We start from the raw sequence: 288,358 nt of genomic DNA, 5'->3' as shown, positions 1-288,358 counted from the left end.
TTCCACTTGAATATGCATTTTGTTTTCACCAATAGTTGATAGAAGGAATCATGCATCTTTCATAGATTAAAGTTAACCTAATATGCTGTTCACCATCTTGTGTTTTAAGCATCAACTCTACAGTCGTTTTAAATGCCGAGTGCCTCGCAAATTCATTCAATCACATTTAGCCAGCTACAGATTTTCCTCAAGGGGGAGCTGTTCACTTACTGTCAAACCAGTTTTGCATATGCCCACCCATACCACCTCTAGGCATGTAAAGCAGGTGACAACTGCCATGGCTTGAGGCTGAAGCCAATGCAGAGGTACCTTAAAGTGCAACGGCCATTAAATACTGGCTCCAAAAAATCCCTGGCTCCAATGGACTCCCATTCAAAAATCACCTTCTCTCTAGAAATACTAACTCAGCCATTTTTTTTCAACAAGTTATTATGGTCTCAATTGCTAAATTTGGACCCTCTAATAAGTATGTTGGTGATCATTTTGGAAATTATTCCTCCATTAATAAGATTTGAAGACGAATAGTAGCTTTGATGTCTGCTGTGTGGGCATTGAATTGACAGTTATGATTGACAGTTGGCTCACCTACTGCTCTCCCCAGTTCAGGGACTCGCACTGAGTTTAACTTGGTTTTACTTGATTATGATTCCTGCCGTCTTAGCACAATTTAGGTAAAGTAGCTTACGTTAGCCTAGGTGTGCATAACTCTATTTTCCCAGTAAGCTAGCAGTTCACTTTCGGCATGAGAATGTATCTTTCACACTTTGGAAATAGAGGGGTATTTTTCCAAAGTGTGAAAGGCGACACTGCATTCCTTATTTGGAAGGTCCTGGGTCCAAACAGAAAAGATGATGCTGACCACAAGCTGGAACCTGGGCTTCAAACTAGCTCCAGTGCAAAATGATGTCACACCTTGCTACGTTCGTCTTTATTTACAGTCTGTGATGGAAAGTAACAGCAACAGTCAGTTAAACCTGCGTATGTAGAAATGTGAGGATTTCTGAGTGTTTAATTCTGCTTTATGTTGATATTTCTTCGTCTTTTTCTTCTCTCCTTCTGCAACTCATGCAGCCTCATCGCTTCGTATCCGTCAGTATCCCACTGCTTGCCTGGCCTCCAAACTTTCAGTGTCATGCGTAATGAGTGCACAGGCAGATAGGCAGGTAGGTAGGTTGACAGGCAGATAGCCTGTCCAATCATTTCATTTGGCCTGATATACTGGATTTTTTTTCTTTTTATTGTCAGAGCAATTCATTTATTTGATTGCTGTTGGGATGTAGAGAGAATTTCAACAAATATAACAAAAAATGCTTCTAAAATACATTACCTAGCCTAGCTTTGATCGACCTGCAGGCAACCTGCTGTTTTTTGTGTTGAGGTTTTAGATTTAACACTTGTACCTCTTTGCTAAAATAAAATTCCCAATGAAAATGGATCATCACTGTTACAGTAAACTCCAATTTATATCAAATACAGATGTCAAGTATGTTTATATCAACTCGGACCTTAGACAGTAATAGTCATTCTGCATTTTTTATATTCTTTTTCATCCCACATCCCTTTTTTCTCTTGTAGATAAACATAATCTCTATAGAACCCTCTTCCCTTTCCAAAGTAACCAGGAGACAGGTCACTCAGAGTAGTATGAACTATGTACTTGTGTCACATTTTTGGTTTGTGTATTTCTCTTATTTTGGTGTAAAATTAACTTTTATTTTTGGTGTAAGAATTCTGTTTATTCATTTTAAATGTATTGGTGTTGTATCCTATCCAGGCCAGTAGAGGGCAGTAGCAGAGCATTTGTAACTTAGGGATCACCTTTGCACAGGGACTGCTAGCTTTTCGTCATTCTGCCAAGTCCGGTCTGATAACAAAAAAACACTTCTCTCGCATCATTTCTCCTGTTTGATGTTACAGCCCGCTGAACGTTAGAAAAATAAATAGTAATGATGTTAGGTAAAAGTCTCAGTAGTAAAACATCACTTTTATGTGCTTGTAAAAGCTGTAAATGCATGAGTAAACTGTAGTGTAGCCCACACTAATGACAGTAGAAGGCTAGCATGACGCTTACGCTAATATCGCGACAGATGGTACAGTTTTTCTGTAGTGAATTCCCGCTTCTGTCCCTGCTTTTGGCACTGTAAGAAGCTCCTGTTTTTTATATGCTATTGTAATGTGTTATATATGTTATTGCAATGTGTTGAAATATGGTTGTTTGTTAGGGTTCTCTCAGGCAACAGTAAGTATATGTCTCTCTTTGTAATTATTTCATGCTAAAAATGGTAGCGATAAATTAAAGAAGTGTTGATATATGTGTAGATTACTGATGATGATAAAATGCTATGCACAATAGGTTATCATCCCTGAAAGAAGTATGACTGAAGTTAAAAGTCAGTTTTCATTGCATACATGTTTTAAGGTGTTCATGTGAACTTATTTGGTATGAAGATACATGAATTGAACAGAGTATATTTCTCTTAGTGGTAGAAGAGTGGTTTGATCTGTGAAAATGGAGATATAAGACATGGATATGGAATATGTTGCTAATAAATTCTTCTGAGAGCATCCTCTCTGACAACAATAACAAATGCTTCTCTCTCATCATTTCTCCTGTTGAACAAGACATTTGTCTGGTTGCTTTCCCTGCCATCCAGGACCTGCAACATTCTCTTAACAGTATTCAACAGAACACATGCTGTATGCCCCAATTATGTTTCGTAAGACCTCAAAAACCTGCTGTACACTCACAAAAATAGCCTCCTTTAATAAGAACTGCAGTGGTAATAGCTGTAATTGCCTACAGGTATAACAAGAATCTAAATTACAGCACCCATGTTGTTGTGCATGGCAGGTCTAAACTGCTGCTGCCGTTACTTTCGTTGTCAAGTTACACGTTGTAGCAGTTTGACAGTCTATTAAAACCTAACCACATACAAAGGATACAAGAGTTTCCTTGTGTATGAACCTTCACCAGACACCTTTTACCAAAATGCCCCACACCAAATATTCATACAAAACTCAAATACACACAGGAACACACAAGATTTAGGATTCCAGATCAGAACAGTCGAGTCTATGCTCAATTCTCTTCTCTCCAAATAACGTCAACCAAAATAATGAAACAATAATGAAAAAAAAATCAGTTATCTCTTTAAAATAGTTGGGTGTAAGCAAATCAAATAAACAATTTTTAGAGTTTTTCCATTGGCACTTTTGGCTGCAACATGCTGCACTAATTTGCGTTTCCATTACCAGTTTTACCACGCCAAGTTATGCCTGTGATGGACCATCTCCAGAGTTGGGCCAAAGTGTGCCTGACCCGCCTCCAAGTGGGTTGCGGTGACATCTCTCCAACCCGTGACAACTCCCCTTTTCCCCGCTTCTCCCCCTCAAACAGCTGTGTTGTGCAGTGAGACTCAACTCATGTCTGTGCCGGAGACCAGAGAGAAAGATGTTCTTAAGTCTCTGTGTGTTCAGCTCTCAGTACTTTTGTAGAAACTGAATCTCTGTGGTTTGAAATTGGGTTTTTCTCCTGTGTTTCTGTTTGTACTTTCAGATAACTGCTTTATTTTACCGTTTCCTCGCGTTCAGCCGTGTCGGAGCCGTTTTAAGTTACTGCAGATGAAAACTTTTCTTGCTCCTGCTGCTTCACGTTTCACACAGTTTTCCACTGACAAACTAATGGGGGACTTTTATTGTGAAGAACTTACGAAATTAAATGTGTTTATCCACCTTTTACAGCCCTGACTTTGACCACTAGTCACAGCCGTGATGTATACAACCCGCTGCTTTTTGACTCAAGACATGCGCATCATCAGTGTTACAAACCTGGCTCCGGCTTGTAACAAAGGAGAGAATCCACACTGAATAACGGTGCAAAAATTATATTTATTTAACTAAACATAACTCATACGGGAATGTTTGTATCAGTGGTGTAAGGTGGATGCCAAATTGCTGGCATCTACTTGTAACTGGAACGGATCACCCAGACGGGGAGCTGCCAGGACAGGTACAGATGAAATCAGACTTTACATTTTCAAAGGCACATTGACAGTGAAGGGACCAGTCAAACTTGACCTTTGAACTCAACAGGTTAGGAAGAGGTGCAACTACTGTGGAGAAGTTTTTGCAAAACTCTCGATAGTACCCTACCATACCTAGAAAACGCCTAAGTTCTTTCTTAGTGGTAGGAGGTGGAAACTGATCAATAGCAAGAACTTTTGCTCTAACTGGCCAAACCTGACCCTGACCAACCACCTTCCCCAAATAGGTGACAGTGCCCTGGGCAAACTCGCATTTAGCTAGATTTACAGTGAGGTTGGCCCATGCCAAATGGTCAAACAGAGCTCTGATGCAATCTACATGCTCTTCCCAAGACTCACTATAGATGACAACATCATCCAAATAGACTGCACATCCCTCTAACCCTGCCACTACCTTATTCATTAATCGTTGAAAGGTAGCTGGTGCATTTCGCAACCCAAATGGCATTACCTTGTAGGAATACAGGCCTGAGGGTGTTATGAATGCTGCAATGTCTCGAGCCTGTTTGGACAGGGGCACCTGCCAGTAACCCTTCAAAAGGTCAAACTTGCTTACAAATTCCGCTGTGCCCACCTGATCAACACAATCCTCCATACGGGGAAGTGGATGGGAGTCTGGCTTGGTGACATTATTTACTTGGCGAAAATCTGTACACGGTCTAACAGTTTGGTCTGGCTAGCTCACTAGCACACATGGGGATGCCCAACTAGGGTTCTGCAATGTTGTGTTCCAGCATATATTTCACCTCTGACTCCAACTGCCTCTGGTGAATTGGTTCAGCATCCCCCACATCAATGTCATGTTCTATAAGATGGGTTTGAGAAGGAGTGTCTGAAAACAAAGAAGGAAATGACAAAATCAAGTTAGACAATTCTTCCTTCCTAGCATCAGGCAAATGACACAACAACCTGTCCAGGTCACTCAATGACTGAATTTTTGAGTCGCCCTTGCATAATACAGTCATCTGTGGAATTTACTGGTTCTTCATCACCTTCCTCCACCAAACATGGAGAGGACACTGCGCCCCTGACTAGGGATTTCAATTTCAAAATGTTCTGCCACTTAACAACTGATCCTTAGTACAGGCATCCAAGAGCCCCTCACTTGGATTCCACACAAATTCCTCCACAGTAGACATGATCACACCAATACCAGTAGCTCAAACCACACTGACCGGTAACACCAATACTCAAAGCACCACACCCAAAAAATTGCCTGAGACACTGCCTACAAAAGTCTAGACCCCAAACTTAGCATGACAGCCAGCCTGAACCTAAATCCACACTAAGCTGAAACCACCTACACCCTTTAACTATGTGTGGAACTCTCCCCAATACTACTGCTTGCTTTAGGCCACAGCTACCAATATACACAAACAAATAACCACAATCACTCTACTCACCATAGTAGATCCCTAAAGATTTCCATGAATCTCTAGCTGTATACCAAGCACTAGCAACCATCAAATACTATACCAGAGATCTTTTGATTCTGAAAGAGCCCCCATTTGTTACAAACCTGGCTCCGGCTTGTAACAAAGGAGAGAGTCCACACTGAATAATGGTGCAAAAATGATATTTATTTAACTAAACATAACTCATACAGGAATGTTTGTATCAGTGGTGTAAGGTGGGTGTATGGATACATGAAATGTTGAGTGCAAAAGTAAAGAAACAAGTTCAGAACAACTTAATCTAATGTGCAAACCATGTGGATGTGGGTACTGCTGTTCCGCAGAAAAAAAGAGAGAAACACCTGGGCCAGCAGCCTTTTATATCCTTTGGGCCACTCCCTCCTCAGGTACACCCGATCAACTGAAAGACCTCTTACCCTCCCACTCCTGGAAGAAAAACATCAAAAGTAACTGGAGAGAACTAGAGGCAAATAAAGAAAGAGGCAAAGAGAGAGAAAGAAAGCAATAGAGAGGGAGAGAACAAGTGAGGGCTGTCACATCAGTTAAAGACAAACCTTAAAGAAGGTAGCCCTATTGTAATGGAGATGCAAATCCCTGCAGTGTTGGGCTGACACACCAAGTCAAAGTGGATCAAGCCAACTCAAGCCAAGCCAGCAGATGTGTATAGAAAAGGCCTATTGGGCCCTGTTTACACCTGGTATTAACATCCGTCTCGGGTGATCCGATCACAAGTGGACAGTTCTAAATACAGGTGTAAACACACCCAAGACGAATTGAGGACAGATTGAGAGCCGTTCACTCGGACCACATTTGGAGGTGGTCTGGGCCGTGTGTGGCCACATTCTTTTAGTAGTGTAAATGCAATGCATCCTGGGCCACATTGAAGGACTGATGACGTCAACTGACGTCCTCTATTTTCCGGCTAGGCACAGGACCCTCCGTCCAAAGCTGTTCAACTTTTTTAATAACAGGATAAACAATATTTAAACAATATTTAAAAATATAATATTATTTTGGTTTTCACGTGAATTAAAAATGTAATCCACCTCCCATTTTTTCCTGTTTTTCCCATTCCCCTAACTGGTTTTCCTCTTCAAATTGACAATTAGAATAGAAATTAAACCATTAATTTTTCGCTTGTCTGTCTAAAAAATATTTCAGAAGATAAAAGTTGCTGGATAATTTCCTTTGTCCTGTCAAGGTGATAACTACAGTTTTTAGTTTTGCTGCACTGCTCAACATAATGAGCTCAGGATTTATCAGGAGGACGGCTGCTTTACTCCAAACAGTATGAACCGGACTGTGCGTGTAACAGCTGACCTATTGGATGTGTAGAAGAACACAGAACATTAATTAACATTAGATCCTGACCGGCCCTGTCAGCGTGTCGGAGATTTAAATTATCAATGAAGTTATGCTGCTGTGTCTGGTGCGTAAATGCGCAAATTGTGTCTGGTCTAGTCTTCCTGCTAGTTAATAACAAACGAGTTCGGTCTTTGAAAATGGAGATGATGTCCGTGGAGAAGTGAAATCCGATCACAAGTGGTCACTCAGGACGCATGTGGAGACACATGTTAATGCCAGGTGTAAACAGACGTACTTGTAGCTGTCCACTGGTGATCGGATCACCTGAGACGCACGTTAATACCAGGTGTAAACAGGGCTTTTGAATAGCTGTGGTCTCTAGATGGCAAGAACAGCAATAATGGTTGATGCTTTTTTGATGGGACTTCGGGAGGATTGACAGCTATTCCAGGGATAGGCTGAGAGGCGCCAATGGACCAGCCTCATGGGATGGAGTCCACGCATTATCATTTGTGGTGAGTATAGTGGGTTCAGCCTTATCAGCATGGATGAATGAATGTCACTTTTAAAGTGCTACATCATCACAAGGTGCAGGTTAGACTGGAAGTGTAGGTTTCAGACCCATTGGACTGGCTTAGTATAATTTCAGGTGCTTTGCATCAGTGACTCTGTGTGTCCTCATTAAAGGCCCTTCACAAAAAGCCCTTTCACTTAATCTGGTTGATTAAAAATGATGTTCCCAAAATCTAGAAAAAATGACAAAAGGTACTACCAAAGGTAACAGAATTCTGCAGATGCCCACACAGTCCTGAGAAGAGGACTAATCAAAATAATTGAAAACACCTGTGTGGGTGACCATAGGTGTGTAGAGGCTAATATATTGGGTGGTTGTGTGACACTCAAACAATTTATCCACCATTTTACAGTCGCAACGGTAGCAAAGGAGTAAGCCAAAAGTGTTTTTGTAATTACTCTCACTGCCAGAGGGGGGAGACACCTGCACTCCAAGTTTAAGATTTTATTATGGGGTTTGCGGGCATGTGAGTATCACACTGTTTGTGAGTTGTCATTTCATACTGAACTGGCAGCAAACTTTCATTTTTATGTCCCCCCCACCCTTTGAACTTGTCACATCAGCTGGCATTTAATCAATACAACTTGACAGCTCTCTTTTCCCATGCTCAAATCGTGTGAAGTCTCTCAACCATCAAAAAAGTGGACACCGCACTAAGTCAACCTGACCACAGGTCAATTCATAAGCTTAACAATCCCTAGTACATCCTGCTCAGAACTGCTGATCCCTACACTAACATTACTTTCTCCACATATGTGATCTCACGCAAGCTGTCACTAGCAGTGGTTGTGTTCACATTTACTTCTTTTCAGAACGACTGCAAGGATTTTATCCCATTGCAGACAAGGAGATTATCCCTCCAGGTTTATAAAACAAACACACTGCAGATGAAGAGGAGGAATGCCTCTTGATGAGCGAGAGGCCCATGCTATTTCCTTGTGATTCACCAAAGATTAGTGTGATTACAGTGTGACAGCTGTGTAATTACATGGGAAGACCCAACAAGAGAGTAGGTGACATGTTTGAACAGCTGCAAGCAGTGACATTGTCCCTCTGTCACTTTACTGAGTATCATTCCTGGAGTGTACACATGATTCTGCTTTAATTTGTTTCTGACCAACATTTGATTGAAAGTTCATGTGTTACAAAAGTGGGGTATGTGGGTAGATGTGGTGGTGGGGCTTATAGGAGATGTAAGGTCTTTAAGTTGGTACACCCCATCACAGATGTTAGTAGGGCTGGGCGATATGGCCAAAAATGTTATCACGATAAAAAAATTTCATATCAGTCGATATCGATAATTATCACAATAAATCTCAAATCATGATTCCTTTCCAGTTTAAAGGCTGACTTGAGAGAAAGTTGAAGAAACCAGACAGTTAATTGTGGTTTTAAACTGTTCTTTATGGTCAGAACATGACAAACACTGGCCAAACAGCAGAAGATTTCACAAATCTGAGATAGATCATTCAAAACAATTATAATGATAAACTCTTTTTTGAACATCAAAATATACATGAGTAAAATTAATTCCTTTTTCAGTCAATGAAAATAAATATGGAAAATGAATGAAAACAACCACAATACATATCTTACAGAAATCACTTCTGCCCAGATGAAGTTGTGGCCTGTTTTGCTGTGGTAAACGTATTGTTTCATTTCCGGTTACCAGCATTTCTGTGTTAACTGGTGGCATTTTTTCTGCTCTCAACCCAGTTAATTTTGTTATATTCTACTGTGGCTAATTACTTGCTGTACATTTAAACGTACACTAGCTCTGCTCAAGCACTCTTAGCTCTCATAGCTCTCTCCATCTTTCAGCGACTTTCTTGCTAATCCTGTCGACAGGAGGAGCCGAGGATCGAACCACCAACCCTCTGTTCAGCTCCCTCCTGCTCTCTGTGATCACTGATAACTGTTTTTAACACAGCCAAACTCACTATTCAGCTGTTCTCATTTTCATACACCCACCTCTATAGCCTCTTTGATAGCTCAGTTGGCAGAGTGGAGGAATTTAGAGGAATAACAACAGACATCCTTAGGTTGCTGGTTCAAATCCAGCTTGAGGGAGGTATTGTTTTAGAGCAACTATGGCTCAGAAGTTAGACCACGTAACCAAGCAACTGCAGGGTTGGTGGTTCAATCCCTGGTCTCTCCTGCCGATATTCCAAAGTGTCCCTCACCAAAGAGGCTGAAAACCAAATTGCTCTTGATTTTTAGGCAAGTGCCTGCCATGGTAGCTCACTGCCATGAGTGTGTGAATGAGAGGCAAGTTTTAAGGGGTTTTGGGAAAAAGTGCTACTGTATATAAATGCTTGCAGACAGAAAATTTAAAGCTTAAAATAAGGATTTAATCCCAGGTCATACATGTTACCTGTTAAGCCGGATAATTGTAATTCCTGCACAGTCAAATTCAATATTTAGTTGTTCTCATTTCCATACGTCAACTTCTGCAGCCCCTTCGATAGCTCAGTTGGTAGAGCGGAGGACTGTAGAGGAATAACAATAGACATCCTTAGGTCGCTGGTTCAAATCCGGCTCGAAGGAGGCGTTGTTTTAGAGCAACTATGGCTCAGAAGGTGGACCACATCACCAAGTAACTGCAGGCTTGGCGGTTCAATCCCTGGTTCCTCCTGTCGGCATTCCAAAGTGTCCCTCACCAAAGAGACTGAGCCGTTAACTGCTCCCGATCGTTAGGCCAATGCCTTCCACACTACCATTAGTGTGTGAATGAGAGGCAAATTTGAAGGGTTTTTGGGAAAAAGTGCTACTGTATATAAATGCCTTTCTCTCTCCCTCTCACTCTCCTGCTCTCTCTTACTTGGTGTGTCTTATGTTTAGCTATTCCTCTGCCTCCTTTAGTAGCTCCTGTGATGGCTCCTCTCTCTCCCTCTCAGTTTAATTATATTGAACATTAATCGAACATTTGTTATATTTCTATCGAGGAAAATTATGTTGAGATAATTATTATCGTCTTATCACCCAGCCCTAGGTGTTAGTAGCGGTTAATATCAGTGGCTCACAAATGACCTGAATCTATAACTATGACATTCACATGGGTTACATGTCTGTTTACATATGGCACATTCCTTTTTATTGGTTTGCTGTTGTGCAGATATAGATTTTAAATAAGGCCGCACAAAAATCAAGCAAAAAAGTGATGAAATGTGAAACGATACAAGGTGAAAGCAGACTGCTCACTTCAGCTCTGCCAATAAAGCAACGCAGGTCCTCCCTCAGTCTACCTCCCTCCTTAAGTTATGAATATGATTATTTCTGTTTTTGGTTATTTTTGCGATTATTTTCACATGAAACGAGGTGTCTAAATAAGAATGAATTGAAATGGAAAGCAATCTTGACTGCAATATGATACATTAATGATTCACTGAATTTTTGAATTGCTTCGGCTAAATTTCCCCAGTTTCTTCCTATCGCTCGCCCTCTGCATGTCAAGCAGAAGACGCTGACGGCAGCCCACCTCTCTCGGCGTAGCGCTCTGATTTTTATTTAACACAGTCACGCTTACGAAGGCATCCCTTTAGATTTACAGGCGCTGATGCAGAAAGTAACAAACAATGGCAGTAAACAAGGAAATAAAATATCTGAATTGCTCGGTGAAAGTGAGATGTGTAAACCTGATACTCATCCATGAACTCATTTTCAGGATCATGGTGTGCTCTTTTTAGCAATACCTTTTTCTCATTTCTTCCTTATATCAGGCACAGGATCTCAAAGCACAATTACCCTCGTAATCAGTCTCTGGAACAAATTTTCTTTGTTTCTTTTGTTATGGTTTAAAGATGATCATAACCCCACGGTGAAAATAATTTGTCAAGAGTTAATTAGTTGAAGAAATAATTAGTTCCTCAAGTATGTTTAAGGTGGTGAGAATTTAAATGCTACCTGACAGAAACGGAGACCTTGGCTGCATTTATCCAAAAACATCTGCTGCTTCTTAAATTTAAGGAGTACTTACAAAAGCATCTTAACTAGTGACAAAGATGATGTTGTAATGCCTGCAACAACTAGCAGAATGTACAGCAGTATAGCAGACTAAAACAGAACCCATAACCACCTAAAAAGTTAAGAGCTGTACATTCTGCTAGTTTTCTGCTTTGCGTTGTTGAAGTGGCATTTTTCCAAAGCTGTGAGGTCTCTCCGCCTGCGGCTGTTTGGCATTTTGGTGACTCACCATTTCTCGAAGTAGAGGAGAGGCTCAGCAGAGAGTTCATCGTTGGCAGTTCTCTACAATTTTGGTGTCAATATTCACCACATTTTTGCGGCGTGTGCTGCCAGCCTGCCTTGTCAAGGTCAACATATCAGCACGTGTGCTGTTCCTGTCCTCCTGTGCTATTTTCATCACTTTAACTGATGGAAATGTGCTCACACAGAACCCTTAAAAATTACACAAACCCTTGTCATCTATATTTGAGCTTGTCGGTTTAATTTTCACTATACATTCATCATCCGGAAGACACATCTAAATGCACAGTAAAAATACAATTTTATAGCAATCATGGCAATAATACCAGGAAGGCAGAGTAAAGAGTCATGTCTGTTCTTATCAGCATCTCTCATCCACTTCCTATCAGCTCATCAACTCCCTGTACAGCTGTCTGAAGGTGACAGGTATGTTTTCTATCCACAGTTTCTAATTTGAGTGACACACATTGTCAAGGCGTAGTTATGCATGCCAGAGCCGCTGTGGTTAACTTGATTAAATCATGCACAGCAGCACCTGGCTGCTGCAGAACAAAGACACCAACATCTGTGCTTTTATGCACATTAAACCAGTCACTTATGTCTCTGTATTCTACACAGCCTGCTGATGTACGTGTCAGAGACTGCGGAGACACCCTCAGGACACACGGTTAACTCAGCTCCATGAAAAGTCAAAACAATTAAAACTTCTGTTGTGTTTACATCAGCTCTCTTAATGCAACCATACATCCCCACCGATCACCTCTCTGTAGCTTTACAGTGTTTCCAGGACAACAGTTGCAAGTGTTTGTCTGCCTGTTTGGAGTTAGATCTATATGGTTTTGATGAACAACTGTGTGTAAAATGTTGTGAAAATTTATTAAGTTATTACACACTAAAGGTTATGGTTAGTCAAAAAGTAACATAAATGGTAGCTGGCTACATTAGCTATTTTGAGTGGCAACAGTCCCATAAATGGTGACGTGATTAGTTACGCTACAAGCGCACCTGCTGCAGTTTACAGGACTGTCGTGACTCCAGGTGGCTAGCTGTCTCTGGCTATCCTGTAGTGACTTTAACGGTCACATCTACGAGAGGGACAGACTGAAAATTAATCTGCGCACCGGTCTGTGCTCTCGGTTTGTGTTTGTTGATGTTGTATCATCTTTGGTTACAAGAGCTGAAGCACTGTGAGTCGACTGAACAGCCTGTGGATTCTGCTTAGTCTCTCTCTACCTGCTGGGTAGCTAACACGAGCTAGCAGTCAGCTGATATCAGGCTGATATCTTGTCTAGAAACACAAAAAGCAGCAGATCAATAAGTGAGCAAACTTCTCTGCTCTGTCTGTGCTGAAACAGATCTAAGAACAACACGATGTGATGTTGGTGTGGCCTCAAACATAAATTTGGAATAAATTTGTGGAAAGTCAATAGCATTATTAAGATTTAAATTGTTCTTGCAAGGTTGTTGTATGCAACACCGTAAAGCTTTAAAAAGACAGTTGTTTTGTCAGTAACGACATTTTTGTTGCTGGTAGATGGACACAACCAAACTTGATTGAATGTAGCCTTAATAAATGTGCAAGTAAAACAAAGACTACCTGTATTTATATTTTCATTAGCCTGATTATACTGCAATGCCATTAAGATCTGCAAATGGGTTTTTTTTAATGTAAAATAGGGAACATAATACAATACTTGGTAGCTTTCTTGACTTTTAATATATCCAGAAATGTGAATTCAAATTAAAAAAAGATGTCATCTGCCCTTGGTGGAATATTGTGCTGACATATGTATATTTGGGATTCTGCATATTTGCATGTGCGACCAAGAATGTCCTGGATCATCCAAGGAGAGACTGATCTGGACTCCTCACTGCTGTAAAAGCATGTGTGGCTGTTTTTCCCACTGTTTGTCCAAAGTTAACATTTTTCTCACTTGGTTCAAACCATCTGTTTTTATTTATCACATGAAATGCAACTGACTTCTCAGCTTGTATCTGGCACGTTAGAGACTGTGATCATTTTGTGCCCGCAATCCGTCTGGCCAAGTAGTGACAAGCACCATGTCTAAATATCCGCTGTCTGTTTTTGTGTTTATTTGTGTATATGATAAATGTTAACACGTAATTTTTTATTGGCCTCCTTCGTGGAGAAGCGTGTCTGGATATGAAAGTCTTGTCAACACAACAGCAGAAAAAGATCCCTCTTTTCTGTTGCATACTTTCTGTGCCACATCAATGCTAAGCTGTCTTCTGTGGGCCCACTCGCACGCCACACAACCCCCGCCATCACTACACTTTGGCAATCATTCCTTCTTTTGAGCAGGAGATGGGCAATTGCCATGATGAACCTGTTGTCATCCGGAGCAGACAACAGTGTTTGCTAGTTGTGGGGCTTTCAAAGATAAACATCCTGTTGTCTTTGCAGTGTCTTGGGTCATAGAAAGCAATCAAATTATCATTTCACAAATCCAAAAGGTGTCGATGTGAAACAGATGCAATCATACTCGGCTTACTCTGCTTCTGTTTTTCTTGGGCAGACTTTGTGAAGAGAAAAACCTTTTCACTCACAGTTTTCCAGACTGATAAGTTACTGGAGGTTAGCCATGTCAACTGAGACCTTGATGAAACATGTGGCTGCTGTTGGTTCACCGGGCAACATCCCTTTAGAGAGTTTCTCTAAAACAGTATCCAGACAGAGAAATGTTAAAAAATCTTGCTTTAAAGAAAGACATTTTCCAGGTAGGTAGAAAAATAAAGTCTCCCAAAGAGCGTTGTAAATGCTTAGGAGGTATCGTGTATGGGAGGCTGATGTATGATGCAAGACTAGTTCAATTCAGTGTTTCTGCTGAGGCAATGGATAGAACCAGAGCTGTGAGAAGTAGATGATAAGTCATCACTAGCCTGTAGAGTGAGGCACAAAACTTGATAACACAGGTACGCCCTTCTAACAAGAAGCCATAGTTCCTGAGATGAGTTTCAAAATCACACACACAAAAAAATGTGTTTGTATGTGGATTGTCCTCAGAGGATCTCAGTCCATTCGACCTCATTGAAAATGTGTTTTGATGTTTTTTGAAAAACGGTGTAATTCCTTTTGTTCTGATTCAATGCATTGCAGGCGCAGCATGAAATATAAAATGTGTGTGTGTTTGTTTGAAGTCGACAGCATGACACCGTATGTGTGCTTTAGATCTTTTTTGTGCCTGCTTGTATCTAAGCACTTGAATTCTAGCTTTAGTGTGCCTGGCATTGTAAAATAGAAAGTCTTACTCTCTAACATAAAGGTGCCCGTAAAAGCCTCCTACATGCGTGTTTATGTGTATGAGCAGTAGGTTTAATTGTGTGGGAGTCTAGCAGTGTGTGTGTGTGTGTTTGTATTGATACAGTATTTCTTGAGTGTGTCAGCCTGCTCCTGTGTGTGGTGCTGCAGAGAGCAGAGTGGGACCACTGGGCTGAAGCTGTGCTGCTACAGTAGTAATGAGCTGCCTGGTGCCTCAGCATTTCTGATGAAGTCTTCCCTGTGATCACTTCTCTATCTAATCCCTGTCGGCCAGGTTCCTAGCAGCCTGCCTCCCATTAGTACAGCTGCTATCTGATGCATGCGGAGGAACTCTCACATTAACTCTCTCCTGACCGGATTAATAAAATCTTCTGTCCCACAGTGGGGCTTTGCATGCATTTCCATGCTAACAAACCTCTTGTAAAACATGATGCACATTTCGCACCACCTAATGAGGCCTAGATACAATACAGAGTGCAAAAAGGAGGTACAAGGATAGATGATCTTTTCCAATGATGCAGCGGCTTCTACAGGTTCTGATTTCATGGGTTTGTAAGGTCAGATCTTACAGCGATGTGGATTAACTTGTGCTCTTCCTGCTATGTTATGTCTCTCGGGGGCCTTCGCAAGGCCCAATCCGTATGCCACTATATCAACAGATCCTTGTGTCCTCCTTGCCAGCTGAATTATTCATGTACCAAAGCCAATGCTCATATCTGTGGATGCAGCAGCTTCCCTGTGTTATGAGCCTGCAGTAATGTGACTTTATAGGGACCAAAGCTCCCTTTACCCAACCAGCCAATCCCACATTCTTTACTCTCCAGCCTCATACTCTGCGGTGTGTCCCCCTTTACCTCTCTGTTCCATTTTTCAAACCCTTCTTCTAGCCCTTCTCTCTCTCTCTCTGTCTCTGTCTTCTGTATACTTCTCCCACTCTCTGACTTTATAAGGACAGACCCTTTATACCTTCTGCAAGCAGTCACCATCACCCTGAGAAGATGCTGACCTGCTATCTACAGTAATGCACGTCCAGCCTAACTGGATTCATTGGGCGTTTGTCATTACAGTCATTGAACCGGGCAGATCAATGTAATGCCCTGTGAGATTTGCGAGGATCCCAGAGACACATGATAATCATTAGAACTACAACTAATGAGAACTTCTGATTATCAAAATAGTACTTTTTGAGACAATAAATGTAGCAGAACTGACGTTTTAAATTTTGAATGGTTGAAATGACAAAATCCACGTTCTTTTTCTCATACTGTAGTCTATTCATGAATGAAATAAAGAGCATTTCTCTTCTGTAGCTCATTATTTTACCTTGAATGCCAGAGCATCCTTGAAATGTGTACTTACAACTTCATCCTCACACAACAACATTGCAACTTTGACAACAAAAGTAAGGCAATAAATTCTTCACTGCGTATGCGAATGGCGTCAGTTTCAGGTCTCCGTGACACGCTTTTAAAAAACGACACCATTTGCATGACAGGTGACACATTTGTTACTGATTGGTCCAGACAGGCGTGTCATCATTCATAGGGAACAGCATGTCAACTGTTGCTATGTTGGGTTTTTTTTTCCTTTCAATTTCACAGGCACACGCATTTTCTTCAGGCCATTACCTTACCCTAAATGACATTTCAACAACTGACATTTTCTGTGCTCAACTTTACATCAACAAAGGCACACAGGCGCTTCCACTGACCTCAGAAGCACCTGGAATATACAGTAAGGCTAAATGACACGCCTGAAAACAGAGCAAAGAGGAGAAATTAGGTCATGCAAGACATTCATTGGACCATATTAGAGATAAAAATCACGTTCTCCTTTTAAGAAATCAATAGGTCTCTGTAATAAAAAAAGGGAAATAAAAATACAAAATGAGCTTTTATATCCCATTTTTATTAAGCTAATAAAACAGTTTAAAGGAGAGGAGAGAAAACCTGAAATGAAGTGTTCTAATGAAGATGTCTCTGTGTCTCGGCGCCCTTGGCTTTTTTGTATTGTACGTGTCTATTTGCAGCTTGGTTTTCATGTGACGGTGTCATTGCTTTTGATTTCCGTGTATTAGCTCTGTGGGCTTTCACAAGTCATAGAAATGTCTGCACTCCATTTCCCAAATTGTCACACATAGAATGAGAGGTCCTTCAGAAATAATTAGTTTGTTACATGCTGTCAGGACCAGTAATGCAAATCAAGGTCCAACATCTTGTTATGTGATAATTTATCGATCCAGCCAGAGAAGATAACGTGTAATTTACTAATGGAGGCTGACTGAATGGTACACCTCAGAGGAGAGAGAGAGAGACAGAGAGAGCAGGAAACGCGGGAGAGACTGGAGCTCCACACAGCCAGCTGGACGAGTCTGTTTTTTGTTTTTTTTTTCACTACGTTATCTGAACAGCTTGCTAATAGAAATTCTCTCTTCTCTCAATATTGGAAAGATATTCATCACACTGCTTTCAGTAAGATGATGCAGTAATGCATTCTGGACAGACCAATATCCCTGGAAGCTTAGAAAGAATAATATGTTTTTTTGGTATTTTATTCTATTTTTCTTTTAACATGAGGTCTTGGAGTTCCTGCTGCCTGCGCTAACACCTTGTCTTTTGGGTCAAAATTCAAATAAGGTCGATGCTAATGTTCTGCACTGATGCTACCGATGTCGAGGAGTCGCTGTTGTTTACTAATTGTAGAAATGCATGCCAAGTATCGGAGCCAAGCTTTAATCTCAGGCCCAGAGGTAGTTTCACCTCAACATTATGTATCTGCCAAAGTGTCAGACATTCTGGTAGACTGATTCATTTTTTCCGTCTGCTGATTTGAAACTGCAAGACTGTACTTTTTCGAAGGATATATCTTGAGAAGCATTTTATTGCTTTTGAGACCAGCTAATATCTGTACTCTCGTCGCTTGTGTCTCTTTCCTTTGAGAGCTTATAAAACAGATCTTTCTTAGTGAACACCCTGGTGTTCTGTGTTTGTTATAATAGTAGAGGTTGGCTGCTACTTTTATATTACTAGTACACTTGGTTATTATTCTGATGTTCAGTTACAGTTCAAGTTCAGTTAATAGTTCAGTCAGGAGGGAGCAGTTAAGTGTTTTTGATGAAATTGTGTGATTATGGGGCTTATGGAGCAACATAACCTACCAGCCCAACCATCACTTCAGAGTCTTAATGCTGGAGCTGGGGGCAGCATGCTACAGGTGCAGCTAATTGGTTTAATAAAGAGCACGCTGATTAATAATTGACTCCCATGTGGGAAAGGCAGGAGAGCGGTAGTTTTAGCTTACTTAGTAAGGATGGTGTAAACCTTGAGGGAGTTGCCTATTAACTTTTAATCAGATAGGATAATAGAGAGAAGTGAGAAGAAACATAAATTGAAAGGAGGTGTAGCTTTAGCTTATTAGAGGAAACAGTGATTGAAGGGTTAGTCAAGAGGAAAGCAGAAAATCTTCTCACAGATTGAACAGTCACTGTATTCAGTTTTATTATCAAGATGAAGGTTATTTCAATGAATAGAGAAAATATATTTTTTTTTACTATAGATGCTAAATGCTAGACACGTAAGATGTGTCAGTAAGAGTGCTGTAAGATGTACTGAGATCCATTAAGTAAAAACAGAAATACCACAGTATTAAATTACATAATTACAAGTGGAAGACCTCCTTTACAATTTTCACTTAAGTAGTAATTAAGGACAAAAATATTAGCAGCAAAATATAGTCAAATATAAAATGAAAGTACTCATTATGTAGAATGCCCCTTTCAGATATATTCAGTGATATCATTATATACTAAATGTATTATATTATTGGCTTTTCATCACCAATGCATAAACATGAATTCAGCATTTTTTTACGATTAGTGCATAATAACAGACAGACAACATACAACAATATGTCTGTTGCATTTTGATCTGCAAAATAACAAGTAAATACAGTTGTAAAATTAATGCAGTGGAGCAAAGGAATGAATACCTCTAAATTGTACTTAAGTACAGTACTTACACTTTGTTACTTTAAACCACTTGTTAGTATAGATAATTATTAAAAAAAAACACCATTAAAGATGTTGGTCTGGCCCGTCTGTCTTGAAACCAAAGTGATGAAATTATCAGTTGGATTTTTCATAGCTTTAGTAATTCTCCATCAGGGCAGGACTTTCCTTTCATCCTAGATTGAATTGATAACAATTACAAGCCATCTTCCTTTTCACATACAGAAAGAAAATAGTGCAAAGCATGCAACTGATACCGGAGACCGCTGTTTTTTACAAGTCAACGTTGCTTGTTTCCTAACCCACACCAAATCCAAACCATGATCTTTTCTTAACATTTAAAGCTGCTATAATCAGTATTTTTATATCAACAATGTATCAAATACATGATCAAATACGACTACAACCTACAGAGAATTATCACCAGACACTGCAGTTTCCCTCAGCTCTATGAAGTATTTTAGCATCTTTCAGCTCTTTGTTTTGGTTTTACGGCATCTTTACTGTTATGATTTGATCTCGCTGCTTTCATCAGCATTGAAAAAAACTGTATACTACCTGTGCAGCACTAAACAACAGATGGACAAAGTTAGCAAGTAGCTGGTGAACATAGTGAAGCATTTAGGGGCTAAAGTGACCAATATTTCATATAGGAGGTGGTGGAAACCAAACCAGATATTCAAATAAATGCTAATGTTGGTCCTTATCAATGCCTGTGTAAAGACGCAACAGTTTGGTGACACATTTTATATTATCTTTATAAGATGATAATATGTAATGTTGTGTTTACAGCTTGTTGTACTACCCATGTGGCCATAAAAAATTATTAATACATGTTTAACCGAGTAGCTTTTGTAAATAAATAAACTATATTTTTTATTATTGGTAGGCAATGTAATACATGTAGTTTGGAGGACTTTTTTGAGATGCAATCCACCATGTGAATTGATTCCAGAGAGCAAATACATACATAAAACATTCCAACTATTGCATGCACTTTCAAGCTGTGCTGATCTATTAATATTTTCCAACTGAAGTGACGTTCCTTTCTTTGACGTCACCTGGAGCTCTGGAGGCAGCTTCATCTGCACTTTTCTCCACTTCTTCTTCTGTTCCACTCTGTTGCGGAGACGGGTATTTAGGAGTTTTCCAGCGGTGTCCCTGCTCTATCCTGACACTCTGACCCTCCTTACTACAGTGTGGCACAGCTCCCCTTGCTGCCTTGTCTGCAAATGCCAGAGCCGTTTTGTGCCTTAGGGAGTATGTGGGGATCAAATGACCACAATTCAGTGTTGTGAACCACAGTAGAGGGAGAATGTCACCAGAGGTTTCCCCAGAGCACACTCTGAACCAGGATGAAGAGGCTTGCTGATCACTGACTGATAGAGGTCTCAAGGATAACATGGGCTTTTTTCATTGATAATGCCTGTCCCACTGACAGATAAGATGGACTTCCCCATATATTCCCCTTATATTCAAGTGTCTGAAGAGAGATTTTTCAGTGTGAAATTGTAGCAGGAGCGTGAGATACAGGACCTTGAATTACCTTGCTCAAGTTCTTTGAAGTTATGTCTGGCTTGTTTGGGAATAAGTTGAAAAGTGCATTAGTTTTTTTCTTTTTTTTCTTTTATTAGGGGCATATTAAGCCTAGTGTCAGTAGATGGGAAACAAAGGAGAAAGAGAGAGAGCCAGGGGGTGACATGCAACTAAGGTCCACTGCCAGAATTGAACTGCGGACGCTGCAGTTATGTGGCAGGCGAAGGCTATGGGAGGGTGTGCTGAAAAGTGCATTTGTTTAGAGCTAGCCTCACATTAAGTTTGAACCCAAAATATATGTGTAAACAGCTATTATAGAGCCACACAACACTAATAATGTGGGCAAAAGATAATACCTGATGAGTTATCTTTTAGTGTGTGGTGTGTAGGAATGAAGGATGTTACTAAAAGAAGTTATTTGCATTTCATTAGCCATGAATACACGTGAGCCAAAAAAGAACAAACAAGAGCTACATGAATTTTAGAAACCAGCCCCTGATGGGTCTCGGTGGCTGTATGAAGCTCTGCAAATTTTATGTCTGCATAATAACACTTACAGCAGCATGCTCACAGAGATGAATATAACCTCTCACGCAAATTATTTGGGTTGCCATGGGAATAAAAGCTTCTTGCACACTTCAGTAAGAATGGCCATGCTAAATGCTTACACAAGATACTGTTGTTGTTACATAAGAAACATAAACACTTTGCTAGTGTTGATGCGCCATCATCCTCCTGAGTGCATCAGTGTGTGGGCGGTGTGTAAACCAACCCTGCACATGGGCTGATCAAATCGGCAATGTCAGCACAGATGGGACTTCCTGGACGGGCAGAGCTGCCTTCCTGATTGGTTGTCACTCAGTGTCACTCACTCAGAGCACAACTATCTGTCATACAGAACACACACACATACACAAAAGTTGTCCTAGGTCAATAATGGGGACATTACATTGACTTACATTCATTTCCTGGAGACTTACCTTAACCCTAACTTTAACCACTGACCCAAAAATCAGCTTTTTCCCAATTGGGGACATGGCTTTTGTCCTCAATTGATCAAGCTATCCCCAATTAATTGTTTAGTCTGAAATTTGTCCCCGAAAGTAGCCTATGACAGACCCACACACACAGACACACACACACACACACACACACACACACACAAAGAAATGAATTGAGCTTTGGAGAAGCCAAATTATTTGCAAGTAAATTGCAAAACTTTAATTCAGAGAGAATTACCCCCGAGAATGGATTGGGAGCGGTTGCCTGAGCCCACAACTGTTCCGCAGCAGCAGTTTACTTGTTGAAATGTGAGGGGCTCATTAGGCCTGCGGTTCCCTGATGAGACAGTTTAATTACATGCCATTGGGACTTGTGCAAGTGGTAGAGCTGTCATTACAACTTTTATTAGCACTGTGAACCAGCAAAATGTAACATAAGTTCTTTATAATGTCATTGTTTTCCACAGACTTGTGATAGTCTGTGCAACACTGTGGGTCATTGAACATACATATATGTGTAAACTATGCCTCTAATCTTATGTCAAGCTAAGGCTTTGATTTTGTGAAATCAAGATATTACCGTGCTGTGTGTTTGTAGCTTATAGTTTAGTGATATAGGTCAGAGAGTAGAGTGTCAGTTCAGCTGAGGATTTGCTTGCTTGTGTATATTCTGCTTTGTGTGCACGTTCATGGCCTCTTAATGGAGTCGATGGCTATTGACAGAAACACCTGACAAATGTTTGGAAGCTGATCTCAGGCACAACAGGCACACTGACAGACACAAGCGGCCACCCGGAGTGCACTGTGTTCTCTCATCGTTTGAAACAGATTCACCTCTTACCTCGTCCTCTCACATCCTTTGGTGCAGACCTTGTTCATTTGAACCCTGAGCTGCACCTGTGGGCCAAGAATCCTGCTGGTTCTCTTCACAATTCAGTTCCAGTGGAAAATGGTTCCCATTTCACTCCTCTGTGAAGCCTTTTGTTTCCCTGTGGCCTGGTGGTCTCTTTAGCATGCAGATGTGATTAGCTAATGTCACTGTGCAGGAGGGCTGATGCAGACCGTTCTTCTCTGCTGGAGTCGCTTAGACATTGCAATCCCAGGAAAATCAAATTATAGAGCCATTAATTTGTCTAGGTAATCCAGCCTGTCAGCTGCTCTGGAGAAGTAATCTCCCAGGACTGCGTTCATCAAGTGTGTGATGCCAGCAGAAGTGAAGCATTATCTAATTAACAGGAGAGGACCAAGTGGGTAGGATTTACATCTGGCCTGAATCACCTGCCTTCACGCTAAAACTGTGGTGACATGTAGACAATGTTGGGTATATATGATTCTGAAATATAATCCTCACTGACTGCTTGTTAAAAAACATTAGATCCTGATTCCCAGCTCCTGGAATTTAAAAGTAATCAAATTCTGCTCACTGTTACTGACTTTTTACTTTACATGACTGATTGATTGCAACACTTGCAAACACCCAGAAATGTCTTCTATAAACACAATTTGTCAATATTGCGGCACTGGCAAGGGAAACACAGAAAGAAGTTTTTAAGTGTGACAGTGTCTGCAAGGAGTCGATGTATAGTCAAGACTTGTACCTATTAAGGATACAAACTTCCATGTCAGCAAACCCTCACAAGGTGACTGCCCAGCATTTGCATACTTAGCTTATTTGTGCTGTTGAAAGGACACAGAGAGAAGTTAGATGTATTTGGCTGTTCTGCTCATTTATAGAAGGGGAGCTTTTGAGAGGCTGAGGGGATTAATTTATTGTCTGAGTGTAACTTTCAACACTTCATACCAGAAATACTCAGTAGGAAGCTATATAAAATTAATAAGTCTTGTACTAGGTGAAAGGAAGTTTGTGTTCTTGTTGCTTAGAATAAGGGTAATTATATGAAAATAAACTGCTACAACAATAATAGCAATAGTAATCAGACACTTTTTAGGCTGGGCTGTCTTTAAAGATATCATTGCAATTGTAATAAAATAGTGTAATAAAGTGGTGCATACGCATGATTCTGTTTTGTACATCTCAGTCTATAGTGGAACTAGGTGCACCAGCCCCATTTCTACTCCCAAAATTAGCCATAAATGGACGAAGACTTTACCGGACGTTTTCATATCAATTCGCTGCTACCACTCTATACACCCGTCAGTGACACAAAAGGGAAAAAAGGAGTGCAGTTTCACAGATTGTGTGGCACCAGCGAGTTTCTGCAACAGCCAGAACAGTCATTACACTTCACTATTACACATGGCTGTGCAGCTCTTTATAACATCCATATTATTAATCTCATGGACCTGTAAACCATTGTTGGCAGTGATATATCAGAAATGTAATGTAGCAAAATAAAATGTTGACTCCTATGTAACTTAAAGTAATGATAAAGTGAATTACCCAAAAATGATTAATCAGTATTACATTTATAAACATGCTTTTGATTGACATTTTACAACTTGGTGTGTAAATCAATCACACAATCAGTCCAGTTGGTTGTCAACCAAAACTAACAATGAATGTTCTACTAAAAGATTCTGTCTCTCACCTTATATTTCATCTCTACCTCATCACATGACCCTCAGATCGCTTTAGAAAAACATGTACATGCCTGGTCTAAAGAATGTGTGAGGTGTACACATTCTCACAGCACATTCTGTGTTTATAGATACCAGTTTATGTGTAGGAAATGGCGTATGCATGGTTTTTGTGCGTATGCATCTGTGTGTATGCATCTGGCCCCAGGTCAGCTAAAATGATTTAAAAGAGAAATCAAATACGATTGGTAAAATTATCAGCATTGACCTACTTGACTTCCATAGTTGTGCACACACACAGTTGACCTGTGCAATTAATGATTATTACCAACATTTAAGCATGTAATCACTTTTGTTTTGACTGCCAAATAAAGTGGTGTAGATAAACCTTTGGCTCACTTTCAAGCTGTTGGACTTGGACTTGGCTCTAGCGTTGTTGCTGGGTTCCCAGTGATTACTTTATAGGGATGCACTGATCCAACTTTTTCTTTCCCAATACTGATTCCCATACATAATCTCTGCTGATACTGATTCTTGGCCCAATAGCAGTGCTCTCTTTTCTCCAAATTTAAAATCTGTATACTAAACTAAGTGGAACTTATTGGGATCGTTTTTCTTTGAGTTGATTGATGTGCCTCAAAAACCTGACTCACTGATTTGATGAATGACATCCTGATGGCTGATGGCAGACACACTGAAATTTGGTATTGATGAAGAAGCTATATTTAATGCATATTGGTCACATTAGGTTGATACTTAATCTTCTTAATAAGGTGAGTATTGGTCCTGATACCAATCTGCCAGATCAGATCAGTGCATCCATATTACTTTGCTACAATGTTATCATAACTCATGATGATAGCCAGAACAATAAAAGAAGACAAAAAAATTGTAACAAACTAGAATTTTTCTTTAAACTAAATTTTAAAAACCCAAATTACAACTGAAAAGTGAAACTTGGCACCTCTGCTGGGTGAATATTTGCAAACTGAGGTGTTTGAACCAGCATACTTGAGTTAATGTTTTTGCTTCTGCTCTCTACAACACTCTGCTGCCCTCTTATGTAGTTGATCATTGTACATCTCTCTATCTTTCAACCTCCTATACCTAGCCTAAGGGTTAGTGTCATTAAAGGATGATCAGAACCTTGATTTAACTCCCTACATATTAAGCTTGATTTGCATTTATTACACATGCAAACACATCTTGATTATATCTAACTTCCCAGTGATGCTACAGTTCTGTTCTTCTGCCTTTTAACCGTACAAAGCCATTAATTATTAACATTTTTCAGTCTGGTGAGAGTAGAGGCAAGGAAGTCCGCACGGCTGGCATGACATGCAACAAAAACTCAGCATGCGCTCACTTACACTCAAGATACTGCAGGTTACTCTGATGGGAAGATACCTCCCATTATGTTTTGTCAGATCTCTTTACCCCAACAGAACTTTTTTGATCTTCTTGCACAATTGAACCAAACAGATTCCAGTGTCTGATCCCAATCTTCCACATAATTCAAGGCAGCACTGCTCTCATTTTGGTCTTGCAAGAAAGGATATGTACAGATGACAAAAAAAAAAAGGATGATCTTGTTTGGCACTTGGGTATAGATGCAAACGCACAGAGCTCATGCTGCGGTCAAAAGGAAACGGCCAGTGAAAAGTGATCCTGCATAATGTAGAAGAGACAAGATTGGGATAATTAAAGAGTACATCAGCCTGTCTAGTGTATCTACGCCTCTCTCATTAGCAGACATGAATAGAGTTGAATATTGCTCAGAAAATATGATTTTGAAATATTAATTTTCTACTTGATTAGATTTGAAACTGATGAGAAACTTAAAGCATAATTAGGCATTGATAATGTCAGGCCTTTACAGTAGGATTGCAGTGAGAAAGAGGGAACAGAGCGAGGGGTAGAGGAGCATGTCTTTCCTATGATCATTTTCATTTTGCCGGGGTTTGAAAGCAAAATAATGATGTTAGCAAATCACTCAGTACTGAAAGACGTTTGTTCTCGCTCTGTTCTCGTTTGTTGTCTTGGTTTTTCTTGTCGTGTCAAAGCTTTTTGCCAAACATCCTCCCACTTTAAAAAAGCTCTTCCTCCTCGCTTCCTTCTTCACCATTCACGTTCAGCGCTCAGGGGTATTACCCTGTAATCACATTAGCAGATCATTTGTGACAGCTCTTTCACAACATGCAATGTGTTTAACTCTAAAAAGATCTTTTCTGTTTCAGCGATGTGCCAGGAGGAGTCTCGAAGCAGACATTTTGCCAAAATAAAGACTCGGAGGATACAAATGGAGTGCACTTTTGTAATTGTGAATGTAATCATCAGCAGTGTTTGTTTGCAGGCAGACGAAAGTGTCTGCACACGTGAGAGCGAATAAATGATAACGAGACATCATTATCACCAATCCACTTCCTTTTGTGTGAAGCGTGGCCTCAATCCTGTGAGAGAGTATTCCACCATTTTTAATACACAAAGGAGTGCTGGTGTAGCAGGGTGTTGAATAAAAACAGCTCCTTCCTGTGACTAAGTTTACGGCTGCTATTTGTGTCACAACAAACAACCCCTGGGTGTGGATGATTGACAAGTTGTGAGTGATAATTTGTCACATTCTGTCATTATTCCTTAATGCCGACTCACTGTTTATTTGGAAGCACGCTGCAACACTGTCAACCGGAACTGTAATGACACCTGACAGCGACACATGAGAGAAGACAGCATCCTTTTTATACGAGTGAAAAGGTTTGAACTTTCAACTCAAGTGTTTTGCACACTGGAGGAAAGAAATGTGTTTATCCCCTCGGGTCGATGTTGCTTCGATTTATATTATCAACTTATTTCTGCCTTTTTGCAGTTTGTTCATTTCTTCATTAGCAGCGGGGGAGATATTGTTTTTGAAAGGCTGCTGCCACATGTGTCTAACAGCGCACTTCAGCTAAAGATGATGCGCGGTGATGCTTTGAAATGCATAAACAACAGGCACGCAAAAGCGCCGTGCATCGACCACAAGCGCCATCCAGGCGGTCAGCTCAGCACCGAGCTGTTTAGCAACTTGCGTCATTGATCGCTTAAAGTGAGTACCCGCCACAATCGGCATCCTATCACACAATGGGGAAGCGGGGGAGTGCAAGAGGTGCAATTAGCTGTTCCCAGGAGCACTGAGGGAGTGACAGACAATCAACATGGAGAGAGAGAGATGGAGAGAAAGGAGGGAGGAAATGCAAAAGAGGGGAGGAGGAGATAAAGGAGGAGTATAGAAAAAAAAGAGGGAGGAAGGGAGGGAAGGGGAAAAGATGGTCATTACCCAAATGGGTCGTTATGCCCCATCTATCCATCCCATGCTGCCATACCCCTTCGCCCACGCCACAGGAGTTTTAATTGGCCCAGTGCACAGTGTTTGCTCAAGCACTCGGCAAGTTTGAAGAAGGGCTCTGTAGGGGAATGCGGTAAGCTCAGTCATGCTGGAAATATATAAGATGGAAAGGAGTGGGTAGACGGTCTGTGTGTGTGTGCATATGCATTTATGTGTATATTCTAACACACCTAAAACTCATATCAACGTTTAGAACTTTATATCCAGCCACGTGGATAATGAGCAGCTAGAGTTTTGGTGATTTCCTGCGAGGGACACATAAAGAGGAATCAGCAATCTTCAGGACTCATTATATTGCTGCTGTCACTGCATTAAAAGTACTGGTCACTAAACCTGAACTCCCCGCCAAGATGAAGCCTTGCTTATTGTACAGTAGAGCTCTGACTGTATGACTGTACACTGTTTCTAAGAGCTGATGCCATGAGAAATAAGTTTTCAACTGACTGTGACGGTTCAAATGCAATCTGTCATGTGAAAGGCGTCTGTACTGATAACTTCACTGTGTGCTGCGCTCACAATAAATCCCTGCTCAAATCCATATGCCATGCACCTCACGGAGCAATGTTAATTTAGATCCCTTCGCAAGAGCGTAGTTGACTTAAAAGTTGAACAGACTTTCTCGCCCCCGGCAGAGGGTAGAACTGAAGCTCCCTGTTAAGAGATAGCGTGATGGGAAGACAGAACGAAGTCTTGTCTTTTTCAATCTGATGAATACCCTCCATGGGATTATCTCACCTGGTATAAAAAGGATAGTCCTTGGCTGCAGGGCAAGTCATTGCTTGCGGGTGTGACGCTATTCCAATTGTCTGTGCAGTTTCCAATGAATTGTGCTGTCAGAGATTCTCTTGCAGCACAGCAAAGTGGAGATCTTTTTACAACTTTTATAACTTCAGCAAGGTCAGACTGTCTACAGCCACCTCTAAAACCAGACCATATTCTGCACACTGTAGAGTTACAAACTGAAATATTCAGGAAGGACTGTTGAAAGATACCTAGTAGTACTATACAGATCTACTGTAGTTGCCGGGCTCTGGATGTTCACAGGTGTCACTGCAGCTTGACCCTTGTTTAATCCAGTCAAATAAATGAAAGCATAGGAAGTCTACTCCATTTCATTTAAATCTTTTGCAATACTTTTTCAGTGGGGAGATAGTTTCTACTAAATTAATTTTGATCTTAAGTAATTGTTAAGTAAGTAATTAGTTATTTTGAAAATGGTTAGTTTTTCTGTCTATTAAATATATTAAAACCAGAGATATTTTTAGATCAGAAGAGGAGTAAGGAACTTTTCAGAACACAACTAGGTTTTGTTTATGTTTTTCAACATGACTGAGGATTTTCATCAAGTTTAACCTAATGATTAAAGGCAAAACCATAATATTCTTACATATCAACTAACATTGAATTGATCAATGTTAAGTATTATTCAAATATTTTAAAGTAATCCAAGTTGGCTGTTGAAAACAGATTGATTTACATAGCGGAAATTGGTAAAAATGACTCATTTATATTTAATTTAGATAATCTCTCTGCACGTGCAACAAAAATAACAAAACAAATGCGCTTGCACCATATTCCGATAGTAATCTTCATGATTTAATTACTGACTGAGATAGTTACACTTAAACATTTTCCTCTCTTATTAAAAAAATAGATTTGCGTCATGATGGTTTACATATAAAAAAAATGTGTATTTGAAGATGCTGATTCAAGTTTGTACAACACATTGAACTACAACTATGAAAGAAAATTTTATTTGATCAAAACCAAGATTTGGGCTTTAAAGATACAACAGATATAAAACGAGTTTAGATATGAAGTAGAGCCATGCTGGTAGATAAGTCACAGCATCCTGACTTGCTGGCAAATAAGCTTTTTGATCAACTTTTGAGTATAGATTCAGCTCTGCAAGTATTCAGTCTCTGGTGCATTACAGACACACATACATACACACACAAGCTGTTGCAACACCAGTTCAAATATGTCCTCCACACTGGGATGAAGAGATTCAATATACTGTAACATTTCCTGACATCTAAGTGAAAAGTTTACATAAATCTTAAAAATTAAAAACTAACAAACTACCTCTGTGTAAGCATTTTTAAATGTAATTTTCAGTGTCCATGCATAGCTGATGTTCTGTTTTAAAACATCGGCAAATTATACAAAACAAAATTTGTGTTTAAAATGTTTTCAGTTAAGTTTTTATACATTAAGTAAAAACCAAGTTTTTACTTCAGTTACAGAAAAAGGTGAAGCTGCTCAGACGAATATTTCAGAACAAATTATATGTTCATCAATAGTATTTTAATTAAAATTCGCTCTCTCTTCACACTCTATCCCATGTGAAAATTAACATTTTCTGATAGCCCTGCTTGATTCAGGTATGTCAAACAAAAACATCACACAGACATGCACACCCACATGCACAAGTCCATAATTGATGTGCTCAACTTATCCAGTTGGAGCAGAGGAATGAGATGGTGAATTAATCATGGGGGGATGTCTGTGAGCTCTTAGGAGAGAGAGAGAGAGAAAGAGGGCATGGACCTGCACTGATGAGTGATGATGAAGGTTACGACAGGCAGGACGGCAGCCATGGATGCGCTAAGGGCAGGCTGAGCACAACATCATGTAAAACCACATGACACCATTCAGTCCACGTGTTGTAATAGCTGACCTCATAAATACAGCGATGAATCACAGCAGGAAAACTACTCTACATGAATACATGATTCATCACTCAAACGAATTTGCTGCTGTCACTCACAACAGAATTATTGTCTGTCATCCATTTGATATTGCAGAGTAAACAAAATATTGCTCTTTCCATCATGCTTCCATCATGCTCTTTCCACCATCCATCATATAGTCAGACAGAGAAAATTTAGCTGAACTGATTCTGTTTCTTGAGTCAAAACTATTTTTCCCCCAATGATGATGGTTATAGATGAAATGGACAACATGTTTCTGAAAATACTAAAATCTTTGTAACGCAGTGCCTAATGGAGAGTAATTCAACATTGGAACATTGTGACCACTCTGTATTTGTTCCATTTGAAAATAAATAGAATCATCCAAGAGTCTTTGCAAGGACATTCAATATCCACACCTGCCTCTCAACTATTGCTGCTATTTCAGCAATGATTACACCAAACTGAAAGGCTTTGGCAGTTATCCATTTCTGTGCTGCTTCATCAAGAAACTGCATTCAGAGTGTAACAGAAATCTACAATAACATGTTTTTTCACTTTCAGAACTTCCCAAGTCAAACAGACATTTGGAAGTTTTGATCTGAGTAGAGAGATGCCTTTTACGTATTTGGTTATTTGTTTGGTTGCTACCATAAAGGACTAAGTTAAATATTAAAAGATTTTGTTAAATTGATGGACAGATATAGAAACCCATCATTATATGACTGGTATTGGTGATTTTCTCAGTTCTTGCCACATTCTTGACACACAAAGTAGAAATTAATATGTATAAAAGTCTAATAATATTGAAGTTGAAATTTCATTTGTAACCATGGAAAAGTCGAAAAAAAGTCTCTGCAGACATGAATATGCGACAGGTGCGTCGGAGGAAGGTGCAACTTGAAAACAATGAGAAGAACTTGCTTGGTCCGTCCGACCTTCATCAGGTATATCTTCTGAAGGTCAGACCGAAAAGTTCTGATTTGTGACCATGGAAAAAGTAGTTGACAAAAAAAAATCCTAACTCAAGGTCCATTTACTAGATTTCTTTTAGGACTTTTAACTTCATGTCATAGTCTTCATCAGCAGATGGAGTTTGCTCAGTTGTTACTTGTGAAACAAAAACCTTGGACAAGAGACTCAGGATCAGATTTGTGAGTCATTTTAGTAAATGCATACAAGGTGTTCCTCTCTCCTCTTTTCAAATGCATTACAGGGAGGGTCACACAAATAACAGTAGAGAGAATAACAACAGGAGACATGTTAACATAGGTTGATTGTGTATTCCATTGATTTTACAAAGGTCATGCAACTTGACATCACTTTTGTATGAGAGATTCTCCACCTCTGAAAAGCAGATGAAAACATAGTGCAGGTCGGATTTACACAAGCCACAAGAAAAGGTTGTGATGGGAAAAGAAACAGCATCAACTCTGACCTGCTGCTCCAGCCCCCTTCATCTGTCCACCGGTAGTAGTGGCTTGTGTATATTTTGTGCCTTTTTTGCATCTTATCCTATCTTTTTATCATTTTGTTAAAGTTCATTTGACTCTTATTGGTACATTATATAATTGACCAAAATATTTTAATATCATTTATGAGTAAATGTTTTGGAATAAAGATCATTCCTTCAGGACTTCATAGATACCACCACTGATGCGACCTGCTTAGAAAATACCTGCTAGATTGGTGCCACAGCTTAATTTGCTCTACACCACTTTCTTTGCAGATCTGACCATGAATGAACAACGAAACAGACAACGTTGGCTGACTATGAACACCAAACAAAAACTGGTCAAAGCCTCCTCAAACAGAGACAGGTTACAATCTCCTCCCTTTCACAACCACTCTTTATCATGATGTGAAACACTATATTTTGGTCATGTGATGACGACTGAACCATTTCCATGATAACTGTGGCCTACATCCACTGATGAAGGCCACAAGATGTGACTGACAGCTGAAGGAATTACTACAGAGTTAGAGAACCACAATATTATTATATTATACACTGTATTCTCTGATTGGTGCAGCCTCCTTCTCAATGAAATGGAAGTTGTACTTTTCTAAAATATTGATCAGTTTGACAGGGAACACATTATAGATTAATACAGTTGATAGATGACTGCGTACATATAATAATACAGTGGATTCAGGGGAAAATCTCTTCTTGCACAATTCCTTGTGTTTCCTCATTGGCAAACGTCTAATTATAGGAGCAAAATGCTGAGCATTGGACCATGGAAACCAGCCTTATGAAGCAGGAATCCTGACACAGCTTAAACTGTTTGTACTTTAGCCCAGGTTCCTGATTCTGAAGTTTCCACAGTACAGCTAACCATTAATCCTGCTTGGAATTACGGGCCTCATATAAATGTCACATGAGGAATGGTTTTGAAGGGACAAGTTTCAATCATTTTTGATTTTGATTGACTTGCACTTGAACCCAGTGGATTAGAGAAAAGGGCAAAACTTTATTAACTGACAAAATTTGAATGAATTGGCACGATGGCAGAAGCAGGGGAAATAACCCACAGACTAAAAAAAATACCCCAGAATTATTCTTTAAATTGGAAGCTATTCATCTTAAGGCCCCTGGTTCAAGCCCGTGTGATTGCGAGCATCTTAAGTCAGTCATTCTGAGTGTGAAAACTCATCTATCTGCCACTGTACACTACATTGCCTTTGAATGCTCTGAAATGTCCGTGTGGTGATACATTTTCATTGTGTGAGTGCAACTTAAATGGCCTATCCAAGTTTTTCAGTTGCATCAAAAATACCATCAATTCCTCTAATGTACCTTACAAGGGCAAAACGACATTGTACTAAGAACAACTATGAAGTTAAATTACGTGAGTAGAATATCACTTCCTGGACACTTTCAGCTTCAAGCTGATGTAACCTAGTGTGATGAGGTGACCCTGGCTGAAAGAATGGACTTTCTAAGCTACTGATGTCAACAATAAAGAAAAAAAATCAAAGCTGAACAGACATAACTATTACTAAGAGACTCAAATACCATCTAATAACTGGTTCAGATGTACTGCAGAGGAACCATGTGCTAGGTCGAACACTCGTGTTTCATGGTCCAACTATTTCTCTGTCCCTTCCTCTCCTCTCTCTGTGCTCTCAATCCCTCTGTACACCTCCTCTATCCCTCTCTCCTCCCCGCTATCTCTGCCTGTCTCTCCCTAAATCTGTTCTGCTCCAGCGGACTCTCTTCTTTAATCCTATCTGATGAGGACCCCAGTTGTCACCCCCCCTCCACCCACACCCCACCCGCCCCACCACTGCATGGAGAAATGTATGCTAATGTGGCCCGACTGCAAAAATGGAAATCAGGCTTCTTTGCACTCTCACGGCAGCCGGAGACAATGTGACACGTGAAAGACGTAGCACTGTTCCATAACAAAACCCCAAACAGGAAGATAAGAACTTGTCAAATTTGATCAGCGATGAATTATGCATCACCGGCCACTGAGTTTAAGCATTGTGCTTTTTTGATGAATCCTCTTTATCTCTTCATCTGTCTTAGCAATCACACACTACTGTCTTTATGTACATTTATTTATGCGTGTGTGCATACTTCTGTGGAAACAATTCTGCGTAGGTGTGTGTACAGTAAGATAAGATATAGCCTTCAAAAGTGATGAAGACAGGGAGACAACAACTTATTTTTGCATTTTTGATCCTCAAGAAAAAAAGCTGCATATTGTAATTTTTAGATTCCGTGTGAACAAAGACAACTTGTAAACAACTCTTCCAGGGAAACCTTAGATGTATGCAGATAGAAACCTCTTATCACTGATACCTCTCCATCTGGGCAAGTGGTTGAGGAAAGAGCTGCTAAAAGGATTATGTCTCGCTGGTTCACCTTTACTAAGCAGACAGAGGGGCAAGATCGATATGTGACTACTGTAATGTGATCAGGGAGGGCTATCACCCCTCGTCTTCTGCCTTCACTGAAACCCCATTAACCATGTGACTATACGGCGCTCCAGCACAAGACTGCAATTTCTCTCCTCTCCAAGGCCTACAGTAAGCTAACTCTGAGAGCACAATCTGTCCCTGAAATGGGATATGTCTGATATCATCCCATGTCTCTCAATTTGAAAATTTGAATCCATCGTGGGGCCGATAGGAGAATCAGCTGCATTGCTAACAGATTAAAGTTCTTGTCAGTAACAATTCAGCGTGCCATCCTGGGGCACTTTCATTTACCTACAGCCCAGGACTGCAGGTAGCATGAGCTGAGCATATCTCATTAAAATAGAGGAGAAAGTCTCTGCCTCGTCTATTGTGCTCAGTAATTCCATGGTGATGTATTCCTCCCCCATCTTGCTAATGTAGCAGCATTTCAGATGCCGAAGCCCCTATGCCTCTCCATTTTCTCCTTCTCTGGGAAAGAGAGTCTGATTTCCCCGAAGTTAATGAAATTGTCACAGCACCTTATGAAATCACCACCATGTAAGCAATAACATCTGGCAAATAGATGGCGCATGTAATGTCTGCTGAGCCTCACTACACACAACCCTGTTAATGAGCGGAGAGACAGACTGACACATAGACGGCTAGACGGGGATGTAGAAGGACAGGAGCAGATTGACAAACAGAAGACATGACGGAGAGAACGGCCACACAGGAGGATGACTGCGTCAAAGTGTGAGCAAAATTCTGCCATCAAATAAATAATCATACATTCTGTCTTGTGTGTATCTGTTTGTGCGTGTGTTTGTGATGAATCAATTTAAGTAATGTTTAAAGAAAAAATGCCAATGATTCTCTGCTTGCAGCTTCTTAAATGTGACAATTTGCTGTTTTTGTTTTTTTTAAAACAAGTCATTAGAAGACACCACCTGAGGCTCTGGGAGACTGTGATTTTTCTTTTACAACTTTTTGACACTTTACAGACTAAATGATTAATTTGTGAATCAAGAAAATAATCTGCAGATGAAGCTATTATGAAAATAATCATTAGTTGCTGCTCTAGCATATATACTGTGACAGCAGTGCCAATATGTGTGAATGTGTTGTGGTATTTGTATACTGATGAGGAAAATCTGTCAGTATATTTTGCCAATCTGTTGTCAAAGTCAGGTACTGGATATAGGTTTAAGGTCAGCATCATTATCAGGTTTGAATTAGCATAAGTGCATGGTCACACCAGAAAGTCGCATTGTAAATTCATTCATGCATTCCCGCCAAATAACTGGTGCTAGAGGCTTTGTGACACTTGTTGGCTGTGCAGTAGCTGCTGGTGGTTGTGGTTGGGGTTTTTTTTGGGAGAAAATGGATATGGATTCAGTTGGTGTTGTTTGTCATTCAGCAAAGCAGGATTAAATAAAATTGGATAGTGTGACACAGCAGTTTCATAGCTTCCTCTGGTCTGCTCTCCTGTTCTCCAAAAGTCGGCACTTTAAAGATGGTTTGTGACTGGTCAACAGTGCAAATTCACCAGAACTGAAATAGCAAAACTACATGAAAGCACCAAACAAATTTACCTTAACCAGTGTGTTCACTAATGACAGCTATTCAATTCAAATTAATTGATTTTGGTCCAGAATTTTACTGTTTATGATGAAGTTTAAACTGAATGCTCTGAGATAGAGAATGTAATGTAGTCAGTAAGTAGTATTAAGTGATACAAATCTGCTGTATGTGTGTGTGCATGTGTTCCCTGTTACTGCATCATGTTGAGCAGATCGGATAGCGTCCGGCTCCTAGGCAGCGCTGGCAGGCCTCTGACAGTTAGCCTGGCTGCCCTCCCAACCTGCCCTTCCAACGGGACGCCAGCTGGCCCGCTGCTGCCACCGACGCCGCTCCACCAAAGCCACCATCGTCACCAGGGAGGCTGGCTGAGTGAAGACAGGGCGTAGGGGGGGGAGAAGATTGGAGCTGCCAACTTGCACCATCCTCATCCGCTCACTGAGATGTTAAATCTGTTGTCGGCCTCTCTGCCTCCTAGTCACTGGCTCGCCGATTTGTATGCAGACGGTGAGTGTAATTCATTGCAGATGGCCTCCTTTACCCATTCTCTAATCCAGGGACGCACTCACATCCCCTAGCATCTCCAGCACCATACTGTTTTGAGAATCATTTATGATAACAACAAAACAATCAGTGAAACCTTTTATGAGGAAAACACATTCAGGTGTCGTTGCGGTCAGCTTCCTATAGTGAGAGTAATGCTTCCTCTGCTCTTTAATGAGGCCTGGCCTGAGCAGCCTTTAATCAGCCAGAGAGGAGGAGGGGGGGAAACTGATGTGATTATCTATTTATTAAGCAGCCCTCCTTGTGTTTTCCCCATGTTCTTTGGCACCTGCATGTCCCATTAGAAGTGTCCGGTCAGCAGTGCTGAGGGCAGCACACTGAACCCGCGTCACACCATAATTAGGCCCCCCTCCACATATCACAGTTCTGCTTGGCTGTGCTCTCCAGAGACGTACTCATCATGTCGACACACATACCCCAGACACCCAACGCCTAACCTCAACAACACACACACACACACTCACAAACGAGCTCTTATATACAAAGAATTTTGCACTTTAAAGCCAAGATTTGCTGCTGGTGTTCATTCATTTTCATGGCCTCTGCTCAACTATTTCCGTCTTGCTTTAGGTTGAGTAAAAGTACACATTGTCCTATTAGCAACTTTCATATTAAAAGAGATCAAAGTAATCAGTTTTTGAATAGTCACAATTGATTATAGTTCATGCCATCAAACGGCCAACCCCTGTACTCTAACAACTTTTGCATTTATATCCACTTTCTGCAGCCACTGGTGTCTCTTCTCATTTTACATCTATTAGCAACATACAGTATAAGTCTACGGTGTTGGATGCCTGCCCAGCAATTAAATGACAGCCGGAAAATGTGCTGAATGATGATAGGAAATAAGTACATACTTATAGAGAAAAGACAGTGTTAGAGTTGATTGATCCACCCACTGTTTTCAGTTAATGTACTTACAAGATCCATGTTGCGAGGTTAAATTTGCATACATGCTAACGACACATATCCAAATGGAGTGATGTGAAAGACAACGCTGGCTTTATCTCAGATGCAATTTGCGTCAGCATCTCAGAAAAGATTCAATCTAATTTCATAATGAGCTCTGCGGGAAGATTTATGGTTTGAGAGCTCCTAGAATCTGGTGAGTGAGAATTTGCCTACCACTCACACACACATGCAGTACGTCGATGAGCCTAAATTATCATGAAAATTGCTTCTCAGTTGCTTGGACACAGTAACGAGCGCCACAGTAGACACTGAATATGGGGAATACATGCCGAAGAAAAACTGTGGCTGAATTAAATATTACTTCCTTTCCTTTTTCGTTCCGGTTAAGATTTGAATTTTCAGATGAGGATGAAGAGATGATGCGTGTATGAGGTTTCGACAACCTTGGTAAACCGGTTTTCTGTCACTGTAGCGCTTACAACATCATGAATATTTGAAATGTTGGCAGAGGATGTTGAAGTCAGCTCATATCACTCCCCCAAAGTACACTTAACTGAAGCTTGAGTAAAGTAAATCTTGAGTGACAAACAAACATTCACACAGTAGAGGAGAAAACCATGAAAGTAAGAATATCAACGTAATTGTTACCATTATTTGTCATTAAAACATAAATATATACTAATATATTATTATTGCTCATTTATTGGAAGTTACCCTAACTTACATTGATGTGAAACTGGCTTTGACTAACATCATCACTGAGCTGCTGAGCATTGCAATATTCATGACAGCTTGTGCAATGAACAAAGGTTTTCTCCAACCACTGACTTTAAAGTCAAAGTCCTGAGACAGCAAAGCTTTTCATGTAACAAACACAAAAAGAAAGAAAAACGAAAAAAGCTGGTCAAATACATATCCATCACCTGCCATAAAGTAAGCAGTAGCTCACTTCTAAAATTTCCTGACACATTGCAAAGAGGTCATTCCCCCAGGCTCTGTCTTCTTAGATATATTTTGGCTGCTGCTGTCACCCTGTTCCGGCAGCAACGTTTGACTGATGTGAAGTCCAGACAAGCTAAGTATGTTATTGTATATCAGGTCCTATTCATCCTAAAATCAATCTCTCTTTGTTCAGGTAGATATCTGGCAGCTAAAAACATTTTCTTTTCTTTACACTGTAATATGTATTATTATTGTGTATTACTATCAATGTTGAAGATTAAAGCTGCTCCTATTGATATATTTTATATTAACGACAGATGAAACGACTATGTATGATATAAAAGGCGGCTTGTAGTAAAGAGCCCACAGAGAATTATCACCCAACCCTGCGGTTCCCGTCAGCGTTTTAGCGTCTTTTAGCTAGCTGTTATGGTTTTACAGCCTACAACTTTACTGTGTGGTTCACTCTCACGCTGTCATCAACATAAGCTGTTTTCAGCGGAAAAAAAGAGCGTCTGTACACTACCTTCCCGGCACCAAACGGCAGACAGACAAAGTTAGTGACTAGCTGGTGGACATAGTGAAGCATTCAGCAGCTAAACAGTTGCTAGAGAGCAAAACAGCTAAAACGAAAGTGAATATTGAACTTGTCAGGTTGACAGAAACACGACTCTCAATGAATGCTAATGTTGCTTCTTGTCTGCTGGATGTATAAATAGGCAACTGTTTGCTAACAAGTTTGCCAAATCAGCTTTATAATATGTCAGTCTTGTGTGTACAGCTTGTTGCGCGGCCCCAAAGTCAACTATCTGCAGATGTAAGAATTCACTAATGATTATTTCTGACTTGTCTCACTGAGCCAAATATATCAGAAGAAAAAGATGGACCATTTGGAAGTACAGCTTTGTGACTCATGTTTGTTTCTTTACACTCAAATGAACATGAAATGATAAATGGCATAATCACGGGTCCCAGGTTTGAACCTGACCTAGCCAGCTGTCTGCCTGTCTGGAGTAGACATGTTCTTCATGTTTCTCTGTGGGGTTTTTCTGGCTGCTCAATTTTCCTCCCATAGGCCAGACACATTCAGGTGAGGTGAAGTGGAAACTCTAAATTGCCTGTAGGTGTGAATGTGGTTGTCTGTCTATATGTGTTAGCCCCGTGATAGACTGCTGACCTCTCCAGGGTGGACCTTGCCTTTTGTCAAATGCATTCTGGGATAGACTGCTGCTCCCTCATGACCTTGAGCAGGTACAGAAGATGGAGGGAATGATGGAAGGATAAACCTTTATCTATAAAAGGATTGTAGGGAATATAAGATGGTACTCTCATATTTTGAATAGTACACACAGAACAAAAGCAAAATATTACATGTTGATTTATGTGTGTAAGATAAGATTTTTATTGCAGTTATTTAATCTGTGTACTGAGTTATTTTATGGTTTCATAAACCTCCGAATCAAACCTCCGTTTGCTCAGATTTCAAAATCTTTTGGTGGTGGTACTTTGGGAGCCAATGCATGCCAGGCATAAACAGCTTTGTGAACTCAGAATGCATGTTTTTGTTTTAAGCCAATAGCAAAGTAGACAATTTAAAGGACAACCGGGTGAACAGATGGCAGAGCCATTAGTACCCTACATCTAAACCACAGTGAAAAAACAGAAAAGCCAATGGTAACACAGCGGCTGTTTCAAGCTTTGTTTGACCACTCTATTACTTTTTAAAGTGAACACATCAGAAGGCAATGTTGGGTGAAAATAAGGGACACAACATGATGTGATGCCGCCGGAGAAACATTGTTTATCGGCCATGGATGATAGAAACGTAAACATGACTGGGTCCAAGGTAAAAACTCTTTTTCAGTGTCCTGTGAATGGGATATGTTTATGTTGCATGTCAAGAAAATGAATAATCCAACACTTTTTCCAATGTAAAATATATACATTATACATTTTTTATCAATCTGTATCACAAATATCAGTGGCATGTTGGTTGCCTTTCCTTCTCCATGTGCCTACAAAGAAAAAGTGATTAGAATTCACGTTCCATGGAAGTGAATATCCAGCCGTGTAAATCAAATCTGTTGGCTTATGAAGGAGAGGCAACAACAATTTTGAGAGCAATATGCAATATTCATTGTTCATAAATAATTAATTTGTTTGCTAGCAACTCAGCCTAAAGTGATTGTGGCCCTTTTTCATTTGGGTATATATCTATGGCAAACTCTGTCCTGGTGAATGGAGTGGCATTTGTATTTCATTCACACACACCACTTTACCCATACTTCATTGCTTTCTGCCGCTGCCCCTGGCCCTGCTATGTTTCAGAGGGAGCTCCGATTCACAATGAAGCTTTTACGTAGTATCAGGCACAGGATCTACTGCAGATAAAGAAAATAATTACACTGTAATGGTATCTTTCTTACGAAACACCCAATTATCTACATCTGTTTGTACACTCACTCAGGTACAAACAGTGATTACTAATGGCCTTCAGAGTAATAGAGGATGGACTAGTGTGTAATTTAGTGCTGATCCGAGGCACACTAAGACACAAACCAATACCACAAGTTTACATTTGAATAAGGATTTCCTCTCTGTCACTCTTTACCTGCAATTTTTAGGTGGAGTTAGTAATGTAATTTACTGTCTGTCGAGTGCGATGTGTGGTGTAATGAATGTACCCAGAATGAGATCTGTTCTGAAGATTTATTTTCCTGCCCCGGTGCAGCCAAGGACACAAAGGCTAACATGGGCTTCACTTTACCATCTTTACAGAGAGATAATTACATTCTCAGACACTGAGCCAAGAAGCACTGCATACTAAAGTGGGAATCACATTTTCTATGCAGTTGAAGGAGTTTAAATTGGGAACCCCATTGTACTTGTTCAGATCATGGCATTTGTGACAAACCCAGCACTGGAAAAACATGACAGTGTATCTGTGCCACCAGGAGAAAAGAAATGTAATCACTCTCTCATTATAACTATTTTCCCCTTACAAGTGATTTTTCTCAATACAAAAAGCCACTTTAAAGTCATACTGATTGTTTCCCTCACTATTTGCAGCTTTTTGTTTGCCAACACTGAAACACTCACCTCTGTACTCGTAGGGACAGAATTCACTCGACTAGTGAATTTCAGAATAACAACTCTTTTTGACAAAATACTAAACAGCCATCACAATGTATTGTAATGTGGCTTACTTAATTTTTCTCATTTTAACCACATAAGTTTCTAGTTTTTACCACTTTGTTAGGTTAAACTTTATTGTGTTATCCTTAACATTTTGTACCAATTTTGACCATTTTGTTTCCAAATTAAACAACCAAACATGTAGTTAGACCATGTGCACTCCAGAACTGACACAAATCACTGTTAAAAAATGTTTTATGATGTGACAATGCTGTGGTTAAGGTCTGGTTAGGTTTAGGCACGAAAACCACTTTGTTAGGTTTAGGGAAAGACCATGATTTGGGTTTAAATGATCACTTTGTTAGGGTTTGAGAAATGTGGTGTGTGTTAAAGTTACTATTTCCTTAAAAGTTAGATGACCCTTGTCATCGTGGCAACATTAATAACGCAGGGTTAAGGTTAGGGGCAAGCCTAGTCACATTTTTCAAAATCTGTCCCGACTGGTTGGAAATGTGACACTCATTGTTGGAAATGGGAAACAAATGCAGTCTCTTGTGGCAAAGACCAAAGAGTTATACTGTCCACCCAACCCACCGCCTCCACATGAGGAAATTTGTCGATTTATATAGATGTAATCTCAACTTCACCACTGATCTGGGGCACAATTACTATGGCTGCTAGATGGCATCTGTCACTCAAAAGTAACCATATGTCTTTTTGACTGAACAAAACTAAACTAAACTAAACTGAAAAATCAAGATTCAAGAACTTTACTGTCATTATGCAAGTATAATGAAATTAAAATTGTGTCAACCTCAAATGGTGCATTTGTATTTAACTTCATACATATTTCCTCCACACATTTTAATAAAGCATAAATAAGACAGAGATAAAAAAAATATCAACAGTAGATAGTGCAGAATCTCAGCAATATAAGTACAAAATATAAGCAATATTAAGTATAACATTCAATTAACAATAACATACAACAAAGGAATAAAGATTTTTAATATGCTACCTTGCGTTCTGGGACATTATAAAGGATTGTTGGTCTATCGGTCAGTCAGTTTGTCCACATACAGTGTAAAACATTTACAGCTACATTTTCCTGCTGCTTTGAAAAATTTGAATAATTAGTTCAAGGTTGACACATGAGCTGTGAAAATGTAAAACTCACTGAGTTAAGTTACATCAACTGGAGATAAGTCCAATAAAGTTGAACCCATAATTCTTCAATCTCACTGACAAAAGTTACAGTCAGATTGAAGAGTCAGTTTTTCATTTTTAGAAGAACTCTTTGGAAGAGCTTCTCTGTACCAGTCTGTCCAAAGACAACCCAAAAGACCCCTCTCTGTGACTCAGAAGTGTACAGGGGTAGGGACTGAATTTGATACTAATCTTCATTGTGGTTTACATTGTTTCTGTTATTATGAAAAGAAACAACCATGACAAGTTTGTTTACTTCAAACTATAAAAAAGAAGGGTCTCTTGAGAGTTTTAACTCTCAAACAATGCATGCTAGGAAGTCTGCTAATATGCTGATCATGCTTCTTTATAAATGTAATTAACAAGTAAAGTGAACTTGCTCTTTCTCAATAAATTAATTCAACTCCTCATTTCATATCAGAAGACCTCAAGTTAGGTAAACTAATGTTCTGAAAATAACAATTTGGTTTGTGACCATAACCTGCAAAACTTTCAACACTCCTACTAGCCTCAGCTGTAATTTGTGTTTATTTATTTGATCTGTTGCCTCATAACTTTCTAATATGAAACAAATCTCAGTTGCATGTATGCATGATCAGGTATTGGCCCATTTTAATTGGTAGAGTAGGTTCACACAGATTAATGAGTATGCCATGTTAAGTCTGTGCTGTCTCACCAAAACGGCCATGACAGAATCAATCTGATGAGTTGGGACGAATCACTCAGGAGCCAGCTGATCAATAGGCCAATAGGAAGTTCTACTCGTGTAAAAATGGATAGCTGCAGTATAGCTAAATTGAGGAAGACATAAATGGTTAATGCTTAATCACAGTATAGACAGATGAATGAATTGATCTGTGGAGATTTTAATCAGATTGTAGGGTTGAAGGACATCATAAAAATTCTGCTGTTCTCTTGTGAGCAAAGTAAATGAAAATAGTAAATCGTTGTGATTTACAAACGTGTTTAGGCCACAGTTGTGAGCTCTACTTTTCCAGCTGTCTGAGGCATCGGTGACAAGTTTCACAAAGCTGCAAATCTGCAGGTAACTTCACACAACTTCAGTGATTTCTTTGACAATTCAACCTCTGTGGAGACCAGCCCTGATATCTCACAGGGGACCATCACAAAGGACTGCGGTTTCTGCATTCTGACGGCATCTTGATACCAGCTGCCATGAACCGCTGCACCACATTGTGAAATCTACCTCTTTTCACCCCAGTTATGTGTGTAAATACTGCCGACAGGCTTCCTGCTGCCGTGAATACTGAGTGTGTCAGAGTGCCGCTACCCAGGGAAAACGGGGGTGTCTGAGGGAACATTTGTAGAATAGAAACACACGTCATGCCTGTCAGAACTGCCTTTTGTTTTTATAGTCAGGCTAAGGCCTGCCTCTCAGCATGAGATCCTACACCAGTCCGTGTTAAAAGACTGCGCTAAAAGAGGATGATGCTTTCCGCAACAGAAAGCTAAAAACACAGTCTGAATGTAGTCAGCTCTTTTCATGTGGAATGGCATGCCAGAACATTACCAACAAATGTGATCTAGATCCCATTAACTTAAAAGAATTTGTTTGTTGCCTTCTTAGAGGATCAACAGAGCTAGTATGCATTAACTCATCAGTGCTGAGATTTTCATTTGAATAGAGATTGCATTTCGCATCTTTTTTAGACTACAGCTTGGAAGAGAGTCATGAGTGTGCTTGTTGGATGCATTTTCACCCGCTGTCTCTTCCCCTCCAGCTGGACTCGGATAAGCCAGTCTTGCACTGGAAATGAATCATGACACGGAGAAGCTAAATCATCTGCCCACTTTTAAAATTTCGTCCCTTCTAAAAATCTTTCTGCCAGCTTTTAGGTGACCTATTTTCTAAGTGAAACATTCGTCAACAGTGGCACACTGGAGGGGAAACTGGTGGTGTCCTGTGAGTGTGTATACTCTAGTTAATATGCATGCGGGTTTGGCAGGAAGTCAGGCATGTGCAGTTTTTGAGTGACGGCCAAAAATGTATATACAATACCCCCATGGGTGCTTGTGCCCTGGATGTTGCAGATTGTAACAGCATGCTTAATGACTCTGCAGGTTGTTCAGAGGAAAAGATAATTACAGTTTGCTGGAGCCATTTAAGTACTTTGAATCCAAACGCTCATGCATGCTATGTAATTTTTACCTCACAATTCCCTCAGGGTGCGCCGAACAACATCTCTTGTTAGATAGTTTAAAGCAATCATTCACTTCAAATGCCACATTTGAACAGTGATGCAGTGCAATTGAAATGAAGCAACAACAGCAAACCTGGACAAAATGAAAAAAAAGTGAGCATCTCTTGACAGTTGACAGTAGTCAGTGGGTCAGTTTCCACAGGTGGCCGCTGGCTGTTATATGACTATTTAGGCAGCGAGATGGGAAAAATACACGTTGTTCCATTTGCTCATGTGTGATGCCAACCATAGCAGAATATTGTCAAAGTACCAAAGCCATAACCCTCTCATGTTCTTTCTTACACACTCACATATACACAAACGCAGATACGCTCTCCTCTCCGGCCAACCCTGGCCTTCTATTTTACTGTGACGTCATTTTTGTGTTTGAAGATGAATGCAAAGCCCAGAGAGGCTTCCCCAAATGCCAAATTGTCTTGTTTCATATTGTATCCAACACCTCAGTATGACTGAATAAATTTAGTGAAATGTCATAAGGCTCCAACTACAATGGTAGCGATGACATATTTATATTTATAAACCCTCTGATGTGTCCCCATGATGCTACATGGAGACACAATGGGCTCAGTAATTGCATTCCCTCCAATGTCAGTGCGCTGTAGTAGCATTGGATATGAACGGTTGCATTATATTCCACCAGGGAAGGAGAAGACAGAGAGAGGGAAAAGCTGAGAGCAGACTTATCCACAATAGACAGATGGGAAGTTAAAGTCTAAGCTTCCCCAGTGGTCTCCCGCTCTGGTCCATATTGGATGGGTGATGCAAAGGTACAGTAATAAACAAAATGATTAGCAGCAAGCAGATGGGGGATAAGCAACGATGCACACACATCACCATATGACAAAACACACAAGTTTTTAGACTTATCAGGACTTTTAGCTGACTTCTATTACTGCCCAAACTGCTGCCTTTCCAACCCCAGTGAAAACAGTCCTGACAACCTACTATTTACCTAAGTACTGATTATTTTTTTTACCTGTCAGTGTATCTTTTGAAGTTGGTTAATGTCCAATCATATAAGGAACTTTCACAAAAAGCGACAATTGACAAGAAATCATACTACTCGCTCTAACCAGCAAGTTGTTTCAAAAAAATTCACGCAGAAGTGGACACTCAATATTAAATGACTCTCTGAATGGAGATTTTTATTTATTCATCTGGCCATGAAAGGACCACTTTTCTTACACTTGCAATAGACAGACACACACATCCTCTCACAGACAGACAGAGAAGAGGGAGAGATGAGCCAGAGCCAAGAGATGGTTAGACATCTTGAATTAAAGTGATGATAAAATTATAGAGCTCTATATTCCACACACCTTGAGATAAAACAAAGCCGGTTATTGGCAGAAAATAAAATCTGAGGCGTTTTAAAAATCACAGTTGCCGTTTTCACTGCTCCACCACTCCGGCGTACAAGGCCATCGCGCTAATGATAGTATAAAATGTACAGACAAGATTAATCATTTAGATTCTAAGATTAAATTTAGAATAGCCTGTATCAAATATTAACTCCACTCAATTCATTTTACTCCTCCGTTCCTCTGTGTAGTCCTCATCTAAGGATCAGATATTGACAGCTCAGCTGAATAACACTGGAAATTAAATGATGCAATGAAATAATCATGATGTCATCTGTATTTCGATTTTAAACTGTGAGCAGTCAAAGTGTGTGCAGTCAAAGTTATGACCAACTCACAAACTGGGAATGACCCCCAATGACTGCATAGTTATTGATTCATTTCATGCAGTAACATTAGAGGGCGCCAAACCACACACTGATGCCCCCAGTAGTCACTTCCCCAGCTGCCCATAAAGAGGAGGCCCTCTGAGGACAAATACTGTTCTTCACATGGTGTTTCTTTACTGTCACAAGTGAAACAAGGATTACATTTATTCACTTAAATTAACTGATTTAATGACATAGGAGATAAATTACAGGGAAACAAAATTGGATTTGTTGTGTATTTGGTGTTTTGCACTGTATGTTTGATCAAACTGTTGGGCAGTTGACATTCATCCCTATTTCTACATGAAAAATATTAAACATTAAGACACAATGGGCTCACCATCTCTTTGATGTGAAGATGTGTTCAGCTATTGATATTACCAAAAACTTCACCTGGAAAAACAATAAAGTGGACACATTTAAAATGTGAATGTAATAGTCTTCAGGACCATTTAGTCAGGACTGTAACCTGTGGTCAGAACAGTCCTTCGTAAGTGGAATATTTCTAGCTGCATGATACAGCAAAATTGAATGTAATGAAATGAAATCTTTTCCATTTTTTACTGGAACCCCCAGGAACTGCCCGCAGGACCCCCGAGGGCCTACTTGGACCCCATTTAGGAACCACTTAGCTGTGCCTCTTCAAAACTTTAAAAGTTCTGTGTAGCTAAAAAGTTGCCATAAATAGGTTGTGTAGGCCTTGGGCGGCAGCAGCGTTTGCAGTACTTATAGACTAACATGGACATCTCTCTGTTTCCAGCCACAGACATCTGATTCATTAGATGAATGCTACATGACAGACATCATATCATCTTCACTGTCTGATAAAGGACGCATGGTGAAGCCTGCAGCAGACAGGACTGGGTGCTTGGTGTTGGTTGCAAGGGTCCTCCAGTGGTTCCACCCCCCCCCTCTTTCCCTCCCTCTCTCTCTCTCCCTCTCTCTCTCTCAGCATCCAGGCAGCTGCGCCTCTCATGCCTTTCCTGGCGCTAAGCGAAGCCTCCCATACAGATGAGCGCTGGAAGCCACGCACCTCTTGACGTAGCCACAGACCGGTTGCGGTACCACTCGGTCTCCGTAGCACGTATTGCACAACGTGACTGATGCTCAAACTGTTCCACGGGTGGGCAGATCCGGCTCCCATCGTCGCCGCGTGAATTCATTAGAAAGTAGTCTCAATAACACGGAGACAACACCAAGGCATCGCCGAGGAGCTGTAGAGAAACCATCCGCTCGCTCCTCACCGGACTGGACCCTCCCTCCCTCTTGTTGCCATTGCCACCGAGGAGAGATCGAGCGCGCGGCGTCGCGGGTGCAGTCGTGATGTGACTGTGTGAGCGCACGAGCCTCCACCGTATAGTGTTGAGCAACAGCAGCTTGACGACTTTATCGCCCCGAAGGTGAAAACAGTATGAATTTGACTGTGTGAGTGTGTTTTTTTTCTTCTTCTTCTTGTGAAGCAGAGGTGATGGCTTCGTTTGACAGCATGCAGTCAACGCAGCAGCATCAGCAGCAGCATCCGCGGGGCGAGCCGTGACCACAGCTGGAATTGAGGAGCTATGTTCGTGTGTACCGAGCCTCCTTCTGCCTGTAGTCGAAAGCACCTGTGTGCCACCTCGGTTCGGCGCCTCGGGGGTCTTCGCTAAAGTCTAGGGACACACGGTATCACAGGAGCGCACCTACCTGGAGTCGGAGGTTGCTGTTTGTTATAAGGCCGGGCTTTCTGCAGCCCACTCCCCGCATCCTCCGCGCGGCGTCCCTGTGCTCCCGCATTTTTCCCCACTACATGGCAGTGGACATCAAAACCATCACCACCTGAGTCTGTTTAATACTGACACTGAATTAATCGACGCGCGGATAGGGAGCACTGCTGTGTCTATGCACCTCTGTTACGCCGCCCCGGAAAGGACTTCTTGCCATTGAAAAGCTGGATATGCAGAGATTAACGTGAAAAGGATGGATCTAATTATCTGTGTTTTGGGACTGCTGGCGCTCATAGTGGAGGGCATCCGTTGCCAAGGAGTGTACGGTGAGTGTGTGTGTATGTGTGTGTGTGTGTGCAATTTGCTCCTGCTGAAACGAAATGTGATCATGACCTTGTGAAACAGTGGTCGCTCATAAATCGGCCACTTATTCCACTTAAAGAATCGCAAGGTCTAGCAATAATGATAATAATAAAAAAAAAAAGCATGCAACGTCGACTCCTGTAAGGGTGACAAACCAGGTCTGAATGTCATGATTGAGTGAGAGGCTCCAAATGTTCTCAGCAGCCCTGAGGGTTATACAGCAAAACGCGTGTGTAGCCAATCATGCACATCCCCTTTTCTCATCCAATCCATCAGTCACTCTGGTCGGTGAGCAAGCTAAATTTAGTATTATGCATTCATAGATTATTACACCAGAGCCTGGTAGATTTGTCTTGAAGCCTTGAAACCTCTCAGACTGGTTACCTCCATCATTTGTTAATTATGATTCAGAGATCCACTAAAGGTCGACGTGGCACTTGTCTTACATTAAGCCAAATGTGTTTTTTGAATGTCATTATAAGGGCTGTAATCTGTTGAGCAGTGGCACTTAGAATGCACCGTCATGAATGATTTCCATGTGTGCTGGATCTATCTGCCTGCCTCTCTCTGATGTCTGTCTGTCTGAATCTCTGTCTCTCCCTCTCATGCACATACTTAACAATGAGCTCACATCTCTGTCTCTTACCCTGTCTGCTTGTGCAACCAGTGGCACAGATGATGTCTCATATGAGTCGTCATCCTCGCAGCAGCGGCAACGGCAGCAACAGCAGCAGCAGCTCTGTGAGGAAGTAATGATTCATGTGCGCTAACATTGGGGACATGGAGGAAACCTTGAAGTGCGCAGCCCTGCCTGACCTGTCGGCAGCGACGGTGACTCTGACCGAAGCGAAGGCCGTGCAAGGAGAATGTGAGGTCAAGTAGAGGTGTGGGATGCTGTTTGAAAGGCCGTTGCCAAGCACTAAAAAAGATCACTGTGTGTGTGTGTGTGTGTGCAGAGATGCAATGAATGGTTATTGTGAGCATGACAGGAACAGTCGTGGTGCTGCACCTGACCAATGAAGTGCCAGGATTTTATCTATTCTTTTGCTCTAAGAGGGAAGAGGTGTGTAAGTTCATAAATCACAGCACATGTCAGGGCAGCTGACTGCTCATATGTGTGTGTGTGTGTGTGTGTGTGCACAGTTCGCATTACCATTTTCCTGCTCTAACACCTGTTGCACAGATATTTCACAGTAAACCCATCTATATCTAAAGACATGTAGTATGGATTTTTACCTCAACTTCAAACCTCTAAGCACTCATTAGGCAGTGTAAGATTTGTACATACTGTAGGTGTTGTTGTTTAGAGTTTTCTACAGTTGCGCCTTAAGCCTGCGGGCATTGCCTCTCATCAAACATTGATGTCCTGAGAAATCTTCGCCTTTACTTGATTCGATATCCCTGTGTGCTAAACTAGTCTCTCTCCAAGATACGTATATTCAGTGGAGGCGGGCATGATGCTAACCATCCAAACCGATTACATGAATGTCAGATCAAAGCTGCGGATTCTTGGTGTGAGCAAGCTGTCCATACCACAGCGTGTGCGTGCAGATGAAGACGCAAGCTCATTAGAAGGAATCATATCCCATAATGCTCGATGTGTTGCCATAGAAGTATGCGTGGACGAAGAGACAGGGAGATAGAACAGATGGAAATGTTTGAGCATTTGACTGTCTGTGTTTGTGCTTGTGTACTGTGCAGTCTGTAAACCCCCTGAGCATAGTCACCCCCCCTTTTTTTCCTCTGTGTTTCACCTATTTTACAGTAAGAATAGGAAGGATTTACATCTGTCCTGCTTCCTTGCTGCTGCTGCTGCTGCTGCTGCTGCTGCTGAATATTCCAGTGTTGTAACAGGGGAAAGGGCTTATGAGATACAGTGCTTGGAAGAAACTAAAGCAGCCTGTGGTGAAGTCCTGTGTATGTCTCATGCAGCACATATCCAGGGAGGTGGTCTGAATTAAGATTTATTGGCAAAGTTCAGAAGTCCACATTTATTATTGACAGTGGCAAAACATTAGCATGCATGTTGTGTTTCCCCTCATTGTATTCGCTGAAGGTTTTGACACATGAAGGTGGGAGGGGGGTCAGTGAAACTGAGTATTGTGCACCACAGGTGAAAGGCGGCGGTGTGTGTGACTGAATAAAATGAGGGCTGAGGGAGGCTAACACGACAGTGCCAGTAACTTTGAAGTGGTAGCGTTTCACAATGGGTTTTTATAAAGGGCAAGCCTTGAATGCTTTGCACTGGCCATATCTTTGAAACCAGGGATCCATAACGTGCTGGGTTTTTTTCTTCCACAGTGAGATGCATTTTAATAATAACCCATTATTTCCTTTCACCACTGCAAGCTGCTTTCTTCCACTAGATTCCATCATCATCTTCTTTCAAGGCATCACAGATTTCCAAATTGACCCAAAATCAGATGAATGGGACCGTTTGTGAAAACGAGTCTTTCCAGTGATAATTTTTACCCCTGAGCATCGGTATATAAGTCATCGCCACAGACTAAATGGTGGAATCATGTTGTAGTAATGAAGAAATCACATACTAGTGTGTTAAGTGGTGCTGCCAGAGTCATTAAAGAGGATTGATGAAGGCTAGTCATCCCTCCATGACTCCAGGCCACAGAGGGAAAGAGAGACGCCACTAAAGTACAACATCTGCTCTAGTCTTTCTCTCTCTCCCCCTGCCTGTTCCTCTTTTTTTTCCTTTCTGTCTTCGGAGTGTGTCTCTCTCTTTCTCATCCCTTTCACCACACACACACACACACACACAAAGTCCCACCCAGCTTTAGGAGATTGCTCTATTATCTCAGCTTCTGCTCATCTCTGTGGCCACTAACCGCCCCTTCATCATAGCAACATAGGAGCTACCTCTCCTCCCTATCTACCTCTCATCCTTACCTACAAACCTGCTGCTAAATAGTCTCAAATGGCATTAATGTGTAATGTTGCCGCCAGCTAAACTGCACTAAATAATAATATCAAACGGCTACAATGAAACATGACTCTTATGATAGCATGGAAATGTTTTTCTGGTTGTTACTTTATCTGGAGATGTACCGCCTTCAGTATGTTCTCTTTGCATCAAAGTCAGTCAGCAACAACCTCCATGGGATGTGCAGATGTTCCTGATCTCGTTTTGTGCTATGCCACTGAAGAGAAACGGAAAAAGTTCCTACTGCTTTTCTCCCATCCCACTTCTCTCTCTCTCTCTCTGTCTCTCTTTCTTTCTGTCTCTCGCTCCCTCTCGTTTGCATTGAAGTCCAAGCAATTGCTGGGGTTTCTTTTCATGAGCTCCGGTTCAGACGCTTTGGCTTCTAAGCTATGCAAATGCATTCTGCCAGTGAAACTAAAGCCGTCTTTGTTGGTTCTTAGAGGCCTCCTCCACAGAGTCCTTCATCATTCCCTTGGATCGGACCCTCACATTTCCCACCGTAATGAGACCATGGATAACTCTATCGCTTCTCCTCCCTCCCACTCTCAGTCCCTATCTCTCTGCCTGTCTCGCTCTGCTTGTCTCTCCCTCAATTCCCCGGGGAACAGTGGATGGATGTCTACAGTATATGTGCTTCAATCAGAGGCAAATGAGGATATACAGTTGGGTATGGCGTAGGAGAAGTAATTTGTTTCAGTGGAACAGTGCGCGGTGCACATCGGGGATTACGACGTACCCCTGGGTGGGGCTTCAGATAGCACCAACTTAATCATACAAAATGTCAGTTCTCTTTGGACCTGGTCCTCTGAGACTGGCACTGAGTATACACTGTGGAGACAACTTATACTCCTGCTGTGTTCAGCATTCATCGGATAATCTTTGACAATATCACTTGAACACCTCAATACAATGTGATTATGGTGGAACAGCTTTTTTCAGTGTGGTGGATTTTGGAAACCAGATTTCATATTCTCTCCAAGTTCAAATTAAAGGGGTACTCCACCTGTTGAGTAGCTGGGAGACCTGTGAGACACAGATCTTTAAAAATGGTGACAATAGAAGCAATGGAGGCCGTGATATCCTGACTTTTAGTCTTTAGTACGGGTCAAACTGCAAAAACACTGGATCCTACATTTCCAACAATGCAACCAATAGCATAATTTCATTTGACCACCACTGCCTGGTTAACGCCCATGTCTTTCAAACTCCATTATCCCACTTTGAAGCACAGGCTTTCTGTTGGAAATTTGTAGTTTACAAATCAAAGCTGAGATAACCCTGATGACATCATCACAGTTAGTGACTTTTATGTGTAAAATCAGTGAAGTACCCCTTTAATTTGATCTCGCAGTGTAGCTGTGTGAAGCCAAATTGGTCGTGTTGCCCATGTTTATGTGAGGTGTTGCGTGTTGACACTCTCAACTGGAAGGATGCAACTCCTAATTTCACCCTCTTTCTGTCCCCTTTAGCTGTTTTGAAAGATGCAGCTGAATATGGGCAAAATGGAGCTATAGGCTTTCGGGTTGTAGCGGAGATTTTAAACGTGATGTCAACTACCGCAGTGTCCACACAGAAAGTTCCTTTTTTCTTATGCATAATTCAAAGCGCGATAAATGAAGGAATGTTTTTTTCTGTACGAATGTTCATCAAGCATTATGTTTTCTTAATGATTTGCATTCAAAACGTATGATGTAGCTTTGACTACTTTGCACACGTCAGCATCATGGACAGCTATAATACTTTCCTCCTTCCACTTTGAGGATTTGGGTGAGTTCAGGAACACAATTTACCTCTGGATCATTCAAGGCCAAATCCCCACCATGGACCAAAGAAGCTTATTGTAACCTGGCTGGCTGCTTCAACTGTTAAGCCCACATCCCCAAACCCTGAGCTACTTGTCCTGCTCTGTACAGTGCCGGGGACAGAAAGCTGCTGCTAATGATCTTGTAGTCATTCATTCATTAAGTCCTGTTCGGGTGCATGACTAGACTGGCCTAGCGCCCTGGTTTATTTCGAATCAAAAGTAATTCTGTACTTTTAATGAAGTCGAGTGTGGCCTCTAACCTCGCAGAGAAAGCCAGCACTGAACCAGATCTGATATTTTTTCCTTTTGTCTTCTGGCATTCTAATGAAGTGCTCGTTTATCACTTGGATCATTAAAAACAAGATTTAAATCTAAAATGTCAACCTTGGTCTTGTTTGTACAGCAGCAAGGCTTTTATCTGTAGTGATTTCATTTCTTGTAATAGTGTTAATTTCCTCATGTTGACAGACACATGGTTCAACTCCAATGAATTAAATTTGCAATATCTTGCTTTAAGGTGCTTGGTGCAATTGTACCATGACTCATGACGGATGTAGGTTGCATTGAGTTGTGTTTCCTTCCTATACCCTTTTGGTCATTTTCATTAGAAAGATGAAGAATGCTAAAAACAACTTAAAGCGTGAAAATATTTCACACTTTTACACTGTTTGAGGTAGATGGATACAAGTGATTAATATTTAATTACTACTTGTGTCTGCAACACTGAGCGTAACTAAAGACAGGACCTGGGAAGTAAGACATTTTTTATTCTGTTGCTTTGTCTCTGAGGATGAAGTCTGTGTTTACAACGCTAATAGCACTACAGCAGGACCAGGAACAGAAATATCATGTTGTTGTTTCCGCATAATTGGCTGTGATTTGTTTTTTCCTGAATGTGGTGGCATGTTGGACGGTTGAAGTTTGGTCATCATACTGTTTAAATTAAAAGATGAATTGTCAGCGATGGGGCATCCTGTTGGCCTGGTGGTTTAGGATTCTGCTCAGGTAATTGCAAAGTTCCTGGTTCAAGTCCAGCAGGAGACCTTTGTAGCACTTCATCTCCCTATATCTCTTGTGTCCTCATTTCACAACTGCTCTATACCGTATATATGTACTGTACACTCTAGTCTAATAAAGGCAAAAAAAGAAAACATGTAAAATGAATGTGAGTGAGATCAGCTGCTCGAGAAAGGCTGGAATACACAGCAACAACAAACAAATAATGGCATATACTGTATCCAAAAGGTGCTGATTTATGTCTACTGAGAGTTTCTTCTGACTTAAGACCTGCATAGGAATGCAACAATTATAGATTTTGATGGTACGATTATAGTCCAAGGAATAATCATGGTTTCATGATTATTATGCATTAATTTATTTCATTATATTATGGATGGATAAAATCACATGAGCATGTTTTGTTTTGAAGAGGGAGCGTAAGACACACACTTCATCAAGGATGCTGTAACAGTGGGTTGAACTGCAGCAGTACAAGAGATAATCTCAGGCTAAAAGTGAATAATAAGAATGAAAATAAATAATCCATGCAAGATGAACTTTGATTGGACATTGCAGTAATAACTCCAGTTGATTTCTAATATTTAAGATATTGTATTTTTAATTATTGTTCATAAAAGATTAAGATGAACGTTATTGATGCCCCGAGGGAAAATATTACTAATTTAGGTAATAAACTGAAGTGATTTTATCGTCAACTGTCATCCATGCCTTTTTTAAAATTCATTTTTAATAATCTCTTTTAATAATTAATCTGATTTTACATGAGGCCTGAGAAAAATCCTGTCTATTATTGGTTTTTTTCTGCATTTCTAGAAAAAATGTAAGAAAGAAATTGAGAGCATATCTTATGTTATTAATCACTGAAATGCAATTAATTAGATCCCATGGTATAGTGCTAGAAGTCTACAAGATCCTAATGGATGGTGATCTCAAAGATGCTGCATTAAGTTTGAGGTGTTGGATCCTTTAGCAGCAGCTTGTCTTCGGCAAGTTTTATAAATTGTGTAACTGGCCATTCTTTATGTATCTACACTAACGACTTAAGGCAGGTTTTTTTTGGTAGATGCAATGCTTCAGTGTTGGGTCCCTCAACCATTGTCAACATGTGTCATCAACGTCTCCTTTAACCAGTGTAGCCCCCCTCAAACACAAATAAAGGGAGTCATTCTTGTGACAGCATGTGTAACTTTACGTACCTGCACTTGGTGGGTTTATTCAGTGTTGCAGTGTGTTGTTATGTGTTATCATGGTTAAATGTGGTGTGGTGGAAGAACATGTGGATGTAAAAATACTCTGTTACAAGTAAAAGTCCTCTATTTAAAATATTGTGTAGTGTAAAAGTATGCACGTATTATCAGAAAAATGTGCTTAAAGCACCAAAAGTTAAAGTACTCATTATGCAGCGTGGACGCTGAGAGTCATAATTTTATATAATATTGATTTGTCACTATTGATGCATTAAGGTATAAGCAGCATTTTAATATTGTGGTTAGTCAAGGTAGAGCAAATTCAAACTACTAATTATTGTTCTGCTGTTTGGTGAGAATGCATTTGTATGTTTTAAAGCACCACAGCACCACCCACACAGGTGTTTCGATTATGTAGGGATATCACTACTTTTAGGATTTAAATTTTGCTCTTGTAGGAAATGGGTCACCACCCTTCACAGGAAGGGAAAATTAGACCAAACTAAACAGTCTAATATCAGAAAGTTGTGACCTCTCAAGGATCTCCGTCTCTGCTTTAAAGGAATACACAAATACAACGACTTGGCAATAAATCAGGATATTTATTGACCTACCAAGGGATAGGGGTGAATAAGGAACAAATGAGCATATATACATATATACAAATATGGATGAATGAATCAATAAATGAATGAATGAAATTGAGGGTTATCAAAAACGAGTCAAAGTGTAATGAGGGGCAAGCCGTTCTAACTAAAGCCAATAAAAAAATCATTTAGAATCTGGCTCTTTGCATCGACTCTCAGACAGAACGCATGGAAGATGATTAGTTTCCTACTGTTTCCATAGTGATGGAGGGCTGATTATGAGGCAAACTTCCCGAAGAGTGCCGAGCATGGTGAGGCAGACTTGGTGATCTTCAGGTTGCTAATAATTTTATTCCCATCCTATCTAGGGAGAATATTAGAAGACTACGTGCTTGCAATTGGATACTCACTCATTTCTGTCCTCAGTGTTGATATATCATGAAAACAATGGGAAAACACTTTTTTAAAAATTGCATAATATTGATTAACCAAATAAATACAGAATAAAATCAATAAACCTTCATTTTCTAATCTATAGCTACAACTATGTTGCAGCAGAACACATCTAAGGTCTATATGATCCTAGCAATCCAACCATAGCTAGCCTTTTTTAGTTCTGTTCAATGTTTTTCCTGACATCCTTCATGCCCTGAGGCCAGAGGTCACCGCGTGTGTGTATGCTCCTGCATACGCACAGATAGACTGCCGGACACAAAACACCACAGCATTTCCGAAAGAATTCAACTTCTTCCTATGCTCCTGGGTTCATCCACTATACTTACGTGAATGTGCCCTAATTAGACCTCTTCTTCCCAGAGCAGACAAACTGAGCTTGTTATTGGTGCATAATGTGGTGAAATTACATAATTCTCAGCATAGCTCCACCCCATTTACATCTGAGAAGAGTAAAAATTACAATATTTTCCTCTAAAATTTGGGTAAGTAGAGGCCTAAAGTAGTATATAATGGAAATGCTTTTTATACTACATACTGTATTGAGTACAAGTGCCTTAAAACTGTAATTACATACAGTACTTGAGTAAATGTACTTAGTTTAATGTACATTCCACCACTGGTTAAATTCATGCATCCTTTATGTGGTTGACAAAAACAAAAACGACAATTATTCCAGGAGAGAGACCTGGCTGGCATTTCTATAAAAAAGTGTCAGACTCTCACAGAATGAAACACTTTATTATAGCGCCACCACATGTCTGATCAGTGCAGATTTTGCGGTATGAACATGTGGGAGATAAAAAAAAAAAAAACTATTGCCCTTTGTGGTTGCTCTGACACATACAGTCTCTGAGGTTTGGCTGACAAATTAGAATTATAATAAAAAGCATGGAATATAAACGCCAAAAATTCATGCTTCCATGGTGTTGTCATGCCTCTTACACGCATTAGAGTTTGGCCAGCTTGTAAATACTGTATACTGTATGTGGATGGATAAACAAGAACAAATGCAGAGTGTGTGTTGTCATGCAGTCATACATGCATGCTGATAAGAGCAGACCAAAATCCCTTTAGCCAGGTTTATAATTTTTGCACAAAGAGAAGATATAAGTGCAGTTATGCTTTTGAATAGGCCGATCAAATGCAGCTTAAGCCTTATGCCCATTTACCTGGTTTACAGCTAAAGTTGTGACGTGTTACTTAATGTATGGCTTAACTGTGAGTTAAAATTCATATTGTAAATGAATGTCTCCATTAAGTGTTAAATCATTCCATGAACTTGCTCATTTATTAATATTGAGCTAGTGTTATATAATCCATTAATACATGCATTAGATTGTGATGAGTCATACATTAGTTTTGCATTTAAAAACATCAATTGTATATCCTCATAAAGTGTTACAGATTTTCTTAATGAACAGCAGGATTAGCTGCTAAGATAGATCCTTTTTAGTGTCGGTGGTGTGTTTCCGTATCTCGAGTTATCATTTCCATGATTGGCATCACTTCAAATCACAGAGAATTATACATGCTAGCCAGCTTCAAAGTGACGCAAATGATGAAAGGGACTCATTGAATATGAATGTCTCCTCCTGTCTACCCTTACGCATTTCAGTCAATTGAATTGTCTTTGTTAAGCCAAACTGGCAGGACCCGCATTTACAGACATAAAGTACAAATCACTCTACAATCCCAATAGGTAGCTGACAAGAGCAACAGGGCGTCTTTTAGCAGCACAGTGGAGGAAATAAAGCAAAAAGCAAGCCAGGAGACGATTGGTACGTTGTGGCACCCACAAGAGGCTAATGCCAACCTTCAACTATGTCACTTCAGCCCACACAGGCATCCTAAGTGCTGCTCCTGTGAAGTGATGTCTGTTGTCATGGTGACAGTATGTGAGCCTGGCATTGCACGTCCTCTGACTTCCCTGTTGCCTCCCTCGCCTGCTCCTTTCCCTTCCTCCCTCCCTGCCTGCCTCCCTCCCTCTCTCGCTGCCTACCCACTCGCTCATTCTCTCCTTCCCCTCACATGCCAGGAAATCAATCGCTGAAACAAATGTGAAGTGATTGCAGAAACGAAAGCTCTTCGCAGCGGCCGTACAATTGTGCACGAGAGCAGATGAGATTGTCGTGAAGGGGTGTGTGCGTAGAGGGTGAGGTGGAGGGGAGGGGGGCTGAATGTGTCTCTTCAAAAATCACCACCATTTCATCGCTGTGAGGCAACTGCAGGAAGGGGCCTACTTATGTTTGTAGCGAATAATGCTTAAGCTTCTCTGACAAGCAGGAACAGTAGCGAAGTAAATGTGTTGACAATGATGCCTTCAGTACTCTGGAGCTTCAAAACCAAAGCCAAACAGCCAGACAGCAGGGGACCTGCACACGGAGACACCCCTGCATAAGACGACATCATATCAATACCTCCCCACCCAACAAAACCACAAAAATACTGGGAAAAAAAACCACATATCCATGCCGTGTTTTTCTCCTCTGGTCTTAAATCTAGTCATTCCCCGTCTGGCAAAAGGAGACGGAGATTGTGGAGCTGTGCTGTGGCTCTGCAGAGGCACTGTGAAATTTCAACACAGATGAACATGCAGTGTATGTGAGTGTGGGAGCATGTGTACCCGTTTTCTTTGTGTGCTTTTTCATCTATCTAGGGCAACACTTTGCTGAGATATTAATTTAGCAATGTGATTTATCATCGCATTCACACATCAGCCCTTCTGAGTAAGAATCATCATGGATACTGAACGTGCCACAGAGTGCCTGCGAACATGTGATGCAGTCATTACGTGTCCTTTTACACTTACTAAACCTCCTACCCTCTTTAAAGGGATATCCAACTGTCTGCTGAGCCTTTTTGTGTATTATTTGGCTCTCTGTGTATCCCTTAATAGTCTCTGAAACCTTATTCTTCTAGCAGAAATTCACAATTTAATAGCTAATCTCTTTAGCGTCATGCTTCTTCATCTCTTCGCCAGACATAGTATATCCCAGCGGCTGTTACACCCATGGGGATAACCTCAAGCCGTGTACTGTCAGTTAATGCCTTCCTATGGCAAAGCAAGCAGAGTTATCTGGAGTAGGCAAAGCACTTCTTCACTGAGCGAAATCTTGCCCAGTTCTGGTTGTCTCCTTTCTTGTCTTGATTCAGGCTGCTGCAGCGAAGGCTTTGCAATTCGTAGCCATTTTACGTGGAGGTATATTTGCACTCTGTAGGTGTAAGAATTACTTTGTGGGGGTAAAACGTAGCCACGCATCAGCTGCTGAGACAAATTCGCCCAGGATCAACAATTTAACTCTTGCTGTGTTGCCCGAGTCTCCTCACAGTCTGGTGGATCCTCTTAGAAATTCAAGCTTGGGCCGTCACTTATTAGCAGTCCAATCTGGCTCATGACCCAGCTTATATGTGTCTGCACAGCATGAGGTGTGCTTCTTTTTGGAGAGCTTCTCCCTCATCACAAACGGCAAAGGAATCAGCCCACGCTTTTTGCCTTCAGTGAAATTCTCACTTGATGTGCTTCATTCTTTGCTGGCCTCGACAAAGGCTGGCATCAACTATTCACAGCACGGACTTCTTTTCCTTTGAACCAGTCTCTTTTATTTATTTTGATCCAGACGTTTTTATTTGATTGGCAAATCAAATCACTACAATTAAGTATTAATAGTAATACGAGCTTAACCAAATTACCACCAGTCAAATTACTGATTAATTCAACATTGCTGTTGCATGGTGAAAATATATTATATGCCGCATGTGGTCTTGTTGGAAATCTGATGCTTCTGCTTATTACATTTTTAGCTTCTTGTCATAGTGTATGTGGTACACTGAGCAAAAATGTGTTAAGACCATTTGTGCCAGAGCAAGAAAGGTTTGATTATTATATTTAAAACAATGTAATTCAATTAAAAGAGTGAGTCACATGTACAACACTTTTTGTAATGTTCCTAATAGAAAAGGTCCAGGACATGAAGAACAACAAAACAGAGAGACACATGGCAGTCCCCATCACTCTTCTTTCATGCCAGCTAGATGTGTTTCATCCGAGGATGGCTGAAGCCTAAGGGAGGCCTTCTCAAATGCCACATTCACAGCTTGAGCTGACCTCCAGACCTTTACCATTTTTCCCGCTTTTCCCCATTTCTCTCCATTTTATTTCCTTGTTCCCTTACATTGCCTTTTCTCTGGCATGCAATATTATTACTCCTTCGACTCCGGGTTTGTACCAAACACCTGAAAGTGTGGCATCATCTCTGAACAGTTAGGACATCTTAATAAGAAGGAATGGGTCAGTTAGACCTCTCTAGTGACCCTTCATCTGCGTGATTACCTTGAGAAGGTTGCTAAAATATAGGATGGAGCAGAGTTTATATCCGTCTGCTCTTGGGTTGCAATCAAAGGTCTCTGTGCGTAGCAGAAAAGCTTTTGTGAACAGCAACTCTTTCCTAAGCTAACAGCCGGACTCGCCATGGATTTTATCCTCTAAGCTCAATTGGGGGTAAGGTTGATTGTGTGAAATTGCAGGTCAATAGCCTATCTATAGTTGATTGTTTGGGGACTGCTGTGCAAGTCCTTGGGATCCCTGGAAGAACACTTGTGTTTATTCACTGAATACATATGTTGCTTTTTTTTTTTAGGGATGTAGTCTGGATCAAGAGCAAAATATGATGTAGGAAAGAAGAAAATTATGTTGAGCTTCCCAAATGATTTTGAAGAAGTGATTTCAGTTCAGTTTTGGCTGGATCCCTTGACCATATTTCTTAAGATCCTCAGATGGCAACAGCCTCGACCGAAATTCACATAAATACTCTCCTCAAGGCTTGAAATTGTTAAGTGTATTTACCAAATTGGTACAGTCATTTCCCCCCAAGTGGACCAGGTGATTAAACACTACACAGATCAGAGATTTATCAGCTTCAATAAAAGAGAAGTGGTGCTCCAGGCCATTTCATCATGTTATTAAAAGAAATGACGAATCTTGTATAATTACAAATGTCTGGTGAAGTATGATTTCCCATTGGCTTTCAAGGCCCCTGTTTTAAGGAAAGAGGAAATATTAAAGTTATCAACCTGCATACGTAGGAGTGGAAAAAGTGTCTGAATGCATTAATTCTGAGATGTTGTGTTTTAAATGAGTTTGGTTTGTTGGGTCTACGTGTTTGGTGTGCTGATATGGGACCATGTTGTTATTAAAGTTTTGATAGTGGGGATATTAAACAGCTAGAAATCCAAGCTTTTGCCACAGAACAGAAGACTTCAAAACAGCTTTGAAATGCACCAATAAACCTCAACATATTAGTGGATCCGCAGGTCCTCTTGGCTCATCAGAAGAACCCATGCAAATCCAGTAATAGCTTCTCTGAATGCATTAATAATGCTCTCCAAAGAGGTGGAACCTGGGTGGTGTTTCCATATTGCTATCCATATTTATATCATAAGCCACATATCAACACATGCTGATAATATTCATGAATTCCGCAGCAACCGATCCAGCAGAAGCAGAATAGTGAAATTTGGCTGCGCCCCCTCTGCGGTGAGAGCCTCCTGCAGTGGGTGTCTTACATGTCGGTGTGTGCGTGGGCGCGCGCGTGTGCACATGTGTGAATGTGTGTCTGTTTGTGTGTGTATTCCCTGTGGATTTCTGTGATGCTACCGAGGTAATTGGATGTGTGACGCCCACCAAAAATCCCCTTTAGCCCTGGGCAAGCGCTCTTTCAATCCCAGCATGCCTCTGTGGAAAGCACAACCCAAAGGAAGGCTTATTCTTTCAACTGGCAAACATCAAATGGTTCCCTGTTCTCTCCATCACAGCCTCCGTCTCTCTACTCCGCTGTAGCATCAGAGGAAAGCCCATTAACATGTAATGACATGACCGTACACATGCGAGGCGCTCATAGAGGAACATACAGCGGCGGATGCAGATCCTGCTCACCGCAGTTTTTCCAGTTAATGACTGTTGATTTTTCAGTCACAATTATTTTGGGAGGACATGGGAACTGACTGTTGTCATGAAGCTCTGAGGCAGGTGTTCAAAAATATCAAGAGTGTTTAATAATCTCTGATGGGTGGAGATGTACCTAAACCCTGGCACAGTGTTGAGTTTTACACAGTCAGAATTTAATTAATGACGGTTTGGCTGTATGGGAAGAAAGAGCAGCGACGGAAGGCTTTGCAAAGTTTCATCAAGCAAAAAAATGGTTGCAAGCTGACACAACAACATTAGCATGTAAATAACCAGGAGAATGAGCTATTAACTGATTTGTATAGTGTCACATTATCATACAAAATGTTCATTAAGAAATCAGCTGCTGCGTTTGTGGTGATAGATGGATAGTGGTGACGTGACACATGTAGTTCTTATTGTTGGAATATTTTAAAGCTGCAACTATAATTCTTTTCATTATTGATCAGTCTGACAGTTATTTTATTGATTTTCTTTTCTCTATATTCAGTACCAGTCAAAAGTTTTGACACACCTTCCCATTCACTTGAATGAGAAAGTGTGTCCAAACTTTTGACTGGTACTGTAAATTCATAGAAAATAGTGGAAGATGCCTGTGCCCAGAGCCGAGGATATGTGTTCAAATTGCTTGTTTGGTTCAACAAACAGTTGAAATGCTCAAAATGCTCAGTGTTAGGGCTTTAACAAGCAGTTACTTTAATTATTTCTTTAACCTGTTGCTTATATTTTTCAGTAAGGGTCAGGGTGAGGGTTAGGGTTAGGGTTAGGAGTAGGGTTAGGGTTGATTAGTCTGTTGTATGAAATGCCAGAAGAGAGTAAAAAATGCTGATCACAGTTTTCAGATTGCACATTTTGTCTGAGCAACTGTCCAAAAATTCAAAGATATTCAATTTACAGTGATTAAAATAGATAGAAACATCAGATCCTCACATTTGGGAAGCCAGAACCACCAACTGTTTGTTTGATAAATGACTAAAACAGTTGGCCAACAATTATTAAAATTGTTGGCAAATAATTCTTAGTCGATCGAATAATAAGAGTAATCAACTAATCAGTTTATAATGATGTAAAATGGAGAATGTCAGCACACACGGGAAGCTGCAACCAGTGAATGTTTGATATTTCTGCACAGTAAGATACCTCAATGATTAATACATTTTGATAATTCTCATTGTTGATTCATTGACTACAAGTACAGCGCAGTATATTCAATTATTCCCTTACAAAGCAGCGTAGTCTCCACAATAATATTTTTTATATTGCTGACTGTTTTTAACTCACACACTCTATCGTATCTCTTCTCCTTTGCAGCAGTCGGTGTCGTTAGTCCCCTGAGCAATACAGAAGTAATGTTTGACGTCTCTTTTGCTCACCAGGGCCAGTTTTTTAACTAGAAGCCTTATTAATAATGCATGACAAAGAGGGGTCAGAATAAGGTTTCTTACTCAAGAGGATGCCTTGTTTAGGAAATTTGATCTTAACTGAGGGTGAGTATTAGTCCTCACAGTGATACACCTCGCCGCATGCAAGCCTGAATACACACACACACACACACACACACACACACACACACACACACACATATAAACACAAGGACATGATGGACCATATCTTGTTGAAACTATCATGATCTCTCCAGCTGCCAGTGTCTGACATGTGTATGTGTCAGTGTTGTATTTGTGCATGCGTCTGTGTGCATGTAAATGTGTGTCTGCAGGCATTTGTATGCGTTAGGCGCTGCAGGCTCTCTCATTCCAGTGATCTGACCTCCTGCTGAATCACACACTGCAATGGGTGCAGGCAGAAAGAGAGGGAGGGAGGAGGAAGAGAATCTTCCTTTCCTCTCCTTTCCCTCCTATTTATCTTCTTTGATTCCTCCCTGGATATTTCCGTGACCTTGTTTTTGAAGTTGCATAATACGCTGCTGGAGGTTTGGGTGGAGGGCAAGGGTTCTGGAGGCAGCGGGGGTGGAGGCAGGACACTGATCTAAACTGTGATGACAGCTCAGGCTTTCTCCCTCTCACCTCCTCCACGTACTTGTGGGGAGGTGAGAGCGTGGCGACAGAAACAAACCTTAAAGACAGCGGGGGATTTTGTCATTGCCACAAAACACATTTTACAGAGAGGGATGTGAGTGAATAAAAGAGCACTCTCTGAACCGCGCAGTTCATTCACACATAGAAAAGATCACACTTGCATGGGTTTGCTTCTCTGTTCCTGTATGTTGTACTCCCCTGATCCCTGCCCCCCCCACCCCTCTCGCGCTCACACACACACACACACACACACACACACACACACACACAAACACACACACACACTTATGCATGGAAAACAAAGGGGGAGAAGGCCTCTGACTCATTTATTTTGCCATTAAGTGGCTTGTCTTACATGTTACGCGGCTATTTGCATCGGAAGTGGGAGTCAGCCATGATGGTAACTTCATTAAAACGCCAAAAGGGGAACAGCTGTGGGAATTGTTCACTGCCCTATCTGATGACATAATGTGCTAAAACTCATTAACTTATGGCATAAAATTGCATGGTCACACATAGTTCTCTCTTTTGAGGAAACTGAAAGAAACATTGCAATTCGCAGTGGGTGGTATACTGTAGATAAAATCTTCTATCACTTTATACATAATTTTATAAAGCAAACTATAGATTCTGTAAATTGTGATAGTAACATTTCTGGAAAATCAATGAATAATATGTGTTTTGTCTAAACCAGTGAATTTTATACCTAACAAATCACACACTGAAGCAAAAATAATCCAAAAATTCAATATTGCAATATGGAAAAATGGACCTGTTCACTGATTGCAACATTGCCCACAATGGCCTAGAACACACCTAGAAATATTAAAGGGATAGCTACGGCAGTATATACAGTAAATATGCAGTAAATAAATATACAATATAAATATATATATGTATAAATATCCCACTATATATGGTGTCATATCGTTGACACAGACATTATCATATCTCCCATCCGTAAGTACAGTTTCTTTGCGGGGAAAGTTTCTCTGTGCTCACCTGAAATCTGAGTTCAAGTCGTGTACCTACCAACATGATTTGTGACATCACAACTAGTTTGGAGCCAATTGTGGTCCAGTGTGCGACTTGTACAAGCATGATGTGGAAACTTGAAGCCTCCAGTGCACATACACTGAGAATGGACATTTCTGTGAAGTAAGAGACATCTTGCATCAAGCAGTTAAACTTTTGAAATGAAAAATATATTTGCATATTCATATATATTCTGGAGTTTTCAATGAGGAAGAAGGAGGAGATGTCATTTTAAGAATAGAATGGTAAACTTTTTTTGTGGAAAAAACACATCAGACACTAATTATTATTCAAAGTGGAGTATTTTGATATGTCTGGAGGGGATCTTTAAGAGTTCTCGCTTCTTATTTGACATGAGATGATGATGGTGGTGATGTTTGTGCTTCATTATATGAAAACATTTCTGCATTCTCATTTGCAAGTACTTTATGGTTAATCAGAACTATTTTTAGGTTATTTACTGCCTTTGAAGGAAAGTCATAAAAATACAGTATGTTTTTAATTGGAACACTTCAGAGACACTTATTTCAAGGAATTGACCATTTATAGCAAATATTTATATAGTTAGATTTGGTAGGAAAGGCTCTGCTCTTTGAGGAAGCTCTCAAAGAATCTCAGCAGCGGTGAAGTTTCTGCTGGGAGATAACTAATAACAAGCTAATACATGAAAATTGAATTTTAAATCAACAATACCATAAACTTAGCACATTAGGAGGAGATAGAGAGGTAATTGTGAGTACATGTCATGTGAGTACACGTCAAGGGATCAACAGGTAACCGATGTAGAGATACTAAAATTTATGCACTTGAGTTTTATCTTGTAAGGAAGCAGCTGAACATAAGATAGGTGTTAGTCAATATGATTATTTTGACTTAGACAATTTACATATTCACTCATGCACATAGCTGGAAACTAAAGAGGCTCTTGTGCATCTTCGGCCCTCATGTTGTGAATGCTGATCCCTTATACCCAAGGTCTCTAATAGGCGGACTGGGGTCCGGGTTCGGACCCAGACGCTGTCCTAACTGGCACAGCTTTCATCTCATGTGATGCTACTCAGCCAATCATATCTGTACATTCCTATAAGCACTGCAACTTGAGTGAGATGCACACACACAGGGGAGAGAAGAGACAGCGGTCGGAGAAATAAGTGAGTCAGAGAAAAGTAATTTCACATGGCGTGCTCTTAGAAGAGAAAAGTAGACAGCGAAAACAGAGCTTTTAATCAAGAATGGACAGCTTCTAACACGTTCATTCTTCCCACAGGCAGTTCAAAACCAGTTTGTCTCATATGTTCCGAGACCATGGCGATTGTGAAGCGCCACTATGAGACAAAGCATAAATCTTTTGAACAAAGGTACCCACTCAAATCCAGACCAAAGGCACAGAAAATAAACGATCTAAGAGCCCAATAAGATCGATCCACCCGAATCCTAACACATTTCAGATTTAAAATCCTGACAGGACAAGCTAGAGCTCACTTCTCTCACTGAACAAGAGAAAGTGGGGGAGTGGGACATAAGAGGGGAAGAAATACAAAAGGAGGTGTTAAAGCTGTTCAGTAGCAATGATGTGTTGAGATTTTTTTTTATTATAAAATTGGTTGAGACTGTTAAGATGTGGACTTAAAATAGAAGAAAAATGGAAACTCAAGCTACACTTTTTATTTCATTTTTCTAAAATTAAGCACTTTAATTCAAGATGCACATTTTTCAAAAGCTCACTGTTATGTATTTTATTACTTCGATATATATGGCACTAATTCATAATGCAAGTTAGACATTATGATGTTCCAGATCTTAACTTGAGGACATTTTCTCTAACTAGACCTCTTTAAATATTAATTGAATAGCCCTGCCTTATACTGTACACACTGACTGCATCTCTGATTGTGTCAAAAAATGGACTCACAGCGGTCTCCACGGCTGCCTAGAAGAATAAAAAAAAAATGTCAAAAAAGATTCATCACCGAACTCCTGTAACAGTCTGCTTTGCTTGATCCTTTGCTGCACTGCAGTGACACCTCTGGCTGATGAAGGGCAAGAGAAGCCGGCTCCACCACACACTCCATTAGGCCGTTCTCTCTGACGGAGGGTTAAGATAAATCAGATTTACTACTTTTTTCAGGCCTCATTGAATATATGTAGATTACCGCCTCTGTCCGTAATAATAGCACAGTTTTGTGGGAGGCTCTGTGTAAGTCTTTGTCTAATATTTGCAAAGCTGTCTTCGTATTTTTTCAGCTTGTTTTTGGGCCTTGTAATCCAGGCTACGACAATGCAATGCAGATCCCCTTTGTCAGAAATCCTTAACATATAATACTCTCTGTTTTGTTCATCTGCATTTGTTTTTAAGTGCTGCTCTTCTCAGATATGCAGTACCCCCCCAGATATAGTGGCAGCCTCAGTAAAAGCTAAACTCCAAATGCTGTAAAAGATAAAGAAGAAATTAATGGGCTATATTCTCAACTTGAAAAAGTGAGCAGCTGTTAGTAATCACTGGCATTCAGAAGTACACAAAAGGCAATGGTTACACGTGTTGCACCGCAAAGCTTTTTAAACTTATTTAAGTCAAACCAGCAGCCGTCAAGATCGAGAGATCATGCTCATGTGTTAATATGCTAAGTGTTCTTTGCAGCATTTGAACGGATTTAGCCCAGATTTGCATTCATTTGCAATTCCGTGCCATGTTGCATTTGGTATTTGACGTTGAGTTTGCTTTTTTCTGGATGAGTACTCTCTAGATGGACTATTAATGGTTCTTTTCATAGGTTTATGGGTCCTCTTTAATGCGCTTACATCATCAGCTGACATGACCGTATTGTTAACAGCAAAATGTCATCATGCGTTCTAATACATGTGCGCTGTGAATGTTTTATTAGTATACAGGGAGTATGTCAGTGAATCTATTTACATAATGGAAGGCAGGTTTTACAGCAGGTTTTATTGGAATCAACTCTCCTTGGAGTGGGGTTAAAATGTTCTCTGCCTCCACGGCATCATATATGACAATAAAACAAGCGGACATTTAAGGTTATTACGTATCAACTTTCATTTTACACGCAATTTTTGGATTAGCAAAAAAGTTACGCTTTTTTTCCTGAGCTTGGTGGCTTTTGGTATGCTGTGCAGTCAGTGAGTATGAGCTCTAGCTTTAAACGATGCTCGCCACGGTGTCCCATAAACAAGTCTAGGATCCAACAATGCTCTCATTTGTTGGCTTCACCGCGGGGTGCCAGCTCTTTAAAGAGAATGGAATCTTTCAGAGAGATGAAGGGCACATGGAGCTCACTTAAGAGCACCCTGCCTTATTTTGCTTGTTTGCAGCGTTTACAGTGCAAGAATGGGGACACGAGCAAAAAAGAACACCGCAGGATTGGTCATTTTTAATGAGGGGGTTTTTAGTGGCGGCATATGATTCTCAGCAGTGGATAAATAACCCAGAAAGGTAAAAAGTCAATTTTTTTGACAACTACCCCCTGGTAACTCTATATGACCACTCAATTTCCATACGTAAAGAGAAGAAAAGATATTCCCCATCAGCTCTGTGTTTATCTTCCTCTGCGGTGTTCTGAATCTGGGGCTTATTTCCTCCTCCTGGTTGGCTTTATTTCCTCTATCATTTCCTGTTTCTCCTTTTTATTATCCTAAAGCCAAGGTGCACAATGTAAGGGATGGCTCCTTTGACTGGGATTCTCAGGGAAAGTATTAGCAAGCGTGGAGAGGAGAGGAGGCTCAGCGGGGAGACGATTAAATTATCTCCTTTGAAGGTGTGCTGGTGCTTTCATGAGACAGAGGCCATTATTAATATGCAGTGACACATGCATACATCCAAAATGATCCTGGACGCTTCGTCATGGATCATAAAATTCCCCAAGGTGCCTTTCGCTCATTGCATACTGAGAGCCGCCACCGCATCTCTTATGAATCATAGCGGCTCCACCAGGATATATGGCAGGAGGGCAGGAGAGACAGAAAAGGGGGAAAATGGCTCTTGTGTTTTATTAGATTGCCCAGACAAAATTATATTAGTTTTGAGCAGTTTGACTCCATGGCAGGCCGCTGTGGCGCTCCGTCCACGGGTGACAGGAAGGCCAATGAACAGATTGTAGGGTTTGCATGGCTTGCAAGAAGGTTAAATGGGTCACGTAAGCTGCTGTCAGTCTGGGACTTGGTGATCTCATCTTTTGATTTGCTGCTGACATTTCAAGTTGAACTTTTGTCTCAAGCCCTGTGCACTAAAATGGACCGTATACAGTATATTGCTTCAGACTGGTATTTGACAGTATAGCATGCTGTTCTCTAGATATTCTAATTAGCTAAATGTAGCTGGGTTCAATCAGTTATATGGGATGATTTCCTTGTCACAGTGTGACAGCGAGATAATATTCATCTGTGAGCACCAACAAGCAGAATCTCATCTCTCAGTCTCCAACTACTCCATAGAAGCACCTGGATCTCCCTTACAATGCAATGTTCCCTTTATTCTTCTGATGTTTAACTCCATTGAATAAGGTACGCCCACAGCATGCTCATTATACAACTGGATGGAGGCGTCAACAACGTCTGCCAGAGGTTACACATATCCATGGAACAAATGGGCATTGACTGTGTAATTGGAATTTCTACCCTTTTATTCCCTTACTTTGCCTTACCCTGGTAGATAGCCCAAATGAGCTGTCATCCATGATTGATTTTCACATTTCAGGGATGCCTACTTTGACTAAGCACTGACTATTAGAGAAGCTCTGTCATGCCTGTGGCATGGAGTGGGCCGTTAAGTTCAGAGCCGGGAACAGTTTGGCTTGGGCGCGCTAAAGCTTTACGTGTAATGGACATGCAGATAGGCATATATTTAGTTCTGTGAATGGTGATGGACTGTGATGCATGTTGCAATAAAGGCCTTTATGAGCTGCAAACTGAGCTGATTGTAAAATACTCCGTTAATGTTAAGATGAAAGCGTTGCATGGTTCACAGTTGCACGGCTAGTTTTGAGATGTCTTTACATGGTTGCACTTTATGTCTTTGTAAGTCACAGCTTGTTACTGTATGTGATGACGCACTTCACTTTGAGAAAGTGTGTAATTTACTGGCAACAAAGTTAGAAAGCATCACATTGTGAAGTAAAGTTGTAATTTCGTAAATGCCATTTGAAAGTCTAATTAATCTGGTTTAGCTTCACCTCAGTTTCACTGAATGCTTCGCAATTATTTTAGCTGCATCCAGGAGCTACTATCAGTCATTTGCTTGGCTCAGTTGCATGTTCAGTCTAAAAATTTAAAAAAAAATGTATTATGCTTATGGCATTGTGGGGCACATGCTTTTTTTGGGAAAACAGAAGTTCACTTTGCAGGGTAGAAAGGCCTTCTGGGGTAACTGATGGCTGAGCCCAGCATCACTAATGCAAAATGATTGTTGTCTGTCATGAGAGGCTGGGCAGTGGGTAAAATATCTGGGACGAGTGATGGTCCAGTCTTAGTCAAATTTCCATGGCTGCTTTTTATCTCAGTCCTCCACTGCATGCCAGAGATCCTGCGTGCTAATCCCAAATGAGTCAATTTAACGCCAAGATGGTTGGAGCTAATCAAGAATTATGTGTTTATTTATTGATAAATTGGTTCATTCTCGGGGCATTTTCTCTCATCTCTCTGTAGACCAATTCAAAAGAAGGCTTGACCAAGTGTGGCAGATAATAAAGCCATCTTATTCACATGAATCAAATATGGTGAAATTTAAGTACTTCACTGGACATCTGATAGTTCAGTTCATGCAAATCTAGTTGAGTGAAAGCCATCCTCTAATTATTATGCATTATCACTTCCTCATATGCTCCATCCGTCCAAACCAGTAAACTATTCTGAGGACAAATCAGTAAAATTGGAGGATTAATAAATCTGTCTTGCCATCTGATGTCACCAGTGGTTACCTACAGTATATACTTTGACTAAAACTACATAACACTCTTCTCCTTTGACCCTTTAGGCATTATGAGTGGACATTGATTTACTTCCTCTGTGTTTTCTGGATGGATGATCAGGGCAAATGCACTTATCTCACTTACACTGTGAAATGGAGTGTATCCAAAAATGTGATTCTGTATGGCAGATTCACACATGCCCACACATTAATGCATGCGCACTTGCACAGGTATGCATGTGCAGACACAGATTTAGAGCAACAGGGTGACATGGCACAATCAGACACAGTTTACTGCGTGTGAAATGAACAAAACGGTCACATGCTCCTCCCCTGCAGTGGGTGTATGGTGTTTTAGTTTGCTCGGGGCTAACATGTTCTTCTATGTGCTGCAAACAGAGGAGATTTTGTTCCTTTTATGTAAGATCACACTTTTCTCTCTAGATAAACAGAGCATGTGATGGGTATGTATTAGATGAGTTGTTTTGGATGCATGAGAAGCATGTACAATGATAGGATAGACTACTGGTTCCCAACATGAGGAACTCGCTAAATCTGAGGAGTTGTAGGATAATTAAAAGGATGTGAAAGCAGAGAAAACATTTGGTTTATTTTATCAAATTTTCTTGTGATCTTTCCTTTTTCTTTTTGTGCACTTCTCGGCACAAAAAGTGTTAAAATAAAACAATATGTGAAGGAGAAATCATTCTTTGGTTGAACTAATCACAACCTGTAGATGAGGGGTTGCACATACAGTAGACATAGATTAGGGCCACAAGCCAAAATAGTTGGAAACCATTGGGAGAAAATGTCGTTGACGATAATCATCAAATTCATACACTGTCTGCTGTTAGTAATAATGATAGAAAGTTCTGGAAATGATGACTGGTAGATAATGGCTGATAATGACGCCAAATCTCCACAAAAAAATATGTTAGAAAACAGAAGTACAAAAGTACAAAACCCGATAAAGCTTTTAATGTGGACATATCAGGCTTTTTGTGATTTTCTGTTATTTTCTGTTATTTTCATACTGTTATGATGTTTTACCATGTTTGTGTTAAACATGGTAAAAGTTCCATATCTTGAGGTGAACATATGTAAAAATGCTGCCTGAAAGTCAGAAGTCCACGTTTTATCCTGCTCTGGACGCTCTGTTTGCAACATTATCTCTACGTCCTCCTTGTGATGTTGCAGATTGTTCGCGCATACCCACTTAAGGTCGTCTGTTCCGTAGACTTTGTTGTTAAGGTTGTTTTTTATGGCTTGTTTACATTGCATATTGTGGATCACATTTGTGCTAGAAAATGTATGTATGTATTTGAGAAGTTTCCATTTCTAGCAAAGAATGAGAAAAAGAAGTGAAATCTGACAACTACTATTTGTTTACGCAGTGTCTGCAATCGCTGGAAGTCAGCTGAGAGGCAGCTTAGAGCCAATCAGAACAGAGTGGGCTCATCAGGAGGGCGGCCTTAAAGAGACAGGAGCTAAAACAACCTGTTTCAGACAGAGGCTGACCTTAGGGGCAGCCTAAAGGGTCAGTATAAGATAAATAAGGAGGGTTTTTTAACTTTAAATCATGCAAATATATTCTAGTGGAGCCCCAGGATATAAATATAGACCTGGAACCTTCCCCTGTAATAAAGGTCTAGCCTTTGATTCATGTGTTTCAGGATGAACTGCCCTAATGCAGAGCCAGGCACACATATACACTTTATGTACTGTAGTGAACACCATGTGCCATGTCAAATACACGTATCTATACTGTATATATGCATGCAGTAAAACCCACAGACAAGTGTCCTATGTGTTTGTGTGTGTGTGTGGATATGTAGAGCCTGCAGTACAGTACATGACCTTTAACCCGAAGAGATGTCAAATATTCATATCTTTGGTGCTTCAGGCTACTTGCTTCCTGAAGCCCTGTAGGTGCCTGTCATGCCCTCCGGGGCAAGGTCTTGTATTATGAATGCAAGAGTGGAGGTCACGGGCGACGAATCAGAATGCAGTTTTGCCAGCGGGGACCCTGAGGGTCTGCTTTAATGATGACTCAGTGATAGTTGGAGGCCACAAGACAAAATCGAATCCTGTTTTTAAAGACAAGTGGAGTTCTCCGAGATGGTGCAGAGATTAGTGGGTGAAAGAATTTAAAAAATTGTCTTGCACAATCTGGATGACAAAGGATTTTACCACAGACAATACTAATCTCTTTTGTATCTGTATTGTGATTTAAAATGAGATCATCTCATTTATGCCACAGATCTAATGCCAAATCTGTTATTATGTTGGTAGCTCAGGAGAAAGGCACATCATTTTTGCCACCTTTACTTAGAAAAAAACAAAACAAAACAGAAAATAACAGATTTATAATCGTAAATCAAAGCCTGTAATTTGGCACTCAGGTAATACAGCATTCTCTTGTTCCTTTTTCAATGATTTAGATGGTCCATAAGTTCTTTGCCAAAGATAAAATGCAATTGCTTAAAGGTATGAATCATTCCATGGGCGTGATCTTATGCCCGTGTGAGGCTTGCTGTCATTTGTAATACAAAAAGTAGTAGACTTGCCATGTACATTGAAGGGACTATTTTACACTCATCTAATTTTTCACCGGTAATACCCCTGTACTTCTTTTTGCCTCTACTCCTGATATTTAGATTTATGTGACAAATAAAGAACACAAAAAGCAATTTAAATCAGAGCAGAGAAAACGTACTGTAGGAGAGGCTTTCAGCATGGTAATGCCAAAAGGAAACTGTGGTCAGGCGGGTCAGCATCCTATAAAGGTTAATACAGAATTCTAAATTGCTTAATGTAAATGTAAATTGTAGATGTTGGATATCAAATCAGATTTTTCTTCAATTATGCTTGCCTTGTACACTCACTCATCATTAACATGGTTTTCACCTGCTGCAATCCATCGTCGACACAAATCCCCGGTGAACACCTTACACTTTCTGTCACAGCTGCCAGAAATAAAATAGCTGGATGAGTGATTGCTCGGCTCAGTCTCTTTCTCTTCCTTTTGTTCCTGGACTGATGTTGCTAAAGCTCTGCTTGGTGTTTGGCGGCTGCTCAGTTGGGGAACTGAGGGTCTTGGCCTGCGAGGAGACATTATAGGTTGGTCCGTACTGACAGGTATCTATAGATACCATTGACTTTAAATTAAAGCGGTGTGTGAGGTGATTAATCATAAGAGTGTACTCAGGACAGAGCTACAGTGTGATGCATGGGCCTCCCTAACCGGGCTTCACGACAGTGCACTGCGATCAGAGCTAAATTACCCCAGCGACCTGCACTCCTTCTCCTCTTCCCTGCTGTCCTCCCTTTCTGCACACTGCCAAACCCTCCCATTTTACACTCCATGGAGCAACACTGTTTTTTATTACCTTACTACACCCCTCACAAAACCACTTCCAAAATGTTGCAGTTTTTCCTCTGCAGTGTGTTAGACCTAGAAGTGCAGTATATGTCAGGGTGGAAGTTTATTACTCCGTTCAAGTCAGGTACAACGCCCCCCCCCCTCCCGCCACACCAGCACGTCGGTGTATACTGAACATTTTCCTCCATGTTTAGATAGAAAGGGACGTCAGTGTTGGTGACACAGGGCTCATTCAAGCCTTGGATACTGTTGCTATGCTTGTGCATGTAGCTTTTACCCCAGTTAAGTGGAGGTTACGAATCGCCCTCTATGAGGGCCACTGATGAGTGTGATTGAAGTACCACACTGATGGTTTTTGCACATTTATCAAACCAAATCACACATACTTAACATTACCCCTGTCAGCTTTTAACCTATGACACGCTGTACCATAACATAGCAGAAGTTAGTAAGTTTTAGTTGTTTTTTTGTTGGCAAAGTCTGTACATTATTGTCATGTGGTAAATGTGAGCAGGGACTGCTTTGATAAATATCCTTGTTTGTGTGTTCAAGGGCATCTGAGATTTGAATTCAAGAAACTTCCAATTTCAAATTATCCTTCTCACAACAACCTGTAACAACTTCTGTACTTAAGTACAATTTTGAGATATTTGTACTTGAGTACTTTCATTTTCTGCTACTTTATGCTATTACTGATACTACATTTCAGAGGGAAAATATTGTACTTTCTACTTTTTACTTCATTTGATTGCAGGTCACTTTGCAGGTTACATACAAATCACATAATCAACAAATGAAAAACAATGCATTATTATGGATTAAAATATCGAGCAGTGCACAAAGCACCTTGACCAGCTAATACATTAAAATGCCTCTTACACATTAATGCATCAACAGTAGTATTCCAATAACATACTATAGTTTATATACTGTATAATATAACTATCTGAGAGAGGCCATTCTTTTTGTTTTTCATACTTTACTATTTTGATGATTATACTTTTGTACTGTTACTTAAGTAGGCTTGTGAATGCTGGACTTCTACCTGTAGCAGAGTATTGTATTGTGTATTGTGATATTACTACAGTATTTTTACTGAAGCAAAGGATCTAAGTACCTCTTCCACCGTTGTTTTATCCAAACGGGCCATGAGAGTGCAAGAAAGTCTTGAGTAACTGGTTGAATATAACCTTTAAGAGGAAGAAAAAAAATAATTACAGTTAAAATAGACGAGCTATGTGGAAAGGGTTCAAAAGTCGCATTTATTTTTGATGGTCAGTAGCTAAGATCAAGGTCTTAACAGTTTATCAGCATGACACAGACAACACAGGGGTTCTACATTTCTCTCTCTCTCTCTCTCTCTCTCTCTCTCTCTCTCTTTCTCTGTCTCTCTCTCTCTCTTCATTTTCCTCCCTCCTCTCCCTCAAATTTTTTTATACAAGACAGGGTTACACTGCTCAATTTCATGGTCTAATGAGCCTCTCATCGCATGAGGTATCATACTGGCACACAACATGTCAAGTTAGTTATGGGGAGGTAGAAAAAAAACAACTTTATTTCAATTAGTTTCTTGCACTAACTGGTGTGGAAGACTGCCTGCTCCAAACAGCTACCTGAGAAAAAGGAGCGTCGAAGCTACACTCAGAAAACGATGCTTTTTTGTGCTGCAAACTGGAATAGAAACTGAACCCCAACATCAACTGATAATATCATAACATGACTTTCAGATGTCAGAGCTGGAAACCTGTTTTGACATTAGAGTGAGGATGAGGGAGAAGAAGTCTGACTCCTTTTCTTGACAGTTCACAACTACAGCTGTGAAATATAGTATTTCTATCTACTCGCAGGAGAATGAAAAGAAAACGACAAAAGGAGCATCCACCTGGCTTCAGCAGACATCCTCACTTTGAAGAGCAGCGAGGAGGCTCCTGTTGCGGTGTCGTTCTCACATGTACGCACGCATGCAAACTCTCACTGCAAGCAAAAACACACACTAGGAGAAATGATGAAATGATTCATAATCAGAACTGGTGAACTGAAGAAAAGGCTAATGAGCCTATGCACTGCTGTAATGCACCAGCACCATCTTGACCATTTTTCAGCACACTCGGCTGTACAGTAGCAGCGCTCTTGAAAAATGATCCGTTGTATCCCCGGAACATGTGACTGGTTCCTAATATGCTTGCCTGCTTCCATTTACTGCATCTTGAGAACAACATTAGTGCAGCTCCCTAAATCCTGACGTCAAGGGTATGCTGGAAGAACTATGGGCTCCTTTGTTCCCTGCTCCTCCAGTATCTTTGTGTCAGATGCGATGAACCGAGAGCATAGGGGCATAACCACAACACTACACACTTCTGTCGTTTCCTTTGCTGGAGTAGAGAGGTTTCTCATTTTGGATTTACTTGTGGTTTGCTAACAACTCGTGCGCATTACTGGCAACCACTGAGAAACTTCCCATTTGGAATTTTAAGTGCAGCTCAAATGGATTTTTTTTTTTTTTCCTTTTCAGAAGTAGAAAGTTTCTCCAATCGCTATGAAAGCACAATGAGGACGGAGGAAGAGGCCATACATGAGAGGCCTACTTTGGTTTTCTCCTGAATGGTAACTCATATTGTGAAGTGGAGGGAGAATGAAGTTCAGGTCTGCCTTGAATGGGTAAAGCCGTGTGTGCAATACAAACTAAAACAGGCAGGCACTGTTCACATGAAAGGAAAAAAAATCTTATTTCTCATGTCTATAAAAATGTTATTGCTTCTATTGAGTACAGTACCCCGAAGCACAGGCTAGACACCCACAAAGAAATGGACAAAATGTCCCTATAAAGGCCTTGCTCTGTGCTGCAGATTGTGTGACCTTTCTGCTGATTTAGCATGTCCTTGTGGACAGTGTGCTTTGCTCCAAGACAGAGACATACATCGCCTGAGTGGGACGTTCATGTGCTCTCCAACCCATTCATTCAACGAGAAGAAATTACATTTTCCAATTGTCTGCAGCAAGATGATGGAAGTACATTGGGGGCAAAAGGATGTGTGGAGAAACACAATCAGCACAGAGTAGAGGCCACAAACATGGCATCAGAGTGAATGTCATAGAAGTAACATTTTTAAAGCACAATAAGAGACTTTTGACCTTTGTGCTTTGTTTTTCCGGGTTCAGCTGCCTTTTCGAGGAGCTTGATCCCGGCTGTTTGTTTGTCTTATGCGTTAAGTTTCACATTTTCCTGGAAGCACAACACAGCTGAATTAATTACGCCTTTAATTGGGCGATATACGAGTATACTAAGTTAAAAATATCTTAAATGTGCACATCTCTGCAGGGACAATATGTCCTCCTAGGAACATTATGTTGTAAACAAAGAAAAAAGAATCATTTAGATTAAAAAAAGAACATAATTCCCCCTTATTGGCTATATCTGGGAGCGCAAGAATTCCAAAAGCGTATTTGTTGTTGTTCAGCATTTAAAACAAGTAAACGTCCCACCTTTGGGGATCACTCGCTAATGCTTTTGGGAATTGCTTCATCATTTTGTCATCCCATCATTGTCTGTTTGCCCCTTTTATTCATTTTTTAAAAAAATCTGTACTCATGATACAACTGTGCTCTGATTAAACCACAGCTTGATTACAAATGACGATCCAATTTATCGGCTTAAAAGTGATTTTAGAGCCATCACAAAAAACTTAATTAAGCACATTCACACAAAATAACGGAGGATGTATAATCAAGCGAAAATCAGAAACAGCTGTCAGACGATCACAATCCACCTGGGTTTATTGGCAAGTTCACCAAGGACAAAGAGAGTGAAGGGCCACCTAATGCCACGTTAATTTGCTGAAACAGTAATACAAGGCGTCCTGCCTATGAAAGCAACAGAGGTGCAATTAATATAACATGGAATAAATGACCTAGGAAGACTTCATGGAGAGCGGAAGCTGTCATCCACTCTACTGCTCGTAAGTCAGACTCATACAACCTGTGTAATTGCCACATATAATTGCCACATTTCAAGGTTGTAATTATATTTCTATAGCAGTAATTATACAGTCCCACCTTTAGTATGCACGTTCAAATGCACTGATACACTGTGCACATACATGTTCATGTGCACACATGCACATATACATACTGTAAACACTAACTTGCTTTATGCATTCAACACTTTGAGAACATGCAATCTGAACAAACACACACACATACACATGACAAACACGGGGTAAAATCGTGCACACTCTTAAGCAAAATTTTGGTGTTAACTCTGTATGTTTTGTTGCTGTAATTTTTCTGGAAAATACTATAAATCTCTTTTCTGCATCACTGTTCTCTCTGTTGCTTCTGGTGTTTTAGCTCATGTATCGATGCTCTGATGCATTAATGAATAGTGATTTTAAGATAATTAACTAAAGGAGAACTTTCCTTTGGTTACTTCTTTTTGTGTGTAATAGAAGAGAAGTTGGAGTTTGATGTATGTCTTACTTATATGAGGCTGTTACATCTGTCATAAAAGGCAAAGTGTGCACTACAGCTGATGTAATTAATGCTTTATGGGCTACATGTGGACCAAAAGAATGATTTAACAGCAGACTGCAACCAGCTTCAGTGATGGGTGTGGTTGAGTGTGGTCAGAAGTGTGTTTTCTTGCATAATACAGTGATGTCACAGTGTACTGACAGCACACAGTTGAGTACACCTGTACATCACTGTAGCAAGGTGAGAAGGTAAAAAGGTTAAGATTTTCAGGAAGTGTTAAACTGTTCACTGATTGGCTTAAATGTGGGACGATGTAGAGTCGTTTGCGGCACGCGCCGTCCTTGATACTCAACTGATGTCACTGCAATCACAGCACTTCTGTCTCGGGAAAATTATAGTGTGATGAGACACCTGTCAGCGATGACACAAAATGATGATGATTATTAACTGTCTGAAATCTCAATTTTCTGCTCACTATAGAGTAAACTGTTGAGTATCTATTGTATAGGGAGTAGTGAACGAGGGAGGGAATTCAGACATGACCCTAGTGCGTGTATGTAATCATGTAGACTTTGGTTGTATCTGATCATTACACTGTGTGAACGGCTGAACTGTGCTCTACAGTTCATTCCTGTGAAGAATATTGCCTTTAGTTGAAAGATAATATCTTTTTCTGAAAAGTGGTGTAAATAGTGGAAATTCTGACTTTTTCTTAACAGCAAAATATAGTTCCATGCTAAGAGGACACATACTATGGGCATAGTTTGCATTCTGCTCATTATTTAATATTACTAGTTAAGTATAGTAGTTAAAAAGATGACTGTAAAGAAAGCTTGGTCCCCCTCTTTCAGTATTCCTGCCCTGTATCTTATTTGTGAGGCAGCTATCTTGTTCTATTAAGTAAGAATGGGTTACCAACCACACAAAGTGGGTAACTCGCCCTCAGGGGCCTTGGCAGCCCCAAGTTTGCTGTGTGGCAATTACTTTGTTGTAATTTGATTTAGAGCTGCAATGATTAGTCAATTAATTGATTAGTTGAGCAACAGAATATTAATTGGCGACTATTATGACAGTGATATTAGTCTTTTTTTAAGCAAAAATGCAGATAATTTGCTGGTTTCAGCTTCTCAAATGTGATGATTTAATGGTTTTTTTTGGTCATAAATGATAGTAAACCGATATTTTTGGGTTTTGAACTGTTGGTCAGAAAAAAAAACAAGACATCTGAAGATCACTTTTGATTCTATGAAATTATTACAGTCTTTCTTTTTTTAACTATTTTCTGACATTTTATAGACCATACAATTAAACACTTAATCGGGGAAATCTACAGATTAATCAATGTTAAAAATGATCGTTAGTTGCAGCCCTAATTTGATTAATTGCAAATCTGTTTGGTAACATGCACCACTGAAGCAAAACTAAAAACTGAAATGTTGAGAGCCCTCAGTTGGCTCCCAAAAAGGAGTTAAATCATTCAATCAAATTATCACAAGCCAACTGAAATACAGCACACATGGGGGCAGGGTAGTATTTGAATGTAGGCAATACTGGTTGGTTTCTGGGCAAAATCAGTTAGCAGATGTGCTAATTTGCTATTTTGTGCCCTGGGGGCCTGTAGCAGATTAATCTGGACCTGCTTTAATTTGTACCAGAGTTCAATCTTGGAGAGCAGTGGTGAAGAAGTTCACATCATGAAGGTAATGGTATATATATATATATATCCTAATATCACATTACTATAGTGTTAGCAGCTACGCTAAAAGCCAACCAACTGTTCAAATATTCTTGTACACTGTTTTGTCAGTTCTGTTGATTGTAAAGACTGTTTGCTTGACCTTCACTGTCAGACTGCTTTTTAATCAAGAGATCAATCAGCTATTACTGATTAATTTTAGTGTGTGTGTGTGTGTGTGTGTAGCGCAGTGAGAGCTGCCTCTGTTGCATGACATCACATCATCCCTGCTGCACTCAAATGTGTTGCAGTGGAAGTGATTTCCTTTGCATCAGTTGTAACGTGTCTTCATCTCGCTACGATGCATGCAGCTTACCTCAGAGGTGAAATGATCTACAGGATGAGAGATCACTAACTCCCTCTGAATAAACCTGCCAATCTCAGAGGATGCAGGATACTGGGCTTCAGAGTCTTGCTCTCTCTTTGTGTCCAGTCAACTCACTCACTTCAGTCGCAGCTTTGATTCTTCTCTTTCACTGTTTCCTTCCCCTGATTACTGTCCCGGTCGCTCTTTCTTACTCCAGTCTCATTGTCGCCTCCTCTATTTGTCTCATCTTATCTCCCCCATCCTTTTCCTGCTTTAACCGTTTCCCCTATCCTTCTCATTCTCCGCGCCTTCCCTCCCTTGCTCTTTATCTTAACCCCTCCATCTCCCTCTCTGCCCTGTTCTCATCAGACACATACAGCGAGCGATGCGCAAACAACATCCCTCACATCTCCAATGAGTACCTAGTTATCATCTTGTCCCCACAGCGGCTTTCTGTCTGGCTCCGTCTCAGCTTGGATTCCGTCACTAATGGGACCGCATCATTTTTGACAGCTGCAATTCCTCAGCGCTGACAAACAGAGATGTGGTGCTAGCTCTGCGAATACAGCTCAGAGGGATTGTAGACTAATGCCTCAGTCTGATTTACACATTTACAAAGGCCCTTTTAAAAACATAATTTCTCTTTGACACAGACGGGCTCGAATTGTATATAGAAATGCCGCACGGCCTGTAAAGACAGCACAACTTTATAGAGCTCACTTGCCCACATTTTACGCACATCCCCTTCATATCGCCTCATCTCAGTTTCTTCTGAAATGTCCTTTTTTTTTTTTTTTTTTTTTTTTTTTTTACTGAAAGTAATGTCAGCCACAATCTCAGTGTCAGTGAGCACAATGCATGAAATATTTATGAGATTTGAGAATGCAGTGACAACAGACAGTAACTTGTCAGCGTGCTATTCTAGGTTCAGACGTCTTAGAAGTTCGTATATGGTTCCTCGGGCTCCACAGATCTGCAGAAGAGAAGCTAAGTGAAACTTCATGAAAGCTTCAACAATAGCACATGTTAGTGTTTGCCTGCCTTCGATCTCTCAGCCAGCTAATCGTTTCCACTGGGTCCTGCAGGGCAACAACAAAGAGTCCAGAATTTGTATGCCAATCTGTTATTTCTTTTGATTGCGTCCTTAACTAAATGTACTTGTTTTTGCAAGCGCTGCTTTCATCTCTCTCAAAAGGGGCACTTAACAGCTGACTTGCTTGTGACCCTGGACAGGCTTTGAAAGCAGACGCACACCACAGATTGCAATATCAAATGATCCGTGCAAACAACTGTCTCTGTTGTTTTTTTTTAAATTCTTGTTTGTTATTAGGCAATTTAATTATGTTGAGGAAGAAGCCACCGTATGTCATTTATTCAAAGGACGGGTTCTCATCTTTTCAAGTTAAAACAATCCTCAGATGCTCACATGTTTATTTAAAGAGTTACTGGATGCTTTCATCATTCCTTCTGTCCATAAAGGCCATGAAGAGATCCCCTTCTAATGAAATTTTAATGTAAGCGATGAGGGACAAAATCCAGTCCTCGTTCTGTGTGAAAATGCATTTTAATATTAGGCTTCAGCGGTCTGAGTTAGCCAAATCAAGTGATTATTTTCCAAAGTTACAATCTTTTCAGTACAATATTCCCTCTTTATGTTTCCCCCAGACTGTGATTTGTTGCTGAGCCGCTGCAGAGGCATGATAACAAAAGGAGGGCGACTGTAAGACTGTAACTGTAACTTTGGGAAATACCCACTTAATTTGACTGTCTGAGACCTCATATTAGCTTCAGCTGAACTTGGAGCTAGGATGGGATTTCTTCAAGGCCAGTATGGAGAGCAGAAATGTTTACAGACACCACGGTGGAGTAGACACTGAAAAAGTGTGCACTCCCTCTTAAATGGGAAATATAATGCTTTTTGTGATTTTCTGTTCTGTTATAATGTCAGATGTCTATGTTAAACATGGTCAAAGTTCCAAAACTTGAGGTGAATGCATGTAAAATGCTTCCTGTAAGACAAAAGCCCAAGCGTCAGCCTGCTCTGAACAGTCTGTTTGCAAAGTTACCTCTACTTAGTTCTCGTGATGACACCAGATTGTTCGTGCATGCCCACAAATGGTAGTCCATTCCGTAGTCTTTGCTGCTAAAGTTGTTCACGTTGGCCATTTACGTATTTTGGATCGGATTCAGGCATGTATGAATGTATTTGAGAAGATTCCATTTGAAGTAAAGAATGAGAAAAAATTGTGAAATGCACTACTACGGTTTGTTTACGTAGCCTCCAGAACAGGCGGAAGTCAGTGAAGGAGCAGCTTCCAGATGCTGGCCAATCAACACAGAGTGGGCTCATTGGGAGGGGGGCTTTAAAAAGACAGGACCTTAAACAGCCTGTTTCAGATAGAGGCTGAACTGAGGGGGTATAAAGGGCCAGTACAAGATAAATAAGGATAAATAAATTGTGCAGAGATTTACCAGTAGAGCCCCAGACTATAAATATAGCCCTGGAAATGTGCGTGATACATCCCCTTTAAAAAATACTCATACCAACTTGTAGTTAGTGTAAAGTGTAAAATATTTTGTTGTTTTTTTTGACTTTTTAAAAAGGGATTTCTTTTCTGAAAGGTCAAAGCACTACATAGCACCTGCTCACAGAAAATTCTGCATCAAGGTTGAACTGGCTAAAATGGTAGCACCAGTCAGAGAGAACATTTTAATTTCCTATTGGTTGGCATTAGGGAAGCTCATGCAGTGAACTGAGGAGAGCTGTGTGTTGAAGCTTATCGTGTTTGAAGAGAGGCAGGTACACTGATCTGTGTTAATAACGTGGTGGTAAGAGCCGCTCAGCCAGCCAGCGGTTATGGCCTGCCAGCGTATTACCAGTGACATCACAGATCAGACTCCATTTGGCTCCGCTCGGTCTGCTCTCATTAGAGACGACATCCTACAGGAGACCCTGCTGGTCATACACACACTGCCCTTTAAAGTATGGTCAAAGAGCAACTGTAAGAGCCTTACAGACAATACTTTAAAGCTGGCGGTAATAATGAACGTCAGGTAATGTATATCAAGCTTCCATTTCATATTTTTATAATCTTCAATGACATCAAAACCAAGGGAAGCACACTTGTGAACAAAGGAAAGATAAAATATTCCATGCTATGTGTTTTCAGTTTATGTCAGCTGCACAGTTCAGAGAGATGACTCTCATTAGACTCATTGTTTTCATTAGTTTCATTGAACGTTCAGTGATTTTTAGACTCAGTATGTTCCGGTGGTGGCATGTTTCAACTTCAGTCATAGGATCTAGAGGCTCATTGGTGATCTTATTTTAATCAGGATTTGCAGAAATACTTTAATTTATAGCCAGCCGAAAGTCTCTCAGAGCTTCTTGGAGCATGAACAGAGCCAAAGCGTTAAATATTTCAATAAACAAGTAGATTTTAAATATTTCATGAGCGGAACGATTGATATGAACTGAAACTACTCTATGAAACATTAAACGCCCTCTGTCCATCTGAACTATACAGATATACTGGCTTTCTATGAGCATGTCTTGTGCCACGGCCTCTTTAGCTGCATTTAAGCCAGAACACTGGAGAAATACATGCAACGCTGTCATGATTGTATGTGCATTCATACATCATAGGAGGAGGGAAATTAACTGAATAGGAATCTGTTCTCTCTCCTAGGCGTTCTCCTTTCTTATCTCACCCTGAAACTCCCCCACTACTCCTTTCTCACCCAACACTGCTCTCTCTCACTGGGGTGAATACAGAAGAATAACATTGCGTAGGATTTCAAAGGGTGAAAAAAAAAAAAAAAATCACATTCAAGAGTGTGGGTGCCAAGTGAAAAATAAACCTAATTTCTCTGCAGGGTTAGGGAGTAGTAGGAGAGGGGTTTATCTCATGTCCTACCACATCTATGCCCTTCCGCAGAGACGCAGCTCTGCAAAATTTGGCTCGCTGAATATACTGCAGCACTGATCCACTCTGATAAAACACTGTACTCTTCACCAGTGTACAAATCCCAAACTTAATTACTATGAGCTGAAATAAAAATGAACTCTATTATGAAGATATTGCCACATATTTGTCTTTTTTTGTATCTAATTAAATTCATGTGTGTCGTTTGCCAAGATTTCCCAACTTTATTTTCTTTATGTAATAAAATTTTACTACAATTTTACTACAATCATCCAAAATTAAGAAATGAAGATATATTGGATCTTCAGTGATGCCACAACTGCTTCCTTTGGCTTTTGTTTCAGCAGAAACACAAAGTATATTTTGGGTATTAAATAAATTAACTGAGTTACAGTGAGCACTGTACTATTTTAGCTAAAAATTGGCTCAAGAAATATAATCAAGAACAACCGTATAATGCCCGGCATTTATTCACCGGTAGATATTCATTCTGTAAAGTATAACTCAAGACAAAGTGAATCATAGCCTGAAAGAATACTCCGGTGATTCGGTATTGCACTTCCATAAAGTTGACTTGTGGGAGACATTAAAACAAGAGTGGGCGAAATTAAAGCAGCAGAGACATCCTGACTTTCAGTCCCATAATGCAACTCAGTAGTGTCTTTTGTTAGACACTCCCTGCCTCGTAAACTTCCATGTCTATCAAATTTAATGCCCCAGTTTGTAACACAGGCTCTCTGTTATAATTTATGTTCTCCAAACTAGAAAATTTTCTTTGACATTTAAAATCGGTGGACACCTTTAAACTTACCTCTGATTATGTTAGCAGAACACAAAATTGGTACATAAACTTCACAGTAAATGACAAAGGACAAAAGATTCATGGAATATCAATATTTTATTATCATACACTCATGTGTAAAGTATTACATCGCAATCAAAATATACTGCAGTAATCATCTATCCAATGTAATTCCAGCATTTGTAGAGCCTGTTGATCCTGAGAATGTCGATGTCAGAGAGGCCCTCCCTCTGGCCGATGGGAACAGAGGAGTCAGGGATGGGAATTATAGTTTCTGATCCGAATTTCCCAAAAGCAGTTCTACAGATGGTAATGAGAGAAAGAATCATGTCAGGAATAGTAGGAATTTGATCTTAGAATAAATCAAATTCAGGATAAACTTGTTTGTCTAACGTTTTTGTTCTACTTTACCTTCCGTAGTGCATCACAGAGGAGTAATCATATGGAGTGTTGAGATGATCAGAGTCCTTCTTTTTGAAGTTGAAGACAAAATCTGCTGACAAAAAAAAAAAGAAATGAATAGCTAACAGACTGATGGAATAAATCAGAATCCGCCAATCATAAATGATGCTGTGAGGTTCTTACATTCGTTGACGTTTTCCCAGTTGATTCTGATATATCTGTCGCGGTCGGGCCGAGTGTGTTCATGGTAGAAACCCAGCGCGTGCAGTATCTCGTGCTGTATGATGCCACGGCGTATGCAGCCAAACCTCTGCAGTGACAACACCTGCTTCACTCCAGTACGACCCAGTAAAGAGGAACACCTTTGTGTGGAGAGAGAGAAGCAGAGACAGATATAATTAACATGCAATATGCAACTTGAAATGTCATAAATTGATATTTTCATTTTAATAAACTAATATAATGTGTATTATCAGAGACCCTCTGTGTACATGCTTAAATAATTGGCTTTCTGTTGTTAGGCACGTATTTTTTACTGTTAGCAGAGTTGTGGTTGTCAACTGCAGATTCATCATGCTAACAACTAGCTAAAAACATCAAGAAATTAAAGAATTGTGAAGCTTAAGTTGCAGTTTACTGTTCTTTTGCTCCATTTTTGCTCCTAAAACTCTTGTTATAAGCTGTATGGATGAAGGTTTACTAAGCTGGTTGCTGTTTCAAGAGTGTTGGCGTAGCATTTCATCCAACTGAGGGGAAGAGGGCAGGATTTAAAGACAAAACACTTCCTGCCTTAGTTAAAAACAACAAGATGCATGTTGCAGCTTTAACTTGCTTGAAGCACTAGATAAGTATTTTAAATTTATCAAGGCAATCCAGGAAAAATCATGAAAACTGTCATTCACAGGAGAGAATGACACCCTAACTTTTAAGATCCACATGGCCTAAAGATAGCTAACCTGACACGCCAGATGGTTTGTTGTTAAAGGAGCATATAGGTCCTATGCACATTTACAGGTCTACATTTTGAACCTGGGCCTGTACTGGAATATCTTTGCATGATTTACAGTTCAAATAACTTCTTATTAATCTTATACTGGCTCTTTATGCAGCCTCTGTCTGAAACAACATTTTAACTCCTGTCTCTTTAAGACACCCCTTCCCTATGAACCCAATCTGTTCTGATTGACCAGCTTCCAGAAGTATACTGTATAGTATACTTGTGTACTTTTCCCCTTCACATGCAGGGCACTTTACTTATTGACTCACCCATATCTCGGTTCAATGCTTAAGTACGCCCTCTGAGTCGCACGTGGAATGAAGCGAATGCAGGTCTTTGATTCAAAGCCTTTCATGGCACGTAAAATCTCATTTTTCTCAGTGTTATCTACAGTTGTGGATAAAAGTACTTCATTAGTAATGTCATTTATTGAGCATGTTAACATGTAGAATCCAGCATTCCATTAAAGTGTCACCTTAAAAATTAAAACCCACCATATTTTTTGCTCAGAAGGAAAGGGATCTCCACATTACGGTTCGCAGACTTTGGCCACAGACAGCTATTTGCTTTTTTAAGGCACTTCACAGCATTCCTTGTTCTTGGAACCAGCACATCCCCTTCCAGCAGGAAATCAGAAGATCCTAATAGAATAAAACATTTTCATTTGAGTGACTAAAAAATGCTATTAAGTTAGGCAAGGAATCACATATATATATATTAGAAATGTGTTCTAACATGGCCTCTCTCAATAAGAATTGAGAGAAACATATGTTCCCTCGCCGTCCTTGTAATATCATCAGTGAATACTCACCATTGTTCATCCTCAGAATAGTTGTGGTAATGTCCTCTGTGGCAGACGTATCTACAGAAATCTCTGTTGAATAGGAGAAAAGCATACACCATTCAAGCCTGTTTTCACAATGACACACAGCGTGTTACCTTATAAATTTTGTCTGTTAGACAAGGTTGCAAATAGATGCCTGAGCTTTGGTCACTTACCGGTATCAGCCTCATGATCCTGTAAAGAAAATGGGGGAAAAAACCCATTAATTCCTCTTAAAGTACTTTAACTCAGTCTAAGTCAATGTCTTGAAGGCAATATAGAAGCCAATGGTATGGGAAATGGGTCATTACAGTACATACAGTGTGTACAAACTGATCCCCACTATATTTATTGAGAAAGTTCTTACATTGCCAGGGTGAGCATTACAGAGGCCGATAAGCAGCAGCAAAAGAAGAGGAATCGTTGCTCTGAAGTCCATTATTGTGGCTTTTGGAGACTTTTCTTGTCTCATGGATGCTGAAGCCCACTCAGGGCCGAGTTTATATGCAGGCTGTCAAGGTGTGTCTGTGTGTAGAGATTAGTGGTGGAGGTTCGATGGGCTCTGTCTTAGACACACAGCTGATGGGAGTGCCCTGCCCACCCTGGCTCCACTGTTGCCACACAGGGATAATCTCATTCTGGAGGGATTACAGTGACCACAGGCTGCTGTCAGCTTGCTTAGCATCAGATTTCAGATGGCCTTTTTAAGCAGTAGGGGGTCTGCGCATGAGATCTGGATCTGTCCCAAAGTTTTATTCCAAAAATAACAAATACACCATTTGAAAGAAACAATGCTATGTTCTCATTAAATATTTGCAGGCACTGAGATGAAGTAGTAGCTTTTAAAGCCTTCTTAAATAAAGTAGCAACATAAAAGATCACTGTATGGAACAATGAATAGGGAATGTTTATTTCCCCAAACTGATACTGTGCATACGGTAATATTTAAGAATAAAACTAGGAACAGTGATACTATTGGGAATAGAAGTAACAGTGACAGAAATATGTACTTTATTTGTCCAAAAAATGCACTATAAATCATATAACAATCCTCAATAATATAAAATGTGAAAAAGAATGTACTTCCACACTAGCAGCTCTGTGAGGCTGTATTTTGAGCTTAATGCTAACATCAACATGCTAACATGTTTACAATGACAATGCTGGTATTTAGCAGGTATAATGTTCACCACCAAGTTTTTTTTACATGAATATCCTCTACAGTAGTTTTCATACTGTGAACATAACTTATATTAATTGCAAGATGTTTCAAATAGTGAGAAATAAACTTTATTTTAAGGTAAAAAAAAATGTAAAAACTTGTTTGTCAAGGGATCTGCTGCAGCACTATGAACATCTCTTTGGTTTGGTGCTGCTATCTTTGACTCCCCACACTGCTGAGTTTTTCTTTTGGCTAGAAAATTTGATTTTAGTAAGCATAAGAACATCTTATTTCTTCATTGGCGTCAGAGCACTTTTACTTTTTGTATTTCCGAGTAGGACCACTTAAGAGCTCGATCTCTAACAACTCCAGCACCACTGATACCATCAGTGTGTCCCATAACAGAAACTTAATTTCCTATTAAACCAAATGGCCAGTGTGGCCTTTATGACCCTTTTTAGTTTACACTGGGTGTAAACTATTGTTGTGTGGCTCCATTTTAAATGTGTTGTTTCAAATAATAATAATGGCTCAATTAGTGTGTGGCTGTAAAGTTCTGTATTCATTACTGAAGCGCTGCTGCTGCAGCAGTGATGATCTCAGCGGTAAAGATCGGGTCTTGGCTGCCAGACTGTGATGAATAAAAAAAAAAAAAAAAAAAAAACAGTCTCCTAAAAGCTCTAGATCCCGAAATGGGTTGTTTAGAGAGATGGGTATTCAGATTTATTGGACCCCTCGCTAATAAATCATCAGCTTCTAGCCCAATGTTTACAGGAGAAGAGGGATGCTGTCTGGGTTCACAGCACCATAAACTGTTTTAGGATCTGATTTCACATGTCAAGGCCGGCAGCTTCAAACTGAGATTCCATCATAGCAACCTTTATATGATGTGATCCTCCGCTGTACATCACAATAATGTCACATTTATCATCAGGGAGCAAACATTGCATCCTGTGTGTGTGTGTGTGTTTGTCGTAGAAAGAGATAGACTGCAGGTGTGTATGTGTTAACTCCCTTTATTGCAAGCCCAATAAGACCCTATGGATTTGTAAAATTTTGCCATGTTTGCATCATGCATTTTGCACATGCATGGGTTTATGTATTTTGTGTGTGTGTGTGTGTGTGTGTGTGTGTGTGTGTGTGTGTGTGTGTGAGCCTATGTGTTGCCTGTAGGTCTGTGCCTGCCCAATTCGGGTGATCCGCGTGGGTGCGCAGGTAATCCAATTTGTGTTTTAGAGTCACAGCACAGCACGAGTAATGCTCAATGATGTATGACCCATCCATTCGGTTGAGCTTTATTCCTAATGCCTCTCCAACTGCAGGAGAAGTAGATCTTTTTCAATTGGATGTCAGTCTAGTTCTACACACGAAAAAAAAAGATTTTTTATTTCTCTCCAAACATCTGCATTTTGTTAAGCAGAAAGGTGGCTTCAGAAAACCGTCAGGGTTGTCATAGTAAAAATAAAGTGCAGGAGGACTTTCAGAGTTCTACAATTAGGTCTATTCCTCCATTTTTTTTCCTTTTATCTTCCTACCATACTTCTCTTTATTACAACTATCATCTCACTCATCTCTACCATGTTTCAAAATCAGCAGGATTACACACAGATTTTCCTAATTCTGACCCTCCGATTTAAAGAGTTAAGCCAGCATAGCTGTGCAGCCATAAATCTACTGCTGTACATATGTCATTCATGATGGGAACAGCAGGAAGAGGACTTATGGTATGATGATAATACTGTTTGAAATTCATTATTAATTCATAATTACTGACCATATAAGTATGATTTTTTTAGGCTATAAAAGTATAAGGATTATGTTGTAAATGCAAAAGAATAACACAAAAACTTAATTGTGGCATAGAAGAAAATAAATGATGATATATGCAGTACAGTACAGTATTTACAGTACTGATACACTTTCTCATTCAAGGGAACGGGAAGGTGTGCCCAAACTTTTGACTGGTACTGTACGGTATTAGATTAGAATTAAAGCAACTGCTTGACAGATAATTAATTTGCATCATTATAAACTAAATTTCTTTTGGTTTTGGGTTTTTGATCGGACCAAAAAAAAACATTTGTCGACATAATATTGAGAGATTAGAGTTGGACATTTTAAACAAAATGATGAGTTGGGGGAAAAAATGGCAGATCAATTGATAATGAAAGTTGCTGGATTATATAAGATGTTAATAATTTTAATTTCATCATGATTTTTATGGTATTTTGTGGTGGATTCGGATGGTGGGTGAAGGTGGAGCAGAAGGGAAGTTTTGGCACATTGTTCCCAAAAACTAAACAACAATGATGGCTTACCCTATTAGCCCTCCACTGTGCTACAGTACATCTCCGTCTTTCTCTCTGACAACTCGTGGGCAGCCAAGGACAACAGTCAATGAGCAATATCAATTTACATAATGGACTATTAAACAATGTGCTTAACATTTAGAATCACTGCACTGGTGTTCAGTGGGAGTGTGTGCCAGGAAGTCCGCTGCCATGATAAGCACCCTGTAAAAATGAAACACATTAGCTTGCTCTGCTGCCTCTTACTCACTCTAGCTTCTTCTCCTCCTACAGTTGGTTGTCTGACCTGACACAGATGCCCTACTTACTCGCCTTTTGTTCTACATATGACTGCATGTCAAAATAACAATTAACTGTTTTGTACACCGCATTCACGTCAAGCCTCCCCTGTGATCCAACTCATTACGTGTTTTTACAAGCGGGTCTTCAAATAAGACAGCTATATCTTCTGTTATTTTTGTATTTTTTTTTGATGGCTCACAGAAATAGATTTATTTATTGTTCTCAAACAAAATCAAGCTTTGTAGACTTTCTAAAAGTAGCTCTCTGTCTGTCTCCGTCTGTCTGTGTTCTCCATACTGGAGTCAATCTGAGACAGCAAACATCATGTTCGTCCTAATTGACAATCAGACAAACAGGAACAAATATATTGAATATGAACACCATCTTAATTGGTGTGAATTACCAATTACAACTTGCATGACTACTATTACTTGTAAGAGCCATGTGCATACAGTAAATTAAATCAGGTGTATTATTGTAGTAATGCAATCGATTAAACCAGAGTCCATTCAGGGAATGATTGTGTTTGATGGATGAGGTGTCACCTGCTTTATGAGGTGGATTTGAAAATGATACTATAAAAGGTCTTTGTGCTGACAGAAGTAGCAGTGAGGGTAAAAGGAGAGGTTGTAAATGGGAGAGCAGAAATCTGTCTGGACAAAAGGGTCCAAAATTCCACACGTCATACTTCAATGCATTATCTTTAATGGTGACCACTGGCCAGGTATACTGCAACAGTTACAATATAGTATATGCTTTGCTCAAGGGGACATCAAAAACTGAAGGAGGGAGAAGTGTGACTCATTCACTTCGCCCACCCACGTTTCCCCAGCCCGTCTAGAACTGATGATGTTAAAAAAAAAAAAAAAGTAGTTGCAAGAACCATCTCTCTACCTCCAGGCTACAGCTACTGATATTCTTTAATCATTTCAGTGTAGATAATACGATTACGATAAACTCTGAAACAGTCTCAAAATGATCCAGAATTTTAAAAATATATTCCTCTTAACCCTTGTTTAAAGAGACACTTGTCTTTCTTCCATAGATGTGGCAGCTTTGGGTTTTGGTCATTTTTACTGCATGTCTGATGTCCTGTAGACATCGGCACTGTTGATTATAATATATAATACATATATACTCAGTATGTAATATACTAAAAAAATCTACTTTCTTTTTTATAACCCTAAAGTTGATGTGTTTAAGTGTGGAAATTTGCTTGATTTCCTGTCAAATCATGTAGAAATTATATATATATACTGTATGAATTGTCTTTTAGTATCCATTACATTTTAATTCTGCAGTAATAGTGCACATCTGTAATCAGCTGCATTCATTTTAGAGTAAACTGCCACGGTAAACTTCCTGAGGTTAATCATTTGTGATTGTAAATAACCCACTGATATGATAATATAAGTGTTAAGTGCAAACCTGTAAGCTTGCAATGAGTTATTTGTGTGAACATATGTAGTATTTAACTGTTTGTTTGGCACATGTGGCTTCTGTTTACACCTCGGTCACACCCAGGCTAATGGGTGGTGCAGTATAAACGCACTTTGAGGTGGTCATTGTCAGCGCACAGCTTATTGTATCAAATTACAAGGTGCAAGGGTCTTCTGTGTCTAGCCAGGTACATAAAAATAGAGTTTTAAAATTACCATCTGGTTTAATTTGTGACATTTTTATTTAACTACTTTAGGAATGGCATGTGTCACTGAGCAAAGTACTGGAAGTGGGGATACATGGGCACAGTGTGAAAGGCATTTTTTGAATAAAAGAGCAGCAGGTCTGTTCTAATATCATCACTGTGTTACACTTTATATACACCGTACACTTTAATGGAGTGATTCTTCCTGTCATTAGTTGTAATTGCTATGATTTTATTATTGTAAATTATTGTTTTTATGTTGGTGTGAATTTGTGAAATACTAAATATGTAACAAAACACCATGTAAACTCATCACATTCCTGAAACCCATTTACAGTGTTTGAAATGTCCAATCAAATGTTCTTTTTTCAAACTCAAAATACACAGATGTCTGAAATGGAAGAATAATCTTTTTGTTTTTGTTTTTTTTAAATATCATAATATATAACGCATATTGTCTTCTTCCTTCTCTTTAATGTTCTCCTCCACCTCTTTAACCTCCTTAAATGATACAGTTGGTGCTTATGAACTAACTTACTTAAGTTTTTCACCTAAAAGTAGAAAATCCCCCAATGAGGCTTTAGGCGGTGCTATTTTCTATCTTCATCATGTCGCTGAGCTGTATTTAAAATCACATGGAACAAGCACCCTTCAGTTAACAAGAGTCAGTGCAAAAAATCTAATTCATTAAATCTCAAAAACTCTCAAATCCAAATTAATTTGCACAAGACTGTAACAGTTTATGTTTTGTGATATTACAGTACATGCCTAGTCAATTGGTTTTTGGTGAAGTGCTGCAGTGGAGCTAACTAGAACTAAAGAGGCATTTCCCAGGTCTGTGCTACTGATATAGGAAGACCTGTAGCCCTCGTTTCCAAGAGCATAGCTCAGTGAGAGATCTCTAAAACCCATTTCCTGCTTGGCTTAGAATAATGAGGTGTTAGAGCCTGCTGGCAGGGCTTAGCTGCACACCTCCCCAATGGAAAAGTTATGGAAGGTATACAGTCACTAACACACACACACATGCATGCACACACGCACACACACACACTCAAAGACATGGACATATGCCCCCTGGTGTTATGGATAGCTGCATATTGCAAAGCCAGCCAGCAGGCAGCACTGTCAGCCAGCCTGCTCTGTGGGCATTGATAGGACAATCAGTTCACTCTGGAGTCACCACAGCCAATCATCAGACAGCTTCTTGGCGGGCAGCACCCAATCTTCAGAGGGTTGCCAGATACTCTATCCTCAGTGAGCTGCTGCTGGCTCACCACTAGCCAACCATAAAGAAAGCCGCTGCCTTGCGTCAGCCAATCGTGTGAGTGTTGGCCAGAGTTAGGCCTATCGACAGAGAACTGCTGCCTGGTTACAGCCAATCTGGGCTTTATCCTTCCCTACAGATGTCCGATTAGTGTTGTTTAGGGAAATCAAACTGCCACAACAGGCCCACTATGCCAATGTGGCACCATGAATGGAGAGACTGGTAGAATGGGATAGGAAAAAGCCACAAAGACTTACTTAACTGTAACACTGTGATACTCTGGCTGTTACACTGTGATACTCTGTGTGTGACTGTATTATTTATTTATTTTTTTGACTGTTTAGCATTGTTGGAAAGCAAAGTATAGTTTCACACCTCAGCTGATGACCTTTCTTAATAACAGCATGAGCTAGTAGGCGCTGCTTAAATGTCGAGGTCTTTCTTTAATGAGGTTCTAAATTTACCAGCATGTTCTCATACAGGCCCATAAGTTTATTCCTCATAAAAGCGTTCTGGCTTACACGAGCCAAGGACATGTTCAATGAACTCTGGTCATGTAGAGTTTAATGGGTCTATAACACATGCCTGTGCTTTAAGTTGACAAAGGCATTAGATCAGATGATAGTACAGGTTTTAGTACTTCTCAAGCTATTATTTCCATTGTAAAATGTTTCAGGTAATGTGTGTTTGTGTTTGATAGGGAACGTTTCATGTTCCACCAAACAATGTTTGTGTCAGATCAATTTAATACCTGTTCAGCAGTGCAGCATTCATCACTTGCAGTAGCAGAAAGTGCTAACAGCACCTGAAATTCCTGCCCATTCCCAGTGAGAAGAAGCAATTTTCAGATGAATAGACTTTACATTTCCACCACTTTCCTGTTTTCACAGCTTATTTTAAGGCAAACTTGATGGATATGTTCACTCTAAGCCTGTGTAGCTAAACACTATTTCACAAAACTGAATGATTTCATATGTAATATAGTAAAACAATGCTCTGATATGAAGTGCTGTTGCAAAGTTGAGAATATCTTACATCAAATGATACTTTTCACAATCTGACTTCATCATATTATGATGGGAAAACATAAATATCCATGTATAGACATTTTTCACTGTGGACATTTTGACATGTAATGGCAGCAGAGCTTAGGTTTAATTAATAACAATAACAACCGCTTTTTATAGAGGCAAGCCAGTTCCAGGACCCTGGTGTTGTGCATGCTGATTTACTGGCATGACTTACTGAGACAGTTGGGATAGAAACCTAATTAATGTTATTAGTTACATCTGTGCTTTTCTTGCTATAATAAGTCAAAATGTCAGAAATGAAAAAGGTCCTTCAGTCTATCTTAATGTCGGAAATTCCAAACAGTGTAACATTTTTTGTATTTTTTGTTTAGAAATGTTGTTTTTTTCTAACCAAATATTTTTATATAAAACATTTTTTTGTAGTGTTTGAGGAAGTGTGTTTCTGTTTCTATCAATTAATGCGCATATTATTTTATTGATTAATAATCCAGTAATTGTTTAGTCTTTAAATTGTCAGAAAGTAGTGAAAATGTGGTTCATCTGTGGTTCTGAAACATCTGTGATACGGTTCTGGCCTTGTCACCTTTGTTGCGTGTCATACCCCTGTCTCTCTACCACTGTTTACTGGCTCTCTGCATATCTTAAAAACTTAAAATTAAAAAAAAAAAGAAAATAGTGAGAGTGACCATCATAATTTCAGAGTCCAAGGTGACGTCTCCAAATTACTGAACAGCCCAATAATTAGGAAAGCAACCAAACGGTCACATTTGAAAGCAGGAAGCAGTCATAATTTCTCAAAATACTTATTAATTATCAAAATGGTTACTGATTAATTTTCTGTTTATTGACTAACCAATTAATTGACTGTTTCAAGGCACTACCTTGAAACATACTGTATATTGCAATAAAATCACACGTAAACTCACTAAGGTTACATGCTCAAAATGCTTGTGTTAAATTTGAGTGAACCCAGTGACAATGAAACCAAGATGCTGAATGCATGGTTTCACTGGTTTGAATGCATTTATATATATATAAATGCATGTGCTCCACATTTCTAGGCAGAGTAAACCCCCAGTGTTACATCAGGTACCTTCTGCCTGTTTGGTTTGGTTGGTTTAATGGTTACATTGTGTGTAGGCAGCTGTGTTTTTTTTCCGTGGGCTCTCTTTGCACGCCTGAAGTAACAACTGCTGTATGTTTCAGCACCACGGACAGAGACAGCACCACCACAGCACTGCTCCGAGCCAAAAACACCACACACTGCATCTCACAGCATTTTCCCTGAGATTTTTTTCATTAAACTAACACGTTTAGTTTGGAGTAAAAATCAAGTATCCACTAATCGGCTTTAAGTAATAAATCAGATGGAAACAGGCTCGTTTGTGTCACTTCCTCTAGACATAAAGCTTGCATGAATATAATGGATGCAGCTGTATGCAGTCAAGCTCCATAACCCCCTGCTGTGGAGTGCTGTAATGTTGGAGCAAAGATGAATCTGTCCTCTAAATCTCCCCACCTTCACCCTCCACAGTCATCTCTCTTTTCTCTCTTTCCATCTCAGCAGGACTTTGGCAGGTTCACACTGGCCTAATTTTAGAGTAACAAGGTGTGTGTGTGCACATGGGCATGTGGTTGTATGATTGTGTGTGCTTGTCTGTATTAACTCATCTATAAATAGCACCTCTGAGAGCCACAGCTGTGCACGGTTTGTTTTGTGCTCTTATGGTTTTCCATGTCTGCTGAACGGACAGACAAACGGACCCCTCTCCAGTGTTAACGAGCTGTAACTCAAGCACCCGATTTAAACAAAGAGCTTCAGTTTGTCCCCTTGTGCCACAGAAAAACCACCTGACATGTTCCTCTTGATTTCAGTAATGACTATCTTCTTTTTTTCTGCTGAGCTGGACAAATATGTTGCCCTGTGTTGCGTTGTCTATGATGATGCAGTCTCTGCACCGTATGAATATCTGTGTTTTTCAGCCCACACTATACACTGCGTGATAGATGATCAGTGCTGATAGTGCGAAGCCGGATCTATGCAGAGCCTCATTTACAATAACAGTGTAGGCCGAGGAGTGCATGTGAGTGCATTACAGTGTGTAATCAATACACTCTGACAAGCCCTGATGTAATAATATGCATGTGCTGCTGGCAAACCATTTCAGGGCCTTACACACATGGATGATCCTGTGGATGAGTTGCTTCTCAATTATACAGTAGTAAGAGCAGGGTGTGTGCAAGCTGTTCCAAACTGCAACGCACAGAGGAAAAGATAGGAAATAAAGGAATTCATTATGTGACGCCTTTGGCAGTGGACCGTGTATTTCCATGCTCAAAGTTAAAGTCCATTGAATTCATGCTGGTATAACCACTGCTGTTTTTGTTCTGCATCACCTGAGAGGACACAATCCATACTGTTTTTAACTAGCTAGATAAATTGGACAGGCCAGTATGATATTATTTGTTTATGTTATGTGTTTATGTAAAAAATTACTATAGGCCAATTTATCTTTATCTGATTTTTTCCCCCTCAAATATCAGTATGAGCCTCAAAAATCCAGTCTAACCATAACATGGCCAATGTTCAAATGTAATATAGGTGTGCTATATGATTGAATTTCCCCCTTTCAGACTGATGAACTGTGACATGATAATGTGAGGACACCAATTATAATTGTATAACTGCAAGAGTGGCTATAGAATTATATAGCCTGTTGCACATGATAGTGATAAATTAACAAAATAACAATATTATTCTTACAAAAAAAACAAAACAAGAGTTCATAAGCAATAAAAAAGACCCTCACTCATTTAAATATGCTCAGGGATTTTGCCATTATAGCACACTTGGCCTGGTATGACCAGAAGCTAATGGTGGCAAATGTTACCTAATATTAGCAAACTTTATAAACGTTATTGCTCTGTAACTGTATTACTGAGTCAGTTTGCTGACTTAATGACTCTTCTGTGTTCGGGTTACTGTTATTTTTTATCTGTTAGCATGTCACAAATAAATATTTACATATGCTTGCTTTAACATTTACCATAATAAAAAGAGAAAATACAGAGATACAAGATATGAAAGTGTGTGCACTGTCTGTAATGGTAACTCTCATGTATGCATAAAGAGGTGACCCAGAACAGAAGCCTTGTTCTAATGGGTCAAACACAAGTTATTCCTCATCAAATGTATTGTAGGGATTGTTTGTGAAAGTATTGATTAACAATAAGTGTTTGCTGTAGAGCTTCAAGGATTTGTCAATTAATCAACTAGTCGGTTGACAGAAAATCAACGGAAACTATTCTGATCACTTTTTAAGCAAAGATGCCAAAAATTTGCAGGTTTAAGTTTCTCAAATGTCATGAAAAACTTAGAGCTGCAACAATTAGTTGATTAATCAATTGGTTGTCAACTATTAAATTAATCGCTAACTATTTTGATAATCGATTCATCGTTTTGAGTAAAAAAAATTTAAAGAAAAAAAAGTAAAAATCCTCTGATTCCAGCTTCTCAAAATTTTCTGGTTTCTTCATTATTCTGTGACAGTAAACTGAATATCTGACATTTTAGGTTGCCCTTCGGGTTTTGGGAAACAGTGATCAACATTTTTGCCATTTTCTGACATTTTATGGACCAAACTACTACTCAATTATTTGAGAAAATAATCATCAGAGTAATCAGTGATGAGAATAATCGTTAATTGCAGTCCTAGAGAAACTTACTTCAGTCATGTATGACAAAGAAGGTAAACTGATTAACTTTGGGACATAATCTTTGAAGCTGGGAAATTATATTAACTATATTTGCTCTATTTTCATCTTATAGACAAAAAGAATAATTGATTAGTTGAGTAAATAATCAACAAATGTATCAACAATGAAAATAATTGTTTGTCGCAGCCCCAATGTGGTGTACAATACATTTTCAAAACTCCTAATGTTTTTGGACCGTTTGTTATTTCAGAATATCTAATATGACTGCTTAATAACGCTGAACTTATTTCTGTGTTATCACTAAGCTTTTTCATGTTGGCATCGAGCAGTTTTATCATACAGCTGAAATTGGCTTTTTCCCCTGCAGTCTGTTTGTAACCAACTGGATGTTTATTTCCAGTGATCCTGGCACAGAATCGATAATGAGTTTGGTGTGATAACAGAAACAATTATTTTTTTAACTGATATTTTATGCATATTGCATATGGCTTGCTCCTTCTGTTTCTCTCTCTTCTCTTTCTCTCTACCTGGCTCCCTCATTCTGAGAAGCTGATTATGGAGCCAGAAAACTAGCAGGATATAGTTAGCGGTCCTCAGGGGTTGGTCTGAGGACATTAAGCCCACAGCGACAACGAGCCCCAGCTGTTGGAGTTTTTTTTTTTCACGTTCATTTGTTTGTCAAATTTAGAGTCTCTACCACTGCCAAGAACCTCCTCTGCCACTCAGGCACTCCAGAACCGTGGTGACAAGGCTGCTTTTAGCCAAATCCAATTTAATCTCCATTGGCGGTAGTGGATAAAGCTGTCTCCATCTCCCCCAACAGAGGCCAAGGAAGGCCAGCCACTCCACTGGGAGCTGCTCATTCAACACACAAGGATATAATGCACACTCGAACGCAACTTAACACACACACACACACACACACATATGCACAGACAAAAGATGAAGAGGGAGCTCTAAACTAACAGTCTAACATGCACAAATGTATGTGCAGAGGTACTCTTTTTCTCCTCCCCTCTCCTTTCCTCTCTCTCCCAGTTGTGTGTTTCTGCAGTCGGGGAAATGATGTCACTGTTATGGAAATTAGATAATGAAATGAAAAAAGAGAGGCACATCTGAGACTCCTGCTTCAAGCCTCCAGCTCCTCCGCTCCTTTTTATATATTTATTTTTTTTTCTTTTTAACTTATAGCTACCAGGGAGCTGTGTGTATATGTGTGTGTGTGTGAGTGTGAGTGCAGGCAGATGGTTTGGTGGGTGGGGAAGTGCAGGGGTAGTGACACTACAGCCAGAGATACACATTTATGCAAATTTCTTAACCTACAGGTTCATTTGCTCAACATTGTAATGACGCTGTTTAATCACAAGTGCTTGTAAAGCAGGTAAACAAGTGATTTCAGAATAACTCTGCATTAGTTTGACTGTAAAGATCCACTCAATATTTCGCATTGATTTTTTTTTCCCTCCGCTGTTTTGCACTTCTCACATCAGCGTGAGTGGCAGATGTGCTTCTTATGCCAACGCCAATTCCCCTAACAGCAGGGAAAACAAGATGAGAAAAAGTGTCTAATTAACATCCAAATGTGCCACCAGCAGAATAGGTTTTCTCAGCTCATTGCTCCCAAATGACCTCTGCTCTGCCACTCTACATACATGACCACTCATTCATTTAACATCTTGTAATTTTGCTTTGGAGGGATGTAACCTTGTAATGAGAGAGGGATTGGAAGAAGGTGCTCTAGCAAAGTTGAATATAGATTAATTGGCCTTGAATGTGGACATGTAACTTTTTAATAGAGTTTTAATGAGTGTTGGAGGATGACTTTGATACAAATAGAGGTTTTAGGGGACTACTGGGGGGTTAATTTTACCATCCATCCCCCACATTTTTTTTGAAATCTGCATCTGCAAAAGGTGCTATTTTGATAAAAGGACTGGCAGCAACTAAAGCAGTAGTTCCCAATGTAGGTGCCTTGAGGGTTGGCCAAGGGTGACACAAGCTTTTTCATGTCATTCTACATTTATTCTGCACCTCTTCACCATGTAAAATTGAGGTGACATTCACATTAATCATGCTGTATGTTACATTTTTAAACATATTAAAGCACTAGAAGAAGCAAAAAAAAAATAAATCACTGTGTTCAAAATGTTTAATATCCTGTAACACCTCAACTAACTCACAGTTACCGGTTGTCAAAGTAGCGCAACATGCTTTACGGCTTTTGAGTTTTTCAGGTGCTCAGCAGTCAGGAAAAAAAAATTTAAGAAGGGTCTAAAAAACACTTTGGAACCACTGAACTAAAGCACTAACTTGAGTACTTCCCTTTTATAGTACTTTATAATTCTACACCACTACATTTTAGACAGAAATATTACTACTATTACTACTACTATACTTTTTACTTTTACATACAAAACATATCAAGTATGATGCATTGTTATATGTTGTATCAAATAGTTCAAATTATCTCTACGTGAACCAACTACAACATGAAATACTTACACTGCTTACACATTAATGCATCAATAATAATAATATTATTAATATATTATTATTATTAATATAATAATCCAATAATATACTGTATGCCTTAACGTGATGCTCTGAATGGGGTCGATCTTTATAATAATCACTTTTGCTGAAATGAAATAATGAATGTAGGACTTTTACTAATAAAGGAGCATTTTGTACATTGTAGTATTTCCGCTTTTACTTGACTGGTTTGAAACCATACAGCGTCAACATTCAGAATTGGTGGAAAAACTTTTTTGTCGATTTTAGAAATTCTCAAGGCCAGAATGTTTAGCAAATCTATAAATGTTGATTGTTCTGCCAGTGTGTTGGGAAATTAAACTAATTTAAATAATTATAAGTTGCCAGGGTCAAGCCTTAGCAAAACACTATAGCCGCAATTTTGCACATCACTTGCTTTCTACACTGCAAGAAAATACTTTACATGAAATTAAAGGAAACCAGTGTATTTTTTTTTTATTTACCTTAGCGTTACTTTCTTATTTACACACAAACAGGTATGTTGCACAGCCTGAAAAATGACATTTCCATAACACTATAACATTTCTGGTGTATAATAGGCTAGAGAATCCTTGTCCACATAATAATCTGGATGTAGTTAAGATCCAAATCCAAGAACATTAATGTGCTCTGCTGCATATTCTATGAATCGTTACTGTCAGTGGAGTGAGTATATAGCGGCTTTCATGAAAACTAAACAAACAGGAAATTATGTAGTAATGACAGTGATTTAAGTTCGTGCTTTGGGCGAGGTGATTTGAAAGGATATGTGCAACTGCAAGAGCATTATTGTGCTCATTATGTATGCTTAACAGAGGGTTATTTGCTTCCGACGCTGTAAGCTTAGTGTTGTCTGTGTATGCGTAAAGAACCGTTGAGTGTTTATATGTGTGTGTGTGTGTGTGGCCGTCGCAGTAACAGCTATAGCAGTTGAACACCATTAATTACGGGTGTTTTCCTACTTTCCTCCAGGACCGATAGCATGCTGCAGAGATACTGGCTCATTGGAGTAAATGGCATTAGTACTTTGTTTCGCTTGTACCCTGGGGTCTTGTTTCTAAGCCTTTTTTGTTTTAAGTGGCAGCCTCGCGTGAAGCTCCGTTACACTGAGCCTATTTCTCAAGTCCTTATCCCCCCCTATGGAATTCTCCACCAGTGTATTTGTCTCCAAATGAACAGAGGCTAAGAAGAAATGGTAAGAGTAAGAGCTATCCAACAATGCTTATGAGTAGCCAACATCTCGCAGTTAGCATTGATATCAGTGTTCAGCAATCTGTGTAGCATTTCGCCAGGCACGATGGAGCTAACAAGCTGAGGGGGGCAGGAATGAGACAAACAGCATGGTTGGTAACAGGGAGGGACAATCGGTTAGCGCGTGGCTAAGGATACACTCTGGCTGAGACTCCCAACACAGCATTGGGGAGGAGTGTCGCCATGCTCTTTAGCATTACAGCCTGGATCGAGGTAGAACTGAGTCTGTTGCTGGGGGGTTGTGTCTCGATGGTTACCCTAGATTTGTGAAACTATTGTGGGAAAAATAATATTGTTTTATGGTGTTACAATACTGTGGTTAAGGTCTTGTTAGGTTTAGGCACAAAAAAACATTTGGTTAGGGTTAGGGAAAGATCATGGTTTGGGTTAAAATGATCACAAATTTCACAAATCTAAGATTACCGTCTAAACACAACCCTGCTGGGGCCGAGCCTGCCGAGAGAGGCCCACACAGGAAGCTGCTCCTGCAACATGAAACGCACACCACAGTCTGTAACTCCTGGTGATTTCTGCTTGATTTTTATTTTTATTTTTTCCCCAATTTGTACTCCCCCTTCTAATCATATCCCGTATCCGCTCTCTAAATCATCTCATCCCCAAAACTCTTCACTAATCATGTAAGTTGGAGAGGAATAAATGCTTAACAGATGCTAGTATTATCAGGGGTTGGTTACATGCAACTGTGCTTTCACAGCTCAGTGGAACTGATTGTTTTGGGCGATTTACCAAAGATGTCTCGTTCCTCCTCTCCTGTTTACCCCTTGCACTCTCTGAATGTCCCAGTGTATGTTGGGCTTTGGACAGACTGAGCTGTCCATCCTTGCAAGAGTCAACTAAGTGGAGAAGAAAAACCCCTGTTTCTGGCATTTTTATATGCATAATTGCATTATATTAGGAAATTATATGCTAAAGTGAATGTGCTTTAAGTTCTGTTCCACAATTAGATATCCACCAATTTAAGTATGGACACCCACTTTCCAAATTGCGTCCAAGTTGTGAAAAATTTTGCTCTAATATTGAACTTTTGTGAGGTATCAAAATCACCCAGAGGCATGTGCATGTAACAGTGTAATTACATTTCTGCCTATTTTTAAAGAATTTAATTTTTCTCTTTTTGATAGTGGATATTTATGTAAAGGATTTTGTAATTATACCAGGTTTTAAATTCATTCTGATATCTTCCCGTATACAAGGATTGGAGGAAGACCAGGAGAGAGAATGAGAAATTTTACGCACCGTCAGTTGTTTATTGGTCATATGCTTCACTCTGCACTTGAATTGCTTGCTGCAAACTAATTTGATTAAGACCCAAACTGACTGTCACTTTGAATCAAACTGGAGTGATATTGATTGATTGGTTAATGCGCCTGCCATAACTACTGTATCTATTTTCCTCATCTTTGTGTGAAAATGTGGTCAGGATCATGTTGCAGTCTTTCCAGGGCCAAGGTGAATCAGAAGAGGTCTGTTGCTACTGTTGTGGGTCACCAGGTCAAATATTCAATTAAAAAAAACAAAACAAAAGAAGCAAAAAAAAGATGTGTGGCCCCTTGACATCTCTCATGATAAAAATACCCCTGAGGATGGGCAACCTGAATCTGTCTCAGTTTAGCTCAGTTAAAAGCCCAGTCTGTAACTTTGGATCACTTAAATCGCACAAATTTGAGGTATATTGATATAAGAGATTATATATAAGAGAGTATATATGGAAAATAAACATTTGTGTTTTACATTGGATTATATTGAACATTTCTCTTGTGTTTATAAGCATTACAGATGCATTTAGCTGCATGAGAAAGCATTAATAACTTGCAAATAGATATGGATGTGTTGTCAGTGTATTAAAAGACTTGTCAGTTCATTTGACAGTAATAGCCAGTGTGCTTCGAGTCCTCTTGAGTTTGAGTTTTGTTGGTGGGATGACATCTTTGTTTGATTAAATAACACACTGTGTCTTTAAGAGCCAATCAAAGTCATAGGGTATGCTCAGGTTGCATTGTAATGGTATGTACTGGCACTACTTTGTATTGCAAACAAGTGACTTACCGAACCTAATTTTTCAGTTCTTTTTATTCCCAAATTTATGCATGCAAAGGTAAATACTTACAGTAAAACATTCTTGTTTACATTTTCTCTATTTCTCATCTTTCTCGGTGCAAATAAAAAAATTAAATAAACAAAAAAAACATTGAAGATTGTGGGTCATCTTGTTCCTTAACTAATGCTGCTAATTGTAAAAAAAATATTAATGTCTGGCCTAAATATGATTGGTTCAACATTTAAAAAAGAGAAATAAAACCTTACACTGTTTTTAAAACCATGATTGACAAGACACTTGGCAGCACAAACCATATCAGTACCACATGTTTGTGAAAGTGCTACTATAATATTATAAGTTACTTGTAATAAAAATTACAAAACAATAAAAGGCAGTTAAAGTGAGTAATTTTCCTCGACATTGCATTTGATATTCTGGCAACGACTGAAAAGTCGAACCAAAGTGAACGAATGCTATAAGATAAATATCTGTCATTTGTTTTTTTGGTTTTTTCATTTTCTCCTCTACAACTGCCTCTGGTTAGCAGTGTGTTCGGTGGCTTGCAGCACAAATGTTGCCACAAAGCTTTGGAGTAGGCTCGATTTAAGTGAGACAACCTCTTAATCAATACACCATCTGTTTTGCTAAACTGCTCATTCCTTCAGAAATGACCAGAATGATAACACACATGGTGCTTTTTTTTTTTTTTCTCCACAGCACCTCCGAGTGTCCGCATTATACACTCAGGGCATGCCTGTAATGTTGAGGAGGAGAGGCACACGGAGCGAGTCTACACCATCAGAGAGGGAGAGACGCTGGAGCTCACCTGTCTGGTGACAGGGCATCCTCGGCCACAGGTAAGGAAGTGACAGCGTTGATAAAAATAGATACACAAGGGAATCATGAGACAAGATGCTAATTTCGTTGCCCATCTTCCCTCCTGTCTGTTTCTCTTTTCGTCTCTCTCCTTCAGCGAGCTTTCCTTTTAATACCGTATTAACATCATTGAGTGGCACACCACGTACCTCTGCACTAAACCAGCTTAAAAGTTTAATCCTTTAATTATTGATGGTTTAGGTTGCATTGTGCACCTGCATGTTGATAATGAAAGCGTCCAAGTATAATGAGAATGCAGAAACAAAACAGCCTAAACATCTGCCAAAACAAAATGTACTGAGTGAGAAAGAGGCCACAGTAAAAAGACTCTGGGTCATGTGAATGCACATGGGTCCTCGGCATCTGAAAAATAGTTTTTCTCAAACTCTTTTAATATTTACTGTTGTGATCTGGACTAATTAAAAAACCTTCCACCTTTTTCTGAGGAAAGTAAGCTCCTAATTTGCTCTTGTCTGCTTACTTCTTATTGCTTTACTCATCCAGTGGTAGAAAACAGGGCATGAAAAAAAAGATGTTTTGCTTTTTTTATCTTAGAAATGTGTATAAAAATGTGTTAATAAAAGACAGACAATAGCCGAAACAAGATCCCGTCTACTTGCTTTTACAAAACATCAACTAACTTGATCCACGCAGGTATAAATGTCAGCTCCGCCACAAATGACTTAAACATCACATTTTGTTCTTGTATTAATCTGGACAGGATTTGCACACACTAACCTTTCGAACATTAATCGAATGTTGTTTCCAATTTGCTTGATAACACAAATTACTCAGAATTCAGGAGTATCTGCAGACAGGCCTGAGCTCATTTACATTAATTAATATAATTCCCCTTTTGATCGATAGACAGGGCCATTGCTTTGTACGCTTCCCCTCTGGATGCCAAGGCGAAGAGCATATTGATTTTTATATTTCAATTGAAAAGGTGAGGCCTCTTAAATTAGCGAGGGGTTCAGGCATACCATTCATCGCCTGCCGTCGTCAGGGAGGACAACTTCGCCCTCAACATCTCTGTCTTTCCTCTTAATTAGAATTTCTGAAAAACAGAGCAGAGCGAAGGGAGGGGGAGAGAAGAGTGGGAGATCAAAAGCCCTGCATGGCTGTGGCAGGAGAGGCAGGATCTCCTTTGAAACAGAGTCATTATGAGACTCACGCAGATCCCCTGGCACAGCGGGTCTCGGCTGTGTCTCTCTGGACTTTGGGATGTGTCAGCTTTGTCCCCTCTGGTAGCGGCATGGGACCGGGGGCAGCACAGACTCATTCTGAGTGGTTTCGGAAGTTGAGGAGGTTATCTGGGGTGGCAGTAGACCTAAGGCTGGTTTTGTAATGTTAGTGGAAAAACACAAGGGTACGCGACCTCATCGGAAACAGACTTGCGAGTTAATACAGCAATAACACTTCCATCTTTTCATTAGAATTAAATATTAATCCTCAGAACATGTTCCGAGTCTTCCTCCGCCCCCAAGTTCCAAATTTGAATTTAGCTGAGTTTCTTCATCTTTTAAGAGCGTATGCAGGGACCCTTTTCAGAGGTTGCAGTCAATGTGTCCTGTCTTGATAAATGGGAAAGTTGGTTCTCCTGTCTGTGGAATCATTCCTCAAATGTGTTTTCTTGAACAACTTCCATACCAAGAGTAACTTAAACCACACTTACCATCTGGACCATAATATCACAGGGGGCCAAGTCACACTACTTGATCACTGTAAATGGCTTCAATTAGTTCTGCATTAGCAAATCACAAAATTGCTTTTTTCATCGTTACTGTCCAGATTTCAAGTCTCTTTCCCTGACTTTGAGAGACCATAGCTCCTGTGATGATAGACTGAGGCTGAGGGGTGGTGTTGTGCCAAGTATAACATCAGGACCACAAAGGACCAACCACAGAGTAAATGGGGCCACGGTTGGCAATTTCGCCACCATTTAATTCTCCGCATGTCTATCAATATGCACACTCCTTAAATTACATACACGCCCCCTCAGGCCTTCCCACTGATGGACTCTCTGGATTCTGTCCAACCAGGCGGCAGCAGATTCCTCACGGCGCCAACCCCCCCCCCTGTCAGCCACGTGCACATCCGCCCACCCACCTCGGGAGGAAAAACAGAGGCTTTCTAATAATAAAATCATACTTGCATCCAACCTCACAAACACAAAGACACACACACACACTTGTGACAGCGGCAACACTTGTCTGCCTTTCCATTTAATTGTCAAATAAATATATGTTCCTGTCAGTCACCCGCACACCGTATAATGCGTGCTTTTTCACTGCTGCCTCGTGGGTTTGGCATTTGAAGGTGTTACTATGGGCTGTGCAGGAAGACTGAGACTGTTGGCATCTGGCAAGCTCCGAGGGCAATGAAGTCAAAATCTCGTAGATGTATAGTGCAGAGGTCATTGGAAGGATTTGTAGGACTTGGCTCTCTGAGGAGACGGTGTCAATGGATAAGACACACGAAATGTTTGAAAAAATAAAGAATCTGAGCCGCGGGCAGTGCTTTTCCCTCACTCTCTGCTTTCCATCTCTTTATAAATCACTAGCATGTCCATGGAGTCGCTTTTTCACTACCTTCTAACAGAGAATTTAGCAACAACAATTTTGATTATCGATCGACATTTTCATACTTAATTGCGTCTGCAGTCATGCTAGCAGCTCTGTGAGGCTTTAAGCTAAATGCTAACATCAGCATGCTAACACGCTCGCAATGACAACCCTAGTGTGTTGATTTTCAGTAGGTGTAATGTTTACTGTCTTATTTTAGCATGTTAGCATGCTAATATTTGCTAATTAGCACTCAACACAAAGTACAGCTGAGCCTGATGGGATTAAAGGATTAATTAAGTGGAAAACAAACTGATAGATTAAGTGACAGTGATTGAAATAATGATTTGTTGCAGCCCTGCCCCTATCAAATATAAAGACTCATAAACCTATTCCCTTTTTTCTCACTCTCTCTTTGGCTCTGCATCCATGCATTGGCTCTCTGATGAAAAGCATATGATTCACAAAATCTTTTTAAAAGATCTTAGTTGATGAAAGTGCTTCTCCCTGTTCTCCATGTTTTTTTTATAAAAGACCAACATGTCCATTCTCTCTCCATATCTGGTGCCAATTAGCAATTAACAATTAGCTGAATAATCACTTCGTCCATGTATGTGAAGTTAGTTGAATACAATTTTGATAATTGACTCATTTATTAAGCAAAAATTCCAACCATGAACTGGATCCAGCTTCAAAAATGTGATTTGCTGTTTTTTCTCTGTTTTATATTATTGTAAATGTGAATTTTACACTGATAGTTGAACAATTAAATTAATTGGAAGATGTCAGTTTGAGGTCTGAGAACTTGTGAGGAGCATTATTCACTGTTTCTTGACATTTTGGAATTTGTTTTTAAGATAAAAGTTAATTAATAGATTAATAGATACAGAACAAGATTATGAGTTTCAGCCCTACCGCTATCACATATAATATCTGTATTATTTTCTCTTTGTTTCTTGCCTTCATTTTATATCAGAACACCAAATACTGTATATACAGCTTTATCTGTTCATACTTTCATGGTTACTGTTCTGAAGCCATCTGCCCTCCGTCTCCCTGCCCTGGCCTCCTTCCATTATGTCCACACTACACTGTTTGAGTACCAGGCTCCAATAGCCAGTAACACCACATTGCAAACATCTTTTTTTTTTGTTTCAATTATTGGCCAGCCAGATTCAACTCATAGTGTCACAGGTCACCAAGTACAAATAAGCTGACCTCAGGCCCTGGGACATTTCACTTTATACAGACCAATAGGAGTATGCGATCTGTTTTGGATGTTCCCATGACATTTAGCCCTACAGTGCTGGTGTCTTTAGCAGATGGTGCTTTTTTGAACATGATTTAACCTTCTATCTTTTCACTGTTTGCCTTACAAACTATCACAAAGGGTACAGTTTTCCCTTGAACTACACCCTATCCAAGACTTCAAGTCATTTACCCCTAGTTGTCTTCAAAATTAGATTAACAGCAGCATTCAAACTACATTTTATTTGACTCTTATTACTATTTATAAGTAGAAACGTGGGGTATTTTGTAATTTCAATATCAAAGACTTAAACCACACTCATTGGCTCCAATAGCCAGCAACACCACATTGCAAACATCTTTTTTTTGATTCAATTATTGGCCAGCCAGATCCAAACTCATAGTGTCACAGGTCACCAAGTACAAATAAGCTGACCTCAGGCCCTGAGACATTTCACTTTATACAGACCGATAGGAGTATGCGATCTGTTTTGGATGTTTCCATGACATTTAGCCCTACAGTGCTGGTGTCTTTAGCAGATGGTGCTTTTTTGAACATGATTTAACCTTTTATCTTATCACTGTTTGCCTTACAAACTATCACAAAGGGTACAGTTTTCCCTTGACCTATACCCTATCCAAGACTTCAAGTCCTTTACCCCTAGTTGTCTTCAGAATTAGATTAACAGCAGCATTCAAACTGCATTTCATTTGACTCTATTACTGTTTATAAGTAGAAACGTGGGGAATTTTGTAATTTTAATATCAAAGACCTTTCTGCGGCGTGTTTCAATGGTCATCCAGTTTCTATGAGGGCCGGTAATTTCTAATATAGACCTGTAGAGTCTGTGCACTCACAATTTTTGAGTTGGACCCCCTGTTGCTTCTTCTGATCGCTTGATTGTCATGCTCAGCCACACTTGGCTGCACCACTGAGCGGCACAGACCACCATCAGTGCCTAAAAGAAAAGATGGCAAGCAATTAGAAACCAGTCTGTAGTTAGGAGAGGGAAACGTCACAGCAGGCATTATGGGAGATTCACCGAGGACGCGTGCTCCAGCATATGATCCCTGCATAACAACAGACACTGGGCGCATTTTAATTAGCTCTTGCCGTGACATCGCAGCATGTGTGGTCTCAAACACTGCTGGGATTTTCAGTCTGATACTAATATAGACGAGCTTTTGCTTTCCTTGTAAGCAAATGTTGATCTTTCTATTGGGATGTCTGATTTAAGAGGGAATGGCATTATCACTGTGTTGACTACGCTTTTCTCTCGCGGAAGTAAATGCTGTCATGCTTTTGATTCTTTTTTTAAGAGAATATGTGAAATGTGAATGTCCAACTCTGTTTTTTATACTATGGAAGGTGAAACATGAAAACTAGACCACATTTTCATTTCATGGTAATAATACAAGCACGCATTCACAAGGCAGAGAGAGGAATAATTTATTTCTGCCATAATGGTACATCTTGGGCAATTTGACTTATTCCCTGGCGTGTACATCCAGGCACTGTATGAGTTACAGCAGAAAAAGGAAAAGGAGCAGCAAAAATAACCAAAAAAACGTAGCCAGGCTGTCAGTGGGCTAGGAAGAGCAATTATCATATTGCTCAAATCCGCCAGCTCCTCTCAGATCAAGAGTATTTGCATTGCACTAAGGAGAGTGAAGAGGGTCAAACTGTTCTCACCAGGCATACTTCAGGACTCCCCCTGTGGCTAGAGGTGCTTCGATGTAGCTAGTCAGAGGAGCGGAGGAATGAAAAATAGCTTGAGGGTACAGTTAGAGAGTTGAAAGCTCACCAATAATGTGTTCTGCTGCCCCGCGAAACAAACAGGAGCACTTTCCTTTTGAAAAATATGAAGAGTTATTTGAATACCCAATTCTTAGTATCACTCTAACAATGCACTTATTGATACTGCACTTTCCTAAAACTTAAAGCTCTTTACACAAAAGGCAAAGGAAATGACTGGGGGTATAAGCTGGGAGAATATTGAATTCTGCTGAGGTCGCCATAAGCCAGCTTCCTTTGTATTTGCATGAGGGGATCCAGAGCACTGTAGGAGAGTGACACAGAATTCAAAAACTTTGCCCTGTCTAATATATGCTCATAACTTATTTAACTTTAGGGCCTGTTTTGCTGAACTCGCGGTGTCCCTAACTGTTATAATAAGGCCCCAGATTTTCTAACAGTAAGGCTTTAGCATCGATCAGTTGCTGACTTATGGAGTTCTTTCTCTGAATGTCTCTTGATGCATTTGAAACAGGCCAAATGAAGCCTTTTCTGCGCAGTGTGTTCATTTAGAGGCATTTATTTTTAATGGTAATATATCCACTTAAAGGTTGTATAAAGGGAGGGGACAGAAGCACAGTCTGGCTACAGACTTCAGAGAAAGAGGTCGATGAAAGGGAGAAATACAACACACACACTGTCTTTGAGTTTCAGGGTAGCTAATTTATTTCTGCCACTCTGAACAGCAGCACCCCAAGCAAGACAGAGAATCTGCAAGTCCTCTGATAAACTTCAACTTTCTCTGCATGTGAATTCCTCTCCTTGTCATCCTCTCGCCCCAAGCTCCACAAAAAGCCTCTGGAATAGGCCACCATTATCTGGTTTTGGGCCACCCACCCTTTCATTTCCTTTTTCTCCCGTCTCTTTGGGAAATGACCAAACTTCAAGCTGTTGTAACCTCGAGCTGGAGTCGCCATGGTTAAAACCCCACGGCGACAGCAGCACAGCAGCAATCTCTAAAGATAGCACCCAATCCCCATCCCTCCATGCAGTGATATCCCTGTTCCATCGGATGCTATCTCTGTAAAATGGGATGTTATCAGTATCCAAAGATGATGCTATCACCATACAGTGTAGAGATATTGGATTCTAATTCACAGCCTCCCCCTGCCTAGGCAGAGATATATGAGGCTCTGCAGGCAAAGCCAGTCCATCTGTGGCTTACTTAGGATGAGGGATTGAATGGCGCTTTATGCTCCGTGGTTCTGGCTGTGTGGCCCCCAGGCCAGAGTTGTCACAGTACCTGTTCATGCCGTATGCTTTAATGAGGACAGGAGAGGGAGATGATGGAGAGTCAATTACAACCTCATGTTGAAGAGTAACACTATTTCACCTTTCATTACACCTCAATGCCACGGGCTAACTGGGTCTCATCAGTTAGTGAAAGGTACTCATGCTGAGAAGGCCACACTGAGGTCAGTCTTGTGTGGAACAGAAGGAAGTTAGAGGAAGATTTTTAGCTGTCAAGTTATCCTTCACAACAGAACAGTTTTATTTTAAAACAGGACTGGACCTTGCCTTTACATTCACATTTACATAAATTTACATTTTCAAAAGCACCAGACAGTATAGTATATGCATAATCAGCCGTTTTCATTGATGCTGTTTGCTGTTAACTCAACACTTTCTTCACAATTACCTCTTGTCTTAATAAAATAATTCGCTCTGAGTTTCTTTTATCTGACACTGATGCTGATTCCATTCACTAGTTATTTCCAGTCACCTCCAGATGGTGTTTTAAGAGGCCTTTTTCAAAGAGCATAATCCCTCGCTTTTGCAGTGGTGGAACAACTTTTGAGATCTTTAACTAAAGTAAAAATAGCAATACCACAATGTGAAGGTCCCACATTAAAAACTTTACTTCAAAAAAGATAAAATAATTATTTTACTTTACTTACTACTACAAGTGCAGATCTGTTAAAAGTAAAATAAATCATTAGTGAGCAAAATGGCTGCTATTGTAGTGTTATATATTGGATTATAATTACGAATGTATGAATATAATATGTAAGCAACATCTAAAGGGTTGAGGCGAGAATAATTTGAACTACTTTGTATGTTGTGTGTTGGGCATTTTAATCTATAAAAATGCATCATATTTCATGTTCATTTGATGATTTGTATGTAAAATATTAATCTGAAAAGTAATTAGTAAGATTTCAGATAAATGAAGTGTGGTTAAAAAAAAAGTACAATATTTTTCTATGAAATGTAGTTGACTATAAGAGTTAATGTACTTTCACCACTGCCCTTTTCTGGTAGGTTTTTCAATGTCAAAAATGTTGAGTTTCATTGACTGTATCTTAACAGCGATCGAAAAAAAATGAAATATTAAAGCAATTGGAAATAATTAGTGAATGAAAACAGAATTTCCGTTCAAAACTCAGAGCAGCAGATTGAGTATGACATGACTATGTTGTTGTTGTGTTGATACATTAGTTTAGTGAAAATATACTACACTATCCTGTATTCACCACATGAGCTATTAGATAAAGATAACTCCACCCCTATGATTGTATTTTACCTGGCCTTCATGTGTTTGTGCCGACCACACCCACTGCAATTATCTGAGTTTTTTGAGAATTTATGGTATCATCTTGATATCTATGTCCTACCCAAAGCTGTGTTTGTCTCCTTGGTCTGTTGCATACTAGAACAGAAGATTTAAACTGGACTTGAAAGTAATTTGTGATTTTTACCCTTTGTCTCCCCAGATCCGATGGACCAAGACAGCTGGAAGCGTGTCAGATCGCTTCCAGGACTCCAGCGTGTTCAACGAGACGTTGCACATCGCAAAGATTCAGAGGACCCAGGGAGGTCGCTACTACTGCAAGGCTGAGAACGGCCTCGGCTCCCCTGCCATCAAGTCCATCAGAGTGGACGTCTACTGTAAGTGTCACGCTAGACTGAAAATTGGACATGATGATACTTGTAATTCGTAAATATCATGATGACAAGCATTGCTGTCAGGATGATTCATATTTATCCTGTCACTTACCAAATTTACTCAATATTTACTGAGCATAAAAGAGTTGTTGCATGACAGCAATAAGGTCATAGCCGAGCTGTTCTTTGTGTTGGTCCTCTCTGTGTGGAGTTTAAATTATTGGCCTCTCCTATTATTTGTTTCTTCTTGGTTCACAAAGACATTCAAGTGAGAAAATGGTAAATTGCCCAAAGGTGTGATTATCAGAGTCTGTATCTGTGTCACCCTGCTAAGGACTGGCAATTGTGTCACTTTGTCTTCTGACTAATTCTCTGCTAGGACAGATCGCAGCCAGCAATGACCCTGAGAAGTTTTCTGTTCACAGATCTAATTATGCAACAAAGTCACTCTCTTAGCAGCTTAGTATGACAGTGCATCAATTCTAAGTCCTCAAAAAAACATGTTATATCCTACAGTATTATTTCTTAATTTACTAAAATGTTTCTTCTTCTTGAAAAAAGAACATTTGGGAGAAACTGTAAATGGAGACAGTGCTGCACAGATGATTAGTGCTGATAACAACATGAAACCTTACAGCCCGATATAGCAACGTTCCATATTTCTGCTTTAAATGAAAATGTAGTTTTTTGGAGGCAGTGCATCCAAAGAGAACCCTGTGCTCTCCTGAGAATGTTAATTAAGCTAAAACACTTTTATTATCCTGACATAGGCATCGACTGTAAGTGCAACCTCTCTATTTTTAAAGTATCTGTGCGACGAGCCGAGAAGGTTCATTAGCATTCATCAAAGAAAATGGTGATTTAGTATTATTGTTTTTATTGATTTGACATTGATTGTCCTATTTCACCTCTTGAGTGGTCGATGAGTGGCGAGACAGATGAGTCACCGCCCCTTCATCACAACTAGACCCTCAGACAACCTCCGGCCCACCTCCTTCTGGCTGTTTGTGCAGACGCAGCTAAAGTAGGAGTCTACAGTATATCCAATGAGATATACAGTATGTAGGTGTATTATAATCAGCTGTATTAAGGGTAGATTTTGCTTATCTTTCGGCTCACTGTTTCAGCTTCAAGAAATTCTCCTGAGATGCAATCACATCTCTGGTGCCTTTGAAAGATCTCTAAGCTACCTCCTTAATTTTTCACCACGGCTTCAGTTTGTGCTCCCTCAGTGGCTCTCACTCAATCCCTCTTTTAAGCCAAGCTGCAAAGTAAAAGATTGCTGTATCTTTGAAAATTGATGACCTGTCTGGCCTTAATTTGTTGCCAAACATCCAATTTTCAGTCGCAGAGGAAAGACAGAGGTAGTGGAGCAGAACATTTTTGCACTAAATAAGAAGCACTTAGGCCCTTTCCAATCCATGACACCCTCACAGTAAAACCTGTATTCATTTGATGCATTTATGAGTGGTGCCACCCTGGCCCCTGTCTGCTCGATGTATAAGTAATATTACTCTTCTCCTCTCTCATCTCCTCTCCTCGTCTTGAGGTCTAAAACCTCTGCAATTTGTCAATCTCCCTTGTCAGTTTGTCACACCATCTCTGTATGTGTGAGGCAGGGCAGCCCCATTCCCTTATCTATCTCTTTCTCCCCATATTTCCTTCTCCGGGCCTCTGTCTTATTCTTGCCCCGTGGTGTGTGAGCCACATCCTTGTAACTGTTTATTTGGACTGACACGGGCAGAGGTTGCGGAATTGAAACTTGTTTAGAAAGCTTGTGGAAGGCCTTACTTGAGCAGGAGAGCAGGGCTGAATGCTTCTCAGCAGCTGACAGTAGGAACCTCGTCGCCTCTGTGCACCATTTCTCCTTGGCTGCACTAAAAGGCTGGAAGAGCAGACATGGAAATGAAGCCAGATAATACACAGGAGACAGACCTGAGGATAATCAGAGAGCGTGGTTCCTCGGTGAGCTTCATCATCTGGCCTTTTGAGGTCACGGTTTTTCACACTGTTAAAGACAAGGTAATGATTGTGTGTTTGGTGAATGATGAAGTTCCATTTTATGCTCTCAGACGAGGACGATTCCATTTAATAACTTTGCAATTTGTGTATCCGAGGCATCATAAATAAGAAAGGTTAAGACTATTGATCTCTGGGGTGAAATTCAAGTATGAATGAAGTATGAATAAAAAATACATTATACACAATAATATAATAGATATAGTATATGTATTATTATGTAAGTATGTAGTGTTATATATATGTGCAGTATATTTATTATATGTGTATAATAAATATACTGCACATATATACAGTAATAATACACTATGAAATATACAGTACCAGTCAAAAGTTTGGACACACTTTTAAGTACTGTATATATATAATAGGAATGGAAAAGAATACTTTGATATAGCACATAATATACACACATACACACAACATACACTAAAAACAATATAATAATAACAATATACTAGTTTTAGCTTATTTATTTGCACAAATAACAAGACACAAAAAAAGTAAAAATAATCCATTAAAGGAGTGAAGAAAAGAATTGTGCTGGGCCTGATCTCACCAAAAAGGGAAAAGCAAATCCCAAACCCAATAACATAAAAAATTGAACTGTATCAAAGAAAGAAAAAAATATATACATTGGCACAAACATTCAGAAATAAATAGAAAGACAAGAATAGATAAATCATATTAGTATAACTAATAATGGTATCAACAATAAAATAAAGAATTGCTAATAACAAGCATAGCATAATAATATGATCGATAGATAAGCATAAAAAATTCAAGTAGGTTGGCTCACCAGCTGTTCATATATATAGTACCAGCCAAGTTTGGCCACACCTACTCATTCAAGGGTTTTTCTTTATTCTCACTTTTTTACATTGTAGAACAATACTGAAGTCATCAAAGCTACACATGGAATCGTGTAAACAAAACAAAAAAAGTGTATGTAAAAAACTAAATATGTTCGATACTTCAGAGTAACCACCTTTTGCTTTGATGACAGCTTTGCAACGCTACTGGCACTATCTTAACCAGCTTCATGAGGTAGTCACCTGGAATGGTTTTCCAGTGGTCTTGAAGGAGTTCCCTCATATGCTGAGCACTTGTTGGCTGCTTTTTCTTCACTTTACAGTCCAATTCATACTGAACCATCCCAACTGTGTTCGGGTCGAGTGATTGTGGAGGCCGGGTCATTTGATGCAGCACTCCATGCCCCTTCTTGGTCAAATAGACCTTACAGAGCCCGGAGGTGTGTTTTGGATCACTGGAAAACCAATGATGATCCCACTAAGCGCAAATCAGATGGGATGGCATGTCTTCTCAGTAAATCTCCAACAGTGCCACCAGCAAAGCATCACACCTCCTCCTCCATGCTTCATGGTGGGAACCACACATACAGATACCATCCGTTCACCTTCTCCACATCTCATAAAGACACGGTGGTTGGAACCAAAAATCTCAAATCTGGAGTTGTCAGACCAAAGAACATATTTCCAAGTAATTCTTTTCTTCTTATTGGTCTCCCTCAGTTGTGGTTTCTTTGCAGCAATTCGACTATGAAGGCCTGATTCACACAGTCTCCTCTAAACAGTTGCTATTGAGATGTGTCTGCTGTGTCTGCTACTTGAACTCTGGGAAGCATTGATGTGGGCTCCAATCTGAGGTGCCGTTAATTGGTGATTTCTGAGGCTGGTAACTCTAATGAACTTATCCCCTGCAGCAGAGGTAACTCTCTCCCTTCCTGGGGCGGTCCTCATGAGAGCCAGTTTAATCATAGTGTTTGATGGTTTTTGAGACTGCGTTTGAAAGAAACGTTTAAAGATGTTGAAATGTTCCAGATAGATTGACCTTCATGTCAAAGTAATGATGGACTGCTGTTTCTCTTTACTTAGTTAGACCGGTTATTGCCATAATATGGATTACTACAATAGCGGAATAGGCACAACACGACTGATGGTCTCAAAGAAGGCAAGAAATTCCACCAATTAACTATTGAGAAGTCACTCCTGTTAATTGAAAACTATTAGGTGACTACCTCATGAAAAAAAAACCTTGAATGAGTAGGTGTGTCCAAACTTTTGACTGGTATTGGTGTGGGTGTACCACTGTCCGCACCATTAACATACATGAGGTGGGCAAATATTAGGAACACCTTTCAAAATAATGCACTCCAGTACACCAGTACCACCCACTACAACCTCAATAATAAACATAAAGTAGAATTATAACCTTTCTGACAGTGTCGACAAAAACTGACAATGTATTAACTTCATAAAAGTATAATTTATGGCAGAGCTGTTGTATTGGATTACATTAGATTACACAGGTGTTCCTAATGAAATGGCTGGTGAGTGTACATATGCATGTATGTGTGTCCTTCACATTTCTCAGGAACACTTAATCCAATCTACTTCACACTTGGCAGGTGCATTGCTGGGGACCCAAGGAAGTGCAGTGTCAAATTTGGACACATGACATAATCAATATTAATAAACTTTGAATAACAAGCGATCAGCGAGCCGCTCCGCTCTGCAGCAGTCGGGTGGGGCTTCTGGGCTCTGCGACTGCATGTCACGATCATGAGTGCAAGTGGAGATCAGAGCTGTACAACCCTGCCACGAGAGAGACAAGGGGAGGACATCTGTCTTCGTTTGATAACGTTGAAAGTTAGTCGTTTTAAAAAAGACAAGAGGAAAGAGAGAGAGAGAGGGCGAGCGAGCTGATAGTGCGAGTGAGTGACAAAGAGACAGGCTGGAGAGACAGAGAGGAGAGATAGCGGTGGAAAGCTTTCTCTGAGAGCAAGAAAGCCTGTGAATGACAGAAATTTGTTATTTTCTGATTGTTTCACGGCGGTTATGTTCTAAAGCATAACAAACAACCATCAAGCACTCAACAGATGATTTACTGTTGAGACAGACACCCTTAGTTCCTGTTTAATTTTCCTCCTCTGCATCTCTCCTTTTCATTAATTTATTACATCCAATTAATGCAGCAGTAAATACAAAGAACAACAGGACAAATCTGTGTCGTTTTTTCCTCATGTGTGAATGCTGTGTTTCAAGCACCGCAGCTGAGGAGCACACGCGCACGAGAGAGAAAGAGAGAGAGGGACTAATAGACTACTACTTCTTCCTACAATATAAACGATTCAATGAAATAAGGGACATTTACTTTAACAAGTTCAACTCTGTAATTTCAGATATCAAAGAGCTAAATGGCCTCTCAAAATAAAAAATAGGCCTAGTCCTAGGAGAAGGAGACGAGGCATATTTTGCTGCCCAATATGTATCAACATGCCACAACCTGAGGGACAGTGAATGACATGCACACGCACAAACACACACACACAAATACATGCATAGGACATATTGTATATATACATAATTAATATAAATATTAACATTGTTCTGGAAACTTTCATGCCAATAAAGCCCATTGAATTGAAAAGACAGAGAGAGAGGCGGATCGAGGAGAGAGAGCAGTGGAAAGCTTTCTCTGAAACAGAAAGCCCTTGAATGAGATGAATGACTGACCAATCAGTGGTCTGCAGTGTTTTCACATCATCTTTTAATATCAGCTCAGCGTGAGAAAAGTTTTTTCACATGACGTGCTCTGAAAAATGAAAAGTAGAAAGCGAAAACACAGCTTTTAATCAAGAATGGACAGACTCTTAGGCTACTTCCCACAGGCAGATCAAAACCAGTATGTCTCATATAAGCACAAATCTTTTGAGCAAATATATCCACTCAAATGATACAAACTGAAGCCACAGAAAACAAACAATCTAAGAGCCCAATATGATTGATCCACTTTATAATAGGATGCACATTCATTCAAAAGCTCTCTGTTATGTACTTTATTTTTAAATGCAGCCCTCATTATACTTGAAATGAGGAAAGATTCACCATTACAGTACTTAACATCTGTGTATAATTAGTTTCTTTCATGTTGTTGGTACTCATTGACACCTTACATCAACAGTATTAACTTTTATATGTGTTTTAGCAGCAATACTGGAGGCCAAGCAGTCTGCCCAATCTATCAACAAACTATCTCTTGTTTCCCCTGTGCAAATGCACCGACAGAGGGGAGATAGTGAAAGCAGGTAAAAAAGAAAAGATGAACCTTCAAACTTAAAAAATAAAAAAAATCAAGATCAGTATTGTGCAGATTTTTTTTTTTTACACAGTAGCATTTCAAATTGTTAGCCTGTTGATGTCCTTGCATTTGGCCTTGCAACACAGTATGTGTGTACTTCATTAGCTAGCATTGTGTTGTGTTGCACATCCAGCAGAAGCATATCATTCCTCCTGAGCAATGTTATAACTGTCCCCTGTGGGTGAATTTAGTTGATGGGCCTCTGCAGTACATGCTATTTTTAGTGGTTTGCAGCTATGATTTTTAATTAGTATTGAAATTGGTGTTCTGGAGCTGAACCTCCTAACAACAACACCTTGAATTATGTCTGCTGTCTCTTTCAGATGTAGCTTTCTTGTCTCTGTTCATACCACTCTGTTTACATCCAAGAAACAACACTGGCAATTTGAATGGACCGCAAAGGGGAGATATTAACTCTACTGTACATAACATGTTTTGTGTTAAAAGGCATAAAACCTGAATGATCTTTCTATAGTCTCTTCCTTGTTTTTTTTTCTTTTGAGACTATTTATTTGCTTCTGCTTCCTGGAATCAAGGTTCTTGTTTTCAATTTTCAGGATAAACACTAGAGATCTTATTCATATATTCGTCTTTATTATATCAAAGTGTGCTTTGCCAAACCCTTCTTCATAAAGGCAGCCACAGCCTGCATGACTCGCTTTCAATGAAATTAAATGAAAGAAAGAAGAAAGACTAGAGATACAGAGATAGTTTTCTGTTCTCAGAGTTGACTGTGTGCAGCAGATGAAAACAGGAAGAGATAATTAATGGTAATAACTGACCCGTCCAGCCCAGAGGAGCTGATATTAGCTATATAGCCAGCTCAAAGCTAACACATTTACAAAGCTCAGAAGTCCATCTAAGCACATTTTATACCTGCTGACACCTCAGTTGTATTTTCCGCAGTTAGGTCTGTGGGGAAGGTCCTCTGCAAAGTTAATAAAGAACCTTGCCCAACTCCTACACTGATCGATTTTAAGTTTAAGATGCTCTCTTCTTTTTCCTACAGGGTACTCTTTTCGGTGTTTTCATTTAATTTCAGCTGCATTAATTTTGCTGCAGCATCTAATGTTTCACTGAGTGACTGATCGAGGAGGGCTTAAGAGTTCTGCAGGGGCAGCTTATTGCGGGCTCAGATAGTTCTCAGACCATCGCCAGCACAATATATCTAAGGGAGATCTGGCGAGGAGGCGAGCAGAGGAAAATGTCGGCTGACGTGAACCACCAACATCAAACTGTTAGCAAGGAGTTTACAGGCATGGGATATTCTCATTTACAATACATTGTTAATTGATGTATACAATGTTTCAAACCTATTATTTATGCCAATAATTAGCATTTTTCAAAACACATACTATTGATGTGATTCTGATCATTAAAGCTGAAATGATTAGTTGACTAGTTAGGTTATTAATCAACAACAATTCTGATAAGATTAATTAAAACAAGCCTTTGCTGCTTCCGTCTTCGCAAATGTGAGGATTTGCAGCTTTTCTATGCTTCATATAATTACAGATGGAATATCACACTGAATATCATAATGCACTGTTGGTTGTACAAAACAAGCAACATCTAACATTTTGAAGACTAAAAGTTCAATTCATTCAAATAATTTTGTTGACAAAAGAAATGAAAGGTTAATTGATAATAAAAAAATAATCGTTAGTTGCAACTGTAATATTAATCTTATGTCTTAATGCCACATAGCTCCACTTCTTGGTGATAATCAATGCAATCTTCAAATCAATTATTGGCGTCCAAACACACAGTTTGTCAAGTGGACTGAGAGCGATTTCAGCTGATGGAGGAATGGAAGGCAAATTACAGTGCCTTAAACCTATTCAGTCCAGGTCAGCATTTACTGTACAGGGTTTGATAAAGGACTACTTTAAAACTCACTTTAAAGCGGTCTGAACAAGCCCAGCAACACTGAATAAATTGAGAACACAGAGATGCAGTGCGGAGAAGAAGAAAATATAGAGCCAAGTTTCCAAGAGAAAAGAAAATGCACTTTGTACTATTGGTCCGTACTGTATGCTAATGTCAGGCAGATGATATTAATGTTGTCCGCCTAGTCAGCTGGTGCCAATTTGTCAGTGGCTGTGAAATGGTAAGAATCAGGTGGGGCATATATTGTGAGAAACAACCCACTGGATGGTAGATATCATTTAAGTGACGATTTCACACACATCTTCACTCCTTCCTGATAGTTCTCACTGCGTTCCTTTAAAAGAAGGATTAGAATGAGACAATAGCCTGCTTTCTGTGTGTTATCTGTGGAGGGACTTACACAAGTCTCACTCCACACTGCTAGTGCAGAAGCCAGAGAATTTTAATGAGGACAGTGTGTGTTTGTGTGTGTTTGCCGGCACATGGAGCAGAGCTTGAGCTTGAATCATGTTTTTTTGGCAACAGCGGCGTTCATCTAGATTTTGAGACGTGTGAATGTGTGTCCATTTCTTTGTGTGCTCATGTGTGCAAGACGAAACAAAAATAGAGGCTGCCCATTGGGTTCAAGCACATGCTTATGCATGAACACACTCTCCACCAGTGAGGTCCTGACTCACACACACATGTCAAAGGCTTAACTTGTCTTGGCATACGCCTCTTCAGCTGTGCAACGCTGTGCAGCAGCGTGCGGTGTGAGGTCGACTTGGGGAAGTGTGTCTGCTTCATGTTTGCCTTTCATCGATGGAGTTCATGAAGGAGCTCAGAGACCAAACAGCAGCTGATGGTGTTTGTTTAGCGATCGTGCTGGCTTTGCTTTATCCAGTCGGTCAGTATAACTTGCGCTTCCTATCTCATCAGGTGTTCAATTCGTGCTGCCCTGCTGCAAGGTGCCTGAGTAAATGTGTGTGCGGAGCAAGAGAAGGCAGGGGGGTTTTGGAGAAAACATTGACTCGCAGAAACAAGGAACATGGCAATAAAAATAGAGTTTTGACAGAGGCATTAACTCCTGTACCTCTTCATTACTGGTATTTGCGCTTTGTGCTTGTATGCCCTGGAGAGTCTCCTTTAAAGTGACTAGGTAATATATTTGGGTATATGCAGAGGGCAGTGTGTGGGTTGGTGATCTCTGGGGAGCCTATTGATTAGTGGGTTCAGTTGGATATAGCAGGTGCTGAAGGCAGGTTCAATAGGTTGAGTTATGACTCACATTGAAGGAAAGATTTAATTGTTAGCTGGTGGACCGTCTTCTAGTCATATAAGGCTTTTATTTCAACTGTTTGCATCAATATTGTAACAACACAGATGATCCATCCATCGTCTATACCTGCTTATCCTGTTCAATTTCAGGGGACGTTAAAGCTTATATACTGCGTAAGAGCTGAGTACACCCCCGATAACACATTCACAACTACTGGCACTAATTGACCATTCGTTAAGCCCTGCCCCCCACCCCCCCACTCCTTAGATACTGTTGCTACGCCTGTCAACCTTTCTGTTCCCACATTTTAACACTCAAAATTCAAGGTCATTTTTTAAACAATGGGTCCTTGATTTCCAACAGAGGAAGACAAAGGCAGCTTGTCATCAGCTGGTTTAAATGTCAACTGCCACTAACAGATTTTATCATCTGTAGCTTCCTAGCTAATCAAACTAACATTAACGTTAGCTACATGAAATGGTGTCTTCAGCTGACTTTATTGACTAGCAGCATGGCCAAGGCAAAAAAAAAAAAAGATAATCCATGTAGATGACATGGAAATAAGAAAACAACAATGTCCTTGTAATGCAGTTTAGAGCTAGTTATTTCTTATGAATATAAGGAAACGTATGGTCATCCTGTTTGGCTCCTTAGCTTACATACTTATTTTCAAACAGTATTTTCACTTTTAACATTACAAGAGTCTTTTGAGAGTCAAGGCGTTCAGGGTGAAGACACACTGGCAGTGTCTGGCAAATGTAATGCTATAATAATGCTGGGGTTGCTGGGTTGTGACAGAGCTCCTAATGTTAGCCTAAACTCTGATAGCATCCAAGACTGGCTTCCACACAGCTGGGAAATACTACAGTGGACATGTTAGTCATGAATGGGCCTTTTTTTATGTCAACTAATGTCGTTAGTTAATGAAATGCTTCTCGGTCTGGGACATGGTAAGTTGACAGCTCATGTTAGAGCAGATAAATTCAGTGTTTAATCCATTCTTTTCACTTTTGATCTTATCTGTTTGGTTTTGGAAAGTCACCACCTTCCAGTCTCCAAAGCTTGACAGGCCTGACGTACCTAGTTACAGTGTACAATTAGACAATTGCTGTACGTAGGAGGGATTTAGCGAGCACATAACCCACATGTCTTTTTACTGTGAGACAAAAACATCCTCATATTTCTTTTTCTATTCATTTGGAGGTCATTTTATGCTCTTTAAAAGTTAATACAAATAGAAAACCTTAAATGACTTGTAGAACAGAACCATGAGAGCCAGGAATGACTGAACAACACCATCTTAGTAACTCAGTATGATCTGATCCTATGATACGAGTTGACATATCATACAATCTTCTGAAAAGATCCCATAATACATGTAAACATAGATATATGTGCATCAGCTCTTAAGTGTTTTTGAATGTAAATGACCTGGTGTGATGAATGGTGTGATACAGCCATGGTGAGTTATCTGAGCCTTGTTTGAATCAGGACAGAATGAATCAGCGCATTATGTGTACATTATGTAAATGTTTGCTGGTGTGGTTAATGGAGGTAAAGCCAGTTTACGACTGCCCATTACTCTTTCAAGGACTTGCTCTGGGGTGGGGCCCTTCATCAGACTAGTGGAATCAACTTCATCTTTTGCCTTTTTTTTTTTTTTTTTTCTCCCAATCAGAAGCTTAAACATACTACAGTGTGTTTGTGTTGTGTACGCTAATGTGATTATCTTGCATTTCATTCTTATCTCCCCTTTTTTGTTTTTCAATATTTTCTCTCTGGGCGAGGAAAGGCCACAGATGATGTGCTGACAACCGGTTATTTTCTATCTGTTAGTCGGTATTTCTGGATATGGACAACGAATTCATAATCACAAGATCTATATATACAGTATAACTCACAAAGAAAAATGATGATATTGATCTTGCATTCTACTAATGTATAAAACATTGATTTATTGAGCAGAAAAGCATTAATGACCAGCTACGAATGATGTGATGTTTGAAGAAATCTCATCTCAGGATTTAAGTCATGAAACGCTCCAAGGGAAAAATCAGCTGAAGAATATTGTTTAAAAACCATCATGCAGAGCTTCAGTTGGAGTGGTGTTACCAAAGAAAACCAAGAAGTCAAATAATAAAACAGTATTCAAAGATTATTAACATTTCAAGGTGGTACATTCAAGAGGGTGATATGAAAGGATGGGAAAGATAAAGAGAATCTGCAATGATTGTATGTCACATCGTACATAACACTTAGAGCCATGCATTAAAGTACTTAAAATGATGTATTCTCTGTTGAAAAAGGACATTGCAGTGGAACATAACAGAGTAATTCCAAAGTGCAAACCAATAAGATATGAGTTAAACCGGCAGTAACTGTTTTTTAGCCGTTAAATGGCTGTAAATGCAACATTGAAATATTGTCACTTTTTAAGTTGATATGGTGAACTTATTAGCACTATTTACACATCCAGCAGATATGGAGCAACATTAGCATTTATTGAAGTTGTGTTTGTGTCCACCTGGTGAATGTAAGTCAAATATTAACTCTCCTTTTAGCTCCGTTTTTGGTCAGGAAATATCTGGCTCATTAGCTGCTAAATGACCCACTACTGTATGTTCAACAGCTAGTTGCTAACTATGTCTGTCTGCTGTTTGGTGCTGGGAAAGTAGTGTACAAAAACAATTATCTGCTGCCAGGGCACAAAATTAGCACCAGCCACCAGCCAAATGCTGGTAAAATATGCAAGTGAGTGGCTGGTAGATTTGCTTCACTCACCAGCCAAAAAAACAACAGTTATCTATTGAGTGGCTTGTAAAAATTTGAACATTCACTAGCTATTTGGCCGGTGGACAGAAAAGTTAATTTTGCACTATGCCTGCTGCGGATGAAAACAATGATGGTGAGAGCAGGGAGAGTGAATCAAAACATGTGCGGGCCGTAAAACCAGAACAATGGGCTGAAAAAAAGCTTAAAAAAGCTCTGTAGAGCTGAGGAGAACTGCAGAGTCGGGCGATAATTCCCTGTGGGTTCGTCACTATGATCAAATCCCATCCACATTACTCACTGTTATTATAAACATACTGATTATAGCCACTTTAAAGAAAGAATTGTTATTCATAATTATGTAATGGCTTTATTGGTTAGATGTGATGTTCACACCTGCTACAGTATTGCAAGATGAGATCACTGTTTGATATTCACTGTTTTCTACAACCTTTACATGCCAATTTTATCGTGTCTTTAACGACACTATCCTCATGCGCTCGTACACCAGCCAACAGCGGTTAAACAAGCATCAGCTAACTGGAAGCCAGCTTGCTGTGAAGAAAAGGGTAGCTCAATAATGAATGAATCTTCTTGTTATTTTCTTTGACACAAGAACACAACAGGTGGAATTTTTTTGGAGTCAGTGCCATTTCACTCTCTGCAGTCATGTATTACCCCCCAACACACACACACACACACACACACACACACCTCCTACACTCGACACCTTCCTCTCAAGCCTTTAAAATGCACAACCACACTTGTTACTTGATTAATGTTACATGAGTATACTGTTCACACTCCTATTATGGATATCAAAACTGAGTGGCAGTGGCATTAGCAGAAGCATGCATGGTCACATTTTTTATTTAAAGGAAATGCCTTCAGATCTTCATTCAGGATGTAACTCCCGGCCTTGGTTGCTCTTTGTCCAATCTGAACAAAGGAGAAGGTCATTAGGATGAAGCCCGAAAAGAAGTCCATCACGTCACTGGTGCTTTGCTTCTAGTTTTAATGGTGGGTTTCTTGTTGCTGTTGTTTAGATCCCTGGTTTGTGGCCTGCTTGTTTTCTAGGGAGATGAATGAGAGAGGAGATAGGCTGAGGCAGACGCCACTGTCTAAGGGAGAGGATGAAGAGGAGATTCATTACTCCTAACCCCACCCCACCCACCCACCCATCCAACACACACATGCACAAACACACACACACACACACACAGCAGAACTGAGCCTCATTATTTCCTCATCTCCATCACTGGGAGGAAGTGAGGGGTTGCAGGCTCTGCTGTGAGGCCGCTGACGTCTGCCCCTCCATTTATCACACACATTGTCCACACGCGTGCACATACACACACACACACGCAACACACACATACATTGGTCTCCTAAACACACCCACAGACACCTAGTGTTCCTCCAAAGACAGCATAATTGGAAAAGCACTGTCACTGAGGAAGATGGAGGTGCAGCAGTCCTAAGAGGGCTGCAGCTCTTAAAGCAACAGTTTAAACGCAAGATGACTTCATCTGGCTAGAGGGAAACATCATCCTCTCGTTGAGCTTAAACATCAACTATTTACATATTTTTTTACTCCAAGGGAAAAAGAGCAATCAAAAGTCTATATTTAAGCTCTGGATGTTTGTTTATAGAACACACAAGATGCATTTTTGGACTCATACTGAGTATTATCTAAGTCATTTTTTGCTTCTCATTAGCACTCAATAACTCGAGGGGACAGACCCACTTTACTATACATTAGATTATCTTCTTGCATTACTAACAAGACTATAGCCTATATCCATTCACTACCAACAATGTGGCATGCTGTATCGCCCATTGACTCCATTCTGCATTGCTGCTTTAATTGGCAGTAATTACACTTAACCAACCCTGATGATTGTGGCCTCAAAAGGGAGTTTGTTACCATTGCCTCAATGCTCAATGCATGTCTTATGCTGACTGGAGAGAGATAGAGAGTGTGTATAAGTGTGCGAGGAAGTCGAGTTAAGGAGATTTTATAGGGAAAGAGAGAGGAGGGCCGCTTTCTTCCCCCTCCCCCAGTAGAACTTTAAGTTCAAGTTAACAGAGGAATGTGGCAACGCTTAATGAATAATTCAGCACTTGTTACACAGAACCACAGAGGCATGCCAAACAGCAGCTATGGCAGAGGTGGTGTGTTGCCCTTTACAAACCTTAACCCAATTTGTCCAAAGTCCCCCCACCCCTCACTGTGTTCCTGGCAGAGAGTAGTCTTTATAAACCCCCGATCTGAAAGGTCTGTCCCTTTTATAGTGTATTAAAACAGTTGTTTCGACCCCTGGCAACTAACCCACTGATTAAATTTCAATTCCAAACTTCAAATATTAAAGTCTGGATGGGGAGCAGTGTAATGAATTGTACCCGAGACAAACACACATACGCACACACAAAGCCACCTAACCTAATAAACCTAGCATATTTCATTAGAAAAGAAATTGTACCACAAGGATTCAGATACTCATTATTGTTCCGCTGATTCAACCAGAATAAAAACACCAATTCATTTGTTAATGTTTGCTATTTTTAATATAGAAATGCTAAATGCCAGTGACCTTCATTACAGAAGTAGCTAATTAGGTGTGTTTTCAAACGCTTGTGAAAACATAGACGATGTTTGCACATTGTTATCTCCCTTTCATTGCTTTTGCTTTCAGCACTACGTTTTTCATTAGACATAAAAAAAACCCCACCAAAGACGATGGCTGTTATAGATAAATATTAACAGCAGTTATATGATTAGATCCGTTCTCCTTTCCTATATACAAACATGTATACATGTTTTAACGCAAATACAAGGATATACTTATTTTCAAGTACTTGAAAATAGTAAATTAGTTTAAACAAGGTCAGAAATTTTATCTGAGGTGTATTTTTTATGATAAGTATTTTAAAATGGAAGAAAGGGCTCACCCGCAGTTAAACAGTAACTGAAAAATATGTCATCTTTCATGTTTCAAACTAATACCATAATCTGGTTATTCACAGTAATCTAGTCAGTGTTTGTCACATATTACCTTATTTGACTCCTGAAGACATCAAAGGTAACAAACAAATACATTTACATACTTAATAGTAGCACATTTGAGGAACAGAGTTTGAACTGCATGTGAAAAAATGATTTGAAATAGTGCATTTTAGCTAAACTTTGAGACAAGTAATTTACATACAGCCCTGTATATCATGTGGAATCATTATCTATGAGTGTATGAGCTATATGATATAATGTGTTTGGTACCCTCTCTGTCATGAGCGTGAGTGTGTTTCTGCATGAGCAGTTGCACGGTCAGTATTAGTACAAAGCATGATATCTTTAATGCTTCTGAGTAATACCTTAATCTGGTTATTCACAGTAATCTGGTTATGGGGGTGATTTCAGAGGTCTTGTTGTTCCTACAACTTGATGATCTGTGCGGGCGTCACTGTACTCTGCATCTTTGCCGTAGTGTATCTAATCGATCATATAATAATAAACTCAATAATCCTAAAATATCCATTAATGCTGGATCAGTATACATGTATGCATCACCTCTCTAATTCTTCAGTGAGATGCACTTTTCTTACTGTATGACGCATCCAATCACTGTTTGTTTGTTTCTCAACACAGTGATGTGTGTCACACTGCCACATTCAGCTATCACACACTGACTGACTGAGCTCCTCCCTGGATTTCTCTCCTCTCCCTCCTTTTATCCCGAGAGCGGCGCGGCACATGAAGCTGCTCCGACCCGTATCTCACGTCGCGGAGAATGATATTCAGTTTACTGAGATATCTCTGTTACACAGGCGCCATCATCAGAGTGGACTCATTGCAGAAATAGATGCATCATGCCCTCGCCCACCCTCCGAACACATCCATCCACCACCACAATCACACTTTAGTATGAAGCAACAGCTGACACCAAATAGATACAGCTAGCAGGAGCTAGTTATTGTGGAGTGTAACCATGAGATAGAGGTCACTGTTGCCAAGGGGTTGAGAGATGGAGAGAAAGGAAATGTTCTGACAGTAAATTACATGCTGGATTCACATATTCCATCAAAGGCCTCAGTATGAGATGGGTGTTATATATCACCAATATGGCTTATTAACCTTTTGACCCAAATAAATGAAATGCATTAAAGCACACCAGTCAGAAAACGGAAATTACACACCATCTATATCATGTTTTATTGCTGCTGACATGTTTGATATAGTGTGTTTACACACAGTGTACTGATGTTGCATATTGTCTTGAATTTTAATTCTTTTTTCAGTACATTAAACCCACACATTATGCATTAATGTAGAAATCTCTTTCATATCTATCTATATTAATTTAATGCTTTTATAAAAAAAAAAACAGCTACTAATGATATATATATATATATATATATAAAAATATATATTTACATGAACGGATGCCTTTGATAGTCATTTAATCCGGTTGGAGACGCATTTTCAGCATCGAGTTTTAATGTCTAAAATCAGATCACAGCCAAACATCATCAGAGCCATGCCTTTGAACAGAGCAAAGCCAGAATATAAGTTCACCTTTTACTGATTCCTATTTATGTGGAAGCAGCTCTACTTTTTTTTTAGGATTTGCTTATAGACTCCGGCTTTTAAAAAAAAGACTCTTGAAGGTGAGGTCCTTCACAGGGCATGCTGCCAGGTAATAACTTCTCTAATCGCTTACGCCTCGTGCCCATATTCCCACCAAAAAGGAAAAAAAAAATCCACTACAAAGAGAGCAAGTCACCCTTATTTGGAGAGAGTGTAGGAGACAGCTGCTATACAGTGTTATCACCTCATTAACCCTGCATCTGGATAGCAGCAATTTAAAGCTGTTTACATGCTCTCAACCTCCTTTTGCTCCTTTTGTGTCTGTCTCTTTCTGACCGCGGCCCCCTCCGCTCCCCCGGCTGTCTCTAGGCGTAAAATAAAAGCAAATTGCTTATCTTTGACATAACAGGGCTGTTTTTACTCATGAAAGACATTGCACAAATGTCATTCAGGTCAGTGGCTCTTGCTGGTAATCAAGCTGGGACAGTGATTAGGGGGAAATTAATCACGAGCCTCTGTCGCTCATGGCTGACAGCCTGGGAGCCTGATAGGTGCTCTCTTCCCAGGTGACTTCAACAGATCAGGCAGAGAGAGTGAAAGACATCAAAGCCAAGAAAAAATAGAAAAACTTGCATTAGATTAACACCCGAGAGACAGCCAAAAGACGGTCTGTACCAGGATGTTTGTGTCTGCGTGCGTGTGTGTGTGTGTGTGTGTGTGTGTGTGTGTGGGTGGCTGGGTGTGGATACAGTAGGTGGAGTGAGGTAATGTGTGTTAGCTTTTGTGCAGGTGTCTGCCTTTTCTGGAGGGGGGGGGGGCGGTGGGCGACATGAAAGGAAGGAGCTAAGGTTTGATGTGATAATGAAGCACCTTCTTTAGTCTTCATCTTGCTTCTCTTTTATCCAAACGACTCACTTGTGCCTATTTGTCCAACAAAAATGTTTTGGTAAGCCCATAAAGTAGGAATGAGCTTTCTGCTACTCAAACGGGAATATCAACATCTTCAGGTTTTGTTCTAGTTTTGGTGATGTTACGCCTTTTAGAGAAAGAGGTTCATCTTGTCATGCGAGACCTCTGACTCACACGCACATTTGTGTGCTATGCTGCCCCGCCTGCGTGTCTTAATATCAGAGAAACCCAGAGCTTTCAGAGTCGTCATGGTTGGTGAGAGTGAGCAAGAGTGATGCTAAGGTTAGCTCGCTGTAGCGTTTAGCTGTACATGGGCAGATTTACCGGCCTGTGAACCCATAAACCTGCAATTACAAACCCTAACAACTCTGGCGCAGGCGGCCTGTACACCGCAGTTTTCCTCTGGGCTTGGGGATTTAAGCTTCACAATCAGTCAAGCGTGACTTCAGAAGCTAATTGCACAAGAGTGACGCACACACACACACAACATCCTTACGGGAGAAAGACTGATGGTGGAGGTGGAATTTTGTTTGAAATTCATCAAATTTTAATCCAGTGCGTACATTTCCATATTTCCATATTTATCTCTTTGCGCTCCTAGCATCCACTTCCTCTCTGCATATCATTTTGGCCCTATTAATAGCTCAAACCGCTCCTTACCTAACACATAAACACTCTCACACTCTTGTCACCACAAAGGAAAAAAAAAAGAAAGAAGACAACCTCCTATCAGGTCCAGCACTCAAAGACACGTGTATCCCAAGGTAGATAGGGCTGTCAATGAATCACTCTCTTTCTGCCACAGTTGGTAAATTGACTGTTTGACGGAGGAAACAGATGAGGGAGAAGCTCGGCGGAGTCAGATTAGATGTAGGATTCATACTCTCCTCCTCCTCTCTATAATGAATCAGTGTATTTACTTAGAGCATTCTGCTCCTCTAAAATGGCCCCACAGTCGCTCTGTCTTCTCTTGAGCGTTGTCACCCCCTCCCCTGTTATCCCCCCACCCCCACCTCCCCACCCCCGCCAAAGGTAATTGCTCTTACCTGAGACACTGTAATGGATCCTGGATGAAGTATTGACCGCTGCTAGATTTTGATTAAGGGGCTGTAGGGCAGAACATGTCTTTAATGAAACTGAGGAATCAGCATTCTTGGGCCGGTGCGTCGAGGCTGGATGCTGTGCTCTGTGGCCCATAGGCACCTTGATTAGGACCTCATCCCCAGCAAATCCAGGGGTGGGCCACGCCACTGAATTAAAAGCAATGAATTCATCCATTAATAATACCTAAGGTGTATGTAGTTTTTTCTCTGGAGGCTTATGATCGTTTAAGATTTGGATATTTCATTTACTGTAAACTCCTTGCTATCTCACACTCCCTCACTCACATATTCACACACACAGCGGCTTTCTCAATCACTCAATCATCCACCTTGTTGCTCAATCACTGATACACTAACTCACTCATTAATATACTCAATCACTTTCCCCCCTCATATGCAAAAGGTCAGCCTTTATCAGTTAGAATTTTAGCATGAGGGATAACTTGCATTAGCTTCTCTCATCCTCTCCCTTAAATTGCCTTTTTGCTCGTGGTAAAAACTGATTGCATCTCGGACGGAGATGAAAGGGAAACAGCTAGCTCCCCACGTTCTTTGAGCGTGCAAATGGACATAATCTAAAAGGCGAGTATTAGCATGCTAAAAGACACCACAGCTATGATGAACACCATTTGCCAAAGCTTAATGCGATAGCCGGGTAAGATGATTAACTTTGAATCCATTTAATCAACCACAAGCGCTTTTTCAAATAACCAACTGTCTAGCGTTGGATAAAACTTCCCTCAGATCTGTTGGGAAATGGGTAGAGTAACAGATGTGTCAAATCAGAGAGTGTCCAAATCAGAGCAGAGGCCAGCCAAACGTTATTCTTTGAAGTGACGGACATCAAACATCATTTTGTGCACAGTATTTGTCATCCTCGCTGAACCTCATATTTGAACCTCACAATGGAGTGCGACTCGGAACACACATCAGCTCGCTCATTGACTGGGAAGTCAGTGTGCCCTTGGGCTGCATCCTATTGACTTAAGCAGTTCAAGTAGTGGGCTTCTCACCTCCTTTCAGACATCGACCCCTGTGTGCATGCCGATAACTGCCTCCGCTAATGCAAAGAGAATTCTGACCCTTTCGGTCAGAGCTTTAACCACAATCAAGTGGTGCAGATTGTGGGAGATTATTTGTGTTCACTGAGAAATATAAAGATTTAATACCTGATTTGTTTATCATCACTTCCACAGCCAGGCAAGTACATATTTATACTCGTGGGGGAAATGTGGTCTGCGTGATTGATTGATCTGAGAAATTATCGACTCATTCGTCAATTGAACAACTCTTGGAAAAGTGTTTATTGATAGCGTCCCACCCCCTCCTCTCTGTGTGTGCTCCTCTTGCAGACCTTGATGACCCGGTGGTGACGGTGCACCAGAGTATAGGAGAAGCTAAGGAGCAGTTCTACTATGAGAGGACTGTGTTTCTGCGCTGTGTGGCCAATTCCAACCCGCCCGTGCGTTACAGCTGGCATCGTGGGAGAGAGGTCCTGACACAGGGTTCAGACAAGGGTGTGGAGATCTACGAGCCCTTTTTCACACAGGTAAGACAGAGGCAACATGATATGGACAAAATATCAAATCAGGGAATATGGGACTGTAAATTCAAAGAAAATACTGTTTAATAGTAAATGCCGTACAGGTTAATTTACAATTTGATGCCTTTTTTTTCATGTTAGCTCGTATGAAGACATGCATTTCTTACCCTGCCCCTGCAAGCTACAGAGAAAGAACAAATAGGTTGATACAAGAGGATGTGAAACAGCCATAATATACTTTCAAAGGCATAGCACAAGATGTGCTCATCAGGAGCTAAATTTGCTGAGGCTCTTTCAGACAGTGCTCTCTCATATTAAGAGATGCTCTCATGGCTACCCGTGGGTGTTGCTTTGCAACCGCTGTGGCCATCTTTGTATCACCAAAAGAAAGAAAAAAAGAATTCCAGAGAACAAATTTGTTAAAACAAGGATTAAATAGCAGAGCAGTTTTTACAAAATAGGTTTGGAATTCATTAAGTTCATCAAATTCTCATGATACAACGCTCTCTCTCCAAGAGAAGGTGCTTGTATTACATGTTGTGTTTGTCATATGAAGGCTGATAGACAAAAGATGGAGTGAGCAAAGCCTCAAACGTGTGGAACAAAAGACTGTATTTACAGCACTCTGTTCAATGATTTCATCATCATGATGGCTGTGATAACTGCAGTAAAAATGAAGAGCCCTATAAATAAAGTAATGGTAAATGGTATGGGCTGAATCAATATAGTAAACCAATTCTGACAGCAAAGGTCTGACTCCTCTACTGCCTAATTATAGTAATCATCAAAATCAATTTGAGCTACTTTACTACACGTATGTAAATGGTGACCTTTATCAACATCTTCTGGCAATAAGTAAGAAGTGCAAAAACATTCCCCCACAACACACACTCCTCCCCTCCTCTTCCTGCATTTTCACAACACAGATGAGGAAGCCGTAGCAGCTAATTAATGAACCAACACAACATCTTGTAATAAAGGTGACAAATTACAGTGTGAAATACTGTAATAATAACTTTAATGCTTTTATGTCACGAGCAACAGATTTTGTAGCTTTTGTAGCTAGATGTCATGATGCCGGTTACTTTATAGCGCTGTCATCCATTGCTGAAAATGCAAGATTGTGGATTTATAATCTTTTTTTGTTTTGTTTTGTTTTCAAAAACCTACCCCTAATCTTACTACCCCCTTGTTTGGCTACAGGACAGTAAAAGTTGTACTCATTACCCAGCCAACTATGAATAGCAGTATCAGTTTCACTAACCCACTTTCACAAAGTTACATGCATATTGATAAAAAAAAAAAAAATTGCAGACACAGAAAGATTTGAGTTCTCTTCTCAGTTCCCTCAACTGAGCAAGTGGATTTTCTTTCTTTACAATTTGAAAATTGAGAAGCTTTGTTTCTGAAAAGGATCTTGTGCAGTCAACAAAGAACTGATTGAGATTGTTCTGTCACTAGTAAGGGAATTGTAGTCTTTGAATTGATTGAATTGAATGTGATTTGTGTGTTGAATCGGGTGGCAGAGAGAAAGGAAATCTACGAGAAAAGGGAAAAAAAGGACATGCGAGAGTGGAAAAGAGGCTTAAGGAACAGAGAGAGAAAAAAGGAAGTGAAATTGATGTTTGGCCAAATGGAGAAAGATGGCTGGGAACTAATGGAGTGGGTGAAGGAGGCTGAGGAAGCTGCGCAACTGGGCCTCATCAGACACTCCTTGTTTCTCCATCCTGTTCTTCATACATCTTTGCTCCTTCCCCTCGCTCCTTCATCTTGCCCTCTATTAAAGCTTTAATTGGGTCTGAAAATTTGAGCACAACCTAAACCCAGAGATTAGCTTTGTGTGAGTATAACCCCAAATAAATCCTAACCAAACTCATAGTAATTCACTAATATAAATGGCTTATAGCATTATTTTTCAACAGTATATCTGAACTTGCCTGGAGTATCTACAGGCAACCGAGTTACAAATTCATAAGTGACCCAAATCTAGTCCACTGGGTCAAGTAGTGCCCATTTAAGTCCAGTCAGGCCTCCGCTTTTGCCAAGTTAATTGGTGAATTAAGTTTGTCTCTATACCTTACTGCCTCTATTACTCTTCATTCCAGCTTCACTCCAGTGTCCCTAGCAGCTTTTATCAGCTTACCAAAGGTTTTTTTTTTTAATTCCCACAGACACTGTAGGAATGCAGAGGTGGCATTTCAAACTCTGTATGGAAAACTAATTAAGTGAGGCCCAGAAACCCTGTCCTTTCTGCTGTCTGTTACTTTCTCCACCACCTCTCACTTCATAATTCTCCTCAAAAAGTGTCAGGGAATAACAGTTATTGAAGGTATATAATGGAGCCATTTCTCTTCTCTCATCTCTCATCTCACCTTGTTACAGTTGTCGATACCTTTGGATGTTTACGATGGGGTTTCATGTTTTCTTGCGGTGTGATGTTCACTTAGAGCAAGTTGTCTGTCTCAAAGAGGTAACCATTTAAAGCCCAGCTAGCAACACGATGCCCATCATCCAGCTGTGTCAATTATGACATTTTTCTATAGCTTATTTTCTTGGCTTCCATGTAGTTAACACATTTCCCTGCTTCTAGCTGTGAAAAATGCCCTTACTTTTATCCATCTCTTATGTTATGTTTCCAATTGGTTGTGATTCTGCATCCCCAGAATAAAGTAACATGAAAATGAAGCTGGAGATAAAAATTTTTCACCTTGCAGTGACAGTATACTCCTCCTCCTCCTCCTCCTCCTCCTTGCAACAGTCCTAAGACCCGGTCTTGAAGCTCTTATGTACTTCAGCGTTCAATTTCCCCATCAATATGGCCATCAATCCCCCCGTCCAATTGTATTTAATGTGTTTGTCCTTTACATTCCTTTCTCTGCCCCTTGCATTTTCCAAATAGATTTTCCTTCCAATCTGCCACCCCCCCCTCCGCTCGCTGTGAGTAAAGCTTGCACTCCGAAAACCACAGACCTCATCTGCTGATATCTGCTCTGAAGCAGAGGAGGTGACAAAGAAAGAAAGGAAGTATAGTGTGGGGTCCATGGCTAATCTAATACAATTAAGTTATCCATGAGCCACATTGGATATGAAAGGGATTGAAAGAAATGAGTGACTGCCATGTTGTGTGGACTGCCGCAGCATGCAGTTGACTCATGTTTTAATCCCACCCCCACCCTCACCCCTGCACATCGGAGTCAGCCAGATCAAAGGTTCACATCTTCATCATAGCCTTCTGGGTGGGGTTAGCGGTTGACAGGCCCGGCTGGAATCAAACACACATTCTCAACGAGATAGCCGTTTCTGTGGAGAGATCCCCCACTGAGCCCATCCATATTTCTCTTGCTGAATGGTGAAAATAGCGCAGGGCCATTGAGTGGAGGGTAATCCACAAACTCGTATTGAGCAAGTTGACACATTAATTTTCTCGAAAAATACCCCCACATTTTTTTACAGTAATTTTCTCGAACTCTGCTACCTTTTTTCACTTTTGGCTTCATTAAAACCATATACATATTCATCTCTGTGACCTTTCTTTGGAGCTGCTTGGCCTTTGTCATCTCTCTCTCAGTACCTAGTTTTTTGCATTTCTTTTACTTGATTATGTTGATATTTTTTCACACATTTGCATACCAGTGTTGGTTTGGTCTGAGCTGCAGGGGGAAACGAAGATTTTGAAGCTGAAGAACCTACGTCCTCAGGACTATGCCAACTACAGCTGCATTGCCTCAGTAAGAAACGTGTGTGGGATCACTGATCGCAGTGTTATCTTCAAACTCACCAATAAAACAGGTACTCTAAGACTACTGACTTTTCTGAATGATAAATTTATAGACGAAATTGCTGTTTTTGATTATGTTCTAATCAGATTGCAATTTGAAAATGGCAAATTCAATAAAGGCGCTCTAATAAATGTTGGGCAGGCATGGGGAAAAAAATGAAGTTGTGCTCAGTTTTTCAACGGTCTTATATGGCTCTTCCTCCACAGCCTCGCCCTCCATCAAGCTGCTGGTGGAGGATCCAATTGTGGTGAATCCTGGCCAGACGGTATCCTTGGTGTGCATCACCACAGGTGGGGAGCCGCCCCCCATCCTCACCTGGGTCAGCAGTAACGACAGCCTGCCACAGAGGAGCGTGGTGAAGGGGGGCACGCTTACACTACCGGCCATCTCTTCAGATGAGGCAGGGGTCTACAGCTGCGTGGCCAGCAACAATGTGGGAAACCCTGCCAAGAAGTCCACCACCATCGTGGTGCGAGGTGAGAAGGCATGACTGCATGACCAAATATACTGAGCCCCAAAGTGTTTAATATTAAATTAATAAAGGAGGAATGATGAAATAAATACATAAATAAATAATATGAATAAATAGAGTAAAATATATGAAAGGACAATGAAGTTGTGAGATAATTTATTAAATTAACAAAACTCCACTCAATGTGAAATGTCCATAATTCTGTTTTTTTAAATAATTTATGGTTTTCATATACAACCAACAGCCTTATCCTGACTTCAGTCCCTGCCTGCACTACCCTTCAGGGCTCTATAGGTTGGCGTACCATATGATACACAGTCTGACATGAGAATTTAAGATAAAAAAAACCCAAATGTGTCTGTTTTTATATCATAATGTCACTTTACATGACAGCGGAGTAGTCATCAGTGCCCGCCCCTCACCTTTCAGCCAATCACATGCCCTTAGCTTCTATTAGCAAGCACAGCAGCTGTAAGATTAGTTATTAGCTAGCTCCTGGTTAGTTAGCCAGCTCCTGTTAACTACAAAAACCAAAACCAAATCTGTCTGTAGAGCTTTAGCATCAAAACACTGCTGAGGTAGTTCTGATTTAACCAGCTAGCTGCTGCTACCCCTGGCTCTTCACTTTGATGCTGAGTAATAATCCAAGCGTAGGCCTACAAGCCAACTGAACTAGTTAGCTGGCTAGTTAAGTAGCATGTGCAGGTGTCTTAAGCTGATTAAAAGCAGAAGTTAGTTACTGTGTCTGAATACTGTGTTTATTTACAGCAGCAGCCTTGAGTCAGTTGATTCAGAATTCCTCCTCTCGCTAACAGGAGCTAGCTGGCTAAATTTGGTAGCAGTTGTTGAGCCCTCTGAAACTGCCAGAGTGCATGCTCAAAACACCACTTTCAAAAAGTAACATTATAAAATACAAACAGACTCCTGAAAAGAGGAATTTGAAATAAACATTTCAATAATAAAATCAAAATGTTCAGTTGTCATGTAAAGACTTGAGTTTGAATAATTAAATAATTTATTAAATAATGATTATATACAGTATAATTGTAGAATAGAATATATCTTTATTGTGTACCAGGGTGGAAAATTGTCTTTGGCTCACCAAAACATGAAGACACACTACACATGATTCTTACAAGAAAGAAATAGCGAAGCAGTCAGTGTAACAAACAGAAACAAGGTCACATTATACATTAACAGTCATGTCATGTCTCTGGCTTAATTCTCATCAGTCACTTTGCAGAGTTACGAAGTAAAATTTCATAATGTCTTATTTATTTATTTAATATTGAACACTTTAGGACTCCATACAGGCAGAGTGTGTAGTGGCCATGGACAGGAATAGTTTATGGTGGAATAGAAATGAAAAGAAATGATTGAATGGTTGAATTATGGGTTCAATGAAAGGTGAAGTTGGGGACACAGAAAGCTTTTCCAGGGACAACACTAAAGGGGAGAAAAACTCTTTAATGCAAAATTATAAATGTGCACATGTGCCATGGAATAATAAATAGATCCACTATATATAATATGGATTAACTGTACCCCAGGCTTCAAATTTTGTGTGAATTCCCTCTTTGCTGCCTGAGGATGGTGGTAAAGCCTTTTTTAAGAGTGCACATGCTGTATGACTGTGCCCATGTTTTATTAATTTTTTAAGAGATGAATCATTGAAACCGGATTGCAGTGCATGGTGTTGAAAGTTTGTTTATAGAGTTTAGATTTGATTTATTTGCATTCCAGTCTGAAGGATGTTAACGTCTGAATGTCCTTCAGACTTGAATATGCACTTACAGTTGGACCTTACAAACACACAAAGTAGCAGATTTCATAGTTATTACTGGCTGGCCACTTAAATACAGTGAAGGGCAATGCTAGAGGCAAAAGAGTGTGAAACCAATAATTAATAATACACTGATTCAAAGAGTGGTTGACACCAAATAAACAAGAACAGCAGGGCGAAGGCCATTGTCGACTGTTTGGCCATTATCAAGAAAATATTATCAAAGTAACACTTTTTTGATGCTTGTATTGATATTTTACTGTCAAACCGGATACCTGGAAGGTGAAGGATACCTGTGTGGTACTGAGGGCTTTTAGTTATGAACCTGGCATGTGATAAGTACAATAAAATGCTGAAAAACTCCAAAAAAGGCTAATACTGAAGACAGGCAATTTTACCATCTGTAAAGAAAAGCTGTTTTGCTATAAGACCTGCACAGATGCGACATGATGCATGGGGAAATTGACTTTCATACTCCTAAATCGACTGCTATTACTAAGCTCGAGGATTAAGGGTGGTGTGTGTGACTAGGCTTTCATCTGTGACATAACAGAGGATCCCGATGCCCTGAGTGCAGAAACGCAGGAACTTCTAACAGGTGAAAAAAAAGATGCATTAATTAGTGGAAGCCTTACAACCAAACAGCATTCATGGCATGATCTAAATGCGACAAGCTTATTCTGTTTACATTCCAACTTTCCAGAGAACATCATACACACACAAATGGAAGACTTTTAAATGAGAGTTTATTGAGCGGATTGGCTCAGTTTGAGGCTCTGAAATGTTAGTTTCTCACAGAGTTTGCTCCTTTCATTTCAGAGATTATGCCACAGCTCCATCATCAGGTCGCCTTGGTGCTTAACCTGGTTGGAAGCCTTTATTTATTCAGCCATATACTCTCTGGGAAGAAAATCAAATCATCAAAAATCATTTCTGATGGCCCCCCTGACAGATAAACCCCTTCTCCGTATTGTGACAGTGCCCATATAGTCGAGGACTTCAGAATTGATAGGCTTACATCAGAGAGAAGGTGTCAGGTGTCCCGTGGGAGCAAATAAGTCAGATCACATTCACCACTGGCAATCACTGCAATAAATATCACACTCTCGTTGATGTGTCATATGTCTTGAGCTCAGAATGGTACTCATATGGGATGTTGGTAAAAAAAAGATTCTCTGTCCTTCTTAAATATATATGCTGTATCAACATATACACATTGCTGTGTGACATATAAGGCTGCAGGGTACAGAACCATTGATTTGTTAGGCAGTGCAGGGCTTTATGGAAAAACAAGAATTCAATCTGTGCAGGCTGCAACCATTCAGCTCCATCGGGCCAGATACAAAAGCCTAATACATCTTACTGGCTACTTGACCATGCACCTGTTACATAAACGTTAGTTCTTAGACGTTTTCATACAGTCATTGGTGAAGTTCTGCATATTGGGTTTATCATATCTTTCATGAAACTTTCAATTACAAGGCAATGACAAACAGCCTTTGTGTAGAGATGGATATTGATAGCGTGGTGTATTTTCCTGAAGGCCTCAAGCAATCAAGTCATCACCGATATCAGTATGACTCAATGTGGTAAAATGATTTAAATGTTCCAACAAAAGGCAATAAAACAAGTCATCCCACATCTCTGTCTAAATTTGGTATGAAAAAAAATCAGCCAGTCAGTAAATACAAAGGTGATTTAAGAACATAATTCATCAATAGGAGACAGAGCACCTTGAGGATCAATAAAAATAGAAAATACTTTAGAATCCTTCTCATGAGACTGATGAACAACGACTGCTGTCAGTGAAGTTGTTGAATCAATAGTTATAGACAACAGAGTGAAGAGACATAAATGACATCTAATCAACAAAAAAACTCCTCCGTCTGACAAACTGTCACACCATCTCACTAAGTGCAAATTTTGGATCAGCATACTTAAAGGGAAACTTCACTGCTGCGGATATGGTGATTTCTTAAAACTAGGTCACCTATGTAGTAGAAATGTGCAATTATTTTTGAAATTGGTGCCCTATGACAGGAGAAAACTGAGAAAAAGGCTGTAGATTCCCCATATCAATCTTAAGGGGGAATCCTACAACAACCATAATGCATTGCACTCGGTCCCATCCAATTCACTACTTGATGTGTTTACGGAAGGCAGGTGGGTTTCCCAGCAGAGCGGCTGGTTCGCAGAGACAAAGTTAGAGAGCAGCATTATATCACTTTACTGAGGCTTATTTTCATTTACAAAATGTTTTTCCTCATCAAGTCTGGCTATATCGTACCGGTGTGCAAGGATCATAAAACAAATGGTGCACTGGAGTTAGTTATGGGGATCATTGCAAACTTACCGAGAGCTGTAGGCTACACAAGCCAGAATGCTGCCAGAGCTGCTGATGGACATTCAAAAAACCTCCAAGTCTGCCGTCTTCATTTCAGCTTGGTTTGGGAAACAATTGTGGACAAAGTGGTGAAAAACTGCAACCAAATGACAGACGACAAGGAACCGGGACCTTAGTGCTCAAGCTGAACGCAGCTGCAAAACTTACAGGTAACACACAGTCGCTGTTGTGCAGGAGTTTTCAGTTCTGTCTCCATTCTTTCTGACGATTCTCACCAGACACCAATTGATGCTGCGGCACCTCTCTGGCTGTGGTGTCTCTCTTTTGGCTGCCACTGAACCATAGCTCGGGTGGTCGCTTCCTCCTCCACACTCTGTTGTGTTTGATTCAAGAGCGCGATATTCAGCCTTGTATCATGAAGCTAGTTTTCTACCAAATATGCTGATATTTTAAAGTATTAATAGTATGATATTTTTGTAGTCTAAGACAGATCTCCAAAGTCGGCCAGATGACATGTTTTGTGTCACCCGGCTGTATTGTCAGCAAATGAGGACAGCTTGTGTGAACTTGACTGACAGATGAAAGAACACACTTCATTGGAAGACGTGGAGGTGGAGATTGAACTCAACGAGGAATACACAGACACCAGCTCACCAAATGCTCAGGGCACAGGAGACTGTTAGTAGACAACTCCCTGCCTGTTCATCTAAGTGATGCTAGTGCAAATTCTGCCAGATCTCAGCACATCAATCCATCAGTTAAGTTGCCGAAGCTGATGATTGAGAAATTCAATGGAGATGTAAGTTTGTAGCAGGAATTTTGGAGCTAGTATGAGACTGCAATTCATAGCAATTATGCCTTTTGCAAGAGAGAGAAATTTACCTTATTGAAAACTTACCTGACAGGGCCAGCAAAAACAGTAGCAGGACTCATCCTAACAGACAGCAATTATGATGCTGCAGTTAATACTCCAAAACAGATTTGGAGGGAAGGATCTCATTGTAAATGTGCACATGCCAAAGCTACTGAATCTCACTCCTGTGAAGAAATCATCCGATGTTTTTGCACTGAGGCAGATATATGATGAATGTGAAATTCAGATTAGGAGCCTAGAGTCACTGGGAGTAGTATTAGTTACATACAGAAGCACGCTATGCCCAATACTGCGACAGATGACGCCAGAGGACATGGCTCTTGATTATAGCCGTCTAAGAAGAGAAGATGATGAATGGAAGGTGCTGATGTTCTTAGGTTCCTGCAGAAGGAGGTTCAGAGTAGAGAGAGAGCTTAGCAAATGATGAGATCATACAATCAGAGAGAGAGCCAGTCTGCTCACAAGCCATGTAGCAAATCATACTCCTCCAGTGACATGAAACTAAAGAAACTGAGCATGGCATCTGCAGCTGCACTGCACATGTCTAGCCAGAAGACACAAAATTGTCTGTTCTGTGATAGTACTGAACACAGATCTGAGAAATGTCCAGACCACAAGGTTGTGGCATGTAAGGAGAAGCTAAAGAGGCTAGGCAGGTGCTTTGTAAGTTTAGGACCTAAACATATTGCAAGGTTCTGCAGGGTAAAGTTCATGTCATGTGTAACATGTGGAGGCAGGCGTCACATAGCCATTTGAGAGGAAAATGAGGCACACCCACTTACGGTCTCTGACACTTTCATTTCCTCAGTAATTCCCCAAGCAGAGAAGATGAAGTCTAACAGCGAGAACATTGTGCTGCTACAAACTGCCAAAATATGGGTAGTAGACCCTGCAGGTAGGAAGACAGTCCGTTGCTTGCTAGATGGAGGCAGTCAGAGAAGCTTTGTGCATGAGAATGTGGTGAAGGCACTGAAGCTACCAGTCATTAGTCAAGGGACATTCAACCTCCATACATTTGGCTCCAACAGCAGTGCAGCACAACATAGTGAAGCTCAGCCTGGAGAATGATACTACTCTCAGACTTCCCTGGAGATGACAACCCTGAACTTCCTGTGCTAATTGACACTACTACTGGCAGATAGTATCAGGCCACGTAGAGAGACTGACAAAGATTCTGGTAGCAGTAGGGAGCACCTTTGGATGGGCAGTGCAGGGCCCAGTAGCAGTGCCCAGCATGACCAAGACCATGCAGATTCAGCTCAGTGAGGATGCACAGATTGACAAGCAGCTGCATGCATTCTGGGATGTTGTGATGACCCCTGAGTCTTCTTCATTTTGCAGTGCTGTGTGGTTCACCTGTCTCTCCATTCACCCTGCAGGTGGATCATTAGGGTATGATTATTTGATCATAGACTGTGTGGGCCCTCTCCCACACTAAGGCTGGCAGCTTGCATTTGTTGTCTGTGATGTGTCAGAGCACAAGGTGTCCTGCTGCTTATCCATTACATACAATAACTACAAAGTCTGTAGTGAAGGCGCTAATTCAGCTCATTTCTATTTTTGGCATCCCGTCAGTAGTGCAGAGTGATCAAGGTTCTAACTTTACTTCTCACATGGTGCGGTGTCACCAGACACTCAAATCTCTGCTGCGTGCATACTGTACAGAGATGGACCGAGACTGGGAAGATGGTTTGTCATGGCTTATGCTGTCCGTTAGAGAGGTAATACAGGAGAGCACAGGGTTCAGTCCAAATGACCTTGTGTTTGGGCACAGTGTGCCCACTTGTGGCTTTAAAGGCACATTGGAAAGAGGCTGACCTGCTTGTGAATCTTTTGGATTATGTGAATGGGTTTAGGCAGCGCCTTCATGCAGCGGGTGAGTTAGCATGAGAGAAATTGGCAAGTGCACAGTCAAAAATGAAAAAACTTCATGACTGCAGAGCGGAACGTTGTGAGTTTAGCCCTGGAGATCAGGTTTGGCTCTTCTCCCTATTGTGAGTTCTCTTTTTCTGGCAAAATTTGTGAGTCCATACTCTATTGTGAATAAATTGTCTAGGCAGAATTACGTCATTGCAACTCCTGACCTCAGGAAAGCTACTCAGCTGTGTAATGTAATGCACGCTACCGTGCATGGAGGACTGCATAGATCAAGTTTGTGAGTAACTTTGATTTGTTGAAAGGGTATTGGCAGGTCCCTTATGAAAGCACTGCAAATAGACAGGGCACAACAGACTTTGGACAGACTCAGTGATAGTGCTACATTGGATACGCAGCTCTGCCCAGAGGTGGAAACAGTTTGTCAAAAACAGAGTGATGGAAATCCAATCTCTGACCAACAAAGAGTCATGGTAACACTGCCAAGGAAAGTGAACTGGGCAGACCCTCCCACCAGACGTCTAACTGTGCAGGATTCAAAGCAGAACACACTGTGTTGGAATGAACTTGGTGTTCTGATATCACCTGATCTGTCGGAAAGAGCTGAGGACTATGGTCCGAAGTGGTGGTTAGAAACTGTGAGAAGAGCATCCCAAGTGATTCACTGCCAGCTCTCAGCCTCTTAAACCGCTACAGGGCTCTGCCTGTGGATGCTCCAGTCCACCCAGCGGATATCTCCATGGCTTCTGCTGACACACGCTGTCTTCCACCCAGGCAAAGCAGGCAGAGTACGGATGTGCATCTCAGGACTGTGGTTCCCTCCTTGGGAAGAGGAACTCGAGGGGACACTCTTAATGTGTCCCCCTCTCCCTCCTGTCTCATTGTAGGCTTAGGAGTCTCATGGTTCGGCATGTCTACTGTCCTAACACTGAAACCTTTTGCTATCCCAGGGCTCAGGTACTACACATTAATTCAGTGCTCCATGAACTGCTGCTGCTCCACCTCATTGGTCTCACATGTTGGATCATATGATATTAAGCTTCAGCAATCTGAAAAGTTGAAGGATGACTTTAAAACTCTGACTGACACTGTCCTGGAGTCTGGCAGACGGTTTGTTATTTCTGGACCCATGCCTTCTCCTCGGTTTGGAGATGTGAAATTCAGCTGGATGTGCCAGCTGCATATCTGGCTTAAAGGACTGTGCCATGCAATGGGAATTCCTGGATAACTTCTGTGTTTTTTGGAAGCGAACTTACCTCTTTGCAGGGGATAGACTTCATCTCAACAGAGAAGGTAAAAAACTATTCGCCTACAATAGAGAACTCACACTGAAGTCCTGTAAACCATGGAAACATACACATCATGTAGGAATCAGTCGTGGTTCAGTCATTTTGCAATGTCAATCCATAAAAATACCCACCTGTTCCTACCACACTTCAACAGCTGTGAATAGTGACATATTCTCCATTCCTGTTATAGTTAGCTGTCGTAATAGCATAAAAAAATACCAGAGTGCTCTTCACAACAGCTCAGCCTCACACCTTAATGTCACACCAATCCCTCATTATGGCAGAAACGCATGCAACATGGTGAAAATTGGTCTGACACAGTCACTCCCAGTGAGGCCCAGACCCGAGCTGATAAGGTTAGCACTTTTGAATATTAGATCCCCCTAGCAAGACGTTTTATATTAATGATTTTATTTCTGAACATGGTCTTAGCTTTTTATTTATAACTTAAGCCTTACTTCAGCTGCTTCAGATACTTTGTTAGTCTTCTCCTCCTAATTTCACTTTTTTATACTCTATTAGACAAAATAAAAGAGGGGGTGGGATCGCCATTATTTTTTAAAAAATATTCTCAATGTTCTTTTTGCAATTTTCCAACATTTGAATACTTAGCAACAATTATCAAAGCACACCAACCTGTTCTCACTGTGACTGTCTATCGGCCCCATTAAGATGACAAAAACTTCTTTTCTGAGTTTAAGATTTTATGTCCATTGTTCGTACCAGTAATGATAAAAAAACATTTTACTTACATCGAATGATCGTCCAGAGACTGTTGATGTGAAGCATAACATTAAAAATGAAGTTTTTGACAAATTTTCAAGCCTGATGAATACCTTTCCTCCGTCCACCAGTGGCTAATTGATGACCTTGTTGACAATTTTAATGATAAATTAAGATTCTCATTAGATACTTTCTCCTGCACAAATCAAAAAAGGCAATTAATTTGCAAATTACCATGGAAAATTACCGCTATTTGTCAGCTCAAAAGAAATTGCCAAAAAGCAGAGAGGCGAAAAGCAAAGTGCATTTTTCCACAACTGACAGTCTTCTAAATCCATCAACTGCTCTCAGTCTTCATAATAACTCAACTCTTAAACGCGAAGAATTTGCTTAATTCTTTAAAAGAAAAAATAGTACCTATTAGAGCCAGCATTGTAAATACAGACACTCAGACTTCCTGGGATATTCCTGCCCATGGGCCTTCATCTATGAAGTCATCTGTTGATTTGATGTCAGAAGATGCCATATGTGAAGTGGTTAGCAAGATGAAGTCTTGCACTTGTGCTCTAGACCGTATCCCAACCAAGCTGTTTAAATCCTGTTTCCAAAACCTCTCCCAAGTAACAAGTATAATGAACTCCTCTCTTAATTTTACGCATCTTCCCCACAGCTTTCAAGACCTCAGTGGTAAAACCTCTCCTCAAGAAAACCAATCTAGAGCTAAACAATTACAGACCTAAGAAAACCAATCTAGAGCTAAACAATTACAGACCTATTCCTAATCTACCTTTCCTTGGTAAACTTTTAGAGAAAATTGTTTTTAATCAACTACTTGTTCATCTAACCAACAACAGCATTTTAGAGAAACTCCAATCTGGTTATCGAACAAACCACAGCACGGAGAAAGCCCTACTGAAAGTTATAAATGACCTGAGAATTATTGTGGGTACAAACAACATGGCTGTCCTTCTTCTCTTAGGCCTCAGTACAGCATTTGATACAATCGACCACAAAATTTTAATTGACAGACTTGAGAATGGGTTGGTCTCTCCATGACCATGTTTTAGCTCAGTTGCAGTCTTATTTAACTGGTAGACAGTTATTTGTCAGCCTGGGTGCTTATGTATCAGTGACAGATGTATTGAATATGGTGTTCCTCAAGGAGGCATTCTCAGTCCAATATTGTTTTCATTATATATGCTCCCACTTGAAAACATTATTAACCATCACCACATCAATTACCATTTTTATGCTGACAACACACAATTGTCCATCTCTATATCGGCAAACGACCCCAATGCACTGCACATGCTCTCATTGAATGCCTTAATGGATGGATAAAAACTTTTTAAAATGAAATGAGGAGCCAAAGCAGTATTAGAAAAACAGCAGTCAATGCTTGGTGGTCTTAGCAAACAGATTAAAACACAAGTCACAAACTTGGGAGTGATTTTAGATTCTGATTTAAATTTTAATTCTCATTTTAACACGCTCGTTAAAACATCCTTTTTTCATCTCAGATATATTGCCAAAGTCAGACCTTTTTACCTCACAGAGATGCTCAAATGCTCATTCACACTTTTATTACTACCCCTTTAGACTATTGTAATTCCCCTTTTACTGGATTATCTAAAAAGTCTATAAAAAAGTACAGCAAGTTCAAAATGCTGCAGCCAGAGTCTTAACTGAAGCAAATAAAATGGATCACATCCCCCGACTGTTTAAGACACTGAATTGGATACCTGTATCTTTCATAATTGATTTTCAAGTTCTTTTACTTGTTTATAAAGCTTTAAATGACCTTGTTCCTCCCTACATCAGAGATTTTCTTTCGTTTTATGTTCCAGCCAGACCATTAAGGTCCTCCACCACTTCTCTTTTAAATGTTCCTTATGTGCCCCATAAAAGTACCTTCTGTTTTTATGCCCCTAAACTGTTGAACACACTGCCTCTGGATATTAGTATGGAAAGCTCTCTCAGTATTTTTAAAATAAAATTAAAGACCTGTCTTGTTAATCTGGCTTTCAATTTTAATTTGGAGTAATGTTGTAATTTTAGCTTTAATTTTTAAGTTTTAATCATTGGTTTTTATGTCATTTTATCCCTGGTGTTTATTTCATTGACTTTTATTCTATTTTATTCTATTTTCACAACTTTATTGTTTTATTGTTGTAATTTTAAGTCTTGCAAAATTTTATTTATTGTTGTCTATTTCGCTTTCTTTTTTTTTTTGTCTGTGTTTTAATCTTGCTATTTGTATGAAAAGTGCTATATAAATAAATTTGAGTTAAGAAGATAGTTTTAAGGACTTCACTACCCATAATTCTCTCATAGCATAATGGGAAAAACAGTGTTTAAGACGTTAGTTATCTCTTCTTGTTAGCAGCCAAGTTGTGTACACTTCATTATCACGACTTAACGTGCATAACTTTTTTCATTCACTAAAAGAGAGTGTCTGATTTTAAGTCCAGAGTCTCATCTCATCATTTTGAAAGCAGTTAGACTAAGCTACAACACTGTTGTCAAAATAAATCTAAAATCAGCACCATTTTTGTTTTATTTATGTGACAGACTAATAAAAAAAAAGAACAACAACAGATTGGGAGGGGCCTAACTGACACCACTAATTGACAGGAGATGAGTTCAGCATGTTATCACACATCTCACTGTGGCACTAGGATCGCTCTCCTGAGTCTGATGAGCTGTCACTGACGCAAATGCAATTTTGGGATCAGCATGCACCAGATGATTAGCGTGGTGGATATTACTGAGCACTGGTAGAAATACTGATATGGATTTTATTGCACTGTTTGTACTTAATAATATTTTGAAAGTTGATAGACAGAATTTAATTTTTCGTAATGTTTCCTTCTCTCTGACATGTTTTCTTGTGTTTATGGGTAGTCCATATAGCCTGACCAATACTGATATCGATATTTGAGAGTTCTCACTGATACTGATATGTCTTCCAATATTATGAACATTTTTGATAAGGAACCCTTACTTATATATATATATATATGCAGTATTTTTTTTCTTACATTTTCACTGTTAAAGAATTAACTTTAATTTTTGACAAACTATTTAATGGTTTCAATGTTCACAAACTACCTCAAACATATCTTTAGCATTTCTGCACTGCCATTTTTTGTTACTGGTTACTTGTTATAGGTAAGATAAGCTAATATCGACTGATTGGCTCACAAGTCCTCTAATAGTGGACTTTTATGTGTCAACACTGGTGCATATTCACTGGTGGAGAGTTTTAACATCCATTTCCACTCCCAAGTAAATGGTTTGAGAATGCTGTTAAAACTCACTCTCCAAGTGAATGAGCAAAATGGAGGCAGAGTGCCCAGAATGGGTTTGAAGCTGTCTCCTTTTCTTCACCCACCTTTTCTAAGCATGTAAATCAGATTTTTTTTTTCTTTTTTTTTTTCTTTTTTTACAGATAAATAATAGTCTATTGAAAAGACAAAGGAAACACTTTGGATTCACTGCCATTAGCAGATACACTGTTCAAACTTTTTAGGTCATACTGCTCTTTTCCATAGATGATTCTACATTTCCTTGTGACTTCTGGATCAGTACAACCAGTCAGAAAAGGCAGAGATGCTTCCTGATTGGTAAACATTTTGGAGACTCTCCTTAGTCACCTGCAGCACTGTAATCAGTGTTAATTTATTTATTTATGGTCATGGTACCAGTTGATACTAGCATATAAATGTTTTGGCACTTGAATTCAATGTACTGCATCTCCTTCCTAACTGTGTCATCATGACTTACATAAGAGCAAGACATTTTCCTCTGTTCTCTTGTAAATCTCACATATTGCATTTTCTCTAGTTGGTTAGCGTTTTTAATGAAAATGAAACATGGAAATTGTATATTCTTTTTAACTGTGCATCACAAAATGTACAGTGTAGCAACTACACAAGCAACTTTTTACTGACGTGATACTTTGAAGTGAGCAGAAGAGGGAAATTGAAAGAGGATAAGCCAGGCTCGAGGCTAGAGCACAGGCAGACCTTTAGTTGCTCTTTGTGTGTGTGTGTGTGTGTGTGTGTGTGTGTGTGTGTGTGTGTGTGTGTGTGTGTGTGCGTGCGTGAGAGAGAGAGAGAGAGAGAGAGTGTCTGTGTGTATGCATTAGCACACTCTGTCTCACATACACAGACACAAATCTGTTTTGGCTTTTGATTTCCTCTTTTATGAATGTTGATTTCATTTTCGGAATATGTTGGCTTTTGACAGCAAAACAGTCTTGAACAGTTAAAAATCAAGAATGCAAAAATGCTCAGCCAATTGGCAATGAGTTACAGTGTGAATGAAATGTTTTGGGAAGAAATACTGGTCATCTGTGCATGTGTCGATATTCATGTGCATATTTTGTACCTGTCGTATATGAAATACCAATTGATTTAGTTCTCTTACACTGAGCTCATTTTGCATGTTTTGCAGGGTCACCATGTGGCCTCATCGTTGCCTATCTGAGCTCATTAACCCTCCTCTCCAGTCCTTGAGAAGCCCTCTCAAACTGCTGTTGCCAAAGGGGGCTGTGTGTCTGTGTGTGTGAAAACACACATCTCTCCCCAGCAGATGGTAGTTTCTCCGGCCATACTGTCCCACCAGCCAGACTCCCTTCCAGGGCATGGCCATCTCCACAGCCAGCCCAGCATGCTTCTGGCACCACATTACCCTGCTGACAAGATCCTTTTTATGGATTAAGGGTCCGCAACACGTCTTCAAATGCAGGTCAATACCCTGCTTTCCCCGGCCACTTCAGTCCACTCTGTCCTCGACAAGGACACCAGTTTGTGATATATCCGCTGCAACAATGGAAAAATACTCTGTGCCGGTTGTTTATCTTCCTTGATTCCTGGCACTGTCTCCGTTGGGAATCAAATACAAGTAGGTGGTTCTCAAATGGAGAGTTGGTGAATTGAGAGAACTGTCTCTAGCTGGTGTTGTTGAAATGGGCAGCTGGCCTAGCATTTTGTTTTCATGTCTTCCTGCGCACACACAGCCTACTTGTGTGCATGTGTTTTCCGTCTTTTTGCAAAACAATGTGTTTTCCCAGCGTGTGATGTGGAGAAATGAGCACTGCTGTAGCTATCAAAGATTCCCAATCAAACGCTGCCGTGTTGTCGTCAGATTTTTTCGACAGTTCCTCCAGGAGTTCCTGACAAATTCAGGTATGAGGCTTTTACACCCAAAACATCCATCATTCCGACCTGCAAACGTAGACACAACTAATTCTGTACACCAACACACATACACACATTGGAGCCGGCGTAAATACAAAGTCAAACACACTACCCACCATTCACACTTTGTAACACTGATTGGAAGCTTGCTGTTATTTATAGAGAAGCAAAAATCCAATCTTTTTCAGTGAGCTCCCCGCTGTTTATATTTAGACTTTTTAGTGGAGAGAAAACCTTGTAAAAACCTGGCTGTCAGCATGTGAATCAACATGTGAATGACCCTTATCAAATTTGCTCTGGAATAAATTGTGGTGGAAAGCTGAATATATTTCCATTCATGAATGCCAAATTTAATGGCTGGATGGCCAGAACTGGCACAGGCGGGCCAGTCTCTTGGGCTGCGGCCCTAAGGACTGTCTGTGTGTGTATTTGTATGTGTACAAGTGTGCCTGTACATGTGCAGGTGCCTGTTTTGTTTGTGCATCCAGCGCCTGTGTGTGCACGCGAATCTTATTTGACACAAATTAAAGCCCGAGGTCAGCCTGAAGGTTGAGAGCAGCATTTATGACTCCCTTTTTTTTCCCACCACAAGAATGGACATGTGTGAGTGCCCATGGTTTGTAAAGGTGCTGATGCATGGGAATGTGTTGGTGCTAATGTGAAGATGGATGGAGTGATAATAGGAAAATGAAAGGTGTTTGGATGACGGTACAGACATGTGTACTGTGTGTGAGTGCATGTGATGCTAATGTCAGTTGTCATGCTAATGTCCGTTGTCCTTTTTTTTTTGTGTTTAACCTTGAGTGGAGCAGATGAGGCAGAGGAGCGTGGCAGTTAGAGAGACATCCATCTGGCTCTGAGAGATGAGTTCAGCTCCACATGCTGATATTCTCTGCAAGAATGAATGGAGAGCACAGTATGATGCCTGCTGAGAGATGGACAGACAGGACTGACTGAAAAATGAGATGGACCGATGGGTAGACAGGAGGATAATGCTTCAAAGTGAGACTCGTCTTTCTTCTCTACCAGACAAAGGCAGAGAGAATGCACTAGAGAGACTGAAGAACCAATTGAATCCAATCAATTCTTGGAAAATTGGAAAACCCTAAACAAATCCATGAATGATAATTTAGCAATCCAAAATGGAGATATTTGGACAAATCACTTTGCAAACCTTTTCAGCAAAATAACAAATAACCCAGACGAAAAAATTACAAATTCTTGAATCAGCAATTCAAGACTATCAATATTCCTGTGACACCCTATTTACAGAAAAAGAATTACTTGAAAAAAATAAACAATCTAAAACCCAGAAAGGCCTGTGGTGTTGATGCCATTTTAAATGAAATGATTAAATGCTCAGACAATAAATTCAAATTGGCTATCCTACAAGTTTTCAATATCGTCCTAACCTCAAACATCTTCCCAGATATTTGGAGCCAAGGGCTGATCACACCAATTTCCAAAAATGGTGACAAATCTGTGTTAACAGTAATTTAGTAAACTTGTCCTGCAGCATTATAAACAGCAGACTAATGTCCTTCATTGATGAACGCAACATCCTGAGTAAAAGTCAAATTGGATTTCTCCCAAATTACTGCGCATCAGACAACATCTTTGCCCTCCACAGTCTAACTGACAAACACATAAACCAAAACAAAGGCAAAGTCTTTGTATGTTTTGTAGAGTTCAAAAAAGCATTTGATTCGATTTGGCAGGACGGCCTTTTGCTATAAACTAACTGAAATGGGTGTCAGTGGTAAAACATATGATTTAATAAAATCATTTTACACAAACAACAAATGTGCTGTTAAAATTGGCAAGAAAACAAACATTTGTTTCATCAGGAACATGGATTGAAACAGGGTTGTCCCCAACTCTATTCAACATTTATATTAATGACTTGGTTAAAACACTAGAACAATCTTCAGTGCCTGATATCAAACTACATGACACAGAAGTCAAGTGCCTGCTGTATGCAGATAACCTAGTACTAATGTCTCCTACCAAGGAAGGCCTACAGCAGCATTTAGATCATCTGAACAGGTTTTGTCAGACCTGGGTCATGATAGTGAACCTAAAGAAGACGAATATAATGATATTTCAAAAAAGGTCTGGGTATCAGGGTCACAACTATAAATTCTATTTGAACACAGTAGACCTAGAACACAGATCAGTCACCCATTGCCCTTTATGGCAGTGAAGTTTGGGGACGACTCAGCAAACATCTAAATTTTACAAATTGGGACAAACATCCAATCGAAACACTTAATATATATAAATATTATAATGCCTGCTGAGCAGAACTGGGCCAGTACCCCCTCCAAATTAAAATTGAAAAAAGAGCCATCAAATGCTACAATCACTTCAAAACAAACAACCCTCAAACATTCCACCTCAAAACCCTAAAATACCAAGAGACGATCTGGGAAAAGAGTCCCCTCAGCCAAATGGTCCTGAACTCAGTTCCCTAACCTCTACAAACCTTGCAGTGCTTGACGACAGTCCACAGACAATCTGGCCCGACCAAATAATAACAAGACAAAAAGAAAAATACATCGCTTATTGGAAAGACACTACAAAAACTCAAAGTAGAATGGAGAGTTTAGTGGCCCTAAAACGACCGTACCGTGACTGATGAGACATTGAGAAAGACATTGACTAGGTACAGACTCAGTGGACACAGCCTGGCCATAGAGACTGGTGGTCATAGACAGACCTGGCTGCTAAGGGAGGACAGGCTGTGTTTACTGTGCACACAGACAACAGTGGAGACAGAGATACGTTTGTTGCTACACTGTGACAAATATGCAGAATTAGAGCATTATTCTTCCCCAAAATTCTACACAAATATCAAGAATTTGAAATACAATCAGAAAGGGACAAAGGCAAATACCCATTAGGTGAAAAACAACATTGCTGCATACTGGGGGCTAAATATGTGGCCTCTTGCCACAACCTGAGGGACATCCAGTGAAACACCACCAGATTAAATACTGGTTGTTCTTTTTGTGTTCATATTGATTGTTGTTGTTCGTTTGCTTGTTGACTGATTGATTGTCATATTTGAGTTATAATACCCTGTATATTAGGGTTTGTGACATATAGTTATACATTTATTACTATTATTATTGTTAAAATCTGTTTGCTTTAGCAATGTAAGTACTGTCTTTTTATACCAATAAAGCCAAATTGAAATTGAAATTTAAAATCGAAAGAATGGGGCGAAAAAGACATTCAAAAGTCTTTTTTCTTGCCGTATTGCTGCATGTGTGTGTTCGCATAAGTAATGCCATTGTGTCCTTATCATTGTGTGCGTACATACGTGCATATCACAGTCAGTAAAGCCAGGGCTGTGTGTACTTTGCCCCGCTAAGAAGCTCCCCTGGGGTGGTATTGTAATCCTTGCTGTAAGAGATCTCTGTAGAAGAAGGCCTCAACTGGGGCTTTTGTCTTTGTGTGATTATCTGTGCTTTTCATGTACAGGCCACCCATTATTCCCACAGGCTATTCAAGCTATGGGGATTCATACAAGCTCGCTGCAGGCAGAAGCACTTAAGTTAGCGGTAAAAAAAGCAACATGGGGACACTGTAATATGTACGGTAATGATCCAAAAGAATGCCTTCAATATGCACTGCATCACCGATGAACTGTATGCAATCTCTGAAGCAAAATAGGGTACAGGAGACATATAATGCAAATATAAGCAAAAGCAGAACCTGCATTTCCTCTTTTGATATTACCATAAAGAAAGTAGCTCCTGTAAGTGCTCCTACAGTCGATGTTTTGCTCCTTGGCATGTTGCCACAGTCAAGGTTCAATGACAGGAAGCCCTGATGATGATAAAAGGAAACCAGCTTCCAAAACTCATCAATAATGCATGCAGATTTGTTTGTGCGTATGTTGAGTTCTATTTTTTGCCCCAGTGTCTGTGATACTGGCAATGTTTTTAAAAGTAACGCTGAAAATGTCTACACTGTTGCCTGAGATGTGTGTTTAAATTATGCTCATTTTATTGATGATCCCTTGCTTTAGTTGGCACCTAACAAAGGAGCTACTGCGAGATCAGCCGTGCTAACAAGTTACATTATGTTGTAAATGAATCCTGCTGCAAGCCCTTCATATTTAACATATAGTACAAACATTAAACACGACCTTCATCATGTTATATTTGTGTTGACTGTAACAGAGAGGTTTTGATTCAGTGCTCGCTATTTTCTGCAACCATAGTTTGTGGTATTATTGCCTCCACAGTTCTCTTAACCCCTCCTCTCACCAGTGATTGTCCAATTATAGTTTAGCAACCCTAACTTTAGAGAGTGGTCTCATAGCCTTTCCAAAACCAAAACTACAAGAGCAAAAGTGTAAAGAATAGGTTAAATAGTATGTTTCTCTGCTCTAACATAAGCTGCAAAGGTTAGCATGTCTGGATAACTAGCTTACTACTTAGCTAGCCCAGTACTTCCAAGGCCAAGGAGCATCATTATTTTGTGAGATTACAGGTTGCGTTAAAACAAACACACAAATAAACAAAAACTTCAGGATAACATATCCACTGAGAATAGTTTTACTTCACTCTGTGGGAGCTGGTTCTGGATACTAACAGGGTTTGGGGTAATGTTAGCAGCTCTGTCCTGCTCTTTATCTTATATAGAGAAGTTTACACTGCAGCTAAACTTGTATAAGGTTAAAAGTGAAACATACTATTTGAAAATACAAACAATAAACCTTAAGAAGCCAACCCGTTATGTTGGAATAAAAAAAATTCTAAAAGAAGAATGCTGCTCTTTATTTCCATGTCTTCCACGTGGACAGGTGAGAATGCCAACTTTTTGAGTATGGGACAGCTTTAGTCTCAGGCTTTTAGTACGATATCATGTACTGTATGTAGCAATCAAGTACACAAGACCCTTTTACAGGGTTCCCTTTAAATAAGTCAGCTTTAAACATTATTCATTTCAGCCAGAAAATAGGTGGTGGCCAGCTAGAAATGAGACACCTGCTTTTGTCATGTATCTGTCTGAAATCAAGGACTAATTATTTAAAACATGACTTGAAAATTTGCTGTCGGCAAACTGCATATGTGCCGTGTGAGGATTCAAAGTTTGACAGACATAGCATCAGTAACTAAGAGGGTCAGCAGTAAATAGAGAAAAAAAACTGAATTTTAAGCTTCTTAAACATAGGCCTATAATAATATTTATTCCAGGGCCCTAATATTGGATTATACTGGTGTTCGTGATATTTTGTCCACCACGTGTAGCCTACATACAGTACAGTACTTCCTCTTATAATGAGCATATGTAAATTCAGACTCACAAACTTATCTTGTATACATATATACCAGTAGTGCTCTTGTAAGTTATTAATGATGTTGTGGAAATTGTGTAACAATAGTCGGAGCCACAGTTTACCTCCAGAGCAAATGGGAAAGTTCTGTTTTCAAGCAGAGCTCGTTAAAGATTCATGTGACTTGAATTGGTTATCTGAAACGGGGAAGGAAGAGTGACATCGCACTGTCTCTCGATAAAGTCTCCCAACTCTGCACTTCTCACCTCATACACTCACCACAGTCACTTTTAAAATACCTCCAGTTTTAGATTCCCTTCCATGCATAAGGGAACAGGCACCATTTTAGTCACTGCAGCTGTCCAGCAAAATTTACTACAACCAAGGGAAGTAATGGCCACTTATCTCTCTTGTACACAAATGTAGTTGATTTACAGGAATTCCTACTTGCTATTCAATATTTATAGTCAGATAAAATGCCAGGAAAGGAGGTTTGAATGTGGAGGAGGGAGGGAGGGAAGCGATTCTGAAATATGCATGAGTGCACATATGCAGCACCGGCTATTTTGACGTGCACTGCTACTCTGTGCGGAAATGAGGCAAGGCTGAGTCACCGCAAGGAAAAGTCTGGGAAAAAGTAGAAGACTGAAAAGTGACCATCTAGATGTATTCAGACATTTTTACCTCTGGTTTAACTTATGGTTGAGATCTGCACCGCCTGCCTGCACCTAGAGACATAGATATGCATTCATGTTTCTTTCATTTGACTTCTTCAAATATGACTTTTTAGCTTTTTGACATAAAGTAAGTCCTGTAGGAAGATTTCTCCCTCAAATTTTCTGCAAATTACCTCTCAATGGCTGAAATTTGATTTTTCACAACATTAAACACAAAGTGAGAAAGTGGTTGCAGATATTCAGGCACTGCAGTGTTTTTATGAAAAAAAAAAGATATTAGCTCTGAAACTTGGTAGTGACACATTCTGACCAGTATGATCAGTCTCCTTGGTGTGCTGGTATGATCATATATATTAAAAACTGGAGAATGAGCTTACAGGTCAGTGTGGACTTTATGTTCTTCCCATGTCATAAATATGTCCAGTACTTGTTAATCATGAATATGCAAGTAGATGGAGAGTACTATATACAGTATATATGGTAACTGACTAGTAAGTACAAACAAATATTCCTAACGTTCAAAGGTTTGTCGACTTTCTCATTGTGTCCTCATTTTCTGGGTATAATTGATGCACTATTAAGTGGAAACATGAGTTGAAAACTTGCATCCATCCTTTATATCACTTGCAGCTCTGAAAGCTACTGTACACATGTTTGAACATTGTTTATACATTATACATTGTTCCATGTATAAATCCTCAATCAATTTAAATAGTTGCACAGTTTAATAATTCAATTTTCCATAAATCTGAGCAGGGAATGGCTCAGAGATGATTTGTGCCATTTGACATTTACAGTGCCTGAACGCTCTTGATGCTGCCTGAGGAAAAATGTATCCGACAGTATCTTGTATGTAGACGTACATTCATCAACAACCTTGCTAACTGTGGTGACTGGCAGGCAGCTGAATGATGACAGCTGAGGTGACACAATGGCGATGTGTCACTTAAAAGCAGTGCGGGTCAGTTTGTGGTTAAATTTTGTTCAAAATTGTTTGTTACAAGTTGTTTCTTAAGCAGAGCTCCATCTAGAACATACAAACTCACTAGGCGACTTCGGTCCGGATCCAAACCGAAACAGCAATTTAATCTGGACCGTAGTCACCTATTGAGTATGCATGTTCTAGGTGGAGCTCTGCTTAAGAAACAATTTGCATGTTCAAAGCCCTGACCCACGATCAGTGCACAGCTCCCACATCAAGTTTCATGTGTCATGCCATAGTAAGCTCTTGCATAAGCAGCATATTTTAGAAGTTGGGATTTATGTGTGGATAGCGGATAAAAGGTTACACAGATGATTGATTGTTTTGGACAGAAAAGATATGTCAAACACATTATGAAAAAGTAGCAAAAGGATTCTATCAGGATTAGAGAAATGCCACTCAAAATGTGCATGTTGCTTGTAAATAATTTCATTTAGGCTAATAAGATGAATTCTAAATAACTCAAACTGTCACTAATGGAAATGGGTATGTCATAGACCTCAAAACATAATCTGATGAACAAATCTGATTCAGGCCCAGAATTTCTCAGCCACCAGCAGGTGCACAGTCCCACATAACTAGTGTAAATCAGCTCTGTAAAAATCTGTAATTCAGACATACACTATACTGGTTGTCAACTATTCTATACAGCCTTACACTTCCACATCTGGCTTTTCCCAGAATTGACCCCAGACCCCATTCTTTCTATAGAAGAATATAGTAAAAAAGGGAAAGCAGTCAATCCAAGTGTTTATCCACTGTCACCTGTGACAGCACCATGATTGACAGAGATTTGTGGAAATGTGTGTGTGTACGTGTGTGTGCGTACGTTTGTGTGTGTGTGCGCATACATGCACGCACACAATGTGAAGTGGATGAGATAATACTTTCTTAAGAAGCAGCTAGTAGCTCTGCTGAGAATGTAGCTGAGACACAAAAGCCTTTTCAATCTGTCAAGATACAACTACAACTCTGTCTCCCTGTGCTTTCGCTGTCTGACACATGATTGAGGGGAAACCTGTGCTTCCTAACAGATATCCTCACTAACTGGCTTCCAGCATGGACATGGTATTGTCTTATTAACCTTATATTGTGTACATTGGCTTAAGGAAATTTAATCTTGGCATGTATGTACACTGTGATGCAGAGCTGAGCCCAAACGTAAAATGAACGTGGGTTACTGGTAATGCCTTGTATTATCTTCATATCCATGAAGGTCACAGATACATATATGCTGCATATCGTATTATGATAATTGCCACAGTTTCCATGCCAGTACTATTGAATTATGTACAACATGATTGATAGGCACTGCCTCGGAGAATTAAAATATAATGGATACAAGAATGAATGCAAAATGCACAGCGGTATTTGTGAGAATTTGCAGAGTGTTGACATGATTCTAATATTTGTACCTGACACGCGTCAGAAATAGGATTCTCTGCCTGCCGACACTGATTTCAAACGCGAGAAGGAAGATCATGTCAAGGAGGCGTATGTCACTCGTCTCTCCCCTCAATGTGCAGCTCAGCAGGCATCACAATGTTTTGCACATTCAATTTCCTGTGTTTAAATCTGACACGCAGGTTTTGTTTTCGTTTTCCCTTTACCAAACTGAATATGATAATGTCACTTGGGAATTGCTAGATGAAAAGATTTCCATGGTGCCGTCAGCTTTTTTCGCTGAGGACATGAATTGAACAGTAGGCGCAGGGTTTGGAACCAATACAGCATGCATTATAATGAAATCATCTTTTTTTTCCGTTCAGAGAAGCTATGCATTGAAAATGGAGTTTGCAAACCAAATTGGATTAGAAATGGTGGATATTTTGTTAGGTATCTCTCCAATTTCACAGTGTGTGTATTTGTGTGTGTGTGTGTTTGTGTGTGTGTTTGCGTGTGGGTTTGTGTGAGTGTGCACCTTCTTGAATGTTGTAGGATTCTTAATAGGTTTGGGCCGGTATCACCTTCTACCATCGTAACATTGTGATTTAAAAGCCCCCGCACCCCACCTCATCTCCTGGTCCACCCCAACACTAGGGCGCACACATACACACATACAGACACACCAATTTAGTATGGCCGGCCCAGATCAAATCTGCAGTAAACTACACCAAGTGGAGACTGACAGTAGCCACATATACTGGAATTACAAAATGACAAAAAAGTCAGATGGGTGTACTGATACCTTTTTTTAGCAACCAAGTTTGTCGCCAAATGATCTACTTTATGAGGTATCATGCTATGGCATAGGCTATAGGGAGGAAAAGTAAGGAAAGACCAGGTGAGAAGGTGAGGATGGGCTGTGAATGGGCTCAAATGTGCAAAAAATAGATATCCAAAATACATATGTATAAAAAGATTAAAGGAAAGTAAAAAATCACATCAATACAACAAGTGGAGCCATAATCACAGTAAATGTGTCAGGGTTTGTTCCTTCAGCATGTTGCAGACTTAGAGAAGGATCAAGTGTAGTTTACAAATGTAAATCCAGTTCTAATTAAATCTGTTGTTTCACAGCTTTGAAAAAGGGCCGATTCTGGATCACTCCTGACCCCTACCACAATGACGACAACATCCAGATTGGACGTGAAGTCAAAATATCTTGTCAGGTACAGTCAAAGTGAACACGCATTACATAACAAGTTAAATGTAGAGTCATTCTGGAGAGAGATTGTTGATATTTGAACTGAACACCCAAATAAATACAGCCCTCCGTTCGTGCTCTGGACAGCTGCTCTGATGACTTCCCCCTGTCCTGTGCACAAGCACAAATGTCCTCTGCTGATTGGCTGGAATAGTGTTGTGTGGCAGATATTTGCTGAATTTGACAAAAAGTGTATTGAACAATCTTTCTGCAGAATCCTGACTCTACCTTTAACGTAAGTCACTCATCAACCATTCGTGTTAATATAACCCAAATAACATGTTGAATATCATAGGTGGAGGCAACACCACCAGAGGAGCTGACGTTTAGCTGGCTGAAGAATGGCCGTGCCCTGCGGAGCTCAGAGCGTATGGTCATCACCCAGACGGACCCCGACATTTCCCCCGGTACCACCAACCTGGACATCATAGACCTCAAGTTCACTGACTTCGGCACCTATACCTGCGTGGCAGCGCTGAAGGGAGGAGGCATCCCTGAGATCAGCATTGATGTCAACATCTCTTCCACAACTGGTGAGTCTCACACCCCTTTTTGTCAGTGACGCATCTACACACCTCCCCCAACACATATGACACACACATTACAGCTACTGTAGTCACACACACATGCTGTACAAGATGATTGAGAAGAAATTGAAAAAGCCTATTGACAGAGCAAAGAAAAAAAACGGTTACTTTTTTGTTGTTACTTCAATCCTTTAAGTTATAATGTAGTTTTACTCAGGTTAAGTCCAGTCATTTAAGTAATACAAGCAGTCAGACATCCCTAAACACATTTCCAATTTCCCCAGTTATCTATTATTATTATATCTATTAGAGGTCGACAGATTAATCAGTTTGGCCGATTAATCACTGCCAATATGACGTTTCACAAATGGAATCAGTGGAACTCGGCTCGGATAGTGGCCAATGGCTGTGGTCACGTGGGGATGTACATCACCATTTTGCATGGTAATCAGGGTTTTCCCTACCATTACAAGACTCAGGCACAGTGCCCAAGTGTTTTTTCACAGTGCCTAAGCCAAATGAGCAGAAAAAAAACTAAACATGTACATGCGCCAAGCGAACAGCAGAGCAGAGAGGCCAATGGACACAATGAAGCGAACCAGGTGAAGTGAAGATAACTTGAAGTTTACTCTAGTTGACAACAACTACGCTCGTTACTGTGAGTGCAATACAACCTTCAAAAAAAGCCAATAAGTCATTTATCAAACCACCTGTTCAACAAGCATAAACATGTAGAAAAGCACTATTTCCACCTCCTGGTATCTTTTACACAACCACAACACGCTGGTTAGGCTAATAGCAAATTGTTACAAACAAGCTAAAATGAAAGCTGTCTGTATGTCTTACTGTTTATCTTTGCCACAAATCTTCAAACTTGTTAAATTCTTGTAAGCGCAGTTACTGGCTGAGACAGCTTTTTTCCTGCTGCAAACTATCGTTATTATATCAGCCTTTAAAAATCCACCATCAGTCGACCGCTAATATCTATATTATTATATAATTATCTCTATTTATTTAGAAGTAAAAACTAAGGGGAACACACTGTAAATGTCAGTTTTAATTATCCATTGCACAGTTAAACTCCATGTGCTTACAACTATGGTAAGTACAGTTTAGGTCAAAGTTGAACCAGGAAATGATTATCCAAGATTTAATGAGCGTTTACAACTGACAGTTGTAAAAATAACTTCAGTGTTTACCTCAGTTTTCGCACAGTGGTTTATATTGTATAACTCAAACTTGAGAAATATTAGCTGCTCTGTGCACTTTGTTGTGAAACTTTTTTGGCCAAACCTGAAGTAATATGACCAAGTTGTAAGAAAATTGATTTTTCCTTTATAGGGTTAGCTTACTTTAATTCTAACAAACATACTTTCTCACTTACCTCTAGTAGTATCTATCAATATTGACTGTTTGTTTTATCTGTCAAGGTTTTCACATATCTGCCAATGAGAATTTTGCACACCAATAAAATGGAGGTGAATGGAGGTTTGCCTGTGGAGTTCACAGCTTTTACCTTCATTATAAAATAGTTGCCAATAAAAATGGCCAATTGACAGTGAGGTTTGGATTGTCCAGATATTTTTACAACTAAAATAAATGTCAAACCTTTATATGTGCAAACAAAATGCCATTCACTTCTGTTGTATTGGAGTCTCAAAGGCAGATATTACAAACCTTTGGCAGAAAAACCAAAACATACCAGAATTGTATTAGGCTGTTGTTCACAGTTTTCTGCCCCTGGCTGAAAATGCTCAAAAAGCACTGTCTTCTACTCTAATTCTTAGTTAGTACACACAGAAATTTGTTACAGTACCAATAACACTGCATTGCAATGACTGTTCAATTGGATTCCTGTGAACCAAAGCTGATTCCCATCAGTCCAACTAATCAGAGACTAAACATCCATTGTCTTTCCATCTAATTGGCTGCTTCCACCACTGTTCTGACTAATGTTCGTATACATGTATACAGCATGTTAATAACACAACATACCAGTCCACCTTGTCTACTGAGCTGCATCATTGTAGTTTCAATCATGGCATGTTGAGTTGTAGCTAATCGCATAGAAACAGAACAATGTTACAGCAGCTGCTCATTGTGTCTGTCAATTTAATTTTCTGCTGCTTTATTGTACATCAGTTGTTTCAAAAGACGGCAAGACGTAGGTGTTTATAATAAAATCAGGAATACGTTGTAAAAAGAATAATCAAAGGATAAAATCAGCTGTCAAACAAATTTATTTTTCTATCTATTGTTTTAGACTTTAACATCAATCAAGCCTCTTCTTGTCAGATTTTATAAGACGAAGTCTGGAACTGCTTCACAGTAAAAACAAAAGAGAGCCTGACTTTTAGAAGATTGCTACATAGCACATTTAGTACAGTTAACAATACGCTTTGTGCTTACTCGCTTCCTGCAGTCTCGACAATAACGGTGAAATGCAGTGGTTAGAGAGACAAAGCGATAACACATGTAATAGGACAGGAATGATGGTCTTTATCTGTAATCTCCAGTGTGAGGTCAATCAATGAGCTGCAAATGTGTGGCAATGCTCCAGTGTCACCACACATTACTTCATCCCCCATCGACTCCACCGAGGGATGTGACCCCATCGACTCCACGCCTCAAAGACGCCACGATTGGGAGTCTCCACTTACTGCTCAGCCATCACAGATTTCCAGATTTTCCATGTGGGGGGATTCCCATTGGGTTGCTGTTTGCCGCTTGCACGGGAGATATTTGTTTTTGCTTTGAATTTACTGCTGGTGTGTTCGGTACTGATAAGTGACTTTTTGGTTTGTGTGATGTTTTTCACGACTTGTGATTGGGTTTTGTAGTGAGCTTTATTTCCCCTTTTGCACTCACAGTTAGAGGCGCGCACACACATCGACAAACACATTCGCACACCCTTACTCCCTCTAACCGCCTTGTTTTCTATCACACACACACCTCGCTGCCACTCACAGCGTGAACATGAAAGCAGTGTGTCGACCTTGGGTGCATAATTATTGTTAGATAATCCTTTGATAATCCCTGCGCTATAAAACAGTGGGATCAATCGCACCTGCCAAGATTGTTTCCTCATTATCTTTTAAGTAGTGCAGTCTCTTCTTTTGGAGTGCCTGGGCGATGCCAATGCATTAACACAGACCCCTTTAATGTGTAAAAAGATACTGCTGTCTGACAGAGGAAATAGCCAAGGAAATGACTGACTCCATTGTGATCATATGAAATGAAAGGTTTCCTTAAGGCTTAGATGTGATTGCTTGTTAAGCTTTCATTGTTCCAGTCAGATATGTGGGTATGAAATATTATGAAAGTGTTGCGTTGTCATAGAGCTAGCCCCGTCACTGGAAATAATATATTGAGTTTTTGCTTGTGCCGGTTACAGTTTACCTGCTTTACCTGGATGTGACTGGGCTGTTTTCCTAGAGAACACCTATTATGTGTGGTGTTTCTTTCTATCAGATTGATGCCATGAATCAGAGATGTGTCTTCACTGAGCGGCACAGTATAGCTGCTGTGTACTAAAGCGCCTTGTGCCGCTGCCTTGCCATACGCCTGCAGCCTGTTTTGGGGTGAATAAGCCCTTGTTTTGTTCCTCTGCCTGTTCTCCTGAAGGGAGAAAACCCGAGCTGCAATTAGAAGTCTTAATAAAAGCGTTTAGAGGAGATTACGCTGCAGGTCTGCCAGGGTTTCGTGCTGGGGAAGTGGTTGGAAAGCGATTGAGCCTAAAGTGTCTCTATTCTGAACACTTTGGAGCTCGCTGGCTGTTCCAGCATTGGCTCCAGCTCCAGATTCCAAACCCGGGCTTAGCCCCAGCCCACAGCATGTCTTTATAAAAGAGAATATTTATTATCTTCCATTCTTTCAACTTTTGATGAACACAGATTTCAACAGCTTTCATGATTTTTCCCTTTTGAAAAACAGCACTAATATTTACCATCATGACACACTCATTAAATAAGCAACTTCTTTTCTCGTCGGGGCGCCTAGAGATGGCAAGGCTAATGCTTATTTATGAGCGTGGTCTGGAAAATGAAGACACAGACCTCCCCTTTGAATACTGTCAGGATTAAGAACCACAGGAAAAGGCAAAAAGAGTTACGAGCTGTAGTGTAAAACATTAAACATACCATAAACTTCTAACAGGAACTAGCTGATTAATCCTCTCACTAGCCCATGTGTTACATGTGTGTTTCATGGGTGTGTCTTTCTGGATTACTGTTAGATGATATTACCATTACTGCAATATGATTATTGCTGTTATGATTATTGACATTCTCTGGCTGTGACTCTGAAATGTTATATGTCTTCAGATTGAGAGATTAAACTTTGATAGAATGTACAGTTATTACAGACGGATTCTTGACATTTAAAGCCAGTTTTCAACACTGATTCATAAAGCTGATACCAACTTATTGCATCCGCTGTATCATAATTACTACAAACACTGGATTCCTACCAACCTGGCTTAAGAAAACTACATAACCATTCGTTGATCTCTAATTTTAAAAAGGCTGCAATATTAGGGGGAAAAGTCTCTGTTGATTAAAATCAACACATTGCAACTTGTCAGCACATCACAGTAGCTCATCCTCTGTCTGACTGATGATCACAAAGTAAGCATTAGGATTGAAAGTCACCTCTCTCTTCTTGTGCGGGGGGATAAATCCTTTCATGATGAGCCCCTCAATTAGTACCCTGCTCACACCTGAAACTCTGGCACCACCCAGCGTTTCTGTCACTCTCAAGAATCACTGCAGTTAATGAATTAAGCAAATCAATTAAGTGCTCAGTTGATTAAAAAAATGAGCTGGTTTAATAAACACAGTTTTTTTCTGAGATGAATTTGAGTCATATGAAGCTTGCGGCACGCCTGCTCGTCTGTTGTCTATCCTTTTTTCACCCGTCCCGTTGTCTGTTTGACTCTGATTGGTCATGAGTTGCCATCATCTAAATGACCGTGCCACAGGTGACTCTAGCAGGGATAGTATGACCACTGGCTGTTGGATGCACTGATGTGCTTGTTTCAGCAGCAAATTCACTGACCCTGATAAAGAGAGACCTGGTCTGCACCCAACAGGGTGCAGAGGTTCAACTGTTGTTTGGTCACTGTGAGTGGAAACAAGGCTTTTTTCCCTCAAGTTTGGATACGTGGAGTTGTCACAGAATGTGGTTCTTTGTTGATATTGATCATGTAATCTTTCATTGCTTTTTTTTGTATATTATTTGTACAGTAGGAAATCCTGTCCAACAACTGGTAAAAACGATCATCCTGTAAGCAGTGTATCTATCTTACTTGTTTGTGTTTGTGTTTTGTAATTGCTGTGTCAAAAATTACATTAAGCGTAGCCCAATTTCAAATTCAGACAGAGAAAAAAACAAAAACGCAAGCTTCTCATTTCTCGCTAACAACCAATCAACTGTCACTGGCAGATTTTGTCAGCTGTAGCTAGCTAGCTAATTAAGCTAATGTTAATTCCATTAATTGATTGACAACACTGTCTTTCATGTTTCCAGTTGACTTGTTTTAAAATGGGAACCTAGTAAAAGGGACTTGAACATGCTGCACATATGATAATGTGCTAAAAGACTGAGGCTAAAGCTACATGGCCAGGCAAAAAGTCATCCTCACCAGCTGATGACCCAAGTAGAAAACATGAAAATAAAAGAGCATCAAGCTACTTGGTCCCAGTATTAAAAGTATGATAAATGAAAATATAAGATCAGACTGTTATATTGCTCTAACATAACTGTCTGGCTGCTTAGCTTACATACTTGTTTGTATTTTCAAACAGTATTTCTCTCTTTTATTGTTACAAGAGGAAAGGCTGTTAGAATGATGACTAACCAATGTGTTTGGGAAGTGTTCTCAGGTAACAACGTTAGCTGTGGTTGATTTGTTCATCCCAATTGTAATAAAGAGCCTGATAGAGCCAAAACTCTAATAGCATCCAGGAGCAGCTTACACACAGTGGGGAAATACTACTCAATGGATGTTGTAGTCATGAATTGGACTCTTGTAACTCCTCAAACTAATGTTGTTAGTTAATCATGTACCCTTTGGACTTGGAAGAAATGCTACTGTGAGTAAAATAGCTAGTTTGCTATATATGCTAACTAGATTGCATCTTATGTTAGAGCAGACAAACATAGTGTTTAATCCATCCTTTACATATTTGCTATGATGTTTGTGGTTTAGGAAAAGCGAAAAAAAAACAACCCAAAAAACGATCCTCCAAACTCTAAATACTGAGCCTCCTTTTTACTACAGCTCCATGCACAGTGTTTCAACATGTGGAGAAATCCAAAACAGTTGCCAAGCTTTGACCGGACAATCGCTGTTCAGAAGAGCAATTTAGCCAACAGTAAATTTAGTAGCATATGTGTCTGTAATGACTAAACAGAGGAACTGTGATATGACTTATAAAACCCCCTCTACATTGAAAAGATTGTCCAGTCCATGCAGTTGAAATAGAAAACAAAAAGAATATGAAAAGAAAAGTGGGCATAAACTGTATCTGTGCAATCAATCCTAAAACCCTAACATTAAATATCTCTAACCACTGTATGATGCAAAATTAAGTAACAAACTACAAAACAACTAAAATAATCACATCTTAGAGCTGTAGACCTTTAATGGCTTAATTGGCTTGGATTATCAAGGCAATAGATGATCGGAAAAAAGCCCAGTGAGCAATGAACTGGGATGAAGGGGCCTAACAGCTGTCCCACAGCTGGGATGCTGTCCCGAAAAATCTGCCATATGACAACAGTAGATGCCACGGTCATACCACTTCTAGACGGATAGGCATATCACCACCTGGCAGCATATGTCACTACAACACCTGTGATGTTCTCTGAGAAAGGCCATAGATGCTGAAACTGTCAGGGTAGAAAAACACTCTGTAAACAGAAACACCTACAGTTATAAAGGTTGCAGAATCACAGTGGTAGTAGAGATTGTAGGTATACTAAGTCTGTAAAATATGTTAATAAGACTAGATAACTTGGCACATTTTGCCCAGTATACCTGCATGTAGCCTCAACTGCACCACCTGAAGTCATGCTTTATGGAGGTGGCCATCTGGGAAATCACCTCCCTGTCCAGCTGGAAAAACCTGGGAGGGAAACATGAATAAGAAACACTTCCCTCCCTCATTAACTACTGTCGATGCCCCTTGAGCGATACATAAACTCTGGTCCTTTCAGGGGAGTCGCAGAAAGAGAGGCTGTACTAGAGGTGTGTATCTGTGTTTCTAAACTGGGAAGAATGGGCATACCAGCCTCCCTTTGACTCTGCCTGCTTGGTGAAATGTTAAAAATCGAAGGGTAACATTACAGAAAGCAGTGTGGCCACAGATAAAACTGCAACCCACAAGAGCATTGGTGTTGAAAGCGTGCTGCTCTACAATCTCAGCTGCACAATTTCATGAGGGGTTTGTGTGATTGATCGCAAGATAAGTTATAAAATCTTAGGGGTGCGGCATAACACTCAAAAACCCACACACAGTAGTATGTCTGTTTAGTTTGTAGTGTGTCACTACAGTTTATCAATGCTGTACACCAATTAGTAGATATTATTATATACAATACATACTATACAATCCGGTGCAGAAAAGCAGCTCTGTCACAGACACACAGGTTCACAAACATGGCCACAGTGGACCTATGGGACTCCTCTCTGTCCCCAGAGGTCCAGGACTCAGAGGAGCAGAGAGTTCTGTCACATTGTGACCAACTCATTGGCCTCAAGCTGTCTAACCACACACTCTCACACGTACAGACACACACTCTGCAGAAGATGCAGTAGTAGAGAGCGCTATGTTGCCATGGTTACGGGGAGTGATGTCACAGCACTTACCCGAAAAGGGGACAGCAGGAATGTTGTTTATTCTCAAAGACGTCCGTTCACACCCCTCTGGCTCTCGTGGCTGTAAGAAAATGCAAAGTGCCAGATATTTTCACGTTTTGCAGTCAGCTCACATTGCACTGTGGTGCTGATGGATCCTGCTGAAAGGCTCCAGCAATCAGCCTCAACACTTGGAGGATGATTCCAGCTGCGGCCCTAGAGATGTGTAGCACCACCAGGACCAAATAAGGAGGTCCAGTCCCAATTTAGGCCTGTAAAGTACACAAGCACACACACATATATAGACACAACAGTTTCAGTCAACAACAACAACAACGAGGGGCATCTCGTTGAAGAACTGAGGCAGGATCACAGCATGGTGTCACCCGTGGGCGAGAAAAGAAAGACGGAGCTGTGCACACATGCACATGCAGAGACATAAAACCATGAAAGTGCACACTACACAAGCATACACATATGCTGGCATCACTGGCATTTGGATGGCTTTGGCACAATGAGAGCACAGTGAAGACTAGCAGCGGGCTCTCTGCTACACTGAGCATCTCAGTGGACAATCTCTCACACAGACGCAGGGTGTTCACTTGGAAAGAGAGAGCAAGAGGAAGAGTGAAATACAGCATAAGCAAGAGAGAGATGAGTGAGTGTCTGCGTGCATGTATGCCTGTTAGCGTTTCCATGATGGTGCAGAGAGAGACAATGGCAGCTGATAGCTAGTATTTGTGCTGCCAAACCCAATAGGCAGACAACTGTAATTGCCTGCCTAATCTGGGCTGTGGAGAGGCCAGGTGTAATGATGGCAACTCAGTGAATACACCTCTCCTCCACTTGCTAATGGATGCTTGCTGCTCCCCTCCTACCCTGCTGCTGTCAATTCACCATTTCACTGTTTTGACCCAAGAAAACATTGGGAAAAGTGGAGGAAAATATGCTGTGGAAAGAAATATGTCAGCTGTTGACACCTGGCTGCCTCAGTCAAGACAATGTGTGAATACAAATCAGCATATATATGAAAATGAAATGAATGTCCACTGTCATTGTCACTGCAGAGATCATTTTTGTTTCTCCTTTGGTGCCAAACAGCATTGCCAAGACTTATCTATAAATGACCAGTCTTCATTATTCCATGCTAATGACACCAGCATGTATAACTTATTTACACAAGAAGTTGGACAAGCTGATGAGCAGCTGTATGTGTCTTACAATGGCTGAAAAGGCAGCTAAAGATTTTTCATCTGTTGTATGGTAATACAATGATAAATCAGTTCAGGATTTTCCATATACAGTAGAATTGGTTTTGCTATAACCGGCTCAAGTTTCTACATCTCTATGGAGCGTTTTAGTGTCTTTGAGCTCATTGTTTTGATTTTATTGCCCTCACCTTTACTGCTTTGGTTCAGTCTCACCACACTCATCCATGATGTTTCCAGACACAGCCAGCGGCTGTTCCCAGTGAAACAGTTTTGATAAACCCACTGTACGCTACCTGACCAGCACCTAACCAAAGTTATCGACTAGCAGATGAACATAGTGAAGCATTAAGCAGCTAAAGAGCCAGATATTGTTCTCAGGAGTTGGTGGAGACCACAACAAAGCTAAAAAGAGAGTGAATACTGGATTTACATTCAACTGGTGGCCACGAACAGGATGCTAACGGTGCTCCGTATCTGCTGGTTGTGTTAATAAGCAACTGTTAAGCAATACTAAGTTTGCCATGTCAACGTAAAAGGTGATAGTTTGTCAGTGTTGTGTTTGCGGTTTGTTTCCAGAAACAGTTCAATGAGAGAAGATTCTGTTCTTTGTTTACAACATTCATGTTCTCAGTGCATAACCTGAGGTCAACAATGAGCTAAAGTTACTGTTGGTGTACGAGTTATTGTTTCATTTTTTAAAGCGACTACTGCGTGTGATTTAGCACAGCTTTAGAGGAAGAGCTGCATGTTGAGCCTTCCTTATGTCCACCAGCTCATCTTGGATTCACATGAAGTTTTATTCACTGTAGTTCAAGCATTGTGAATGAGTGTGTGCTGAACCTTTTGACTCACTTTACAGACAAGAAGAATAACCAACAGTTGTAGCATTTAGATGGCAGTGGGATTGTTACTTCTCGCCCAGATGGAAATAGGGTCAAAAGAAATATCGCTGGACTCATTTTCTGGAGATTGCTAGTGATTTCATCACTATGAAACTTCAATGTGGTTTGACTTCATTCCAGCTGCAGCATTGTTTGGGCAGAATGACAGTGATTCTAAAATCATCAGGGAAGCATGACACGGTTTCATCATTGCTGAGAAGATTTCTGCTCCTCGACTCGCTGGCTCTAAACTATTTTGGGAGCTGTGCTACAAAATAGTCTTGGAGTCTGCTGCTGGTTTGGACTTGCACAAGAAAAAAACCATGAACACACAAACACAGCACTCTAGGAGCCGATGCAATTTGCCAGGTTTACTAATTAAACACATTTACTTGGCCAGCGTGCTTGATGAGGAACCAGACTGCCCGATCCAACCTGCTAGTTTTCCTGCTTTCCAAACTTTGAACACATGTACACACACATACACACACTCACTCACCCAAGGAAACCTGCAAATGTGTCAAGCAATTTGGCTCTTTGCACTTCTTTCATTATTCATATTCACTTTCAGCCAGGCTCTAAAATGTCCGCTAAACAAAGGCAAAATATTTATTGGGTGATATTTTGTTACACGCCCAGCAATAAGGCTATATTACCTTTGGGAGGGCTCTGTTGTAAATGCTCTGAATTATATGATGCTGTGAATGAGATTGAGTAGCTGCATGAGGAGGAGGGCAGGGAAGTAAAAAGCTGCAGAGAGTGATGGTTATGATGCAAGTGTTGGTGATGATAAGAATTATGAATGTTTAAATGATGATGTTGGCGGAAATCATCCTTAAAAATTGGATTGTAATGAGAAAGTGATGAGGATGTGATGTGATAACCATGATGGTGATACCATAATGCTGATGATTCTGATGGCAATACTGGCAATGATGATGACGGTATCTAAGAAGGGGAATGCAGTATAGTTGCTTAGGCAGATATTGAATGTTAAACAGTTTTTTTATATTAAAAACATTATATCCTTGCTACCCTGGTTTAAAAACAGCAAGATAAAGGGAGAGTTTGAGAGCTGAGAACACAAGCGAATAACAGAGATAAGAAGAGGTAGCTGCAAGCAAGAGGACAGAGAGACTAAACTAGAGAAAGAAAATTTACAGGGAGAGGTTGACATTTTGGAAAGTATGCTTATTTAATTTTTTGCCAAGAGTCAGATGAGAAGATCGATACCACTGTTATTTCTGTCCGTTAGATATGAAGCTACAGCCAAGAGACGGTTAGCTTAGCGTAAAGACTGGAGGCAGGGGGGAACTGTAAGCTAGCAGCTAGCTCTGTCCGATGGTAAAAATATTAGTCTGCAGTACCAGCAACTCTAAAGCTCAGGTTATATCTTGTTCCTTAAATCCGTACACTAATCGAGGTATAAAAATGACAAGTTGTGGTTTTACAGGGGGTTTGTTTCTTGATTAATTGAGATTTTCTGGAATTCTGTCGTCACCATCAGGCTTGCTGCTTCCAGTCTTTATGTTATGACAAGCTAACCGTTTCCTGATTGTAGCTTTATATTTAACGGACAGATATGAGAGTGGTATTGATCTTCTCATTGAACTCTCAGCCAGAATCAAGTGTTTTTACCAAAATGTTGCACTATCCCTTTAATTTGATGATTACTTTTAGCACAGCCATGTACTAAAGGAGAGAAAAACAACAATAAAACACAGATCATTGCTACTGAAGAGAACCACCATGTAATTTTCAGTCTTCTTTTCCACTTTTGCGTATCTCTTTTGGATTTAATCAAGTCAAACATAAAATATAAAGTATGATGACTCTGTTTTGTGTGTGTGACAATTGGGTCATAAGCATTGCATCAGATGTTATCAGACTAATTTTGCCAATCAATTCTTCAGATGTTAGAAACGCAAACAGGAAAACACAAAAGAGACTCTTGTTTAGTTCATGGGTTTAGTTCCTGTGGCTCCTAAGTACCTGGATCTATTTTGAAAAGGGCCAATATTGACAATTTTCTTTGATGCATTTGGTGCATTTGCTTGTCAGCTCTTCATTGCATCGTTCATTGTTTGCCATTGCTTGATTACATTTAACTTCCTCACTGCTGTCTGCCATGATGGTTTTACTTAAAGTACATGCTCAAAGTGTCCAGTCTCAGCCGTTAGCCATTGCTGCTGCTAATATCCGCATGGTCCTTTCATACAAGCTCTGTACTGTTTGTGGCTGAGACTCAGCTTCATTGCCATCGCAACTTGGATGCTCATTCGCTTCCCCCATACCTCCCACGCCACTTCTCCCCCCAGTCGACCATATCCCCTTACCCCGCCTGCTGACTTTCTAGAGCCCCATATCAGTCCCTCCTCTGTTTTTCTCTTTCTTAGTTCCCCCCAACCTGACAGTCCCACGGGGCAAGTCCCCCCTGGTGGCCCGCGAGGGTGACACAGTGGAGCTGGAGTGCCTTGTTTCAGGGAAGCCTAAGCCCATCATCCTGTGGTCGCGAGCAGATAAGGAGGCGCCCATGCCGGACGGCAGCATGCAGATGGAGAGCTATGACGGTGTGCTGCGTATAGTTAATGTGTCCAGAGAGATGACGGGCTCGTACCGCTGCCAGACCAGTCAGTATAACGGGTTCAACGTAAAGCCCCGGGAGGCCGTGGTGGAGCTAATCGTACAATGTGAGTAGACTGGTTTTTTTGTCTCTTTATAAATGTCTGTATCTGTGCATATATTCATGTCGCAACCTTTTAACTTGTAGCAATGATATAATATGTGTGTATCTATGTATGGTGCGTCAGTTATTTGACAATTTTCTTTGTATGCAGTGTAATTAATCTTTATGTGTTCTAGTCCAGTGTGACCAAAATTGAACATTCTCCCATTTCTTTCCTTCCACGCCCCTCCAATTTCCTTCTGACGGCGGTAAAATTAGTCTGATCCCCTGATACCCTCGGTCAGGTGTGAGAGGAAACGGCTCCGGCTCCACCTCTTACACTAAGAGGAAGACTTTATCGGCTGAGTGTGAACTAAGCAGAACTAATATTAACAGAGGCACGAAGCTCTGATGTCCATACTTGTTAGGGTCTGTCTGAGTTTGTTTCTGTGCATACACGTCAGAGAAGACCCAAAGACTGTGTGCCATATCCCCAGGCCTTAGACCTCCCGTCACTGCCGCTCATTGAGAAACCCCTTCCCCTCCTTAAGATGTGACATTCAAAGATGGCTTAACGGCTAATTAGCGAGCGGCTAATTTATTCCCACTAGTATTCATTTTGTATTCATTTATGGAGATTTGAATGGAATATTTCGAATGAACATCAGGGATTCAAAGCGGTGTCACTCATTCAGGGACTGGGGATCCTTCTCTGCCGCAAAAAAGAACGGAAGACGGATAGGAAGGAAATGAAAGCGATCCGTGTAGGGTGCTTACCATTCTCTGGCAAGTGATTACAGGAAATAGAAAAACTGATTCCCATAGCCACAGTCCCATTGTTTTTCTCATGGCCTACTTAGTTAATCCAAACATTCTTCCATCTCAATTTACCCTAATCTACACAGAACCTGTGCAGCTGCATGTCACCCTTAAAATACTGTGAAAATGCATTGCAATTAACATGCTCGACGCTGACTACCACTTTTAAGTATCTCTCCCCATGGTGAATCTCATTTCAAGTGGATTTGCCAACCATAATACTGCAGAAAAATATCCAACAACCTTAAAAGCCAATAAAGTGTGAACAATAAAACAGAGTTATGGCAGCAGCACAACCACGGTTTTGATTAAAGATGAACTTGACACACCCACCACCAATATTTTGATTGAAGAGGAACAAGAGCGGCCCCCGTTCAGTTCTCGTCGATAAGGATTAGCACATAATTTTGCCCTCATTTATTTGAGAGTTTTATTGTACTCTTTGCTATGGCGTTCACGTTTCAGCTTAGCTGTTACCCACTGTGCTGTGCTAAGAAAATTAATTAAGTTTTGATGTGCTTTGAAGAAGGCTGTGTTGAATTTTTGGCTGAATTGATTATGATTATGCAGTGATGACAGCCCATATCAAAGGTTAGTGGCTTTGCTACGCACCATCGCTGACACCAGAAAGTAAACAAAGGATTTAGACTCTAAGATGCCCTTCATTAATTAGCAACACTCAGTGGATCTGCTGCTCATGCGAAGAGGGTGTGGTGGGATAGAAACAAATAGTTTAATGCAAAATTAAAACAACAAGCTTTTTTTTATTTAAAGCAAAGCCGAAGAGGACTCGTAAACCTGCTTCTGCGTGTTCACACTGCATCCACATGTTGAACATCTGACCCATATTTTAACGACACTATTCATGTTAAAAATATAGTCGGTGAAATAATAACACACATTTAAATACCACCCCTGCCTTAGTTATTTAAGATGAGATGAGGAATGGATGCTGCTCCCTTTCAGTAGAGCAGTTTACTGCCACAAGCAGCAATAGGTCACAGTGACCACGCCTCCGTTTGGAAAGCAGCAGGAACACACGCTGTATTCAGTGTACCATTTGTCTCGAGGCAACACGAGTAGCGCAGGAAAAAAAAAGCTAATAAGCTCTACTGTCCAGAAGCTTTTTAGTCAACAGCTACAATTACTCAGCATTTAGGAAAATATCGTATTTTTTTTCTTTCTCGCATTTTGAGTAACACAACGTACCACAGCTTCATCTACAAATCAGTGACAAATAAAAAAGATGACACATTTAAACAGAGTATGCTCACAATAAAAGGCTTTTTGGATTGCATCGAGAGTTGTACTTCTCATAAATTATTAAGACCACAAAATGTTCTGAAAGCCAAAAATAGTTTACTTCAGACAGTAAAAACTATGAATGAGTGCTGAAAACTATTCACAAAATTCAGCAGAAGAAATGGGAAGTATTGTATGATGTTAGGCATGAAACACTGTTGATTTTTGTTATTGTTTATTTTTTGTGGTTTGTTGTTAATTCACAATAAGGACATCATGGCAAATGGAAAACAGGAAAACTAAACTAGGCTAATGTTCACTGGGTGTGGTTGTCTGGCTGTCAGAGACGATCTGCTGCCTTTTTATCCAGTGTGCCAGGAACCTGACCAAAGTGAGTCACTTGTGAGTCACATCTGCCTCCTGTCTTCGTTTTGCTACCTTTATGCACAATTTTTGCTGGAGTAGCTCCCATCTTTGAAGCATGAAGCTCATTTGTGAGTGTACAAAAATGCCTGTATTAAAAGACAGATGCTGATATTTAATGATGCATTTCATTTGTTATTAACTTTCTTCCTTTCTTTCTTTACATACTATACATATAGCAAAACTAGTGTTCAGCCATGCTAACAGCACGACTCTATTTATAGCAATGTTGGTCTGTCAGTCGGTCAGTCCACCACTTTGGACCAGACTGAAAAATCTCAACAAATATAGGATTATATAAGAACGTTTTGTACAGATATTCAGGGTCCTCTGAGGTTGCATCCTACTGACTTTGGTGATCCCCTGACTTTTCCTCTTTATGATTTTGAGTGAAACATCTGTCATTCTCTCTTCTTTAGTCCTAATTAGCAAATGTTGCATTGCTTTCTAACATGCTAACATGCTAAACTAAAAATGGTAAACATTATACGTTGTTAGTCTCAGACTGTTAGCATTGTCACTGTGAGCATGTAAGCATTCTGATGCAAGCATTTAGCTCAAAGCACCAATAAAAACACCAAATACAAAATAACAAAATTTATCATAAATGAGCTGAAAACCTGTAGTGAGTGCTTGTAAAACACAGACATGTTGGCAAAACAACTCGAAACAATATTGGAATGGTGGCTGCTGAAGAACAGCCTGCTTGAAGACACTGCGCTTATTAAACACTGCCAGGACGTGGGTGGCTCCTGTCAGAGTTGATCAAGAGTAATCCTAAAGATGAGAAGGCAAATAAGATGAAACAAATAAGAATAAAAAAGAACGGGTAAAAGAAATGTAAAACTGTTTCACTTTACAGTATACAGAATGAGCAACTGCTCCATTTTTAGCATCACAGAGGAGGAGAAAAGGAACAGGACCTCTTGTCTATGAACTCAGGTGGCCTTAACTAGCCACTGAACGCACACTGAATACTTAAAAACAAAAACCCAGATTTTACAGTTCCATCCAAAATGATACCCTGAAATCTGCAAAACAAACAACTCTAACAGACAAGGATGTAAGAAAGGTATTATTCTGAGGAAAGTCTCCAACCTTTGAATGACCTTGTCTAGAGTGGAGGTCATTTTCCCAGACACTCCAAAGCAGGATTTCTCTCCCCTGACATCCAGCCAGGAGAGGTCTCCTATCACACCTTGCTGCTGTTCTCCCCTTGTCCCCTTGTCCCTGTGACAGTGGACAGGGGTCACTCACAGGGAGTGACTGTTGTTAGTGACACTTAGAAGAAGACATGCCTCAGGAGGCGAGGGGTGGGGGGGGGGCAAGGCCTCAGGTGAAAGACACATGCCATTAAATCTGTTTCCTCTCTCAGACAGATTTGCCTTGGCATGTGGTTGCATCATAGGATGACACACACAGTACAAGACACACAGAGAGGCACATCAATTCACCCCCTGATAATTCTGTCCTTCCTTTTAACGCTATTTATTCTGAGAATGTAATTATTTATCATTATGTAGTATTATTTTAATAAAGCACCTCTCTTGAATCGCAGTTCTTGATGTGGTACAGCACTTTCATCTGTTTGCCATCTTCAAAGCAGAAGACGTAATGACTACATTTACATGCACAATAATATTCTACTATAATTCAGAATATGACAATATTCCAAATTTGACGTGTCATGTAAACAGCATATTTCATTAGGATATTCTGAATTAGGCCTTATTCAGAATGTAGCATTTTCTGATTAAGCGTGTGGGATATGCTGATAGTATTTAGGTTTCTTTGGACATGTATACAGCACATTTGGAGTTTGCGTCTTAATTGGGGTTTTTACCGCAGTTTGTGACCAAGCGGCAACCTCTGGGGCTGAAAAATGAAGCCAATGCTGAAGTGCCAAAAACAGTTCCTTGAATGGCCACTTGAGGCTGGCTCCAAAAGCGAGTCAATCCCCATAGACCTCCATGTTAAAATGCCCAACTTTACAGCAGAAATAAACAGTTTTACAGCCTGGTACAAAAAATGGTTTTGGTCTCTATAGCTGATTTCCCCTTTCATTAGAACTGTATGGGGGGTGAATTATTTTATAACTCACCCATTTAAATTTTATTAAGCCGTAAAGTTATGCATAATGAAAGACATGGCTGCTTTGAGTGACAGGTCCGCCAGCCGCTAGGTGGCTTGTTTCAGCCATTCGGCCCGCCTCTTTGCCCATTTTTGATTGGCTGGGAGTCAGAGTCACTACTGCCAAGATGGCGACGCTCTTCAGAAACCAACGGATGACGTCACGGTAACTACGTCCATATTTTTATACAGTCTATGTTTGCGACACACGGCCCTCTTGCCTGTTTACGGTCAGCTCTGTGCGTTGTAAACAAACCAACTAGCCAACAGTTTGCAAGGCTGGGACAGAGATGCATGCCCGAAGGAGAAGCCCACACACCTACTACAAAGCACATCTACTTTTAAACATTTTGAAAGACTTGGATATCAACAGGTTTTTGGATATGCTCAAATATTGCACCTTTTCAAGAAGGTGGTTTAACAAATGAAAGATGGAGGCTGTGTTGAACAAACCCGCCACCAGTGGAAAACATTGAAAAAAATCCTGTTTTGATGGGAGTATACACAGCTGCATGTAAACAGGAATATTAGTGGAATATTCATTTTCATTAGCCATATAAGCCATTTTTGGAATAAGGGAAAAAAACTGAATATTTTGTGCATGTAAACATAGTCAGCGAAGAGCGTTATTAAGGCTTTGGTGTTATTAAATCAATCACTCTGCCATGTTTTAGCTTCAGAGCCAGTTCTGCTCGTCAGACTCTTGTTACTTATTAATAGTTGGCATCAAAGCCCAAGTTTAAAAAGCACAAACAATCCGTACTGACACAATTTGAGTTTAAATATGATGTGTACACATCAATGCATGCTCTTGACTGATTCATTTGCCGAATACATAGACCTTTGCTCTTTCTCAGCATGAGAATTTACTTTATTAACACAATACAGCCCTACTTTTGTTGTTTGCTCCATATGCCTGTCGGTATGCCCCCTCCCTTCTTCCTCTTGGACTGTCTCATGGTGTGTAAGCACAAGCCAATCCCTCTGAGATGCTTTTCTCGCCTGCATTTCCAGGTCCCAGCATGAGCCACCCGCCTTTGGTGGTGAGCCATGTGCAAAGCCGCGTTTAGTAACTTGATCAAGGGACCGAGGTACAGTCCTCTGAAGCAAAGAGCATTAGAGGCGTGAAGGAACGACTCTGGCAAGTCAACAGCTTTGATATGTAAAAACCTGCATCTGTTGGCTGGCAGAGGCAACGCCAGGAGGAGAGGTAGAGGGAATGGGAGACGTCTGCCTTTAGAGTCGTCGCTCTAATAGAATTGCAAACGCCAAATCCCAAGCTGTGACACCCTAATGTTCTTAGTCAAACTGACTTGGCATGGTCCAGAGGCTTGAGAGAGAGCGGGTGAAGAAACAGAGAGAAATAGAAGGAAGAAGGAAGTATAAAGTGGTCTCCTGTCCTAGATACCACTGTCTGTCAGACTCAAAGTTATCAAGCTCTACTTCAGCCCAGATGCACAGGAATCTTTTATCCGGGCTTCCCTTCTGTTCCTCCTCACATCGTCCGTGACACCTGCCTGATGCAACCGCGCGATTGTCCCCCTGAGTGAGCGCCCTAGCATCTGACATACATCAAAAAGACACACCAGGATAAAGAGCTACTGTCTGGGCAAAAGTAATGAGCAGAATTACACGATTATTGTTTTTAATTAATTTTCCTCTCTGCATCAAGAAGGCCTGCAATGCTGGCCCCTGAGGCCCACTCTAATGTGAATCATATTAGAGCGATTCACATTAGCCTAACGCCAGCCCAACGCCAGCAAATTAATCTTTTGCATTAAAGCAGGGCTCACACACCGCATTTGGGGATGAAATTTTAATAACCTTTTTTTTTTTATTTTTTATGGAACAATATTGAATTGATCAGCCGCATCAAATCCACACCAGAAAAGGTCAGCGAATATGTAGGTTGTAAACAGAAGCCTGCACACGGCTTAGACAGAATAATTCATAACTTGGTCAATGACTGAGCTAAACCTATTAGCGGATTACCAGGCCACTCCTCGCACTGAAGAGTCTACATTGATTATCATTAATTGTATATTTAAGTTCATAAATTATCCCTGAGTTTAATAACAATATGGTGAATCAGATGGTGCTTAAGTTCATTGTTTGATTGCAGCGACTGTAGCGTGAGGGAAGGAGGGCGCGCTGATGCGGAGCAGCGTTCCCCTACATTATTCAACACAGGGACTCATTATAAATCAGTTAAATCAGGGTTTTCATTTCATATTCTGTATATATCTGTTTGACTTCCTAATGAATGTTATTTCCTCCATCAAGACTTGATATTGAAGCATGTTATGCTATAAAGGTTATTCTCCCACAAGAATGCTTTTGCTTCCAAAAACATGATCTTTGGTTTTATTTTTATACGTCCACATACAGTTGCAGAAGGCACAGTCGAGGTGAAAAACGTGACATATTGCTGAATGGAGCATCAGTATGTTACATGTTAATTTAACATGTGTCAACATGCAGTACATAAATGAATCAAGGAGCATCAATATCACAGCAGTTATCCAGTGAGCCATGAGGGAAAATATTCCGTAGCTTTCAGGGAAAAAAAAGAATGGGAGAAAACCAAGAGAGGGAAAACAAATCTCTGTTTGAAGTATTTCTCCAACCGTATAGAAGGAATCAGACACACACACACACATTTTATGTGCACATGAACCTACTGTACATTTTCAAAACACTGTTGCGGGGTTGCCCAGAGGACTTGCATGTCCTTCTCTTGATGCACTCACCCGAAGCACATGGAAGAAAAATGAAACCCATTCTGACTGAAGCTGAAGTTTATTGTAAACCAGTCAAGCGCTGTTTCAGTAATGCAGGTGCATGCATGCGCACAAATTCAAGTCCCACCCACACACACACACACACACACACACACACAAACACACACACACACATAAACACACATGCATATTTCCCCCAGGTACACCAGTGTCTTTGTTCTGTCCTCCTCCCTGTAGATGGCAGTCTATATGGGCCGAGGGGAAAAGGCCTCCGTGCTCCTAAATGTTGTTTTTCTCCACATTACTGTCAAGGTATCCACTGGTGACTGATGATGGATTACATCTTAGGCAGAGCTCAGGGTTTTCCCTCAGCTTGTGACTTACAGCAACTCAGAGCCCTCACCGCCCTTGCTGCTACACTAACCATGGCGAGCACTGCTCAGGGAATATCACACAGGACCTTTTCGCTCCTTTCGCCTCATGTTCACTGGGCAGCTGTTTCACAGGAGATGCACGGTGGGGGGAGATGAGGCATGTGCCCTTGTTTAAAGGATGTTTTGGTTATATAAGAGATTTCTTTTTTTCGTTTGTCTTACTGTGTGAATGGAAATGCACTTACTGCAATTTGGTCTAGTGCCACTCAGGGAGGCTGTGGAGCTGGGCTGTGATTCACTGCCGCACACAAACCTACAATTTTAATGTGATAAGTAGAGATTCAGACCCTTCTTTTGGAGTCAGAGATAAGCCATTGGGTTTGGGTAAAAGCCCAGGCATGGCTCATTTGAAGGAGGAACTGATTGCTGTTTCATTTAGCGGAGATGAAAGCCACTTTACTCTCCACGGTAAAGTGGTTTTCATCTGTGAACACTGTCAGGTGAAGCAGGCAAACTTTTTTCCTCATTTCCTTCAGTCCGAAACTCTTGGAAGATTTGTGTTGTTGTGTTGCGTTACTTTTTCTGTCATCCCATGTTTATTATCTTTCACATTTCAGCTAGTCATTATCCGATCTTATGGTGTGTTATTAACCATAACAGCTGCTGTGTGAATTCCACAGTTTTTGTGTGTTGTGTGATAATTAATCGAGGGCAAGAAAGTCCTCTTTGAACTATTTTATTTTGCGTGCAGTGTGATGTTTACAGCCCATTTTTACCTGCGCACCTCTCTGGCCTGGGGGACCTGCACTGCTCTAGTCCCTGGACCGAGGTTAACTCAATTATGTGCAGCAGAAAAACCAAAATGAAAGTCAGTTACTCTAAAAACACAGGATTCAAAATTTATTTGACTCTTTAAACGGAATTAGGTTGTGAGATTTTAGCATCTTCCCCATCTTTCAAAAAATGGGTGATTAAGGTTTTAGATAATGACATTAATAGTGTTATCAAATGATATGCCGTAAATTTTAATAAACAGTTCATTTAATTACATATCCTATCAAGTTCGGAAGGCTCGGTAATTAGATTATATTGTGTGTGAAAAATGTAGACGATTACGTTGCAGATTACAATTTCAATCAGGTAATCAGTGATCTGTAACAGATTACATTTTGAAAGTAACATCCACAGGCCTGGCTGTAGCTACCCGCTGCTCCTTTGCTCTGCTGGAAATTATGCAAATTTCAGGCAATCATGGGGCTCTGTGTCATTCTGTCTATTGTCCTCAGCATTCACTGTTGTTTTTCAAGCCTTGACTTTTGTCAAGCCTCTGTGTGAGCATGTCAACAGCAGAGATGCTTAAGCTGGGAAATTATTCATAACCGTGTCAATGCTTGCACACACAAGCACTTAAACACATTTTGTTCTGGCAAAAACCTGCGTATGTATTTTGTCACCGTGTACATAATCTAAACACTGAATATAGGTTTTTTTTTTTCTTTAATCACATATATTACACGTTCCAGAAGTGGAGTCTGGGTGGCATTGAGGTTATATTCAGTCCCAGACTTTGCTCTGAGATGACTGGCTAAATAATTCACCACGAGGTTGTCTATGTGGGAAGAGGTGAGGCCTGTCTGATACTCAATTAAGTTATTAATTTTCTATTCTGAAAGCTTGAGGTGCACTTCATCATCCTGTTACCAGTTTTCCATGAAGCGGGACTGATTTTCCTCAGAACATTGTTCTAGTTTTTTTTTCTGCAGAATTGATCTTCCTGCACCCATTGATGCTCTCCACAGTTGTTTTCACTCGTCATTTTTCATTTATCACTGAGGTGTATTGACTTTTCAGTGCCGATTGTTTAAAGTTTGCTTGCAGTGTACTTAAATCTTACCCCTCTCTCTCTCTCTTCCTCTCTCTCTCTGCCCACTGCTTCTCATTCATGTTTCAATACTAGACTGTTCTCTAACATGTTTTTTCCCCTTTCAGTGTCTGTGCATGTTTTACATATTATTTTTATATTTAGTTGTTTTTTATATTTAAATATATTTATTTATTCTTCTCATAGCTACCGTAACTCTTCTATAATTTGCATTCTGACTGTCTGTTCTGTCTTCCAGGTATTTTTGCTCTGTAAATATCTCTGGAGGTCAGAGACAACCTAGTTTGAGAAGGCCCTGGCCTGAATAGCATCTGTCTTGTATAGACATCAACATCCCTTCCTCCCACTCATTCTTTTATTCTCCTCTTTGCCCTCTTTATCCAAGGCATTTTGTAGCATTCTTTTATATTCCCTCTACACTGACATCCTTGACACACTTTTCTGTTCCTATCAAATGTCAGCTGAACTCGTCTGAGCCTCTCTGTTTCCCACTCAGACCCACCGACGGTGGAGCCGGTTTACATGGAGATGCGTCAGGGACTGGGGAGGCCTGTGGTGATGACCTGCAGGGTGCTGCGAGCACACCCTTCCCGCGTACTGCGCTTCGAGTGGCTTCTATCAAACCGTCTGCTCCACGCCGGAGCCTTCGACGCCCAAAGAGACGAGACGGAGTACACCATCCGCAGCCTGAATCGAGACGGGTGGGGGGAGTACACCTGTAATGTCATCAATGAGGCCGGGGCAGGCAAATGCACCTTCCAGGTTACAGGTAAAAACTACTTTGTCTTTTTCATATTGTATAGGAGTGTTTGCTAATGCCAGCCCCTTTAGTTACTGTTGCTATGCTAGGGAAGCTGTCCATTCTTGCATGGCATATATCAATCAATCAATCAGTCAATCCATCCAAGGGAAATTTGGTTGCACAGCAGTGAAACACAGGATAAAAACACAAAGCACATGACACATCATATCATATGCAGTTTTTGATGATAACTGGCAGATATGACATTCAAAGTTCTTGATATTTTTTTAGATAGTGGATGCTTGTTTTCAGACAGAGGCAAAAGCAGGCATCTCATTTCCTGTTTTCTGGCTGAAATGACAACTTTTGTGAGCATTTTTTTTTTCTGTAGCTTGTTAGCTAGTTAACTTAATGTTAGTTGTTGGTTGATTGGTTAAAATGGTCTCTGGTTGACTCATGTTAAAATGAGAACCCTGTAAAAGGATCTTAAATACTGAATGCACTTGATGGCTACTGTACATACATATACTAATGGACTGTAGCTAAAGCTGGATGTCCCAGGTAAAATCCCCCATTCTATGATCCATGTAATCTTAGAAGACATAAAAACAAAGAAACACAGTTTTTGTTGCTGATTCTAATTATATCAGATTTCATTCTAACATAACCTTGTGAAGCTGCTCAGAGCACATACTTATTATATCATATACTGACATATTTATTTTTCGTATGTTTACATTACAAAAGAAAACGTTTTTAGGATGAAGATGAACTGCTGTGTTTGGTGAATGTATCACTATCACTGACCAGGTTGACTGAGGTAGCTGGAGTATAAAGTTCCCCAAATCTAATAAAGAGCAGGACAGAGCCGCTGACATTACTCTACACTCTTATAGTAGCATCCAGGACCTTAGAAGTGACGCTGGGTTAGGTTACTACTATAGTTAATAAGCTAGCTTAGCTAAGTTAGCTGTATATGGTAACAGTTGCAGCTTATGTTAGGGCAGAGATACACTATTTAATCCATTTGTTACACATTTTTGCTCTTGTATTTTTGGTTTTGGAAGGGAAAACAAACAAACACCACACTCTGAACTCTTTAAATGACGAGTATCATTCTTATTTCTTCCTTCAGCATTTTAAGAAATACAAAGCTTGACAGGCCTGCTGTGCCTCAGTACGATAGCTAAGCTATCAGTGGACAATTGTAATCATTTTAAGTTACATACCAGACACATGCCAAAATTACCTTCCACTTTCATGCACACATTAGTGTTATAAAAAGGACTTTCAGTGCTTTTCATCCACCTTGAAGCTGCACTTGATGGCATTTTGCTTTCATTTTTTTAGAACACGCATCTGCATGTCTACAACAAGTTCTTCAGTTGGCACTCCAAATTGGTAATTAGAGTGATTTTTTTGGACAGCTGAAATTGGCCCTTCAAACATATAACAATCCTTGTCACACTGTGTTTTGGGGGGGCGTGGCTGTCTCTGTGTGTGATAGACAATTAATTTAATAGGAGAGTGAAAGGAAAAAGTTCAGAGATTGTCAATCTGAATGGGACACGTCTATCAAGTCGTCTCTTTTTTCTGTCTCGCATAGTAAACCTGTCCTCTCAGATCACACTTACCCCCTTCCTGCTATTTTTTTGAGATTACTTTTTTTTTTTTTTTTTTTATTCATCAAGAGCTGCAAGTGTCAGTCTCCAAGTTGGTTGTTATGACAGGACCAAATTAGTTTGGCCATACTGAGTGACCGCAGGAACTCTGGCCAGGGTTTCAATCTCCCAGACCCCCCATTAGAGAGAGGAGCCGCAGGGTCACAGGAGGAGTATTTGTCACTTTGATCCTCTGCCACTTAGGTTGCTCTCCTCTTTGATACTGTCCATTTCTCTCTATCTGTTGCTGTCTTCTAATCATAGCTTTCCTGCACTCGATTTTTCTATCTCCTTTCTTTCTCTTTCTTTCCACTCTTTGCCCCTGTTTTCTTTTAATCTTTCTCATTGTAAACGTCTCTCTATTGTCTTCTCTCTCTCTCTCTCTCTACTGCTTGCCTGGAGAGCAAGATGGACATCCCCCCTGTGTGTGTCATAAATCAGTCCTCTCTGGTGAAACAGGTAGAGCAGAGAGACAGAGGCAGATTGTTCCCTCCAGCCATTTGTTTTTCTCAACAGGGCTGGGGTTTCGCGTGCTATTGCTCACACTCCCTCCCTCTTCCTCTACCTCCACTCCCCTTGTTTCCCTTTCATCCTCCATCCCTCCTTCCCTCTCTCTCCCACCATCGCTCCATTCCTCCTGCCCAATGCTCCAGATTCCCACCATCTGGCCTCAGTGGTTGCCAAAGGTATGGAGGCTCTTTTAGTAGCCCCCTGAGTGAAGGAGCATGGTGCAGAAAATCCACTTTGGTTCCTCCCATCATCCATGAAATCTGGCATGCCCCATTCCCTTAACTCCAGCTCTTATTCTGTAAGAGTTTTTATAAATTTTATCCTGAAACTCACCGCCCTTTGAGATCAACACTATTCAGTGTGGCTGAAATTAATATTCTACTGGATATCAGCGCATCTCTGTAAGCTCCACTTAAAGATGAGGCTCATGAAATATTTGTTATGTGCCATGCAGTTGGGTGGTGTTTGAGTTAACTCACTTTACAGAGTGAAGACAAGTAGACACGCCAGTGGATATTCCCTCACCGCTCTATCTCTGACGTCCTCTCGGTCCGTGTTGATGTGTAATAAACATATCAGTCAGGAGTTTGTGGCCTGAAGCTGCAGTAGATCGATTAAAGTCAGTCATCCAGTAAACATACCATGCAAAACATACATGTTACCATGCCGACAGACAGGGGCAGCAGGCCATTCTCAGGCCAATATAAACGCTGTCACCTCAAAAACTATGTCGTGCCAGGAGAGAGTGTGAGTGCATGTGCATGGATGCTCATGTGCCAAGCCGCTGGGACATCTGTGGAAACAGTGAGTTGGCTGTAATGGCCAAGTTGGCCATTAAATTGTGCCAGGGGAGAAACCCCTCAGAGGGATGTAATGTGTACCACTGAGCTTTGGCTCAGTCTCTCTGTCATGGTAACCCTGAGTTTTTTTAGCAAATGCTGAAATCATGCTCCTCTGAAGAGTTAGAACTTAGAGAGAGAGAAAAATATCTCACTGTCTTTGATTCCTCTACGCAGCTTTTCATCTCTGACTTTATTCCAGTCGGATGCATTAGTTGATTTATTCACAAGTTGCAAGTCTGCATTTACTGTACATCCTGTCCTCAGGCTGCAACTGTGTACTGATGGGTTGATAGTGTGTACTGATAGTGTAAGGGTAAAACACAGGTCACTGAATACACAGACATGAACTGTAGCAAACACTGCATTTAGATCACATTTGTCCAATCACTGCTAAAATAAAACATGATGAAACAAGTAATTCTGCAAAGCTGGTTCAAACCTCTCCCTCCCCTTTTCTCCTCATTGACCAGTCTCCCTAAAATGTATGCTGTACTGTAGTTTTTTTTTGCTGGAATCAGAATTTCACAAACGAAGGGAAAATAATGTTTCTCATTTCTCTCTCACCTGCTATAATTCATCTTTTTGGAAGCCTGTCATGAATTCGAAGAGAAGAACAATTAAATTTGCAGGCCCACTGTTCACATATTTATTTTGTGCATTTTATGAATTAGCTCATGAAGTGAATTCAGATCCTTAGTAATTATGAGCTTGTTGTTTTGCTTGTTGTTGTGGTTGCAGTTTCCCTTTTTATTGTAGCTATTGTCCCTAATGACGCAGAAATCACATTGTGAAACAGAGTCAGCTGGAATGAGATATCTGCATATGCTTTAGGAGGAAAGGGTTGTTTCTTGAATTGTGACACACACCAGGAATGCTCGGGACATTGATTACTGTGTTTTGTTCACAGTATCCTGCTTGTGTTGCTTAGTCTTAATGTGAAAAATGATTTGGGCACCCCAGTGTGACTCCAGTTCTCACACCAAGGTTGACAAAATACACATTCGCTAAGCTCTGACGCTAACAGATCCAATATCTCTCCTCCTCCTTACTAGCAGAGAGCAGTGTTCAAAACATTCACCTAGCAGCTCATCATTTGTAATCTGCAATAACCGCTGCCTGCGCAGTTTAAAATGACAAACTTGGATGCAGCAGGTTATATTTACTTCTGATGAGTAACTTGTTGACAGGCAAAAATTAAGATAAGATAAAACTTTATTAATCCCGAAGGAAATTGTTGTGCCAGAGATTGCTCAAAAATGACAACAATATAAGAATAAAAACAACAGAGTAATAAATGTAAAGTGTATAATTAGTAAATACTAGCACCAGTGCCTAAAAGAATAACAGATAGATAATAGAATAATAGAATAACAATAGAATAAGATAAATTAAGTAAAATAAGTAAACTAAAATAGAAAAGTAAAATAGAAAAGTAATTCTGCAGATGATATTGAAAGGTGATATTGAAAAAGTAATAAAAAGTTATATTGCACATGATATTGAAAAGTAATAAAAACTTCTTTTGTTTGTATGCTTCCGACAGTTGGCGTCTGTACTCTGTCAAAGATCATCCGCGTGGTACGAGCCTCCGACGGACCGAGTGTTTTTGTAGTTCTAACAACTCCAACAGACTGATTCCTTAGTGAATCACATCAATTTCAGGAGTGGCTTTCTCTCAATTTAACTTTCATATCATCTATAATTAAAATGTATAAACTTAAGCACTTTGAACCAGGACCTTCAGTATTTCAATCAATTCTCTCCTGAAAAATAAGGTGTGCCAAATTTAGTAGACTACACCTGTTATTTAATGGTGTCAGATACATATTAAATCACTCTGATCAGGATCTGACATTAAAAAAAACAGGACACTGCCAACACACACACACACTTACTCTCTCCATCACACTGTTTCATCTCCATTTGCTTTTCTGCATTCAGTCTATTTTAATATAAACTATTATTTAATCCATCTGGTTTAAGTGATGTTTTTGCCATCCTGATTTATTATTTGTTTGTTTGGCTTCTAGAGGTGCGTGTTTAAATAGGCCTTCTTATCTTTTTTTTTTTAGATGTTTTGTGTTAATTTTGTCTTCTTCATCTTCTCCAAAAAAGAAGACAAACAATAAATTGATTTGACCTCCAAACCTGCTCTTTCCTCTTTCTCAGGAGTTTATAAACCTTATGAGTATTGGTCTCCAACAAACATCTGTGCCTAAGCTTTAAGTAACTAACCTATCTCCCTTCATAGTCTGTGCCCAGTTCACCCTGCAGTAAATAGCGAATGATTTTGAATACTCTCCACAGCTCAAAGAGACACACTGACATTGATTGCTCCTGTATAGTAATGACTGACATTACATGGTCAGAGTAAAAAGGCAGCATGTGAATTATGTTATCTGTGATCAGACTGAGAGTCTGTCACGCTCGAAGGACAGACAAAATCTATTCCATTCTGTTATTTTCTGTCCTTTTCATTTTTTATCTTCTCTGACCAATTTTTTGTGACTGCTTTTATGACTCTGCTTCTTTTATATTTATATTTATTATTCACTATCACAAGATTAGTCACTCTGGAGCGCCTCCAATTTTACACTGACCGAGTAGGACAAAACCAGAAGTGACATTTTTTCGTTTGTATTATAAATCCATTATAATTTTGTTATCCTGTTCGATGCTGTATTCTGTAATTTGTATTCTGTTCTGTACACACAACATCCATCGAACATCTGTCCATCCTGGGGAAGGGATCCCTCCTCTGTTGCTCCTTCTGAGGTTTCTTCCATTTTTTTTCTCCTTGTGATATTGGACTGTACAAATAAAATTGACTTGACTTGAGTCACAGTGGGTCAAGAAATTCAATTCCAGTTCACATGATCAACAATTAGCAATCATTCTGTTGACTGTTTTTTGTTTTTTTTTGTAAAAACAGTGTAGGCGAGGACGGAGGAAGTTGAGGAAGAATTTGCTGAATAGTCGGGGTGGAAGTGACTCATTACGAGTTCAGTGCCATTTCGCTTTGAAAAAAAAAAAGAACCACAGCAAGATTTTCACTCTCTATCCCAGAAGGACACAACGAGGCAATTACCACCAAGTCTTTTAATGTCTCTAATGCCTTTTCCCTATAGTCAGTTAGCTCTCCATGTGTGTGTGGTGGTGTTGGGTTTGTCTTGGCCAGCTGTGCATCCATATGTAAGCATCAACTCTCGCCACAAAAGCCTACGACGCATATCAGCGCAGCATCGTATAGCAACGCTTACCATATGGTAGGGCGAAATGTTTTCCCGAAGAAAAAAAAAAAACATGTTCATAAACCCTTAAAAAATGAAGTCTGCAAACAAGGTCAACTTCTTGCCTGAAGGGTTTCACTGAGCTGTTATGAATCATTGCATTGGTTCTGGTGTTATAAACAGGATTTTTAAAAAATCAATTAAGCCTTCTGTACTTTATGTTTGATGTCTCCCACCCAGGGTTATCTGTTTCAAGCAGTGTAATTTGGTTAGGTAATGTGCTTCACCACACATAACGTATTATTAGAAGTGAAGGCCATCTTGCTTCATTACATTGTATATTTGAATAAAATACAACAATTCACCAGTTTTCACCAGCCTTTGCTGTGAGTTTGAGAAATTTCCTTTTAAAAGATTTTTTTTTTCTCTCAAAATACGACATATAATTGACACAATAGATTAGTGTAAATATTTAAGCTAAGTTAATATAGTGTTGATATGACTTTGAACAACACAATGTGCACTTGTATGAATACAAATCTGAAGCAGACTCTGTGTGGGAATCTTCAAAGACAACTTATGAAAACACGTAATGATAGGAGCCAGTTTAATTAACCTTTTTGCCTTTATAGCCGCTTCATTTCTTTATCAGCCGTTCTGTATGAACAAAACTGTAAAAATAAAGAAGTTGAGAACTAAAAAAAAAGTAGGCAACCACTGTTTTTTTTAAATCAGTGTTACTTTTTAGGTTTAACAAACTTACTAGTTCTGTCAAGTGATATTTTTTCTGTTTAGGTAGCTTAAAACTTTAAAGTATACAGACTCAAGATATTAAGTTGAGCCAACAACAGTTTAGTTATGATGTCAAGAGGTGTTAAACTTGAAATGTTGACAGCTTTGAGTCCCCAAATATCAAATGCAAACATAGATCATAATTTGAAATGTGTTAAGAAAGAGAGAGGGGTGTGATTGCAGTGGACACTAACTGTATTTTCATCACTTCCTTTAGGGTTTTTTTTGTTCTGTTTTGTTTTTTTTTTTGTTTTTGATTAGAGAGAAGAAGAGAATACAACTCATCATTCACACATGTATAAAAAGACACATAACAAACCTCCATCATAACTTACCATAAATTAGTAAAAGGAAGGCTTTTTGGAGAATTTAAATCCAAATACAATGGATGCTGGGAAGTGTGCTTATACAATAACAATGTTTCTAAGCCACTTGATTTGATTAGTTAAAATGGTGAAATGATTCCACAATGCAGCAAAAGTTAACAGAGCTTTCTCAATCTGTAATGAATCAGATTCTAAGTTATTAGGACTTTCTCACTGGTGACTGGCTCAGTTTGTTCCCACAACCGACACATTTTTACTTGAAATGCTGAAAATTAAAGAAAAAAATTCAACTGAAAAAGCAATTTTAAGTCTGAACAACATAATCTTTATTTTTGCCAAACAATATACTGCAATTTGGCATTTATGTGTGCAGTGCAGGGTCTGCCAGGTCAGTTTATGTAACATTTAGCTGTACAGTATACAACGTGTAAACACAGCTGGCTCTGCACAGCAAAACAATGCCAAGCGGAGGTGCAGACAGTAATTATCTTGGCTTTTTTCTGTTGGAAAATATGTTTTTCTAGTTGCATTAGCAGTTGAATGAGACATGGAGGCAGTTTGTGTTACAGCATCTTCAGTTATAAACATAGACTCTAAATAATAATGGATGTAGCCACTGATGTCACCCATTGGGTTGGATAGACTCCCGTTTTGAAGCCTCGAGTTTGCATTTTGACCGTCGTCATCTTGGATTTTTGGAGCCAGAAGTGACCATATTTGGATGAGAGGGTGGAGCTTATCCTAACGCTAGCTGCTAGCGTGGTTAGCATGGAGCATTTATAGTCTATGGTTAACCGTGATAATGCTAATGCTAATTTTTGCTCACAAAAAACAGGCTTAAAACCATTAAAACAAAATGTACTTACCAGAAAAAGCTGAACATCCAATTCCCTAGAGGGTCTTTTAGTACAAACTAAATATAAATATACAAACAAATACTTTTTTAGGCGACCAAATTGTTAACTTTCATGAACTGAAAACACACTGAAATAGTGACGGTTACGGCTACACCTATACTCTGTGAATCTGGGGTTATTCCATGGTAACAGTACCTAACCAACGTCTTCACCATGGTGGTGATGTGCCTGTGATAGCACCCAACTGTCCCACCCAGCACCCAGCAGCCAAACCTTTAATTATGCATAACATTAAGCCTTAATAAAATTTAAACGGTTGAGTTATATATAAAAATTCAACCCTGTACAGTTGTCATGAACAGGGAAATTAGTTATAGAGACCAAAACCATTTTCTGTACCAGGCTGTAAACATGTTTATTTCTGCTGTAAAATGGGCATTTTAACATGGGGGTCTATGGGGTCAAGTGGAAACAGAACGCTTTAACCTGCAACCTTGACCTTTTGAACATATCTTACCTCAACATGAAAAGATTAAAACATTTAAAAATTAATTACATTGTTTAATATTAACTGTACTTCTCGTTCTGCTGCTTGTTTTTTTCTCTCTCTGAATGATTTTATCTGGTTGATAAATGAGTCTGCTTTTCCTCCAGATTAAAATATTTTATTTTAAATAGCTTCATCCATGTAAAGGCTGAGTGATCAGCAGTTAGCTGCCCAAAGCATCATTAATCTGATTTATTGTCTAAAATGCAGAACAAAATGCCCTCAGTGTTGATTTTTACTCATTATCATGGGCGATTATGAGAATTGATCAAACCAGTCGGAGGCCACATGGAACCGCTAATCTTGTTTTTTTTTCCTCTTACATTTTGAATGATTATATCTGAGGCGCATGTATTAACATCTGAATTTGGGTACAGTCCAATCAAAAATTTATGAAATTTACTATTGTATTACGGATTATCTTTTCTCCCTGCAATGTTTGCCCCACATTGTTTTCCTTGTTATTGTAGAAGATGCATATTTGGGACATTTCACATCAGTTTTACTAATGTTGCAAGATTATACAGTTGAGTGAACATTCAGTCAGATTTTCCTAATATGTCTTTTCCTAACTTTATATGAATTCTTCTTTAAATGATAAAGTTGACATTATTCTCTATTTTTATTATTGTCAACAAATCCAGTGGAAAGACCAACACCAACAGTATGTTGGTCTATTTCTCAATACTTTATCACTTCCCTACCTATCTGTGGTACACACTCAATATTTGCCAGTAGGATCTACCAATTCACTGTTGGTTTTGGTCTTTCCATGGGATTTCAGAAAAATGAAAGTGATCAGAAAAATATAGAATACCATCAGCCTTATCTTTTAACGTTTTCCCCTCCCCCTGATGTCTCAAGATGCATAGACATAGATAATTGAAACCTGACACATGACCCTTTGAACTTATGACCCTCACAAACTCCCAAGTGCCGTAGTTTATGTCCTCCCGTGAGTGTGACCCAGGACACAGGAGAGCATTACAACTGTTTAGGGAAAAAGCAAAGAAGATGCCATTATAATTTATCAATGACATAAACTAACTTGACAGGTTTATCCAATTGCCTGACATACATCAGCTACTTGCTGTATCTAAACGTGGGCACGTCAAATCCCTCTGCTGCTTTTGTTTGAGCTAACAATGGCCGCTCTTCAGTCTTTTCCACGGTTATTAAAAATCATCTGCCTTGGGTATTGTCATCCTTCAATAAACAAGCCTAAATAGCAGCGGGACAAACACAACAATGTGTCATTGAGGTGAATTATTATTCTTTGCCTGGAAGGTCACCCTATAGACTTGTTTCTAGATCTTGATTAAAATACAATGTTCTGCCAGCTCCTACTTCAGCTGTCAGAAATCAGCTTGCAGACTGTGACTGGAAAGCTTAAAACCCTGAAAGATTTATTCAGTTTGTGCCACAGTTCTGTAGAAAAATAAATCCTCACAGATTCCAACAAAGCAAAGCGTGTTATTGAAAGAAAAGGTTTGCAAGGATTTCTGTGGTAGTTTGGATTAGTTTTATGGAGGAGGTGGCTTGAGTATAGAGGCGTGTAGCAGTCAGAAAGGATCTGCCATTGAATGGGATGGACACTTAGGATGTAGTTACATTCGCAATGCATACTACAATACACGCTTTGATTCAATGCCATGAAAGCACACTATGTCATATAACATATGATGAAACTTTAATGATCCTTGAGGGAAAATTGGGTCATAACAGTAACAAGGAATGTGATATCGAGTAGATAAAAATAGAGCAAACAGAACATAGTGAAGATAAGAGATACTGTACATCTTTGTCATGCTAATTTGGCGCTCTTTTTGGCTTGAAAGAATTCTCACTATGTTAACAAATAAAACATTTAGAAGTTTACATTTACACATTCTCCAATCCAAGCGTAAGAGCATGCCTGCATTGTGTGCAAAATAAACCACTGCACAGGGGCCAAGTGTGTATAGTGCAGATGCAAGATCTCAAAATAATGTTAATAACTAAATCTTACAGTAGCAGCATTCAGAAATACACTAGATAATAATACAGCCCTAATTACAATGACCATTTGCAACTATTTGCATTCATGTACTGTATACAGCACTGTAAAGTCATGCAAATGCTTTACAGTAGGATCTGCATTGTTTTTCAAAATCTGCCATAAACTGTAAATTTTTACTCTGCAAATATGTCAGTGTCAGTGTGTTAACAAAGATGTTTGCACTGCTGTCATTCGGCTCTAAGTTTTCACAGCAGCGGCAATATGTCAGCACAATTCTTTCATGTGTTTTGATTATTATTCATCACTGGCAAGAATGGGGGTGTTTTCCATCTTTCCATCATGTGGAAAGATGGATTGTGAAGCTGTTTCTGTTGTGTGTCTCTCTCCGAGACGTTAGTTGATGTTATTTAGCTGCATAAGTAATGAAAGTCAAGCCTGTTACAGTTTGGTAAATGCACAAACAAAGGCATTGCTGTGATTTAAGCACTCATGCAATATTATATACATAATAAGCAGTGATTGTTCATAATATGCTTTTTAACCAGTGTGGGGATTCAGGTAGACATGAGTTGCAGACACCCACACCACACATTTTCATCTGAACTGAACATGAAATATAAAGTACTAAATATTATTATTAATGTGCTTTTTCTCCAGGCAAGGCCTACCCTCCAGAGTTCTACTATGATACCTACAGCCCTCTGTGGCAGAACAGGCCCAGAGTCTACGGCTTCAAGCTCCAGTGGACCCAGATGAACCCCAACGCGGTGGACCGCATTGTCGCCTACAGACTAGGCATCAGACAGGTAGGATGACGTACATTAGAGTTGTCTGTCTGACTAATCCTGCCTGCTGATTTGCTCTCTTTTCCTCAGTTTGACCTATGGGTGCATCATTCTAATGTTTATTGCACCACAAAGTATTATTCAGTCCCACAGAGCTCAACTCTCAGGGAGCTTTTATTACTGCCAGACCATGAGTTTTCTTACTCAGAGGAGTGGAAGGGAACCCCGCAGAGAGAAATAGCAAGCGTAGCTCCTGTTTCCCTGTTTTTCCAGTAAACTCCACAGATGACAGGCAGGCAGCATTGATGGATGGCATGGTTACATTTCCTCTCTTTGGCAATCAATGCGTACCTTCTTCTCTCTCTCTTTCTCTCTCTCTCTCTCTCTTTTTCCCTCCCCCCATAGCGGTGTTTTGCACATTTGATCTTTATAGTTTTTTTTATTTACGGCAGCAGGTGTGACACCACCTTTAGATAAAGTTTGAAATAGTGTGCCAACACCATTAACGTCACAGATTTTCAGGTTAACATCCTGCCATTCAGGAGCCTGCTCAGAATTAGCGAACGTACCCTGACAGTTGTGTTTACGATGAATAATATAATTTCATGTGTCACACTACACCCGCGAGGAATTGAAACTTGAAAACACATTCCGAACCAGTTATGTTTGTGTAGCACAGTGATTTTTTTTCTGTCAACTATCTCAGTTGGTCTGTTTGGTTATAAATGATGTGCTTGCAGAGCCCATGTTTTCGCTTGCCAGGCGTTTTTCTGAATACTTGCCAGGAATATACATTTCCTATTTTCAGCTAGTCCTGCACATAGCTTTTTTTTTCACAGATTATGTCTGCATCTGTATTAGAATGGACCCACGGTAATTAACATTTCAATATTTTCTGCATTTGTTTACTCAAAAGACAACATCACTAGCCAGTCTATTAGCAGAGAATCACTGTTTGGGCAAATTAATTTCTTTCCACCTTCTTGTCTTGATATCTCATGAGGGTACATTGTATGACCATTATTTCCTTCCTGCGAGGCATAAAAACCAATCTTCCATTGTCTTAGATGAAAAAGATTCTTTGCTGTAGGGAAAATGCATAGACTTTTTTTTTGCTGCTAAACACTATCAAAAATCGGTGTCTTGTTCTATTTTACCTTCCGTGATGGATTGAGTCTCAGATTTTAGCATTGATTTAGACCGATAATGAGATTTTTTTTAATGGCTTTTCGTGAGGAAAAGTTGGAAAGAGGCAAAAGAATCGAGACAGTGAGCAAGAGGCAATCAGAGAGGATAAGAGAGAAATGAGTGGGAGGAGAGGCTCCTTTAGTAAATAAATAAATGCAGAGATACCCCCGGACTGACTGCGAAGGAGCGGTGCAGTAAAGAAAGCTCTGGCACATGGACTACACCACTTCAATCTATTTATAGATCCAGCAGCAGTTCCCCTGCCATTCTCTGAGAATTATTATCATTTTCTCTCGCTACTTTTGAATTAATACTGAGAGCTGGTAGACCTTATGCCTTTGTAATGGATTGCTTTGTGTTATCGTCCAGTGCCCTTGTGAGAGACAGTCTGGCTGAAGGGGAAATGGGAATGAACCTCTAGCTGAAAGGCATGCACGGGCGAGAATCACAAAACACAAATCACCGCACCTGTCAAGGATGCAATGGAAAGGTGTGACACCTGCCCTTGTTTTGATACTGTAGCCGGCTTCTTCAAAACCTTCTGTGCTGTCCAGAAGCTTGATTGCCTGTCTCCAACCCCTGCGAGATAACTTTTTCAACCCGCATCTTGCCATCTTGCAACTGCTTCTTCCTACTCTCCCTTCATCTCCTCCTTCCCTTTCGTCTTTCTCAATTGATCTGTCAAGTCAGAGTGTGCACGCAGATCAATAGAAGCCATACTAATTACATGCTGGCAATCTACAGTAGATCAGCAGTCGTCTACCATTACACCGTCACTTTGATTATTCCTGTGTTTCTTTTGGCTCCTGCTATCACTTTGATCAATCCTGCTGTTTTTTAAAGTTGCCATAAAAAAACCCATGAACTGCTGCTGCAATCAAATGAGATTAAGTCAATATGGCACTCTGCTTCTGTGGGGAAAATGTGTAAAATGAAAGGTAATGGGATGTAAACAGAAACCTTAATTAGGTGCTGGCACAGGGATTCAGTGAACATTAATGGGAATCAAAACAAAGGCGCAAAATCCATAAGGCACTAAATATGGGCACAATTTGATAAGTCTGAAAAGTTAAATGTTTTTCCCAATCAACCTTTCAAGTTCGATTTGTTTTGTGTATTTAAGCACAATTCTTTTTTGATAAGGGGAAAAACTGAACTATTTGCTTCCATTTGTTCATTTGGAGTTTTAGGTAGTGTTTGCCAAGACTAGCATTTAAGGCCTCCATCTGCCTGGAGCTTTGGGACACACACACATACACACACACACACACACACACACACCCAAAGACACAAACCTGTTTTGTCCCTATTACACGTTCTTTCCCCAATTAAATGTTTTTCAATTTGACACAGCTCTCCAAAACTGATATGCAGCACACAGTTTTACAGTATATAAGTGAAAGTGGTCTCAGACTTTTGAACCCTACTTCATATATATATATACTTTTATTAAAGTTCACAGCATAACACAACCACCTTAACATAAGCAAATAAAGCAAAGTGATGTGGGATTTGGCAACATTAATGAGGTAAGAGCCAATCCTCTAAGAAATTCTCACTCTAAAGTAAATTGACAGGACGCTTCCGTTACAATCTGGCATCAAATCCTTTCAAAATGGAGAGATCTTTGAGAGATCTATACAGTACTTTCTGTTACACTAAAGTAATAACAACATTATATCAATTTTATAATAAAAATAATAATGAGTGGTAAATGGACTGCATTTATATTGCACCTCTCTAGTCTTCTGACCACTCAAAGTGCTTTACACTACATGCCACATTCACCCATTCACACACATTCATTAACCGATGGCAGACGCTGCCATGCAAGGTGCCTGCTCATCAGGAGGAGTCTCTAATCATTCACACACACACACTCACACACCGATGACACAGCAATTTGTGGTTTGGACGCTCCGGCATGCAGACTGGAGGAGCCGGAGCTCGAACCACCGATCTTCCGATTAGTGGACGACTCGCTCTACCTCCTGAGCCACAGCTGTAATAAAACTCAAATTAATTGAATGTAGAGTCTAAAAATAGACTTAATTGGGCCACCATTTCAAACAGGTCTCATACACGTTTTGAACATCATCAACTGTTCAAACATCTGCTGTTTTAGCTAATTTCAATCAGAGAGAGGTGAAAAATGACAATTTATAGAAAATTGTTTTACAGTTAGATTAGGTGGGAAAGGCTTTGCTCTTCTTTGCACAATCTTAGCACATAATTAGATATTGAGGTGAGAAGTGTCAGGTTATAATTGCTACACTCACCTGAATATGATTATTAATAAGCTGGTAGCCAAGCAGCTGATGTATGAGCCAGTGAGTGTGAAGCATGAATGACGCTGCCGATCAGTCATCTTAAGGAAGTGGAACATCAGTGCTCAGCCTGATCTAACATTATGCTCCTTAAATAGGACTTTATTGGGTTTTATAGCGTGATAAGATGGCTTCAAATCAGAAAACATGAGCATTCGATCAAAAGTGAGATTGAGTTTAGGACACTAGGTCAGAAATTCAAAGAAAAGTAAAGCCATACACAGCAGAACACAAAAACAAGAAATGCATGTGGGTGTGAATTCATGTATTTTATGACTGATTTTCTGAAGAGAAAACCTTGGTCAAAGTTGCTGTTGGTATAGCTTGGCTCTCCCTTGTCCAATAATATTTTATTTCCTCAACCAAAGAAAAAATTAATGAACTGATTTTATTTTCCAGCATCTGAAAATAAATGTTATTTATGTTTTGCATTTGTAGACTGCTGTGGCCATTTTCGCATCACTGTGCCTACCTCTGTGTCATTTTAAATACATCTATATGTCTAGTCGGAAAAAGCATACACAAATTTTTTTTCTAGAATTTGTATATCAAGGTTTTCACAAAATAGCAAATGATCTGAAAGTGATGCATCCTCTTCTAGGGTGTTCAAACACACACACACACACACACAAACACACACACTTACAGGTCAACACTGTGTAATTTATGGCAATTAACTGCCATGCCTTTTGTGCTTTAGAGGAAAGCTAAAATTCAAAGGATAGGTAGGGATGAGTGCACCATCTGCAATTACCAGTGACAGACAAAACACTCTATTTACCTGAAAACTAATGGTGATGAAAACTTGCACCCCATAATTGTGGATCACCCAGGCTCTAAGTAATTACTTAATTGATATTGTTCTCTCTCTCTCACACATACACACACACTCCGACACACACACATAGACTCTGCTTCACTGCTATCGCACCTTCATTCATTCTATCTCTGCTTGTCTCTGGTAGTCACACACTTCATCTCCTACTTTGACTGAGAAGGGCATGTATAGTCACTAATTGTGATGCAGAAGCTGTAACTTTTCTTTGTGCAGCTTCCCCTTAAACTGATTCTTGAAGATAAAATGTATCCCACTTCTCTTCTCTAGCCCCCAGCAAATGCAGCAACAAGCCCTTGTTTTGTTTCTTTGAATTGTATTGTTTCTCTAGACATGAAAAGCATGAACTAATTTTTGGTTGATACCTGAGCTTAGTCACCTAAAGACAAGTTTGCTCATGTGTTGTGAATTGTGCAAAGACGAGTATAAAATTCTGTCAGTTCACGGCCCTTGTATGAAGCAAAATGTTGTAGAACATGATTAAAGAAAACTTTAATAAAAAGAATGGAGCAATCATGTAAGGTGTTGTCCTTACTGTACTCATAAACTGCCTGTATAGTGCATACTGAGGCATATCTTTAATGGGAAAAATGAATCAGGATTTTTCTCTCTGCAAATATAAAAATATCTCTGCTCCTTGCTAATAGCAGTCTTTGAATTCAGAGGCTGGGAGCTGCTTTGAAAGTAAATATGGCTAATGAGCAGGAAGCTGTCAACAGCTTACAGAGGTTTTTTTTTTTTGTGTGTGTAGCATTTAATGTTGGCAGATCATACGAATGCTTATAGACAAGGTTAACTGGCAGATGAGAGGGAACGTCCTACACTGATAGTGAAGGGAATACATATTTGCAATATATTCCCAGGGGCAAACTTTTCAGAAGAATGTAGTTTGTACTGTACATGCTGTCCTTCTGTGGTGAAGCTATACACAAACTCTGTAGAGCCTTGTATTTTATGTATTAACGTTAAGTTTAGTTTACATTATGAGAAAGAGGACATTAAATCACACATACCTACAAAAATGAAGAGGATAACACAATAAAATTTCTTCTGGGCACCATGGACGTCTGTACCAAATTTCATTTCAGCAACATATCCAATGGTTGTCGATAAAAAAAACCTCATAATGGTGCTAGAGAAAAAGTTATTGGATCACCAAAATCAGTAGGCTTTATCCTCTGGGTATTGTGAATGTTTGTACAAAATTTCATGTCAGTCCATCCAATTGTCCAATAGTTATCGAGATATTTCAGTCTGGACTAAAGTAGTGGACGGACGGACCAACCAACAGGCCAACAATGCCATGTCTATAGCCATGTCACTAGCATGGCCAAAAATTAAAAACAAATTTCAACTAAGATGATAAGTGTGGTAGCTACTTATTTTTTACTGTGCTAAGTTAACTTATTCCAATTCCTAGCATCACTGAACCTAAAGGAACAGGTTCCCATTTTGGTACTGAACCTCGACAAGCACAAGTCAACAACAGTAACTCAGTTTTCAATCTAGTCAGCATGAGTTTCCCCAACTCTATGAAGGTGGCCTTTGAGATGTTCAGAGGCTCTGCTTTTATAAATATTATGCATCTCACAGCTCCTTCAAGGGTAACCAGCTGAGTTGTTGGAAATGCTGCTCACCATTAGGCACCCTTGGGTTCAAGCCTAACACAACCCTGACTAACTTATGATGAGAGATCTGCAGTTTGCTTGAAGTTTTCTCTCAGAACTTCTCACAGAACGTTTCATGAACAGATTGAAAAGTTAAAGCAACTCAAAATTAGATAATTGAACAACAGCCTTAGATTTCCTTTATTAAATAAATCAGCTTTTCTAACAAAAAACCCATTTCTGTTCGTCACTTTACACAGGTTTTTTAATGCCATGTCTTTTCCATCGAGATTACTGTGTAACAAACATCCTAACTAGATAAAAATCTGACCATCTAAGACAATACTGGTTGAACTTAGCTTGCGTAGCCTGGGCTTTAAAATAAAATTAATTCTGTGTAATATCTGAGTTATCATCAGCATATAAAAATACATTTTCAGCACTAGCAGATTCCAAGTGATTTACAAATAATAATAACAGTAGGAGGCCTAAAGTACTGCCCTGTGGGACTCCACATGCTCAGCAGATGACTTCTTGATAAATTACTTCAACTTTCTGAAATCTATAGGTTAAATATGAAGTAGTGATTGACAGTATTATTGCTTTGTGTAGGTTTTTGTGTTTTTGTATGTAGTTACAGACACAGCGCTAATGAGGGTCTAGTGATTTTTTTAATAATCTGAACCCCTTGTGATTCTTCCTCCTGTCCAGATGGGCTTGCAGCGCTGGTGGGAGCAGGAGATCCCTGTAGACGGAACAATCAACAAAGGAGAACTCATGACGCACAACCTGACTGAGCTCATAAAGCCTGAATCCTACGAGGTGCGCCTCACCCCCATCACACGTTTCGGAGAGGGTGACTCCACCATCCGGATTGTCACTTACAGTGGTGAGTGCTGATTTCATTTTTTCCAAATACAGTGATCAGTTTACTCATCCTGCAGTGTTTGAATACTCTCACATTTGAAAAATAAATATGAAAAGCGGAGACACAGGAGAGTAAGATTCATTTTAGTCTTCTGCTCACACATGTGGTTGCACAGGTGGAAGAATTACAGCTACAGCTGGTAATGTTACCTTTCAGCTAACTCAGAAATACTTAAATTAACTCTAGCTCAAGTTTGGGCTACTGTATTATGACACATGTTCATCAACACTGATGGATATGAAAAGTTCACTCTGGTATCAGCAATCATTACGATGATCATGATGATGATGATGTATTATGTATGATATGTATGAGAAAGGACCAGGGAAAGTGAACTCATTAAAATAATTTGAATTGCATCTAACACCGTCAGTCATCAGAAAACAGCTTGAAATCAGCTTGCTTTGCGTCTTTGCCAGTTTGAGCTAAATGAATGCTGATCAACTGACTAATCATCTCTTCCTTGTGAACTTTATTGCCTGAGTCAGGTCTATCCTGTACCAGGGCAAAGGCTGACTTCTTGTTACTGTGCATAAGAGATCGTCATGACATCAAGGCATCAGATGACTCAAACATTTAGTTTGAGATGATTGATGTTTTGCTTTCACTCAGTTTCCCCCAAAACAATATTTCTTTGTTTGGTTCCTTCTCATCTTTTTGCCAGAAGATGTGTTTTGTCTCGTGGGATGTATTCATGTAACAAATATCATTTCTGTCATTTTTATATCACAGATATTTTGAAAGGTCCCTGGCCTTGCTGAGGCACACATGTCCCCTCTAATAAAATAAAATCTCACTATGCCTTAACTAAAAATCAGCGGTTCACAGTGTTTACTGCTGTCATATTGTTTAATTTGGTTGATGCAGGTTTTGAATCAGGGCTACAGTAATAGAATAGCAGCCAGAATCACATCATGGAGATGATCTGGTACTGTATGGCATGCCAGCCTGGTGAGGCCAGTGAGAATACATCAAAACACAGAATGAAACAGCAGCTTGCAAATCTTGGTAGATTCGCCGTCCTGTGGGATGACATTCTGGCTGAAATACATAAGCTACAGTGGTATCCACAGTAGGCCCAGCAGTGCCAGTGAACAGATGCACAGCTACTTGAGATGTGCATTTTCAGAAACAAACTGGCTGACTGTTTTCTGTCTATCACCGACTGCTGAGCCCTGCCTGAGTTGTGCTGCTGCAGTTGTGAATTATTCAGTTTCACTGCAGCTCAACATGAGTAGTGAAAAGAGAACTGGGGAAGAGAGGGAGAGAGAAGAGAGGGAGAAATCCTCCGCTGTTATTTTTGTAGTAGTTTTTTTGATATTGTGTGGTCTTGCTAAACCTTGAATTGATTTCAGCTGAATTGAATTAAATTGAATCCAATCAAAGTGAAATAAAGAGAATTGAGGCTAATTAAGACAGAGCGAGGCACTGATGCAGAGATGGAGGCAGCCAAGTTAGGACTGAGGAGGAGAGGAAGATACAGAGGAACAAAGTAAAAAAAAAAAGGGGGGGGGGAGTTGAGAGGGGGGGGCAAGATGATGTGTGAATCGCCTGCCCAACAAGAGACTGGACTAATTATCACTCTAGGGCTGCTCTGTTCTCCCACGCACAGCAAAGCGTCACTGTAGCAGCCTAATGTAGGTCTGAGCCGAATCCACCCCGCTCAGAGTACGTGTCCCATAAGACATCTGGACTGACGAAATACAGTCCAAGATCTTCTCCATTATCGCTTCCCTTCCACTTTCACAGGGTGAGCAGAGAGCAGCGGGGCGTCTGTTGACAAGCTGGAGCATTAACAGCTTTACGAGTTTATGATAAAACTGATAATTATGTTTGTGTGTAACTATGTTATACTCAGCCATAATTTAGTGAGTATGTTTACGTTTGTGTCTTCTCCCGTCTTGGGTTATATTATATAGTCTGACATTTTCATGGAGGAAAAACAGAAACAGTTATTCTTGTCCCTGTACACATGATACATACCGTCAACACCATTGTCATCTTCTATGGTGGCTATTAAATATCTCTTTTAAATTCTTCATAAAGACTTGAATATTTAATAAGCCACCTATATTTGCATAGTTCTTTAATTACAAAGACACAAACTTCTGTTTCCTGATGTCTCTAAGAAGCAGAAACTTCTGCTGTGTAGAAGTTTCTGCTACTCTGACTTAATAACTCAAGCCAAGACACATCTGTGCAGATAAGAAGTTAAATGCCAAGGTATTTCTGTTTCTTTTGGAGTAACCTTGCTGGCATATTAAGTTTTCTCAGCACAGACATCACCTACAAAAAGTCATAAACAAGTGTTAATACTCAGTGATAACCAGTCCATGACGGTTTCCATCAGTAACTAGCTCTGTTGCTTCACAGCAAGAAGGTTGAGAGTGTCAATTCACCTTTCACCCTGGTTCTCTCAGTGTAGAGTTTGCACATTTTCTCCATGTTTGCTTTGGCTTCCTCCTACAATCAAAAAGCTATGCAGGTCAGAAGACACCAAATAACCTCAGGTGTCAATTTTCGTGTATTTATCTCCGTGTGTTTGTCCATCTACTGTATGTGTGCTTGTATGTTTATCTTGCAATGAGCTAGACAGGTGCTTCCAGCTTTCTACCAGCGAGTGCTGAGGTAGCCTCTGTCCCCTCATGACCCTGTATAAGAACATGTGGAAACAAACAGCAAACCAAAGAAATACGCCAAACAAATGAGCCTGTTTGTTAGTTTTTAGGATAAACGTTGCTGTCCTTTTGTGTAGTACATAAGGCCTCTGAAATCTGAGCAAGTTTTCCCACCATTACTCAATAGGCCGAGCGATCATTCTGATGCACATAAAGCCGATGGTAGCAGCTTTTCTGTGAGTTGGCAGGAAAACACAAAAGCTGTTATAGTATCCCCAGCTGTAGGATGAAGGATGGTTGTGTCACCAAGCTCCAAAGACGCTCTTTTAAATTTTGCTGCACTGACAAACTCAGCATCTGTTTGGTGTTCCTCATAACACCTCCCTCTCTCTCTCCCTCTCTCTCTCTCTCTCTGTCCTGGTTCCCTCCAACATGGAGGATTTAATATTTAAGCCTCCTGTCAACCCTCGCAGTGGCACGGTAAAACACTGCTGCTCTTACTTAATTTTCCATTTTTTATACTTCTCATAGCGGCATATACGGTTGAAACTCACTCAATCCAACATTAAATACAGTCTCCCACTCGTGATGACCTCTATCACCTGCTATAGCTGAGGTGTCAGGCTGTTATTATTCGACCAGTAGTGTTTCAATATAATCCCTGACTGAGCTTTTGTACAGTCATGGTCTCAGCTTTCTGTTTACCAAAGAACTCAGTGAAACAGTTTTTGATTGTATTATATTTTATGTTTTATCAAAAGGTCTGGGTCTCAACCTTCAAAATATATGGTTTCTATGGGTGGGCAAAATTTCCACAAGGTGTTTTTGCAACAATATTGTAAAGAGACGTGAAAGTATTTGTTTGTATATCGACACTTTTGTTGCAGAAACATATAACCACTAATGTAGTAACCTGCAGACGATAGTGTAACTACTATCCTATCTTAAAACTGTGTTTTTGTACATGTCCAGTCGTGCTTTCTTTAAAAAAAAAATCATTTCATTTGAAGATGTAACACTCCAGCTTTTTGATGAGTTGTTTGAGGTTTCTCTTTCAACTTTTCATATGATATATGATATCATAACTTTAGCCAAACTTTAGCCAAAATGCCACCGCTTTAGTAGTTCTGCTTTTTTGTCAAATGGAGTAAATTCACCATTAATTTGGTTGTGCTACACTGATCCATTGCAGTAATATGATGTGGCACATGCATCATATGTTTGCATTATCAGTGACTTCTTTTTGCTTTTTGCTTTTTTTCACCTGGGGCACTCTGTTGTTGTTTTCTTTCACACTTTTTTTTGTCTGAGTTCTCTGCTTACGATATAAAATACAACAAAGCTCATCCATGCAGAAGTCCATTAAGGATTCACTTGCTTGCATCAATGAGTCATGCACACGCTGATGCAACAGCAGGATAGCACATCGGGAATGATTGTACTTGGGTCAGCTGTGTTTGGGTGTGTCCATGGGTCCGTCTGTGTTACTGCAGGACCAGTGCGTTTACAATTAGAAGGAAGGGCACAATAGTGTGATCTCGCTTGTGTTACTTTCGTCTGGGAGATGTGAGGGGAAGATTGCTGAATTACATTTTACCCACGCTGTTGTTATTCGAACTGATGGCTGAAGCTGTGAAGCTGTCACGGGGCTTTCTCACCACGTCATGGCACCCACCCAGAGCCTCTAAACATGATGGATGGGAATCTTGGAGAGCGTGGATTATACGAGGTCAGTGGAAAAAGAAGCTAGGGATGCTGTTGTCTGTTGAGGACACTTGGCTGCAACCGTGGAATTGTCTGCTGCTTTGTAATACAGCCGCAGGCTAGTGGGCAGGGAATCCTGCCAAGACGAAGTCAGTGTTTGTATCCGGAACGGCCTCTACGGACCGTGTCCTTTGGCGGTCAATGAGCTCACTTTGTGTTTCAATCAAAATTAAGCAATTTGGATGGAAGGCAATCATGCATCAAGCAGCAGTTTGTTTTGTCCTCTCAGTTGGAAAAGTAGAAACCAGGAGTCAGGCATTCTCCTGATACATGCGTTAAGGACATGACCGGTTTTAACAGAAGTTTTCAAAGAGCTCACTCCACTTCATTATCACTGGGACTATTTAGCTCGAGAACTATCAAAATTACATTTCATCCTCTATCATTAGTTGAGGCTTTTTTAAGCTGGAGGGGAAAGCAGAGTGCTACGGCATTAAGAAAGAAAGCCTTTGCAGCTTTGAGGGCTCTTCACACCTATGCTTTAACAGTATAGTACATTTTGAAGACTGCATTTAGAGTCCACTCCTGTTTTCAGGTACAAAAGTATTTAAAGACAAGGCTGGAAAATTGATAAAAAGGAATACTTCAGTTGAAATAAGTGTGTCAACAATAGATCTCAGACTCCATTTATTTTAGTCCTTGTTTGTTTTCACAGTCATCTACTGTAATTGCAAATTGGAAGTTAAATAATCTGTTAGTGTGTGGGTTTTAGAGAGAATGTGTGTGTATGCACAGCAATAGTAATGTAGCCTCTGGGCCTGCTCTGTGCTCAGCTTGATTTCCTCAGTGGGGGAAGAGACATTTCTTGAGCAGACACATTCATCTGGACTAAGGCACAGTGAGTCAGCCCGGAGAAGATGCAGGTAAAAAAAACTGACAACGAAACATATTTTCATAACCACGGTCTCGGAAGAAAGAAGAAAGGGAGAGGGGGTGCAGCAGGAAGGATGGGGAGGGTGAGGTTGGAGTAGGAAGGGGGGAGGGGTGGTGGTGGGGGGGGGGGTTCAGGAAGTGAGAGAGAGACAAGGAGCCGGAGAGCAGGGGGGCTGAAAGAATACAGTTTTGTCGGAAAACTCAGCATCCGTTTCACAGGCCTGAGGCTGTAAGTTGTCATTTAAAACATTTCTCTGCAACAGCCCCCATGATTTTCTCCCTCTGTGCAGAGTCTTTCTGCTTCTCTGTGCTGTCCAGTGTGGAGTCAGTGGGACACATTGAGTGTTAGAAGCAGGTATTTTCACAGTCGGTAACAAAAAAGATTATTAAAGCTTTTATACAATGAGGATGAACAGCCTGTTCTTTCCACACTCGTGCCCGCCTCATTGCGAGGCTTCAGCTGCAGCATTGCAGTTCACTGAATGTTTTATATGATTCAATTGGAAATGCAATGGTTTCTTTTCTTCTGTGTGTGTGTGTGTGTGTGTGTGCGCCTTTGTGTTTATCTCTCTTTTTTTCCCACACTATAAGTGGACGAGTGGCATACATTTACATGAACCACACGGCAATGAACAGAAATCACTACTTGAGTGAAAAAAAAGACCATTTCCAACGGCCGCTCAGTACTTCCCCAGTCTTCAGTACATGTTTGCCTTTGTAGGAATGATGTGTTATTACTCACTTTAATTGGTTGGATTAAAATCAATTCCCCCCATGAACAACAAGGTTTCATAAATCACGTAGCAACTTAGTTTTGCGGTAAAGCTGATGTATCACATCTATTCAGCCGGTCAGCAATCGATCATGAAAATGCCCATGAATCTTCTTGACAGGTTAAATGGTATTTACTCTGCAAAAAGTGAAGTGCCAACTAACTGGCTCGTTGCAACTCTGTGTGATACCCTTGACCTTTCTCTGTTTGCTGCGGCAGTAGCCTCTTAAATTATCAATGAGGGCATCATTGAACCACTGTTAGGTGGGCAGAATGCGTAACAAGCCTTGCATGATTTCATTGGACTCGACTCATCAGGGTTTGAGCTAAATGTTTCCATAATGGTGGCGTTGAAAATACTGAAGGAATCAAGGATGTTACAGGAAAGTGATTAGCAGACACACTTGTGATTATTACTCGTTTTTATGATTTACTGGCTTCTAAATGGAAGTATAAAATAGGCTTAGCGCTCTTAATGGAAGTCACCTTGGACAAGAACATCAGCAATACCAGTAAATGGCAATAATCATAAGCAGTTGCGCTATGATCTTATTAACGTGGTCAGGCTGGTCCTCCTAATCCACCTGTCTTTTAAATTTCATAACAGGCAGAGAACAACTGCTGTCACCTTCCACTTCAAATCCCAGATATCTTTCTTGTTCTCTGCTCAGTAATCTTTGTGCTGTCGGTGCCAGTGGATTGTCACCTGTTTAACTATGTGCTTATTATTTTTATTTTTACATAGAGAAAGAAATAGAGCTTGTTTAAGATAGAGCATGCCCACTCAAATATGCTTCTACAGTGTTTTAATATCACAGGACAATATTTCCAACCTCGTTCATTTTGTTTTACGATAGTAGAACTCCATATAAAGTGTGCAAGCACAAATTTTTATACATGTGGACTTTTATTAGCTCTGTACCTAAAAAGTAAATGACAGCAGGATGAAAGGTTAATAGCAACAGCTACTGTGTACAAGCATGTTTAGGCTATTTTGTGTAACCTGTAGTAGAGCGTACAACACAGCTAAACTGTTTTCAAGCAAGACAGTTTGAGTGCTTGCACAGCTGTGTGTGCCTCTGTGCATGTTTCCTTTTAATAAGTGTTGCACGTAATGACATATGGCCATGATATTCTGTACTAATGACTGTCCCTGGCCTTTCTCTTTCACAGCTCCCATCAACCCTCACCTGAGTAAGTAATGTGCATCCCACTTAGCATGTCTCATCAGCGAGTGAGCTCCTACTGTCGAATCACACAATCTGTGAGAACAGTGGGGAGACTCAAAGTAACTACATCCTGTAGAGATCTGACTTTCAACGTGTCACACTGCGCCAGAAGATCCCTCTTAAGTAGCACTAAATGAAGTGTGATGAATTTGACTTCCCTTTAGGAATTCTGACACGTTGAGAGCGTTAAATCTCTGCAGGACATTGTACTTTTTAGATAATGCATTCGCATCACATTCGGTGCTTTGTGAGCATTATGTATGCATGCATTTGTGCCCTATGTGTTTATACACTTCAGTGTTTAGTCCCATTTATGACGCATTTCAATGTTGAAACTTTACAAATTCATATTATTCACGCCTTGAGAATCCACACTTAATCATTGTTAGCTGTGCTGCAGTGCGCTATTGTGTATTGTGGTTTATTTATTCATATCGATATATATTTTGGTGGGTGTTCACACAAACATTGCCAGCATAATAACAAACATCCTAATCACCAACATCATTATCCAAATCCCTGAAGGAAACTATCTTACCTGCATGCCTCCTCTTCCTCCCTCCTTCTTCTGCCTATGCTTCAAATCCTCCTATCTCTCCCGGGCGCAGAAATAGAAAACATTTAGTTTAGCTCACAGTGGATGGGGGCATTAGTGTCTAGCGCCAGTAGCTAGACCTCCATTTAAATCTGCATGCCTATGAGGAAAAGAGTCAAGAGGGCCTGCAACCCGGCCCCTTCTTCCGCTCTCCCACTCCACCGCTTTCTTTCTCTCCTGCTCTCACTTTCTATCTCTTTCTCTGCCTCGCAGCATCACTGCCTGCTTCCTTCCCTCCGTCCACCCACCCACACTCTACCTCTGTCTATGTTACCTCCATTACCTGAGTAAAAGCTGCAGATTCTGCTCCACTCAAGGTCACCACTCCAAACTGCTCCCAGCTACGTTTTAATAAATCAATGAATATTTATCAGAACACATGCCCGCATCCTGAATTTAAATGCTCTTTTTTACTATCTCTTTGAGGACACTGTTCAGTAGCAGCATGTCCTCTGGTTAGGTGTTTTGCTTTGTTTGTTACATGGATTAAATGGAGGTTTTGACACTGTTGATCTTGCCACTACCCCTTCATTAAACCGAGTGGGTTAGTTCCCCACGCGTGCGATTTCCAACTATTCATTTGTATATTCACTGTTAGATATTCCCATGTGACCTATTATAACCTTGTGCTGAAGTAACAATTACTCTTTTTTTTATGCCTACACACCAGCTATAGCCGTGGCCAGAGGCATTATGTTTTCAGGTTGTCCGTACGTCCGTACATCCCATTCTCATGAACACAATATCTCAAGAACACCTTTAAGGAATTTCTTCAAATTTGGCACAAACATCCACTTGAACTCAAGGATGAACTGATTATATTTTGGTGGTCAAAGGTCAAGTTCACTGTGACCTCACGTCCATCCCATTCTCTTGTGAACGCGGTATCTCAGGAATGCCTTGAAGGAATTTCTTCAAATTTGGCACAAACATCCACTTGGACTCAAGGATGAACTCATTAAATTTTGGTGGTCAAAGGTCAAGGTCACTGTGACCTCACAAAACACATTTTCCATTGTCCATAACCCATAAGCTAATTATGACAGTTTCACCTAAATGTCTAATAGGATAAAATGATGAAGTGATAACATTGTATATCCAAAAGGTTAAAGGTCAACTTCACTGTGACATCATAATGTTCTGCAAAAACACTCTTCTGGCCATTATTCAACACCATAACTCAGGAACAGAAGGGGAGATTGTGACCATATTTCACATCTTGTCAGATACTTAATTGGTGACACTAATCTTGGGTTCCCACCTTGAAACTCTGGTGATTGTATAGATCTTCTGTGCTGCCGTGTTGAAGATGTGTGTGAAGCATCCACGTTTTTAGAATTTGTAGCTTCTTTGTAGCAACATCCATATCTGAAGCTTTGTCTACTGTCAGGGCTGCAACTTTCTGTTCAATCAGAATCAGGAAGAAAAAGGAAAATACACTTAATACCTTTTATTAGATTCCTTAAAAGTCCTCACTACAAATATTATGTGAGTCTGGACAGACATGGATGTAAAGTGCAACTTGACTAGTTGGCAGAGACATACAACCAGGAGGCGGTGTTTCTTGTTTCTTCTTGAAGGTTGGCAAAACTTAGAGTTTCATTCCCTCTCTGCACACTCCTCTAGTTTAAAAATTCTAGTCAAAGGGGTGAGAGGAGCAACAGAGTAGACAGAAGGGCGAGGAGGAGAGAAGGGAGAGAGGGGGGGGGGGGGGGGGGCACCCAGTATCTCCACCTGCATACCCACTACAGAGAAGATGGAATGTGATAGAGAAGGAGGGAGGCAGTGTCAATTTTAAAACTTGATTACATGGAGTCCTTCTACAAAATATCCAAGGACAATCACCTCATTTTTTTCTGTTAATCATGAAAAAATGAAGTATTCAAAATCATTAGCACTTCAACAAACAACACCTTTTTTTCACATAAAAAAACCATTAATACCTTTAAAAAAAACATGATTTGCTGTTTCCAACCCATTTCAAATGAGATTTGTGTTTAGTTTAATATTATTTACTGTGGCTGGTGTGTGTTTTGGCCTTTATTGAATGCTATCCATCATGCTTCAGTAGTGGGCTGTCATGGTATCGCCTCTAATAACCAGTGCTGATACACATGCACACACTGCCGTTGGGTGTTTCTAGGGTGCTGCACGTTCTCTGCAGAGACTTCCTTTCAGAACTAAACCAAAGTGAATGTCGTTATCAGGGAAAAACCGAACACACTCACTGACGTCTCCGCTAGAGTCAGCGAGAGGTCACATCTTAATTTAGAAATTCTGTTCACCATATCGTATGGTGTAATTAGGACTTTCCTGTTGTATATCCCCCTGAGACACACACACACACGCTCCAGGAAATCTCATATACTCATACTGTAATATCTAGTCAGTGTAACTTCTCACTCTTTTGTAATAATGTGAACTCTCACCAGGAGAGTTCCACTGCAGCTTTGAGGAGGAGCCCATCTGCATGTTCACCCAGGACAAGAACGACGATTTCGATTGGACGCGGCACAGTGCTGCTACCCGTGACACCAAGTATACACCCAACACCGGGCCCAGTGGCGACCGCAGTGGTTCCAAGCAGGGTAAGTAGTGCATTCACTAAATCCTTCCCCCAAACTGTGATTGTCCAATCACACTGTAGCTTATAAATCATAACACCAGACCTGTCAAACTTTGAATGACTTTCCAAAACCAACAGTACAAGAGTAAAAGTATAACTTGTCAGTTTGTCCTCATCTTCAGTGCCTTTTCTTTTTATAAAAGTGAAATATACAGTTTAACAATATATTTTAGCATTATATCATGTACTTTATGTAGTTGCTTTTACAGGTTTGTTTTAAAACTCACTGAGTTATCGTTAATTAACTTGCAAGCTTGTGTTGATCCACTCTGCCAGTGACAGTTGTCTTTCTAGCTGGAAAAATTGACAGTCACCGACTAGAAATGAGAAGCTTGCTTTTTTCTACCTATGTCTTAGGTCAACAACCCATTGTTTTAAAAAATTACCATGAATTTTGAACAGTAAATCTGCCTCTGTTATTATTGTAGACTGCATTATGTGCTGTGCTAGAACAGAAAGCTTGTCCGGTATCAGGTAGCGAATGGTCAGTTGATTGATCCTTTAGATGGCTGATCAGTTAGGTGGTTGTTTGTTTCATCTACTGATTATGACATTTGCTTCACTGCAAAATGGCAGTGTGACCGATACTTGCAGCAGCCTCTCCCAGTACATAGTAAAGACAGCGGGGAAGATCACTGGCTCCCCTCTCCCCTCCCTGCCGGAGACTTACCACCAACGCTGCATTTGCAGAGTCTCTAGCATCACCAGAGACCCCCATCACCCGTCCTCCAGCCTGTTTTCCCTCTTACCCTCTGGGAGGAGATCAGGGGTATCAAAACCCGCACAAGTAGGATGGAAAACAGCTTCTTGCCCCAGGCAGTCAGAATCATGAACATATTGTGCCCCCCGCAAGCACGCCCACTCCTCCTAATTGCCCTCTAACTACCAAGCACTGATCACTTTAACACTGAGCTCTTAAAAAACATGCGCTTACACTGGAAAATAAAGATGGACAATTAAAACGTCTTAAAAGCATTTTAAAATGCAATTTTAGCACCTTATTCATTTACTTATTTTTTGTACATTTTTTACTTCTCAGTATTGGCCCCTGTGAGACTGGACAACTTGAAAACTGGATATTTTACTGTATATTTTATTCTGATACTGGTACTATATTAAATATTATATATTATATATTTATTGTAACTCAATTGCTGTTGTTTTTACACTGTGTCTTCTAGTTTATCTGTTCTTATATACATATTTAGGTTTCAAATCCTGTAGGGGGAAAACCCTATTGTTTTTGTTCAGATTATTTTTGTCTGAGGCTCATCAACCATAAGTCCTACACCAACCAAATTCAGTAGGTGGGTCTCTATGCCCCCTTCAGCTCCTGTGACACTGAATAATATGTGTGTTTAGAAAATACATGCATGTAATAGAGAATATGTAATACAGAAGAAATAATAGAGGACATATCAAATTCACAAATCACCAACCAGTGAGCAAGTTACCCAATTACATTTCTCACTTATGCATTTATCTATATAGCTGAACAATCACAATGCAAAATTATGCATCAATAGGAAAAAAAAACAGCTAGTGTAAGTGATTATTTTTGCCAGCTGTCAGTATAGCTCTGAAAAATTGCACCTGCTCATTGGATTGAAAATAAATCGGTTGAATGCACACATTCAAATGGACACCACTCTGTTATTTCTCATGTAACCATACATGAATACATAAATTGCTATAGTACACAGGCATACAGTGTGATTATAATGTTATTGCTAAATTACATGACAAGATATAGAATTAGCAACATTGCAGTGTGATAATGTTCTACTTTTATATACTATATGCAAATATGATACTAAAAGTGCCACTTTTTTTTTTTGAAATATTGAAATAAGTTGAGAAGATTCAAGTCTTCCAAAGTACATAATAGATGATTTCAGCTGTACTCATTGTGTCACCAATTTCTTGATGCAGCACAATCCAACAATGAGCAGCCTTGATCATTTATTGTTAAGGTAATCTTAAAACTGAGCCTCTGTTGCTGTTCCCATTGGTACCTGAACCAAAGACATGTGTATAGTATTCGGTATTCAACATGTTCCTTACATGTGTCGGCATTCAATATTCAAGAATATGATAAATAAATAATTAACAAAATTGGATTTGTAGGAATCTATCAGAGGATTTTATATGAATCCTCTGATGGAAGTTATCTGTGATGGAATATAAGTGCCCATTATGGTGCTGTGGCACCAGCAGCAGCTGAAGCAGTAAATAATGCATTGGCTTTAATCACCTAATGGTTTCAAAATGTCCGGCATTTCATTACCAGCCCGATTCCTCTTTGCATATAATTATCTGATATGAGATTCAACTAAAGGAGATATTCCATTTGATTTTGGCTGGAGGGGCGTGGAGTGGCGCACCAGCTACCTTCCTTGTGCCTGTGGCAAAGCAGGCAGAGATTGGCTTCAGATTATGTGGCTCAGACACAATCAGTGGGCTGTTTGACTCACTGCCATCACCGCTGCTGTCAACGACTGTCAGACCGAGGGACCGTAAATATAAACCATTGTTATCATCTCGAATTTGCCCCTGGTTATTGCTATTAGTAAAAGGAGAACTGTTCTACGTAGAAAGCCCTGCTCTTTATCTGTGATACGGAAGGTTTCATTTCCATCATGCTGTCACATATTGGCTGGAAAAAGCAGCACAGCATGACCAAGGATGCTTTGCTTTTTCTGAGTGTTTACAGTGACAAATAATTTGTCGGTGTATCAGCAGGCAGTCAGAAAAGTAGTTGTTGGATTCTGAATGTTCCCTGACAAAAGCTCTCTTACCTTTCAAAGGGTGCATCCGTTCTTTGTGCAGTTGTGAGCTTCTGTTTTAAGTAAGATACAGTGACTTTGTCGTTTGTCCTGAGGATATCCGCAAGGTATATTCAAATAATATACTGTACACTGTAAATACAATATTTGTTGGGTAATTATCTTAAAGGAAAATTCTCATTTTTATAGTTTTGGCGATCATTTCTAACATAATAACATTGTACTCCCCAATTTATTGCTGAGAGCTTGCAACGGTGGAAAAAACAAGAGCAGTCAGACAGTCAAACAGGTTTTAAACAAACCCCTAGGCGAGCCAAACTTCTTTGGAAGAGAAAACAAAGGCAAATGGAAAAAGTATTTCCCAAACTGTCAGTTTAACTTACTTTTAACGTAGCAGACCTATGTGCAGCCAGTTTTAATTTGCAGTCAAGGATTATTACCAATTCAGGGTACATCCACCCTCCATTTTGCCTCCAGAGTGGTTTAGATAATTTGGCTAAACTGCCTTTTTTATCACATCAGATCATCTGACCGCTTGAATTTTATGCCCCATTGGACTCTGTTGTATTGATGTTGCCATGTTTTCAGATCCCAGCTAACAACTTGTTGAGTACAATGTTAATAAAACCAATGTAAATAAAGAGTCAAGTTGTAATAAGCCAGACTTTTCCTTCAATTGTTGCTCTTCCTGAAAAAGTATATTACAGCTTGAAGAATCTGAATAGTTAATTGCTTTTGCTTGCTAGTAAATCTTATTTGCAATAGCCTCCTGTATATATGTTTGTCTACATGTGTGTTTTTATGTGTTCTCGTGCTTCAAGGTTTCTACATGTACATCGAGACATCAAGACCACGGAAGGAAGGCGACCAGGCACGGCTTGTGAGTCCGTTTTTCAACGTGGCGCCTAAAAACCCGTACGGTATCACCAACCCACCCGCCTACTGCTTCGGCTTCTTCTACCACATGTATGGAAAACACATAGGTAAGATACAGTCCTCATATGCTTCATAGTCCCTGGTTTATAATAACAAACCTCCATGTTGCTCTTGGAAGTCATGTGCCTTATATCCACTGTGGAAAAGGTTTATATTCATTGCTTAATAGGTCATGGAACAGATGAAGAATATAATTATCACTCAATTTTGGAAGAATCTGTCACTGTTCTGTGCTTTTCGTTGCTTAAGCAGCAAAAGCAACTTCAAGTGAAACTCAAATTGGTTTGGCAATTCACTGCTAAATGAAGGGGATGCATTCTTATCTGTGTGGAACGAAAAACACAGTCAATGAGGAAACACCACAACAAATTTTATTTACCAAAGAAAGTCCATAATCAAGCATCTGTTGGACATCACAGTGGCTTTGAGACATAAATTGAGAGATGATCTTCTTGAAATTGCTGTCCGCCACCTACGTGTTTCACAGTGGGGTTTTCTGTTCTCTCTTGTGAATGAGCATTTGTTTGTGAGACAAGAAACACAGTAGTCGCTTTGAGGAGAAAAAAAAGGGAAAATGGCAGCACTTTTTCCTGTAAGCAGTGAAATTTCAGTCGTCTCCAGAGAGTTTGCCCCTGTGGCGAGTGAAGAAGGGAGTTTTGTGCTTTCTTACTGAAATTTTGGGAGTGCAGCTGTCAGATGTTTCAGGCAAAAGATATCTCATTTTTGCAACAAACGCCTTTAGAGGTGTGTACACAAATCCTGGGCATTAGCTTTTACATTCCTCTCTGAATGTAGATAACAGCCTTGTGTGGACCATTTGAAGATAGCAGAGCCATTGAAGGAGCACCCCGTGGCCTGTGTCTGACTCTTAGGCTTCCTTCACCAGGGACCCAATCAGAAGACCACAAGCACTCAAGCTCTGAGTGCGTGCTGTTTGGTGTGTGTGTGTATGTGTGTGTGTTTGTGTGTGAGAGAGCATTTGGGAGTGGTGGGCAAGATTGGATCTCTAGCACAAAAACCGTTTTGAAGGCTTCCAGTGGTGATTTCTCTGTCTCAGCTTCATCCTGTATCATTAGCTATTGCACAGCTTCATAAGGCAGGTGAGGGACACCAATGGCTGGGGTTGCAGGGTCGTTTTGGTATCTTGGGGGCTTGATGCTGCTACAGTATGAGCGCAGTTTGTCAAGACGATAAGCTGATATTGTGCACTCAGACACTGTTCAAACACACAGAACATTAATGTTAAAATCAATGCATTTCCAAAAAAATCAAACTTAAAATGTCTGTAACAGTTTTTATGGCCTTTAACCTGTTTATAAGACCACAGAAGGAAGTGCTTATGTATGATTGTAGGAATTAAGAGATAATTACAACCTTTTTTAATTTGTCTCTGTCGATATGTCTCGCACAACCACGTCAGCATTTCAAGTGACCCCACATATGGCCCTGAGCCAAAGGTTTAGAAACTGTGGTCTGGTCTGACATCAAGGCATCGATCCCCAGATATTCATGGCCCAGTTTAAGCTGTTCAAGCACCTCGCAAACCACTGCAGCTCTCACACTGGCCTCTACAGTTGTAACCATGCATGATGGGTCCTATCGTGACACAGCTGGAACAAGACAACCTCATTAGCACCAATGTGTCTTAGGTCACTGCACCATTATATGTCATTGTTTCATATTTTGCCCTGGTTATTATTTGTTATTGCCCAAGCCAACAGATGTCTCCCATTTTAACTATCAAAGGCACTTCTCATAGGAAACATATGTGTGTTGTGTTATGGACCATCATCTTTGACATTTGCGCCTTAAGAAAGCCAAGTGACTCTGTGGTCTTGGCAATCCAAAAAACGTCTGGCATTAGTGATCAAAGTCTGATAGATCTTGAAGCCCGTTTTTGGTGATCCGTTCACATGCAAAGCAAGCGTGGCGTTTTAGGCTGACACGCAAAGTGACGGGTTACTGTCTGTGTCTGTCTTTTTGATACTTCAACAAGGAGTTGCCAAAGTTGGAAATTTTCAAACCCTAAACTGAAGGGTTTTAAAAAGGTAAATCACAAATGACACCAGACAAAGTGAGTGCACCACAAAAATATCCACTCAATTAAAAATATATTTTAGTCAACAAAAAGTAAATAAAAGGAATTTAAAGAATGGATAACAAACAAACGATGAAAGAAAAAAGCACATTGATAGTGAATAAACCAAAGAGGTCATTCTTGTGCTTGTTAAACTTGACATTCAGTAAACTGTGAAATCACTAAAGGCTGGCAACTGCACTCCTCTCTGTTTTGATGACACGTTTACAGCGAGCATTTGGCTGCATTTACCTCAGTATTCTAGTGAGACATTTGTCATATCAGTGCCATCTCCTCCCTCCACCTGCTCCGCTTCCAGCTTCTGCCGGACCTGCTGCTCCCATCTCCAACCCACTTACTGTAGCGCTCTCTCTTTTCCTTCTCTCTTGCTCCGTTTGAGTTTGGCGCCTTATATATTCTTTATAAGCCACATTGTTTGTGCATCTTATGTCACTCCATTTTTTAAAATTCCCTTTGAAGTTTGTTTAATGAGTCACTGCACTATTGCATTATTAATATAAATAGTCCTAAAGATTAGTTTATTGAGTGTTTTTTTTTTCAGGTACAGCTGAACTGTAGTATGAATAAAAGTTTGGGAATTTTGTTACTTTATTAATAAGCATTTCTTCTGTATGCTTTTTGAGCTTTGTCATTTCTCCTTGTTATTAAATTATCTGCACAGCCACATACAACTAGGGATAAGTGGAAAAATGTTTTTTTTAATATAATTTAGATGAATCAACACTTTAACGGCATGTTGGCAGCAGGATCCCATAAGAGCTGAAATTTAGCCAGACTACTGTTCCGTTGCCCTCAGCGGAGAGGCCGAGTGGAAGTATCCAGGTGGGGGGGCCGGACCAAACATCTGGAGAGGTGGAGCAGAGGGAGGTGGAGAGAAAATAAGGATAGAGGGCGACTCAGCGGGGAGATGAGAGCTCCTCCGGCTCCCTGCCGAGGTTGAGTAGGCCGTGACATTTCCAATTTGCTCAAATTGATCGCCAGCCAGACCCTCTCTTCCTTGCCCTCCCCGTCTGTGGTGAAGCCCATGCCCAGGCTGTGGTGTGTTATGATGAATGGGCTAAATGTCAAGGACTTGAAACCCGGCTCAGATCCTCCATAGCTACGCTCCATTTAGTATTCTGCCTCTCCGGCCATGAAAGAAACTTGCCCCTTAGCTCAGGAATGTTGGTTTGTGATATACTGAAAGCACAAAAGTGAACTCTTATAACAAATGGTCCAAACAATGTATGTTCACATATACTTTTTTCGTTTTTAAACAGTTGAAAGAGTTTCGTATTTAGAGCTGTGAGTCACAAAGCCAGCGCCGTCTTGCAATGCCAGGAGTTTGATGCTCTTTGGGACTGTGCTGTTTAGGTGAGTCACAGTCAACTTGTGGCAAGGCAGTGCTGAAGGCCAGAATCAGTCAATAAGGAGTCTCGCCTACACACTGATGAGAACAGTGGCACAGGCTCAAAGAAACTCCTCCGTAGTTAGCTAGCGGGGGGATACCTGCGACAAGGTCACGCTTAATTACTGAAGCGCACATCAAAGTTTGCCTTTGGAGGCCGTGTCGCATTTGTTTATAGGATTAAGTCTCCAGCAAAGCACACCAAGCAAGTCTGTTTTAAGCCTGACCTTCTGAGAAGCAATGGAGTCATCCTTTCATTAGCAAGGAGGGTGGTACTTCACCTCAACCCCTCCGCCCCCACCTCTCTTTTCTCTCCCACCACATAATTGTAAAATTCCAGGAGCTATTTCTCACTTTTCACCACGCTGACATCTTCTTCTTCTCAGATCTTTTTTAAATTTCACAGGTGTCTGGCACAGGTATTCCAAAGAACATACAGCATATGCCGTAGCTCAGGATGTGATGACACTGACATAACCACCTACATCGCAATGAGCAAAGGAAATGTAAGCCAGCCAGCTCAGCAAGAATCCCCCTACATCCAAAACACTTCAACGGAAGATGAAGCCGCAGGTCATGTTCAGTACAAGAGCTCATCTCTCACTAGGGAGATTGTGCTGTCGTGGGGGAAAGTGTGTACCATGCTGATGAGAGAATATGAACGGGGACATACAGTATAGCTTTCTCACGGAGATGTTTTTTCTAAGGGGGTTGTGCAGTAATGAGGCACCTTGCTGAGGCAAAGATGCATCAAAACTAAGGGTGCAGTCGTAGTCAATGCTCACCAGTCGTATCACTGCTAAGGTGCTGCTTTTCATAGTTTGTGGAATTCACTTGACTTCAGAGCGGTGGTCCCACTGAGCTGAGAGAACGCTTCTCAATAGTGTCAATGTTAACCCGATTTGGGTATTTGGATGCTGCTTTCTCTCTCTCTCTCTCTCTCTCTCTCTGTCTCTCTCTGTCTCTCTCTCTCTGTCTCCCTGCATGGCGAATAAAAAAAACACACAACACAATCGGTATGTTTGGAGAGGAGGGTAAAGTGCTTGCACTCTGTGTCATCATCTGACAGTTTTATATCAAAGCCCAGGGCCAGGCAAGAGGTCTGGGGAGTCTTCAATTCAGGCCTGGTATATAGTCTATTCTGTCTCAATAAGAGCTAGTATTTCTGTGTTATTGTAAGGGTTATAGGAATTCAGTTGAAATGGATCTGTCATATTACGTTTTCAAATTTAGAGTTGGCTTCAGCAGTGAATTCCTGGTAGTTTCTCCCGCGCAGCTTCACAGGAAATCCAGGTGAGATGAAACAAAGCTGGACTGGGCAGAAATAGTTTAAAAGTAATGATAAATGAGTCCTCCAAAGAGGAATTATTTACACTCACCAAAAAATTCTCATCACACCTTGCCCATTAGTGGTAATTAATTTGGATTATTATGAGCTAAAGAATAATTTATCTTGGCTTGCAGACCCTCAACTTAATAAATGTATCAATTCACATAACCCTGAGTTTAACCTTTGCCACTTCTTGGCTCTGCCCCGAATGCAGAAGAATACATAAATTTGAAATGCAGAGACAGAGATGAATATTAAGCTTAAAATGTTTAAAAGTCTAGACCCAAATTCAGCTGCTAGACTCAAATTGGAATTCACTATGAAGTCTATCTACTGTATAAGGGCGGTTGTGTGGTATCTTACATCGATTGTTAAGTTGTTCTGTAAGCACAAGCGAGATGGATGCAAGTTTGAAAATGACAGAGAGAAGGAGAGACAGAGAATAAGAAGGCCCACAAGAGAAGGAGTGGGCGAGCATAAAAACAATACAAAACTTAACTTTATTTGGTTGGTATTTCATTGTGGGTATTTTACTTAAAAAAATAAATAAATACAGATAGACCTCTCAGCAGCAGATGGTGTCCTCACACAGATTTCACATATTGCTGATGACTAAAAGGTGGTGATGAGTTAGTGTTTACCGTGTGTACCATTGACCTACTTTTGTTAAATGTTAGTATTTTGTTGTTGGCAACAGGGAGGAATAAGAAAAAAATGCACCAAATTCAAGGTAATTCCCACGAAAATAGCCTATAAAATTACTATCATTCAGGTTTATCTGCCTTGCAGCCTGGTAGCAAATGTTCATGCCTCAGCACTGGTCCACAGCCCTGAAATTGAGAACCACTATACTCTCTCCCCTTCACACAGGGACTCTAAACGCCTTCCTAAAGCAGAAGGGCCAGACAACCTCCGAGGGTCCCGTGTGGACACTAAATGGTAACCAAGGTGACCGCTGGAAGCAAGCCAAAGTATGCATCCATCCAACATCATCCTTCCAGGTAGGACCAAAAAAAAAAAAAAAAGAAAAAACCCTAATCAATTCAATACGCAGCAGCAATCCCCTTGTTGCCCTCTATTTTCCTCTCTGTCTGTGTTTGTATGGTGAAGTATTAGTTTCCTTGGGGGCTGCATATTGATGTAGCACTTCACAAGCCTTGATATTAAGCAAAGAAATGGATGGGATCCATAGACATTGTTTGCAATTGAGAAAGCAATATCACTCACGCTTTGCCATCAGGAAGCCCAGTCTTTGTGAGTAGCGAATATAGAACCGCAATATTCTCCATCATTTTTACGGCTGCAGTTGTGGAAAGTAATTATAGTTTCGACTGCACTTCTTTTTTGTTTGTTCCCACTCTCACTTCGAACAGTTTTAACTCCACAAGCATTCTTATCTTTAAATTTTGTGATATTAAAAACAGAAATAAACACTTGGCCACCTGCTGCTATTTTTCATAAGGAGCAATTTAACAAAATTTTACGCCATGTACCTACTTTTGTATTTTGTCTTTCAGTAGTGCTAATTCCTTGTTTTTGTGGTCCCATTGAGCCTGAATATATAATAAAACAAACTTGTTTTACACTCTCTAGGTGATACTCGAAGGTATCCGGGGACCAGGCATCGAGGGAGACATTGCCATTGATGACGTCACGCTGGAGGAAGGAGAGTGTCGAGACCCACCGCCCAGTAAGTACCGCCGCATTTACACACCTTCCTCTGTCCCCCTTTATCTGAGCTCCAGGTTAGTACTCTCGCTCTACCTCGCACTGGACGTGGTCGAGATTTACGAGAGGGTATCTAATCTTGGACAGCTGCCAGTATTGAACAGCCATCTCGCTCAATGGTTGCCATGGCAACAGTGTTGTAATCACAGGAACAATAGCCGAGCGCTACGCCGGTGAACGCTGGCTGAGTGGAGCACTGTAATTGCGCCGTAGGAACAAACAGAAGGTAAAAACAGAAAACAGGACAGAAAATGGCCTGCAAATGACGAGGTGATATTGGTTGGCAGACAAACACTGTTCCTTTGATTTAATTCCTGTTATTTATTGTCAGAGGGGCATTATTCCCACACACTTCTCAAAGGTTGATATCCCTTTAACAGTCCATAGATAAATCAGAGCAGTCTATTTTCATCTCTCATGGCATTGATGGAAAATAACCAGACATCTGCATGAGAATCAGAGTCAGTGATCTTGGATTGCAAGATGCATCCTTTTTATTACAGCAGGATAATTATTATTATTATTATAATTATTTTAGTTATTTTTCATTTGGCTCCATTGTGATTCAAAGCCACAACATTAATTCACTTGGAGTTATAGGAGTGGTCACCCAGGCTGAGGACAGAGTAATGTTATGAATTATGCAATTCAATCTCACATGATGAATCTTACATGACTTTATGTGATGTAAGAGGGCAAAAATTGAGAAATATCTCATGAGGTCTGATCGGAGATGACTTCTGACTGATGGTGTTACTCGAGAAGAATGGTTCAGAGTAGCTGTTTCAGGATCTGCTCACACAGGTTAGTTCTGCCTTAAAGGAATAGTTTGACATTTTGGAAGATGCAATCGTTCACTTTCTTGCCAAGAGACAAGAGGATTGATACCACTCTCACATACATATGTCCATAAAATATGAAACTGGAGCCAGGAGACAATTAGCATAGCTTAGCGTAAAGACTGGAAACAAGAGGAAACAGCTCCTCTCAAACTTATGAATTAACACTTTTGTATTGTTTTATCCAAACAAAAACTGAAGTGTGGCTTTACAGGAAGCCAAGCTAGCTGTTTCTCCCTGTTTCCAAGCTAAGCTAAGCTAAGCTAAGCTAACCATACCTTCTCCTGACTGTAGATTCATATTTAATGGGCAGATATGAGAGTGGTATCATGTGGTAACTCCCAGCAAGAAAGCAAAACATTCCCAAAATGTCAAACTGTTCCTTTAAACACACTTCTTGGCTCATAAAATGTCCATTTGTTCTGTTTTTGTGTCGGGGAAACAGTATATAATGACAATAGCTCACATTGTATCTGTTTTTTTTTCCTTTTTAGATCTCAGCTCCAAGGTTCCATCCACATCCTCCCATATATGGCTGCTATGCATCACCTTGGTGATGACCCTCCTGGAAGGTCAGAGGTGACCCTTCTCTCCGTCATCTCAGAGGCGCAAATTCAGACCCACCGTCTGTGAGCTATACCCTCGGCATCCAATCACCAAAGATTCATGCATCCTGAAAGCAGCGGGGGTCCCCTGACGGACCACGACGGAGGGACGGAAATTAACGAAAGAGAGAAAAAAATTGTGATAAAAAAGTTACACAAAAAGTAATAAAGAAGATGCGCTAATTTTTTAAAGAGACCTCTTTTACAGAACAACACTCCTCGGCGCAGGACTTGGGACGTCTTTACGAGCACAAAGACAGGTGGGCGATGAATAAGCCTGGACTTTGGCGAAAGAGTTCACAAGCGTCGAGGCAGGACAGTTTGTAAAGCACAAGAACAATTTTATGAAGTTATGAAAATATCTTTGAAAGGCGGCGGAATATAGACACTGCTGACTTTTTGAAGAGCAACAGGAAAGGAAATAACATTTCCCTGCTTACATGGAATCAGACCTTTCTCTGTGTATCTTTATCTTCATTTTCTTGCACCAGATGCCAATCACCGACACTTGTTTTTCACTCTAGCCCAGCCTCACGTCACACCTTGGCATTTCTTTATCTGCTTGGTGCTGTACTGTAGAAAAACAAGGACTCTGGCAACATTTAGTTCTGTCTGCTTACTCCCCTGTAGCTGCCTATGTATCTTTTAACACTGTGCTCACGAGTCCAAGTGGCCAACCGATGGTATGGTGGCAGAACAATAAACGCAGAAGAATCAGCGAAGGTGTAGACAGCCGGACTTGAGGGCGGAGAGAAGCTCGAGCAGTAGGACACGGAGCTGAAATGAGAGGGAGAGGTGGAAAGAGAGGAGAGAGGAGAAGGGATGTGAGGAACAGGCAGAGAGTAGAGAGCGGGTCCGATAAGTGAGGCCTGACTCGAATATTCAGTCAGAGGTCCGCCTGTGGAACAGAAGCCACTTTACTTTCTGCCATGAAACAAAGTGCCTTCAGATTACAAAACCGAATCGTGAGTCTGGGTGTTAATCAACATCGAACACATCTCTGTTCATGTTTCCTCTGATGGGCTATTTTCTACATGTTTCTTTTGCCCCACAAGTGCTGATGGGAGGGCGTGCTTGTTCAGAGGGAGTATGGGGTTGTGCTACACCCGGATTTAACTCCTGATGGGACAGTTGCCTGTGTGTGTGTGTGTGTGTGTGTGAGTGTGCGTGTGCGTGTGTGTGTTTGTGTGTGTGCATGCGCCTAAGCCTATGCCTATGCCTACGCGTAGTTCAATGTGAGGGCAGCCAACCAGGCAGAGCTGGTAGAACCTGAGCACAGGTTTGGAAACAAATGGGATTTAAAAAAAAAAAAGAAAACAGCGGCAACAGTGAAAGTGAGGCTCTGGATCTTTTTTTTTTTTTCTTTTTTTTTTCAAAAAGACAGTAAGATCATACAGAAGGATAAAGACACTTCGTTGAATGAATACCCCACTCTCTCTTCCCATAATTCTCTATCCCTGCGGGCGAGCATTTTTTAACAAAAGAAAAGAACAACTACTGAATAAAACACTTGCGTTGTACAGGGAGGAGGAGAGAAGGAACTTTGGGACTGCAGGCTCTTCATTAGGGTGATACGCCTCGTCCCTGTCCTCCACCATTTATATGGAACAATATGAGAATAAAAGATAATAATGACCATAATAATAGTCATGATATTTTATTACTCTAGCGAGAATGTTTCTCTGCTTTTACACAAACTGTGAAGATTGACTGTGGAAGATCTACCTGAGACCATAACCTTAACCAGCGGGGTTTTTAAAAAATGTATTGTAAAAAAGAGAAAACAAGAAAATGAAAAATTCCGTTCATTGTTGGTTATGACAAATGTTTTGAGGACTTGTGTCTTGTTTCTTATATTTTCTGTTGAAGATGACTTAACTTCCTTTCTCTTCTTGTTGTCTCCCTTGCATTGCTGAAGTATCAAAGCTGATGGAAGCATTAAGAAGTAAAACCAATTTGGTAACTGTATAACTTGTAAATGTTAAAGAAGCTCTATTCAAAGGTTTATGATAAATGTTTTATGTTGGAGTACAGGAAGCACAACATACAGTTTAAGGTCTCAACATATAAAATCCATTTTATATTTCTCTGCACATACGTGACCTACTCCCGCAAATTCAGGCTTGTCGACACTCTGAATTAAGTCCATGTTTAACAGCAAGCTGACTATTTTCTTCCTGTTACATTCATATTTATAGTGCAACCAGAACACTAAAGAACATAAAGGGAACTCAGTCTAGAGTATTAATGAATGAATGCCGACTGGGTAAATAGTTGGATTTGGTGTTGTGGTTGTTCAGCATGTAGCCTCTTCAGTGGAAGCCTGGGTTGGTCGGGAGTGAGTCATGTACATGTGCGAGCTTAAAGCTGTGTACAATAGGTGTGATAAGAAACTGATACATGTAAAGACCATAAATATGCTAAGCAAAACAGAGCAGAATGATGAGCATTTCAGGGCATCCTTACAATATCATTATGGTCTGTATGATGTTATTACAGAGAAATAATCACAGGTATTATCTGCTATCCATATCAGTTTTTCTTTTAAGATGATTCATTTTATGTGTTTTTATTTCCTTAAGGCCCAGATCACAATGAATGTATGCAGTTCTGGGGGAAGTTGTTTTCTTACAGTCTTACTAGATGTAACGTTTTACTAAAACAAAATGTTTTTGTGTGCTTTTGATGATGAGAACTTTCAGACTTTCATAGGTTGTTTTGGACACATAAAGAACATGAAATTTGTCTGACGTTGACACAGACTTTGACACGGTTTCCAAAAATATAAGCGCAGATACAATATCCATTAGCTAGTCGCTATCCTCCTGTGGTATAGTAGGTAATGAAAAGTGCCAAAGTGCCCCATGTAGTCGTCACTGTTACTAATTATGGATATGAGTTTCTTAAGATATTTTGGTAACTGTTCCTTTTACAGCCAACCTGAGCGTCTGGTCAGGTAATGACAAGAATAGAAAATCAGCATGTAATAGTAAATACACCTGTAAGTACATGAATGAATGCAAATTACATCCGGATTTACATGAATGAACACCTTTGGTATCACGTTGGTATTTCTGTCAAAGATTTAAATGGTTTGACATTTTAGAAAATACACTAAATTGCTTTCTAGTAGAGAGTTAGATAAGAAGATTGATGCCACTCTCATATCTTTACAGTAAATATGAAGCTAGGAGTTAGCTTAGCTTAGCATAAAAACTAAAAACGGAGAAACAGCTAGCCTGGCTCTGTCCAAAGGGAATAAAATCTGCTTACCAACACCTTTAAAGCTCACAAATTAACCTGTTATATCTCTTTTGTTTAATCCTTAGAAAAACCGAAGTGTAAAAACATCAAGTTGCGTTTTTACAGGATGCATTTCACCGTGAGGTTGCCAGGCAAACAGCACAGACTTCAGGAAGTCACTGCTCCCAGCCAAAAACACAAATAAAATCCCAACTATAATAACTATATAATGGTATACGGATTTTGTTAACTTTGGACAGAACCAGGCTAGCTGTTTCCTCCTCTTTCCAGTCTTTATGCTAAGCTAAGCTAACCCGCCACTGGCTGTAGCCTTATATTTACAAGATAGATATGAGAGTGATCTTCTCATCTAACTTTCAGCAAGAAAGCATAATATTTTTCAAAATGTCAGTCTGTTGCTTAAAAATAAAAACCTAAGTTTAAAAGTATACAAAACTCCCTCTGTATCATCCCTGTAAGTCACCACACAGTATTTATTTTTTTGTGTGTATGTTGGAATTACACCCAACTTTATCCTTGCAAAAACCATGACAGACTTCATTTTCTTTCATGGTATTTATTATTAAATCCTGGATACATTCATACATATCTGCAAAAAACTTTCATCTGTGTTAAGATAATGTTATCTAGTTTTCCCAAAGCTTTGGCTCAACTTGGACAGCAAAAGGAATAATTGTTTGTTTCAATGGTATTGCAGCTCTCACCACATCCTTGATTTCCATTTCTGTGCAATCCACACACCCAGTTTCAGCCTCTGCCCTTTGTGTGCGTGAGGGATGGGAGCCTGGTGAGAAGCATACACTCAGCTCTCCTCTATTTATTGATAAAAGCCCTCTAAGCTACTTCAAAGTACAGTTGTAGGGGATTAACAGTTTTTGAATATGTAAACAGGCTTACGTGTCAGTTGTTACGGACTTTATTTTGATGATGAGAGGCATCTGCGGCTGCGGAAGGGTATGAAGTGCTCAAAAACTAACAAGGAAAAATGAGTTTGAGACGTTTCAAGCTTCTGATGTCGGTTTAGTTTTGAGGACGGAGCTGAATGTGTCCACATTGTCCACATATTGCCAGACACAGTACTGTGCTGAGCCCGGGCCTGAGGCATTTTGTGTGCGGGGTTATTCCCACCGGCACCTATCAGATGTTTCTCACAGCAGTTTGATGATCATGCTGGAGTTGAGCTACCAGTTGTATGCCATACATTTTAATAGTGAGAGTATTACAAATATAAAATAACAGTACCTTTTCTCTTTTTGGTACATGGCAATCTATTCAATTCTGTACTTATAAACATTCTCAGGTCAACATCAAATTTAGAGGTCTTTTTTTATTTTAGATTGTCTGAACTAAGGTACTTAAGCTTATAGGCTTGAGAATTATAAATAAGGTGTTTGGCTCAGTTGTATTGCATTGCATTACATTGCAATGGAAATTGCCTTTTCCCTTTGTAACACTGCTGAGAGCAGATGACACAAGTCGAATATTTTTGCATGGAAGAAGGCAATAGCCATTTGGTAGGTGGGTGTAGGGGTGCAGTACAGCAGTACACTGACAGAAATGGTGTTTTCTTTTTAGAATGCTCCTTAATATTTTTGCGTAAGATAAATTGCATATATTGGTCTTAATTGAATTTAAAAGGAAAAATTAGCTACAATAAGGCTGGTTTTACAGTGCAGTTTCAACTAAGATTCTCTACACATCTGTTATTCTTTGGGCTTTGAGAAATATATGAATGAATTATGCAGTTGTGCATGAATGTACCCAGTGATTAATACCATTAAAGTGGAGGTACTGTAGCATTTAGGGATGTGGTCTGTCAGAGTTTGTGCAGGCTCTTGCTGCAGATTGAACGTAATTGCAGCAACATGCAGTATGTCGAAACAATTTCCCAGGTTCTTTGGTAAATTTGATTAAAACTATCCATGTGAGTAGAACCATGACCAGTTGCTGTGTAAGAAAATGTAATTTATAACAAAGTATTGCCTTAATACCTAGAAAGTGCATACTTTTAATATTATAAACTACAAGTGGGAAAGATCTTGCTAAGAAAGTGAAGTCATGTAAGGCAGTTTCCAACTATAATGTGGTTATTTGAAAAGTGTAATTTTCACATGTTATCTATTTGGTTTCAACTACCTGGTAATTTGTTATGCTTAAAACTTATTGAACTGGCTGATACCTAGTACTTCGAGGGTCTCTAAAGGAACCAGTGCCAACATTTCTTTCTGACTGGAAATGTTCCCATTTTCTGTTTAACCTAAGAAGGGCTCTGTCACATTGTGCCATTCATTGCACTATTTTAGCTCCACAAATAACAATTCAGTTCTACTAGTGCAATATAATTGCAGCTGGTAGCCCCAATTATCACTACACACACCAAGCTTACTTGGTATTGATTCAGCAAAGACAATTGGTGCCAAGACAGGGGGAGAGCATTGTGGTTAGGCGCAACCAGCACTGACAGAATTGGCAGTCCTCGTGATTATTGGCAGTCAGAAAAGTGTTTATATGACGGGTTGTAATAGGAGCAAAATGTCTGCCATATTAAACCTGAAACACTACCACTGTGTTGAATATTTTTAGGAGTAAAATTGCCATCTTAATGCGGTCTTTCACTTCCACATAGTCTCAACAAGAGGCTGACTGCAGTCTCACTAAATAACTGAAAATTTTACTCTGCTACAAAAGAGGCAGTATGTTGCTATTTGATGCAGGGCTGCTCAGTATGACAACTTTACCCGCCTACCCAACCCCCCACCCCACCCCCACTCGTGCAGAGACCCCTGGAAATAGTGACAATTGATGCTGTAATATCAAATATGGTGAGAAAGCTGTGTTTCAGTGATGTTATTTATCTTGTTCTGTGCCAACACCCTGTAATGATGACCTATCACTCTTCTCTGTTTTGTGCTCTATATTTATATACAATCAGGCTTCTTTTTCACTGTATTTCTTTGGATTTATCACCCATTTTTTGTGCCATACCTGCAACTAATGAAAAAATAAAGAAAAGGAATATTTTATGTGCTGTGTCAAATACATGGTGTTTTAGATTTGATATTGTATAAAGAGTAGAATATAATAGAACAGAATGTCCCATATTATGTGCTTACTGCTTAATCACAAATCCTCTTGTTTCTGTGGCTTGCCTGTACTTGACACCTCTGTCCCCACAGTTTGTCAAAGGGAAAGCCAGGTTATTCCCGCAGCGACCACCTGTCTCCCACTCAAAGGGCTGGAAACAAAAGCTTTTGTGTTGTGCAAATTGTTCTTTTGACAGCACTCCCCAGTTTGTGGTTCTTCTTAGGAGCTAGCATGCTCGCTTTCCTCTCTTCTACTCGAGAGTTGAGAGCATGTGAGTGATTGTGGCAAGAAAAGGACATCTGAGGGAAAGACAGAGGAATAACAATGGAGTGCGGAAGGGACTTGAAAGTCATCCAAAGGTTAGCCAGCAGGGGCCTGCTGAGTGAGAAAAGCTTATAAAGTGGCAGCCTGAACAGAGGCTACTGTACACAGTCTGAAATGACTTCTCTTTGTATTTTTCTCCTGGGCAGTCCACCTCTATAGTGTGCTAAACATACAAGAAAAACTACTTTTTTATTTTGAAATAAACACAATGTTAGAAAAATGGTAAGTTACAGACTTACAGTATACAGTATAATAAATGATGATGGACAGATAGATGAATTTAAAGGAGCGTTTCAACATTTTTCTAGCTGTTTCCCCCTGCTTCCACTCTTATGCTAAGCTAAACTAGTGGATTGACATGTCTTTTGTGTGCTCGAAGTATGGAGTTAGAGCCATGAGGCGATTAGCTAGCCATAGCTGAAAGCAGAGAGAAACAGATACTGTAGCTCGCGGGAACAGCAAGTTCAAAACTACACCCCATAACACCTCTAAAGCACTAATTAACACTTTGTATCTTGTTTGTTTAATTGGTAAACAAAAAGAAATGGAAACTATCATCATTTGTGGGGTTTTTTTACAGGGATTTATGTGTTGTATTTCTTAGCAAATAACAGCCGGGCAAATTACTTCCTCGTCGTTTAGTCACCGTGAGGTTGGGTGAATAAAACTGTACCTTACACAATGCCACAAACTGTTGCTTTTACATTTCTGTTTGTGCATGGATAACACATTCAAGATACAAGTTATTTAGACAGTGAGCTTTCGAGGTGATTGTAGGCATATTTCTGAACTTTGAGGAGAGTCAGGCTAGCCACTAAATGCCTCCCAGCTTTAGCTAAAAAGAAATAAAACAACAATTTGAGAAACACATTTATCTTCTTTCTTGCCAAGAGTTAGATGAGAAGATTGATATCACTGTCAGATGGAGAGTGGTATAAATCTCACCTAACTCTTTGTAAGAAGCGAACGCATATTCCCAAAAATGTCTACTATTTTTTAAAAGACAACAGGCCTCATTCACTAATATGCGCATAGAAATCATCTTACTTTGCACACAAAATAAGTGCACATGCAAAATTACTGTTGGATTCATGTCACGTGTGAATCAGAATCATTCTAAATTGACAGGTGCGTGCCCGCTAATGGTAATTAGCATACTACCATTTCTCTATATAAGGGAAGCTCTGTTGGAGCGATGCAGCAGTGGAGAGAGCGGTCACTCATTGCAAAGAGGGCCATGATTGAAAAAATGTAGAAAATCTTTACTGCTTGTAAAATGCAAACAGTAATTTCAGAAGTAGAAGCCATACTGTTTGGAGCCCAATTGTGAATCCTGTCTACAGCCTGCATACCTGTTGCACCACTAACACGCAGTATGTCTGTAACAAAATAAAAAGTTGGTAAATGTGTAGATCTGTAGAATGGTTAACCAGCTGCATATATCATGGCCAAATCTGATGCTGTCACATTCCAGTATGGAGACTCTGATATATAAGCTATTGTCATCTAAAAGTGGGAACAGGACAATTTTAATCTATTAATCATTTATATTTATGATGATGATTCATGGATTACAACGTCTGAGCCATTCATTTTATAATTAGTAAATAAATTGTGTATTATTAACAATTTCACACTTTTAAGTGTTGTATATAGAGACCTACACATTTTTTTAATAACTATGGTTCTAATATACTGTTTACATTGAATAAATATTGACTACATCATTTTTCAGGACCATAGGTTGTTTATGATTTGTGTGTACGCATGAAGGCAGTTCTACATTTGTTCGCAGAGTAAGAACAAATTCAGTTAAAAACATATTGATGAATCCCGGATTTGTGCTTAAAACATTTGTACGCACGGTTTAAGCAGAGATTTGCTCATGATTGTGCTCATTTCAAAAGGTTTTTGAAATACTGGACTGTATTCTGTTGTTCATAAATTACATCACAAATACAGTAATGCTTGTCAGATTGATCTGTTTACTCTGTTTTGGCTTTTTCCACAACAGGGCCTTGGTGTTGGGGCTGATAGCTACCCTCCTCTATATAGTGAATTTTTTCAGAAATGGAGGAATCTGCCAGTTGTGTTGTTTTTTAGCCTTGTACCCCGATGGAAAAGCAGGAGAGTGTTATTGTTTTATGGGATGCAAATTTTGTCATCAGTCTCCCTTTAGCCGCAGGTCTTTCCTAAGGCTGCCCACTGATTTAGAGTGAGCTACGGCTGTGTGTGTGTGGGCACACATATGTGAACAGTGTGTGCTGCAACCTCACACAACAAAACATTGAGTTGTCTCAAAAACATTTTGCAGTGACAATATGTTTTCCCCCTGCAGTGCTATTGTGGGAATTTGTAGCTCTATGATGGGCAATCACATAACATATGATACACAACATATGATGTTGTCTTTTGCAGCTCTCACCTTTATTTCCCAATTCGTTTTGCCCTGCATGGTAAGATAAACGGTGATATAAGCTTCTTCACCGCTATCCATGTGGTGATCTTTTTGTGTGTGTGTGTGTGTAGATTCATGAAAAAAACAACAACATCAACACTATATTATGGAGTTTGTTTCATTACACTGACGATTACTTTTAAGGGAGCGGCTGGTAGTAACTGGAGCACATTTATTCTAAAGGCTGTTGAGTACACAATCCAAACGTTCCTGCAAACAAGGCGCTAAAAGTAATTTTACAGTGTTTTAAAGGCACTCTAAAGTTTGGTTGTGGCCTTTATGATCTTGTTTTATCCGACGTGCCCTCTGTGGAGCGTGACAAGCCTCCTTTTTGTCCGGATAATAAGTTAGTCCCATAAAAAATTTAGATTGTTTCTGCGGCTGATAACCCCTGGTAGCATTTGGCCTTTAAAATCCCGAGCACTTTCAATTACCCTGCTGCATGTCCCATTCGTCCACTCCCTTATCGTCTCTTTCCTCTGTTTCAGCCAGCCAGAGGTTGCCCTGTAGATCCGCATTAGAATGCGCACCTGGTATTTCACCCACTGAACAATGCCATTTTACATTACATTCTATTCCCTTTTCTCCTTGCCATGCAGCGCAGCAGCGGTTTGTTTACAGGGCCACCACTGCTTTCTGGACGGAGAGGAAAATGTCATGGAATGCTAATGGTCTGCTAATGCTCCTCTGACAGGCCTCACCACGTCACTCAAACAATATCTATTCAGTTATGCTGGGTTTGTCAAAGTCACCCAGGCAAACATGAGATGACCACGTCTGTGCCCGGTGCAGTGTTGACACATTATCAATATAAATTTTTTTTTTAAAAAAAACAAAAACCTCCTCATCTATTCGCCATCAATACGTGTTATGCTTAAACTAATTTGTGTTTAGCAGAGATGATTAAACTAGATTGCTTGTGAGGAAAAAAAAACACTTTTTTTTTCAATAAGAGAACTAAAAGAGCCACACCACTGGGATTTTATTTAATTTATTAGCTGGGAGACTCTTTGTTGCCTCAGTGCATCTTTTTCCAACTTATTAACACCAAGTTATTGTTTTTAAATAAGATTCAAAAGTTTGCACATAAGACCAAAATAATCTGAAAACAATACATCCAGTCAGTAAGTATGAGTACAAGCAGAGAAAACAGTCCACGAGGCATTTGCTTTGTTGTTTACTTCATCACCTGCATCTCGAATACGAAAATGTCTACAGTAACTTAGCAATTAGCAATTCTTCCATTATGAGCAGGGATTTGCCTCTCCACATACATATGAGCGCCTCTCACTCAACTCATGGCTTTGAGACATCTCCTTGTCCTCTCTTGGATGTTGCATAAATTAATCCCTCTCATGTGCTGCCATCTGAGCCATGTTGATGCAAAACTTCAGGCTGAATAATTTATCTGTCTGCCCTTTGGAAGCCAGTGCTCGCACCGGGTGCCACCACGCATAACTAGGAGTTCTCATCACAGACCTGAGCCCGCTGGCATCCGCTCAGACATCTGTGTCGTGTGATAAGAGCGCACATCATGGGAGGAAGACATCAGATCTTGTTTGAATTGTGGCCACTGATAGAAATACAAAAGGAGAAGCAAACGCCGTCAAATCAGCACAGTGGTCACCTTTTGCACATGTGCACTGCGCTGTTGTTGCACTTTTGCTTGGTCTCTAAGGGAATTACTGCCACTGTACTGCAGTATTGAATTCTGCATTGCTAATGCAGGACAGATTCAGTGCAGGAATACTTTCACAGAGCGCGCTGCTTCATTGTTTCTGTTTCATGCTTCCAGGTGATTAAACAATAGATGAGGAGATTTTGAACTTCTTGTAAATCTCAGCTGATTTTCTGCCTAATTCAGTTATGATGACAATGAATCACAGCATGCCACACAACTCTTATATTTCTTTATTGTAATACTGTCTCATATGTAAGATGGATTACCTCCTGCAGTGGTTTTACATGTAGTTCCCTCATGGTACATCATGACCTGCTTCTGCAGAACAGAAAGTTTCTCCAACTAAGAATTGGCAAGCACTTTCCTTTAGATGAGACGAGAAATAATCTGTTAACTCCTGTTCAAACTTCATTTTATGTTGTTGACTCTAGCGAGTCAATCTAATAAGACTGTCTAATTCTGCTTCTCTCAAGTAAATATTCCCGTCAGCATTTGTTAGCATTTGTCATTTCTTTTGCTCTCAATGTATAGCTTCCTTGCTAAATGGTTGAGCAGTGAATTGATAAGGCATAAGAATAAATACAATGTCACTTCGTTTTACCACTCCATGTCCATCACGTTCACAGTATTTTTTTCTGGATCATTTCTCTAAGAGCTAATTGACAAAATGTGATTTCATAAGCTTTGTTTACTGGTAGGCTATGAGTATAATGCTTATGAGCTAGCTAGATAATGATTACTGCTCCTGTGCATATCAAGTAGGTGATTCATTTGCTCAGTGTGAATTGTGTGTTTATTCAAGCAGCGTCTGCGGGTGTGAGGACGCAGGCTTTTCATTACTGTTAAAGTTGCTGATACAGATCAGAAGAACATAAATCTGGTCACATATATCGTCTATGTCAGCGAGGAAATATCTGAACCTTAAACTGGTTGGATTGCCTCAACTCCGCTGTGCTACAGTCTGCCATCTCAGTCAGTGACTTAACATCATGAGTAACATTGCAGGCAAGGTTGTTCATCATGTGTGAGTGAGCCCCACCCAGGCCCTTACCCGCCCACCAGATGAGCTGTTCGCTCTCTTGTTCTGATGGAGTGCGGAGAGTGGAGGGCAGTCATCAGATCTGTTTTGCATCACCCCACGGGACAGAATAGGCATGATGACACGTGTGACCTTTGGATCATCTATCAGCGCTGACGTCTTTCTCATAGAATAAAAAATGTTGCATTAGCACAAATGACCTTTTCTCATCACCGCGTCCTGATTACACAATGCCACTAGGATCCACCCCTACTGCTCCCTCATCTCACCGCTCATATGAGCAGTCACGCTATTAAATACAACCCCAAGAATTCTAATTTCAAGTGACTTCAAATGCCCTGCTTGAAGCGGTGCATCAAGTGGCCTCAAATTTCATATGGAGAGAAAAAAGGAGGTGATTTTTTTTTTTCTTTCAATTCTATGCGTCACCAGTGTTTGAAAGAGTGCAAGCTGTGAAGGTACCGAGGGATGACTCATTTCGCAGAACGATGAAGTAACATGCCCTTTAAACAAAAGTAGGTCATGCAACATGAAACAGAACGTGAAACTGATTTTCAATTTACAGTTCTTGAGTCAGCATGAAAACAAGTGACACAAACAGCTATATGTGTAAAAAGTAAATAAAAACTGTGTAACAAGTGTCACTCGATGAAAACCTAAATAAAGGCAGGTATCGTTTTATGTGACCTATGACCTAAAGAAAGCTGAACTATGAAGTTATATGTAGTTTAAGTCACCATGATCAGTTAACTGACTAAGTAAACCAGTATATTCTCAGAATGGACTTTAACTTTTGAGTCACTTTGTATATTTACTGTATCTCTGTTTTTCTGTATCCGAAGAAAAGAAAAAGCAGTAGTCATAACTATCAGGAATTATTTAGTCAATATTGTGTAATGATTAATGAATTCACTGCTAGTTGTCCTAATTCATCACTATTGTAGGTCTTGTTTCTTTTTATTTCATTAAAAAAAAATGAAATGTAGATGAAGAGTAGAAGAAATACACATTTTACAAGTTTTACAAGTATTTTAATTTATAACTGACATAAAACACAGCCATACAACTTCACATGCAAACACTTACTAACACATGACCAAAAAGACAAAAAGACTGTACATGAAATTTCAGTAATAGTAACATAAATGCAAAGCCCAACAAATATAGAAGAAAGAAGAAGAAAGTGATCAAAGTAATTAAAAAAATAACAAAAACTGTCATTGTGGATATTGGCTATGTTACTTGATTTATATTTATCAAGGATATAAATGATGTTGCAGAGTCTGGTCATGTAAGGTTATTAAAACACACTATGGTGGTTGTATGTGTCTGTCAAAAATATCAATAAAAAAACAAACAAAAAAACTATTTTTTGTTCTATATGGACATAAATTTGAGCTTTACAAGGGCACGGCACGTACATGTAGAAGATGAGTGTATCTTGCTAAACTTGAAATAATTCTACCCTCAAAAAACTGAAAATTTCTGGTGACTCTCATCTTCAACAGTGACTCAAAATGTATTACAATTTCAAACAAGATGGGAATAATTTTAAAAGAAATGTACCCACAGGGAAAATAATTTTAAGAAGTATCTGTTTGTGCCATTTTCAAAGTGATTCCACTCCTGTCAGATGAGCCTGTTAAAATGCCAGTGTAAAAAATGTAAGTGCTGAAATTGGACAAGTATTTAAATCTCCAATCCATAAATTTCATCTCCTCTTTTCATCTGCACTCACCATTTGTGGCTTTGATGTCACAGAAGTGTCCTTTGAAGGACAGGACACAGTTGTAGAGTACCACTCAGCATGAAGACGACAAGTTAGATTAAGCAATTATCTCCTTCAGTGTTTGCATCTGCCAAAAAACAGACAGACAGACAAACAGACAGACAGATAGATAGATGTAATTCTTGTGAAAATCCTCCATCTATCTGGAACAAGATACCTTCCAGTGCTCACATTTCACCGGGTGGCTGAGCCCCCCCATCTGTATATGAGTTGGCTCAAAATCATTTGGAAAATGTACCATTGCCAAGTCTTTGACAAGTTCTGCTGATCCCTGGTTCCGCTTTACAGTTTGTGGTTCTTCGATTCCTCAACAAAATCCGCCCCACAGCGTCGTAAACTAGTTTTTACCCCGACAAATATTTATCAAGCTGGTCAAATGGATTTGAAATCTGTCCTCAAAACCAGGGATTGTCATCTGACACGTCATTTGTTTTGTTTTGGCCATAATGGCACGACTTAATTCACTGCAGATCCAGCGGTTTCATTTTGTCATGTCCTGGGGAGAACATGGCAGCCACCCTGTGCCAGCTTTTCTCCCAGAGGACTAAAACTTCTGCTGGATGAAGAAAAAGTATCTCAGCATTCAGGGCTGCAGTCATACCACAGCCTGTTATATGACCACATTTCTTTGCAGCACTGATACGATGTTTAATATCTCCTAAAACCTGCACCAAATCACACTTTTTCAGTTTTCACAATAGAATAAAGGTTTCACAAATCTGAAACTGTGTTTTAATGAGTCTCTGGAGTCTCCTTGGTGATCTAGTCTAGATTTGACAAGTCTAAGTACAGTGGTTTTTGATCTAGACCTGGTCTAATGTGGTCTGGATGGATAATTATTAGTGAAATCCCCCTTTTTTCTGTTTTCATAAGCAAAATAAAGGTTTCACAAATCTCAAAGCGGTTTAAACAGTGTTAAGATTTTGCTACGATGTCTAATGCTTTTTCATAAGTCTAAGTGGTAAAAAAACAGAGAATCAGCTGCTAAATATTATTTATGTTTCCCCTTGTTTTCTCAGGCAACTGCCTGTCTTCAACTGTGTCAGTGATCAAACCAAACAGCCGATCAAAGGTCATGGTCAGTATTCAAAGTGACCAATCAAAGGGACAGACTGTCCATTCCATCCCCAACTCCAATGTCTCAAAAGTCAACTTGTATAGCAAGTGAGTGTTGAGTAGTTGCGAGCGCATAGGGATGGTCGAGTTCACACTCGTCAAAGCCCCATGCTCGTGGGATCGTATTTGTGCACACGGAGCAGAAATGCTCCCTCGTGAGGATGCTTTTCTGCTCGCGGATAGTTTTCTGTGCGCTCGTAATACCTGCACATGCCTGGTTTTTATGTGTGCAGGTTTTGATGCTAATTAAATGCCATAAAATGAGCTTGACAGTAAATGTGCTGGGCTATCATTATTTTTCAGCTGCACTAGCGGCATGGCTCTAGGGATGGAAAACCAGTGTGTCTGTCGGTTGGTCGGTCTACTTCTTCGGTCGAGACTGAAATATCTCAACAACTACTAGATGGATTACAACGTAGTTTTGTACAGACATCATGGTCCCCAAAGGATGAATCCTAAAGACTTTGGTGATCCTCTGACTTTTCCTCCATGAGGTTGACTTCATTAAGTGAAATGTCTTGACAACTATGGATTGCTATTGAATTTAGTACAACCATTCATGTCTCTCTCAGGATAAATTGAAGTAACTTTGCCGATCCTTTAATTTTCCTCTAATCATCAGGTTAAAAAATTCAGTTTGTCCAATACTTTGGTTTATGACTAAATACCTTCAAGACTAATAACATTCCCATCATCTTCAACTGTACTTTGTGTTTATTTCTAATTTGCAAATGTTAGCATGCTAACATGCTAAACTAAAATGGTGTACATGAAGAGCATCATACCTGCTAAATATCAGCATGTTAGCATTCAAACTAGCATAGCTGCTGACTCATAGTCTTGATTAATAACATCTCACAATGTTCCGTTAATCGTGTCCCTATTATCAGTTGCTTACTTACTTATTTACTTATTAGTCCCCTTTAACTTTATGTTTACTGCAAACTTTACTGTTATTCATTTTCCTAATATTGACAGTCTGTGGAAAGCAGTCAAGTGTGAAATTTTAATTGTGTGCTGAGATCCATCTCCAGGTCCCTGGGGTAAGAGGTGGAGATGTAGATCTGGTTCAGTGAGGTTTTCACTGCCTGGAGCGCCTATTGATCGGGAGAGAACTGTAAATAGTGGGGCATGTGGACAGACGCAGCAACCCCTTGCTCTGCTGTGTTCAGCACACAGTGCCTCAGTACTTGAAAGATAAAGTCTTTGTCTTTTTCTTCTTACACTGACAGTGCTTAGATAAAGTTGGATTATTGAAAATCACGGTTCACTAAGGGGGAAACCAGGGATCATTTAAACCAAGAATGGAGGAAGGAGGACAAGGGGTGAGAAAAAAAAAGAGAGTGGGTGGAAGGCAGTGTACCATAACTGGCTCTCTCACTTAAGAACAAACTATTCCTCCACTAAAAGAATTAATCCTTGTATTGTACTGAAAATTCCTCCTGAATGAGCTGCACTAAACCAAATTCAGGCCAAGTAGTCTGGTGTGAGAGATTTGTGTCGACATTAGCTCTCGCTCGAAAGAATTTACAGAGACACAGAAAAGCACTTGAAATTACATTTTACTTTCAGGAACTTAGGATGGATTTGCATTTTGGGGGCTGGACAATCAGACGAGAGCAATGAAACAGCCTGAGTCTGACAAAAGGTAACGATGATACTCTGGCTGGACTGCTCTCCCTCCTCCGAGCTGTGGTGTAAACATGGAGGGAGCTATTTTTGGTGCTCCTTGGGTGCAGGTGTCCAATTATATTTCACACTCTTGTGATGGTGCACTGAGGGGCTGCTAGGTGGAGGTGGAGTGACCACAGCTCACTTTACTGCCCCTCAGCGGAGCCCCGGGTCAGAAGAAAAATAAAGCAATCTGGCAAATTCTACAATATGTTCATCTCTATTTATTAGTTTCACTGTCTCCATCTCTCAGCCAAAGAAAAAGGTCATTCTTTTTTTCCTCATCTTGCACAAATGGCAAAGGACCCGCAGCTGATGTAAACTCAACATCTCTGACATTAAGCAGCACACTCCTCTCCCTCGGCCGTAACCTTTCACCTCAGAGGGCAACCCCGACACACTTTGTTTGGATGAGAACACCTGAGTTTTTCTAACAGATCAAAAGGCCATTGTTGAGACACTTTGCTGCCTCCTGGACAACAGGGGAAGTATTTCTTAATGCCGCAGAGTTGGGTTATGAGGGGCTGGGGATATTGGGTGAGGGCCAGGTCAGATCTGCAATGTGAGGTGAATTTTTGAGCATTTGGTGAGAGCGAAGCACAGAGGTTTGTTCCTTGGCTATTTGTTTACAGCTTGTACACATTTTCCAGTCCAGATGGTTTCAGATCCTTGGGGCTTTATTTGAGTGGTGCTTGTTTAGTTGTCTTTTTTTTGGTGGTGTTGGTGAGGAGGAAGAAGTTGGTGGGTGGAGAGAGGATTTCAGAGGTTTTGTTTCTGTAGGTGCTTAAACGTGCTCTACATTCTGCAGGAAGAGTTTTCTTAAAATCAATACACACATCTGCTAGAGTATGGCTCCTCTTGTTTCAGATATATATTTATTTATTTGCTTCTCTGTCGAACACATTAGCACAGAGAGGAAAATGGAGACTTAGTTTTGTTTTGTTTGCTCTCACAGTTGAATTCTGGGATGTCCTGAGGAGCCCAATATAATCTGAAGGGACCAGTCCTTGAGATAAATTGGCACGTATTGAGCAATGCTGGGAGTATATCACTAAAATAAATGCTTCTCCAACACCAGCACTGTGACAGGCCCAATCCCAACAGTGCTCTAAGGCTTCAGCAAAGGTGACAGGACCGGCAATCAAATGCACCCCATCACCTACACTGAATTCAAACAAGACAGTCCTTTTGTGGTTGCCTAGAGTGAAGCTATTATCAAAACATGGGGGAAAAAAACAAGCTGTGCAAGAGACAGGGGACTTCTTACAAATTAAACAGAGACTTTAAAGCTGCTCTAATCAATATTTTTATTTTAAGAAGGGATCAAATGACAAAGACCTAAAAATAGAGTGAATGTTGGACTTGCATTCATCATATGGCAAAATATATAGAAATACAAAATCAAAAAAATAAGTAGCTGTTTTGCTAACATGTTCATCAAACAGCTTTATAAGGTGATAATATGTCGTTGTCATGTTTTAAGCATGTTTGGCTGCCCCCAAGTGGCCAAAATAATAAATACTTTGAATACTCCTGGCTAGCATTTTACTTGGAGTAACAAACCAATCCATCTGTTCAAGGTTTAATGCAGAGATGCACGCTCTAATTAAACTTATAAATAATCTGTTGTTATTATTGTCTTATTCTTTGTTAGAAAAAACAACCGGAGGATTTGTATTAGGATCCAGTGTGTAGCATTTAGTGGCATCTAGCAGTGAGGTTGCAGATTGTAACCAACTGAATACACCTCCCCTTTCCAAGTGTGTAGGAGAATATCGTGGCTGCGGAACTCATGAAAAATGCAAAAGGCCCTCTCTAGAGTCAATGTTTGGTTTGTCCGCTCTGGGCTACTGTAGATACACGGCGCTCCAACATGGCAGCCTCCATGGAAGAGGACCCACTCCCTATGTAGATATAAAGGGCTCATTCTAAGGTAACAAAAACACAATGATTCTTACTTTCAGATGATTATACACTAATTAAAACATTACTTGTGAGTGTTATATTGAATTTCTGCCAAGTCCATTTAGCTAGATGACACTAAATTCTACACACTACACCTTTAAAATTCATTACACCAGACTGACTCACCATTATCTAGCATCTATCAACACATCCTTGTAATCCCTTTGTTTTATTCTTCACTGACTGGCAGAAGCAGTTTTTGTATACAGACTTGTTAACATGTGCAGCACATTTAAAAAATAAAGGGACAGCTTAGACTAGGAGCAGGTCCTGGGGCCAAACTGACACATTCATGCAAAGGTACAAATCTCAGTGATCATCAGTGTCACTTCTCATTAGTGCAAAAACCGAACTGGAAAGCTGTCGAGCTTTGTTAACATGAAACTGAATGTCATGCAAGCTACACTTCCCTCTGATAAAGTCACAGGCCAGAGGTTGATCATATGTTGCTCACATGCTATTGATTGTACCCAAAGCACCACATCCATGCAGTCATTTTTTGAAAACCTTTTTTGATCTGTGTATAATGGAATATATTCATGTTTTCAGCCATCATTGCTCACTTACCTTGTTTTTGATTCATTACTTCCTGTGAAAAGAGTACTACTTTTACTCAACTACTGCACTCTGTACTAACTGTATTAAAGTACTTGTTCTTAACTTCAGTATTTCTATTTTATGCTAATTTAATTTTCTACTCTGCAACATTTAAGAGGGAAATAATGTGCTTTTACTCCATTATATTTATTTGACAACTAAAGTCAAACTTACAAGACATTTTGCTGATTAAGATTTTTCATACAAATCATATTCTAACATTTTTAAAGCCATTTAGTTTGTGATTGATTCCTTAATAATATTTTAAAATGAAAGTTGTTATCATAGAAAGAATAATCCAACATGTCCGTAGTGCAAATCAACTCATTTAGTTTCTAAAATCATTTTATTTTTATATATGAAGCAATCGTGCTTCTATAAACAATTAGATTTAAAAACAGGTTGAAATATAATAGCATCAGAGGAGCCATTTCAAAGTATTTTTACAGTGTAGGATTAATGTATTGTAGTAGAATCTAAATACTTCTTTCACCACTGTGTATATAAAACATTTGTACCTTGTAGTTACAGCTATAATCAGAATAATAATCAAAATATGCAGTATGAATCATTATCTTCTTCTGTGGTATCTCAGTCTCACTGCCTTGGATGCTCGTCTTTGTTGCAGCCTCGCTTCAAGGTTTTGGCTAAGACATAAAAATCTGCCGAGCAGAGCTTTAAAAGGAGACTTTATTGGAGATTTTCAGTTTCCTTACAGTTAGTCAGTAAAACCAGACAGCTGTAAAACGAGGACTTTTGTGTGATAGCTCTGCTTTCATTGACCTTCCAGCAGTTGATAGAGATGGGAGGTTCTAAAATAGGACATTTAAAGTAATTCTTTCACCCAGTGACAGTGTGTCTTGGCTCTTATTTCTCTTCTGCCAATCAGTGTCTCAATACACTAAGGCTGTCAGAGCAATTGGTTCAGCTCTCCTCTAAACTTATTTGCCTTAGGACCACCTTTTCCTGTCCTTTCACTCCATTTTCCTCTTTCATTAACCTAATCGCTCACAGTCTGATTTCCCTCCGCCTTTCCCCTTCACTAGTCCTCTGGCCCATCCCAGAAGGGAGCATTGTGAAGGTGAGTCAGCCGATTAGCGTCCAGCTGATGTACTGTCCCCTTCTATATACAACCTCCATTGTGTCCAGTGTCCGAAATTAACTTTTTCACTCACCTGCCAAGGGGACTGGCAGATGAAAAAATCCAGCGGCCAAGCATATTTTTTACTGGCCAAAATAATAAATTGCCTTTTTAATGGTAGCTAGCAGCAGACTGGTGGTAAGTGAATGTTTAGCGGTGAGCTGTGATGTCGAGTGCTCTTTCGTCTAGGACCATCTCAAGCGCTCCTACACTTTTACTGCACTGACAAGCGTAAAAAACACATAAGATGTGTGTGTCTGCACTGTACAGGGACAAACATGAGTAATTTCCTCTGAGACTTCATGCTAGATATTTTATACATGACTATTTGGGTACAAACAGTTACCCGCCAGTGTGGCAGATAGCCTTCTGAGATTTACTCACCAAATGGAAAATCTACCCGCATCTGGGACTTGGCGGGTGTTGATTTTGGACCCTAATTGTGTCCAACTGGAGCAGCCCACCAAGTGGCAGGGCAGCTAGACAAAGTGAGGCTGGATGATGCCTTGGAAAGAGGTGGATGGATGGATGGATGGATGGATGGATGGACGGATGGGAGAGCAGTCAGTGCTGAAGTGTCTCATGGATTTAAACCCTTCAAGAATGACATATGTAATGATTACTTCCTATATACTGATCATTTTCTTCATTATTGATAAACTCTGAATCAGCTGAGTTAAACTAACAAAACTAAAAGTTACTTATTAATTCCTAATTACATTCATAGTAACATTCAAGTGTTATTTTATTGAAAATAAGAATTTTCAATAAAGTATTTTAATCAACAGTTCCTAATTTGTTTCTTAATTGCACTTGTATTTAAAGGCACTGCTTACCAATAGTACACCTACCAGTGATTTCACTTATTGTGTGTGATTAGACCTCTTCTATGGACTGTGTGGTTCTGTACAGACTGTGCTTTATTGACATCTCCCTCACACTATGTTAGCTTTGTTGCACCTGTTAGGGTGGCACAACTTACACATCTGGCACTTAATTTACAGTCAAGTTACACTTCTGCCCTACAAATATCGAAGCCCTCATGGTGGACAAATTAAAGCATGCAGTTCGTGTTTCGGTCTGATCTCCATTCGTCTCCAGCAGTCTCGCAGCTCACAGTTCACCTTTGTTCAACTTTGACTGTGTGGAGTTGTGCAATCACATTTGGGAATGGAGAAGTTTTTCTAGCGTGTTTCATCTCTCTGTTTAGTGCAACATTGCATAAACTACAGTATCACTGTTATATACTGCTTACAGTTTGTTCTGATCAGTATTTGTTTATGAACCACATCAGGACTGAGTGCGGAGCAATGTTGTCGAGCAGAAGCATAATATGACTGTACCTTTATCGGCTTTTCTCACAGTACACAGTTTGACTGGACAGAGTAGGAAAAGCACAGGTGTTACTAATAACATTACCGACGGCTCTGTTCTCTTCAAGCCATGACAGTGTGACAATGAGTCAGCATGCACAATACCAGGACCCTGAAACTGAAGCAGCTAAAAAAGAATTCAGCCATAATTAATGTTATTTACACCTGTGATTTTCCTACCGTGACATGTCAAAATGTCTTCTATTAAAACAGGCCTATGTGGTTTAATGACCTCACATAATTCCCAGGAGAGCTCCACCAAACTTGAACCTGAGCAAAGGTATAATCAGCCGGCATAAATAAAAACACCTGTGCTTGCATTTAAAATTGAAAGCTGAATGAACATGCTAGTTTGTTTTGATTAATAAAAGACTGTGAGAGGTGGCACTCACAGAAACTACATGATCAAAATAGTGTAATTAAATTGATACATTTGTTCTGGTTGGCTGGTTTAACTTATGATTGTTTGCAGTTTATCTTTTTCAGACTGGGCCCCTTGTGTCATCATTTAGCACGTTCACTGGTCAATGTGTTAGGAGTAGACCACACCCACAACTTCATGGTGCTGACTGCAAGCTCCCCGAGGCATCTGTGGTCCCAACCTTAGCTGTTTTTAGCTCTGGTTGACAGCGCCACACTGAGTTATTTATCCACATCTTTATCTGCAGCACATGCATATCCATTGTATAAACATAATATTCTTTTATCTCCGTCCTGTCTTCTGCTTGTTGCGGTCACCTCGTCCCTGAGGCGTGAAGGGAAGCTATATGACCAAACAAAGCTAGTTGTGCCCTGCTGCTACCAATAATGCAGAGCAAAGCCAGGAGCCCACTGAGTAGCTTAGCAGGCTACAATCCATCACAGCAAAAAATCAAACCAGCTCAGACTTAGCTCTTATTGAATTCAATTGGATGTAAAATACAAGCAACTCATCTTATTTGTACAATGATTCTGCAACATTACATGTATTGACTGCCATTATGTTTCCTTATGGACTTTTTGAACGTGTGATTGGAGTGAGTTTAAAAGTTTGAGATGGTTTTCAGCTGTATTATTTTAAATTATTCATAGCAGTGTTCATCAGGGAATTGCTTTCTCTCCATTACATTATTGGTTTATGCAAAGCAGGGAACAACTGGCTGCTGGGATGTGTGTGTGCGTGTGTGTGTGCGTGTGCGTGTGTGTGTAAGAGAGAGAGAGAGAGAGAGGTAAAGTGTGCACGCATGCTGTTGAGTGGCAAAGGCTTTTCTTGTCTGTAGCTTTGAGTCCATTTGGTCATGTGTGTGTGTTTTATTTGGAGACACAGAAGCTTTGGCGTTTAATGTAGAAATTAAAGGAAAAGTGCCTCATGAGTTGTAGTGCAGGTGAGTCATATCCTGCCATCCATTCTGATTTCAGATTATATTTCTTTCTGCCACTTCTGAGTGTTTTCATAGAATATAATATCACATGTTTTTTTCTGTTTGTTTGTTTACTATTTACTATGAAAGCACTGAGATGCACATGAAGCGGGCAATATTTCACCTTAAGGGCGACTTACAGACTGTCTTGATTAGCTGAAGCCTTGAGTTTGAAATCTGTTGTCCCTACAGTTTGTTTTTTTTACTGTTAACTATGTAATAAAGCTGAATTGTCATGAGGATAATCTTTGGAAAGACATTTCACCTTCACCTAAGGTTAGCTTTTCAGCCACATTTACATGAATCCCATTTATTAAGTAAAAAAGTTTTGTTTTGTTTTGATTTTTGTTATTTTTTTTCTTTCTTTATGAGGAAATCATGTCGTGCCTGGCCTCGATGCCATGTTTTGTGATTGGCTGTCAGTCAAATTGTTCTGATTGTGATTGGCTGTGCTGTAGGCAAATGGTTTTTCATGACTGACAGTTAAGGACAAAAGAGAGAATGTGTCAATAATTTGTGACTGGCTGTAGTTCAATAAGACTCCATATTCCCTGTCTCTGCTGTGAGCGGCAGATAAAAACAAAAGAAAACTGTCGAGGCCTAGTTTCTATACAGTCTATTTCTACAACATCAATTTAGTTAATTTAAAGTGATTTTTGACGTAAGGTACTCTATGTCTGTATGTGTTAGTAATATTCAGGCTGGATGTCATGTGGTCAGACCTCATCATCCAAAAATAAGTACATAGGACCTCAGAACAAAAACTATTAAAAAGTTACACATCATACTGTGATGCTTGAAAGAAAGAAATCAAGTCATGATTTTTGCAATTCAGCTTTGGGATTTGGCTATTTTCAAACTATTTTTCTTGCTGAAGTATGCCGGTGTATAACTACAGTGTCTCACCCCTAAATGAAAAAAATCACAGATGAAAAAACAGGTGTCCTGCCGCCTTCAGAGTAAAGTTACTATTAAACCAATCAAAAGAAGCAATCTTTTGTGGATGACAGATATTTGCAAGAATCAACCAATCCTTCTCTAGCCAGTATAAACAACTTCTACCTTTACAATAACATGCTGCACTTGATCACAATTCAAGAAATGTGGCAAAGGTGTACATGTCCTAACTGGTGGGATTGAAATGGGATTAGAATCCAAGCGCTGTGCATATTTTAATGCAATTATAGGTTAAAAGTAAAATCTAATTAATACAATCAGAGAATTGTGTTTACATGGGCATGGGCCTTACTTGCATTATTGACTTAATCAAATTATAATCTCATTTCTGTTGTACATGTAAACATGCGTTGTATGAATGATGCCTGTTTAGAGTCTCTATCTCGCTTTTTCAATCTCAGTGGCGCTCCAAGGAGAAAAGGGCAAACCGCAACATAATCCCACCTCTGCACACCAGCATGTAAGAGTCTTCAGTTTTGTTTTCTAAATGAGAAGCAAATGGAGTTCACATGCAATGGCACTGCCAACCCCCTTCGTGAATTGCATATGCATAATATGCTTCTGAGTACGCATATGCTTCTATCTGACATTTCACATTAGGTACTATTCATTTAAATCAATAATGTATATTTCTCATAATAACTCATGTGAAAGACAAAAACAAACACATAGCCAGCCAGCCACTTTTAACTCTCCGTCATTGCATCACACTCTGACCCCTCCCCGGCTCCCTGCTGCACAGTGTACTGCCATATGACAGTCTGCCTCATGGACAGCAGCAGCTGAGTTTTGCCTCGTGTCTCTGGTGGCATCATCGGAAGCTAGCCTAGCTGGCAGCTGCCTGCAGAGTTGAGTTGAGACCACCAGACAGAGTCAGCCCTATGTTCCTTCAGCCTTATGTTCATTCAGGAATGTTTTTTCCCCATCCAAATCAGGCCCTATGTTCACTCAGCATCAGAGCTGGCCCTTCCATAACACGCCTAACAGAGTTAGGGTCCCCAAAAGGATGGGGGGCTAGGGTTAGGGTCAGAAAGACAGACAAACGAACAAACAAATAAACAAACAAACAAACAGACAGGGGCAAAAACATCATCATACCTCACTGGTGGGGGTACTGATCCAAGGGAACATAGACATGCTCCACACCAGACTGCTAAGGTAAGTGAGTCATACAATACTTGAGTTACTTTTAGTGAAGAAATGTATGTCTTCAGTAAACTGTTCATTTTTTGATGGTGTTGAATTACTTAGCTAGCTAGCTAGCCAAATTAGCCAGTTAAATTAGGTGTTGGGGAGCTTTATGTCTTAAGGTTACTCTGCAGAGTAATAACTATAACAATGGAGGCTGGTCCATAGAGGCAGAGGAGGTTGATCATCTATTTTTTGAGAGGCAAAAGGGAGATCAAAATATAAAAAAGAATATTTGGTTGAAATAAACCATTACAAATCTCAGTATTATTTATAACGTATTTTTTATGTCCTCTTTGGAAAAAATCCATTACTGATATTCTGTTTAAAATGCTTCAACAGCGACACCTGCAGGGCGGGAGGAGAAGGGGCAGTGTGTGAAGTGGTGGGGGACAGAGGAGGACGGGTGCCTGCTGTCCTCCGCAGGGTGGGATCTCTTACATTGGACTTAGTGTATGTCACTTTTTTTCATGCGAATCGGTGATTGGCCATGACACGTAAAATGACGCTCCAAGGGAGGCTGTCCTCTCTAACCAATCAACAACCAGAATGCAATATTGACATCACGTTGGTCCAATGATAGTTTCCAGATGTCATCTTCAATTCTCTCCACTGTGAGGCAGAGTAGCAGCAGTAGACAGCTCCTCGCGTTAGCCAATGCAACAGCTGGCTTGTTGTAGCAGCCTTCATACATCCATGGAAGGACTGTTAAGGACTGTTGTTAAGCTAATGGGAGAAATTATCTGGATTGTGCAGCGTAGCAGCAGCAGGACGCTGCCGGGGAGGCTGGAGAGAGAAACAACCGGAGAAACAACCAGGAGAGTTAGCTTGTTTGTCATTGTTGCTAATGAAATCAGACTGGTTAAGCAGCAGCCATAAAGTTCTGTTAACTAACATACAAGATGACCAACAGCTACAAATGGACGTTATGACATGAATACTTCATCTCCATGATAGAAAGAAGAAGACGTCAGATAACGTGAGTCAGATACAGCTTCTCTCTCTCTGTCTCTTTGGTCGCTAATTTCATCTCTGATGGTTAAATGTCTCTGTGGCTTTTTTGTGTTTTTTTTATCTCCTTAACAAGAATGCAGCAGAGATCATATAACGTGTTGTGGGTAGTTTGCTTGTTGAAGTTACAGTGAGCTGTCTTTTTAATTGAGTGGTTGTTCAGTCACCTGTTGATGTTGTATGATTAGTGTGCAGGAGGTCTGGCTGCTTGCTTCTGACAGTTTCTTTAGTTCGTTTTTAAGCTGAGACGTATATTGAGTAATAAGCTTAAAGTAACCAGATTAACAAGTGTTAACTAGTGGTGTAACGGATTGTAGTTGATCCGTGATCCATACGGATCGCCCCCTATGATCTCAGTTAAGACAAAGAAAACAAAAAGCTGTAAGTACAAGTCATGGGCAGACAGCGTGTCGCTAACAGGGATTTTGAAGAGCAACGATTAAACCAGCATCTAACGGGTCCGATGTGACATTTGAGTTATGTTTACCTGCTGTTTAATGTGCTGCAGCTGAGCAGCTAATTAGCATTTAGCTGCTAACAGACGTTAGCGGTGAATGTTTGTTATCATCAAGTTTTGATGATGTGGACAGAAGCTGTGTCATTCACTGTTTAAAAGAGGAAAGTTTCGTGCCTCATATTGCAATAACTGAGCATTGAATATTTTATATATTTTATTTTATTTAAACATTGGACATCTTAAATGTTGTTTTCATTTAAGACCATGGGCAAAAGTTCCTTGCTGTTTCTTGCTGCAAGTGTGTTACAGAATAAATGGAAAACAAAGTTTTATTTGTCCCCACCTGTATCACATTATAAGTTTTGTGCTACTTTATATATTTCTGTATACTAAGAAAATACATAGGAAACAAGTGTAAATCATGTGATATGTTGTCTGTTTCTGATTAGAACATAGATTTGTTTTCACAACAGAACAATACTATGAATTTGAATTTCACTGAATTTCAGACATTATTTATATGCTAAATGTCTTTAAAGAAGCAGCCATTTCACCACCCAAGCAAATTGTTTTATTGGCATATAAAATTGCCCCCCACCCCTCCGATTTCATCAGGTGGGACAATGATATAGTTTGATGTGGTTTGTTGTAAGATTCCATGTTGGTTTTCCTCCGGTCCTCCCCAATTTTTTGAGTCACCAGCCACCACTGAACTATAACTATATATAACGATATATAACGATATATAACGATAACTATAACTATAGTTATAGTAGCTTTCTAGAACGATTTTCAAACCACTTGATGAACTTAGGACTGCCAGAGCACCTAGCTAGCTGACGTTATGGGCTGGTATAGCATTAGCTTAATGACGGATTAGTGACTGTGCTGTACTATGTCAATTTGCAGACAGTGAAGAGAAAGTCCAAAGGTATCTCTTCTTTCTTTAAGAAGAAAAGTTGTACAGGGGAGACGCAGCCAAGCAGCAACAGAGGGTAAATGTTAGTGAGGATGCAGTCGAAGATGATGATAACATCATTGAGAAAGCCAATGAACAGACAGAGGAAGTGAGAGAGCATGACAGAAAGGAGGCAGAACAGGACAGCCATGAACAGGCACAGGCAGCATCGGTGATAGAGCACAGTGAAGAACAACAGATAGCAGCATTTCACGAAAGTGCGGAACAGACAGCGAAAACAGTCACAGAGGATGACTATCGAGCAAGGCAGGACTCAGCTAGAGCTCTTCAACCCATTCCTGGACCAACAGGTGAAGTTGTGACGGTGTGCCCCTGAGAATGAAATGGACAGCTAGAGAGTAACATTATCTGGATAAGTGTATGGTTATAGCATGTCTACACTGAGTTATGGGCCATGACGTAATCACATAAAGCCCTCTGATCCATGTTTATTGGTAGCTGAGTTTGAAAGTCTGAACAGAATAGTCGATAGGCCGATACTACAAATGTAATTGGTAATTCCTATGGATAGGGGCTAGCTACTCATGATATTATTGTTGTTGTTGTTCTTTTTCTTGTTATTATTTTAAAATCAGAATAACTGGTTTTGCCTCTTATTTCATCCTAGATATATCCCATTCAAGAGCAAAGGGGCCCAAACATCCACATCTTAAGTTTTTCCATCAGACCCTCCAGGAGAATAGAAGACGGGGCTTCATGAACGAGTGGTACATAAATGGCTGGAATACTCTCAGAGTAAAGACTCTGCCTACTGCTATGCCTTCGGCACTTCTGTCTCCCCTCCTCAGGTGATTCGGTGTTTACATCTGAAGAGGGGTTCAAAAATTGGAAAAAAGTAACTTATAAAGATGGGGGATTTGTAGGCCATGCCAAATCAGAATCATATACTAATGATATGTTAGCATGGGGTAGAATATGGAAAGTCGACTGCAAGTAAACACTCTCTCTCAGCCTCCTTAAATGCAGAATATAATGAAGTAGTGAGGGAAAATAGAGAGTACATTAAAACTGTTGGAAAACACTGCCCTATGCATAACATTGCACAGAGAGCACATAAAGAAGCAGAAGGTCAGAATAAAGGAAATTTCCTCTCTATTATTGAACTGCCAGTCAAGCATGATGACGGAGTCAAAAGAAAAATGACAAGTCAAAGAAATGCAACGTAGCTTGGGTATAATACACAAAACCAAATAATGGATTGCCTGGCTGAAATGGTCCGCGATGAAGTTGCACAAAGTGAGGCTTTCAGCATTATGGTCGACGAGACCACAGACATTAGAGAGAAGGAACAGATGCCCATTATAATTTGATACTATTACAATGGATCAATATGTGAAAGTACCCTCACCTTTGAAGCAGCAGAGTGCCTGGATGCTGCAGCGCTTTCACAGAAAATTGTAAAAATAATGCAGAGGTATGGCCTTGACTACAGAAACACCTAGTAAGGCAAGCATACGATGGCACCTCTGTCATGAGTGGAAAGAACATAGGTGTGCAAGCATGCATTAAATCAGAGGCCCCATTAGCTTTTTATGTTCCCTGCAATGCACATTGCTCGGATTTAGTATTAAATGACAGTGTGAAATGCATTCCTTAAGCCTATTGTTGCTTTTGTCTTTTGCAGAAACTGTATGTCTTTGTGTCAGGGTCATATGTGCACCGCAGGTGGCCAGAGGTACAGAGAGAGATGTTTCAGGTGGCTGATAGAGACACAGTGGGCATGTAGGTACAATGCTTGCAAGAGAGTGAGGGAAAGACTGCCAGCCATCATATGTCTACTGAGAGAAATAGTGTCAGAGCTGTAGAGGCAAGAGGTCTATTAGCCCAAATAGATCTAAAGTTTGTTGGCATCCTTGTAACATTCACCAATGTTTTTGATAAGATCTCAGATACTTTACAGTCCTCACAACTCAATTTGGGCACGGCTGTTACCCTTGTTGATTCTCTTGTCAACACATTGAATAGTTATAGAGAGGGTTCTCTCTTTAATGAGATTTAGGACAACTGTGACCCTTGCCGAGCAATGCAACATCGATGTTGCACCTCCAGGCCATCCAGGGCATCAGGTCACACAAAGCTCTAGGCTTGAAGGGTATTACATTTCCACTCCAACAGTTCAGAGACAGGTCAATACAGATAAGGAGTAATTTCAGGCAGGTTCATTCATTCCAGTTGTTGATGTGTTTCTCTCTAAGGTGAAGAGAAGATTTTCTAAAGAAAATTGTGTCATAATGCAAGGGATACAAGCCTTAAATCCCTGCAGTCCCACATTTTCTGAGAAAAATGTTGTGTTTCCATTTGCCTCACAATACAACAGCAGCACTGAGGATCTAGAATATGAAATCCCTCAGCTTAAGTGAATTATTAATAGGAAGCAAACCAGAGGCTTGGAAACACCAACCAGTCTTCCTTGAATCATACAGGGAGGTGTTCCACGAGATGATTAAACTTTGCAAAATTGCACCTGCATTACCTGTGAGTACTGCGACTGTGAGCGCAGTTTTTCTGTGCTTAAGTTAATCAATGCTGTCTTGAGAAATACAATGAGTGACGAGCAATTGAGCAATTTGGGGGTGTTAAGTGTAGAGTCAAGAAGGGCCAGGGCCATAAATCTTTGATTTTGTGGATGTGTTTGCCAAAAGACACAACAACAGGCGAATAAAGCTGTATTGAAAAGAATGTAGCATAATAAAGCAGGGATATGAATAGGTAGGATATAGTATAATGTACATTGTCCCTGATAATGCCTTTTTGTTTTGTTTTTCATTTTTGGAAAGATGAATAAAGCTATATTGAAAATATTTGAAGGCCTTCAAACTTGAGTAGGCTCGTTCACAGCAAATGTTTTGTTTCTTACAATCATTGTAGGCTATTCTGTCAAATCAAAGCTGTATATTTGTCTTTTTAAGGAAAACGACAACTAGCCTATTCAAAGAACAATGAATGGCCTAACATGTGTATATACAGATACATAAAACATTAAAATGGGATTGTTGTGGAACTCAAAATGTTGACTGTACTGGTAGTAGTCTACGCACATCAGATAATTAGTAACATTAACTGTAAAATAAGAAACCAAAGTATATCAGTATGCAATTCCTTAACTCTCATATTGACATTGCTTTCGACTAGCCTACATACTACAACAGCATAATAGAATTCCTGAAATTCAATTATGGCTTTTGGTTTTGGTGTGCCACCCCAAGGTTTTCAGTGGCCCCATCTGGCCACACCTATGAAAAATTTCTGTTGGCACCACTGTTCACAAACAACAAATGAAATGTAGAATTTGCCAGTTTGCACGTTCATACAGTGAAAACACATCACGGCAGACGGTGAGATAGGCTGCACTTAATGTAGGCCAACACATAACCACACAAACTCACATCTCCCTTTAGACTATCAGTGGCAAGAAGAGGCAAGGCAACACTGGCACTAGTCAAACAAGGAGTTTGTCTCTCTTAGTGTCTCCTGCGCACAAGAAAAGAAAAAAAAAACCTGTGTATAACAAATAGGCTGATCTAAGAGCAGCATCAGGGGGATTTGGTGAATAGAGAGGGGTTGTGAGGGGGGGGGGGGGGGGGGGGGTGAAATTCACCCACGTCGTTATCCCTCCAGAATGTATACCTCCCCTCCTCTTCGCTCCGTGCTATCGCTATGACGATCAGGAGAGCAGGAGGGGGGAAAGAGAGGAGGCAAGAGGCAGTGCGAGAGGGGGAGGAAAAGGGGGGAGAGAAGATGAAGGCTCTCAGAAGTCAGATAAGAGAGCGCAGACAATCCCTCTACTCATCCCACTTGTTTTTAATATCAAGAGGGAATATATCATAAGCTGTGTTGTCTTGGCTACACTAGAGATAGTCTTTGAGTTAGCAGGATCTATTAGGAGGCATCTGTGTTCATTTGGGAGCCGGGAGGAGATGACGGCAAAAGAGGGAGAGAGGAGAGTAGGAAAAAGAGGAGGAGTGAGCTCTGGTTTAGTCTGACGCTATTGTTTCAACATCGGTAATTCTATGTTTTCTATGGACGTGCAAGGTTCATATACAGTATATACACTTGTATGTTGCATCAGTGAGTAGTGAGGGAGAGGTAGAAAGAGAATCGTATGGGTGTTATGAAACAAATCAAGAGAATGTGCTTTGATATTCATGTCTCTGTGGGTCTGATGGTGATATAACACATGTTCTAAATTTTTCATACCAGATGAAACGCAGTATGTAGGCTACATACCAAAGCATTGAACCAGCACTACTTTGAAAACAGTAATGCTAGCTCCCATTCTTGGAAAAAAAAAAAAACAGGCAGAACATCAGTTTGTTTCCATGGCAAAAACTCCACTGTCTTCACTTTTTTTTTTTGTTTTTGTTTTTTTTGGTTTTTTGGATCCTGTCCTCACTCACACCTCAGCTTTATAAACCATAAGCCATTCTCTTTGTTTGGTTTCATTGTTATGAGTTTTTCCTGCGGGGTCCCTCAGATTGAGAGACATTTGAAAGCAGTTGAAGACATTGATTTCAGCTGTATCTGGAAACAAATAACGCTGGTGCTTCACAGTGTATGTGTTGACATTATGGGGGAAAAAAACAAAAGAACAGCTGCAAAAGCAAGGAAAGCAAGGTTGTTTCTTTGTATCAGCTGTACCTTAATGCAAATGCTTGCTGTTCTTGTAATTTCATACAGAGTAGAATTATAATATACTGTAAGGCCAAAACAATCCATTCACCAGACAAGGACATCAATATCAAATTATACTGCAAAACCCTGTCTTACAATGAATGCCAGCATTCTCATATGTCATCTTTCTACACACAGAGTTGAGGTATTGTAAGGCAGTGAACTTTGGCATTGGACATATATCATGATAAGCAGAATCGCCTGATATTCACATAATTCCAAGCAATACCGGGCTGGGATAAAAGTCTGCAGATATTTTTTGACACTATGTGACTTCGTATATACTCGCTCAGTAAGTTCTATTAGATCTTCCAGGATATCCTTTATACAAGATTGTACCATACCATTTCATCGCACTGCATACCTGACGATATGAAGAGCTGCAGGTCCATCAGTATATTTAAAACCAAATTAAAAAGTCTGCTAAAAACGATTCAGCTCTGTAACCACTGACTCTACATTTTATCTCATGGTCTTCTCATGAACGCAAATAATCTTGCTTTTAATTTGATAAGCTTACCTTAGTCATTTCTAGTTGACATTGTGGGTGTATGTGATGTGTTGTTATGTGTAGGTTTGTATTTTGTATTATGTATCCTGTGTGTTTTTTTGCATTGTACTGTTTGTTATTGTTCTGTTATATGTTTTAATTGTGACCTGTTGAAGGGACAGCAGATGAAAATTAGCTATAAGCTAAGTCTGGTACAATACATCAAATGGTTTAACACTGTACATGGTCCCAATAAATAAATAAGACAAAAAAACCAAAACAGTCAGGTGCCCAAATGAACATTGAAACAGGTTTTGCTTGCTGTAATCATTCCTGCTCTTCATACTGACCATTAAAAGGTCCCCTTCAAATGTACTTTCAATGTAAGTGATGGGGGGACAATATCCATAGTCCTCATTTTTAGCAAAAATGCATCTAAAAGTTTATTTGAAGATAATATGAGGCTTCAGCAGTCTGAGTTTGTCAGTTTAATGTTACAGCATTTAGCATAATAGTGTGCTTCCAACATTGTGTGGTAAAAGTTTGGGGAAGTCCCTTTCCTGTCTCAACATGACAGTGCCCCTGTGCACAAAGTAAGGTCCATAAAATACATACTTTTCTTTATAGAGTTTGGTGCACAAGAACTTCACTGGCCCTCACAGAGCAATGACCTCAACCCCAATGAACACCTTTGGAATAAATTGGAATAAATTGAAACATTGATTTATCACCCAACATTAGTGACCTAACTAATGTTCTTGTCGCTCTATGGGAGCAAATACCTGCAAGCAGTTTACAAAGTCTGGGGGAAAGCCTTCCTAAAAGAGTAGCGGCTGTCATATTTATGTAAAGGGGACATGTCATGCACATTTCCAGATCTATATTTTTATTCTTGGCTCTGTTGAAACATCTTTGCATGATTTTTTTTTCTTTTTCCAAACATCTTTTTATTAAGATTTTCCAGTTTTTTAACAAGTGAGCATAGGAAAAAATAGCATGACAGCACAGCATAGTAACTAGCTGTATTGTCCATCTGTAATGTCCATGTCACAGCTTTTCTGCAATACACATATTGTCAGCTCAGAATCATAAGAGCACAGCAAGAGAAAGAAAAAGATTATATAAAACCCCACCCTAGGAAGTCATAGACAGAAGTACATCGATAAAGTAAGTAGAGAATAGACAATAATTATAATAATAAAGATAAAATAAATGAGGCAAGATGGAGCACTAACAACTACGTTAGTATTGTAGGAGTCAGCAGAGGTGCCGAGGGTGTAGAGTGTCAGAGTAAAGGTATACTTTCAGTTTCAGTCTAATTTGCAGTTATGAAAGAACGCCAAAAAGGGTTCTGAGTAACCGTTCTTCTCTAGTTTAAGACATGATGCGGACTTGGCAGAAATAGAATATAATATGCATACGTATGTTTTAATTAGTGTATAATCATCTTAAATATATAGTATATAGCAAAGCTTTATGCTCCACTCCTCCTCTAGAGATTCCAGTTATGTCACTGTTGCTTTAAAGTGCAATAGCCAGCGGTTCTATGGTTAAATTAAATAGTTGCTGGGGAAGTAGAGGTAACTTTACAAATGGAGCTTTTGACTTAAACGTAGCATTTTTACATACATTCACCTCAGGTTTTGCAACTTTGACTATGTTTAACATAGACATCCAACATTATAACAGTATATAAACGACAAAAAATCACAAAAAAGCATGTTATGTCCTGATTTAAGAATTTAAGAATGATGGATGTTTTACAATCACATACGAATCAGTGTAGTGAATTCTAGTGTCGACATACTTTTTCCAGTTCTTTCAGTAGAGATCAGGTCTAAACAAACTGCTGTTGTCGGGCAACAGAACAAGAAATGTGAGTTTTCAGCATTTCAGCTTTACAAGCCACCCATCTGCACATCATATCACCTCTAGCTCCCTGTCATGACACAATCTCCTTCTGCTTGTAAAGCTCAATAAAATTCGGAATTTCAATTTACCTCCTCCTACATGTGGAGCAGATCAGGTGAAGAAGGTGTGGGCAGTGTCAGCGTCCAAAGATTCAGCTCTGTCTCTGCAGAGCGTACAGAACAACAATGATAGTCGCAGACATGAGAAAAAAAAAAAGTTTATTTGGAGTTTTAGAATATTGAATGTGGATTAAATATCAAGCTGTGTCTTCATTTGCACATTTTATTGAGTGTACTGCAACACAAAATCTTGATATTGGTCTCATGCCTGTGGCAATGTTTTGCCCAGCTTACCTTTTTATGGTTTCTCATGGTTTTACTATCCTGCTGTTCTGCTTTTGTTTCGTTTTTTTTTTCTTATTCTTATTTATTGCCTAATCCGTTTTCATTGTTCTTTTGTTTTCATTTTATTTCACAGTCATGTTGTGCTGCCACTCTGCACTTATTTTGATATTTATGTTGTTGTTTATCACTGTGTTGAGTGTTTTTGTTTGCCTGGACATACTTTTTTTTTTTTTATCTCTCCCCCCTTCCCACTCAGCAGCAAAATCACTCCTCCAAGGTTATGCTTGTAAATAAGAATTTGTTCTCCACTGACCTACATGCATAAATAAAGGAGGTTTGTGATTCTGTATGCTGCCGAATTCTTCTCCGAGTTGTCCTTGGGATTCAAAGCTGGCGAAGACAAGAGCCATATCACTCTCAGAGGAGGAAACAACAATGCAAAACTGAAAATTTTACAAAAAAAAAAAAAGGTCTCATTTGTTATATTTGGCAAATACTTTCACCCACAGCTCGAACAGCAGTGCAAAACATTCAAGCCAATGGGCCTTTTGTGTTACTGTATCAGTTAGAGCCCAAGAGATGTGTTCCATTAGAAGCGGGCCATATGTTACTTTCTGATGGAGGTTTGTTTTTCTCCGAATTCACAGATGAAGATATACATCCCTAGAGATGCTGAGCTTGTTTGTGTATCTGTGTGTGTGAGGGAGAGAGAAAGAGAGTCAAAGAGTGAGAATATATGGCAGAGGTTCACCACAGCTGCAGTGTTTACCCATGCCGGGCACAGGGGAGGGTCACCCAGAGCAGAACAGAGCGTATGCCAATGTACCACAGCTGTGGCCATCTGCACGGCAAAGTGGGTTTCTCCCTGGGAACAAGCCACTGTGCTTGCCCATATGGGACATGGAATATCTATGTCAACCATGCATGACCACATTGTGTCTTGGATTAACTACACAAGTGGGTCCCTTGGGTGCACATCAGCAGTCTGAAGCGATGATGATGATGATGCATCACCTCATTTCTTGACCCGCTTATTCTAAGGTTGCTTAAAATTTTTTCTTATTGTCAACAATTCTCACGAAAAGACCAAAACCAACAATGTCTCTTTCTCGCTAGATTTGGAGACTTTCAAGACCCCTTTAGTGACTTTTTCAAAAATTTGCACTGCAAATCTAGCAACTTTTTGGGCACCTTGACCTTAACTTGAGAGGAGTCACCAATATTTCTCAGTGAATAAGCTCTATTGGGGCCGTGGCTCTCTGGACTAACTGCTTGATTTCACCGGGCACAGCTGCGTCCCAATTTTGTTGACTTGCTCAGATTTTGTGGATTTCTGTAAGTAAGCTACATAGTTAAATTGTTTCTTTTTTTGTCTGTTTTAATTGTGTTTATTGTTGATATACAATCAGGAGTCTGCACAGGATGTTTTATTTTGAAAATTGAACTTCAGCCAAACCAGTCTCTACTTCAAAAACACAGTCAAACTAGCCCCCATGTTGTTTTGCGGTATGTGTATATACTAGGCATTACGGTAAGAACGTGTGTCAGTGTGATGCTTTACATGTGTTACATGTCTGAGTAATGGGAATCACTAGAGAGTGTACTGGTTTGTCAGCTGTTTGCCCTAAACCTGAAACTTTCAAGTGGCAGTAAAGAGTGATTATTTTTGTATTGCTGTCTTGAGGTTTTTGTTTTTCAGCAGACACTCTTGAATCACACTGAAGTAACTGCTGAGTGCATTTTTAAGTATTAATACGCTCCACGTAGGCGTATCGCTAACTTTTAACCACTGTGCTTCCTTGTGCACACCAAGCCTTTTTTCCAGTATGTGTTTATTAGCTTTTCACATTGCTCTCTTGTTTGTTTCACACTGAAAATTTTGTTTTCAAAAAATGTACATAATTGAAATAATCCAGTACACATTTTTTGTCTTTTTTTTTTTTTTTAACATCTATACATCTTTTATTTTTTTACTCTGGTGTATTTCAGTTGAACTTTGAATTCACAATACATGAATGTTCCCCTGTTTGGTTGTTGTCATGCGGGTGAACAGGAATACGAGGCAACAGAGAAATGTAGACAACCAGGGCAGACTGGACTGGGACAGCTCAATAATTTATTGCTGAAGAGTGAGGACAAGAATGAAAAGGGATTTAAGGGCACAAACAGCAATGCCAGCTGTCTTCCCGGGCTTGTTCCAGGTCCTCAGTGTTCATGTCTAGGCACTGTTCATGGAGCCACTTTTCCCATTAGTCACACTGGATCTATAAAATAACAAGGTGGAAATCTCAAAGATGATTCTCAGGGTACTCTCACAAATTTAGACCTGTCAGTATTTTTTCAACAAATGTTGCCCACTATGTAACTACAGTATCTGTTTTCATATCATTTTTATGAATATTAACAATGAAGAAATTTATTTTAATGTCAATATGTCAGTGTATCTAAATACTCAGCTACACAGTGTACAATTTCCAATGCTTTTCATCTTCGAATTCTGCTTTCACAACACCTGCCAAAGGTACTACAAAAGCTACTATCTCAGAGTTTAAAGGCAATGGAACTAATGCAGTTGAGTCCAGTTACGGTTGTCCACCTCTAAACACCTTAAAGTTGTCCAAAAATGTCCAAAGTGCCCTTTTGCCAAGGTGTATTTTATGTTTAGCTTTACACAGACTGTCCATCATTTTATTACAGCTGCTAGCTCAGACTGGCTTCCTACTGCAGTTTCTGCTGTAGCTTCTAGGAGCGCTCGTTTTGTTTTCTGTTTGAACATCGTATCCTTGTATGAGACACGGAGACAGCTGTTACTGTCGACAAGGAGCAACCAACAAACCACCACCCGCTCCTGCTACGTTGGTGTTAAAACAAACTAACCCTCTGTGCTGAAGCTAGCAGGCAGACTGGAGCCGCTGTCATGAGACAGATGAATGATTCAGTTCAGAGGATCATATATGACATTAACATGTGCGACATCAAATAATTATGTGTTTGACAAAAGTGCTGTTGTTTTACAGTAATATTAATGTAGCTTGATAGTTTGGATAGTTTGACTGCTGATTGCATTCACACTGTGTTATTTTTCCACAATTACTGTAATTATCACCATACAAGGTAAAGTTCTGCTTCATTAAAGGAGTTTTTCAAGGAAGATTTTTTTATATATTCAGAGTGAGTGAAGGCATAAGGAGAGAGGAGAAAGAAGTGAGGAGGAATTGAAGGATGTGTTGAAAGATAAACAAGGAGAAAGCAAAGAAAATGCAACTGATTCAAGGTCGATAGAAAAAGTTTAAGGAGGAAAGAGAAACACACAGAAGCAGCCCAGGTGTCAGGTGATGGAGAGACATAAACAAATTGAAAGCAGGAAAACTGGTAAGGAGCTTACAGCTGTATCTAGATGAATTACTGTTTTGTAAATGTTTTTTTAAAGGCACAATCTGTTATCCAAATGTTAACTAAAGGACATCCTAACCAACAAAAGTCAAAGCACAAGATTAAAACCTGCTATAAAAGATCTTTTAGTACAGATACTAACACTACACAACAACTCGATTAACATGATGTTTTCACAAGCTGGTAAAAGGTTGAAATAGGTGAGATGTCAGCAAAGAAAGAAAAACTGTGTGTAAATATTTAAATACTTTGGGAGACTATTTTCCCATTCCAGACAAAAAGCATGTTTGGAAAATGACACATCCCAGCACAGTGGATGTTTCTTATTGTTTTAAACCTTAAAGATTTGCTGACTAGAGGTAGAAGTTGCAAAAAAGTACAGTATATATCACAATTCATTTTGTTCTCATTTTGTTTGGGAAAAATGTATATTAAAGAATCCTACAAAGTTGAATCTTTATTCAGTGATATTGTCATTTTATGACAATTAAAACATCCAATAAGGAATTTCAGTCAAAACATGTTCTGAAATACAGCAAATGGTGACCAAGGATTTATAAATATTTTTCCACTATGTTGCTTGGAGCTGTTAAACATAGATCTCAGAATTTTTTATTACTTTTGCAGAAAAAAAAAAGTTGAAATAAATTATGAAATGGCAGCCATGTGCTGCTTGTGCCTAACTTGTTTCTTTTAAGATAAGACTCTGTCAGGTGGTTTCGTGTAACTGTCTCTTGCACTACATCTGAACTCTGCCTCTACATTATTTTTAGTCATATTTCATAGTATTTAAAGATTCTCCTCTTTCCGCCCCAGTTGCTGTAGGCCATTGAGTTTTTTTTAAATTTCTTTGTAATTATGGGATTTGAAGCGCTACATGTTATGCTCTGGATCAGAGAGATTGTCACCATATCAGAAACATATTCTTTGTTTAGAAACAATATCTATGTGCTAAATGTCTTTAAAGGAGCAGCCTTTTCACCACTGAGGGGTTTTTGTTTTTGAAAGCAAATTGTTTTCTATGCCATTCAGTCAAACATTATAAACTGAGACAAAAATACTTGAGGCCTTGGGCTAATCCTGCCATTCATTTACCCTTGCAATGACAAAACCTCTGTCCTCACAGTTTATGATCTATACTGTGGCCATTATGGTTCTCAGCTCTCAGTGTGCCTCGTCCTGCCTGCAGAGAATATTGCCTTTGGCTGTGTGATGTCTAATAGGTGTCAACAGAACACACACACACACACACACACACACACACCACACACACACACACACACATATTAGCACTAAGAAAAAAAATTAGAGAGCAAATCATAGTCCCCCTCTGATTTTATCGAGTGGACAATGATATAGTCTGATACGGTTTGTTGTGAGATTTCATGTTACATTCTGTTTGGATATGGATTGCTATAATTCAACAGGTTATGCTGTAAATTATGTTGGTGTTATGTTTTATAAAATCTTGTTCCATGTGCCCCTTTTTAACTTTCAGCACCTGCCCCTCTAAAGGTCTCTGCATGGCCCATGGTCCAAAATGTCATTGGAGGCCCAGATCCAGGAGCCTTTGCCATGGAACACATGACACAGTTATTGGCCAAATCAAACACTAACACTATAAGTACATATTAAAATAAATTGGTAACACCAACATCAGCTATTTATTGTTAAATACAGTGGTGGGAAAACTGACACCTTCAGTCCATGTTCTGCATTAGCTGAATAACTAACTTCCAACACTTTCAGTAAGTACTGCAAAGACTACAAATATCTATAAAGTCAAATAATTTCAAAACGCAACATTTTGAGTTGTTGTGGTATAAGTTTAAATCATTCCTTAAAACAGTGCATTACATGCTGTGACAATAACTGTGTAAGTAATAGGGATGTGCAGAGGGCCCAGTATTTGTATTTGTACTTGTTGAGGCAGCAAAATTATTTGTATTTGTATTTGTATTCGAACAAAAGTGGAGAGAGGCTTAAAAATCCTGTTTTTGTTTTTATTACACTTTTGATTTTAGAATATTAAAGTGTTACAATAAGTGTTCATGAGTAAACTAACTTACAAAGGAGGTCGCCATACCAGGTCACACTCGAGTCTCCCAGATCATAGACAACTGCGCTGACTACTGAGCTAAAACTTAACTCATTGCGCCATTGGAGACAGACCTCTACCTATGTATACACCCATAACAAAGAGACAGCACAGCCTGTAACATGTAGAGAACAACTTCAAAGGTGATTATTGCTTTGCACTTCTCATTTATTGCCTATTTTTTTTACAATCTAACTTTGTGGAAAGGAGAATGGGAACAACAGGTCATGGAGAGTCCCTTTGGAGCACTTAGCATGTGTCAGTAGTTCAGCTTTATCTCTGGGGAAGACCCCCAACGCCAGGAGTGATGTCCAAATTAGGAAATGTGCATCATGTAGCAGGTGGATGTGCCTTCCCTCATTGAGATCTGCTGTGTGCTGGTATTTGACATGGGTTTTTTTCATTCTTCCCAAAAACAATTTTTAAAATATCTGTATGAGACAAATATTCATAAAAAATCCCCACTATTTGTGCTTTGCCGAATAATGTATTTGTATTCAGGCACACCCCTAGTAAGTAAGCTGTGTCAAGATTTCAAGCGGAGTCTGCTGAGACCACCTTCATCTGTCTCTCTCTCTCTATTTCTTTGTGGTTGCTCTGTGCCTCAAGCTCAATCATCTGGTTCCTCCATTCCTGCTCTGTTGTCCTGCTCCGCCTCACCTCTGCCTCTCTGCACCCCTCCCCAGCTAATCATCCATTAGCCTTCCCCATTCACCTGCTCACCTGCCACACTTACCTCATAGATCACTTAGTATATATACCTGTCTGTTGTTAGAATTTCTCAGAGTGGTTTACCTGTGTGTAATTCCAGCCTTTTTGGACATTTATTACCACTACTTTTTTATTTTTGGCTCCTGTTTTTGGTACATTTGCCTGGATTGTTTTGTTTCTCTGGCTTTCACCTAGAATGTGTACTTGCTTTTGGATTTTTTGGGTTATTAAAGACTGTGTAGAAGAAAATTTATTACCTGATAGTTTTAGGGGTTTTTTCAGTCTTATATTGTCTTTTCTATGTCCTGATTAAGTTACTGCATTTCTGTATGACATTAAGCCCTGTGCTGAGACAAACTATTTTACATTGATTAATAGATTCCTGTGTGTAAACTCTTTGAGCTATTCATCCAGGAAGATAACCTTTGAGAAGTTTTTCTTGAACTTACATGCAAATTAAGTTTACCAGACATCCCCCAATGCAGACAGATGTATTGAATTGGCAATTGTTTGGGTCACGGAGCATATTGAACCGAGGAAAGTCACGTACCGAAGTGAACATTATGTACCGGATGGTTTGGGACAAATACATGTACCATTACACCCCTAATACGTACAAATACATATATGTAGGTACAAGGGAACAAGATGTTATGCAGTAAGGGGGTAACAATGCGGGAACAAAGAACACGTATTGTAGTTATTTTTTATCTACTGGGTACCTATTCTATTATTAAGGGCATGTACAACTTACTGAGCAATAATCTGGACGTTTGAGAGGAATTTAGAGAGAACTTATACTGTAGTTATTTTTTAACGATGGGGTACTTATTCTATTATTGCAGCGTATGTATGACCTTCTGAGCAATAGTCTGGACGTTTGGAAGAAACTTGGAGAAAATTTACTGTAGTTATTATTGAAGTACTGGGTATCTATTACACTTTACAGTATGACCATAAAACTGAGCAAGGAAGATGGAGTGATGACTTCTGCAGCACTTAATAAATCTGTTGTTATTTTATTCCAAAATGACCTTATTACCAACATATTATCAACAAACAAGCAAACTACATTGTTTCTTTATAATTTCGGTGTACTTAAAACAACTCCAGGGTAAATTTGTGCCTTTACTTCAGAACAAATGTCCAGGGGACCGTGGATACTGTCAGCCTCTTAAGTCTCAGCTGTCATTCACCTCACCAGCAAACTTCATTACTGGACGCTCGTTTATGGCCTTGTGGCTCTGCCTGTCATCGGTGGACAGAATTCACCCACCCTAGATGTCACTCACTTGTGTTTCGGTGTAAACAAGTTGACAATTTTGAAATCGTTAAAATGTTGGAAGTCTTCTCCTTGGCAATTGTATTTGTCCGGCATAATGGCCCCTCAAGGTGAAAGCTTACCTTTTTCCAGCTCTGTGCTCGGTCTCCTTTCATCTCAGGAAATAATTACAAATATAGCAAGATAAAACACGAGGTATGAATATGCACACAATATATATGATTAATATGCTCTTCTGACAGCAAACTGTGCAGTTCATTTGGTTTGTTCTTCCATGTTTTGAGGCAAGTAAAATTGAAACAAACTTCTCACACTGTTCTCTGTAGTTGCAGCCTAAGCTACAGTACATATATGCAGTGGTATTTCTCCCCTTGTTACATTTAGTTACAGGGTAAGTACAGGGTATGCTGGCTGTAATCCTAAGTGTATGCTGTATGCTTTGTATCATATGAAAAACAAAATCTTACATCCTACTTCAAAACCTTTATTTAACTTCTTATTTCAAAATAAATTATAAACCTTCGAGGAACAAATAGCATTGAATTCTTTATTTCTTTGTTTTTCTTGCATTGCTTCCTCATTTTGTTCTTTTTTATCTTCCTTTCCACTCCTGATGAAGGTGACAAGGTTAAGGTTGAGACAAGGGGAAAGAAGCTGGTGCACCTTGGCCTCATGTTGACCCTATAAAGAGAAACTGTTAATGTCGCTCGTCTCTCGACCACAATTTCAGCCTGGTATCATCAAATGGCGTATGAATAACACGCCAATTCCTTAAGTCATTTTTGCTTTTCGTGTGTCATTTCACGCCATTTTGGTTGAAAATTCAGTCACCAAAAGCGACCAATGGTTACATTTGAGAGACGTGGGAAGTGATGCATTTCAGATGATGTCAATATAGTGTGACTTTCTTTTGTTTTATACAGTGATTTTGGCTTATTAGGAAGAGGTGGGTAGGGTGGATGGCTCAACAGTGGTGGATGGCTAAATAATTAGTTGGCAAAAAGTTGCTAAAGCAGCAGGATAGCACTGTTCGAGACCACTAACTGGACATTTTTACCGTCACATTGGGCATTTGACTTCCATTAAACCAGACATTTTTACTGTCACTTGGGGACATTTTTACTGCATTTTACTGATCATTTTTATGGTGGCTGACAAGGGCAAACACAAATAGACAAAACACAAGTAAATAAAGAAAACTTCATCATCAATTTGACAACACATGCACAGCATTTAGAAAACGCAATGCAAATACCACAACACATTACAGAAATGACAATGGAAGTGTTTCCAGAGGACATTTAAGAGTGATGAACATGTCGGTAACTCATAAGTGAAACATTGTTAAAACACAAATGAGGCCTCTTTTTTACCGTAGTAAGGTAGACAACAAGCTACAACCTTATTTTCACCAAATCGAGCCATCCTACAAGCTGGACAAATAATATTGTGTGCAGGAACCATCTAAAAAGTGCAACACAATATTCAATAACTTCACTCTTATACAGTTTAGTGTCCCCAAAATCACTTACAGATCAAAGCTCTGCTGTTGGTTATACTACAACACTTAGTTTGGAAAAAAAGGGTTAGGGGTTATTCAATATTACACTGTACATTGCGGGCTGTGATCTAAAGCGTTACCGAAGGAACATGTTACTCAGTGCACGTGTAGCTCATTTATGTGATATTTCAATAGATTTTGGACAACAATTAAGGTTTATGGCACAAAGGAATAAGCTATATCAGGTTGGCTGCAGAGGCAATACTTGTTATTAGAATCAGTTGTTGGTTTTGGTGCTGTCGAAGCAGCTGAAAGGTCAGCTGAAGGCGGTGAGAGAGGTAATTAAATACCAAAGACACAGTACCTGCAGTCAAACTGCCTTTAATGAATCACACAGAGCGTTGATGTGAGATTACAGGAAGTTATACCAAAGAGGTGGTCACACATATATGCTTATATGGAAAGATTTGATAAGGCTTTGTTCAGCTATGGTCAGTCACATAGGCAATAGGTTCTGAAACCTTTTCAGAACCAGTGTAATATGTCACTGACACTTACAATAATCTCCATATTGGTTAAAATAATGCTAGTGGTTACTAGTGTGTGCTGATCTCATACTCTCAGAGTGGGGTGATACTGTTTAATCAAGGTTATGTTCATGCTCTCTGGATATCTGTCCATGACCTTTCCAAAAAAACAAACTGTTGCTCATTATTTTTTATTTTTTCTCTATAACGTACATGTCTTTCTATGATTTTCAGATATGCACATAGCCTTCACACACAGCTGAACTCAGCCTCCATGCATGGATTAAACATAGTTTATGTGATTACGTACACACAGTTGATCACACAGTTATATGATTAATGCAATTACTTCCCTAATAGTCTTTTCGTGAGCTGAATCAATAACAAAATATTAGAGGACTTACCCTTTAAATCTGAGAATAGAAAGACAAAGTTAGATGTAAAAGGGGCAGTAAAAATATTTGGTGTTACGTGGTTCTCCTACATAAAATCAGCGTAGAGAAAATACAAAAACGACATGATGACTTTTGTTTCTATTCAAGTAGTTTCCACTTAATTTCAGGTTTAGAGTAAAGACAAAAAGTGTAATTTCAAACAGCTTCAGGTAAAAATGAGGCCTCAATTTGCTAGTGTTGCACCCTACTTGACAGCCACTTTCTCCCCTTATACATATGTTAGCCATCGCTCTCCCTCAATGATTATGACTGGTAATGAGGGTGAGGTCTGACATTACCTGGCTATAATTTAGAGTGAGAGATGTTGACTGGGGGACTCAAGTGTGAGAAGAAGGAAATTGTGTCGTTTCTGTCGAATGAGCATCCACCCTGAATTTCCTGTGCAAGCAAGAAAGAGAGCAGAAGTTGCAATAGAAAGGAAGAGGGCATGAAATAAAGAGAGACACAGAGAGGAAAAGAATAAATTTGCTCTGACGTTTTAGAGTTAACACAAGTGTGCGTCAGAACAATTCTGCCTGGTTGTGACATTATAGGAGACAACCTCTATTACTATTCATGTGCTAAATCTACTGTACACAAGTACAGTTTGTAAACACAGGGACAAACGCAGCTCTATACTGTACTTTACAGTACTCTTTGAATTTTTCTGTTTTTTTATGACATAAAAAGAAGAGTTGACCTTGCCTGTGGCAGCGATTGTGAATATTACACATGACACAATTAGACATCAGCAAAAATCTCAACATCCTCCCTGCAGTCTCGATGTGTATTTTTAACACACGCTGTAACACAAATGCACATATACTTTACTGTCAATGTACACACACACATGCAAACACACAGTCTTAATCTGTCCACAATACTGTTTGAATTGGAGCTGGGCACACACTTTATCGTAAGAGGCTGCCTGCTGAATATGAACATCTTCAGCTTGTCATCCTGGCAGGGCCAACGGTCTCTTTATCCCGTCTGCTGGCTGTCATGCGTACAGAGACTCTTCATGTCCCTCGGTCTAACTAGCTCCCTAAAGTCATTATCTGCATGATCAAGGGCTAGATTGAATAAAGGCCACGTGCGTGTAACCCTTGAGAGTGTAAAATGGGAGAGGGGCTCACTCTGGTGGGCGCAATGGGGGGAATGACAAGGTTAGGTCGAGGCATAGTCGATATGCTTGCACAGCTGAAGTGACAGCTGGAATGAACCTCCAGTCTTACTGAGAATGAGGAGAAAAAAAAAGTCTGTTCAGATGTGGTTGTATTTTGGTGAAACTCCACTTAAATAGTGACTGCTTGTTTCGCTTTGTTCAGTAACTGAACTGAGTAAATTGACCTGCAGAGCTTTGAAGCCTGCAGGAGTGTACTGTTTTACAGCGAATATTCACTCACCTGAATTGTTTTTTGCAAAGATTCACTGCTGTATGTTAGAATGAATTTGAACAAACACGCAATTTGTTTGAATTAATTTAAACGCAACTTATGTAGCCTATCCTAAAATATGTATTTTCCCATCCCGCCTGCTGCCTCAGTCCGCCAAGCCAAAGAACGGTCTAAGTGAATGAGCTGTAGTTCATTAATTTGCTGCCTCATTCGAGTGATAAGCTAACAGTACTGTAAGGCAGTTGTGTTTTACAAAGTCAGTTTCTGACTTACCTTTATTCATGATTTTTCCAATGTCCAATCCAAAAATGCTTCCTTCATGATGATACATTCAGTAAGACTTACTAGTTTTCTCTATTTTGTGTCAAAAAATAAAATAATAGCCCCATTTACTGATAAGGAAACAGAGCATGCAGTGATTTATACGTATTTTTCTGGTGCCAGTTTTCATGAAAGTGGCTTGCTAGCTAGCTAGTTAGCTAGCTATGTAGGAAGATAATGACTTCATTTTTAATCCTGCCTACAAAGCTCCATTAAATCAGTTGCTGCTACAAACCCAAGGAAAAAGCCGTGAATGGGCACAAAAGTAGACTTTTTCGAATTGCAAAACAAATCTGAGACGTGGGCATGATTCAGAGGTCTGGAAGCAAGCTACGTTAGCACCTATACAATCAGTCAATGTAAGTTTCTGTAAACCATGACAATGATCTTTCCCTACCTGAATCAAGTGGTTTTAGTATTGCATTCAAAACATAAACAAACAATAAAAATAAAGGTAGCACATCAGGAAGCACTTATTTGAATAGTTAGTTACTGCTTTATTGATTGTTCTGGAGGGAAATGACAGATATGAGAACTTGTTCAAGTCTCGGTGGTTTATTTTCTACAAAAATCTAAGAGCCTCAGCAATATGTTCATAGTGTAGGAGACCGGGGGCAATTGTAACATCTCAAATTGCACCAATCAGAAATTAGACAGAACCGTGAAACTCATTATGCCCATGGTCTGTGATGATCCCTCTCTGCCTGCCAAAGGACGAACTGATGTCTCAAAGTTTTTCTGCCAAGACTCATTTTTGAGGTATGAAAGTAATTTTTTTTCATCTACAGTATTTTCTTCATACTGTCTTAACCTTTAATGTCTATGAATTTAAATGTCTAGATTTGATGACCATTCAGTTAGCTTCATTGTTTCTAGCCATCAGGGTAGCTTGTGTCATGGGTGGTACGGTTGGGGTCATTTGTAACGCTGTGTTACAAACCATCAAAATGGTGTTCAGCTTGGTAACAACATCAAAATAAATGTTTTTTCTCTAATAATTTCTAATAATTTAAGAAATGTATTTAGTGTTCAGTTTAAATGTCTGTATACTGTATTTATTATATATTTTATGGCATAGTCCAATGATAAAGTCTTTTGCCTCTCAATCTGGGTACCCAGGTTCAATTCCTGTCATTCCTGCCATGCTTTCAAAATCTTCAATGTCTATGAATCACAAGTTGTCTTAACTTCAAATACTGCCATGTTGGCTGAAAATCAACATATTTGTCAACTATTATTAAGCGACTGAGACGTGCCCTGCCAACCTAGGTTCAGAAAATGATAAGAATAAGATAAGAGGATAAGAGTTCCTCCATTTGTTTTAATTCTTGTGCAACTGTGTTCCCATTTTGTCAGTTGTCAGTTTTCCAGTTGTCTATCTGTTAGTTATAGTTTTTTTTTCCTACATTCCTTTTCTAGAGATAAATTTAGCAGGTTGGGAGCATCGGCAGTTCTATGGATTATCTAGTTGAGATGTTTTGGTCAAATGGTTTGTGATTCACTTCATTTTGTTGTCAGCTACACTACACTGATGTTAATGAAGGGGAAACCCTTTTTTTGTGCAATGCTGTTTCTGTAGCTTATTAATATAAATTGTTTTTATATTTGTATAATTATAATTAATTAAACTGTTTTAATTAAACTGGAATTAATTGTTGAATGGAGATAAAATTGTTTTAACTATACCTAAATGTTGATGAGGGGAAACCCTGTTCTTTGTGTGATGCTGTTCCTGTTGCTTATTCATTAGAAATTGTTTTTTTATATTTGTATAATTATATGAATAATTATACTATTTTAATTAAACTGGAATTAATTGTTTAATGGATATTAAATTGTTTTAACTATCTCTATGTATATTCTTGGGAGGTTATTGTAGTCCTCGGTATGTAAATGACGGTATTACGTGTGTTCTTACAATTGCCCTCATATGCTGTTACAATCGCCCCTGCATGTAAGGGCAGATGTAACATTTGACTTCTAGTGTTTCAATCAATATTGTGACTTTAACATTGCTTGTAAAAACATTTGATGACTTTTACCAAAAAGAACACAGATACAAATTACCTACGTAAAAATTTAATCCAAATAGTTCAAGAGGTTTTTGAGTAATGTCAGCAAAACCAAAAATTATAGTTATAATTGCCCCTTGTCTCCCCTACTGACACATATGAAAACCAGTGGCCTAGAGGGTAGGAAATTGCCAAGCTTTGGAGAATGGCCAGCAACACACAAATGTAATTAATGGTCAGCAAAAACATCTGAATGGCTCTTTAAAACCAAGGCCAGTCCGTTCCAGTTGAAGGTGTTTACGCATGCATTTCCATCACACTACCCCAGGCTCATGTGAATGCAGAAACACACCATTATGCCCACACACAGTACATGCTATGCTCACTCACATATGTGCACACATACATTCACTACCACGCTATACTCACACATACATGTCATAAGCTAATTCATTTCTCACGCCTGCCATTGTTCCACACCACAATTAGATACGCTTTGTTTGTGCTAAATGCATTTTCCTGACGTTTTCAATTAGGAAAAATTGCAGCACAAAAATAACTAATTAGGGGATGAAGATGAAGAGCACCTAACTCTATCACAGCAACCTAATTGGTGTAATTTAGTCTGGTTTGTATCACGTAGCTTCGGGGTGATACAGGTAGCAAATAGATTAATTGTATGATTGCCCCATCTGTTTTCATTCATCTGAGATGGCAGCATTTCTTTGTTATGTTTCCTAACCCAATATGGGATGTATATCGTGACTCCGGGCTGCAACGTCTCCTACTATCTGTATTTTTAGTGTGTTTTTTCAAGAATCAGTCTGTTTTCCTTATATCGAAAATGTTCTAATTTATTATAAGGCTTCCCCAAGTCATGCCTCTCAGCCATCTGTGTACTCTGATTTTGCAATCACTCCACTCGTTTCATAGATGGATGACATAAATATTCACGTGAGACATATGTACATTTGAATATTCACGACTCTCCTGATTATACAATCCTCCTCCTCATCCTGTGAGCAGCAAAGTTCCCACGCAAACTTAATGAGTGATTGGCACTGCGTATTGTTGGGGTTTCACCACCTCCTGCTTGTTACCACAGGCCATCCTCTGAAGCTCTGAGTTCAGGACTGGCCAATTTAGATCCAAGCGGCAGAGACATCTTCTGACCATGATTTCACCCAGCTCAGATGCACTGTGTGCCAGAGGAGGAGTGCGTGGGAGGGAACGTGTATGTGTGCTCTCTGGGTATTTCATAGACATGTGGAGGAAGAGAGGGGATGCAGCACATGAAGCCACAGAGACAAACAGCATGCCAGGAGTAAGAATAGTGACAGTAAAAATTAAAACATGTCAATGAATGCAAATTGGAGAGAAAGCAGAAAAGGACTGAACAGATGCCAAAAAAAAAAAGTGGAAAAATCCAGATTCACGCTGTGTGAGACAGTAGGATTACTAATGGATTTTCCTCATTGAGAGCCAGCCACTAATGAGGAAGCAGGTACAAAGAGGGCAAACGGCAGGTCGCTGGAGTAGGTCAGAGGGAGGGCTGATTGCTATGCAGGTTGCAGGTAAGAGGGCCAGGATCACTGCACTGGATTTGATGGTGTGGAGGCAATCTAATGAGCTATGCTCTGTACATAACTTTCCTTAAATCCATGATGGCAGTGCACCCCTGCTAATGGTCATTTTACTTTAGTAGGGATCACTTTACTTGCGTGAGGACCAAGACAGAGCAGGAGGGAAACTGAAAGTACCACTAAAACTGGGCTGACATTTAATACAAGGGGTAACAGCAGGCTTGCCATTTTTTATTAAAAGTTTCAGTCAGATTTCACCCGTTGATATCACCACTGCGCCACTAAAAGACCACAAGATCAAGCTGTATGTGTGTAATCATATCCCCCCAAAGTAATTTACTTTGTGATATAGAGTACCACACTTCTATAACTCGAGTTACCAGGCTCTATTTAACATGCTTCATTACTTAACAGGAGATTACTGTCATATAATGAAAAGAGTGGTGATTGGAGCGAGCAAAACGTTTGCAGTGGCAATGGCATTGCTAAATATGTGTTACTCAAAAGGAGAGGACAAATGGCTTAATGTTGTCTTCACCATCAATAATCTCCACCAGCATCAGAAATTTGTAGGAGACCCCTAAACTGACCAATCACAGTTCTTGTGGTCTCCGTAGTCCTGACATGTAGTTACATCATGCATATGCTGTAACCCTTTCAACATACGTACATACAGTAAATCCCTTTTAGTGGGACATCTGAAGGAGGAACATAAAAGAATTTGTTTCCACCAATTCAAAATCTCATGTCCATGTACTTAAAGGTATATTATGCAGGATTTGTCGGTTGGTGTTTGTAAACACACAGCATTCAAAGTTGGCCCCTCCTCCCCAGCTCAACTAGAGAGAGAAAGAGCAGTCGAGCAAACTAGAGAGTGAATGAAGAGAGCGAGCAGTGCTGGCAAGAACAAAGCCGTGAATCAGATAAATATGTACTAAATATATACATGTAATTATGTACTAAAGCACAAATTAACACACCTACACCTCTGCACAACCCTGTGGGAAGGTGCCGCATTGCCGGATTTTGTGTGAATGCAGAGCTTCATCCTGTCCGCTGTGGCCTCTCTACTCTGTGTGTGTGTGTGTAGCGGTCAAGCAGACACACAGACCTGCAGCTCTTTATACATCCGTGATGCAGAGACAGAGAGCAGAGCGGAGCAGACGAGAGAGATGGAGGTAAAAGCAAAAGTGAGCACACCCAAAATGTCAGTATCAATCCCTCATTGCCCAGGAAATCTGTGTGCACATAACTATGATAAATACAGTAGCTCAAAACTGAACAAAGAAGCTGGTCTTTATGTTTTAAGGATGACGCTGCATTCCCTGATCTCAATAATTAACTTATAACTAATAGAAATGATTACTGTAAGTGCAAAAAAATTAGAATCAAGTTGTAATAAACCGTAATTTCTGTATAATCTAGGTCCTGAACAAAACGGTCTGTTGTCCCCAGTGAGACAGCTTTAAAGCCCAGCCCAGATTGAGCAGTAGGAGCAGGTTTCTAACAGCAGGCAGAAAGCAGCATGTAGCCTGGAGACCTTGTTAGCCTCTCCCCTCTGATCAATGAAGAATGACAATGCCAGGGGCTAGGCACAGTCCCATGGGTGCTGCAGTCAGCCAACGCATGTCAGAAGCACTACCCACCCAAAACGGATCCTGTGTCAAAGACCAAAAGAAACAACGACTGCTGCTCAGACCTTCATGTTAAATCTTTACAATGTCATGTTTCATATCTGGCTGATTCTCACCGGGGCTTTGCGTGTAAGTGCTGTTCTGTGAATCAAAGCCCTAGAGATAAGACGTTGGGGTGAGTTGTCAAATATACTGGGTGCGCCTCTCACCATTTAAAAATAGCAAAAAAAAGGATGCAGTGTTCTTCTTGCATTAAGGTACCCACACATGTGATGTAGTGTCTTATCACTCTGCAACCAGAACAACCTTCATTTATATCACATGAAGATATGTTAACATGCAGGCTTTCAACACCACTGAAAATAGCCAAGTTTTTAACCTTCATCCCTCAGAGACATACTGTATGCTGATTTTCTATGCTAGCTTGCCCTCTAGCTGCAGCATGAGGAAAATATGGGCAGGTAAATTAATTGAGCTGAGCCATTTCATGTTTCACCAAAGTCTTATGAGATTGAAAAAAAAAAAAAAAAAGATCTAATGACTTTCAACTGGTTCTCTGTTTGATGAGATGTAGATAAGGGTTCACAATGTGATGAGCCAGGAGATGTTTTTTCTGCAGTCGAGCTCCGCTTTCATTTTGAGTTAAGATTTATTTTTACATACTCATCTTTATGACTCTAAACTGCTTTGGGCAAGGCTGTGGGTCAAGTACTAAAAACTGATTCAGAGGAATAACAACTGCTCGATCCGCAGGCAACGTCACAAAATAAAAGAAGATACTATGCTTTTATGCTGATGCACAAAGCAAAGTGTTTTTCTCCATAAAGGTGATGTAAAGGTGCTGCATGCTGCAAAAAAAAAAGCAAAAAAATTTGTGGAATAAACATCTGTTATTGTCAATTATTACTTCGTCATTGCACAAGGATTTGATATAATTTTAAACATCAAATGATATGATATTTAAAGTAAAATATGAGTTCAGATAAGCAAAAAAAGCAAAAACGCCTGTGAGCATTAAGGTGAAGTTGTCATGCTTTAACCTTTCTACATTTTACACCTGCCAAACATCTAGTAAGGGGAAAGAAACAAGACTATGTTGCGAACTGCATGTTTATACTAATGAACTTCACCAATTTTGCCACTAGATGAGAATTTAAGTGCTTTGGACAAGGTCAAGACATTTGGGTCATTGCAGCATCAAGCCTTTGTCATGACAAGCTGGGCTGTAACAGACTGAGAGACACAGGTTAATTAGTGGGATTCCTTGCCACTGTTGCCCTGCACCAGTGACTAATTTAATGGCTTTATTACCGCGGCTTTCTGCCTAATTAAATTGCTCTAATCTTATTTGCAAAGTATTGTGAGGTGTAAGTTCAAGGTGCTCCCGTGAGCTTTGGGTTTGTCGCAGCGGTGAGACATGCAGACTCACAAGCTACACACACACACGAACGTTTACTACATGCAAACGTTATAAAACTGTCAGATGAGATAATATGTTTGTTACATGTGAGAACTGAACACTACATGGCAAACAAACCACAATTTCACAAGAAGAGAAAGCCTCACAGAAGCCCTCACAGTTAGATATCAGGAATAGAATACTTGTCAAATAGCGGACTAGCATTCTTTAGAGACCAAAATCAAGTAGTTCATCTGACAAATGCTCAACTAGACAGAGTGAAATTAAAACCAACCAGTGACAGTGTTTATCCCTCTGGCAACAGGCTGAGCTCCTCAGTCGCCGAGAGACTGTTCAGTTGGTTGAGTCCTACTGCAAGTGGTGGGAGAAGTCCCTGTCAAACAGACCATCACTCACTGTAATGGTGTCACCAGCCAAACAGTAGCTGCTGGTTGGAGCTCTCAGGAAGCGTAGCTGCATTACATGCCCAAGAGATCTGAATGCACACAGTAAACAAGCATCACAAGAACAGGCTGTCATACTGACTAGCTTTTTACTCAACACAGTCAATTAGCATAACGGCTATAGGATGCTCGGCTTTTTTCGCTATTTGAATTCACTGGGGAAGGTTGAGTGAGCATTTACAGCAACACCTTACTTCAGTTTCAGACTTTATTCACTTTGAAATGCAGGATTTTTGCAGCTCAGTCACAGTCTTGTGGAAACTGGCTGTACTGATAGTCTGGGGTTATGTACCTTGCTTAGAGGGGAATTGGTAGTAGTTGTTTTGGTAAAGTGATGCTTATTAATTTATTTTTTGTGGAGTCTCGCAGGAAATGCTTGTGCTAATTTGACCTGAAGCACGTCAGAAGTAAAGGAATAGTTTTGGGGAATATTTTTATTTGTTTTCTTGTTGAGAGTTGATGAGAAGATCGATATCACTCAGGTCAGGTGCTTAACCTAGCTTAGCATGAAGCCTGGAAGCAAGCAGTTAGTTCAAACATACACCTACTAACACCTCTAAACCTTACTAATTAACATGTTTTAATGTAACTAACACAGTGAAGAAATTGTTATGAGGACAATTTGTGGTTCAACAGTAATTTAAGTGCTATAACTATTTCTTAGTGAACAAATTCTCATCCAACTCTTTGCAAGCAAACAAAAAAATGAATTTCCCAAAATATCAAACTATTTTATTAATGTTGAAACTTCACATTTAGTTTTATGAAAATTTGGACTATTTATAAATTAAAGTTGCTGACAAAGCTAAATAGATATATGTGTCTGTTTTTTATTATTATTATTATTATGATAATTGTTTCAGTCTTTGTGTTGCTTTTGACCTGTATATCTCATGCATTGCTGTCTACAGCAATATATTGATTGATACTACCACTAGTGAAGTGGAGAACGCTGGAAATTTTAAAATCCTACACATAGGGACTTTAAAGTATACCATTGTTTTGTATTATGATGTAATGTTTACTTGTGTGGACCCCAGGAAGACCCCAGGTAGTAGTTGCTACCTTGGTAGTTGCTAATGGGGATCCAAATAAATACAAATAAAACTACATTGTAGATGTAACAATATCCATAGTTTTCCAATTAGAGTGTTTTTGTAGTACATGTTGAAATAGCTCCAGCTGAAGGGGCTTTATACACCTTCAAAAATGGCATTGCTCTGCCTGTGTTGCACCTAATAATTGCAAGATCAAAGCATAGCCATCTGAAAATACCGTGCGGCACCTTTTTTCTGTTTCTACAATGCCTGCAAGATGTTGTGTTAATTATAGTTGTTCTGTAACCTTCAGTCTTTCCATCTTTCCTTTTTATACGTCCTTCAATAGAGATGGCTTCACCGCAAAGCCTGATTTGGTTTGAGTGTGGACCGATGTCAGCTTGGCACCGTAGATGGTGTCAGCTGGACAATGATAAAATAGCAAGTGACTTGTCAGGAATAGCATTCATTGTTGTTATCGGGGTAATTCATTGTTCGGATGTACTGAAGCTTTGCCATGCCCTTCTGGGGACATTGCCATTCACGCTGATAGGATTGGCAACAAACTGCGACAGGTCTCATTGCTGAGAGACATAGAGTGAAACACTTGAGACAGCCGAAAACCGCCTCAAGTCACCTGGATCCTATTTACTTTGAGGCTCCCTCCTTTTCATGTGAACAAATAACATGTACATAGCTAGTCAAGCACACAGCCACACAAAAGACACAAACAGGCTGTTTCACACAACCACAAATACACATTTATTGGTTCATCAATCACAAACGCTGTTACTTCCATCTCTAAATATGATAATGTTATAACAATGCACTCTTGTAGTCCTCTGATGTTTTTGCTTACTAATGTTTTCCGGACTGTAATTTGGCAAATCACCCTCTATTTGCATAACCCAAAAGTGACAATGTACACTCGCCGGCCACTTCATTAGGAACACCTGTGCAATCTAATGCGATCCAATACAACAGCTCTTCCATAAATTCTACTTTTATGAAGCTTATACATTTTCAGTTTTTGTTGACGTTGTCAGAAAGGTGATAAATCTATTTTATGTTTATTATCAAGGTCATAGTGGATGTTGGTGGTGTACTGGAGGGCATTATATTGAAAAGTGTTCCTAATATTTTGCTCCCCTCATGTAAGTTAATGGAGTGGACAAAATATTTGGAATACCATTCAATATAATGCACACTACTACAACCTCAATAATAAACATAAAGTAGAATCATCACCTTTCTGGCAATGTCAACAAAAATTGAAAATGTATAAGCTTCATAAAAGTAGAATTTATGGTAGAGTTGAATGAAGAGGTCAGTAAGTGTATATACTGTACTGTGTAACCGCTCACAGCAACACATTTTGAAAGAAGAAATGACACGTTCTTCCTCTCTGAAAAGAAAAGTTGAATTCATAAGCAAAGAACTGCACCTTTGCTCAGTTGAATGCACTCTGGGGGTTTGAAGCAGTTTACCTGGTCTGGTATGACCACTTCATGACTCTTCTCCACTTGTGCTACTGTTATACTATATTATATTATAGCATTTACCATTATCCTGTATTTGTCAGTTGTTGCCACAGTGACTGCTGTTTATCAAAAGCTACATAGTATTAGTGTACCATTGGTGAGGTAAGCAGGTAAAACACAGTCAGATGGCTGATGGATAACAGATGCAATTTTCCATTTGGCCAATAATATTGCCATTTATTCACAATTCATTCCAATGTGCTGGATATAAACAGAAAAGGCAAATGAATAATCAGGAAATACCCTAAACAAATCAAATCAGATAAATAAATCACATCTTTTGTCCTCAGATCATTATTATGTTTAACAAATTAGGTTAACTATAATTCAAACAAACATTACAAATAAGACTATAATTAAATTAATCTACTCTGAGGCGTATGTGTCTGTTTATTGTCTACATCAAATCTTCCATTGTTCATAAACAAAAAAAGCACGTGGCAAATTATGCACGATGACATCATCGAACTTTCCCAGGTGCAACTGAGGAAGCTAGGCTGTCTGGACAGGCGGTCGGAAATCTAATCTAATCCTTTTCACTGTGGGAATTATGCAGCGTTCCAATGTGGCAGTCTTATTGTGAAGGTAGTGAGGCTTAATCCCCTTGGAAGAACAAGCTACTCACATTTTCTTCATGGAAGCATAATAAACGATTGTTTCCATGCAAAAGGCCTGACGGTGAAGCCAAGTGGTATAGTCACGTAAATTACCGGACATCCGTTCTGACAGCCATATATAGAGATGCTCCCAATCAACCGGGAATGGAGGGTATGAACTATTTGGAAGCAGGACCCACTGAATGCCGGTCATGAATCTTTCCAACAGTATCACTTTAATATCAGCTAATACAATAGTGTGAAAAGTAAACCAGTTCATCTCTTGGAGTCAGGCTCACAAATTGGGGAAGAAAATTGCACATTAGATCTTACTACTCTGAGAACTACAATAATGTGTGATTTGAGAATCCATTTACAGTGAGCCAAGAAGACATCTATTTTGGTATACGGTGGCACGGTATCTTCATGTTCAGTTTATTGCATTTTCATCCATGGCCTATTGTTTGCCCCTACAATAACCAATTCTCCCTCCCAAAGATCAATAAAGTTAATCTTACTTTAACACTCCACCTCCTCCTGCTCCTCCTCCCCCCTGCTGCCACCACCACCACCACCACACACCTCTGCCACCCTCATGCTCACATCCAAACTATTTATTGATGTCCACATCAATACTATAGAGACAGAAGCACATGAGCGCATGTACACAAAAACACAAACACATCCCACAACCGAGCATATGTCTTATCTTGCTAAACAAATACACACAGACACACACACACACACACTCCAGCTTTTTAAAGAGCGAGGAGAAGCCTCTTAAGTTCCAGCACATTGCATTTGTGATGAGACCAGCGGGCAATCATCGCCCATCTCCGCCAGTGAAATGAGCCCAAAATTGTGAAGAAAAGAAGGCCGTTTTGACAGGCGGGGTACAAATACAAGGCGATAGAATCTCAATGAGGCCTGAAAGAGGGAATGCATAAATAGATTAGATTGAAGGGACTGGCGCCACACAGAAAGCAAATCTAATTATGAGGCGGCTGTGTCTCCTGATTTTCGAATAGGGGAAGCTCATCTCTACCCAGCGGAACCTGCTGGATCCGCTCGGACATAAGAAGCCATCGATGGGGAAAGAGAGACGGGGAGGAGAGAGAGAGAGAGAGAAAGAGAGAGAGAGATAGGGATGCATATATTTCATCTTCTAACAGAGAAAATTTCATAGTGAGCAACAAAGACCCAGGTGACAGTGTCATTTTAAAATAGAAATAGGCAGCCAACTGTAATAAATACAGCAGATGTTCAGGCTACTGTGACTCCTGTAATGTTCTTGACAAGATCTGGATGGAGGAACAACACAGCCAATCAGGATTTGTCAGAAACTGCTGTGTGATGATGGTAAAACAAAAACATTTTTTCCCATTTTTCAGTAAAATCCACTCAGAGTCGAGTGCGACTTCACCCCTTGGTGATGAGAGTTCCTCTGGGCTAGATTCTGCTGTAAAGTGGGTTAATAGAGCACTTACTGTCTTCATGGTTTTGCTTAAACAAAGTTATCAAGATGGACTCCATTTTCTTAATTTAGCCAAATATAGTCTGATTGCAATGTTTCAAATCCAAATGAAAAGTCACCTCACTGTGGGGAGCACAAAATATATGCCAATTTATTTTAGGATTGGATATAACAATTAAAATTCATTTTACAGTAATTATAAGGAATCAAATTAAACACAGCGCTGTTCCTCCAAGGAAAGTATAATGCATGTATGTAATTGAAATATTCCAGCATTGTAATGGCTCATACAATTAAATATGCATTAGTGGAGCAGTGTCCCTATCAGTCAGGAATAGTGTATTTCAATGTGGACATTTGCAGTCGGACCACATGAGATTTAGGACAGAACTTGTTTGGGGTGAAATGGAAAGGCCACCACTTTTAGATATTGTCCATCAGAGTACTTGTCTGAATTATAGATGCTAATGCAATGAACAGATACAAAACACTCACACGTCTCTGTAAGTGCAGTGAGTAACTCTAGTGGTCATTACTATTATCTGTGTTAATTGTTATTCACATTGCATCCATCGGCGAATCCATTCACATCGCAGCAGGGAGCAGAATGAGCCCAACTACAAAAGGAGGTGTTTTGGATCTCTACCTCTCACATAGATATGCGCATGCAGCTGAATAAAACCCAGAGCTAACAACTCAATCAAGGCCAAAATGAATTAAAATGCGGGTTAACTCGATTTGTTTAGAAGAACATTGTTCAAGGTGCTCATTAACTTGCGCCTATCCTCGCAAGCTGGGAACTAAAGTCTCCTGGTGTGGTGTTGCATGACCCCCTCCCTCCCCCTGCAGCGATAAACCTCCCTTCAGCGATTTGAATAATGAAAAAGAAACATACACACACAACAAAAGAAATAATCACAGCACAACCAGCGCACTTATATTAACTCCTGCTTGGTACTTCAAGGATATTATATATAATTCACTCAGAAGCAGAAGAGGGGAAAATGAAAAATTGATTTGCGGAATGTACTGGGAAGGTTTTTCTTTTTCTTTTTTTTTTTTTCATTTTCTGCTCCCCAACACACATCTGCCTTTTTGTTTCAGTGATGGGTGACTTGAAGAAGGAACTCTGAAATGGGATTTTAATTTGACAGCATGCAGCCACTACTGCAGTCTGCAGTCTACTCGGGTTTAATACTATTAATTATATAAACCTAAACATATGTGTCGGTACATGTGTGTTTTTCATGGTCAGCTGCGTACATTCATCACAATATTTCTAATTATTGCAACAAATGTTATCTTCTGAAAATGCTCAATATTTCCACCAAGTTACATGTTTATTGCTACGGTAAAGTGCCCTCTCGTGTCCAGTCAGTCACTCAAAACATACATGTCACCCTTGACCTCTCTGCTCCCCCCCAACACCAGTCCCCAGATGGAACAGTGTGCACTTGACTACGACCTCCAACATACCCTATGCCCACGCTCCCACGAGCACTGTCTGCAGTGATAGAGTGGCTAGCTGGGAGGTGTAGTCCAGTTGGCCTGGGTGCGGCTGTCCGCCAGGTGGGTGAGTGATAGGTAGCCCAGAGGTCTGCCAGGCAGCAGGTGGAGTCAGTGACTCTGTTGCTCGGTCATCTCTGCGGCTCTGACCTTCAAACCAGCGCCATCATTCAATCCCACTTCCAAACACAGTGCTCATAAACACTTTCATATCATGGTTATGGTTTCAAGGCCACCTAAGTGCCAAAATTTTAGCCAAGAATTTAAAGCCAAAGCAGCTCCAGATATTGCATCTTGATGAATTATGGATTAAAGGATAAGAAAAATGTCTTTGTTGTTCAGGTTTTTCCACGCATTTCTGTTATTCTGCTGTTACCCTCTGGACTATTGTTCACCATCACAACACGGCAATGAAATCTAAATTCACATCAGCTCCCAATGATTTATTGGATGCAATAAACTCTATTGAAATTCTATGAGCTATCTCACTGATATTGACAAGCATTTTTTACTGTCTAAACGTATATTCATCAAAGAATCCGTCAATACGAACTCCATGGTGCTGCTTTTGTGTACAGAAATAGCTTGAATGTTTCTGTCTCTAGTAATAAGTTTGATAACTGGCAATCCCAACATAAGTGTTGTTTGACTTATTATGCCTCGCTGGAGCATATTTCAACTTGGAATCGGTCGCTGTAAACACTTATTTCACACATACGGTTTCTCAGATTGAGTCCAAACTTCTAACATCTAACATCAATGATGCATGATTTTAAGCTAGATGCGAACGAAAATGCTGCAACAGGAAGAGAAATTCTGAGTGGGGAAAGTAATTAAGCAGCGCCCTGTCCTCGCTCATCTTAACAATTAATTATGATAAGCCCTCAAGCAAGGCACTTAAACCTGTTTATGTTTAGGTTTAAGACTCTGGTTATCCTATTATCTGGCCAGATGTTAATATGTGAGCTGCAGCTGTATGAATCAGAGGCCAGGCACTCCAGAAAAGAGCATGCATGGTCAGCAAACCATCCTTGGACAAATAAAAAAAAAAAAAAAGAAAAAGAACGTTATCCTGGATCAAGGATAAGTCAAGTCGTCTGTCCCCTCCTCCACAGCCTGATGCTTAAATCCAGCACCAGCTCGCCAAATAAGCCTTGAGCCTGAGCGCTATTTCCCTGAGCCGTAGACCTTGACCCTGCGCGCCACGGGTCCAAACACACTCACTCTGCCCTGGTATCATGACTGCTGCCGTGGAGGCCCAGGCAGATAAGACATGATGAATGCAGATTGTTTGCGGTGTGACAGACTCATTCGTTTACAGTGGGATGGTGCCTTCACGAGGGGCAACACCATGCAACCCTCAGTCTGAAAGAGACTGAAGGAGGGAGGGAGAGAAAAAGGAACAAAGAAAGAAGATGAAAGAAGGAAAAAAAATATGGTGTAAAAATGTGAATTAAGAAGTGTCAATGTAATAGAGGAAGTGAGAGACGGCGGAGTGAGGAAACAAGTGTGTAAAAGACGTGTGTGGAAATGATGCTCATACAGGAGGACACTTGAGTTGCAGGCTGATATCACAATGGCAGTGAGAAAAGTCAATTTTT

General features: G+C 39.9%; 2 protein-coding genes, 2 long non-coding RNA genes and 1 other non-coding gene across 10 annotated transcripts in view; 4 read left to right on the top strand and 1 right to left on the bottom strand.

Moving 5' to 3' along the window:
* LOC137169500 (uncharacterized) overlaps positions 1 to 26,295 on the top strand; it is a 42,930-nt gene extending 16,635 nt beyond the window's left edge. Inside the window, exon 4 of one of the 2 annotated variants that reach the window (XR_010924474.1) lies at positions 26,139 to 26,295. This is a non-coding gene — a long non-coding RNA (uncharacterized lncRNA). Of the gene's footprint in view, positions 1 to 1,071; positions 2,556 to 26,138 lie in introns of those variants that run through there. The other variant, XR_010924475.1, reaches the window with a different exon arrangement.
* Positions 9,796 to 9,884, top strand: trnay-gua (transfer RNA tyrosine (anticodon GUA)). Its single transcript is given in 2 exon segments — positions 9,796 to 9,832; positions 9,849 to 9,884. It is a non-coding gene; the product is annotated as a tRNA-Tyr (tRNA).
* A 20,807-nt stretch (positions 26,296 to 47,102) lies between the features above and the next one.
* Positions 47,103 to 229,682, top strand: LOC137169221 (MAM domain-containing glycosylphosphatidylinositol anchor protein 2-like). 4 transcript variants are annotated; one of them, XM_067572273.1, is made up of 18 exons: positions 47,103 to 48,202; positions 105,995 to 106,134; positions 114,475 to 114,649; positions 134,693 to 134,889; positions 138,540 to 138,672; positions 138,869 to 139,138; positions 162,696 to 162,787; positions 163,118 to 163,355; positions 175,696 to 175,989; positions 186,072 to 186,344; positions 197,739 to 197,887; positions 204,535 to 204,712; positions 211,952 to 211,972; positions 215,035 to 215,190; positions 218,836 to 218,997; positions 224,636 to 224,766; positions 225,359 to 225,455; positions 226,827 to 229,682. In XM_067572273.1, exons 1-18 carry the CDS (start codon positions 48,130 to 48,132, stop codon positions 226,913 to 226,915), a joined length of 2,868 nt encoding a protein of 955 aa, XP_067428374.1. In that variant the 5' UTR covers positions 47,103 to 48,129; the 3' UTR covers positions 226,916 to 229,682. The 4 variants fall into 4 exon arrangements, with proteins under 4 accessions (XP_067428374.1, XP_067428372.1, XP_067428375.1 ...); XM_067572271.1 differs by having other exon boundaries at positions 175,669 to 175,989; XM_067572274.1 differs by lacking the exon at positions 211,952 to 211,972.
* On the bottom strand, positions 85,881 to 88,671 carry LOC137169018 (low choriolytic enzyme-like). The gene is made up of 8 exons (XM_067571952.1): positions 88,393 to 88,671; positions 88,202 to 88,220; positions 88,014 to 88,064; positions 87,697 to 87,843; positions 87,472 to 87,589; positions 86,389 to 86,567; positions 86,215 to 86,296; positions 85,881 to 86,103 (listed from the first exon to the last, which is right to left on the bottom strand). The coding sequence occupies exons 1-8, from the start codon at positions 88,495 to 88,497 to the stop codon at positions 85,962 to 85,964; spliced, it is 843 nt and encodes a 280-aa protein (XP_067428053.1). The 5' UTR covers positions 88,498 to 88,671; the 3' UTR covers positions 85,881 to 85,961.
* A 22,926-nt stretch (positions 229,683 to 252,608) lies between the features above and the next one.
* Positions 252,609 to 257,439, top strand: LOC137169530 (uncharacterized). 2 transcript variants are annotated; one of them, XR_010924480.1, is made up of 3 exons: positions 252,609 to 252,963; positions 254,362 to 254,721; positions 255,039 to 257,439. It is a non-coding gene; the product is annotated as an uncharacterized lncRNA (long non-coding RNA). The 2 variants fall into 2 exon arrangements; XR_010924479.1 differs by having other exon boundaries at positions 254,362 to 257,439.
* Positions 257,440 to 288,358: the final 30,919 nt, after the last annotated feature.

The sequence above is a fragment of the Thunnus thynnus genome, chromosome 18 (genome assembly GCF_963924715.1).
Source record: "Thunnus thynnus chromosome 18, fThuThy2.1, whole genome shotgun sequence".
NCBI classification, from domain to species: Eukaryota; Metazoa; Chordata; class Actinopteri; order Scombriformes; family Scombridae; genus Thunnus; species Thunnus thynnus.
The sequence above is the reverse complement of the archived record's forward strand: the minus strand, read 5'-3'. Positions and strand labels throughout refer to the sequence as shown.

Bases quoted from the DNA above. Each gene is read 5' to 3' on its own strand.
- LOC137169018 (XM_067571952.1), bottom strand. From the start codon at position 88,497: ATGAGACAAGAAAAGTCTCCAAAAGCCACAATAATGGACTTCAGAGCA. The intron at 86,297-86,388 runs GTAAGAACCTCA...TTTTGTCAGCAG, and splicing joins CTGGGAAAACGTCAACGAAT to ATTTTGTCTTCAACTTCAAA. The intron at 86,104-86,214 runs GTAAAGTAGAAC...TACCATCTGTAG, and splicing joins TCTGTGATGCACTACGGAAG to AACTGCTTTTGGGAAATTCG.
- LOC137169221 (XM_067572271.1), top strand. From the start codon at position 48,130: ATGGATCTAATTATCTGTGTTTTGGGACTGCTGGCGCTCATAGTGGAG. The intron at 106,135-114,474 runs GTAAGGAAGTGA...TTGTCTCCCCAG, and splicing joins CAGGGCATCCTCGGCCACAG to ATCCGATGGACCAAGACAGC. The intron at 186,345-197,738 runs GTAAAAACTACT...CTTTTTCTCCAG, and splicing joins ATGCACCTTCCAGGTTACAG to GCAAGGCCTACCCTCCAGAG.